Source organism: Jaculus jaculus, chromosome 4 (genome assembly GCF_020740685.1).
Source record: "Jaculus jaculus isolate mJacJac1 chromosome 4, mJacJac1.mat.Y.cur, whole genome shotgun sequence".
Taxonomy (NCBI): domain Eukaryota; kingdom Metazoa; phylum Chordata; class Mammalia; order Rodentia; family Dipodidae; genus Jaculus; species Jaculus jaculus.
The window spans coordinates 69,967,845-70,256,202 of NC_059105.1; the positions used below are offsets into that span (position 1 = coordinate 69,967,845).

General features: G+C 43.0%; 2 protein-coding genes and 2 non-coding genes across 4 annotated transcripts; 1 reads left to right on the plus strand and 3 right to left on the minus strand.

The window, feature by feature from the left end:
* The first annotated feature begins 11,216 nt into the window (after positions 1-11,216).
* Lrp2 (LDL receptor related protein 2) lies at positions 11,217-191,721 on the plus strand. Its single transcript, XM_045147772.1, has 79 exons — positions 11,217-11,335; positions 53,433-53,540; positions 53,992-54,114; positions 55,792-55,908; positions 68,103-68,213; positions 68,440-68,553; positions 70,075-70,191; positions 71,961-72,110; positions 74,128-74,247; positions 78,328-78,456; positions 79,024-79,193; positions 80,280-80,503; positions 82,824-83,030; positions 85,899-86,101; positions 87,450-87,590; positions 89,933-90,136; positions 91,479-91,671; positions 94,301-94,426; positions 96,249-96,379; positions 98,643-98,780; positions 99,343-99,624; positions 100,640-100,882; positions 101,784-101,903; positions 102,026-102,142; positions 104,064-104,441; positions 105,495-105,743; positions 107,159-107,370; positions 110,465-110,649; positions 111,177-111,405; positions 114,986-115,163; positions 116,350-116,478; positions 121,183-121,349; positions 122,844-122,987; positions 127,252-127,361; positions 127,955-128,132; positions 128,762-128,975; positions 130,320-130,559; positions 132,185-132,373; positions 134,424-135,344; positions 135,482-135,647; positions 135,817-135,975; positions 136,718-137,007; positions 138,226-138,429; positions 139,783-140,025; positions 142,799-142,924; positions 144,337-144,459; positions 144,828-144,959; positions 147,855-148,056; positions 149,848-150,143; positions 150,843-151,359; positions 153,825-153,977; positions 154,443-154,613; positions 155,731-155,954; positions 157,596-157,773; positions 159,327-159,523; positions 159,825-160,070; positions 160,658-160,786; positions 161,855-161,971; positions 164,314-164,430; positions 164,980-165,096; positions 165,925-166,062; positions 167,859-167,981; positions 171,213-171,341; positions 173,624-173,755; positions 174,730-174,861; positions 176,877-177,020; positions 178,469-178,634; positions 180,056-180,184; positions 180,538-180,758; positions 181,770-181,946; positions 182,825-182,944; positions 184,359-184,449; positions 185,105-185,172; positions 185,361-185,478; positions 186,114-186,243; positions 187,684-187,785; positions 188,300-188,407; positions 189,557-189,628; positions 190,193-191,721. Exons 1-79 carry the CDS (start codon positions 11,257-11,259, stop codon positions 190,349-190,351), a joined length of 13,956 nt encoding a protein of 4,651 aa, XP_045003707.1. The 5' UTR covers positions 11,217-11,256; the 3' UTR covers positions 190,352-191,721.
* A 37,166-nt stretch (positions 191,722-228,887) lies between these two features.
* On the minus strand, positions 228,888-241,485 carry Dhrs9 (dehydrogenase/reductase 9). The gene is made up of 4 exons (XM_004651930.2): positions 241,123-241,485; positions 239,242-239,500; positions 233,992-234,155; positions 228,888-229,111 (listed from the first exon to the last, which is right to left on the minus strand). The coding sequence occupies exons 1-4, from the start codon at positions 241,433-241,435 to the stop codon at positions 228,888-228,890; spliced, it is 960 nt and encodes a 319-aa protein (XP_004651987.2). The 5' UTR covers positions 241,436-241,485.
* Positions 241,486-268,886: 27,401 nt separating this feature from the next.
* LOC123460464 lies at positions 268,887-268,990 on the minus strand. The gene has a single exon (XR_006637021.1). It is a non-coding gene; the product is annotated as a U6 spliceosomal RNA (small nuclear RNA).
* A 13,892-nt stretch (positions 268,991-282,882) lies between these two features.
* LOC123460519 lies at positions 282,883-283,019 on the minus strand. Its single transcript, XR_006637066.1, has one exon. It is a non-coding gene; the product is annotated as a small nucleolar RNA SNORA2/SNORA34 family (small nucleolar RNA).
* Between the last annotated feature and the right edge of the window lie 5,339 nt (positions 283,020-288,358).

Genomic DNA, 288,358 nt, shown 5'->3' on the forward strand with positions numbered 1-288,358 from the left:
AGTATTTTGCCAGGCGTTGTGGCACACACATTTAATCCCAGCACTGGGGAGGCAGAGGTGGGAGGATCACCATGAGTTCAAGGCCACCCTGAGACTACATAGTGAATTCCAAGTCAGCTTGGGCTACAGTGAGATCCCACCTTGAAAAACCAAAAAAAAAAAAAAAAAAAAAAAAAAAAGAATATTTCATTTTTTTATTTGAGAGAAGGGAAGGAAAGAGGAGGGCAGGAGGGAGAGAATGGGTGTGCCAGCAGTTCTAGCCACTGCAAAGGAGCTCCAGATGCATGCCCCCATTATAGGCCTTTGCTGAGGCCCTTGGTTTCCGACAGGAATAGATGGTAAGACCTTATTGCTGAAAACTCCACATACTTGGGCTGCATGGTCCCTGAGAAACCCTGCTGGAACTGAGCTGAAAACCTTCTCCATGTAGACCAGCTGACAGAAAGCTGGAAGAAGCCATGCTGCATGCAGTTCAATGGGAGAGAGAGAGATCATCAGTGGACACTACAAGCCTTAAATCTGGTCAGCCAGGCCAAATGAGTGGCACGTCTGTTATAGGGGAAACCAACTGCCCTCTAATGTGACTGGAGGCCTACTCCATGTGAGGGAATACATCCCTGATACTGAAAACCTACAACAGGGGTAGTCATGAACTCTAGGGGTGTAATGTCTGCTGCTGTCTGGCTAAATGTATATACTATGCTCACCAAACAGCCCAGTAAGCACTTCTCTTAATGTTCATACCCATATGTTAATGCTACTCTCACTTTTTGTTAGAGAAGCTTCTCTTTTCAGATGGCAGTGACCTTGGTGCTGAAAAGATATGACAAAGGAGTGCTCAGCACTGGAATATCTCTATCACAACCTCCAAGGTTCAGGGACCATTGCGGGAGAGGTGGCAGAAAGAATGTAAGGGCCAAAGGAAGGGTAGGATTCCTTACAACGTACTCCTGCAGACACAAAATGGCCTGGATATCAATCACAGAGCCTGACACTACCTACACAAGACCATAAGAATAGGAGGAAAAGATCATGACATCAAAATAAAAGAGACTGATTAGGAGGTAGAGGGATATGATGGAGAGTGGAGTTTCAAAGAGAAAGTGGGGGAGGGAGGGAATTACCATGGGATAGTGTTTATAATCATTGAAGTTGTCAATAAAAAAAATAATTAAAAAAACCCAAAAAACTGGGTGTGGAATATCTGGAGACTGTCTGCAGTTTTTCAGTAAGCTGACTCTGCTTTTTTTTTTTGAGGTAGAGTCTCACTCTAGCCCAGGCTGACATGGAATTCACTCTGTATTCTCAGGGTGGCCTTGAACTCACGGCAATTCTCCTACCTCTGCTTCCTGAGTGTTGGGATTAAAGGCGTGCACCACCATGCCCAGCTTGTTTTTTGTTTTTTTGAGGTAAGGTCTCACTTTAGCTCAGGCTGACCTAGAATTCACCATGTAATCTCAGGGTGGCCTCAAACTCACGATGATCCTCCTACCTCCGCCTCCTGAGTGCTGGAATTAAAGGCATGTGCCACCATGCCTAGCCTGACTCTTCATGCTGCAAGTTTATTTAACCCGGCATGGTGGTACACAACTGTAATCTCAGCACCTGGGTTGTGGAGAAGGATTAGGAGTTCAAGGTCATCCTCAACCACTAGCAACTTCAAGGCTTGCCTGGGCTAAGTGAGATCCTGAGTCAGAACACAACAAACAAAAAACGTCAGAAATAAAACAACAACAATCAAATTCAAAGCACCAAACAAATACAATGAATTTTATTTACATGTAGAAAAAAATTTGTACCATGAAGGAGAATCCTTCATGTGATGGTGTTTAGTGTGATAGAATTATAGAAGAGGCTATCTGAAGAAGGGAAGGTTTTAGCTCAAAAGAGGAAACATTTTGGTCAGAGCAGAAGAGGAAAACAAATGCAGTTAGTTAACCAGGAGGGGAGGAGAAAGAAATACTTTTCTTGTTTTGTTTGCATGAAGTATGAACAGATATTTGCCATCCCATTTTGAAATGTCCCATCTTTTTGTTATTGTTGTTTATTTATTTATTTTTAAACAGGGCCTGATAACGTAGTATAGCCCAACCTGGTCTTGAACTTGTTGTACTCCCAAGTGATGGGATAAGGTGTGTCATCATACCTAGTTGGTGTACCCCAACTTCCCTCCAACCCCAGGCCAGGTCTTACTGTAGACTGACCCGAAACTCACTCTGTAGCCCCAGGCTGGCTTCCCGTTCATAGTGATTCTCCTACCTTAGCCGTCTGAGTGCTGGGACCAAGGACCCACACCGCTATGCCAGGCAGGGTATACCATCTTGAGCCTGCTTTGCTTTGTCTTTGAGTAGGGCCTCACTATGTTGTCCGCACTGATGTGAAACTCACTGGCTTATCTACAGCCATGCCTCCTTGAACGTACACAGTGCTTTCTGAAGCTCAAGGGTTCCTGCGGTCCTCAGTCACAGTCTCTTGAGCTGGAAGCATGTGTTACTTCCCTCTGGCCTGTTTCTTTTGACTTTACTTTGTGTTCTGGAAAATATTTTTGTGCTGGGTGTGGTTGCTCACACTTTTAATCCCAGTACACAGGAGGCAGAGGTAGAAGAATTACTGTGAGTTCAACGCCATCCTGAGATTACAAAGTGAATTCCAGACACTGAATTGAGAAACCAAAAAAAATTAAAAAAAAAATTTTTTTTTAAATTTTTTATTTATTTATTTGAGAGTGACAGACACAGAGAGAAAGACAGATAGAGGGAGAGAGAGAGAATGGGCGCGCCAGGGCTTCCAGCCTCTGCAAACGAACTCCAGACGCGTGCGCCCCCTTGTGCATCTGGCTAATGTGGGACCTGGGGAACCGAGCCTCGAACCGGGGTCCTTAGGCTTCACAGGCAAGCGCTTAACCGCTAAACCATCTCTCCAGCCCAAAAAATTTTTTTTTAAATAGTTTATTTACAGAGAGAGAGAGAGAGAGAGAGAGAGAGGGAATGAATATGAGCATGCCAGGGCCTCTAGCCACTGCAAATAAACTCCAGATGCACGTGCTACCTTGTGGATCTGGCTTTACATGAGTACTGGGGAATTGAACCTGGAGCCTTTGACTTTTCAGGCAAGCGCCTTAACTACTAAGGTATCTCTTCAGCCCTGTACTTTTCTTTCTTTCTTTTTTTCAAGGTAGGGTTTCATTCTAGCTCAGACTGACCTGGAATTCACTATGTAGTCTCAGACTGATTTCGAACTCTTGGCAAGCCTCCTACCTCTGCCTCTTGAGTGCTGGAATTAAAGGCATGTACCACCACGCCCAGCTATACCTGTATTTTTCTTTTTGAAGCACTCCAGTCCAAGTAGGCCTGAAAATTACTATGTAATCCAGGCTGTTCCCAGACTATCTCAGCAGTTCTAGGGCTGAGAGTATTTAGTTCAACTTTGATATATAGAATTCCAGTACTTTGCCCACTGCCTTTTCCAGTTGTTAGAAAGATGAGGGCTTAGTTGAAAGAAATTTGTCACTTCAAACTTTCATGACAGCTGGAGATGTGGCTCAGCAGCACAATGCATACCTAATGTGCATGGGGTTTAGTCCCCAGCACTGTCAAAAATAACAACAGGGGCTGGAGGGATGGCTTAGTGGTACAAGTGTTTGCCTGCAAAGCCAAAGGCCCCAGGTTCAATTCCCCAGGACCCATGTTAGCCAGATGCACAGGGGGCCCACACATTTGGAGTTTGTTTTCAGTGGCTTGAGGCCCTGACACGCCTATTCTCTCACTCCCTCTTTTTCTGTCAAACAAATAAATAAATAAATATAAATACAATTAAAAAAATAAAAACAGAATTTCTTGTACACAAAAATTAATCATCTTAGCTAAGTGTGATGGAATATGCCTTTAGTCCCAGCACTGGAGAGGCTGAACTATGACTGCTGTGAGTTCCAGACTACCCTGGAGCTACAGAGTGAGTTTCAGGTCACCTGGGCTAGGGTAGACCTTATCTTGAAAGAAACAAAACAAAACAAAACAAAACAAAACAAAACAAAACAAAAACATAGGGCTGGAGAAATGGCTTAGTGGATAAGGTGCTTGCCTGCAAAGCCTAATGACTCCAGTTCGATTCCCTAGTACCCACGCAAAGCCAGACGTGCAAGGTGGCACATGCATCTGGAATTTGTTTGCAGTGGCTAGAGGTCCTGGCATGCCCACTTTATCTCTCTCTCTCTACTTGCAAATAAATAACTATTTTAAAAAATAAACAGGGTTGGAGAGATGGCTTAGCAGTTAAAGCAATTGCCTGTGAAGCTTAAGGACCCAGGTTTGATTTCCCAGTACCCATATAAGGCCAGATGTACAAGGTGGCACATGTGTCTGGCATTCCTTTGCAGGGGCTAGAGGCTCTGGCAGGCCCATTCTCTCTCTCTGCCTCTTTCTCTCTGTCTTAAATAAATAAATAAACAGACAAACATGGGGGTGAGGAGATTGCTCCTTGGTTGAAGATACTTGTTTGCAAACTCTGCTGGCCTGGGGGTCAATTCACCAGCCACTCACTTAAAACCATATGCAAAAAGTATTTGTTTCCAGTACAAGAGACCCTGACACATACACACACACCCACAGAAATAAAAATATGTTTAAAAAACCCAATGTAAGCAGGTGTGGTGGTACACGCCTTTAATCCCAGTACTCGGGAGGCAGAAGTAGGATTGCCCTGAGTTGGAGGCCACCTTGAGACTACATAGTAAATTCCAGGTCAGCCTGGGCTGGAGCGAGATCCTACCTCAATCCTCCTGCCCTGAAAAAAAAAAAAAAAGTCCCAAAGTACAAGGCAAGATTAAAAGAAATGGGTTAAAAATGGATTCTATGCCTGGATGTGGTGGTGCACACCTTTAATCCCAGCACTTGGGAAGCAGAGTTTTGAGAATTATCATGAGTTCGAGGCATCCTAAGACTACATAGTGAATTCCGTGTCAGCTTGGACTAGAGTAAGACCCTAACCTGAAAAATAAAAAAATCAAAATAAATAATAATAATTTTAAAAGGCAAAAAAATGGATTCTATGATTTTGTTCTTTTGAGACAGGGTCTCATGTTTCTCCCTCTAGCCTGGAATTTACTACAATGTTAAGGATGACCTTTAACTCCTGATTCTATCCTTCTGCCTCCACTTCCCCAGTGTTGGAATTCCAGGTATGTGACACAAAACTTGGTTTATTAAGTACTGGGGATTGAACCCAAAGGCTTCATGCCTTGGGCAAAGTATCTTCAGACAGCCCCCCCTTTGTTTGTTTTTTTTTTTTTTTTTGTTGTTTGTTTGTTTTTGGTTTTGGTTTTTTGAGGTAGGGTCTTGCTGTAGCCTAGGCTGACCTGGAATTCACATTGTATTTTGATGGCATCCAACTCAGCGATCCTCCTACCTCTGCCTCCCAAGTACTGGGATTAAAGACATGTACCACCATGCCAGGTTCCAGACCCCTTAAAAAAATATTTATTTTATTTTGTTTGCAAGCAGAGAGAAGAGAGATAGACACACACAAAAAGAATGGGCATGCCAGGGCCTCTAGCTGCTGCAAACAAACTCCAGATGTATTCATTATTTTGTACGTATGGCTTTTCTTGGGTACTGGGTCATTAGGCTTTACAGGCAAGAGCCTTAACTGCTAAGCCACTTTTCCAGGCTCCCATATTTTTTTTTTTTTCCTGAGGTAGGGTCTTACTCTAGCCCAGGCTGACCTGGAATTCACTATGAAATCTCAGGGTGGCCTCGAACTCACGGCAATCCTCCTACCTCTGCCTCCTGAGTGCTAGGATTAAAGGTGTGCGCCACCATGCCAGGTTTCAGCCTCCCATACTTAAAAAAAATTAAAGTAATTAATTTATTTAAAAATATTTTATCAGTTGAGAGTGAGAGAGAAACAGAGAGAGAAAGAGGGAGAGAGAGAGAGAATGGGCTTGCCAGGGCCTCCAGCCATTGCAAATGAATTCCAGATGCACATGCTACCTCATGCATCTGGCTTACATGGGTCCTGGGGAACTGGACCTGGGTCCTTAGTGTTCGCAGGCAAACACCTTACCACTAATCCATCTTTCCAGCCCCACCTTTTTTTGAGGTAGGATCTCGTTCTAGCCCAGGCTGACCTGGAATTCATTATGTAGTCTCAGGCTGGCCTTAAACTCACAGTGATCCTACTACCTCTGCCTCTCCAGTGCTGGAACTAAAGGCATATTCCACCATACTGGCTAAGATGATTACCTTTGTTGTTGTTGTTTCTTTTTTCTTTTTTTTTGAGGTATGGTTTCTCTGTAGCCCAGGCTGACCTGGAATTCACTATGTAGTCTCGTGGTAGCCTTGAACTCATGGCCATCCTCCTACCTCTGCCTCCTGAGTGTGCTGTTGTTGTTTCTTGAGGCAGGGTCTCACTTTAGTCCAAGCTGATCTGGAATTCACTATGTAGTCTTAGGCTGGCCTCAAACTCACAGTGATCTTCCTACCTCCACCTCCCAAATTCTGGGATTAAAGGTGTGCGCTACCAAATCTGGCCCAATCTTCTTTTAAAAAATAATTTGTTTATTATTTTAGAGAGATACTTAGGCAGGCACAAAGAAAGTCAATATTGGTGTGCCAGGGTCTTCTGCCACTGTAAAGGAATTCTAGACACATGCACCACTTTGTGCATCTGGCTTTATGTGGGTACTGGGGAATTGAACCTAGGTTGTTAGGCTTTGCAGACAAGCACCTTAAGTACTGAACAATCCCCCTTCATTTTTTTTTTTTGAGGTAGGGTCGTGCTCTAGCCCAGGCTGACCTGAAATTCATTATGTTGTCTCAGGGTGGCTCAAACTCACAGCGATCCTCCTACCTCTGCCTCCTGAGTGCTGGGATTAAAGGTGTGCACCACCCTACTGGACTGGATTTACATTTAATTATAACTATGAGATAATTGTTTATATTGATTTTATTCCAAGGATCATGTATGGAGCCTCACTTTAATTATTATTCTTGTTGTTATTATTTTTGTTTTTTGAGGTAGGGTCCCGCTGTAGCCCAGACTGACCTGGAAATCATGCAGTCTCAGAGTGGCCTGGAACTCAGTGATCCTACCTACCTCTGCATCCTCAGTGCTGGGATTAAAGGTGTGCACCACCATGCCCGACTGTACAATATATATTTTAAGATATTTTATTTTATTTATTTATTTGAGACCGAGAGAAAGGAGAGAGAGAGGAAGAGAGAGAGAGAGAGAGAGAAGGGGAGGGATATATAGAGAGAATGGGCACACCAGGGCCTCCAGCCACTTCAAACAAATTCCAGATGCATGCGCCACCTTGTGCATCTGATTTACATGGGTCCTGGGGAATTGAACCTGGGTCCTTTGGCTTTGCAGGCAAGTTCCTTAACCACTAAACAATCTCTCCAGCCTCTCTCTCTCTCTCTCTCTCTCTCTCTCTCCACACACACACACACACACACACACACACACACACACACATATATATATATATATATATATATATAAAATTTTTTTTGAGTATGGTCTAGCCCTAGCCAGGGATGACTTGGAATTCACTATATAGTTTCAGGGTGACCTTGAACTCACAGCAATTCTCCTACCTCTACCTCCCAAGTGCAGGGATTAAAGGCATGCACCACCAAGCCCAGCTTTAAAATATTAAAAAAAAATTTTTTAAATTTATTTGCAAATGGAGGTAAAGAGAAGAGGCAGTGAGAATGGGCGGGCCAGGGCACCCAGCCACTGAAAATGAACTGGTCTTTTTTTTTTTTTTTTTTTCGAGGTAGGGTCTCACTCTAGCTCAAGCTGACTTAGAATTCACTATGTAGTCTCAGGATGGCCTCACAATCACAGGGATCCTCCTACCTCTGCCTCCAAAGTGCTGGTATTAAGAGCATGCCTCACCATGCTGGGTTGAATTGGTCTTTGTGACAGTTCTTGCTTTGAACTAGGGAAATTGTTTTCTAACTGTCTGCTGGACAATGACTTCTGTTGGAAAGCATTAATCCGACAAAAAATATTAGTTTATATCTTGTGGTTGCTGAGTGGAAAATAGATGGGAAGGTAAACCTCATGCAAGGTTCCTGCAGTAAATCAGGTGACAGAGGGCAGTGGCTATGACAGTGAGGTGGAGAAACGTGGGTGGATTTAAGAGATGAATCAAATTTGACTTAGCCGAATTCATGATCATGTAGAGAAAAGTCAACACAGACAATTTCAGGCTTGGCCTCTGGATCCGCCGTAGTGCTCTGTATGGAGAAACTGAGGCTCCATCCGGTTGACCTGAGATCTGAGGATTTTGGATTGAAGCTGTCTAATGGGCAATTGGGTCTGTGGCACTCAGAAAGAAAATTGGGTTGGATTATTAGCAAATTGGAGTTGGATTTTACCTAAGGAGAGTGTGCACCGTTAGGAACATGAATCTGGTTCATAATAGAAACAAATGCCTGAAAACATTTCGTACAATTTAATGTTGAGACGAATGAGTAGAATAATGCAGATAAGCAAAAAGGAATATCAAGGGAAGCAGCTAGCATAGATTCGCTAGCGAAGTTGACTTTTCAGCACTTTTCTCTGTCCCTCTGTAAAGTCCTATAGACATACACGGAGCTAGAAGCGTGGACAATAAATGACAATAAATGACACTTTTGCACACGAGGGAAATGATGCTGCTTTCCATCACAATCTGCCCTCCCAGATGCTGGTCCACAGACTTAATCCTCCAAATGCAGCTACAAGCATCCATCCTCAAGTCCAAGCTGCCCTAGGCAAACACGCGTGGCCCCGGGGCTGTTTCCTAGAGTCACGAATTTGGGATTACACTGAGACAATATAGTTTTCTTTTTTGGTGGAGGACAGTACGAGGAAGCATGGCAAATACTTCGTTAGCGGTCTCCCCGCCCCCCCCCCCCCCGTGCCTACCCTCGACTGTCCCCCCTTCTCCTTTCCCCTTTCGGCGTTATTGTAGGATTAAGAGCGGTCGGCCCCATACACAAACGCAGCTGGCCAGGACGGTCAGCTCGAGCCCCGCTGTGCAACCACGTCAGGAATTCCAGTAAGTTGGTAACAGTGGAGCACAAAGAAAACAACAATGAGGAAAACCCTTCAGCGCAGAAAGGAATGTTTGGAGCCCGGGCCGCTACGGTGAAAGGACACACACACACCCACACACACACACGCACGCACACACACGCACGCACACACACGCACGCGCACACACGCTCGCGCCTGCGCATCCACGCGCGCTCTGCACGCGGTCCCCCCGCCCACCTGCCCCCTCCAGCGCGCGTCTCTTTGTCGCTCGGAGGTGCCGTGCGCTCGCGCTCCGGGGACGCAGGGCCGCAGTGCCCGGGCATCGAACCCGCGTGACCCCGGCGCAGTCTCGTACCATCGCTCCGGCCTCCTCCGGGAACCGGCATAAATCACCCGCGGAGACTGGAGCGCAGCATCGCGCTCCCTTCGTCTTCGCTTTCCTCCTCCTACTCAGGTCATCCCCGGACTCTCCAGCGCCCCTCCCCGAACCTCGCCCCCCCCCCCAAAAAAAAAACTCTCTCCACGGTGGCGCCGCGCGGCAGGGGGCAAATAGAGAGTTCCAGTGACTTTAGTAGAGCACAGAACGCTGCACTGCGCGGTCAAGAAATGACCACCCCCCACAACATGCCCTTTTAAAAGTCTTTAACTTTTCTGTGTCTAGTTCTGTCTCCTTAAAGTCACACGTCCTCCCACCCCAAGCTGCGTCAGCCTCCAAATCACTCCCCGCACCCCCCCCCCCCCAGGCAGCCTCGAGATCCAAACTGATAGGGTCAGGAGAAAACCAGACTGTGCATGCTGGGGGCCAGAGAAGACCGCAATCATTGGCAGGGTGTCACCCCTGGGAGTGGGAAACCAAGGCACCTTGTCTGGTACCACGTGGGGCGCAGAGTCCCTGGGTCACACACAGCCTCTGGCTGAGCGTAGAACTCCAGGGACCGGAGCTGCTTCAGGGGGTCCCGGCAGAAGATTGGGGAGCCACACGCGGCCCGGAAGCAGCTCCTCCTCCTGGGGGGCTTCTCCGCAACGGCAAGGCGTTCTGAGCGCGTCTTCTGTCCGCGCTCTGCTGTCGCGCAAAGCCCGCCCCGGCTCCCAGCGGCGCGTGCGAGGTCCACGCCGGGCTCTGGTCCACCTGTTCCAGGGGGGTGGGTTGTGGAGCGGTGGGGTTCCCGGGACCCTCTCGTGTTTCATCAACCGCCACTCGCATAAGCGAGAAGACGTCCGTTCTTTTCACTCGTGATTCACGACGAACAGAAATGCAAAACTCGCGATTTGGCCACCTGTAGACGTGGCGCGCGAGAAAGGACAGACCTCGTGTCCTCCGTAGCGCTCAAAGCGCTTAACTGCCCCCCCCCCCCACACACAATCGCCCACAAGCGATCCCATCTGAGCAACCTGCACCCACTCTGGGCAAAGCAGGTCCCCAGGAAGCCTAGAAAGTTCGGTCTGGGGTCATCATGAAGGTCACGGATCTCCCCAGCCCGCCGTGTGCTCTGCCTTTTCCCTGACTCTCTACTCTCCTTTTTTTCTTGCCATCGTTCTTTCTTGCTTTTGTTTCCTTCCCCACCTCTTATTTCTCTTTCCCTTCACCACTTCTTGACTCCCCCCCCCCTCGCGCCCCCGCCTTTCTCCATTCCTTCCCATCGCAAATGAAATTTGTACGGCTGCGAACGTGGCGGATTTCTCCGTGGTCCGCCTAGCCTTGTCTGCGTCCCGCGGACAAACTCCAGAGGCCGCACATGCCCGCGCGCGTGTGTGTCAGTGATTGTGCCAGGGACCGAGTGTGACCGTGGAGTGGGAGAGCACGGGTGTGTGTGAGGGGGGACGCGTGATGCGGTGCCGCCCCCGCGTGCGTGAGCGCACCGAGGAGTGCGCGCGCGTGTGGACAGCGCATGGGAGCGCGCATGTGTTCGAATGCCCACTGCTCCCGGCGCAGCAAAGTGCAGGGGGCGGGCCAGGCGGCAGGGGGCCTGTCCCGCTGGATTCCCGCATGCTAGTTCCGGGGCGGTCGGGTCTAAAGGGCTTTATGCGCAGTCTGGAGGGTGGGGACTGGCGCGGGTAGAAAACGGGATGCCTGGGACGTCGGGGCAGTCTCTCTGCCGCTAGAGGCGAGCAGAGGTGCGGAGCGAGAGGAGCGATCGCAAGCGGAGCAGCTGCTCCACCCTCCCCCGTGCCACGCGCGCCCACCTCCCGGGGAAGGAGCGCCGAGGTCCCGGGACCGTCGCGGGGATGGAGCGCCGGACCCCGGCGGCATGCACGCTGCTGCTGCTGGCGCTCGCTGCCTGCCTAGCGCTAGTCCGTGGCCAAGGTAAGCTGCGCCGGGTCCCCAGAGCTGCCCGCGGGGCGCCGTCGGGGGCAGGGCTGAGTCGGCGGGGCAGGGGCAAGGGCTGGCGCGGGAGCCCGGGAATCCCGGGCAGCGGTGCCGGAGCTGCTCCCGCCGGGACGCTCGGGTTCTCCCGCGAGCCCCTTCCGCTGCCCGGTCCCCGGAGCGCCGCAGCCGCCAACTGCGGACCGCGGCCTCGCGGGTTTCGGTGACAGCGCACCCCACGACAGCCGGCTCTTTGTTCCCACGGGCACTGCCCTGACCCTCGTGGAGCTGGAAGCGGGACTGAGGGTCTTTTGCAGGTGGTGCCCAGGCTTCTCGCCGGGCCGGTGGTCCGGTCCTCGGAGCCGAGCGCAGCCGTCCACCTGCAGCGCCCCGCGCGGGAGAGTGCGTCCGTGCTCGTGCCCGGGGCCGCGCGCCAGGGACCCCTCCCATCCCCGGCAAAACTCGGTCCCGCCGTGACCCCCAAGAGACCGCATCTCATGATACAGATCATTTACGAGCCAAGATAAGTCCAGGAGGTGGGATTGGCCGAGAGAGCCACTGATAAACTCGACTATTTTCTTAAAGGCTTTTCCTTTTCAAGCCGGACTGGAGGCTTTTGTGTGGATGAATGAGGCTCGTTTGCTCCGCCCGAGTTTTGGGCTCTAATGCAGAAACTTTCTAGAATGGCTTTCAACTTCTCTCAAGTTGTAGGGGTTAGTTTTTTTTTTTTTTTTTTAAACAACAACAATAATCAAAAACAAACAGGGAAAGTGGGAAGAAAAAAAAAACTGTTGAGAAATTAAAACATTAAGGGGAGGAGAGGAAAAGACAAGTTGAGAGGTTGAAAGGAATGGAGGAGAGGGAGAGAGGGAATGAATATATGAATGGGAAGGCGAGGAGAACCCGCGAGCTCTATCCCTGGCTTTGCGTTGCTAGGTAGCAGCCGGGAGCTGCGTGTGACCGACCACCAGACAGACAGAGCGGACGCTGCTGCCACCGCGGGGACTAATCTGTCTGTGGGGATAGGGTAGTCCCCCCTTTCCCCTCCTGCTCTTTCCCGTAGGACAACTTAATTGCTGTACAATAAAAATGAAACCTCTATTGTTGCAGGATTAGCCAAAGCAATAAATTGATTTCCCTGGATCACATATTGGGATTGATGGGTGGGCACTGGAAGCCCCCATTTATGGAGGAGAGAGGGGAGGGCTTGTGGATGGTCTGCTGCATGTATTCAAATGGTTAATCTGCTTTCTCCCCCCCCCCCCCATTCTTAGCCTAAGCTCCTTAGAGGAAATCCAGTAAGTAATTATACAGCTACTCATAGCAGCGCCCATTGCAGACTTCCTGGGAAGTTTGGGAAGGCCGACAAACTCCACTGCTCATGCAAATATATCTTTGGAAGGGAGGGAAGGCCAGAGGAGAGCATTAATGCATTAATAATTCTTTTGAACCTCTTTCCTCAATATTAGAAACCGAAAAGGGATTTGTGTGTGTACATGCGCATGCTTAGAAATATTTATGTATGTATATGTATGTATATATAACCATATATATTTATATAGTGCCAAATATAGTCCACGTGTTTAGTGGATGTTTCTGTGGTTGCCTGCAGAAAAAACAAAAACAAAAACAAAACTTAGTCAGGCTTGGTGGTGCAAGCCTTTTAATCCCAGCAGTCAGGGGACAAAAGTAGGTGGGTTGTTGTGAGTTCAAGGCCACCCTGAGACTACATAGTGAATTCCGAGTCAGCCTACGCTAGAGCACAACCCTATTTTGAAAAACCAAAAATAAACAAACAAATAAATAAATAAATTCTGGTATTGTGATCTATCTACTGATGTATCTTTACCACTAAACTAATATTCTTTGTCCTGGGTTGATGATTTAGTCACTAAACAACTTGTACCTAGTCTTCTAGGTACATGGCCATAGTAGCATAGCACATGTAAATGTGGCGGGCCCTGTCCTAAGTACTTCCTTAAAAGACCCATTTAATTTACCTTTTTAAAAACATTTTTTTTTAATTTTTTTTTTTTATATATTTACTTGAGAGCGACAGACACAGAGAGAAAGACAGATAGAGGGAGAGAGAGAGAATGGGTGTGCCAGGGCTTCCAGCCTCTGCAAACGAACTCCAGACGCGTGCGCCCCCTTGTGCATCTGGCTAACGTGGGACCTGGGGAACCGAGCCTCAAACCCGGGTCCTTAGGCTTCACAGGCAAGCGCTCAAACGCTAAGCCATCTCTCCAGCCCTAAAAACATTTTTAATTATTAGAGAAGGAGTGGGCGCTCCAGGGCCTCTAGCCTCTCACTGCAAATGAAGCTGACACATATGCCACCATGTGCGTCTGGCCTACATGGGTTCTGGGGAATGGCGCCTGGGCTCTTAGGCTTCACAGGCAAGTGTCTTAACCACTAAGTCATCTCTCCAGCATTTTATTTTTATTTATTTATTTATTTATTTTTGAGATAGGGTTTCACTCTAGCCCAGGTTGGCCTCGAACTCACAGTGGTCCTACCTCTACGTCCCAGCCTTGCACTACTTCTTGCATCTGGCTTTTGAACTCTGGGCCAGCAGACTTTGCAAGCAAGTGTCTTTAGTAGCTGACCCATTCCGGCCACCTTCCCCCGATAAGCCAGGGTCACCTATATAACTCAGACTGGCCTTGGCATCGCTCTAGCCCAGCCTGTACTAACTCCTGATTCGCTTCCTGCCTCCTCCTGGGATAGGAGTGTGCCATCACATCTGGCCGGACAGCTTAGATCCTTAACTGCAAAACTGATGAGAAAAGAGTGCTTTTCAGGATATTTTATGAGCTTAAATAAATTATGTAAAATACTTATCTTAAGATAAACTAATAACTTTATTTTTCAACACTTAAAGTAACACACACTTGCTTATTGTTCCTATTTCTAATTTGTAGTGCATGTAGAAAAGTCTTAGTGTATATTTTTCACTACTAGCAGTTTTTTGGATTCCTAGGTTCTAGAATATATTCTGGTATTTTTGACAAAATAGTATTGACCTTAAAGTGCCTGTGTCAATTTAATAAAAACTTTTTAACTTAAAAAATTAATTAATTTATTTGCAAGCGGGGGGGGGGTGGGAAGAAGAGAGGGAGAGAGGAGACTGAGAGACTGTGCACCAGGGCTTCCAGCCACTGCAGACACACTCTAGACACATGTGCCACTTTGTGCATCTGGCTTTATGTGGGTACTTAATCTCTGAAGGCAAGTACACCTTAACCATTGAGCCATCACTCTAGCCTCAATTTAATGGAAACTTTAGTGATGGGAGGGAAATATTAGGTATCAGTTGATCTGTATATTTTACAGATAGGTGGTCAACCAGGAAGGAGGAGAGAAGACCTATAAGGGGTAAAAGGGAAGAATTAACTACCTGGCCTAAGGACATGTAGTCAAACAGAGCTCAAATCTAAATCTGAGCCTCTTATTCCTTGTTTTTGCACTTGACCACTTTAGATACAGTCCTTTGCACGTCCCCACCCCATTTGGTTGAGGAGATTTTTAGATTCCTTTCAGGTAATCCTAACTTATCAATGCAGGAAAGAATGACAGGTAGATGACCCTGATGAGACCCTAAAGAGATTGGATGTGCCTCATCTTCAAGCCACAGGGGAATTCTTTCATGGGTTCCAGCAGCCCACGGACTGCATGCTTTCAGCCTTGTCTAGAACATAAGCCACATCAAGGCCTCCGTTCCTCGAGACCATACCTAACCCCCAGATCCATTTTTCAAATTCTTGTGCCATCAAAGCACATTCCTGAGGCTCTTTGGGTTTTGTAGTGCAGACTGCTACAGGGCTAAAGTTTTAGTCTTACTCAAGGGAATTATTAGCCCCTGGTTAATCATTGTCCATATTCTCTAACAGGCCCTCTGAGGACACTGGCAAAGCATATTTTTTTTAAAAAATTAAGATTTTTATTATACTTTATACTAGATGTTCTCCCTGTGCTACTAGAAATACTGTCATACTGGCTTTGGGCTTTCTGATAGGTCTTAGTAGCTACAACAGGGTAATCAGAAGTTAGAAGGTGCTTATGAAAGACTTATTTGTTTATAGATAAATTCTTTCTTTTTTAAATACTATTTTATCTTTATTTATTTATTTGAGAGAGAGATAGAGAATGGGTGTGCCAGGGCCTGTAGCCACTGCAAACAAACGAACTCCAGATGCATGTGCCCATTATGCATCTGGCTTACGTGGGTCCTGGAGAGTCAGATCTGGGTCCTTTGGTTTTGCAGGCAAGTGCCTTAACCATCTCTCCAGCCATATCTTCTTCTTCTTCTTTTTTTTTTTTTTAAGTAGGGTCTCACTTTAGCCCAGTCTGCCCTGGACTTCGCTATGTAGACTCAGGGAGGCCTAGAACTCACAGTAATCCTAGATCTTCCTACCTCTGCTTCCCGAGTGCTGGTATTAAAGTGCCACCACACCTGGTTGTTTGTAGAAAAATTCTCTAGCCAAGGATGGCCTTGTCCCTCTTGTCTCTACTTAGTGGTGGGATTATAGATGTGCACCACTGGCATTTATTTATTTATTTATTTTATTATTATTTTTTCTGGGCATCAAACCCAGAGACTTGGGCTTGTTATGTAAGCTACCTCTGAGTTACATCCCTACCCATGGATGACTGAATTGAAAATAAAGGGTGTCAAGCATGGTTTTGTACCCATAATCCTAACACTTGGGAAGTAGAGGCAGGTTGATCAGGAGTTCATGTGTGGCTTTGGCTATATAGAGAGTTACAGGCCTCCACCAGCATGGTCTGCTTGTGACTGTTCTTTTTTAAAATATTTTATTTTTATTTATTTGACAGAGAAAAAGAGGAAGAAAGAGAGGGAGAGAGAGAATGGGCATGCCAGGGCCCCAGCAACTGCAAATGAAACTCCAGATGAGTGTGCCCCCTTGTGCATCTGGCTTACGTGGGCCCTAGGGAATTGAACCTGGATCCTTTGGCTTTGCAGACAAACGCCTTAACTGCTAAGCCATCCCTCCAGCCCAAGACTGTTCTTTCAAATCCCTTGCCCACTCCCCCTCCTCCAAAAAATACAAGCCAAAGGAATCAGACTCAGTGTAAAAAAGCTAAAAAGACACTGTGAAGCCCTATTCTAGAATGGGGAAAGTGGGTTTAATGGAATAGTCTTTGGTATAATTCTTATTAACTTTGTGATCTTGATGAAGTAACAAGAATTGCTGTACTCAGGAGGCAGAGGTAGGAGGATTGCCATGTGTTCAAGGCCACTCTGAGACTGCATAGTGAATTCCAGTCAACCTGAGCTAGAGTGAAGACCCTACCTTGAAAAACAAAACAAAACAAATTGCTGTTATGCTGGTAATTCTACATTTGTGAGTGTTAGTTAAGCCCATACAGTGCTAGTGAGCCAATACTGTCAGTACTACTTGGCTGAAGGTGAACTACAGAGTCACACAATGCGCTGCATGCACTTGTAAGGTTCTGAGATAGGGATTCCCTGATGCCTAGCTACCCCTCCCAGGAGCTCTCTGCCTTGAGCATTGGACTTTGTTTTGTTTTGTTTTTTTTCTTGGGTTTTTCAAGGTCGAGTCTCACTCTAGCCCAAGCTGACCTGGAATTCACTCTGTAGTCTCAGGGTGGCCTCGAACTCACTGGGATCCTCCTACCTTCTGCCTCCCAAGTACTGGGGTTATGTGCATTAACATGCCTGGCAGAGGTTGCCATTATTTTTATTTTTATTTGAGAGCAAGTAAGAGGCAGGTAGAGATAGAGATAAGGGTGGGGGGAGAGAGAGAGAGAAAATTAGAGAGAGAGGGAGGGAGAGAATGGGTACGCCAGACCCTCTAGCCACTGCAAACGAACTCCAGACATGTATGGCACCTTGTGCATCTGGCTTATGTGGATATTGGGAAATTGTACTTGGATCCTTAGGCTTAGCATCGTAACTGCTAAGCTATCACTCCAGCCCAAGATTGCCATTTTTAGAGGCAGAAATAATCATATTGGCAATTTCATTTTGTTCAACCTAATATAAAATAGAGATGTAACCATGTCATCCAATTTTGTTGTTCTCTTTTCTTGATCCTGAGATGACTTAATTCTCAAACATGTCCTTTGTGAGACTTGTAAAATGGTATAAAATGACTGTCAGTGATTTGGGATTATGGCCAATAGGAAAAAAAAAAAAAGAGCTTTTATCTTCACTGTTCCCAGCAAATCTCAGTTGCATCTCAAGAGCTTTACTTAGCTGTCAGCTGCTTGTCATGTGCTATGTGTGGATGGACCTCAGGGAAATTAGTAAAGCTATGGAGAGAATGGTAAGTAGAAGCTGAGCTGCAAGTTAGATATACCTGAGCAGATAAAATTGACTTGTGATTTTCATTTTGTATGTGATGACAGACTTGAAAAGCCTAATTTCTCAAGAGCTTGCAGTCCTGGAATAACTCTTCAGTTGAAGGGAGAAAATTATTAAACATTGTAAAAGACATGGTGTTCCATAATCATGGAATCGTGTTTCAACCTTAACTTCAGAGGGAGGAGAGAAGAAAGAAGGACTTGTAGAAAATCCATTTACAGTCTAAAGTTTTCTTATTCGGAACATGTGATGGGTGGGAAAGTTTGAAAAATGAGCTGAGAAATCAAGCTATAAGAATTCTTCATTCTTCTTTATGAATCTAGGACTTGGTCCTTTTCCCAGACACTTGACCTGGACTGTGAGGATGAGATGGAAAGAAAGAAAAGAGGAGTTTGGAGGCAGGTTAGAATGCCTCTGTGGAGGCAGAAGACATCTTGGTGCATATCTAGGAGTCTCTAGTACTTAGGGATTTCCACCAAAAACAGTAGGACATCTGTGTTCTTTCATGCCTTACTTGATTCAGATATGCCAAACTCATTTTTAGTGGCAGATGCCAAGACAATGGAAACTTCATCATTCCTAAACTAAGATGGTTTACTTTTGTATTTGGAACTTATAATTTAAAACAACAATGAAACATAAGGAAACAAATGTGGTTTTCCCCCCAAATGACAGATTGGACAAGCTGAAATTTCACTTTGAAATCTAAGTACTGAGCTGGGCATGGTGGTGCACACCTTTAATCCCAGCACTCAGGAGGCAGAGGTAGGAGGATCACCGTGAGTTCGAGGCCACCCTGAGACTACATTGTGAATTGCAGGTCAGCCTGAGCTACAGTGAGATGCTACCTCCTCAAAAAGAAAAAAAAAAAAAATTATATTTATACACTCTTGGTTATTAGCCCTCAGGTCTTGCCTGACCCCAAGGTTGTAGGAACAGTGAGAAATGAACAAAAGGAAATAGAATTATCATTCTCTGTATTGAAAAGCCAGTATCACCATGGATACAATGACTTGTTTTTGTCCATGTCTTCATCTAAGTTTGTAAATAACACCCAAAGGTCTCAAGCTTATATGCCATCAGCCAGTAATATGATGACTCCTCCTTACTTTGAAAATAGTCCTTTATTCAATTATATACTTGTTTATTTTTATTTGTTGGTTTTTTGAAGTAGGGTCTCTCTTTGGTCTAGGCTGACCTGGAATTAACTATGTAGTCTCAGGGTGGCCTAGAACTGATGAAGATCCTCCTACCTCTGCCTCCCAAGTACTGGGATTAAAGGCGTGTGCCACCATGCCTGGTGATTTTTAAAAATAGTTTATTTCAGAGGGAGAGAGAAGCAGATCTAGAGAGAAAGAATGGGTGTGCCAAGGCTTCTAGTCGCTGTAGATGAACTCCAGATGCATGTCCACCCTGTGGAACTGGATAATGTGGGTACTGGGGAATCAAACCTGGGTCCTTGGGCTTTGCAGGCAAACACCTTAACTGTTAAGCCATCTCTCTAGCCCCTGACTTTGAGATGCCTTTTTTTTTTTTTTTTTTTGAGGTAGGGTCTCACTTTAGCTCGAGCTGACCTGGAATTCATTATGTAGTCTCAAGGTGGCCTCGAACTCTTGGCAGTCCTCCTACCTCTGCCTCCCGAGTACTGGGATTAAAGGTGTGTGCCACCATGTCTGGCCAGCCTCTGACTTTGAAATCTTGGTATGCCTCCTGCCTCAGCCCCTCCTGAGTGCTGGGATTATAGGCATGTGTTACCATGCCTAGCAATATAGTTGACAATGAAAACATTTCACAATGAAAACATTTGATCTGAAATAGGTCAATCTTACCTACATTTTAACTTTGCTAAAAGGGAGGAGAAAAATATTAGCATGAACTTCCACACTGGTTTAGTTTTGATGTGGTACCGATTGTGGAAGGTACTTTTAATAACTAAAGAACCCAGCTCATGCTGCTCCTGAAAGTAAAAAAACCTGAGGTGAGGGCTCTTGTTTCCTTTCTTCGTGTTTTTCCTCACTTTGCTCCCTCTCTAGTTTTCAGCTTTTTCAGTGTGACTGCCAGGGCAAAGGGGGCTACAGGTTTCCATGACCAAATCTAGTTCTTCTCTTCTTTTCCCTCTCTCCCTTCTTTCCTTCCTTCCCTGCCTGGTCTCATTCTAGAGTCCCATCTGTCCTGGAAGCCACCATGTAGCCCAGGTTGGCCTCAAACTTATGGCAATCCTCCTGCCTCAGGATCCTAAGTGCTGAGATTACAGGGGCGCAACTTAGGTCTAGATGATTTTGACAGTTTTCTTACCATCGCGATGCTTTGTCCTCCCCCAACCCCGCTCTCTCACTCACAATAGTAGCTATAGCAGCTGTCTTCTAAGATCAGTCAGATCACAGCACGCACTATTCAAAGGTACTGGTATTTTCTGGAACCTACAAGTTGGGATGTCTAGAAATGGACACTGAGACAGAGCTTGGAGAACAAAATGATTATTAAGATCAACGCGTGTGAAAGGAAAGAGAAATCAGAAGGGGCAGGAAAAGAACTTAGGCTGTCACAAGCCCCAGGACACCTTGTAGAGGCTTTGGAGCAAGCGTTGCTTTTCAGTGTTGAGTGAGGCTGAACGCGGTTGCGGCTGACTGTAGGTAGAAAGTCCTTAAAGGCCGGTCCTGTTTCGAAGGTGCTTGGCCAGCTATACCATCCGTCCTTACACTGGCCTACCACACTAACCACCTGGTCTCCCCATCACCTCCGGATTCCGTCCACAGTGCTGCAGGCGCAGTGATAATTCTTGTTCTGCAGCAACATAGCTTTCTGGAACTCTTCCTGAGTAGTCTGTGAATGACTTACTTTCTTGTTGGCTGCAGGTGTCTGCTCATAGGTCACCTTGCCAGAGTCTTTCTGGTTGAATTTTTCCATTACATGTCTCACCACCTGACAGTAGATGTATTGTTACTAACTAGTTACTTTCTTGTATTGTCTTCCCTGAGACATATATTCCACAAGGCAGGGGTTTTCATTTCTGCCACATGACTTTATCCCTGGGGTTCAGAATGGGGCTTATGGGTTGAATGAATCAATGCATGGATGTGACCATGTATGATATAAAGAATTAGCATCTTAAATAGCTGAGTATGGAGGCACACATGACCAATCCCTTTAATACCTCATGGCAGTCAAGATTCTGATGGAAAAAAAAAAAAATTGCTGTCCTTATCGAAGCAAGCAGCTTAGCAATGCTGTTTCTCTCCATTTGACTCTCTGTACTTTCTGCTTCTCCCTGTACCCCCAATTCACCTCACTGGCTACCCCCAGTGCATCTGAGAGCAGCCTCTTTTTTTTGTGTGGGGGAGGGAGGTTTCAAGGCTGGGTCTCACTCTAGCCCAGGCTGACTGGGCACTCAACACTGTAGTCCCAGGCTGGCCTCTATGTAGTTTCAGGCTGGCCTTGAACTCATGGCAATTCTCCTACCTCCGACTCCCGAGTGCTGGGATTAAAGACGTGCCACCACGCCCAGCTCCAGCTTGTTTTTTTAACTTCTACCTTTATCCTGTGAGAATTCCCCTCTATATACAAAATGAATCATTCTGCCATTTTTTTTTAATGATAGCCTTGATATGGTAGCTTTTATAAAATAAGCCAAACGTTTGTCACATTATGTTAGTGGATTGCAAGTCTGTATTTAAACAGCATAAAAGAAAACTATCTGAGCATGGAACAATGAAAACGGACCCATGAGACAGGAGGCCCTCTCTGAAGAGGGGAGTTATATCCCAACACAGAGAAGCAGCTGGTGGGAGAACCTCACAGGCCTTGTTGGGGGCACTCATGAGCCTTGTTCCCGATGCATGAAGGAAAGTGGGCCCCGGGCTGTGGCTGTTTGTCCTGGGGACCCGCTCTTCCTCGCCTCAATCCATTATCCCGAGGATTCCATATGTAACAAGTAGGTTGCAGGCAGAGAAAAGATTTAGTTATATTTGAGCATAGGTAAGGAAGTTGGGGCATGAACTAAAATAATGACTAAGCTTTCAAGTGCTTTCTGTGTTGCTGGTGTGGTCCTCTGGTTTTCCTGTATTGGCTTACCTGCTTCACTTCGAGCACAGATGTGTAAAAGGGCCTGGGCAAGACAGGTCAGCTGCTAAAAGCCATCTAGTTGCTGAGTGGTGGAACCAAGATCCGAGCCTGGAACAATTATTCTTACATGCTGTCACCACAGATAAGTAAGAAAGTGGAAGATAGTTCTGCTGTTGCTAGTCAAACAAACCCTTATTTAATATCTCAATGTGACTAAGGGGACTCTCACCTTAGAGACTGGTGCCTTCTCAGATCAACTTGTGGACATTTTGGTGTAACTTTTGGCAGTTCCTTTACATAGTCAGTATGTGTTGTTGGAGGACCTTGCAATGCTCAGGGATGTGGTACCAGGTGCTACAGATTCCCTTGACATAGGCCTGGTCCCAGACAAATCTGTGTAGCAAAGAAAGAGACAATGGGCGCACCAGGGCCTCCAGCCACTGCAAATGAACTCCAGATGAATGTGCTACTATGTGCATCTGGCTTACATGGGACCTGGAGAATCGAATCTGGGTCCTTGGGCTTCTCAGGCTAGTGTCTTAACTGCTGAGCCATCTCTGCAGCCCAGCCTTCCTTCCCTTTTTTCCATATTGGGTAGGTTCTCTTGCTTGCTTGGTTCCTCTTACACTATTTACTATTCTGTTAGCTAGGAGCTTCCTTTTCTTTTATTGAGGATTTTTTTTCAAGGTAGGGACTTGTTCTAGCCCAGGCTGACCTGGAATTCACTATGTAGTCTCAGGATGGCCTTGAACTCATGGCGATCCTCTTAACTCTGCCTCCCAAGTGCTGGGATTAAAGGCGTGTGACACCATACCTGGCTAAGGATTTTAAATAGGTGAGCGTAAGTATAGTTGGAGCATAATCCCCTATTACTTTTTTTTGGATGAGTCTCTTATGATTCATTTATTTATTTTTAATTTTATTTGAGTGAGAGAAACAGGGAGAGAGAATGTGAATGTGTGCATCAGGGCCTTCAGCCACTGCAAATGAACTCCAGATGCATGCGCCCCCTTGTTCATCTGCCTTATGTGGGTCCTGGGGAATAGATTCTGGGTCCTTTGGCTTCACAGGCAAATGCCTTAACCACTAAGCCATTTCTCCAGCACCCCTTAATTTTTTGTATCTCCCTCTCCTACTGACCCCTACTGCAAAATCCCTCTTCTTTTCAAGTAGTCTCTCCCCGCCCCTCTCTGTGTGTGTTTTATGAGGTAGGGTTTTGCCCTTGACCTGGAATTCACTATGTAGTCTCAGGGTGCCGCTTTGATGTTTTTGTGCCCACCTTCCTTATCTATGACAAAATGTTGAAGGGCTCAGTGTTGTGTGTGTATTATGGTGATAGAGACCTCCATCTCGAGGTCATGAACGCACCAGTTCCTACATGTCCAGAGGATAGTGTTCCACATTACCCCCCTCTGAAGCATCCTTCTTTTTTTTTCTGTCTATAATGTTCTATAAGAGAGTTTCTGCAAGTCTATGATAGAACATTTTGCCTCTTAGTATGGCTTTCTGTCTCAGTTAGCTAGACTCAAACAGGATACTTAGAAAAAATTTTCAGCTAGCTGTGGTGCTTCATATCTGCCCCAAGTTTGAGGACAAGCTGGGTTATATAATGAGCTCCAGACCAGCTTGGACTATAGGGAGAACCTGTTTCAAAACAACAAGGAAAACAGTAAAGAAAAAAGTTTGGCTCTCGAAGCTACACATTGCAAAGCTGCAAGCCTCTATATAATAAATCATTGCATGAATCTCAGTGGCTGTAAGTTTGAGAAGAGGCTCTTAGATTGAATGTAGATGCATTTGTTTTTCTAGATTATGGTTATTTGTATAGAAAACTTATTTCTTTTAAGTTAGCATATAAAGAATTTATAGATTATTAAGTGCCTCTCTTCCTCCTATCCCTCCCTCCCTCCTTTTATCATTCTTTCTTTCCTTCTTTTTATTTATATATTAAAAAAATTTTGTTTATTTATTTATTTATTTATTTGAGAGAGACAAAGAGGCAGAAAGAGAGAGAATGGGTGCACCAGGGCTTCCATCCACTGCATACGAACTCCAGATGCATGTACCCCCTTGTGCATCTGGCTTATGTGGGTCCTGGGGAATTGAACTGAGGTCCTTTGGCTTTGCAGGGAAGCACCTTAACTGCTAAGCCATCTCTCAAGCCCCTCCTTTTTGTTAATTTAAAAAATATATATATATTTATTTGCAAGCAGAGAGAGATAGAAGAGAAACAGACAGAGAGAATGAGAATAGGCACACCAGGGCTTCCAGTCACTGAAAACAAACTCCAGATGTATGTGCCCCCTTGTGCATCTGGCTTATGTGGATACTGGGGAATCCATCCTGGGTCCTTAGGATTCCTAGGCAAGCATCTTAACTGCTAAACCATCTCTCCAGCCTTCTTTCTTTCCTCCCTCTCTTCCTTCTTTCTTTCATTATTTTTATTTATTTATTTATTTTAGATAGAGAGAGAATGGGTATGCCAGGGCCTCTAGCCACTGCAAAAGAACTCCAGATGCATGTGCCACCTTGTACACCTGGCTTACATGGGACCTGGAGAATCGAACCTGAGTCCTTAGGCTTTGCAGACTAGTGCCTTAACTGCTAAGCCATCTCTCCAGTCCACTCCCCTCCCCTCGCTTTCCTTCCCCTCCCCTTCCCTTCCTTACTTTTTCTCTCTGTCTCTCTCTTTCTTTCTTTCTTCTTTTTCAAGACAGGTCTCACTGTAGTCTCCTACCTCACCCTCCCCAGTGCTGAGACTAAAACACGTTCCACACCACACCTGGCTAAGATGATTAATTTTTATGTTCAAAGATCCTGATAGTTTTCTACAATGCTTTGACACAAAACTTCACTTCTTCCCTAATATCTGGTGCACTGAAGTGTTGAAAAAATTTGCTAAGTAATCACTGGAAGCTGGATTCTTTGAAAAACAAAACGTGTGGCTTAAAGATTGAACCTGCTAACTAGAAGACGGTGAAAGTTTGATGCCGCTCACTGTAAATAATTAAGCCCAATAATACAGACAAGAGAGAACACGATGCGCTAAGAAGGATCCAGAGTATTGACCACTTTCATTGCTGTAAGGGAAGTCAAAGGCTCTGTAACAAGTGCAGATCAGGGATGTGTGTGACAAAATCTCACCGTAATCTACAATTATTTTTCAAGCACTTAGAAGTGACAGAGGGGATGTGAAAGAGAAGAGGGGTGTAGTTTAATATGACCCTCATGCTCTTTAGGAGGTCAAATGTGACTCAGTGACCTGAAACTTGGGTTCCCTCCACAGCCTTCTTGCTGCATTGGCGCATGGTACTCAGTTCAGTTGGCTGCTCTGTTTATTTTAAAGAGAGGCAGTGGAACCACTCATTGAAAACTGGGTAGACAGGAAACACATAGGCTGTATTTCTGTTTTGTTTTCTTACACTACTTGCTTGCTTGGCTCGCCACGTGTTTGTGGGAGGGTGTTCAAATATTTTTATTTATTTGAGAGAGAAGGGGGGGGAGGGAGGGAGGGAGAGAAGCAGAGAGAGTCAAAGAAAGAATAGGCACAATAGGGCCTCCAGCTTCTGCAAACGGCCTGCAGACACAGCTTGTGCATCTGGCTTATGTGAGCCCTGGGGAATTGAACCTAGGTCCTTTGGCTTTGCAGGCAAGTGCCTGAACCATTAAGCCATCTCTCCAGCCCCCTATTTCTATATAAATATGCCTATGTGTGACATATTCATGATGACTACCACAGTCAGAATTACAATTCAAACCCTGCCCCATTCCCTTGTACTGTTCCTTTTTACATAGTCACCCCTCCAGTAGTTTTAAGTTCCTTTTCTGAAAATTCACTTTTCTACATGTATGTCTCAATTGCCTTTCATTTGTTCATTTTTATTCAAGAAATGCTCTGTGCTCATTTTTGAAATAATTCAAAATGACATGGTTGGTAAAATTGCATGGCTGGCTTTCTTTACTATAATAGAGGAGAAACAAAAACCCTGGGAAGATGGTAGCTCTTTTGGCATAGTCATATAAGGAAAATTTTTTTTTTTTTTTACTTCAGAGATGCTTGTTGCTAGATTGGAATCTGAAAAGAAAATACACTAAAGAAATCTCTTGAAGAGGAGGATAGAGGTTTATTTTTTATTTAACAATTTACCCCTTGACACCTGGGGAATGATTAGTTGATGTTTTCAGAGAAGATTAAGTCAGTGTGGTTAATTAACTGTGGTAATCAGGTGACTTAAACCAATTAACTCCTTGTTAACAATTTCCATCAATTTTGTAAATAAATGACCAAATCAGTAAATTGTACTCCTAAGATTTATTTAGCTGATGACAGATTAGAGATATTCTAATAGTCTCATTTGAGACTCATTGAGAGTGAGACAGAGAGAGACAGAGAGACAAAGAGAAAGAGAGAGAGTGAGAGAGAGAGAGAGAGACGGATGGACAGAGGGAGAAAGGGAGGGAGAGAATGGGCACGCCAGGGTCTCTAGCCATTGCAGATGAACTCCAGATGCATTCGCCATCTTGTGCGTCTGGTTGACATGGGTCCTGGGGAATCAAACCAAGGTCCTCTGGTATTGTTGGCAAAAACCTTAATCACTAAGCCATTTCTCCAGCCCAGTTACTTTTAATATATAGATTTAAGGAAAAGTCAGTCAGACCTTGTTCCTTAATTTCAGCAATTTTTTTTTTCAAGGTAGGGTCTCACTCTAGCTCAGGCTGATCTGGAATTCACTATGGAGTCTCAGGGTGGCCTTGAACTCACAGCGATCCTCCTACCTCTGCCTCCTGAGTGCTGGGATCAAAGGCGTGCGCCACTATGGCTGGCTTCATCTTAGTACATTTTGAAGGAACAGTTTAGGGGATTGAAATCTAATAAGTAAACCTATACATGGCAGCATTAGGAAGAGACAGGTGGTATGTATTTTCCTTTGGTCAAAGTTAAAACTGTGGTAGGCATATAATATGCAATGAGGGCTGGACAGATGGCTTAGCGGTTAAGCGCTTGCCTGTGAAGCCTAAGGACCCCGGTTCGAGGCTCGGTTCCCCAGGTCCCACGTTAGCCAGATGCACAAGGGGGCGCACGTGTCTGGAGTTCATTTGCAGAGGCTGGAAGCCCTGGCGCACCCATCCTCTCTCTCTCCCTCTATCTGTCTTTCTCTCTGTGTCTGTCGCTCTCAAATAAAAAAAAAAAAATGCAATGAAGCAGCTTGGTTCCTGGCTAGAGCAAGTTTTAATATTAGGACATAAATATATATGTATTTATATATATGGAGACAGAGAGAGAGTCAGAGGAGACAGGATCTCATGTAGCACAGGCTGGTCTCAAACTTGCTATGTAGCTGAAAATATTCTTGCAATTCTGATCTTCCCACCTCTGCCTTCTGGGTGCTTAAAGTACAGGCATGTATGACATCACCTCTAACTCAGTTATATATACTAGGCCAGTGCCTACTCCCAGTCTGTTGGGGTGTATTGACTGTATTCATTTGTAGGGTTGATTACAATTTAAAAAGAGCATACAAATAGCCAGCTCAATTCTTGCCTCTCTCTCCGTAATGATGTGATTACATACAATGATGTGCTGGACCTTAAGATCTGGTCTCTAATGAAATGTTAACCAGAACTAGCACACTGCACAAGTATGTTCCATATCCTACTTCCCGAAAGATTTGGGGTACTTCAGGCTAGAAGATGTGGCCTATGGAGGACTGTGTCGCGAAGGAATATTTGATGGGTTAGTCAATCTTACATACTTGTAAAAACTTCTATGCTAAAATCCCTCCTGTTGTACAGAAAAAAATCCTGTGGCTTCCATGAAACTTTAGCAAGTAGCCCACCTAGTGGGAATGAACTGAAACCAGGGATGGAAAATTTAAATCTCTGCTTGCCAAGACAAACTTGGGCTTTTCTACTTGGGTTTTTTTTTTTTTTTTCCTTCTGCTTTTCGAGGTAGGGTCTCACTCTAGACCAGGCTGACCTGGAATTCACTGTGTAGTCTCAGGCTGGCCCGGAACTCAAAGTGATCCTCCTACCTCTGCCTCCCTAGTACTGAGTTTAAAGAAAGGCACATGGTACCATGCCGTGTATAGACCAGCCACTGCAAACAAACTCCAGATGTATGCATCACTTTGTGCATCTGGCTTATGTGGGTACAAGGCAATTGAATTCATTAGGCTTTAAGGGCAAGTGCCTTAACCACTGAGCAACCTCTCTAGCCCTTCCCTGCCTGGTTTTTTTTTTTTTTTTTTTTTGATTTTGAAGTCATTTTTACTTGTTGTGCACTCAAAAGCCTTTACTATTTTTTTGTAGGTGTTTTTTGTTTTAATTTTTAAATTTTTATTAACATTTTCCATGATTATAAAAAAATATCCCATGGTAATTCCCTCCCTCTCCACCCCCACACTTTCCCCTTTGAAATTCCATTCTCCATCATATTACCTCCCCATTACAATCATTGTACTTACATATATACAATATCAACCTATTAAGTACCCTCCTCCCTTCCTTTCTCTTCCCTTTATGTCTCCTTTTTAACTTACTGGCCTCTGCTACCAAATATTTTCCTTCTTACACAGAAGCCCAATCAGCTGTAGCTAGGATCCACTTATGAGAGAGAACATGTCCTGCCTGTTTTTTTGCCTTAACCACTGAGCAACCTCTCTAGCCCTTCCCTGCCTGTTTTTTTTTTTTTTTCCTCTTCAATATAGGGTCTCACTTTAGCTAGGCCACCTGGAATTCACTGTGCAGTCCTAGGGTGGCCTCGAACACATAGGGATCATCCTACATCTGCTTCTCAAGTGCTGGGATTCAAGGTGTGCACCACCACACCCAGCCCATTTTCTACCATTTTAGAAGCTCCCTGGCCATGCCTCCATGGCCCCTTGTACTCTCCCAAGGAACCTCGATCTAAGCAATGACCTACTGTGGACAGTTAGCCCGTGGCTGATCCTTCTCTTGTGTTGGGACACAGTGTCAATTGGATCTTGGAGATTTACCTAGTGTCTTCTTCCTCTGGGTCACTTGGCCCCTCTAATCCTTGATTTCATTGACCATACAATGGTGACCATCACCAGGAGGGAGGGAAGGATGGGAGGAAGAAGCAAAGAAGTGAGGGACTTTCAGTATTCCCTGGGAATATTGAAAGGTCACTGTGAACATGCAAGGTGCTAGCACTTGCTGAGTGAACATTTGGCCCAGCAGGGAACCTGGCACCAAATCACTCATAGCAGACCAGCTGCTGGTGAGGTCAGTACTACACAGCAGCTTCCATGCTGTGGCCTTTTGAAATAAAGCACTTGTCAAATTTTCTATTCATAGAAATTTGCTGGGGGGTGGGGAATGCAAAATTAAAAAGCATTATTTGTGGAGTGAGAGAGAGAATGAGTATGAATGAGAATAGGTCTGCCCTGGTCTCTTGCTACTACAAATGAACTCGACACATGGGACATAGTGTGCATCTGGCTTCATGTGAGTACTAGGGAATTGAGCCCGGGCCTTCAGGCTTTGCAAGCAAGTGCTTTTAAGTGCAGAGCCAGATTCCCAGCTTCTTTTTCTTTCTTTTTCTTTTTCTTTTTTTTCAAGGTAGGGTCTCACTCTAGCCAGGCTGACCTGGAATTCACTATGTAGTCTCAGGGTGGCCTCAAAGCTCATGGTGACCCTCCTGCCCATGCCTTTCAAGTGCTGGGATTAAAGGCATGTGCCACCACGCCTGGCCAGAATACCCATTTTAAATAGTTTTATTTATTATTTGAGAGACAGAGGCAAAACATATATATATGTACACACACACACACACACACACACACTGTGTGTGTGTGTATATATATATATATATATATATATATATATATATATATATATATATATATATATGTTATGGAGAGAGAGAATGGGCACACCAGAACCTCCAGCCACTGCAAACAAACTCCAGATACATGAGCTACCTGGCTTATGTGGGTACTGAGGAATCAAACTGTGTCCATTGGTTTTGCAGGCAAGTGCCTTAGCCGCTAAGCCATCTCTCCAGCCCGAGAATGTAGCTTTTTTTTTTTTTAAGGAGCTGAAACTTCCAGGCAGAGAGCTATTAGAAGCCAAGGCCTTGTCACTTACCTTTCTGTTCCCAAGAACCTTTGGTCCCTTACCTTGCAGGTTTTGAAGACACAGATGCAATGCCACATTGTGGAGAGCTTCAGGTTCTCAGCAGACTCTCTTTCCTTCTTGTCCTGAAGTATTTCCCATGAACTTGGCTTCATGTAGTTTGTCTTTGCCTCTGGAATCCTGAGGATAAAAATGATGGGACCATGGGACCACAGAGACTTCTTGGTTAAGCTCCCCAGAACCCACAGGTCAGATGCAAAAAATGGCCCATGCATCCAAGTTTGTTTGCAAAAGGCCCGGGTGGGCTCATTCTTCTCTCCTTACAATAAATAAATAAATAAATAAATAAATAAATAAATAAATGTGATGTCATGGGTCTAAGAGAGGCCAGTGTGCCCTCTGGTCAAGGAGAAGGATTTCCTGAGTGTACACTTGAGGATGGACGCTTGAATTTGTAAGAGCTTTTAGGTAGGGCATACAAGAATCATAGTTAAGCTGGGTCTGGTGGAACACGCCTTTAATCCCAGCATTTGGGAGGCAGAAGCAGGAAGACTGCAGAGAGTTTGAGGCCACCCTGAGACTACATAGTGAATTCCAGGTCAGCTGGGTTAGAGTGGGACCCTACTTCAAAGAGAAAAAAAAAAAGAAAACAATCATCATCATAGTCAATGATAGAGGTTTTCTCTTCTAAGAACCCCTTTTTGGACAAGGTGTGCTGGTGCAGGCCTGTCCTCTCGACACACGGGAACCTAGTGCTGGAGGATTGGGAATTTGAGGCTAGCCTGGGCTATATCATGAGAATCTGTATCTCATACAAAACAAAATCAGGCTGCTATGATTTAATGAAATTATAAGGTCACCGCGAAGTTGTATTGGCGAATGACAGCTAGCTCTGGCTAATGATCATAGAATGATCACTAGGCATTTATTACATCAGCATTTGCTGAGACCCTGTTGTGCCAGGAACTGTGCTATGCACAGATGGTGAGTTATTATGCCAAGGGAGGTTTGAGAGCAGAGCAAGGGGATGGTGAAGCCCTGTCGGCACAGGGGTGAAGGGCTAAAGGAGAACCCACAGCTGGGCTATTTGGACTGTGCCTCAAAGGAGGGTTTGGCATGGATGCTGGAGATGACAGAGCAATATGGAGGAGGATTTCATCTGACAAGCTAGACGTTTGATACCTGTGAGGAAATATAAGCTGGGAAGCACAATGGTCAGGTTTTCTTTCATTTTATGAGGATATTCTTTTTTTTATTCAATTTTTAAAATTTATTATGTTTTTTATTAACATCCTCCATGATTGTAAACAATATCCCATGTTAATGCCCTCCCTCCCCCCACTTTCCTCTTTGAAACTCTGTTCTCCATCATATCCCCTCCCCCTCCCAATCAGTCTCTCTTTTATTTTGATGTCATGATCTTTTCCTCTTCTTATGATGGTCTTGTGTAGGTAGTGTCAGGCACTGTGAGGTCATGGATATCTAGGCCATTTTGTGTCTGAGGGAGCACGTTGTAAGGAGTCCTACCCTTCCTTTGGCTCTTATATTCTTTCTGCTACCTCTTCTGCAACAGACCCTGAGCCTTGGAAGGTGTGATAGAGATATTTCAGTGCTGAGCACCCCTCTGTCACTTCTTCCCAGCACCATGATGCCTTCTGAGTCGTCCCAAGGTCACTGCTATCTGAAAAGAGAAGGCTCTATTACAGAAGTGAGAGTAGCATTAATATAAGGGTATGAACATTAAGAGAAGTGCTTACTGGGCAGTTTGATGAGCATAGTATATACTTTTAGCCATACAGCAGCAGACATCACACCCCTAGGGCTCATGACTACCCCTGTTTTATGTTTTCAGTATCAGGGATGTATTCCCTCCCATGCAGTGGACCTCCAGTCAAATTAGAGGGCAGTTGGTTTCCAGCATGACAAACATGCCACTATTGCACCCACTGGCTCATTTGACCTGGCTGGCAAAATAATAAGGCTCGCATTGTCTACTGTTGGGTATCTTCACTGATGATTTCTGTCTCTCCCATTGAACTGCATTCAGCATGGCTTCTTCCAGCTTTCTGTCAGCTGGTCTACATGGAGGAGGTTATCAGCTCAGCTCCAGCAGGATTTCTCAGTGATCTTGTAGCCCAAGTATGTGGAGTCTTCAGCCATAGGGTCTTACCATCTATTCCTCTGGGAATCCAGGGACGGCAAAGGCCTGTAAATGTTTTGGGGGCATCAGGGACCTCCCTGGCCAACAATTTACTGGAAGGTGTCCCATCCCTGGCACTGAAAATTTTCTAGTAACAATCTGTGGCTCCTGAGTGTTCCATTGTCCAAAAAAGTAGGTTTCCATATGATTTATTTATATCCTCTTAGATTTCGATAAGCCCTCCCTCCACCTTTCCTTTACTCAATCTCTTCCCCAGACCTCATTTTGGGCCTTTTCACCCCCACTAATCTATTCTTCTACTTACATATACACAATACCATCCTGTTAAATACCTCCCTCCCTCCCTTCCCTTCTCTTTATATCTCTTTGCTAGCTCACTGGCCTTTGCTACTGAGTTTTCTTCCTACTCACACAGAGGTCCAATCATCTTTAGCTAGGATCCACATATGAGAGAGAACTTGCGACGTTTGGCTTTCTGTGCCTGGGTTACCTCACTTCGTATAATCCTTTCTAGATCCATCCATTTTCCTGTAAATTTGAAAATGTCATTTTTCTTTACTGCTGAGTAGAGGATACTATTTTCTATAAGAAAGCTAGAAGATTCCTTGCTGGTGATAGGCAATGCGTGTTGATTTTCAGTGTGTGGACCTGGAGACTATGAGGAGGGGAAGAGTTGCCATGGAATGTCGAGAAAACCTTTGTGTTGCTCATGGATAATTTGTACTGTTTTGACAGTATGTTTCATTTATAGGAATGTTAACCATGCCTTTTCAAGGCATCTCTGCATTAATTACAGTTATAAATACTCAATAGTATTTCCTGGAATCTTATCTGGAACAGTTCTGGAATATTGATTCTGTCATGGTGTGATATCTTCTCTGGTTTAGTTCATTGATGCCTAGTAGGTTCAGCTTCCTTGTGCAGGGGCGGGGGGGGCACCTGGGGACAAAATGGCCTAAGTGTTACCACTATTATTTATTCATTTACCTCTTTTCTTTTCTCTTTGGTTTTTCAAGGTAGGGTCTCACTCTAGCTCAGGCTGACCTGGAAATCCCTCTGTAGTCTCAGGGTGGCCTTGAACTCACAGCGATCCTCCTAATTCTGTTTCCTGAGTGCTGGGATTCAAGGCCTGTGCCACCATGCCCGGTTTACTTTTGGTTTTTTGAGGTAGGGAGCCCTAGTGCCCCATTGCATCCCAGGCACGCACGACCATGTCCAGCTTGCCCAGCGAGAGCTTTGACTCTCTTGAATCTCTCCCCGGCCCCAGCCAGACTTGCGTTAGGGCCGACAAGGTTTTGTTTTTTTCTTTTCTTCTTTTTGGTGTTTCAAGGTAGGGTCTCCCTCTAGCTCAGGCTGACCTGCAATTCACTATGTACTCTCAGTGTGGCCTCGAACTCCTATCTCTCTGCCTTAGCACTATTATTTAATGGTAGTGCATAGGGATCTCAACTAGTTTCAGTAACGAGGACAATATACTTCAATGAATGCTCCATGCTCCAATGTCAGTGGTTCTCCTGTTAAGAGCCCATCTTCATTGACTGGGAGTGAGTAGAGGCAGGAAGGGATGAAACTGGTTTTGAGGTCATTTCTGAAACTGGCACATGCCTAGCATACAGTGACCACCCTATTTATTACCATCCAGCAAAGTGGGTTGTTGTCTCTCTCTCTCTTTTTTTTTTTCCCCTCACAGAGGATCTTTATTTATATAGCAAAAAAGAAAGTGTAAATCACTCCTGGGACGCACTCTCTCTGTCTATATAACAACTTGTAGAAAAAACAGAGGCCCTGCTCTGGCCCGTTCTTGTGTGCCATGACCTTGGGGGCCAGAGTCCTAGGAGCATGAGTCTGTCTGAAGTATGCATTACATCTTCCTGGTACCCCAGGCCAGTCACCGTGGCCACCTCGTCACCATGCCAGGGTCCGTGAGAACATGGATGACCGATATCTGCTCTGCACAAGGACGTGTTGGAGCCTGGGACATGACACACTCCTGCCAGCTGCTGTTGGTCCACGGCCAGCTGTGCTGTCCCCATGTGGCTGTTTAGGCAGCCATGCCCTCAACATGGGCAGAGAGCCACCACAGAGGTCCCGCTGTCCAGGATGTCTCCTCAGGCTTCCGGGTCCATCTCTTCATCATCCAGGCAGGACCCTGTGTTATCTACCCAGACTGCCCACCTGAAGTACCATGCCCTTTGTGGTTGGGGGCATGATGGGGATGTTGGGCACATCCGGGTTCTTGCCTCACAGCATGAGGGCCTCATTGTAGCTGCTGCTGCACATCTTTTTTGCACAATTTTTGAGGTAGGGTCTCACTGCAGCCCAGCCTGGCCTGGAATTCACTCTTTATTCTCAGGGTGGTCTTGAACTCATGGCAGTCCTCCTACCTCTGCCCCCTCCTCCCCAGTGCTGGGATGAAAGGCGTGTGCCCCACGTCCAGCTTAGCACATCTTAAAGCAGACTTGAGGGGAAGCTCCATGCTGGCAGGGGAAAACGATGACATGAGCAGAGGGTGGACATCACTTCCTGGCCAACATCAGATGGACAACAGGAACAGGAGAGTGTGCCCCGTTACTGTGTCTTTGAATATGAGGTTTGGCCCGCGTCCTGCATAATTAATTGCATTGCTGTTATCTCCACCTCATCTGTTCTCTCGATTTTGTAACTTTTGCTGAACATGTACCCAATTTACTAAGTTAAATTCATGAATTATGTATGAGAGGAACAGGAGAACTCATGTGTTTTTGAAGTCTATTGTTAAATATCAGTACGTACCTTTTAGGAACATTTCTACCAACTCTGTAGAATGTTGGCAAGCTACCACCTCTAAGTATGGAACGTGTTTGACCCTTGTGTAAATTAGGATGGCTTTGTGGCTTGGGAGGAACTCTTCTTGGATGGAGAAACAGTTGGTACTCTGTACACACCTGGTAGTTGGGCTGACACCATGGAGGCATCCCGTGGCTTTAGTGGGTATCAGATATCTTGCAGATCTGTTCTTCTGGTTCTTTTTTTAAAAAACCCACATAACTGGGAATCTGCCCCAAGCACAACCCTTATAATTTGAAGGTATGTGTTAGTGATAAAGTGATGAAGGACATGACTTTCCTTTTTTATTTGAAATTTTATTTATTTGCACATGTGTGTATGTACATGGGTGTGCCAGGTTCTCTTGCCACTCCAAGTGAATGCCAGATGCTTGTGCCACTTTTTGCATCTGGATTTAAGGCAGGCTTAGCATGCAAGTATCTTTAACCATTGAGCAATCTCCCCTGCCCCAGAGCATGGCTTTCTTGAAGCGCATTGCCCTTTCCTGCTCTGTGTTCAGTTCCAGTTCCTTTCCTCTGTGAGGCAGCACCTCCTGAGACCCACACTATTGTTTAAATGTCTCTCCCTCCAAACCGCCATTCTCGGACTCCACTGCGTGTTATGGTCTCCTCTCTTCTTGAACTTACCAACACACCATGCATTATTTATGCATGATTTAAAAAAAAATCTCTTCTACAATAGAGTCACAGTACTAAGAGCCATGCATGCCTTCTTAGGTCTCATAGTGCCAGGCATAAGCAAGATCTCCAGAAATTTCTGCCTAATGGAGGGTTAAAAGACTGATTTGGGGTGGCAATGCCATTCTCTCTGTTATACAGGGAGGTGATGGAATGCTGTACTCTAAACTTCTTTGCCATTGAAGAGGGGACTTTGGCATGGACAAGACATTGACTTCTTACACGGGCAGCAGTAGAAGGGCATTCAGGCCCCATGTTCCTGATCAGTCTCCTAGTGGTGGGTTCCTCATTGCCCCAAATGGCTGCTGTAGCCATAGCCCACTGCATCTTTTCTCTGCATCTTTTGTTGGAGGAAAAAGAAGAGCGTGCATTATCCCTTTAAAGGAGACGATATTTTTGTTAAATTTTTATGTGTGTGGGGAGGAGGCTAGAGTGAGACCCTCCCTCAGCAAAAACAACAACAAAAAGAGCTAGCAACCTTAGAATCCAAAGGGCGACAATATTTAGAACTTCAGGAATCAGAAAACACTTGCTGCCGTCTGTTGAGCAAGTGCTTACACTCCAGGCCTTTTCTCCTCACTTTGTCCTTAACACTGCTGGCATGAGCTATTGTTATCCACATTTTCGAGGAAAACCAGACCCAGACATTAATGTGGCTACTGGAGGGCTTAGTAAGTGGTGGAGCTAAGGTCTGAGCTCAGGGCACATGATATCAGGGACTTAACCCGGGTGAGTTCTTGGCTTCTTGGCTTCTCTCCTTTGTCGCTTCCTTGTAATTTCACAAGACTTTATCAGTGCGCAGCCGTCTGGCAGCAGCTTTCACTTGGTTTCTTAAGCAATGGAAAAGCTGGTAGCTTTGAGACATGCTGGGCTGAGTGGAAGGAGGAAACCACGGGCTCATACTTGGGGGAATCCTGATTTCCTATGTAGCAGCAAAGCAATTGAACCAGTAAGGAGGCAAGCTTGCCAACACACTTTTTTTTTTCCCTTTTGTTTTTTTGGGTTTTTTGAGGTACGGTCTCACTCTAGCCCAGGCTGGCCTGGAGTTCACTATGTAGGCTTTTCAGGGTGGCCTTGAACTCACGTTGATCCTCCTACCTCTGCCTCCCGAAGTGCTGGGATTAAAGGCATGAGCCACCATGCCCGGCTTACTCTTTTTTTTTTTTTTTTTTTTTTTGTTTGGGTGGTGATTGTTTCTTTCATTTGCCAGTACATTTTGAGTCACCTCACTGACAGTTCACAAATCCATGGTGGTACAAGGGAGCACAGAAGTCCATTCCTTGGTCTGGAAGTCTGTACAATCCTTCTGTGTTGTGCATGCATGTTCACATGAACACACCTACACTCCACTTCGGGTGGGATTGGTGAGTCTTGTGTTTCCTTGAGTTACAAATAGCACAAGAAGGTTTCAGCTTATGTAAGGATCCAAATCAGTGCTCCGTTAAATTGCACTGTAGGTTCTCCTGAAGCCTTGCAAGTCATTGCTTTTGCAATGTTCCTCCAACGTGTTTTCCTTTGACCAAGGTTAATCTAAGACTCTACACTGATGCAGGCCAAGAAATCCTCCTGGAAAGACTCTGGACCATATTTTACCTACACTGATTTTATGGGAGAAGCTGCCTTACTCAGACTTCTGGCTTCCATGGAATCATAGCACAATGACTTAGGACTTCATCAAGAAGTGGGAAAGGGGGCTGTAAAGACGGCTTAGTGGTTAAGATGCTAACCTGAGAAACCTAAGGAGTCAGGCTTGATTCCCCAGAACACATGTAAATCAGAGGCACATGTGTCTGGAGTTCATTTGCAGTGGCTGGAGGCCCTGGTGTGCCCATTCTCTCTCACATAATAAATAAATAAAAATAAAGTATTAAAGAAAAAGAAGTGGGGAAGGGATTTGAGCTTTGGAAAAATGCCTTCAAGGGCACTGTTAGGAAGCTTGTTCTTTTACAGGCTTCCTATTTTCTGTGTGTACAAATACCCACAGGAGGCTTTAACAATCACTTGGAATGTTCTGTGACTAAGCTCACTTGAGCAGGTCCTGGGTCCATGGTATGAGATGGAAACAGGAGAGAGACAACAGGGATTTTCAGATAGGAAGTGAAGTGGGTGGGATCACTGGACTAGATAAGGCTTTAATCACTCATTCCTGGATTACTGGAAGAGCCTTTTACATCTAGGCTGCTTTTTCCCCTGGGTAACTTTTCCCAGAAGATTTAGCAAGTCTAGAGAGCTTGCAGCAAACTCTGGGCATGAGCCTCCTCGGGAGCAGCTGGCTTGCTCTAGCCTCTTGTTTCCGGATTGCCCTCGGCTGCTGCATTGGCTTGCTGGAGGAGAGCAAATTGTGAACAGAGGGTGCATTTATTGACCATTGTCCTTCCACCTCCTGAGGAGCGTGCTGATCAATGGTTTACCCGAGGGACAATACACGCTTTGTGCAGTGGACAATACTTTGTTCTTTTTGTGAGATAGGGTCTTACTCTGTGGCCTAGGCTGGCCTAGTATTCACTGTGTAGCCCAGGCTGACCTTGAACTGATGGCAGTTCTCCTGCTTCGTACAGTGTGAATCAATGCACCTGTGTGGGGGCAATTCTTACGGTCTCTACATTTCATTATTAGGTAAACTTAGGGATAGGATCAGTTCATCCCTCCTTTTAGGGGGAGAATTGGACGCCTAGGTTTATTTATGTAATAACCTGAGATGAAGTTTTCCTTTGAGTCTATTATAAAGGCATTATCACATATTTGATTTTTCTAAACTCAGGGCTTAGTGCATGCTAAGCAGGCATTCTACCCACTAAGCCACATTTCTTGATTTGTTTTTAAAAATATTGATTTATTTGAGAGAGGAAGAATGGGCATGCCAGGTCTTAAGCTACTGCAAACAAACTCCAGAGCATGTGCCACCTTGTGCATGTGGGTTATATCGGTCTTGGGAATCAAATCTAGATCCTTTGGCTTTGCAGGCAAGTGCCTTAACTGCTAAGCCGTCTCTCCAGCCTGTATGTATGTGTGTGTGTGTGTGTGTGTGTGTGTGTGTGTGTATTCTTATGGAGTATCTTGGCAGGACTGTCATTCTTATTTTTTCCTCTTTGCTTGTTTTTATGTATTTATTTGGGAGTGACAGGCAAACCATAAAGAGAAATAAGCAGATGAGAGCAAAAGCATGGGCATGCCAGGGTCTCCAGCCACTGCAAACAAACTCCAGGTGCATGCGCCACTTTATGCATCTGGCTTATGTGGGTCCTGGGGAATCGAGCCTTGAACTGGGGTCCTTAGGCTTCACAGGCAAGTGCTTAACCGCTAAGCCATCTCTCCAGCCCTTCTTCTTCTTCTTTTTTGAGATAAGGTCTCACTTTAGCCCAAGCTGACCTGGAACTCTGTAGCCCTATGAACGTATCTTATGAATATCATATACCACTCACTTATTGGCTAATGCAAGATTATAACTAGTTACCCAATTTGAGATTTGAGCTAATTACTGAAGCTCTATTTTTGGCTATATCAGTTTATTTTGATTTCTTTTTTCTTTCTGGCATTGGCGATTGAACCTAGGGACTGGCACATGGTAGGCAAGCTCTGTACCACTGACCTACCCACCAAGGCCTTGATTGCATCTTTTTAATTGTATCTTTAAAAACAAATGTAGGGGCTAGGGAGATTGCTCAGTGGTTAAAGGCACTTGTTTTTGAAGTGTATTGGCCGGGCTTCAATTTCCCAGTACCCACACAAAGTGGCGTATGATTCTGGAGTTTGTTGTTGTAGGGACAAGAGGCCCAGTTGAACCCATTCTCTCTCTTTCACAAATAAAATAAACATAAAAAATGGGTTAGAAAAAATTGCAAACTGATAATTTACTCTCAATTTGGTATTTCTTCACCTTGATTGCTTTTTAAAATTGTGCAATGTTGAGAATATTTTATTAATTAAATGGTTTTAGTTATTTGAACCAGATTTTATTATGTATACTTTCTGGTATAGTTTATTACTGAAAACATTACTTTCCAAACATTCTATTTTAACATATGAAAAAATTTATGTTTATAATAGTAATAATATATTCTTTAAAAAATTTTATTTTTATTTTTATTTATTTATTGAGAGAGAGAGAGGGAGAGAGAGAAAAAGAGGCAAATAGAGAGAGAATTGGCATGCCAGGGCCTCCAGCTACTGCAAACAAACTTCAGATGCATGTGCCACTTTAGGCATCTGGCTTACATGGGAAACTGGGTTCTTTGGCTTTGCAGGCAAGAGCCTTAACAGCTAAGCCATCTCTCTAGCCTGACCATACATTCTTACTTAAAACATTAGAATATATGCTTTTTTTTTTCTTCCCATTTCTGGCAATCAACGCAGATAAGCTTAAAACTTTATTTATGCTGCTATGAATACGGGGCTGGCATAAATTCACCACACATGGGCAGAAACCTGAACCACTTCATCACACATGTCAGTTGGTGACAATATAATGTTTAAATCTATGTCAACAAATCACTGAGTTGTTTCAGTCATCATAATCACATTATAGCACAACTTGATGACATTTATAGCGCCTGGAAATGATTTGGAGACCTATAAATGCTGTTTGAGCCCAGGCATAACAAGCCAGGGCCAAAGGACACCCGGGTGCAGCAGATAACCGGCTGGGTAAGGCATTGCTGGAGTTCATTTTCTCCATCTGTTACTCTCAGTTTAGTAGAGGAGACGCAGGGAATGGAGTACCTGTCATGAGAATCTTGGCAAGTGGCATAGGTTCTATTGCACATTCACAAATTAGCTGAGCCAGCTTGGCCCGTGGTAGGAGCCAGGTGTTGCGGATTATACCTGTAATAATACTGGCACTGTGGAGACGAGCAGGGGGATTGCTATGAGTACAAGGCCAGTCTGGGCTACGTAGGGAGTTCTAGGACACCCTGGGCTAGAGGGTGAATGAGAGGCTGTGCGCACAGCTAGCTCAATGATAGAGGGCTTTCCTAGACACACAGGCCCTAAAGTGGATCTCCGGCACTGAGGCGGGGGGGGGCATTATATGTGTTTAGACCTTGCTTATAATGAAAACTGCATTTTGAGAAGAGGCAGAGTCTTCCTAGGTGTACCTCAGGATGACCTCAAACTCCTGCCTTAGCTTCCCAAGTGCCAGGTGCACAGTATTTATTAAAGTTGAAGACCTTGGGCTGGAGAGATGGCTTAGCGGTTAAGCGCTTGCCTGTGAAGCCTAAGGACCCCAGTTCGAGGCTCGGTTCCCCAGGTCCCACGCTAGCCAGATGCACAAGGGGGCACACGCGTCTGGAGTTCGTTTGCAGAGGCTGGAAGCCCTGGCACGCCCATTCTCTCTCTCTCCCTCTATCTGTCTTTCTCTCTGTGTCTGTCGCTCTCAAATAAATAAATAAATAAATAAAAATTAAAAAAAAAAAGTTGAAGACCTTGACAGGGGCCTTACGAGATCCAGTGCTACCGATGTGTGTCTCACTGTTCTCCTATACGATGAGCTATGGCTAAAGCTCCATGTTTATGTGAATAACACATAATGAGCCCTCCAGAAGTGTCAGCAGTCCTGATTAGATTTGTCATCGGAGGTGTTTTGTGACTTTGAAGCATTGGTTCAAGAGTAAACTGTATGTGTATGCATGTAAACACACATAGGGGTACATAAATACCTGGTCTCTCTAGTTTTTTTTTTTTTTTTTTTTTTTTTTCAAGGTAGGATCTCACTCTAGCCCAGGCTGACCTGGAATTCACTATGTCCTCTCAGGGTGACCTTGAACTCACAGCAATCCTCCTACCTCTGCCTCCCAAGTACTGGGATTAAAGGCATGCTCCACCACACCCAGCAAGTTTTGGAAACTATTTATTTATTTGAAAGAGAGTGTGTGTGTGAAAGAGAGAGGCAAAGAAGCAGATAGAGAGAACGGGCATGCCAAGTCCTCCAGCTATTGCAAACGAACTCCAGACGCATGTGCCACCCTGTGTATCTGGCTTACATGGGAACTGGGGAATTGAACCTAGGTCCTTAGGCTTCGTCTGTTGTCATAACTTGCAGTATCCGGCCATTGTTCTTTTATAAAATGTTTTATATTTATTTATTTGACATTGAGAGAGAGAGAGAGAGAGAGAGAGCGAGCGAGCGAGCGAGAGCATGTCAGGGCCTCCAGTCATTGCAAATGAACTCCAGACACATGTGCCCTTTTGTGCATCTGGCTAATGTGGGTCCTGGGGATTCGAACTTGGGTCCTTTGGCTTTGCAGGCAAATGCCTTAGCCACTAAGCCATCCCTTCAGCCCCCAGCCATTGTTCTTTTGATTGCCTGGTGATTTAATCAGACCAAAGTAATAGTGATGGCTGCACATTTAACATATACAGGGCAGGTCTACTGATGGTTCCAACCTCCGGTTTGATGCTGCTTGTCACTACTGTGTTTGTGTTGAGAGGTAGGAAAGATGCTGTGTAGAAACGTGTGTATTTATTTCTCATGAATGACTTTTTGCTTTTGGTGTTTGATTTCATCCAACCATCTTCCAACAATTTGTACCGCTGTAATGAAGAAGCCATAGGGGAACCCTTTGGTTGATTTGGGTTAGAAATGATGAAAGCAGAAAATCTCCCAGGCTGGAAGGGGTTGTCCCTTCCTTGCTAGGAGGGGGTCTGCAGGGGGAAAATCCAGGGGAATCACGGAAATAAGCTCGAGTTGGGGTGATTTATAGTTTGTTCAGAGGATGTTAAACCATTAAGTGTTGAAGAGCATTTTACTCTTTTCTGAAATAGTTTGATTCATTGGGTCATTATTTATCAGGGCAGGCAGACTATCTTAAATTTTCTTGTTTAGCATTCTTTTCAACATCCGCTAAGGGCACTTTTTTTTTTTTTTTTTTTTTTTTGCCAATAGAGATGCAAGTGACCAGTTAGTTAGTCCTTGGCACGGGGGTGAGGAAAAAGAAGGTGGTTTGGGGGCTAGCTTTCCTGCGTGCGGAGGTCCATGCACACACCCTCAGGGACAGAGCAGACAGCAATAGCGAGAGCACGGCAGGCGCTGTTCCGGGCAAGCGTGCACAGCCCTGCAATCAGGCGCAGTTCTTTGGTTCTGGTTGGGCAAGCTGGAGGTTCTTTTTTTTTTTTTTTTTTTTGAGGTAGGGTCTCACTCTGGCCCAGGCTGACCTGGAATTCACCATGTAGTCTCAGGGTGGCCTTGAACTCACAGCAGTCCTCCTCCCTCTGCCTCCCGAGTGCTGGGATTAAAGACGTGCGCCACCACACCTGGCTTTTTTCATTTTTAAGAGCTCAGGACTTGCATAAGCTACATATCTTGCTTTATTATTGTTAGTTTTGTTTTTTCAAGGTAGGGTCTTTATCTCAGGCTGACCTGGACTTTACTATATAGTCTTTATATAGTCACTATATAGTCTCCTACCTGTGCCTCCTGAGTGCTGTGATTACAGGCATGTGCCACCATGCATGGCTTTATTATTACTTTTTATTTATTTGTGAGACAGTGAGTGAGCGAGAGAGAGAGAGCATAAGAGTGGGCATGCCAGGGCCTCTAGCCACTGCAAACAAACACCAGACTTATGCACCACCATGTGCATCTGATTACGTGGGTTCTGGGGAATCAAACCTGGGTCCTCACAATTCACAGGCAAGCGCCTTAACCACTAAGCCATCTCTCCAGCCCCTGAGCTTTCACTGTGTTCTAGGAGATACTTTTGAATGTTTTAGACCCATAAAACATTGGTCACTTTGCTTCTTATGAATGTATCTGCTTAGAGGTGGTAAGAAGACTTCTGAAGAAAGTTTTTTTTTTTTTTCTTTCTGATAATAATACAAATGGGTAAAGGTTGCAGCATATGACAGGTGCTCATGATTTTGAATTTCATAGCAAGAATCCTTGTACTGCTCGAGGATTTGTTTAACTAGCATTTTTCTGGTTGTGGCTTTCCTTCTCCATGGGCTGGGAAGCCTGTAGGTGCACTGTGGGCACATTCCAGGGTGAAGGGGCCTCCTTGCAACTTAGATTCCTTGTCACACTCCCAGGGGAGCTCAGTGAGAGCTGCCGCTACCAGCAGCTGTGGCACGATATAGCCCAGTCCTCTGGTCTTATTGATGGTGGGAAGGGATTGCTGTTTAAGATATTTATTATATTGAAGAGAGTAGAATTTATTATAGGGGCTTTCTTACATAATTTCTTTCGTGTGACTTAAGACCTTTGAGTTCCAAAAGTCCATGCTGCTTAGAGGCTCTGAGTTGGGTATGGTACGGCCACCCTTGAGAGTGTTTGGGCAGGTGTGGGATGGCTTGTGTTAAGACCGTGACTGAGGGTGGGCACTGCTGTCGATTCAAAGGTGGGAGTGGGGGAGGAGGCCTGGGGCGCTGTGCATTCTGCCTTGCTTAGGACAGTTTCATACTATGAGGATGGGTACCTGTTCTATCCTGAATGCTGGGAGCAGCCCTTCAAAAAGACCTGAGAACTGTGGTTGGACTTGTAAGGCTCTGTAGTGCTGACTGACAGGCCATTTGCCAGGGTAGGAGCTGCTTAGTGAAAAGTCAGTGATGTATGAGAGACCAGGGAAGGGAAGCCGAGGCAGCAGCGGTGGTGAGATGCAAACAGAATAGCATGTTAGGGAGATGGCAACTTCACTCCTCAACCTGGAGGGTATTTGAGCAGTGCCTCCCAGGATTCTTTCTGTTGGCATTTGGTATCTGAAAATGTTTTATATTTCCACTACAACAATGCTAATTTGTTTAAAAATATTTATTTAAGAGAAAGAGAGAGAGAGAGAGAGAGAGAGAGGGACATCAAGTGAAAGAAGTGAGAGAAGGGGCTTGTCAGGGCCCCTGCCACTGCAAATGAACCCTTGACACTTTGTGCGTCTCTCCTGGCTGGCCTCAACTCACATGGATTCTTTTACGCCTGCCTCTCAAGTACAGGGACCTAAGGTGTGCCCCACCATACCTGGCAGCCAGTCATAGGCTGTTTTTTTTTTTTTTTTTTAAGGTAGGGTCTTGCTGTAGCCCAGGCTGACCTAGAATTCACTATGTAGTCTTAGAGTGTTCTTGAACACATAGCTATCCTTCTACCTCTACCTCCCAAGTGCTGGGATTAAAGGCATGTGCTACATGCCAGGCCAGCCATAGGCTTTTGATTAGGTTTTTAGTACCAGGCAGGAATTCTCGTCCTTGGAGTGGGCCTCAAATCCAATCAGAGAGCAGTTGGTTTCCCCCATGACAAGTCATTCTTCACACAATTTTAAGAGGATCCAATGGATTTGTATAAATCTTTGGTTATTATCAGACACAGCAGTCATTGACCTTATTTTCCAGTGTTGCCACATAATTTATTACTCTTGGCTGTCATTACCACAGAGTAAAGTTTTAGAAATAAACAGATAACCCTAAGGGTCAGATGTAGGAATTATTCTGAACTCTGATTTGTTAGAAACCTGTCAGTCACAAGAAATTTGAAATGAGCCGGGCATGGTGGCGCACGCCTTTAATCCCAGCACTTGGGAGGCAGAGGTAGGAGGATCGCTGTGAGTTCGAGGCCACCCTGAGACTCCATAGTGAATTCCAGGTCAGCCTGAGCTGGAGTGAGACCCTACCTCGAAAAACCAAAAAAAAAAAAAAAAAAATTGAAATGAAGTGTGGATATGGTGAAGCAAAACTTAGGGATGAATTAAGGAATCGTTTACATTTGTTTGAGGTCCTTGCTACAATGTGATTTCATCACACATTCTGAAAAATGAGCACATGAACCTCCTCAGGTGGCCCAAATGTTTGGAAGGGATCTAGCAGGAAAAAAGGATTTGCCACTGAAATTACCCCACTCTGTTGACTTCAGACAATGTTCCATTGACTGCCTGCCATTTGCCTTTTTCTTCTAAGAAGTGCATTCATGGAAGAGAAAAAAGAAACATTAAAAAAAAATGAAGGGGGTTAGGTGTGGTGGCAGACGCCTTTTAATCACAGCACTTGGGAGGCTGAGGTAGGAGGATTGTCATGAGTTCGAGGCCAGCCTGAGACTACAGAGTGAATTCCAGGTCAGCCTGGGCTGGAGCGAGACCCTACCTTGAACCTTCTCCCCTCCCCCCAAAAAGAATTAAGAGATTAGTAATAATGATGTATACTTTCTCTTTTAAATTTTATTTATTTATTTATTTATTTATTTGATAGACAGTGTGAGAGAAAGAAGCAGATAGATTGAGAGAGAGAATGGGCACACCAGGGCCTCTAGTCACTACAAATGAACTCCGACACATGTGCCACCTTGTGAATCTGGCTTACATGGGTACTGGGGAATGAAATTTAGGTCCTTGGGCTTTGCAGGCAAGCGCTTTAATGGTGACGCCATCTCTCCAGCCCCAATTTCTCTGAGAAAGCTTTAATGTACTCCTGTTTCCAAATTGTTCTACATTTCTTTGTCCTTGTCCTAGTCTTTTTCCTCTTTTGCCTTCTGAGAGGCGGGATCTTGTGTGATTTATCCACTATGGAGTCTCAGGGTGGCCTCGAACTCACAACACTCCTCCTACCTCTGCCTCCCTAGTGCTGAGATTAAAGGTGTGTACTACCACGCCCGGCAACATTTTTATATTATTTATATTTATATCATTTATATTTAAAGTTTCATTATTTGCTTTTTTTGGTTTTCTATATGTCATTCAGCAATCTAATGAAACCGAGTTCTTCCAGAATATTTTTATTATTTGTGAGGAGGGAGAGACAGGAGCAGAGACTGTGAGCATGGACGAGCCACAGCCTCTTGTTGCACATGAACTCCAAGTCACGTGCACCACTTTGCGCAGGTGGCTTTGCTTGGGTACTGGGGAAGTAAACCTGGCCAGCAGGCTTTTCAAGCCAGCACGTTAACCGTTGAGGCATCTCCTCAGCCTGAGGACCGTATCTTGATGAGTATGCATTCTCTATCCCACATGTCCTGATGCTGTCCAGGGCACAGAAGTGATCTCAGTCCAGCCTGTCTCTCCCCTGTTCACAATCTGTAACTTTAATATATTATCTTAATGCTCCCCCTCCCAGGGTAGGGTCTCTCTCTTTCTCTTTTTTAGGTAGGAATTAGAGGTGTGTGCCACCACGCCCGGCCTGCCAGTGCACTTTTAATCTAGCACTTAGTCCAGGAAGCTTGAGATAAGACTGTTTAGATTGTTTCATTTTAAACTCCAATGACATTGGGCACTATAAAGTTGGGAAACATTCAATACTATGCTTGATAATGATTTTTTTTTTTTCTGAAAGGATCAGAATTTTTCTGTTTTTGAAAATGTTTTATTTATTTATTAGAGAGTGCGAGGGAAAGAGGCAGATAGAGAGAATGGGCATGCCACAGCCTCTAGTCACTGCAAAAGAACTTAGATGCATGTGCTACCTTGTGCATCTAGCTTTATATGGGTCTTAGGGAAATGGACCTGCGTCCTTTGGCTTTGCAGGCAAGTGTCTTCACCACTAAGCCAACTCTCCAGGCCCAGAATTTTTTCTTTGTTGTTTTTGATGGCTACAGGCTGAACTGGAATTCACTATGTAGTCTCAGGGTAGCCTTAAACTCACAGGGATCCTTCTAACTCTGTCTCCCAAGTGCTGGGATTAAAGGTGTGTGTCACCACACCCTGCTAAAATCTTCTTTTTCTTCTTCTATTTATTTATTTATTTATTTATTTATTTATTTATTTATTTATTTATTTATTTATTGTTTTTCGAGGTAGAGTCTCACACTAGCACAGGCTGACCTGAATTTTACTATGTAGTCTCAGGGTGGCCTTGAACTAAGAGCGATATTTCCTACCTCTGTCTGCCTCCCTAGTGCTGAGATTAAAGGCATGTGCCACCACACCTGGATTTTCTTAGATTTTTTAAAGACCATTTGAAAATTCCTGCTTATTTAGTGTTAACTGACATAAAGGCAAAATAAAAAATGGAAAATAAAAATGGATCAAAATACTAATATATATTTCAACAAGTTAGTATGGGTATTTCACATTAAGTAGCTTAAAACATTCCTTTTTTTAAAAAAAAAATTCTTGAGAAATAATCCCCTATCACTATTTTGACAGAGAGATTAGGTAGTTTAAAAGTGTCAGATTTGAAACTACTTTTTGACAATGTCCATAAATATAGACCATATACTATGGTCATAATACCTTCTTACCACCCACCCTTCCCCCTCACCCACCCCTTCCGTTGAATCCCTTCTACTTTGCAGGTAGTCTGTCTTTTATTTTTATGTCATCATATTTCCTCCTAGTATGCAGGTCTTGTACAGGTAGTAAGTATCACCACTGTGAGGTCATGGATGTCAAGGGCACTTTGTGTCTGTGTGACATTATAAGCACCACCCCCCTTCCTTTCCCCTTATGTTCTTTATACTACCTCTGTTGCTTTGATCCCTGAGCCTTGGTGGATATGATAGAGATGTCACACTTAGTGCTGAATACTCGATTGTCACTTCTCAGCACTATGATGAATTTTGAGTCACACCATTGACCACGCTATCTGTAAAGAGACACTCCTGTAACCAAAAGTGAGAGTAACACTGATACATGGGCAAAAACATATGTGCTTAAGGGATAGTTTGGTGGACATAATATATGCATTTACCCAGACAACACTACTTGCTATTCTTCTCGGATTTATGACTTCATAAGCCATAGGCTTTTCTTTCTTTCTTTCTTTTATTAGATATGTATATAGTGTGTATACAGCCATGATGGTACCATCGTTAGCCTTCTCCCTGTCATCCCCCCCATAGATTGTGGGGGTGGTCTTCAGTTATGGGGGAGAGGCAATGTCTCTGCATAATGACCCAACTTATAGCTCTAACAGTCTTTTTGCCCCCTCTTCTACAAATTCTTCTGAGCCACGTTGGGTTCATTTTGGGTCTATTTCAGTGATGGGAGGTCTTGGGAGTCTCTGGATATCTGATTTGGTAGGGGTTGAGTGTTCTCTGTGTCTGTCTCCTTCACCCTTGCACTGATACCAGGTTCACCGAGAAAGCATATCTTGCTCAATTCCCCACTAACTCTATGGCTTCAGCTAGTGCCCTGGTGGGGTGCGAAGGGCTGATTCTCTGCTCAGGTTCTGTGTCCATCTGAAAAAGAGAAGCGATTTCTCCAAAGGAGAGTGAGGTCAGTGCAAGATACACGAATACACGCTATTATTTTAGAGAGAATTTAATAGGTGTAGGCCCTCTTGTAGCCCACTCTTAGTGGGAGTTTGATTTTGGAGAGCGGGTTCGTTTTTGAATATGGTTCTGACTTGTTTACCCGTTCCAGGCATAGGCTCTGTTCTACTGAGTGGATCCATTAGCCAAATCAAGAACAGTTGGTAACCCACATGGTTGTGTGCCATTCTTAGCTTGTTTTTTTTTTTTTTTTGTTTTGAGTTAGGGTTTTACTCTAGCCTAAGCTGACCTGGAATTCGCTTCAGTCCCAGGCTGGCCTCGAACACACAGCAATCGTCCTATTTCTGCCTCTCAAGTGCTAGGGTTGAAGGCATGCACCATCAGGCCTGGCACCTAAATCCTTTGATGGTGCACTGTTAGCTTCACACTGCAGTGGTCTTTCCTCTCCAAAGTATGAGTGCTACAGATCCCACACCACCGCCACTCCCGTACATGAACTCAGCTCATGTTGGCAGAAAGCAAGTTTGGAAAATATTTTTTAACAATTACATGTTTGAGTTTAGTGGAAAAATAGTATGTGATTTGTGCTCATGCTTGCTTGCCTGTGTGTGTGTGTGTGAGAGAGAGAGGGGGGGGGGGAGAAAGAGAGAGAGGGAGGGAGAGAGAGAAGGAAGGTGGGGAAGGAAACGTCGAATCGTGAGTGATCAGTGTGGCGTGTGGCAAGCAGCTGGCGTAGAGTCATGCTTAGAACCTTGGTTTGCACATGTTTTCTGTAGGCTTTTGGGCAAGTTAGTGAGATGGTCTGTGTCTTTTTGTGCAAAATGTTCATAGTAATGTGTCTCCTAGGGTTGTTACCAGGATTAATAGTAACCTTTTCAGGGCTTGAGGCTAAAGGCTACTTTGTTAAAAAATGAGTCACTCAGAAAATCATGAACCAACTGAAAAGAGGGACACCTGCAATTGTTATTAAAACCTAATCTAGGTCTGGAGAGATGGTCCGTTCAGGCGCTTGCTGGCAAAGCCAGAGGACCTAGGTTTGGTTCTCCAGGACCCATGTAAGACAGATGCACAAGGTGGAGCATGTGTCTGCAGTTTGTTTGCAGCATGTGGAGGCTCTGGCACTGCCCCCATTCATTCATTCATATTCCCTCCCTCTCTGCCTCTTTCTATCTCTCAAATAGATTAAAAACACACATACACACACACAATATTGACCTTTCCAGGAGCAGTTTGTTTTTAAGCAACACATTTTCTTTGTAGTAGAATGAATGACGTCTTTCTGACACACTAGAGGGTTTTCGCTGGCTGCTGGTGGGCCACCCAGTGATGGTAAAATGCCCGTTTGTTTCTTCTCAAGAGATATTTTCAAACAATTTGGGAGTTATAACAGACATAGACATTCCCATTGAGAAGGCAAATTTGACAGATGAATTATCATGGAAATGTTGATAAGTCGAGTAAATTAGATGTGATATGTTATTTTAGATAATGGAGTGATTGGGAGAGAAAATAACTATAAAAACTATTTAAAAAGGGGGCTGGAGGGATGGCTTAGTGGTTAAGGCACTTTCCTACAAAGCCAAAGGACCTAGGTTCAATTCACTAGGACCAATGTTAGCCAGATGCATAAGGGGTCACATGCATCTGGAGTTTGCAGTGTCTGGAGGCCCTGACATACCCATTCACTCTCTTTCTCTGTGAAATAAATAAATAAATAAAAATAAAATATTTAAAAAACTATAGGAAGTAACTCAGTTTCCCATGAGTTTAAATTTATGTGTGTGATTTTTGTTTTCTTCCAAGGTAGGGTCTCACTCTAGCCCAGGCTGACCTGGAATTCACTCTGTAGTCTCAGAGTGGCCTCGAACTCACAGCGATTCTCCTACCTCTGCCTCTTGAGTGCTGTGATTAAAGGCACATGCCACCACACCTGGCTTAGTGTATGATTTTTAATAATTGCTTCTGAGGTGTTTTCAACCTTTTGTGTTTTTATGTTGTTTTTACTTGGTTAAGAAAAAAAAAAAAAGGCCAGGAAAAATAAAGTAGGACCACAACTTTCAATTTGACTTGCAATAAAAATTACTTCATATCAATCAAGATAAGCAGCGTACTGTTCTGAGAATTTTCTTCTAGGCACTCAGATTCGAGCTAGTGGTTTCTTTCTCCAGTGTGAAACTGTCCATTACATTAATAATTGCTCAATCAGAAGTGATTAGATATTAAGGGAGACAAATGTACTAAACGTATAAATGTATTATGGTGGATTGCTAACAATAGACCTGATTGATAAAAGTGATTTAATATATGTTGTGCTCATAGCTAAACCTCCAAAGCCCCTAATCTCCTATGGAAATATTGCTTTGTAGAACAAAATCCAATGAGAAGTTCTGGGATTCCAGAGTGAATTTGTACATTCCTGAGGGGCATTTTTGCAAGGGAGGTTGTTGTGTTTTAAAGGTAGTTGATAACAGACCTGCACCACCAACCACCACCATGCATTAGTCTATAGAAGGTATTTGGGTGTACGTACTCCTGTACCACTCGGTACCACCATTTAGCCAAGGGAAGTTTCTGACCACTTGCAGCATACATTATAAATCAGGATGTCACTAGCAGACAATCAGATTTGAACATTCCATGAACAAAGTAGCCCATATTCCCTAGGAATAGATCACTTAACTATGTTTATGTCACGCTGTTGATATGCCTGCATTTGCCCAAGACAGGATAACATGTTGTTTATTTATTCTAGGACTAGGTAATTCATCTGTATATTTACCTAATGTCAGGTTAATTGTAGCCAAAACCAGAAATGGGTAATTTAGCATGATTACTTAAATACGGGAGGAAAATAAAATTATTTTCCAACTTTGATAATTGCTCCTATCCTTTGGGTTTGTGGATGAATAATTTTGGGTGTTCTCTAAGCTGGGCTGCTGTTAGAAAATTCATACGTGGCACAAAATCTTAGGAAGGTCAATGGTCAGATATTTCAGGAAGTTTAGAGGATTTCCAACTGCCAAATGAGTCCCCTGCAGAGACCCTGGAGTACGGCTGGGGACATCTGGCAGTTGAAATATTCTCATTCCATTCTAGCATCACCAGGTAATGTCACTGTCACTTTGGGATGTATTAACTTTGTCAGGTTTATGCACTTTGGTTGAAGAAATTTGTCTCTTAACAATATTTGTTTGCAGAAATGAGCTTACAGACTTGGCAGTTTACAAGTAGCTTTTTTTTTTTTTAACTTTCAAAAAGAGACAATGTATTATGGTTTAATAATCAAAATCCAGATAAATAAGTATAGGGAAGGAAATCTTTTTTTTTAAATTTTTTTTTTTAGGCATGGTCTTGCTCTAGCTCAGGCTGACCTGGAATTTACTATGTAGTCTCAGGGTGGCCTCGAACTCTCAGCTATCCTCCTACCTCTGCCTACCAAGTACTGGAATTAAAGGCGTGTGCCACCATGCCTGGCGGGAAGGAAATTTTTTTAAAGCACAGAAAATGAAGTCACTCTTGGTAATATCAACCAGAGAGAGTCCTCATACTTTACAGGTAAAATTTTGTTGTAAATAGTTCTCCTAATTATTTAGAAGTTAATAATATGCCCAGATATTAGATTTTTAAAAATTTTTACTAGCATTTTTCATGATTTAAAAAAAAATCCCATGGAAATTCCCTCCCTCCCCTGTTTGTTTTTTTAAAACTTTTTATTATTATTTTTATTTATTTATTTGAGAGTGACAGACAGAGAAGAGGCAGAGAGAGAGAGAGAAGGGGGGGGGGGGAATGGGCACGCCAGGGCCTCCAGCCACTGCAAACGAACTCCAGAAGCATGCGCCCCCTTGTGTACCTGGCTTACGTGGGTCCTGGGGAATCGAGCCTTGAACCGGGGTCCTTATGCTTCACAGGCGAGCGCTTAACTGCTAAGCCATCTCTCCAGCCCTGTTTGGTTGTTTTTTTGAGGTAGAGTGTTACTGTAGCTCAGACTGACCTGGAATTTTCTATGTAATCTCAGGGTGGCCTTGAACACAAGGCAGTCTTCCTACCTCTGCCTCCTGAGTGCTGGGAGTAAAGGCGTGCACCACCGCACCTGGCTGAATTAAAAAAAATAATATTATTGACACCTTCCATAATTATATATAATAAACCATGATAATTCCCCCTCACTTTCCCCTTCACAACTCCATTTTCCATCATACCCCCCATACTTTATAGGTTAAAGTTTGTTGTAGATATTTTTCCTAATTATTTAGAAGTTCCTAATATACCCATATATATAGTTATTAGAAAATTTGATCTTTTAATTATTGGCCATTTAGGAAGTTTGTAGTACATTGTAAATAATGTCTTGAAAAAATATTTAGATGACAAATTTTTACTTCTCTAGTTAGTTCCTTAGGAAAAGACCATCTAGAAGTACAGATTAAACATTGCATAAACATTTTATTTTGGTTTTTCTTTATGAGAGAGAGAGAGAGACAGAGAGAATGGGCACACCAGGGCCTCTAGCTACTATGAACGAAGTCCAGATGCATGCCTTACCTTGTGCATCTGGCTTACATGGGTACTGGGTCTTTAGGCCTAGGCAAGCATCTTAACCACTAAGCCATCTCTCCAGCCCTGAATAAACATTTTAGAGCAATGAGGTGCATATTATCAAACCACTTGCTAGACTGGCTATAGCAAGGTGTGTTCTAATCAACTGTGTTTGAACAGAACCTTCTTGCAGGTTCATACATAATTTGCATTCTTTTGGCTTTGTGTTTCTTTAGTGTAACATGACTTTCTGTTTCTTGCTATGGCAGAATGCAGCAACGGGCATTTTCGTTGTGGAGATGGAAGTTGTATCCCTGCGGCCTGGAGGTGTGATGGAGCCAGAGACTGTTTGGATGACACAGATGAACTTGCCTGCCGTAAGTAGGGAGGTGACAAGCTAAGCTCTTGAGTGACATGTGACTTTATCTGCAACAAAGAAAGGCTGTGCTTGAGTCCATGGTGGGACATTAACAGTTTCACTCTCCCCTTTGAGGGAAGGGCTCAGTTTACATCAGTTTCTCCCTTATCGTGAATCTGTGACCACAACCTTGACATGGGAATGAATTCGTAGTTGGTTTTCTGAAGCCTGCAAATAACTATTGCTTACTATTTATGAATCAACCAAGAATACGTAACATTAATGTTATTGAGCTACTGTGTGATATCTCCAATAATAGGGTCCTGGTATCTAGTTCTGGTGGGTAATCAATAGTACTTGGCCCTCACATACATTGAAGAGGAGTTGGCACCCATTCTTTTCAGGCTTGTTTACTGGTATAAAATGGGACAGATATGTGCTGTAATGAAGCTTCGTTTGATTTGTTGTAGCTCCAATGTCCTGCAGCTCAGGCTATTTCCAGTGTCACAATGAGGGGACCTGTATCCCTCAGTCCTGGGTGTGCGACCAGGACAATGACTGTGTGGATGGCTCAGACGAACGTCAGAATTGCCGTAAGAAGACTTTTCTTTTGGTTCTTTGGACACTTAAAGTCTATCCTGTCACAAATAGGTTATATATGAGGATGTGATTATAAATGCTGGGAATGTATGCCAGCAATATAATTTCACAGGCTTAGTCATTAAATGTGTGGATGTACTAAAGAATTATATCCCAGAGGCTTGGAATTGGATGAGATTGCCAGACTGTATAATTTGGATTATGTCACATTCAAGATTGATTGGTATATATAGATTGTGTCTTCATTGCATAAATCCTTTTGCTCATTAGGCAAATGCATTTGCATTACTACCCCTCTGCTCAGTGTCTTTTTTTAAAAAAAATATTTATTTACTTATTTGAGAGTGAGTGAGAGAGAAAGAGAGGCAGATGGAGAAAGAGAATGGGCAAGTCAGGGTCTTTAGCCATGAACTGCAACGAACTCCAGATGCATGTGCCACCTTGTGCAGCTGGCCTACCTGGGTACTGGGGAATCAAACCTGGGTCCTTAGGATTTTCAGGGAAGTACCCTAACTGCTAAGCCATCTCTCCAGCTCCAGTTTATAAAATATTATTTATTTGCATGTGTGAATGTGTTGGATATTTATAGGTGTGCCAGAGTCTCTTGGCACTGCAAACAAAAGCCAGATGCATGTGGGTGCTAGGGAATTGAACCAGACCAGAGAGAGAGAGAGAGAGAGGGAGAGATAATGGGTACACTTGGGCCTCTAGCCACTGAAATGACCTCCAGATGCATGCACCACCTTGTGCATCTTGCTTATGTGGGTCCTGTGTTCAAGCTAACTGACCCATCCCATTCTCCTCTCCCAAAGGGAATTAGATATTGCTCTGTTTTCCTCTTTCCTTTCTTTTTTCTTCCCTTTGTTTTTGCGTCAAGGTCTCTTGACTGGTCTCCTTTGTCTACCTGGCAAATGGTAGTATTACAGACATGCACTACCACGCCTGGGTCACCATCTACCTTTCCATTGTATGTAGTGCTCAGCACATATTGTCTGCAATTGCACACCTGAGGGTAATTAAACTTTCTTTTTATTGCACATGTGTGTTTGTATATGTGATCACATGTACGTGAGCATGTACATGGGTAAAGGTGCGTGGAGGCCAAAGAGCGACCTTGGGTGTCACCCTCAGGAATGCTTGAGATAGGGTCTCTCACTGACCTGGCTTTCCTCCAATTAGGCTAGCCTGGCTGGGTGGTGGGCGACAGTTGTACTGTCTCTTTTCCAGTGTTGCCTTACAGCGTGTGCCACCATGCCTGGCATTTTACATGGGTACTGGAGATCAAATTCCCCTCCTTGAGCCGGGGATGGTGGTGACACCACTAATCCCAGCACAAGGAGGATCAAGGCTGCGAGCTCTTCAAGGCCAGCCTGGGACTACAGATGAGTGCCAGGTCAGCCTGGGCTAGAGTGAGAGCCTACCTTGAAAAGAAAAAAAAGGAATTCTGCTGCCAATGCTTGTGAGGCAAGCCCTTGCTCACTGAGCTATTCTCTCTGCCCCAGACCCAATGCCTTCGCTTTTGCATCATAAGCTTAGCTAGGTAGTGGGTGGGCACTTTGTCGTGTTGCTAAGAACTATATGTCTTTGCTTCCCAATATTGCATTCGTATTTAGTACTGACCAGTGTCTGAAAGTAAATATCAATGAAACCCCGTCTTTCCCCCTTCATAGCTGCGACAACCTGCTCAAGTCATCAGCTGACATGCTCCAACGGTCAGTGTGTCCCCCGTGAATACAGGTGCGATCACGTCAGAGACTGCGCTGATGGAACCGACGAGAAAGATTGCCGTGAGTTTTCAGTCTCTCATTGTATTTAGTTTCACCTGTGTCCCTTTGGCATTTTAAACAATTTGTTAGATTTGTTGATGGACAGAAATGCCTACAATGTGCCTCTTGTTGAAATCTCTCGGCAGATTCTTTTGTGGATTAAGGGTGATGTTTTGATAGCAACCCATTTTTAACAAGACAATAGTTTTTCCTGCCTTAGCACATCAGGTTTGTGTAGTTTTTGAGGAAAGAAACTTTTAGCATTAGCAAATGCTTCCCAAAGCTCATTAAATATATTGAGTATAGAATCCAGGTTGGTCAAATTTAAATTTATTACATTAATATGATAAATTTCTCATTAGTTTTGAAAATAGCTTTCTGTATATTAATGGCTGGATCAGTTTGTAACTGATTGCCCCTAAATGATTCTCTTTTACATATCTAAATGTTAATATAACCAAAAATAAAGTGTCACATTGTGCTTTATACTAAGAAATATGTCGAGGAGTCTGCCTCCTTAGAGGGTATTATATAACTGTTAGGAGACAGAATTTAGCCAGGGTGATAGTTCATTCAGTCCACCTGATTTTTTTTTTGTGATATATTGTTTCATATATGTTATAATTTTTGTTGTTGTTTTTTAAGGTAGGGTTTCACTCTAGTCCAGGTAACTAGATTTCACTAAGGAGTCTCAGGCTGGCCTTGAATTTATGGCGATCCTCCTACTTCTGCCTCTCAAGTGCTGGGACTAAAGGCTTGTGCCACCATACCTGGCTTTTTTTTTTTTTTTTTTCCATAGTAGTTCTGTGGTTTCTTAAAGGATAAACACAGAACTAACAGGTCCCATTGATTTCATTCCTAGGTACATGTCATCTGAAAGGAATGAATACAGAGGCTTGAATAGATATTTGTTCATAGCCACATCATTCACTATAGCCAAAGGTGAACATAATCTATGTGCTTATCGTGGAGGCTTGAACAAGCAACATGTGACATGCACACAGCGGAATATTGTTAAACCATGAGAAGAAATTAAATTTTTATGTAACATGGGCAACATGCAATCATTACATGCGTGAAATAAGACAGGCACAAAAAGAAAGCTTTTATGATTTCACGTAAGAGTCACAGAGGCAAATTCACAGAAAGAAGTGACTTGGTACATTTTTATATACTTATGCTATTTTTTTAAATTTTTTGTTGTTCATTTTTTATTTATTTATTTGAGAGTGACAGACACAGGGAGAAAGACAGACAGAGGGAGAGAGAGAGAATGGGCGCGCCAGGGCTTCCAGCCTCTGCAAACGAACTCCAGACGCGTGCGCCCCCTTGTGCATCTGGCTAACGTGGGACCTGGGGAACCGAGCCTCGAACCGGGGTCCTTAGGCTTCACAGGCAAGCGCTTAACCGCTAAGCCATCTCTCCAGCCCTACTTATGCTATTATTTGAGAGAGAGAGAGAGTACACCAGGGCCTTTTGCCACTGCAAAGAACTACAGATGTGTGTGCCAGTTTGTATCAGATTTTACATGGGAACTGGAGAAATAACAAGCTTTGCAATCAAGCCTCTTTAATCACTGATCCATCTCTCCAACCTGATTGAAACATTTTAAAAACATTTTATTTATTTATTTATTTGAAAGAGAGAGAGAGAGAGAGGGAGAGAGAGGCAGATAGAGGGAGAACATGGATGTACCAGGGCCTCTATCTACTGCAAACGAACTCCAGAGGCATGCCACTTTGTGCATCTGGCTTTTCATGGGTGTACATGGGTGTTTTAGCTGCTCAGCCATATCTCCAGCCCCTGACTTAAACTTTATTTTTTTTTCCTTGAAGTAGGGTCTTGCTCTTGCCCAGGCTGACCTGGAATTCACTGTGTAGTTTCAGGGTGGCCTCTAACTCATGGTGGTCTTCCTACCTCTGTCTCCTGAGTATTAAACATTTTTATAAGCAATACTTCTCTAATCTTTCCCCCTTCCTATGCTATTCTTTCTTTCTTTCTTTATTTTTTTGAGAACTCAGTAGTTCAGGCTGACTGGGACCTTACTCTGTAACCGAGGTTGGTCTGGAATTCATGGAGACCCTCTCACCTCAGCCTCCCAGGTGCCAGGATTAAAGGCACAACCCGCTGCACCTGGTTTCATGCATTTATTTATTTATTATTATTATTTTTGGTTTTTTGAGGTAGGGTCTTACTCTAGTTCAGGCTGAACTGGAATTCACTCTGTATGCTCAGGGTGGCCTCGTGGCAATCCTCCTATCTCTGCCTCCCAAGTGTTGGGATTAAAGGCGTGCGCCACCACTCCCAGCTCATTTATTTAATTTTGAGCAAAAGGTCTATTCTAGTTATCTTCCCATTTCATACCAGAGTTTATAGTACAGTCGTGTAGTGGAATACTTTTCATCCTAACTAGTCTTTTGAGATTATGATGTCTTCCATTTGAGTTTCCCTTCACTCTGGAAAATATACTGAGAATCACCCTGGTGATTTTAGAGATGGTAGAGTTTGCTTTCATGCCACCGAACAGCAAATGCATGAATCAAGGACTCTGGCTACTGTGTGAAGCAAGCACTTCCTTAAGACCTTTATTAAAGCCAGTCCTTTTGCTTAACAATGGTGATACACAGAATATATTGTGGCATTTTGAAATATGTAAAAAAATATATATATGTACGTATGTATGTGTGTGTATGTATGTGTGTGTGTATATATATATATATATATTCCCCAGGACTGTGAGGCAGACATTTTACTCTCTTGCAACTAGAGAGACTCGAACTTGAAAGCGTGGATAACAGCTTGTTCACAACTGCACGGCAGGGCCTGGCTGCTCTTCATGAAGGGAAGAGTTCCCTTCTGTAACCTGAAGAGAGCAGCAGGGGCCTGCGCCACCAGCCAACAGGATATGCCTATCTTACGAACGCATGAAAATGAGAGCTTTATTCCAAATGCATGGGGACCGAAGGGACTTTACAGACATAAAAGGCAGTGGTTTTTCTATGGGAGTGCCTGCAGCCAATCTAACTGCCTCACAGCTTTGCCAAGGAACTTTCCACAAAAAAACCCTAGCAGGATCTGAACATACAAACTCATGTCGTAAAGAAGAATGAAGGGCCAGGCATGGTGGCGCACACATTTAATCCCAGCATTTGGGAGGTTGAAGTAGGATTGCTGTGAGTTCGAGGCCAGTCTGGGACTCTAGAGTGAGTTCCAGGTCAGCCTGGGCTAGAGGGAGACCCTTCCTCAAACAGAACAAAACACCAAATAACCCCCAAACAAACAAGCAAAAAAGAATGAAGGGAAAGAAGTGAGCTGTAAGAGATCCAGATTCATAGCTTATTGTTTGTGGGCTGATACACCTCATGGTCTCTTCAGGGCACATCTTGACCCTAAAATAAATGATCCTCTCTACCTAGTTCATTAGCTTCAGTACTCCACACTTCCTTGTTAGTCTTTAATCTGGTCACAGCCAGATAAACACAAGGAAAAGGAGTCACTGGGATCAAAGTTCTCAGAAAGTGCCAGTGGGTGGGTGGGTAGGCAAGATTGCTCCCATTTTGTTTTCCCTTTTGGAATCTCTTGTGGAAAGTGAGAGAGAACAACCATTCACTAGGTGCCAGCCTCTGTCTTACAGTTTACATCATACTGTGAGCAGGAGTGATAACACCCCCACTCTGAAGGGATTATAAAGATTATCAAACAACAAGCATCAGGAAGCCAGCATTTTAACCTACATCTAAAGTTTTTGTTTTGGAGACACGCTCTCACTGTTGCTCAGTCTAGTCTCCAGTAACTGTATCTGAGGATGAACCTGAACTCCTGGTCCTCCTGCTCCTGAGTGCTAGAATTGCAGGCGTGCCCCACCACGCCTGATTTCCGAATACTGACCTGAAACTCACTGTATAGCCCAGGGCTGGCCTCAAAGTCTGGGGATCCTTCTACTGCAGCCTCCTGTGGTGCAGGGATTAAATATGTGTGCCTTCCTGCCCAGCCAGAGTACTTTTGTTTAGCAACAAAGGTTTATAGTACGGAGGCATGAGCCATGCTTGGTGGAGTTCAATTTTTATTCCCCAGATTTATTTTTTCCCCCCAATATTTGAAAGGGTCAGGAAGCTTGACCATGTAGCCCTGCATGTGAGACCAGACCTCTGGGGACATCCTTATCCTTTCAAGTTTCTAAAACAAGATGTTGAGCTCTAAAACAGACTACCCTGTGTCCGGTCCAGGAATTCCATTCCAGAATAGAGAGTGGTGTGTAACTCTTCTCAAGGAGGTGGAGGCTGGGGAGGTAGAGAATGCAAGAGTATTCAGGTACCAACAAAAGGATTATCTCTGAAGTAAATATGAGAGCTAGTCATGGGGGTCCATGACTGCAATCCTAACACTTGGAAGGCGGAGGCAGAAGAACCTTAAGTTTGCCTAGCCTATATAGTGAGACCCCCGTCTTAAGCACTATATTAAGCATTATAAGTTTGGTATTATATACATGTGCGATTCTTAAGGTGACTGACCCTTTTGCCTGTTATATTTTTTATATGCTTAAGGAACTTTTGGTTATCTTAACAGCTTGAGAAATTTCTGCTTATTAAAGGTTTTGAAATAGGTATAAGCTCATTTATATTAATCAAGCAGGTCATCTGTGAAATGGCACCTGATATTAAACAGTTTGTCAACTTTTTTTTAAAGGCCCAGCAAGACTCAGAACTGCAGTCCATTTTACTTCTAATGGGATTAGCATCAAGGAACAGCCACTCATGCAGAATCTTAGATAAACATCAGAACAATGCAGCAATTATGGGTCATTCAATTAATATATCAAAGTGACTTTCAGCTGTTCAAAAAAAAAAAAACAGCTCAGTCTTTTTTCAGTGAAGTAAAAAGATTATTTTGTTTTATTGAGTACCATATGCGAATGGTTTTGGTGTGAGTAAAACTTGCTAATTACTGTAGGTTTGTAGCACTTTTCTTTTGTTCCTTAGGAATGCCGAGGAAAGGGTAAAATCCCTGTTACAATGGAGGCTTTCTTGCTGGTAATCGGCAGTATTTGGGCTGCTTGCAACTGGGGCTGCTTTGTCCCTGAAGTTTTATTTCTATTGACTTTCTGTTCTTTAGAATTTAAACATTTTCTTTTAAATGTCTAACTGCGGAAACTCCAACTGGGGCCCCAGTTGGAGGGGAGTAATGAAGATGGTTAAAGTCACTATGCAGATGGCAAGGACTCCTGCAGAACACGGTGTTCTTCAAACATAGTTCCACATTTAGGCTGCCCAATGAGCCTGTATCAAGTGACTCCATCCCAGCTATCAGAGCTCAGTTATACTTGTTCAGCATTTCCATGGTGAGCTGGGATTCTGAGCCTCGACACTGGGGGAAAGAAAAAAATCTTAGTCTAACAACAAGTACTAAGATCACACTCAAAGTTGTATTTTATGCCTCTTTTAACTCATTTTCCTCCTTCCTTTCTATTTCTTTCTCTTTTATTTGGTTTTCTGAGGCTTACCTGGAATTCACTATGTAGTCTCAGGGTAGCCTCGAACTCATACCTCTGCCTCCTGAATGCTGGGATTAAAGGTGTGCGCCACTACGGCCGGCTTCTTTCCTTCCTTTCTTTTTTTAAAATTTTTTTTTTGTTTATTTTCATTTACTTATTTGAAAATGACAGACAGAGAAAGAGGCAGGTAGAGAGAGAGAGAGAGAGAGAGAGAGAGAGAGAGAGAGAGAGAGAGAGAGAGGGAGAGAGAGAGAGGGAGAGAATGGGCATGTCAGGGATCCCAGCCACTGCAAACGAACTCCAGACTCATGCGCCCCCTTGTGCATCTGGCTAACGTGGGTCCTGAGGAATGGAGCCTCGAACCGAGGTCCTTAGGCTTCACAGGCAAATGCTTAACCGCTGAGCCATCTCTCCAGCCCTCCTTCCTTTCTTTTGAGGTAGGGTCTTACTGTAGCCCAGGTGGGCTACACTGGTGGTCAGAGAGTAATCTACAAGATGACTTAGGTCTGAGTTCCCCACACTATTTCTGGTGTTTGGAAAGTGGCTATATTTATAATTTTTGGGTGCAGCTGTTTTCCTGTCTCTTGGACTAGACTTTGCTGTTTATTCTGCTCAGGTGGGTCACTGGAAGTAGCCTTGAAGAAGAATCTTCGATAAACATCAGAACAATGCAGCAATTATGGGTCATTCAACTAATATGAGTCTAAGGTTTTGTTCAGCTCGAAATGACAACACCTAGCCCCCAAGCTGCTTCTGCATGGAACCAGTGTCGCTAAATATGATATACATTATTGTCCACATCGAGCATGAGAAGGTGTTTGACTGTGTGTTTGTGTGTTTTTCAAGGTAGTGTCTGCTTTTTGCCTAGGAGAGAGAGGAAAAAAAAGAATGGAGAAAGAGTGAAGGAAAAGAATGGAGAGAAAGAGGAAAAGAATGAAGAGAGAAAAAAGAATGGAGAAAGATAGAGAAAGAGAAAATGGTTGCTCCAGGGCCTGTTGCTGGTGCAAACAAACTCCAGACGCATGTGCCACTGTGTGCATCTGGCTTTACGTGGGTACTGGGGAATTAAACCCAGGCCTTTGCCAGAAAGCACCTTTAACCACTGAGCCGTCTCCCCATCCCATGTTTTCATTTTAAAATGTATTTTACTTACTTATTTGAGAAAGACAGAGAGAGGGAGAGAGAGAAAGAGAAAGCAAAGATGAGCATACCAGGACCTCCTGCTGCTGCAGAGAACATATGGACTGCAGATGCCTGCGCTGCTGTGTGCATCTGTCTTTGTGGCTACTGGGCGCTCACGCCCAGGCCATCAAGCTTTGCAAGCAAGTGCCTTTAACCAGTGAGCCATTTCCCCAAACCACTGAGCCTCTGACTAGAACTGCTGTGTTTCATGAGCCTGGGCAATCCTCTGATCTCTGGTCCTCTTTACAGGACCAGGCCAGGGTTGCAGGCATGTGTGGCCATGCTCACTTGTTCACATGGGTTCTGGAGATGCAGACTTGTGTGGTTTGAGGCCCTCTCCAGGCCCTCATTGTTGGTGCAGGAAGTGCACTTAATCACTGAGTCATCTCCCCAAAACTTTTTATTAAAAAAATTATTTACTTATTTTTATTTTATTTTTTCTGAGCTAGGGCCTCACTCTATCCCAGGCTGACCTGGAATTCACTATGGAGTCTCAGGGTGGCCTTGAAATCATGGCAGTCCTCCTACCTCTGCCTTCTGAGTGCTGGGATTAGAGGCATGTACCATCACTCCTGGCCCTTGTATTTTTTAAAATTATTTTTTCAGACAGGGTCTCATTCTGTAGGGCAGCCTGGCTGGCCTAGAACTCATTATTATGTAGTTCAGACTGGCCTTAATTTCATAGTGATCCTCCTGCCTAGGCTTCTAAATTCTGGGATTATAAGCATGAGTTGCTACTCCTTGCTTCTTTCTATTCTCATTTTATTGTTTCTCTCTCTCACTCACTCACACACACACACACACACACACACACACGCTGAAACCATAAGCAGTAGCCATATCTACTTGGGTGGGGTCAGGTTGCTTAAAGTTGAATCTGACTCTCCTGTTTACATTTTGGTCCCTCACACTCTTCATCCATAAGGTGGAAATGATCAGAGTCCACTTCATGGGGTTATTGTAAGCATGAGAATTTCATGCATTTTGAATTCAATGGATGTTATTGATGATGACATTGCTTATTAAATTCTTCTTCTTCTTCTTTTTTTTTTTTTTTTTTGGTGTTTCGAGACAGGTTCTCTAGCTCAGGCTGACCTGGAATTCACCGTGTAGTCTCAGGCTGGCCTCGAACTCACAGTTCGTCTGCTTCCTGAATGCTGGGATTGTGTACTACCACGCCTGGCTGCTTATTAAATTCTTAAATAAGTGCTGGTGGCTAAACTAGTGAAACATTTCTGGCAAACATTGCACTGAAAGGATCAGCCTGTTTGAGAAGCAGCATGAGAAGCATGGAACAGGAGGATGTCTCTAGGACCCTGGAGTCCCAGCTGCCTGGGCTGGGCTCCTGTATCGGTGACTTCTTGTTTGCTTTGCAGTCTTGGCCTTGAGTTTCTTAATCTGAGTTTCAGATGCTTTCTCTTTATAATCAGTTGGCTTTCTTTTTTTCTCTCTATTTTGTCAAATGGTGAGAATAGGGTATACTTAGAGAATTCAGGGAGAGATAATGAAGAGTGGCGTATCTTACTGTACTGTAAATGATTTCCACTCTGGGGTGTTCAGGGTCCCCAACTACATTCCTCCTTGATTATGTAAACAGAACTATAACATGAAAGCTTCTTGCTCTAAGCCAAATTATTAGCAGAGAAAACAGTTAAAAACCCTGTAAGCAGCGATGTTGGATGTAGATTTTAGCAGCTGTCAATGTGGGGGAACAAACCAGTCTATGTGGAACAGGGAGAAAAGAAAGAAGGGCATGGCGTGAGGAAGGGTGCTCTCACGGTGCTGTGTCAGATAAGCTCTACGGTCAGGCTCAGTTAATGTGACATGTTCAGAACTCTCCTCGGCTTCCCATCATATTGCACCCCAGTGCTTTCAGTCCTCATGCTCCATGACAAAACATTTGTGAAGTTGGGCGCAGGCTTTCCAAGCACATAACCCAGCTGAGGTTTTGGGGTATCTCAAATAGGGCTTCCTGTTTCCTGGGTTATCTCGAAACTCCTTAGCATCTTTAAGCAATGAAAAAGTCGAATCCGTTCATTTCTTTCTTTCCCTCCTAGTAAGCCACTTGAATCTGCTTCCTCTGGGTAGGTATCCAAAAGGAAAGACATTTGGAAACATGCTTTCCAAACCTCTTCAATATTTAGTGCAGCAGGAGAGCTCTCTGCAGGCTTTTTCCTAGAGGCATACACCTCGGGTTATCTATGTAGAGAGAGGACCAGAAGGTGTGCTGGGGTTGAGAGGGTGTCCTCTGTTTCAGAGAGATTCATTATCAGCGTGCCTGGAGACAAGAAAGTCTGTTTGTTCCTCAGAGTGTCGAACTGCTGACCTCTGGCCACCACAGTACCTCCTTGATGACATCAAGCTGGCCTTGTTTGTTGCTGGGAATGAGCCTTGTCAGTAAATTTTCAGTGGATGCTGACTTAGCACTGCCCCTTTCAGTTTTATGATGCGAGAACACAAGAACCCTGCCCACCACATTGATCCCACATCCCCCAGGGCTGTAACAATCACCTTAATTGTGGTAGCCATATTCCTAGCCCAGATAAATTTTCCTCCTGACAGGTAGCTTATCTATGGCAGAGAGCTGGGTTTTCTAAGATTTTTTTTTTTTTTAACCCTGTGCTTGATGCTGCTCTTAAAGCGAGATAACACACTGACTCCTGGAACTATCTGGCACAATGGGGGGAAGGGAGCTGAGTGCTGGCTTCACCTGGCTTTTGGCATCTCTGGAAGGCAGAATTAATAAACAGAATCCCGTGACCCATTGATGGCACTTTTGCAAAGCACAACATCTCAGTAACAAAAAGAAAGCATTCCTCCTCTGGACTAGCTCTGGTTCAGACTATTAGAAAATAAAGCGCAGTTATTTAAGCACATTTCCTTTTTAAAATGTGATCTTGCTAATCAGAATTAGAAGCTCCAGAGAGAGCAGCTGGTGTCGTCTGTCAATCGTTCCTTGATGGCTCTGTGTTTGCTTTGATTCTCCTGGGCAAAATCCAGAGCCATGTGTTGGCACGTGAGTAGGCCACAAATGCAGTGATAGAAGCTGAGTCTTGGGGAACTCATTTTAAAAAATTTTTTTTTGAAGTAGGGTCTCACTCTAGCCAGGCTGACCTGGAATTCACTATGGCGTCTCAGGGTGGCCTCGAACTCACGGAAGTCCTCCTACCTCTGCCTCCCTAGTGCTGGGATTAAAGACATGCGTCACCACGCCTGGCTGAGTTTTGAATTTATGGAAATGGGAAATGCTGGGAAAAGACTTGAGTTCATCTTTTTTTTTTTTTGAACTATGAGTCAGGTTAATGCAGCTGAGCAAGAATTTTGTTTACAGCTTCTTTAGAACTATCCAAAGAATTATCTGGACTATCAATGTCTGCACAACCTCAAATTGGGCTCTTCAATGCAGTTTCAGCTTCAAAGTGGCTCTGTGTTATCTGTCTTTGAAATCTTCACTAAGATATGTGTAGGATCCTTGAGCCTAAGTGTTTCATTATGTCATGGGTCAACAGAATAAGATCTATAGTTAGGAGCCATGATGGACAAGCTTGGGCAAGCAAAGAGGCTGGACAGTCCAAATGCTGTTTCTGCAACGGACATCATCATTTTATGTTAGAACCTGGACACTGCGAGTTAAACTCCTAGTTAGTAGTTGTCTGATCATATATACATATATGTGTGTATATACATACATACATATATACATACATATATGTATATATATATTACATATACATACATAAATAATACACACACATGTGGCAACAACACAGACACAGCTCTGGATTCAACCAACTTCAGATTTACAGTAATTGAAAAATTATCATGTCTGTATTGAAGATGTAGAGACATCCTTGTCATTATTCCCTAAACAGCGTAAGTATTTACCTAGTACTGATCTAAAGATGGGTGGAAGTATGGAGGGTATATGTAGGTTGTACACAAACACTGCACATATTTCACACTTTTTTGGTTTTTTGAGGTAGCATATTGCTTTAGTCCAGGCTGACCTGGAATTCACTATGTAGTCTCAGACTGGCTTTGAACTCACAGCCATCCTCCTACCTCTGCCTCCTGAGTGCTAGGATTAAAGGGGTACACCACCATTCCCAGCCATTTTGCATTTTTGTTTTGAGGCAAACCCAACAGACTGCCTTTTTTATGCAAGAGGGAGAGAGAGAGAGAGAGTGAGAGCGAGAGAGCGAGCACGCGGGGCGTGGGTGGGTGGAGAATTGTCATGCCAGGGCCTCCAGCAGCTGCAGTTGGTCTCCAGACACATGTGCTACCTTGTGCTCAAGTGAAACCTTACGCGCTTCTGTCTCCTTGTGTTTCTGGCTTATGTGGGATCTGAAGAGTTGAACTTGGGTTCTTAAGCTTTGCAGGCAAGTACCTTAACTGCTAAGCCATCTCTCCAGCCCCAATTTTGCATTGTTATAGAAGGAACTGGAGGTTCTTTGGATTTGGGTATCTACATGGAACCAGTCCCCCATGGACACTGAGTGATGAATACAATCTGTGTTTGTGGAAAACATTATGCTTTTCTTTCCTTCTTCATTTTTTTTTTGTTTATTTTTATTTATTTATTTGAAAGCGACAGACAGAGAGAATGGGCATGCCAGGGCCTCCAGCCATTGCAAACAAACTCCAGATGTGTGTGCCCCCTTGTGCATCTGGCTAATGTGGGTCCTGGGGACTTGAGCCTCGAACTGAGTTCTTTAAGCTTCACAGGCAAGTGATTAACTGCTAAGCCATATCTCCAGCCTCCCCCCCCCCCTTTTTTTTTTGAGGTAGGGTCTCTAGCTCAGGCTGACCTGGAATTCACTATGTGGTCTCAGGGTGGCCTTGAACTCATGGTGATCCTCCTACCTCCTGAGTGCTGGGATTAAACTAACGTGCTTTTCAAAGCACTTTTCTAGACATTATCTTCTCAGGTCCCTTTGCCCTGACTGGTAGTTATTCAAATGTGGTGACAGAGAGGAGAAGCAGGTTGAGTTAGAGTGAAGAATCCTTTGGCTCAGGCCGAGGCTCCTGACTTCTAGTCCTGGGCTCCCCCCCGCCCCAGCCCTCCAGTGAAAGAAATAGCCCTTTATTTATCAGAACATATATGGTGGTGCATGAGTTTCCTGGGATGTTATTTGCATGATATGGAAGAAGCTCCTTTTTTTTTTTTTTTTTTTAAATTTGTTTTGTCTCACTCTAGTCTAGGCTGACTTGGAATTCACTATGTAGTCTTAGGGTGGCCTTGAACTCATGGCGATCCCCCTACCTCTGCCTCCGAGTGGTGTGATTAAAGGCGTTCACCACCATTCCTGGCTGAAAGCTCCATTTCTGAATGAAACGTGGTTTCCTGATTTACTAATGTACTCTTGGGTCCTTTTCCTTTATCCAGTTGTATTCTCCATGAGTCCAGGAACCATGCCTGCCTGTGTATCAATATATATTCACATTTAGTATCCAGCAGGGAACAGTCATTTGAAAAATGACTGCTGAATGAATGTCCTCATTTAAGTTTGTGATTTACATCTTTTTTTTTTTTTTTCAATAGAATATCCAACGTGTGACCAGCTTACTTGTGACAATGGAGCCTGTTATAACGCGAGCCAGAAGTGTGATCTGCGCATTGATTGCAGGGACTCCTCTGATGAAGCTAACTGCAGTAAGTCAAGTGCACAAGAGGCGTGCCGTATTGAGTCCGGCTAATTCTTTATACTGATTCTCAAACCCGTGTTTGGCAACTTCATGTCAGGAGTTGGAAATCAGCCACTGACGGGTGTGGTTCCACTTACTTAGGAGCAGATTGGTGCCAGCAAGCTTGAGGCGGGGTCTTCATCAAAGGTGAGATGGCAATAATTAAAATCTTTCCCTTTCACTCTGTGTTGCAGCTGGAAGATGTTTGCACGGTGACTTTAAATGTGGCACCGGAGAGTGCATCCCTCGCGCCTATGTCTGTGACCACGACTATGATTGTGACGACAGGAGCGATGAACACAATTGCGGTACGCACAGTTCCCTTTGCTGGGTCGTGGGTCGTGTGTGTGGTAAGGGGTATTATTTTCCCCCTGCCAAAATACTAATATAACTCTTTTTTCCTCAAAAAAAAAAAAAAAAAATCACTGGTTGGTAGAGCCAAAACATCACGGGGCGGCCACAGCTCCAGCCTTGGTTGTCTTGTTCGACCTCATTTCCTTTCTCCTTCAAGCACCTGGGTGATGTTACGATTCCATTGTTTTCTACTGGAGTGTAGATCACATTGTGTCACAGGAATCTCCCACCTCAGGGGTGATCGTTTTGAGTAGACTCAGAGGAGAGCTCAGGGAATGGAGTTTGCTCCTGGCAATGGTTCGCATCCCTCTTTAATTTGAATTGTCTACCACACTCATGTTGGAAGGTCAGTTGCTGTAGGCAACTTTCATTGCTTCCTCTGTAGCGTGAGCTGCCTCTTGAGACATTGTGGAGGACTCCTTGAGAGTTTTTACTAACTCCATTCATTGATCAGCTATGTGTGGTCATTTACATACTGAGATGATGTTTCTCGTACCTGTTTTGGTTGATTACTACCTATGCTTTGGGCGGGGGAGGGTGGATGTTTTCCACATCACTCTAGTCTATGAGCTAGCTCTGCCTGATTTCCTTGCTGGAATTAATCCTTCCTCATTTCAATGGGTATATTAACGTGGCACACTTTGGCCCTGGATGACACATGGTGCTTGCAGTAAAGCAGGCAGATGTTGGACGTTGGTGTGCCTAGCAGCTTGATCAGTTCATGTATTTTAGTTCTCTATTGCTGAGAATCAGTACTTGGCATTTGAGTTCAGTTTTGGGACCTAAAGCTACTATTATCTTTGTCAGCTTATTTTCCTCTTGTCATCCTTTTCATTTTCTATTTATTTATTTATTTTTTTGAGGTAGGGTTTCGCTCTAGGCCAAACTGACCTGGAATTCACTCTGTAGTCTCAGGGTGGCCTCGAACTCACAGCGATCCTCCTACCTTTGCCTCCCAAGTGCTGGGATTAAAGGCATGTGCCACCATGCCTGGCTATCTTCTGTTATTTATTTTGTATGCACATGTGTGCGTGTGTGTGTGTGTGTGTGTGTGTGTGTGTGTGTGTGCGCACGCGCGTGCGCACGCGCACAGGTGCATGTGTGCACACATGGAAATCAGGACAACATTCAGGTTCATGTTCACTTTTCCACCCAGTCTGAGCCAGGGCTTCTATCTGGATTCTCGCTCTGCTGTTCTTCGCTGTGCTTGCCAGGAGCTCCAGGAAATTCTCCTGTCTCCACCTTCCTTTTCACTGTCACTTGCTGGGATTGTGGAAGCCTGGGATTCAATCTTGGGTGCTCAGACTTTGGCTGTGTGTGCTTTATTCACTGAGCCATCTCCGCAGCCTCCTCCTGCCCCCTGTTTTCTTTTTGGTCAAGATACTGATGCAGAAATTTCAGGCTCTTGACAGTAATGGCCACCTCAATTTTCTCCAGTGAGTTTGTCTTTGAGGTGTTCTGTTGTTTTCTTCCAGATTATCAGACCTGTGTTGGCCACCAGTTCACTTGCTCCAATGGCCAGTGCATTCATCAGGAATGGGTTTGTGATGGAGAGGGCGACTGTCAAGACTCTGGGGATGAAGATGGCTGTGGTAAGGAACAGACAAGCTTCCTAGCCTTTGAAAACCTTTTTGTGTGACAAGGAAGCCTTATGACTGACAGGGTTTTAAGTAGTCATTTAGGGAGTTAATTGGTGGGTTACAGGCAAATGATTTCACTAGCTTGTATTAAAAATTTCAACCTTAGATATCAATTAAAATCCTTTTTTTCTCATCATTAATGAAAAATAGGTAGGGTCTCACTCTAGCTCTGGCTGACCTGGAATTTCCTATGTAATCTCAGGGTGGCCTCAAACTCACGGTGATCCCACTGCCTCTGTCTCCCAAGCACTGGGATTAAAGGCGTATGCCACCATGCCTGGCTTAGTTTTGGGTTTTTGAGGTAGGGTCTTGCTCTTGCCTACGCTGACCTGGAATTCACTGTGTAGTCTCAGGCTGGCCTTAAACTCATAGCAATCCTTCTAGCAAGTGCTAGGATTAAAGGTGTGTGCCACCTCACCTGGCTTTTTATTTTTCTTCTTCTTGTTGTTTTTGTTTTTGTGAGGTGGGGTCTTTCTCTAGCCAAGGCTGACCTGGAATTCACTGTGTAGTCTCAGGGTGGCCTCGAACTCATGGCGATCCTCCTACCTTTGTCTCCTGAGTGCTGGGATTAAAGGTGTGCTCCACCATACCCTGCTAGGCTGTCCTTGAACTCATAGTGATCCTTCTACCTCACCCGCCCCAATACTGGGGTTACAGGCATGAGCCACCATGCTTGACGTCTCTCCCTTGTTTATGACATTCCTCTTCCCTAGACTAACTACTTGACCATTGTAAAAGTGATAAGCTAGACCTTAAACTTTACAAATTTGATCTGTGCTTACAGTTAGGTTTCTGGTTTCCATATGAGTCACAGTATCCACCAGTAAGAGATGGTATGGGAAATGTGGGATGGTCCTAGGGATGGGCAGCACAGGGCATCCTCTGAACATCCAGTGAAGTGTTTGAAGGTCATTTGAGAAGGCAATTGCTCATGACACTCACTTCCTCACCCTGCTGCTGATGCAGTGACACCCATTCCATGCTACAACTTGCCTGCACTGCTATTCCCAGATGTAATAAGTTATGTATAGTCTAGAAACATCCCTTGGTTTTAGGCTTCGGTGTTCCGAGATGTCTTTCTATGTTATTAATATTCCATTAAGTGAACAAAACAAATACAACCCAAACTGCAGAAATTCAGGAGTTTCCTTGATTGAATGATCAGATCTTCCCTTAGTTGCTGTCAATCTACTTTGCTGAGAATTGAGGCCCACATCTGTTTCTTACTCATATAACCTGGCTTGGGTGGGGGGGGCTGCCTCCTCCAGAAAGAGTAGAACTTAAATTTTTTGTCACTGACTTGGATTTCAAAAAAGAGGTTAATGGTAGAGTTATAAGTGATGAGTTGGTTGTAATGAATAGGTCATTTTGTAAATTTCCATTGCCATCTGGACCATATCTTCTTGTAATCATGGATTAAAAAGTTTAATGGTGGGCTGGAGAGATGGCTTAGTGGTTAAGCGCTTGCCTGTGAAGCCTAAGGACCCCAGTTCGAGGCTCGGTTCCCCAGGTCCCACGTTAGCCAGATGCACAAGGGGGCGCACGCGTCTGGAGTTCGTTTGCAGTGGCTGGAAGCCCTGGTGCGCCCATTCTCTCTCTCTCCCTCTATCTGTCTTTCTCTCTGTGTCTGTCGCTCTCAAATAAATAAATAAAAAATGAACAAAAAATATTAAAAAAAAAAAAGTTTAATGGTGGTTTGTAACTCTAACTTTCCCCCACAGAAAGTGACCAGCATCATAACACCTGTTACCCTCGAGAGTGGGTTTGCCCAGGGTCTGGACTGTGCATCTCTATCAGTAAGGTTTGTGATGGCGTTCCAGACTGTCCAGGAGGAGAAGATGAGAGCAACTCTACTAGTGGAAGGAGCTGCGGTGAGTGTGGATCACTTTTAGACAAAAATGTTTGCATCTAGGGGCTGGAGAGATGGCTTAGTGGTCAAGGCACTTGCCTGGAAAGCCTAAGAACCCAGGATCCTTCCCCAGTACCCAAGTAAGCCAGATGCACAAGGTGGCACATGCATCTGGAATTCATTTGTAGTGGCTGGATGCCCTGGTGTGCCCGTTCTCTCTCTTTCTCTCCTCTCTCTCTCAAATAAATACATAAATAAATATTTAAAAACATCTGTTTCTGGCACAGATTCTCAAATACAGAGCGTATCAATTAACATTTGTACAACAGAGTACCTCAACTTGATGGCCTAAATGACCAACATTTATTATTTCTCATAGTTCTGTGGGATGGTTAGGTAGTTTTTGCCTGTAGAAACTCAGTGACATGCCAGGAGGATGCAATACAACTTGTGATGTGCCAGGCTTGTTTTCAGGATGGTAGAAAGAGCAGACTCCAGTCATTGCTATGACCACAGCGAGTCTCTTGGAAGAGGTCACATGGAATAAAGAAGTGGATGCCATCTCTTGATAAGAGTACCTTTAGGGCTAGAGAGATGGCTTAGTGGTTAAGGCATTTACCTGCAAAACCTAGGTTGGACTCCCCAGGACCCATATCAGCCAGATGCACATGGTGCTGCCTGCATCTGGTGTTCATATGCAGTGGCAGGAGGCCCTGGAACACCCATTCTCTTCCTTCCTCTCTGTTTGTCTCTCTCTCTCTCTAATAAATAATAAATAAAAATAAAACACATGGGCTGGAGAGATGGCTTAGTAGTTAAGGTGCTTTCTTGCAAAGCAATTCCTAAGGACCCACATAAGCCAGATGCACAGGGTGGTGTATGCATCTGGAGTTCATTTGCAGTAGCTAGAGATCCTGGAATTCTCTCTCTCAAATAAATACGTAAAAGTAAAATATATTAGAGTTTTAGCAGTATTTATTTTTTTAATTATTTTTATTTATTTATTTGAAAGTGACAGAGAGATAAAGAGGCAGAGAGAGACAGAGAGAACGGGCGCACCAGAGCCTCCAGCCACTGCAAACGAACTCCAGACGCATGCACCCCCTTGTACATCTGGCTAACGTGGGTCCTGGGGAATCGAGCCTCGAACCAGGGTTCTTAGGCTTCACAGGCAAGCACTTAACCACTAAGCCATCTCTCCAGCCCGATTTTTGTTTTTTTTTTGAGGTTGATTAAAGGCATGTGACACCTTACCCCACATGTTTTGGCAATTTTTTTTGTTTGTTTGTTTGTTTGAGGTAGAGTCTCACTCTAGCTCACACTGTCCTAGAATTCACTCTATAGTCTCAGGGTGGCCTCGAACTCATGATGATCCTCCTACCTCAGCCTCCCGAGTGCTGGGATTAAAGGCATGCGCCACCATGCCTGGCTGTTTTGGCAATTTTATTTCTTTTATTTTATAAACTTTTTATTGATAGCTTTCATAATTATAGGCAATTTTATTTCTTTCATGTATGAAAAAAATGGTCTTAGGTTGTACCAGGAAACAAGTGTTGGTTCCCAGAACGTGTACGTGCAGTTAACTTCCAATGGAAAAATAGAAGTAGCCACAGAGTGTTGTTTATTAATGTGTGGTGTAGCCACACTCACTTGTGAGAAAAGTCTGCAAGATTTTTTTCTTACAAAAATAAGAATTCACATAAAAAGATAAAGCCATCTAAAAATCTAAAAACATTTGAAGTTACCCATGTCTTACATTTCTGTGCTGAATCTAGTTACTTGAGAGATCTTTGCCCTTTCTGCTCCTAAACACAGATACATTATGACCTGAATTTTTTTCATAAATAGCACTTATACCAATTTGTACCTGCATGTAGCAATAGTTACAACATTAGATAGGATTTCATTACACAATAAAGTAGGTGTGATGATGAGACACTTTCCTGCTATATTCGTGGGAAAAGTTACTAGGTCTTAGGTATTAGTTTTGTGCAGAGACTGTTCACTTAACATTCTTCCCTTCCCCCCACTCTGTTTAGGTGAGAGTTTGTGCTCTGTTTTAAACTGTGAGCATCAGTGTCACAAGACCCCAGATGGAGGAGCATGTTTTTGTCCCCCGTCTCATGTCATCAACCAGAACGACAGCCGTACCTGCATCGGTAAGTGTGTCTGGGCGCTGCCAGTGATCTGCGCACATCATGATAAGCCCCATGAACTGACAATGGGGCTTTATTTTATCTTTTTGGGGGGAGCACTTTATTAGATTACAAGAAGGAAAACAGAGATTAGGGAAAGTTCCTGCCCATGAGAAGGCAGGAGGAGGCAAAGTTCCAGTAAGTTGTTTTTTTTAAGATACAGACTCACGCTAGTCCTGGCTGACCTGGAACTCACTCTGTAGCCCCAGGCTGGCCTCAAATCATGGCCATCTTCCTACCCAGCCTCCTGAGGGAGCTCTGGGATTAAAGGGATGCGCCACCACATCCAGTCCTGCAGGTGACAATACGGAGTGGTTTTGTGACAAGCTACATAGAATTGTCCACTACCTGATGATAGGGACAGTCTTTTTGTGTTTCCTTTTGGAATATTTGGAGGCAGTTTGGTCTGTCCATGCTGGCCTATAAGTACTGAAAACATGCATAAGGAGGTTTTTTTGTTTTCTGAAAAAGTTCTAAAATTTTATTTGAACTTGACAAAAAGTACTAAACTGTGGTTAACTAATGAGTCTATTTAGTCTTTCTCCTGGTAGCAAACATAATTTTGCTTTATTGGCTATGATAGATCTTAGTAACTTCTCATAGGGAGTAAAATCTTTCAGCACCAGGAATATACACTTAGGTTATAAATTAAACTTGGAATTCTTTGAGAAAGTCTTGTTTCTTAATGGTATTCAGAGATACAATAATGGAGTTCAATTACTATAAAAACCCAAGAAAATAGGATTTTCATATTTTGTAAAGTAGTTCAATTGAAGTTGTCCTTGTGATATTCATAGTAGTAAACTTAGTTGTATTATTATTATTTTTTTTCGATGCAGAGTCTCACTCTAGGCCAGGCTGACCTGGAATTTACCATGTAGTCACAGGCTGGCCTTGAACTCAGTGATCCTCTTAACTCTGCCTCCCAAGTGCTGGTATTAAAGGTGTGTGCCTCCACACCCAGCCTGTATTTTTTTATTTTCTTGAGTTAAGTAGCCTTGGCTGCCCCCAATCCTATGATGCTGCTGCCTTTGCCTTCCCAGTGCTGAGATGACAGGAATGTGTGGCAACATTCAGCCAATTTTAGGTTTTTAAATATCAGGGCCACATCCCAAAGTTTACCCACATTCCTCAGCATTTGGGAATTAGAGGCAGGAAGCTCAGATTCAAGGTTATTTTTGGCCATATAACAAGTTTGAGGTCAGCTTGGGCTATGGGAGACCTTTTCACAAAAGTTAACTGGGGCGGGAGGGGTGGCTCTGCGGTTAAGTCGCCTGTCTACAAAACCTAATGACTGGGGTTCGATTTCTAGTACCCACGTATAGCCAGGAGTACAAAGTGGTATATGCATCTGAAGTTGATTTGCTGTGACAGGAGGCCCTAGTGTACCCATTCTGTCTGCCTGTCTCTCTCTCCTATTACTCTGCTTGCAAATCAATTAATCAATCAATACTTAAAAGGAAAGACAAAACAGGTTTACTGGTTGTGATGGTCAAACGTTTGATCCCAGCACTTAGAAGGCAGAGGTTAGAGGATCACTGTGAGTTCAAGGCCAGCCTGGGCCAGAGTGAGACCCTACCTTGCAAACCCCCCCGAAAAAAAAAAGGTAAAGTGGTTTATGCATGCAAACCAGAGAGATCCTAAAGGCTGAGAGAACTCTGGGTTATTATTGTTATTTAAATATATTTTATTTATTTATTTGCAAGGAGAAAGAGAATGAGAATGGGCATGCAGGGCCTCCAGCCACTGCAAATGAGCTCCAGATGCATGCGCCACATTGTGCATCTGGCTTTACATGGGTACTGGGGACTCACTTAGGTTTTTCGGGCAAGTGCCTTAACCACTGTGCTATCACCCCAGCCCTGAGAATTCCAAATTATTAAAAAGCCTCCAAGTTCCTAATGATTTCCTTGGGGATGTTTTAGCCGCGCTTTGTTCTTACTGCACTGGGAGGGAACAGCAGTCATTTAGAACTGCTCTTGTTGGCTGGTTCTCATCTGCCAGGTGGACTCCTCCCCTGGACATAAGAAGCCATGCCCAGGCTTCCTGGATCCCTGCCCAGGCAGCACCCCCTTTTTTTTTCCTGGAGTGGTACTGTTCTGTGGGTGTGAGGCTACCCCTTTGTTTTTGGCAAATGTCAAGCTTCTCTGCTCCCTTTTGCTGCCATTAGGCTGCCAATCCAATTTCCAGGCTTTTGGGTCTCTAGGCATTTTCCCTTTCTCTTAGTAGAAAAGGAATTCCAATGGAAATACCAAAAGCCACATTCTCAGTATTACATCAGCTTTTCTTTCTTTCACAAGCCCCAGTGACGAGCCGGTGCTGAGCTGTTTTGATGGCAACTTCACAAGCCATTCAGTCAAAATGATTAGTTCTTACAGTATCCGCTCACTTAGTCCTGTGATGGCAACTACCCATTCTCGCTCTTTTTTTTTTCCCACTCTAGAGCTCAGATTGTACATTTCTTTTATTTCTAATATGTAAGTGTGTGATGAACCTTGACTGATATTCCCAAGGGCTTCTTAGAAATATGTTACATTCAGGCGACTTCGATTTTTTTTTGTTTATAGTGATTTGAGAAATGAAAAGCTGATATAACAAGGTCATTGCTCTATGAAATTTTGCAAATAATTTCCAAATGAATGAGGTACCAGAAAAATGGCATCTAGAGATTGCTGGAACAGATCACCTCCCAGCACATTAGAACCAAAGCCATAACAAGCATGGGCCTGTCTTCCCAGTGTCTTTCACAGACAGCCTCATTTAGAGATGAGCTCAAAAGTCTATACGGAGGACCTTTGTGAATGCGAGACCCCCAACACCTGCAGAGTCCTTCCCCATCTTTCATGAATGGGGTAGGCCCCTGAGTTTTGAAGTTTGCTGAACTCTCATTTCGTTTGTTTCAAAGAAGACTGTATTTCTCTTTGTAAAGAGAACACTTTAGTTTAAATACACGACATTATGAAAACATTGAACATATGAACACATTGGTTTTAGGCCAATTGCTTAGTTTGTTCTCTCATGCATTTCCACTCTAATACTCTGCCTGTTTGTTGCCCTCTATGTGGCCGCTGCATTACAGAGGCTGCAGGTGTTGGAAACCTATGCCGTAATGCAGACCTTCTTAGACCGGGCTCCCCACTGAAAGCCCTGGTGGTAATGAGGAATACACTTCTGACATGGAATCAGGTGTCTTCCCTCCATTCCTTGTTCCCTGGTAGTCTTGATCCGGCAGTGGAGCCTGTGAGGCTTGCCGAAGCAGTTTTCTGGGCTCATTGTTTCTGATTGACAAGACATGCTGTTTGCTGACAGAGTGACATTGTGGTGCAGGGTCAGGGCAGTGAGAGTGAGGTCATGCAGCGTGGAAGGACTTTACACAGCCAGATGGACTGGAGGTGTCCAAAGCCATCTAAGCCAAAAGAGGTTGTTAAATTATTTTCAAAGCAGTATTTGGTGGTGGGAGGGGGCAAAGAATAAGAAGAGTACTGGGGTATGTCATTCCTGCTTGGAGGAAAGTTGCACTTTCATTCTCTTATCTTTATTTGACTGATGATAGATATTTAATTAGTTTTCATTTTTCATCATAGGTATTTAAAGCATAGTTTTTTCCCCCCCTGAGACTAGAACTTGTCAGGTAGTCCTGTGCTCCAGTGCTGAGCTCAGCAAAGGATAAGACCTTAGAGATTAAAATGACAGCGATCTCTACACTTATTGCTGAGGCAAACATCCAATCAGCATCTTATGGGGAGAAGGGACTTAGTTCAGGGTTACAAAACCCAGGGGAACACTATGGATGGTGGAAGACTCTGGCTCACTTTCACAGGTCTAAGCAGAGGGGCACCACCACCAGCCAGGACCACAAACCCTGCCACAGCTCTAAGTGCTCTGTGAGAAAATGTGGCACGCGTGACTGGGAGACACAGAACGAATCGTTACTTTACAGTTGTAAGGGAAGGCATTTATGTGTACCAAAATTCATAACATCCAGGTTTTTCACCTGGGAGTACCCTGGAAATGCTGACTGTGAATATTTTTCTCATGCGGCAGGTTTTAATGATTGCCAGATTTGGGGAATTTGTGACCAGAAGTGTGAAAACCGACTTGGCCGCCACCAGTGTCTCTGTGAGGAAGGGTATATCTTGGAGCGTGGACAACACTGCAAAGCTAATAACTCCTGTGAGTGGATGACGGGCTTTTGTATCTCTGAACACTTCATTTCCGTAGCGGATGACAAATGAAACATGGGCGTCCACAACGATAGGAGAATGTAATCATCACTGATCAGGGGTGCCCTTTGCTGCCAGTAGGAACGGGCCAGTGTGGATTTTATACTTTATTAATTCTGAAATCTGTGAGCCTGATCATTTAACTTAACATTAATTTACTCGCCACAAATGTAGTTGACAAGTTACTTTTTAAGCTTCTTTCTGGTAAACTTTAAAATGTGTTATTATTTAATACAACCCACTACCTGCTGAATTCTTCACAGTGCCACCCAAACTGCACTGGATTAGCAATAAGGACACTTAGAGTCTTGTCAGGCTCTTTTTCACACTCACTATACACTTGGATACTTTCGGCCTCAGTTTTCCCATCTGTGAAGTGGGCAGGGTGATGACGGTCTGTCTGCCTCAGTTTTATTTTAGAGTCAGATAGGAATCACAAAAGGAGCATTTGCAAAAGCCAAGGGCATGCTAGCTGTAAATCACTCTAAAACCCACGCTTTCCTGCTTCCACACTTAGTCAATGCAGCCTCCATTATCTTCTCCAATGGTCGAGATTTGCTCATTGGTGACCATCATGGAAGCAACTTCCGGATTCTGGTCAAGTCTGCAAACCGCGGAGTGGCTGTCGGGGTGGATTTTCACCATCACCTGCGCAGAGTTTTTTGGACAGATTCTGAGCAAAATAAGGTAAATAGAAATTTCAGGAGTGAGGCTTGGGAGGCTGAATAGAACCTCAAGCAAGAAGTGTTGATAGCTTTTCGTTTTTTGGGGGAGTAGAGGGGAAAGTTCCTTTGTTTTCTAACAAAAAAGGCCCTTGAGATACTTTATGTTAATCAGCACCTTTTCCATGCTATACTATTACATGTGGCCTATTGCACAAAGAACTCTCTTATATGGATTAGCCTTGAGCAACTTTTAATTTTATTCCGAAAGGAGTCCAAAAGCCTAATTAAAAGAAATAGTAGACTTTCTTTTCCAAACTAGATAGATATTTGGTAGTAATTTTTGAAACTTGATCATTTGAAATATAAAAAGTACACTGCTTTCCTGGATGATAAATATCAGATTTTTATCTGTATTTTCTACATGGAGCTAAATTGAGGGTTGGGTAAAAAATATTGGCAATATTTTGTATAATGGCCAAAATTTCATTACACTATCTTATTTGTGATTGATTTAATTTCAACCTTGAAGTCAATGCAGTCTCTTAAAATATAAATGGGAGAGACATCTAGATATCTGTGGATCTTATTTATTACTTTTTTATTTTCTTTAACATGTAACCAATAATGTATTAATAAAATTCTAATTCAATCAAGAGATGATGTGTAAAATTGTGAAGAATTTAGAATTTGAATTATTAGCAATTCTTTTTTTTTTTTTTTGGTTTTTTTGAGGTAGGTCTCACTTTAGCTCAGGGTGACCTGGAATTCTCTATGGAGTCTCAGGGTGGCCTCAAACTCACATGAACCTCCTACCTCTGCTTCCTGAGTGCTGGGATTAAAGGTGTGCGTCACCACGCCCAGCTAGAATTTGAATTATTAGCAATTCTTATATGAATACAATTGAAAATTAGAGCAAACCACCAACTTCACCATAAAATCCATACTGTTGAGTGTTGTACCTCACATGCTCTCAAAGAAACCTTTCTTCCAGTGACCTGCATTGTGCAATAACAAGGCTTGAGTGCAGATAATTCATTCATATCAAATAGATATGCTGAAATAAGAAAAAATTGCTTACAAAGTGCAATGATTCTGACATTTCTTTCAGGTTTTTTCAGTGGACATTAACGGTTTAAACATCCAAGAAGTTCTTAATGTTTCTGTTGATGCTCCAGAGAATCTGGCTGTAGACTGGATCAATAATAAACTTTATATAGTGGAGACTCGGGTCAACCGCATAGATATAGCAAATTTGGATGGAAGCCAGAGGGTTACCCTTATAACTGAAAACTTGGGGCGCCCGAGAGGAGTTGCTGTGGACCCAACTGTGGGGTAAGCGATGTGAAATCACAGCCATTCCTACACTGTTAGAAGTTTTCTATCCCTGTGAACACCCAACACCCACTGCACTAGTTAGGGGTTAATTCTTTTATGTTCTATACTCTAGAACCCCGGTTCAATACATAGAAACAGAGTTGCCTGCGTATAATTTCATATGAGAGTATGTAAATCAAATCTATCTAGTGGAACAGAGAATACTTGACGTGTCTGCCACCTTGGCCTAGCTGTATGCTGATTCACTGTAGTTAGATGTTACAATGCATATGACTATGCTCTGCGTTTGTTCAGTTGATCACTGTAATGTTAAGTACCTGCGCAGGTTTTTTTTTTTTTTTTTTTTAATCGAGGGAAAGGCAGTTGGCACTTTCCCTTTTAGCACTTTCTTGGCAGATACAGGGTTGCAATACTATGCTCCTCCACTGAGACCCTACCTCAAAAGAAAAAATAAAATAAAAAAGAGACTATAAAGAACCTGGCACAATCCCAGCATTCAGTAGGCATCTGGCTTTATGTAGGTACTAAGGAATCAAACCCAGGCCATCAGGCTTTGCAAACAAGTGTTTTTTTTTAAAGAATTTTTTTTTTTTGCTAATTTTTATTTATTCATTTGAGAGTAATAGAGAGAGAGAAAGAGGCAGATAGAGAAAGAAAGAGAGAGATGGGCATGCCAGGGCTTCCAGCCACTGCAAACGAACTCCAGAGACATACGCCCCCTTGTGCATCTGGCTAACGTGGGTCCTGGGGAATCAAGCCTCGAACTGGGGTCCTTAGGCTTCACAGGCAAGCGCTTAACCGCTAAGCCATCTCTCCAGCCCCCCCCTTTTTTTTTAAAAAAAAACAAGTGTTTTTTAAAACTGCTGAGCCATCTCCCCAGCCCTTCTATGCTCCTCAGCTTAGAAGCCCCTCCCTGCTTACTTTCCTTCAAGTTTGAGTGGTAGTGTTGTGGATCTCCATATATAAGAGCTTCATGAGATTTAGTTTACTAGAGTTACATCAATATTGGTGGCGTTTCTACACAGTCTCAGCTGCTCTTCCTTACATATGATGGAAAGGTGGACTGTGCTTCACTGTGGAGGATTGAAGAAGGTGATAGTTTGAGAGCTGCTAAATTTCTAGAAGTACATTTAGTAGGCTTTCTTTTGTCGTTGCCGTTTGTTTCAGTGTAGGGTCTTACCGTAGCCCAGGCTGTCCCGGAACGCCCTGTGTGGTGGTCTCAAAGGCATCGCGATCCTCCCAGCATCCTAAGTCCTGGGATTTAAAGGAGTGGGCCACCATGCTCAGTAGTAGTTGCTATTTTGGGTTGTTTATTTTCCAAGTTGGCCATTACTGGCCCCCACTCCCCACTATTTTTGAGTCTAGCTATGAAGCTGGCCTTAAATTGCCTTGTCCTTTTGACTGCTAGGATTATAGTCACCTAATACCCCACACAGCTCAGAGTCTGGGATTTCTTTTTTCTTCTTTTCTGCTCTGCTCTTCCTTTCTTCCTTCCCTCCCTCCCTTCCTTCCTTCTTTTTTTGGCTGGATGTCATTCTAGCCCAGGCTGACCTGGAACTCATTCTGTAGTGCAGGCTGGCCTTAGCTCACAATGATTCTTTCAGCCTACTGAATGCTGGGATTGTGCCAGGTTCTTTATAGTCTCTCTTTTTTTTAAATTTTTATTAACATTTTCCATGATTATAAAATATATCCCATAGTAATTCCCTCCCTCCCCACCCCCACACTTTCCCATTTGAAATTCCATTCTCCATCATATTACCTCCCCATTACAATAATTGTAATTATATATACACAATATCAACCTATTAAGTATCCTCCTCCCTTCCTTTCTCTTCCCTTTATGTCTCCTTTTTAACTTACTGGCCTCTGCTACTAAGTATTTTCATTCTCACGCAGAAGCCCAGTCATCTGTAGCTAGGATCCACATATGAGAGAGAACATGTGGCGCTTGGCTTTCTGGGCCTGGGTTACCTCTTTTTTTTTTTTTTTTTAGGTAGGGTCTCAGTATAGCCCAGGCTGACCTGGAATTCACTCTGTATTCTCAGGGTGGCCTCAAACTCATGGTGATCCTCCTACCTCTGCCTCCTGAGTGCTGGGATTAAAGGCATGTGTCACCACACCTGGCTTCCCGCCCCCCCCCCCCCGCCCCAAGGTAGGGTTTCTCTCTAGCCCAGGCTGACCTAAAATTCACTCTGTATTCTCAGGTGGCATAGAACGTATGGTGATCTTTCTACCTGTGCCTCCTAAGTGCTGTGATTAAAGGCGTGGACCACCATGCCTGACCTGAATCTCATCTTTTGCTCTTCCTTTGTAGCTATTTATTTTTCTCTGACTGGGCAAGCCTTTCTGGGCAGCCCAAGCTGGAAAGAGCTTTCATGGATGGCAGCAACCGGAGAGACTTGGTGAAGACAAAGTTGGGGTGGCCAGCTGGCATCACCTTGGATATTGTATCCAAGCGTGTTTACTGGGTGGACTGCCGGTATGACTACATTGAAACTGTGACGTACGACGGAATCCAAAGGTAAGAGTCAATTTTTATGCCTTAATAATCTTTGGGGAACGTACATAAAGTTGTTGAAAAAGCTTAGCAAATGACCAGTGCAGAGGGACCCATAGCTTGCTTGACCTTGGTTTTGACATTTGTATGAAGGGATCTGCACAGAGTTTCATAAACGTTTATTTCTTCAGATTTGCTTTATTACTTTTGTATTGTTATGTGCATGATTCATAATTGTGTGTATGCATGTTTGCATGTATTGGGCACATAAGTGTGTGTCTGTGGAAGCCGAACGTTGATGTTTTCCTTGATCTCTCCTCAACCTTGCTTACTGAGCAGGGTCTCTCACTTGTTCCCAAGACTTACGGATTCAGCTGGACTAATGAGCCAGTTTGAACTAGGGAACCCCTGCTCCTGCCTCCCTAGCACTGGAATTACAGGCTGGCTATCGTGCCCGCCTGGCATTTTGTGGGTTCTGAGGATCCCCTTGCTTGCATGACAAATGTTTTCTTCTTTGAGCCATCATCCCAGCCCCAACTTTTCTTGACTGATTTTCCTTGCAGCCTTCTCCCTGTTCAGCAAAAGGCACATTATTTACATTCATTTCTGAGTGCTTTGTTTCTTCTCCCCTCCCTCCCTCCTTTTTTTCAAGGTAGGGTTTCACTCTAACCCAGGTTGACCTGGAATTAACTATATAGTTTCAGGCTGCCCTTGAACTCGCTGTGGTCCTCCTACCTCTGCCTCCCAAGTGCTGGGTTTAAAGGTGTGCACCACCATGCCCAGCCTGTATCTTTATTTTATACAAAGGACATCATAGTTTGTTGGGTTACTTGGTATAGTCTCTGACCCTTTCAATGAAATGATAGGAATTAGTATTATGACTGTCTACCGCTAAAGCTAGATTCTATGTCAAGAACATAAATTAATGAAAATTTATCAAAATGATAGTTTTTCTATTTTTAACTGATATACCAGTATATCATTATCTTTTGTGTTTTTCATTGTATTTGTCCTTATTCTTTTTTCTTTTCTTTTTTTTTTTTAGAGGTAGGTTCTCACTCTAGCCCAGACTGACCTAGAATTCACTATTTAGTCTCAGGGTGGCCTTGAACTCATGGTGATCCTCCTATCTCTGCCTCCTGAGTGCTAGGATTAAAGGCATGTGCCACCATGCCTGGCTTGTTTTTATTTCTTTTTTGTCTTATTCTTCTTTCTACTCTCCCTTGATGATTCTTTTTTTTTTTTTTTTTTTTTTTTTTGAGAGCGACAGACATAGAGAGAAAGACAGATAGAGGGAGAGAGAGAGAATGGGCGCGCCAGGGCCTCCAGCCTCTGCAAACGAACTCCAGACGCGTGCGCCCCCTTGTGCATCTGGCTAACGTGGGACCTGGGGAACCGAGTCTCGAACTGGGGTCCTTAGGCGCTTAACCGCTAAGCCATCTCTCCAGCCCTTGATGATTCTTTTTATGTGAGCAGTTGAAAGCTAGGTGTAGTGTTGTATGTCTATAGTCATAGTGCACATAAGGCAGAGGCAAAAATGACAGTTGCAGTTTGTTCAAGGCCAGCCTGAACTACATACTGAAGACCTGTCTCAAAACAACAAAAACAACTGAAGAATAATTCGTTTTACCATTGTTAATATGCATTCGGAATTTTCTTTTCAATGGAGTTTCAGAAAGATTTGAGTTACGAAGAAGCACCACGGGCACATCTATAAAGTCATTGCCTTTTGCTTTGCTAGCAGTTGACATGTAAGTTCTGGAAGCTTCCAACTGGGAGCCAATAGTTTTGAGACAGGATCTTGCTGTGTAGCCCAGGATGGCCTCATCGAGTGCATACAAACTAGCCACTTTAGATTTTTTTTTTTTTTTTCATCTTTCTCTTGTATTTCCCAATTTTACTATCTTCACCCTTCTTTTTCTTCTTTCTTTTTTGGTTTTTCGAGCTAGGGTCTCACTCTGGCCCAGGCAGACCTGGAATTCACTATGTAGTCTCAGGGTGTCCTCAAACTCATGGGGAGCCTTCTACCTCTGCCTCCCAAGTGCTGGGATTAAAGGCATGTGCCTCCACGCCCAGCTTTATCTTCATCTTTTCTTAGAGACTTATTGTGTTATTTCAGGAGCTGCTAAGGTTTTTCTTTGCAATCTTTGCTTAATAATGTAATATAAAAGAACATTTTCCCCTCCTAAACCCTGAAGCATTGTTTAAGTAGAAGTTAGGGTGAGCATTTTTTTTGTGATACTGGGCCTGGAATGCCCTTTATCCATGAGCTATATCCCCAACCCCTGAAAATGAAGTCTTAATGATCTCTTCAAAGAAACAAGTGGAGAAGGAATTTCATATGGATTTTAAAATGTTTCTATTTTTTTTAAATTAATATGTGTGTGTGTGTGTGTGTGTGTGTGTGTGTGTGTAAGCTTGTGTGTGTGTACACCAGGGCCTTTTGCTGCAACAAAACAAATACCAGACTACTTTTTTGTGTTTGTTTTGTTTTAATTTTTCGAGGTAGGGTCTCACTCTAGCCCAGGCTGACCTGGAATTCACTATGGAGTCTCAGGGTGGCCTCAAACTCACGGCAATCCTCCTACCTCTGCCTCCCGAGTGCTGGGATTAAAGGCGTGCGCCACTATGCCCGGCTACCAGACTACTTTTTTTTTTTTTTTTTTGCTTCTGGCTACATGGATGGGGGTTTTGGGAAGTCAACCTAGGCTGGGTACATTGCAAGTAAGCACCTTTAACCACTGAGCAAACTTCCCTGCCCCCTTAAATTGTATTTTCTCTATGTTATATCAAATGACTTCTAAGTCATTCAATTGAATGAATGACTCCTTTAATAAAAATGAAACAAGCCAACAATATTGGCATGATATGTGTGTGCCTCTCTGGTAACAGGAAGACAGTAGTTCGTGGAGGCTCGCTCGTACCTCATCCTTTTGGAATAAGCTTGTTTGAGAATACCTTGTACTTTACTGATTGGACAAAGATGGCTGTGATGAAGGCAAACAAATTCACGGAGACCAATCCCCAGGCGTACTACCAGTCTTCCCTGAGGCCCTACGGAGTGACTGTTTACCACGCCCTCAGACAGCCCTACGGTAAGCCCTTCCTTCCCCTTAGTGCCGGAAATCAATGCTTTCTCAAGCTGCTTTTGAATAAGTGTCCTATCTTTGTTCTACTGAGAGAAATCCATTGACAAACTCTGCTTTTACATTCGAGGAAACTCGGGACCCATAGTTACGTTTGTGCTTTAAGGTTATATTTAACAAGTATTATTTATTTTTGTGTGTATGTTTATAGGTATGCCACTCTTTTTTGCTTCTGGCTTTGTGTGTGTGCCAGGGAATCGAACTTGGGCATTTTGTTTACGAGAGAGAGAGAGAGAGAGAGAGAGAGAGAGGGCGGGCGGGCACATGCCACTTGTGCATCTGGCTTACATGGGTATGGGGCATTGAACCTAGGTTCTTATGCCTTAACCACTAAGCCACCTCTCCAGCCCTCCAAGTCTTGTTTTAAGTGGGGCTTTTTGTTTGTTTTTGTTTGAGGGAGGGTCTCACTTCTGCCCAGGCTGACTGGAACTCTGTTGCACACTTTGGTGATCCTACTGTAGCCTTCTAAGAGCTGAGGTTATAGCTGTCACCATGAGCCCAGCTGAGCTCTGCGCTGCATGTAACTAAAGTCATTGGATTTAAGAGATGAAACAACTTGACATTAGAATTGATACATAAAGATTAATACTACTCAGTATAATCAATCTTGGAAAATACATACTCAACCGAAAACATTCTAGAAATCTCTGGAATTGTTTTCAGTCTCAGTGTGTGCTCCTCCATGCATTTTGCCATGTTTAATCACCCAGATTATTTATTTCCATTACTTGGTGTCTGGCTATTGTTTCCAAAGGAAAGAGAATTTTACAAGAGGCAAAGGTTCAGACAATTCAGCAAACTCTGAGGCCAGAACCTTGGTGTTGGAAGTGTGACTTGTTTTGTGGGACACAGACTTAGCGTTTTAGGGTCAGATCAGATTTGAATCTTTGTTTAGTTGTTTATATCCATTTGATGAACAATTTTGTGCAAGTTACTGAGTATTTTGGAGCCACTGGGATAGTATTTACCTGTAAGGATATTGATTGTATAATTGCATACTTGTAAACATAGCATCCAGTGAATATTTGGCTATTATCTAAATTCCAATAAGGACTTTTCAGGAAAAAAAAATTGGAGCTTTCAGACTGACAAAATTGTGATAAAGATAAGTGGCATGATTCCTGGTTTTTTTTTGGAGGGGAGGGGGAGGAGGGTTGAGGGTCTCGAGGCAATGAATCTGGTAGCCAAATGTTGTGACCCCTTTCATCTGCTTAACAGGCAGGGACCAAAGTGGTTTTGTATGTGCTGTGTAATTTTTCTTTTCCCGTTGCTATCTAACCCTGTGTGCTTCTCGCAGCCAGCAACCCGTGTGGCACCAACAATGGTGGCTGTGAGCAGGTGTGCGTGCTCAGCCACAGGACCGATAACGGCGGCCTGGGCTTCCGCTGCAAGTGCACCTTCGGCTTTGAACTGCAGGCCGATGAACGCCACTGCGCTGGTAAGAGAACGGGCTTTGGACGGTGCAGGCAGTACAACGTTTGTGTGTGTTTCCACCCAGAAAACTGTTCCTAATTATGTTCCCCCTTTGCTTCACAAACTACATTTTTTTCCCTTGTTTGTTTGCATTTTGGTCTTTTTGATTCAGGGTTTCACCCTAGCCCGGGCTGGCTTTATTTTTTATTTTATTTATTTATTTGAGAGAGAGAGAGAGAGAGAGAGAATGGGAGAGCAGAGTGGGCACACCAGGGCCTCCAGCCACTGCAAACGAACTCCAGACACGCACGTGTGCCCCCTTGTGCATCTGGCCAACGTGGGTCCTGGGGAATCGAGCCTCGAACTGGGGTCCTTAGGCTCCACAGGCAGGCGCTTAACCGCTAAGCCATCTCTCCAGCCCACCGGGCTGACTTTAAACTCACTCTGTTGCCCAGGTTGTCTCATGGCCATCCTCCTACCTCAGCCTCCTGAGTGCTGGTATTAAAGACATGTGCCACCATGCCCAGCTCCCAATTCTTTTTTTTCTTTTTTTGGAGTTAGGGTTTCCCTGTGTAGCTCAGGCTGCTTTGAACTCATAATCCTCCCAAGTGTAGATTATAGGCACGCACCTCCACTTTGGGTTCCATCTCTACCTCAGGAGCCTTGAACATGAGAGCTAAACAGTCTACCAGTGAACTACCACTGCAGCCTTGCCATTTCTACTGTACATGTTAGCTTTAACTTTGGTGGGAAAGAAAGCAACCCATTCCCTTTGACTCCTCAGGTTTATGTTCGATAATCACTTTTAAATTACCTGGCCTTTTTGCTATATTCCAAAATCATCTATAGTTTTCATTTCTTGTTTTTTTTTTCTTCTTCCCTTCTTTTCCTTTTCTTCCCCTCCCCTCCCTCCCTCTCTTCCTCTCCCTTCTTCCTTCCTTCCTTTTTCTTTGTTCTTCAAGGTAAGTCTCCCTATAGTCTCCTACCTCAGCCTCCCTAGTGTTGGAACTAAGGGCATGTTCCACCACACCAGACCAGGCTGACCTGGAACTCACACTGTAGCCCCAGACTGGCCTTGAACTCAAGCAATTCTCCTACCTCAGTCTCCCGGAGTGTTGGGATTAAAGGCATGGGCCTTCACACCTGGTTCTGTTGGCTTTTGTTGTTTGAGGTAGGGTCTAGCCTCAGGTGACCTGGAATTCACTATGTAGTCGTTCTCTGGCCTTGAACTCTTACCTCTTGATCGTCTTACCTCTATGTCCGGTTTTGTTGACTTTTTTTTTTTTTTTTTTTTTGAGGTAGGGTCTCACTCTAGCTCAGACTGACCTGGAATTCACTAGGTAGTCTCAGGGTGTCCTTGAAATCATGGTGATATCCTACCTCTGCCTCCTGAGTGCTGGGATTAAAGGCTTGTGCCACCACACCTGGCTCTCTGTTATCTTTTAAAGAGATAATTCTCTCCCAAATACCAATCCATCTTATCTACTTCATTTCTCACCTTCCTTCCCTTCTCACTCCTTTTGAATAAATTACTATGATTGCTATTGATTTGTCCTTCTTTGTTGTCTTGGTACCTCAGAAATTATAGTAAGATTCTTGGTGTAGATTATTTTAATTTAAGCCTTCTTCTCTTTCCTCCTTCCCTGCCAACCCTCATTCCATTTTTCCATGCTGGAGATTGAACACAGGGCTTCATGCCCACTGTGTACATACTGGACTATGAGCTATGCTTTCTGTCTTGCTAGTGTAGGCAGTGGTAAAGAGAGGCTGATGAGGGGGTGGCGGGATGATAATATGAGCATTGTACATTATACACATATGAAAATGTTACCATATAGAATCCCAGCACTGGGGAGGCAGAGGTAGGAGGATTGCTGTGAGTTCGAGGCCACCCTGAGACTTCATAGCAAATTCCAGTTCAGCCTGAAAAAAGAAAATGTTGGGCTGGAGAGATGGCTTAGCGGTTAAGCGCTTGCCTGTGAAGCCTAAGGACCCTGGTTCAAGGCTCGTTTCCCCAGGTCCCACGTTAGCCAGATGCACAAGGGGGCGCACGCGTCTGGAGTTTGTTTGCAGAGGCTGGAAGCCCTGGCGCGCCCATTCTCTCTCTCTCCCTCTCTCTGTCTTTCTCTCTGTGTCTGTTGCTCTCAAATAAATAAATAAAAATTAAAAAAAAAAAAAAAGAAAATGTTACCATAAAATAAACATTAGTAAAAAATGACACAAACACCTTCATAGTTGGTTGTCTATATGCTGTGTTTATTTCAGATTTATGTGTCATGATTATATTGTTTCCCCAGTAGATTCCTCTGGATTTGGGGAAGGATAAACCATTCTGTGACTAACAATGTCGTATCCCTCTTCCTACAGCTATTAAGAAATTCCTGTTGTTTTCATCTCAAGTGGCTGTGCGCGGAATCCCTCTTACTCAGTCTACGCAGGAAGACGTCATGGTGCCAATCACAGCATCTCCTTCTTTTTTCCTTGGAATTGACTATGATGCCCGGGAGAACACCATCTTTTATTCAGATACATTTAAAGACATTATTTATAAACAAAAGCTCGATGGCACAGGTGGGGAGTGTGCAATACTCATTTTCATTGGGATAACTCGTATCCGTTCTAAGGCAACCGGCATCTTTGTTGTTTCGGCTTAAGCTTTTTATTGTATGCGTGTGTATGTGGGCCCACCAGGGGCTCTCGAAGCCTTAAATGCATGGCTTTATAAGGGTGCTGGAGAATCCAACCTGGGGAATGAGAGAGAGCTCTGCCAGGGAAGGCTTCCCAGTCATTCATGGATTCCTGTCTCTGAGCCGTCGTCTGTTGGTCCTTCCCTTGGATCTCCCACAACCATCTCAAACTGTCATGTTTCGGGGGCCCTTTTCATCTGCCTCAGTGCAGGTCTGCCTACCTTAGGGGAAACACGCTATCACTTGCCAGCTCTTGGTGGTCCTAAACTCCTGCTCTTCCCGCTTTTCTTACTAACTCGTCAGCCTGTGGCTATGTTCCAGAAAAGTGGGGGATTCTCATTCCCTCTTACCTCGTCACAGATGCTCACTTTCTTCAGTCCCTCGGGCTGTGTTCGTGCCATGTTCACAGGTGGGCCTCTGCCCCTGCCCGGAGGCCCACCACTGCGGCTCCTCTCGTGGCTTCCTCCTACCACCGCGTCAGTGAGCTGGACATGGGCGTCCATACTTCTTTCCAGTGCTTCACTCCCTCACCCCATTCCCTCATCTGTGCACATGGGTAAATAATGTGAAGCAGTCACTCCAGTTCCTGGCACATTTTCTTACTTACTGACAATATAATGCCACCGAAATATCTAGCATGTTATGTAGCTCACCAATGACTGAAACAACAAAAGGAAAAAGGATTAGGATTTTTTTTTTGACTACTATAAAAGATGTAATTGCTTATTTGGAGTAAGTTTTTGTTTAGACAAAAAAAAAAAAAAAAGTAAAAGGAGGAAAAGGCCAATTCTGATTTCTCTTCTGGTTTCTTTTCTGGTCTTTCATAATCTTGGCAACTCTTGCTGAAAGTCTGCTGAGGGTTTGGCGGTCATGCCTACGGGCTACCCCCCAGTTGTACCTGGTGGTTTCAGTTCATCAGAGCTGTCTCGGGGTGGTAGAACTCAGGTACTGGAAATTTTTTTTCCCTGGGAGGTTGAATAAGGGAGTGAATCCAGACCACTGAATAGTTGGTTCTGTTTGTTAGTATCATATCTACTCTGATATCCCACTTTTGCGGAGAGATAGATTCTAGGTTTACCCATGTGGCTTACAGGTTATTTTTCTTCTAAAGAATTCCACATGTGTTTCTGAAATATGCCCTGATCTGATACAAAATTTAAATGTGTAACAGTTGAGAAATTTGTTGTATATCCCTCACTTAAACCTTGTCCATATTCCCCTGGCAGGAAGAGAAAGCCTCACAGGTAACAGGTTGGAAAATGTTGAAAGTCTGAGTTTTGACTGGATTTCAAGGAACCTCTACTGGGCCGACGCTGCGCTGAAGAGTATCAGCGTCATGAGGCTCGCTGATAAGTCAAGACGGGCCCTAGTCAACAATTTAAACAGCCCACGGTCCATTGTGGTTCATCCTTCAGCCGGGTATGTGAGTCCCCATTTTCCTATGAGCTTGGGACTTAACAGGCATGCAAAAATGATGCCATAGGGATTTGGCAAGTTCACCAAATATAAAAGATTCCACTGTGTTACTTGAAATCACTTTAAATTTGATCCCTGTAGCATAAGCTTAAATGATCACTCTATCTCTTTAAAAAGAAATAAAAACCTTCCTTCTAGGTTTCATCTTTCCCAGTCTTTTCTGAAGTGGTTTTTTTTTTTTTTTTCACATTTGTGGAGGACCAAATAATGTGATTCAGTCTGATGAGGACTGAGCACGTATGCAGCAGAATTATCAAGAAAGGCTCAAGTTCTTGCTCTAATGTACCTACACGAAGTTTTGCAAAACTTGCCTAGTCATGTGGCAGCTTTCGATCACAGTTTCAAGTGTTAGTGTTAATACTCGGGATGTCACCCTGCTAGCAGTCCACCATGGTTCTTTTCAGCTCTTACTTTCTTTAGAGAGAGAAAGAGACAGATAGAGAATGGGCTCTCAGGGCCTCCTGCCACTGCAAACCAGCTGCAGATGCATGGCCTCATTGTACATCTGACTTACATGGCTCTTGAGGGGTTGAAACTTTGGCTTTGCAGGCAAAAAGCCTTAACCACTAAGCCAGAGATCTCCAGCCCCCTGCTTGTTTAAATTTTATTAGATGTGGACATATTTAGTATGTAAACAATACATGTTGGTGCCATCCTTTCCCTCCTCCCTGCCTCTTTTCTGATGAGGCCTTTCTCATTTGGGATACAGGTCAACTCCATGGGGATTGTGGGTCATGCACTATGGGGGAGGGGAGGCAACATCTCTGTGTAAAATGTCCTAACCTGTGGCTCTAACAATCTTTCCACCCCTTCTTCCACAAAATTTCCCTGAGCTACACTGGGAGCATTTTAAGTCTATTTCAGTGATGGGCACTTAGGAGCCTCTGGATTCCAGCCCCTTTAAAAAAAATTGAAAATTCAGTAGCCACCTGTTCATTTAGAATAAGCCTAGAAATGAGGTATTTGAGTGGAATAATATAACCTGCTTTACACTCTTAGGGTACACTTTACCTATATAACTTCATCTAATCCTAAACCAGTGCAAGAGGAGACATTATGAATCTGTGTCTCAGTGTGGTAAAGTGACTCCCACTACTAAGCCAGAGTTTTGCTCCAACTCCAGTCCTGACCAGTGACCAAACAAGCCAGTTTGCTACCTCTAGACTGATTGTGTTGCATTTTATTTTCTCTTCGGAAAACTGACTATGTTTTATAATAAATTCTGCTGATCCATATAGAATTAAATTCTGATGAATTTATCACAGTATAATCTTGGGTATTTGGTTTAAAATAGCCTTGCTATTAAGCATGAATGAAGTAGTCACAGGTTAAGGTTTTGATTCCTAGGGATTGTATGAGAGAGAAAAGGGTGGATTCCACCCCCTCCGTCCGCTCCCCCTTTCCCCCCACTCTGTGCCTCCCCTACACATATCTTCTTGCCAGTCCTGAGAATAAAGGAAAATGCTTTGAATTAGATATTGAGCTGGGTGTGGTGGCACATATCTTTAATCCCAGTGGAGGCAGAGGTAGAGTGAGTTCCAGGTCAGCCTGGGCTGAAGTGAGACCCTCCCTACCTTGGGGTGGGGGGAAAAAAAGAAAAAGAAAAAGAAAAGAAGAAAAATAGATATTGCTTGAAATTTAGATTGATTTGGATTCTTTCTTAATCATGATGTTTTTTTTTTTTTTTGTGGGGGGATTATATTGGGCCATGGGTGTTGACTACAGAGCAAAAGAGAATAAAATTTGTTTTCTTGTTCATTTCAATAACATGAAGTCTTTATTATATAACCTAAAACCAGGTGACATACGAATGATGACCCATGACCGTTGTTATCCTAGCACTGGGGAGGGGACAGAGGCTGGAGGATTGTGAGGCCAGCCTAAGCCATAGAGGGCTTGAGGCCACTCTGGGATATACACAGCGAGATCTTGTCTTAACAACAACAAATATAAATGTCTTTTTATCTTTAAAAATATTTTATTTGTTTCAGAGAGAGAGAGAGAGAGAGATAGAGGAAGATAGAGAGAATGGGTATGCCAGGGCCTTCAGCTGCTATAAAGACTCCAGATGCATGTGCTACCTTGTGCATCTGGCTTACGTGGGTCCTGGGGAATTGAACCTGGGTCCTTTAACTTCACAGGCAAATGCCTTAACTGTTAAGCCATCTCTCCAACTCATAAATGTCTTTTTAAAGACTCTATGGAAATAGTAGTTCTCTGTGTCTTGGATGCCCACTTTAATACCACGTACATTTGTGATTTCCTTTTTTTTTTTTGGTTATGTTGGGGGTAGAGTCTCACTCTCGCATAGGCTGACCTGGAATTCACTCTGTAGCTCTAGGGTAGCCTCGAACTCATGGTGATCCTACTACATCTGCCTCCCAAGTGCTGTGATTAAAGGCATGCGCCACCATGCCCAACTATATTTGTGATCATGATCACATTTTAACTGTGTACTAAATCAATGAAATACTCCAACTGCTAATCCTGATAGAATATACAATAAAGTTGATTGCAGGCCTCTAGGTTTGTCCTATTATTAACATTCTTGATCTATTTCCTCTTTTTCTAGGTATATATTCATCAGTGATTGGTTCCGCCCTGCTAAGATTCTGAGAGCATGGTGCGATGGCTCCCATCTTGTGCCTATAGTCAACACTACCCTTGGATGGCCCAATGGCTTGGCTATTGACTGGAGGTATGTTGCAATCATCCCGTATTGCCTGGTCTTCACAGGAAGTGCACTGAATATGGAGTGACATGATAGAGTCATATGATTTCACACTGAGTAACATGAGGGAGGAAAAGAAAAGCTGGTACTGTTTGTCCTCAAAAACCTTCATCTCACCAATTCGTGATGGGTGATGACGCTGAATGAGATAGAGCACAAATGTTTGCCTTCCAATGGTGGGGTAAAAATCAATGCATTACGCCGGATGTGGTGGCGCACGCCTTTAATCCCAGCACTCGGGAGGCAGAGGCAGGAGGATTGCAGACCGTTTGAGGCCACCCTGAGACTGCATAGTGAATTCCAGGTCAGCCTGGGCTAGAGTGAGACCCTACCTCAGAAAAACAAAAACAAAAAACGATGTATTGATAAGTATGCTGAGGAAACTCGTAGGAGTAGAATGAGCAGAATGTGTGGAAGGACATGGTGGAGGAAGCAAGTCCCAAGCCCAATTCAAAGTCAGAGCAAGGACCTGATGAAATTTTGTTTTGATATAATTTCTTACAGAGGCATTTTTTGGATAGGAACTTTCTGAAGGGAATTAATCTATGAATATATATTTGTTTGTGTAGTATCGCTTTGAAGAATTAATGGAAACGTCATAGGATGGACCTCATTAATATATAATACTAAATTATTTACAATAATACTAACATAGTTTATGTGCTCATTTTAAACACTGCTACCATTATTTTTCTTGTTGATTTCTCAAGCAGAAAAATAGAATTCCTAATTCAATTTTAAATATAGTGATTTAATATTAAGCTACTAGCTCTTAGCTCTAGGAGGTATAATGACATAATTTTTTAAAGTCCTGGACAATCTTTATTTCTCTTCAACTCTTCGACGTGTCTATATTTTATCTTATTTTACTTATTTATTTGACAGCAACAGAGAGAAAGGGGCGGGGGAGAGAAAATGGGCGCACCAGGGCCTCCAACCACTGCAAACGAACTCCAGATGCATGCACCACCTTATGCATCTGGCTTACGTAGGTCCTAGAGAATTGAGCCTCCAACTGGGGTCCTTAGTCTTCACAGGCAAGCTCTTAACCGCTAAGCCATCTCTCTAGCCCAGATCTATATTTTAAAACCACATAAATAGCCAGGTATGGTGACCCACACCTTTAATCTCACAAGCAGGAAGATCACTGTGAGTTTGAGGCCAGCCTGGGACTACAGAGTGAGTTCCAGGTCAACCTGGGTTAGAGTGAGATCGTACCTAGAAAAAAAATACCATAAAAACACACAAACAGGGCTGGAGAGGTGGGTTAGTGGTTAAGCACTTGCCTGTGAAGCCTAAGGACCCCGGTTCGAGGCTCGATTCCCCAACACCCACGTTAGCCTGATGCACAAGGGGACGTACGTGTCTGGAGTTAGTTTTCAGTGGCTGGAAGCCCTGGCGTGCCCATTCTCTATCTCTCTCTCCCTCTTTCTCTCTCTGTCTGTCATTCTCAAATAAATAAATAAGATAAACAAAAAAAAAATAAAGCTAAATGTTTTTAAAAAAACACACACAAACAAAAAACACAACTAAATAGATATTCCCCTCTAACATTACTTACATGGTGTCCAGATTAGCACTACAAAAGTAATCTGTACTTAAAGACTGAAATTAAACTTCCTTGCCAATTTCAAATTTGTTTCCTTTAAAAAACATTTTATTGTCAACTTCCATAAATGTATGCAATGTATCATGATCATACACCTCTCAGCTGATTGCTGCCTTTGTCTTCAATATGGTGGGTCCTCTGATAGTTTCTAGATAACAGCTAAATATTTTATTATTTTAGTGCTTCACGATTGTACTGGGTAGATGCCTTTTTTGATAAAATCGAACACAGCACCTTTGATGGTTTAGACAGAAGGAAACTGGATGACATAGAGCAGATGACACAACCATTTGGACTCACCATTTTTCAAGGTATGTTTTATTTATTTATTTTTTTCTTTTTGAGGTAGAGTCTCACTCTAGCCCAGGCTGATCTGGAATTCACTATGTTGTCTCAGGCTGATATCGAACTCACAGCCATCCTCCTACCTCTGCCTCCCAAGTGCTGGGATTAAAGGCATGCACTACTATACCTGGCTCAAGGTATGTTTTGAAGCAATAAAATATTTGTTATGTTTTGTAGTTGTAAGTTGTAGCAGAGACTTAACCTCATTTGGCATTGTCACAATTCCATGAAAGTTTGCCATTAAAAAAATAAAAATATTAAAATGATGTTTTATATATTAAATATTGCATGTTCTTTCCAACTTTTTGCATTTTATTTTTACTTATTTTACATATCTATATCTATCTATCTATCTATCTATCTATCTATCTATCTATCTATCATCTATCTATGGTGTATATGGGTGTCCCAGGGCCTCCAGCTGCTATAAACGAATTCCAGACATGTGCAACACCTGTGCATCTGGTTTACTTGGGTCCTGGGGAATTGAACCTAGGTCCTTTGGCTTTTCAGTGAAGTGCCTTAAATGCTAAGTAATCTCTACAGCCCCAAATATTGCATATTCTGCCTTGCTATCTGTCTGTGGGGTATGTGATATTTTGATGAGATAGTCAATTATAAACACCTTTCATGTGTTTACCCTGCTATCTCTAATGTGAGAAAATGCCATTTTTCTGCTGCATAGGAATATTTTGGCTGCTGAGATATTTTGTAATCCACAGGGCTGGGATTATAATGGCATAACACCATGTCTAGCCTCATTGAAAGTTTCTTGGGACATTTCTTTTTTTGTATAATACTATAGGAATTATGCATCTTTGACTGATTAGACCTTCTTTGATTGAACTATTTAAATCTATTTATCTATTTTTTTACATTTATTATTTATTTATTTATTTTTAATTTTTTTTTCTTTATTTATTTGAGAGAGAGAGAGAGAGAGACAGAGAGAATGGGCATGCCAGGGCCTCCAGCCACTGCAAATGAACTCCAGACACACGTGCCACCTTGTGCATCTGGATTATGTGGGTCCTTGGGAATTGAACCTGGGTCCTTTGGGTCTACAGGCAAATGCCTTAACCACTATGCAATCCCTCCAGCCCAAGGAACTTTTTTTAAAAATTTTTATTAGTATTTTCCATGATTATAAAAAAAATCCCATGGTAATTCCCTCCCTCCCTCTCCCCCACACTTTCCCCTTTGAAATTCCATTCTCCATCATATTACCTCCCCAACTATTTACCTATTTAAATATAGTAAGATACTTTCCTGAATGGTGGTATTGAAGCTTCCAGTAAGGGAAGATAAGATTTAGTGAGTTCAGTGACTCACTAGTCACTGATTGGACCACAGATGAGGAAACTTGTTTCATGATAACACTTGTGACATTGTAAATAGGAGATTCACTGTGTTTCAGTTTCTTCTTTTGAATGCTGTTGAAGTCTGTTTACTTTTTTTTTTTTTTTTTTTTTGCACTAGTAGGTTGGATCAATGTGAAGGGGAAACAATTCAATTTTTGTTGTTTTTAATCTTATATTTTCTCTCCTTAAGACTTTTGAGCACCACAGATATCATGATGCACACTCATCCCCAAGCATTTTTAAAGTCTCTTTTTGGGAATAGATCTTTATTTTTGGACTTGGAAGGGGCCTTAAAGATGATGTGGTCTGTTTCCTTCCCACAGTTAAGTATTTGCTGTAGCTGGGATAAAAGCTCAGTTTTGGGGCTAAAGAGATAGCTCAGTGATTAAAAGCACTTGCTTGCAAAGCCTAACTGGGTTTGATTCCCCAGTATGCATGTAAAACCAGATGCATAAAGTATTGCATGCATCTGGAGTCCTTTTTCAGTGGCAAGAGGTCCTGACATACCCATTCTCTCTCTCTCTCATCTTGTGCTCTATAGAATACTTCTCTGTGTTTATTTTTATTTTTTACTTATTTTATTTAATTAATTAATTTATTTTTTGGGGTAGGGTGTTACTCTAGTCCAGGTTGACTTTGAATTCACTAGGTACTCTCAGGCTGTCCTTGAACTCATGTTGATTTTTCTACCTCTGTCTCCTGTTTATTTTTACTTATAAATGTGTAAAGAGCATTTCTAGAGAATAACAGTCAAAGGAAATGGTTACAGAGACAGATGACAGATACTTGGATTTGCAAAAACTGCTACAAAAGCCTATTGCATTTTTCCAAGGTATTTTCCTGAGCTACTGTTTTCTCTTGTTCTCAGAGTATGTATTTTTTACTGACTGGAGGCTGGGCGCAATTGTTCGAGTCAGGAAAGCAGATGGTGGAGATCGGAGCATCATTCGAAGTGGCATCAGTAATCTAATGCATGTGAAAACATATGATGCGGACATCCAGACAGGTGAGTGACATTACCAAGTCCACCCCCCCCTTAGGAATGTATTTATCTGATATGGTGGCTCCTTTCCCTTTAAGTACTTATTTACCGTAGCTCCTGATAGCGTTATGTTTCCATCACCCACAATGTTCCACTCTGCTAGCCCTAAAAGATGTTGTTGGGAAATACACATTAAAAAAAAAATTTATTTTAATTAATTAATTTATTTGATAGAGAGAGAGAGAGAGAGAGAGAGAGAGAGAGAAAGGGAGGGAGGGACAGAATGGGCACGCCAGGGCCTCCAGCCACTGCAAACTGCAGAAGCCTGAGCCTCCTTGTGCATCTGGCTAACATGGGTCCTGGGGAATCGATCCTGAGTCCTTCGGCTTTACAGGCAAACGCCTTAACCACTAAGCCACCCCTCCAGTCCGGAAGTACACATTTTTGGTGGATTGTTTTATTTGGCGGGTTGATTTCCAAGACGATGTTCCGGAGAGTATTCTTCCACATTTGTTTCCTTGTCAAGTCAAGCCCTGTATCCACGTGGGACTGTGCCTAATTTAGTCGGCCTGCTTTGCTTTTTCAGGGTCTAACAACTGCAACCAACGCACCCATCCCAATGGAGACTGCAGCCACTTCTGCTTCCCGGTGCCCAATTTCCAGCGAGTGTGTGGGTGCCCCTATGGGATGAAGCTTAGTTCCGATCAAATGACATGTGAGGAAGACCCAGTCCATGAGCCACCCATGTCGCAATGTGGCTCATTCTCTTTTGCCTGCAACAATGGCAAATGTGTACCTGATTTCTACCGCTGTGATGGAATTGATGATTGTCATGACAATAGTGATGAGCTTTTATGTGGCTCGCTGAGTAAGTAGCTATGAACAGGAGATTTTATTTATTTTTAATTTATTTGAGAGAGAGAAAGGGGGGGAGGGAGGGAGGGAGGGAGAGAGAGAGAGAGAGGGAGAGAGGGAGGGAGGGAGGGAGGGAGGGAGAGGGAGAGGGAGAGGGAGAGGGAGAGGGAAAGGGGGAGGGAGAGGGAGAGGGAATGGGCATGCCAGGGTTTCCAGCCACTGCACATGAACTCCAGGTGCATGTGCTACCTTGTGCATCTGGCTTATGTGGGTCCTGGGGAATCGAACTGAGGTCCTTTAGTTTTTCAGGCAAGCACCTTAACCACTAAGCCATCTCTCTCCAGCCCTTATTTTGGTTTTTAAGATAGGGTCTCACTGTAGCCCCCTGCCTCCCAAGTGCTGTGATTAAAGGTGTGTGCCACCATGCTTGGCCTTAAACCTTATTTCATAAAAGGTTGTACTGTTTTGTTCCCTTGCCCCTGTGTGGGCCCTCCTCAGTGGGCTATGGTATTCACTGTGGGGTCATGAAGACCTCAGTCAGTCTCTGTGGGGTGGGTGGTGGGGGGACTGTGCCTTATTCTTACGCACTCTGTGGCTCTTACAGTCTCTGCCCTCCCATTCCACAATGTTTCCTGAGTCATGGCAGGCATGTTAGCAGTGTGATCTGCTTTGATGGGTTTTGATTGACCATGGCGTTGGTCTCCATTGCCCTGGAGCTGCTTGTCAGGATAGCAGGAGGAGCAGGGTTCATGTCACCACTTGCTCTGCAGTTTCTCTTGGGACCCGGCAGAAGTGGAGGAGGTAGAATGTCTTGTGTTGGGCAGTTGCCTGTCTTTTCTTGTTGTGTGAATCTACACAACACATATACCGCTTAGCATGGTGTATATACTTAGCAAGTCCCCAGTGTCTTGCCAGGCTAAATACATGCCTGACGATATAGCTGATTGCACCCCTTGTACATGTCTCTTTCTTTGGGTGCTGTTCTATTGATCAAGAAGAACCTGACCTCCAGTTTGTTGCTGTTGTAGATTATACTTGCTCACCTTCATCATTCACCTGTCACCACGGGGGACAGTGCATCCCTTCCTATTGGCTCTGTGACAAGCAAAACGACTGTACAGATGGCAGCGATGAGCAAAACTGCCCAACTCAAGCACACACCACTTGCCGCGAGTCCTACTTCACTTGTGAGAACAGCATGTGTATCCCCAAAAACTGGATCTGTGACACCGACAATGACTGCGGGGACGGGTCTGATGAAAAGAACTGCGGTGAGTTCTGGGGCAGTTTCTCGGAAGGGGTAACCAATCGCATCTTAAGGACTGCTGTTCTTCCTGTCAAGCTTTGGGTCATAGTCTGGAAGAAGAAAGGCTCGTGCCTATGTGTTGGAAGCTTAGAGTTCTCCTTAAGATAGTAATAGTGGTCTTTATGGAAGCAAAGGAAAGCCTGTCTGAAGCCATACATCTAGATAGAAACTATCAAAAACTCCATGTGCATGTGCTACTTTGTGCACCTGTCTTTACATGGATACAGGGGAATTGAACCCAGGCAATCACAATTTGTAGGCAAGTGCCTTTAACCACTGCACCATCTGTTCAGCAAGAGGTCCTGCCTTGGTGGCACACACTTGTAGCCTCAGTTCCCAGGGAGACTGACACAAGGAGATGGCTTAGGCCTAGGCTTTAAAATAGCCCTCAAATGCCATACAAATACCCATATATTGGCTCTCTTTTCTTTTTGTCTTTTGAGTTGATACAGGCAAAAGGCACCGAAGATTTTCATTAATTACCCACCTGCTTTTCATCGTACTGGTTCTCATTCCTTAGGCTATTTATTTTCATGTCTGCAATAATAATTGTCTGGACCAAATTCTCTTCTGTTTGTTTGGTTTCTACAAGTCTGTGTTTTCTGTCCCTTCATGTTGTGGATGGGCTGTAGGTTCCTGACGCCACAGCCATACCGTAGAGCAAGGTAGGTCTCTGGGCCTTAACGCTGAGTGACTCAGCATGACCTGTTAACACACTGTTGCCACTGGGCACTGGGCAGGCTCAGCATGAAGCCTAGTTGGGCTCTGCTTAGCTGTTGTCCATAGTCATGATGAAGTACTTTTGGTTTGGCAATGGTACACAACCAACAAATCAAAAGCCTGGTTTTGTTTTTGACTGACATTAGAAACTTCAGAGACATGCCAGCCAACCCAGTTTCATTGCCCCGATCACCGGTGTATTGACCTCACTTACGTCTGTGACGGGGACAAGGACTGCGCTGATGGATCGGATGAAGCTGGCTGTGGTAAGTGATTAGTTTTTTCTTGATACTTATATAAAACATCTCCATGTGCAGTCCTTTTGTGTTGTGGACTGTCTTGTCCAATAGTCATTTGAGGTATTTTCTAACGCTTTCTTCATTCTTAGTGTTCAACTGTACGAGTACTCAGTTCAAGTGTGCTGATGGGAGCGAGTGCCTTGACAGCCGGTACCGGTGTGACGGGGTTGCTGATTGCAAGGACAGCTCTGATGAGGCAGGCTGCCGTAAGTACCGCACACTCGGCGCCTTCCACAGAAACACCTTTGCTTTCTTTATTCCTAATATTTGATATTACTGCACATTTTTGGACACAGTTGGGGAAGATACATAAATCACAAGATATCTTTTGATTTTGTGCGTATTAGTACATCAGTAGGTTTCATGAATGAGCCACTTCAAATAAGTGGTAGGCTAAACATGTCTTAGGTATTTTCCCCATGTTTTGGGATTTAAGTATTTGATATTTCATGAAATTTTTTTTTTTTGTTGTTGTTGTTTGTTTGTTTTGAGGCAGAGTCTCACTCTAGCCCAGGCTGACCTGGAATTCACTATGTAGTCTCAAGGTGGCCTCAAACGCATGTTGATCCTCCTACTTCTGCCTTTGAAGTGCTGGGATTAAAGACATGCTGATTATCACCACACCTGGCCATTAAATGTTTATATTTTGCGAGAGGAGAGGGGGGAAGAGGGAGAGAGAAAAAGAGCATGCCAGGGCCTCTTACCACTGCATACAAACTCCCTATGCAAAATCAAACCCCAATGGCAAGATTTGCAAGCAGGTGCCTTTAATCAATTAGGTGTCTCTTCTGCCCTTTGTTCCCGTTTTTCAATTTTTTTCCTAGGACATACCAAATGAATGGGTTTTAAATATTTTTAGGTTTACTCTATGTAAAAGTCTTGTGCTTTTTACTTATTTACTTTTGAGGCAGGGTCTCTAGTTCTGGCTGACCTGGATGGAACTCACTCTGCAGCTTCAGGCTGTCTTTGAACTCATGGTGATCCTCTTACCTCAGCTTCCTGCATGCTGGGATTAAAAGCTTGCACCACCATATCTGGCTTGGGTGGTTTTTTTTTATTTTTATTTATTTATTTATTTTAGATAGGGTTTCACTCTATCTCAGGCTGACCTGGAATTCACTTTGTAGACTCAGGGTGGCCTCGAACTCATGGCGATCCTCCTACCTCTGCCTCCTGAGTGCTGGGATTAAAGGCATGTGCTATCATATCTGGATTTGGGTGGTATTTTTATATCTCATTTGTGAAGCCAAATAATGGGATAGAAATAGTGCAGAGCTGTATATAGGATTGATTGGATCTAGTGAATTCATTTATCTAGCTGTGGCATAACATCTATGGTGGACAGCAAGAGGAAGACCAGGGTTTAGAGGAAAGAAACCTTTCTAATTCCAATAGTCTAGAACACTGCAAAATTTTTCTTTCTTTCCTTTTTAAAAAATTTATTTGAGAAAGGGAGGCAGAGTGAGAGAGAAAGGGAGGGAGGGAGGGAGGGAGAGAGGAGAAAGAAAGTGTTACAGAGCCTCTAGCCACTACAAAGAAACATGTGTCACCTTGTGCATCTGGCTTATGTAGACTCTGGGGAGTCAAGACTGGGTCTTTAGGCTTTGCAGGCAAGTGCCTTAACTGCTAAGCTGTCTCTCCAGCCCTCTCTATTTTGTTTTGATTTTTCAAGGTAGGGTAGGGTCTCTCTCTAGCCCAGGCTAATCTGGAATTCACTATGTAGTCTCAGGCTGGCCTTAAACTCCCAGCGATCTTCCTACCTCTGCCTCCTGAGTGCATGTGTCTCCATGTCCAGTATGCCTATTTTAGTCTTTTTAAATAGCCTCCTGTTTTACTGTTTGTGTTGAATAATGCTGTTTGGAGAGGGGGCTGGATTTACCTCTGTGAAATGTGAAAGCTGTTCTTATCTATTTTCCAAGGATTATTTGAATAATGGCAAGTATTTACTGCTACCTTGAATTTACTTAATGTGTGCTGGTTATGAATGTAGCCCCTCTGAGGTGAAATTATAAAAGAATGATCTTAGCCACATGAAGTTCACTATGCACACTGAATCTGCACTTGAGTATAGAAACCAGAATGTTCTTTTGACATTCACAGTGAGTTATCTGTGTGGTTTTCTTCTAGCCACCCGGCCTCCTGGTATGTGCCACACAGATGAATTTCAGTGCCAAGGAGATGGTACCTGCCTCCCCAATACGTGGGAGTGTGATGGGCACCAAGACTGTATTGATGGATCTGATGAGCACCACGGCTGTGTCCCCAGGACCTGTTCCTCATCTCAGTTCCGCTGTGACAATGGAAACTGTGTTTACAAAGGCTGGGTCTGCGATGGGGACAATGACTGCAGGGATCTGAGTGATGAGAAGGACTGCCCCACTCAGCCCTTCCGCTGTCCCAGTTGGCAGTGGCAGTGTCCCGGCCACAGCATCTGTGTCAATCTGAGTGCTCTGTGTGATGACATCTTTGACTGCCCCAATGGGACTGATGAGTCCCCGCTTTGCAGTAAGTTTCCTGACCACAGTTTCCTGGCCATAAACTCTTTCTGAGCCGTAGCCTGGTATGCCTGTCCACTGTTCCAGCCCCAAAGTAGCTTTTTGGGAAGGGCCTTTAGTTCCTCGCTGACTTCATATCCACGTAGGAATAAAAATAATTCAAATAAATCATGACTAGATAATAATTTCTCACTAAATCCTTTGCATCTAAGTGTTTTTTTTTTTTTCTTTTTATGTCATTGTTTAGAAAAATAAACCTAAATGAAGCCATTAGGTTGTCAAATTAAATTTGGTTCTGTTCATAATGTACTTACGACTTTCCTAACTTTAATATTTTCTAATTTCAATCAGAGTTTTGCATAAAACAACTGAAATCCTGGGATTTGTGTTTGCTGTGATTACCGTGCTGTGATTGGCACATGATCCTAATTGCTGTCCTTTCTTTCTCTCCTCTTTAATCAATGCTCACTGTCAGATGAACCACAGCAAGGTATGATTGTGAAATACTCTAGACCTTTTTCATTTCACGTGTGTTATGTTTGTGCTGCAATTGTCTTAATGTCCCCTCCCTGTGCATGCTCTGTGTGGCTGTGTGTTTTAAAGTTGGGATGGGCATGGCATGATGGTATGTTAGCAGATCTTTGCCCTCTAGTGTTCCAGATCTTCCAGTCTTTTCTCTGAAATCACTATGTGCTGTCTTTCATTTGTAGTTAGGTAGGAGTACAGAGGGGAGACGGAGATTTCTTTGCATGCTTTTTTTTTTTTTTTTTTTTTTTTTGGCACCACATGGAGTTATACTGGATTTGTAATGAGGTCAGTGATCCCAGTCCGATGTAAATCCAAGGTAAATAGTAAATCCTCAGGCTACTCAGGGAAGACACCAAATAGCCTAAGGAACTTACACAAGTGATGCTGCTCTTAGCTCGGGTGTGGGTATCACACTGATGGCAGCATGGGACTGCATGACAAATGTTACACCATAACTACTCCAAGCAAACCAGAGTCCTGACTTGTTTTTTTTTTTTTTTCTCTCTCTCTCTGTGATTCTCTTTCTTTATTCTAGACCAGGACAGCTGTTCAAATTTAAATGGTGGTTGTACTCACCAGTGTATTGACGGGCCCTTTGGAGCTAGATGTATTTGTCCATCTGGATACCAACTAGCCAATGATACTAAGACCTGCGAAGACATAAACGAATGTGCTATTCCAGGCTTTTGTAGCCAGCAGTGTTTAAACATGAGAGGTTCTTTCAGGTGTGCCTGTGGTCCAGACTACATGATAGAAGATGATGGGAGGACTTGCAAAGTTACAGGTAATGATGAACTAATCAGCTCCGTATGTTCACTGTCGCCTTTGTTCCCAGGCTGAGATAGGAGGATTACCATGAATCCAAGGCCAGCTTGGGCTACAGAGTAAGTTCTAGAATAGGCTTGGGCTAGCTTAATAGGCATTTGGAATGTTGATTAGGGGTGTGACTGATTAGATAGATGTGTTTTGGAAAGGAAAGGTTAAAACCTTCTGGTAAATGATTCTTTTTTTGTTTGTCAAGGTAGCTTTCACTTTGATGAAAGCTGACTTGCAATTCACTCTGTAGGGTGGCCTTGAACTCACAGCAGTCCTCCTACCTTTGCCTCCTGAGTACTAGGATTAAAGGCATGTACCACCATGCCCAGCAGATTCTTTGTTTAAATCTAAAGTCATGTTAATAGGTTGATATGATGTACAAATGATTTGTTTATATATAAGAATTAGTGAATTCACTTTAACTCATATTCAGTTGCTGCTGTATGAAAACTATCATACTAGGCACTGCGCTAGTGTAACTGCTTTCAAAGTGACCACAGGAGCTGGCGTGGTGGCGCACACCTTTAATCCCAGCAGTTGGGAGGCAGAGGTAGGAGGATCACCATGATTCAAGACCACCCTGAGGCTACATAGGAAATTCCAGGTCAGCTTGGGCTACAGTGAGACCTTAGCTCAAGAAACCCGAACACCCCCCCCCCAAAAAAAATAAAAGTGACTACAGGAATTTAAAACAGGTGGCACATGACACAAGGGTTGAAGGATACCCTTGGCTACATAATGAGTTCAAGACTAGCCTGGGCTCCATGATATCTGGCTTCAAAAATACCAAAAGAAACAAAAAGAACCTTCCTTTTCAAGTAGGAGTCTGGCCGACAGCAAAGCCATGGGAAGAGCTTTTATTATTATTATTATTTATTTTCTCCCTCTTTTGGCTTTTTGAGGCAGGGTTTTGCTCTAGCTCAGGCTGACTTGGAATTTACTATGTATTCTCAAGATGGCCTTGAACTCTTGGCAGTCCTCCTACCTCTGCCTCTCAAGTGCATGGGTTTAAAGTTGTGTGCCACCAGGCCTGTCTTAGGGAAGAACATTTTTTTTAAATTTTGTTTATTTTTATTTATTTGAGAGTGACAGACAGAGAGAGAAAGAGGCAGATAGAGAGAGAGAGAATGGGTGTGCTAGGGCCTCCAGCCACTGCAAATGAACTCCAGATGCATGTAGTTCCTTGTGCATCTGACTTACGTGGGTCCTGGGGAATTGAGCCTTGAACTGGGGTCCTTAGGCTTCACAGGCAAGTGCTTAAGCAGTAAGCCATCTCTCCAGCCCAGGGAAGAGCTTTTTTTAAAAATCATGCTCATCATGTGGCATTTCCCCCTTTAATTGACAAGTTTTTTCTTTTTTCTTTTTTCTTCTTCTTTTGGACAGCATCTGAAAGTGTACTGTTACTTGTGGCAAGTCTGAACAAAATCATAGCTGACAACTTCACCTCCCAGGTCCATAATATGTATCCGTTGATCCAGGATGCTTCGTACATTGTATCTGTTGATTTCGATTCCGTCACTGGTCGTATCTTTTGGTCGGACTTAAATCAGGGCAAAACCTGGAGTGCCTTTCAAAATGGGACAGACCGGAAAGTAGTAAGTACCTTTCAGCAGAGCCTGCCTGCCTTCCTGTCCTGAGCCTTTTTGTTGTTACTCCTCAGCCAATGAAGGGTCCGCCTCTCTCATGTGGGGCACGGTCAGAGTCCCTTCCAAAGCATAGCACCTGTGGGACTGTGCATGCTTTAGATACTAGAGAGGTGTTTCCCTTCTCTCTCCCCATCTCTCTGGCCTCACTCTAGCCTAGGCTGACCTGGAACTTACTCGGTTGTCCTAGGTTGGCCTTGAACTCACAGCAATCCTTCTACCTCTGCTTCCCAAGTGCTGGGATTAAATGAGTTCACCACAATGCCTGGCTTTTTCTTTCTTTTTTTTTTTTTTCTTCTTTGGTTTTTCTTTTTTCTTTTTTTTAATTTTTATTAACATTTTCCATGATTATAAAATATATCCCATGGTAATTCCCTCCCTCCCCACCCCCACACTTTCCCATTTGATCTCCTTTGGTTTTTCAAAGCAGGGTCTTGATCTACCCCAGGCTGAGATCCACCTACCTCTGCCTCCCAAGTGCTGGGATTAAAGGCATGTGTCACCACACCGAGCTCCTTTTGAAAAATATCTATTTCATATATTTGAGAGGCAGATAAAGAGGGAGAGAGGGGTGGGAGACAGGGAGAGAGAAAGAGAGAGCAGGGATGGGCGCTCCAGGGCTTCCTGCCACTGCACATGAACTCCAGCCACATGGGCCATGTGCTGCGTCATTTCTCTTAAGGCTTATCCATAATGCTGGATTCCACGTCTCATGTGTTTTGGTTTCCTTTGCTTCACTTGTGAGTTATACTCATCCCCCAGAGTTTCTCTTGACCCTAATAGTCACATTAGTGCAAACATTTTCTTTTCTCTGTAATTTTTTCTTTTTTTAAAAAAATTATTTATTTTTATTGACAACCAGGATCCTTCAACTTTGCAGCCAAACACCTTAACCACTAAGGTGTCTCTCCAGCCCTCTTTTATTTATTTATTTTTTTATTGACAACTTCCATAATTATAAACAATATCCCATGGTAATTCCCACCTTTTCCCATTTTCCACCTTGAAACTCCATTCTCCATCATATCCCCTCCCCCTCTCAATCAGTCTCTTATTTTGATGTCATCATTTTTTCCTCCTACTATGATGGTCTTGTGTAGGTAGTGTCAGGCACTGTGAGGTCATGGATATCCAGGCCATTTTGTGTCTGGAGGAGCATGTTGTAAGGAGTCCTACCCTTCCTTTGGCTCTTATATTCTTTCTGCCACCTCTTCCACAATGGAAGCTATGGAAGGTGTGATAGAGATATTGCAGTGCTGAGCACTCCTCTGTCCCTTCTTCTCAGCACCATGGTGTCTTCTGAGTCATCCCAAGTCATTGCCATCTAAAAAGAGAAGGTTCTCTAACCAAAAGTGAGAGTATCATTAGTATATGGGTATGAACATTAAAAGAAGTGCTTACTGGGAAGTTTGGTGAGCATAGTATATTCATTTAGCCAGAGAGCAGCAGATGTTATACCCCTAGGGCTCATGATTACCCTTGTTTTATGTTTTCAATATCAGGGATGCATTCCCTCCCATGGAGCAGGCTTCCAGTCAAATTAGAGGGTTTCCCCAAAAACAGACATGCCCCTATTGTGCCCATTGGCCCATTTGGCCTGGCAGGCCAAATACAAGGCTTGCAGTGTCCACTTCGCTGGTGATTTCTCTCTCTCCCATTGAACTGCATGAGTGTGGATTTTTCCAGCTTTCTGTCATCTGGTCTACATGGAAGAGGTTTTCAGCTCAGGTTTAGTAGGATTTTCAGTGACCTTACAGCCCAAGTATGTGGAGTCTTTATCAATAGGGTCTTACTATCTTTTCCTGGTGGGAAACCCAGGACCTCAGCAATAGCCTATAATGTTTTGAGGGCATTAGGGACCTCCCTGGACAACAATTCCCTGGAAGGTATCCCATCCCTAGCATTGAAAATTTTCTAGTGACAATCAGGGGCTCCTAAGTGTTCCATTGTCCAAAAAAGTAGGTTTCCATATGACTTTTGATTTTGATTAGCCCTCCTTCCTCATTTCCTTTACTCAGTATTTTCCCCTGACCTCACTTAGGTCTTTTCATCCCCATTAAGCTAGAAAGGTGATAGAATAGAAAGGGAAGGGAGGCTTAATATGATGGCATTGTATATATTTAAGTAGAAGAACAGATTAATAGGAGTGCAGACACTTTTGAAATAAAAATGAAACTGGAGCTATACAGATGGCTCAGTGGTCAAAAGCTTTTCTTGTTTTTTGAGGTAGGGTCTCACTCTAGCTCAGGCTGACCTGGAATTCACTATGTAGTCTCATAGGCCTTGAACTCATACCTCTGCTTCCTGAGTGCTGGGATTAAAGGCATGCACCACCGTGCCCGGCTAAGGAACCTTTCTTGAAAGTCTGACAGCCTGGGTTTGATTCTCCAGTATCCATGTAAAGCCAGATGCACAAAGTAGAACATATTTCTAGAGTTTGTTTGCAGTGCCAAGAGGTCCTGGTGTGCCTGTTTTCTCTCTGTCATTCTCTCTCTCTCTCTCTCTCTCTCTCTCTCTCTCTCTCTCTCTCTGCATCCTCTTGCAAATAAAAATGTTAAAAAAAATGAAACTGGGGAGCTGGAGAGGTGGCTTAGCAGTTAAGGCACTTGCCTGCAAAGCCAAGACCTTGTTTCAATTCCCCAGGACCCACATAAGCCATATGCATAAGGTGGAGCATATGTCTGGAGTTCCTTTGCAGTGGCTGGAGGTCCTGGCATGCCCATTCTTTTTCTCTGTCTCAAATAAATAAATACAAGTAAAATATTTTTAAAAAAATGAAATTGGGGCTGGAGAGATTGCTCAGTGGTTAAAGGCACTTGCTTACAAGCCTGAAGACCCAGACCTTGATTCCCAAGTATCCAGGTAAAGCCAGATGCACTGGGTGGTGCATGTGTCTGGAGTTTGTTTGCAGAAGCAGGAAGCCCTGGTGCCACTTCACACTCTCTATCTCCCTCTCTAGTAAATAAAGAAATATACTAAAAGAACCTGACTAGTACCAACTTGATAATAGATTTACTTTATTTGTTCTAATATTCACTTTTTTTAGGTACATGAGAGTGGTTCTTCTGTGACAGAAACTATTGCAGTAGATTGGATAGGCCGTAATCTCTACTGGACAGACTATGCTCTGGAAACAATTGATGTATCTAAAATTGATGGAAGCCACAGGACAGTCCTGATCAGCAAAAATGTATCAAATCCAAGGGGACTAGCTTTAGATCCCAGGCAGTAGTAAGTCTCTTTACTTAAGTGTTGAATGCTTGTATAATTTATATAGACTGCATGCGCCAGTATCAGTCACATAGATGAGCAACATTTTAGCTGTGACTTTGTTACGTCATGTTGCACAACACAATGGGCAGATTTGTGTTTTCTAGAGCTCAGTACGATGCTGACTTCTGCGACCATGTAAAGTATTAACACGCTATTGAAATTTATGATGAATCTGTGAAGAGGGTTAGAGAAATCACTTTTCTTTATCTGACACGTGATGGGATGGATAAACAGGGACAGATGGGTTTTTCTAGATCATCTACTTGTGGGTTGTATACAAGCCTGGGTTGGCATTGAGATGTTTCTGTGTACTGCATGTTTTATGGACATGGCCTGTGATTGCATTGTGATTACAGTTGCCTCAGAGGAAATAAGCCAGGTATTGTGAGCATTTCAAGCAGAGCCCCACTAGGATGTCACATGACTGACAGTCATCTTTCATGTTGCTATGTGCCCTCCAATTGGTCATTCGTGTCTTTTCACAGTGTGCATCTAATGTTCTGGTCTGACTGGGGCCATTACCCTCGCATTGAGCGAGCCAGCATGGACGGCACTATGCGCACTGTTATCGTTCAGGACAAGATCTACTGGCCCTGTGGCTTAACTATTGACCTCCCTAACCGATTGCTCTACTTCATGGATTCCTATCTGGACTACATTGACTTTTGTGATTATGATGGACACAATCGGAGACAGGTGATTGCCAGTGATTTGGTAAGTTGATAATGACAACCCAATTTATCTACTGTGATATCCACTTGCTATGTCACAAACTGGAAATAAGAACTTCTATGATCACTGTCAGATTCTGCTGTGGTGGCTTCTGTACCTATAACAAATAACTAAGCTAGATCTATTTTTTTGTTGTTGTTGTTTCTTGGTTTTTCGAGGTAGGGTCTCACTCTGGCCCAGGCTGACCTGGAATTCACTATGGAGTCTCAGGGTGGCCTCCTACTTCTGCCTCTTGAATGCTTGGATTAAAGGTGTGCACCACCACGCCCGGCTAGATAGATAGATAGATTAAATATATATATATATTTAATTTTTAAATTTTTATTAGCATTTTTCATGATTATAAAAAAAATCCCATGGTAATTCACTCCCTCCCCCCTAGATATATTTTTAAAAAATATTTTATTATTTTATTTATTTGAGAGAAAAGAATGACCGTGGTGTGTCAGGTCATCCATCCATTGCAAATGAACTCCAGAAGTATGTGCCCTCACATGCATCTGGCTTATGCATGTCCTAGGAAATCAAAATTGGGTCCTTTGGCTTTGCAGGCAAGCACCTTAACTGCTGAGCCATTGTTCCAGCCCTAGGTCTACTTTTAAAAAATATTTTATTTGTATTTGTTTAGTTGAGATAGAGAGAGGGAGAGAGACTGAGAATGGGCATGCCAGGGCCTCTAGCCACTGCAAACAAACTCCAGACATATGTGCCACCAGTGCATCTGGCTTACTTGGGACCTGGAGAATCAAACCTGGGTACTTAGGCTTCACATGCATGGGCCTTAAACACTAAGCCATCTCTCCAGACCTCTAGGTCTTTTTTTTTTTTTTTCTAGGTAGGGTCTTGCCCTAGCCCAGGCTGACCTGGGATTCACTCTGTATTCTCAGGGTGACCTCAAACTCTCTTCGATCTTCCTACCTCTGCCTCCTGAGCTCTGGGATTAAAGGCATGCGCCACCGCACCCAATTGAGGTCTATTTTTTATGTATGTGTGTATAGGTGGAAACATCTCCCTCTTTTTATTTATTTATTTATTTTAATTTTTAAAATTTTTATTAACATTTTCCATGATTATAAAAAACGTCCCATGGTAATTCCCTCCCTTCCCACCTCCACACTTTCCCATTTGAAATTCCATTCTCCATCATATTACCTCCCCATTACAATCATTGTAATTACATATATACAATATCAACCTATTAAGTATCCTCCTCCCTTCCTTTCTCTACCCTTGATGTCTCCTTTTTAACTTACTGGCCTCTGCTACCAAGTATTTTTCTTCTCCCGCAGAAGCCCAATCATCTGTAGCTAGGATCCACATATGAGAGAGAACATGTGGCGCTTGGCTTTCTGGGCCTGGGTTACCTCACTTAGTATAATCCTTTCCAGGTCCATCCATTTTTCTGCAAATTTCATAAGTTCATTTTTCTTTACCGCTGAGTAGAACTCCATTGTATAAATGTGCCACATCTTCATCATCCACTCATCAGTTGAGGGACATCTAGGCTGGTTCCATTTCCCAGCTATTATAAATTGAACAGCAATACGTACTTCTAAGGAAATGAGATGAGTCCTTTGGATATATGCCTAGCAGTGCTATAGCTGGGTCATATGGTAGATCAATCTTTAGCTGTTTTAGGAACCTCCACACTGATTTCCACAATGGCTGGACCAGATTGCATTCCCACCAGCAGTGTAGAAGGGTTCCTCTTTTTCCACATCCCTGCCAACATTTATGATCATTTGTTTTCATGATGGTGGCCAATCTGACAGGAGTGAGATGGAATCTCAATGTAGTTTTAATCTGCATTTCCCTGATGACTAGTGATGTAGAACACTTTTTTAGATGCTTATATGCCATTTGTATTTCTTCCTTTGAGAATGCTCTATTTAGCTCCATAGCCTATTTTTTGATTGGCTTGTTTGATTCCTTATTATTTAACTTACTGAGTTCTTTGTATATCCTAGATATTAATCCTCTATCAGATATATAGCTGGTGAAGATTTTTTCCCATTCTGTAGGTTGCCTGTTTGCTTTTTTCACTGTGTCCTTTGCAGTGCAAAATCTTTGTAACTTCATGAGGTCCCAGTGATTAATCTGTGGTTTTATTGCCTGAGCAATTGGGGTTGTATTCAGAAAGTCTTTGCCAAGACCAATATGTTGAAGGGTTTCCCCTACTTTTTCCTCTAGCAATTTCAGAGTTTCAGGTCTAATGTTAGGGTCTTTAATCCATTTGGACTTAATTCTTGTGCATGGCGAGAGAGAAGAATCTATTTTCATCCTTCTGCAGATATATATCCAGTTTTCAAAGCACCATTTGCTGAAGAGGCTGTCTCTTCTCCAATGAGTATTTTTGGCATTTTTATCGAATATCAGGTGGCTATAGCTACGTGGGCTTACATCTGGGTCCTCTGTTCTGTTCCACTGATCTACATGTCTGTTTTTGTGCCAGTACCATGCTGTTTTTGTTACTATGGCTCTGTAGTATAGGTTAAAATCAGGTATGGTGATACCACCAGCCTTATTTTTGTTGCTCAGTATTATTTTAGATATTCGAGGTTCTTTTTGTTTTTTTAAAAAACTTTTTTTGGTTTATTTTATTTTATTTTTTTGCTGCTTGCCTAGCCAATCATTTCATTTTATTTTTTTCATTTTTTTGGTTTATTTTTATTTATTTATTTGAGAGTGACAGAGAAAGAGGCAGTGAGAGAGAGAATAGGCATGCCAGGGCTTCCAGACACTACAGACGATTTCCAGATGTGTGCGCCCCTTGTGCATCTGGCTAACGTGGGTCCTGGGGAATCGAGCCTCGAACCGGGGTCCTTAGGCTTCACAGGCAAGCGCTTAACCGCTAAACCATCTTTCCAGCCCAACATCCCCCTCTTTTTATCTCTAATTGTCCCCAGGAATCTGCTTGCCTTGGCCTCCCCAGTGGTGGGATTATAGATGCTCACCACTGCACCCACCTTTTTTTTTTTTTTTTTTCCACTTGTGTTCTAAGGATCAATATTCAGGTTCTTGGTCCTAAACTTATAGCCTATTGTTTAGTCAGTATTTTTTTCAGATTTTTGTTCATTTTTATTTATTTATTTGATAGAAACAGTCAGACACAGAAAGAAAAAGGAAGAGAGAGAGAGAGAATGGGCACACCAGGGCCTCCAGCTACTGCAAATGAACTCCAGATGCAGGTGCCACCTTGTGTATCTGGCTTATGGGGGTCCTGAGGAATTGAGCCTTGAACCAGTGTTGTTAGGCTTCATGGGCAAGCCCTTAACCACTAAGCCATCTCTCCAGCCCGTGGTTAAGTATTTTTATCCAATAAATTAACAAATGCAGCCCTGGACAGGAAAACGTGGTGGGGGTTAGGTAGAATCCTTGCACATGCATTGAGTATCCTGAATGCATGGTGGCATTCAGGATCAGTAGGCTTTTGACCTCTCTTGTTACTTCCCAGTTTCTTTGTGAGATACTGACTATCTCCTGGACCAGACATCCCTTTTCATTTTGTGCACCTTGGCTTCCATGCGTCGGTGAGGTCTCAATGTCCGGCTCTGCTCCTCAGGTCCTGCGGCAGCCCTTCGCGCTGACACTCTTTGAGGAGACTGTGTACTGGACTGACAGCGCGACTCGCCGGGTTATGCAGGCCAACAAGTGGCACGGCGGAAACCAGTCGGTCGTAATGTATAATGTCCACCGGCCCCTCGGGGTGGTGGTCATTCACCCTGCAAAGCAACCGGCTTGTAAGTGAAGCTACCTGGGCTTGTGACGTGCACACTGCCACGGCTCCTTTGCTTGATTTCCCCTCCCTCCCTGCTCCATGCTTTTTCCAGTCCTCATGCTACCATTGTTTTTATTTCCCATGGGAAAAGGAAACCCTGTAGGTAACAACAGATATGTGGATTGTATCCTTTTCTGCAGAAATTAGGTATTGGCCTTCCTCAGTTTTGTCATCACATAGAGCCCCATTTCTCTGCTGTCTGGCAGCTTAAGATCATTTATTGTTGGCACTCACTCATCATGGCACACTGCCCTGCTGTGTGGTCCTCACAGATTAGACCTTGGTGGTTCCTCTTCTTCCCATTTCCTCTTCCCATGCTGGAGTACATTGCTATCTAGAAACACATCAGATGAGCCCCCAGCTTTGAACTTTTAAATTAGTTCTCTGCTCTGTCTGGGACACCTCTCCCCCAAGTCTCTGCTGCGTTTCAGAATTCTGCTCATGTCACTGTCTCAGAAATCTCGACCTCTCCACCTAAAAACATCATTCTCTCACAATTTTTATTCTTTGCCCTCATATCTTGAAATTATACCCCCCCACACACACTGTCTATGTATGTGTGTTTGTTATCCCAGTTGCTTGAATGGAGATTGGTTAGTAGTGAGTGTTGGTTGTGAGTGGATAAGTGGCATATGTAACAAGAACAAAGAGGATATTGGAAAATCCCGTGAGCCTCGGAACATATACAGTGTCCCTCTTTTTTTTTTTTTTTTTTGAGGTAGGGGCTCATTCTAGCCCAGGCTGACCTGGAATTCACTATGTAGTCTCAGGATGGCCTTGAACTCATGGTGATACTCCTACCTCTGCCTCCTGAGTGCTGGGATTAAAGGCATGCGCCACCACACCCTGCCAAAGAAGGGGTCACACAGCAAACATAGAACCTGCTATCATTTCATGAAAAAGTTCTGTTTTGTGTCAGACTAGTAAATATTAGTTAGCATCCTATTTCTGTTATTAAGTTCCAGAAAAGTCAGTAGCTATTCATAAACTGGCTATAGACTGAATTGACTTGTAACTTTGAGTAAGTCATGCCTCTTAAAGGCAACTGAAAACATTCCAAAATACCTGAGGCTCAGGGAGTACCATAACATGACCCTTTGACCCTTTGAGTATGGGAAGCCATGCAGAGCTCTTCTCTTCTTCCACAGCTCAGAATCCGTGTGCCTCAAACCCCTGCAGCCATCTATGCCTGCTTTCCACACAGGGGCCGAGGTTCTACTCGTGTGCTTGCCCATCAGGATGGAACCTCTCTCACGATTCCGTGAACTGCTTGAGAGGTACAGTACGCTCTTTAATTATTCTCTGGAAGTAGATCTTTGGGTCACACTGTGGAATCTCTCATCCTTCCAGTGACCAAGCAGGGGAGTGTTCCCTTTGCTTGAGTAGGTATCTGTTGAGAGGCGTATATGGAGTGATTCAGTTAAACACTTGATCAAACAATCATTAACCTCGTATGATTGCATCTTTTCTGACACCAGATTATGATGAGGAGTGCCCAGTTGTCCACCTAAGTAGTGTACGGCTTAATTAAAAAAAAAAACCAACCATTTTATTTATTTACTTGCAAGTAGAGAGGGAGAGAGCATGGGTACACCAGGGCTTCCTGTCACTGCAGATGCCTGTGTCACTTAGTGAATCTGGTCTTGTGTGGACACTGAGGAATTGTACTCGGCTCCTTAGGCCTTGCAGGCAAGTGCCTTTAACCACTGAGCAATCTCTCCAGGCCCATTGTCTCATGTTTTATTTTAATCTGACTCCAATTTAGGTATCACTGTTATTACTGTTTCTGTGTGAAATATTACAAGTGTATATTTGAACAGTTTAATCATCATCTCATGTAGAGATCCCTTACTGGGTTGATTGAAGAGTAAATGGAAGAGTATATAATTAAGTTTTTAAAAAGTTCCTCAAGAACCTCTTCATTTCTCATTGAAGAGAAGCGATCATATTTTGGTAAAATACTCATAAAAATTATTGAATTATGGTGTCTCATGTCTTTAATCCCAGCACTTGGGAGCAGAAGTAGGAGGATCACCATGAGTTCAAGGCCACCCTGAGACTACATAGTGAATTCCAGGTCAGCCTGAGCTAGAGTGAGAACCTACCTTGAAAAAAGAAAAAGTTTGTGTGTGTGTGTGTCTGTGTGTGTATACACACACACACACAGACACACACACACACACATACATACATCCACACAAAATTATCAATGGTTAGTTATAGCATTTCTAAATTATGAAGAAAGTGGGGAAGGGATATGATGGAGAATGGAGTTTCAAAGGGCAAAGTGGGGGGAGGGAGGGTATTACCATGGGATTTTTTTTATAATCATGGAAGTTGTTAATAAAAATTTGAAAAAAAAAAAACAAAAGAAAGAAAGTAGAATCCAAATCTACAGTGAGAGTCAGTTTTCAGGTGGGAAGTATTTGCTGAATTCAGGAAATGCATAGTATTTATAGGTTATGCACAGAGAAGTTACTGAAAATCAAACTACCAGGATATTATGTTCTACAATTATACTTTTATGATGAAAGGTTTTTAAATTTTTTTTCTAAATGTTTACGAAAGGGATTGGCATTTGCCATCTTTTGAGACTGACAACACACCTAATCCTTGTTGACATTGTTTACTTCGGGGTGTCATTGTAGTCTTTAAGGAGAAGATTAACATGGGTACAGGTATTTTTGATACAAAGCATTCTTTCACTACACAAAGCTTGTCAACTGTGCATTGAGTATTGGTGTAATCGATAATACTATCTGATAGTGATTGATAAGTTAATTCTAAATCTAATTTGTTTTTGTTCCACAAAGAATTCCCATGGGTTGACTTAACTGAAGTGGAACTTTTTCAGTATTTCCTAATTTGTTTCTGGGTACTAGTTGTGTGTCTTTTTTAAAAAATACATCTTTTATTTATTTATTTGAGAGAAAGAGGGGGAGAGAGAGTGTGTGAGACAGAGAAAGAGATAGAAAGGGCATTCCAGAGCCTCCAGCCACTGCAGAGGAACTCCATCCAGAGTATGCACCCCCTTGTGCATCTGGCTTATGTGGGTCCTTGAGAATTGAACTGGGAACCTTTGGCTTTACAGGCAAATGCTTTAACCCCTAAGCCATCTCTCCAGCCCCAGTTGTGTGTCTTTACTGTTAGTATGTGCTCACTAAATAAAGTTTAGGTGGGGCTGGGGAGATAGCTCAGTCATTTTATAAAGGTGCTTTCTACCAAAGCCTGCCAGCCCTGGATGATTCCCCAGTGCCCACATAAAGCCAAATGCACAAAGTGTCTCATACAACTTGAGTTTGTTTTCTGAGGCAAGAGGCCCTGGCATGCCCATGTTCTCTTTCTCCCTGTGCTTTTTTAAAAATAACAGTTGGGTGTGGTGGCGCATGTCTTTAATCCCTGCAGTCAGAAGGCAGAGGTAGGAGGATTGCTGACCCCCCTGGAGAGTACATAGTGTATTCTAGGTTCTCCTGGACTAGAGGAAGACCCTCCCTTGAAAAACAAAACAAAAAAAAGAAACAAAAGTTTGGATGAGGGCTGGAGAGATGGCTTAGCGGTTAAACGCTTGCCTGTGAAGCCGGTTCGAGGCTCGGTTCCCCAGGTCCCACGTTAGGCAGATGCACAAGGAGGCGCACACGTCTGGAGTTCGTTTGCAGAGGCTGGAAGCCCTGGCGCGCCCATTCTCTCTCTCTCCCTCTATCTGTCTTTCTCTCTGTGTCTGTCGCTCTCAAATAAATAAATAAATTAAGTAATTAAAAATGTTTGGATGACTTTATTAATATAGATCTCAAATTTAGCCTTCAAAATAGTAGTTGATAAGTGTTTGGAATATCCTTAAAATGCTTGTCTGATACAGTTACATGAAAACATAGATACTGTCTAACATCAACCTTATATAAACATGTCAGGAAGAAAACATTTGTAGGTGGCAACAGTGCTTAGAGTTGGATAGGGTAATTATGAAATTTCTATATTTTCCTAATTTCATATTATAAAACCTTTTAAATGAGATCCTTCTGAATTTTAAGATATTCTTTTTATTTGTGTTTAGAAAGTATATTTCCTACAATGTCAAGACAAAGTAGACTAGCAAAACCCAAGCCCTGTTCCTCTTAAAATAAGCACATTGCCAAATAAGTTTCTGACCCCATCTGAGGGGCACCAGGTACTTGTGTCAGTAATTCTGTGCAAAATAAGAAGAAAATCCTCCTTCCCCAAATTCCAGGAAAGTAGTTCGTTGAGGGTATGAATAAAGGGATATACTTTTCTGTTTCTCACCTCTGCAGTTTGATGACCTATTCCTTTAGCATAGCAGCAAAACATTTCCTCCTCGGACCCACTGACTTGCCCTACTTATGGGCTTTTGTCCAACTTCACAGTACCAGGCATGAGTTCCCTCTTGTGAAGCAGGCCTTGAGTCCAATCATGCCAGTATAGCTCTAGTTGGCACATCTAGTCTGGGAGGCTGGTTGGAGAAAGACAGAGAAGGATGGAGAGAGAATGGGTGTATCAAGGTCTCTGCCACTGTAAAGAAACTTCAGACACATGTGCTACTTTGTGCATCTGGCTCTACATGGGCACTGAGGAATTGAACCTGGGTCAACCCAGGCTATCAGGCATTGCAAGCAAGTGCCTTTAACTACTGAGCCATTTCTCCAGCCCCAAACTTATATTTTTAATTAAGCTCCAGAGGTTTTCATATGGCGTTTTCTGACTGGTTGCTTTTGAGACTTTCTCTAGTGTCATTCTTCATACTAAAGGTCTTATGGTTTGAGCCAGTGAAGTGTTATATGTTTATAAATGTTCTTTTATTCTTGGAGTGACCAGAGAAAGGGTCTGGGACATATTCCCAGGATGTATAATGGACAAAACTAGAGCTGGGTGGTGCTTATAGGATGATACAGAAAGTTGAAAATACTTTGGGTCATAAGTACTCCAAGCCAGTAATAGGTAGATGCTCATTAAACACACGCACACGTGCGCGCGCACACACACACACACACACACACACCACAAGTCGGGCGTGGTGACGCATGCATGCCTTTAATCCCAGCACTAGGGAGGCAGGGGTAGGAGGATCGCCATGAGTTCAAGGCCACCCTGAGACTACATAGTGAATTCCAGGTCAGCCTGGGTTAGAGTGAAACCCTACCCCAGAAGCCTAAAAACAACCAAACAAACAAACAACGAAAAAATCCAAAACAAACAAAAAAAAAAACTGCACCAGGTTTGGGATGAGTAAAAGTTCTCATTTTTTCCCCCTCTGAACTAATAAACATGTATAAATGTATACATATCTGAACCATACAGTTTTATTTATTTACCTATTTATTTTGAGGTAGGGTCTCACTGTAGCCCAGGCTGAGGTAGAATTCACTATGTAGTCTCAAGGTGGCCTTGAACTTACAGCGATCCTCCTACCTCTGCCTCCTGAGTGCTGGGATTAAAGGCGTGTGCCACCACGCCTGGCTCACCTTTCATTTTTCATTCATTAATGTGATAACACGTGAGGCTAAGTGAATGAGGGGCTATGGATGCACCCATTATGTTGTGTGGCCATTGCTAATTATCAGTTTATTTATTTGTTAATCATAGACAATGAAGTTCACACATGTAAGGTGAGCAGCCCCTGACCACATGTATGTAGAGCAAATACTAATTGGGCAGTTGTTTCATGCCATGATCTCTACCAGCCCCCACAATCCCATTCTCCTGCCCCAAAAATGTTCAGTATTTGGGTCATCTGTGTGTTGAAGTGAAAGACATTATTAGATGCTAATGATTTGTTGAAACAAGATGCAGACAGCATGTATATGAAGTTGGAGGACCTGATAGAAAGCCTGTAATTATCTCATGACCTTTATGTTACTGCTGCAGTGCTGAGATATGCTACACAGTGGTGATAATCCACTGCCTTCATTATTTTAAATGTCTTGGATAGTGCAATATAATTCCCACTGTGTCTGCTACCATTTTTACAGGTGATCAACCTTTCTTGATGACTGTAAGAGACAGGGTGATTTTTGGGATATCGCTTGATCCTTCAGTAAAGAGCAATGACGCTATGGTACCCATATCAGGGATACACAATGGCTTTGATGTTGAATTTGATGAATCAGAGCAATTCATCTATTGGGCTGAGAATCCGGTAAGTTGTTGTTTTTTTAAATTTTTATCTTTTTTAAATTTTTATTTTTATTTATTTGAGAGATGGGGGGGAAGAGAGGAGGGGGAGGGAGAGAGAGAGAGAGAGAGAGAGAGAGAGAGAGAGATATGCAGAAATAGGCAGGCAGAGAGAGAGAATGGGTGTGCTAGAGCCTTCAGCCACTAGAAATTAAACTCTAGATGCATGTGCTACCTTGTGCATCTGACTTACTTGGGTCCTGGGGAGTCAAACCTGGGTCCTTTGGCGTTGCAGGCAAGCGCCTTAACTGCTTAGCCATCTCTTCAGCCCTAAAGATATCTTTAAAATTTTATTTAGCTGGGCATGGTGGTACACGTCTTTAATCCCAGCACTCATGAGGCAGAGGTAGGAGGATCATGGTATATTTGAGGCCACCTTGAGACTACATAGTGAATTCCAGGTCAGCCTGGCCCAGAGTGAGACCATACCTCAAATATCAAATCAAATCAAATGAAATCAAATATTTTATTTATGAGACAGAGACAGAGACACAGAGAGAAAATAAGTGAGTGTGGGCAAACCAGAGCCTCTCGCCACTGTAAATGAACTCCAGATGCATGGGCCTTTGTGCATCTGGCTTTACATGGGTCCTGGGGAATCAAACCTGGGTTATTATTCTGCGCAGACAAGCACCTTGAGCACTGAGCCATCTCTCCAGCCCTCCAGAAAATTTTGAATTGCATTCATAGTATATAGCTTAATCTCAAAGCACCTATTTACATTGCCTTCTTCTAGGTTGGCTGAAAGGGAAATGGTCAAATAATAATTTTTTTATTATTAAATTATTATATTTATTGAGGGCAGTACAAAGCCAAGGAAAGACACCACATGGTTAGAGGTCCAATGTGGAGGGCCTGGAAGAATGTGGAAAGCAGAAGAGAGAAAAGAAAGTGAAAGGGGCCCCTGTCATGTGGGTGCTGGAGGAGATAAAGAACCCAAGTGGAGAGTAAGGGCTGGGGCCTCCCTTGGCTCATCTCTTTATATAAAACATATTCCCGGCTTCTGTATCTTTTTCCCTTTGACTCTGTACCTGATAGTTAAGAAATAGGTTGGTTGCATATACCAGAAATATCCCAAATGATAAAGCTTGTGAATTTCTGTGGCTCATTTGAGGCCAGGGAGATGGCTCAGTGGTTTAAGGCCATTGCTTGTGAAGCCTGCCAGCCCAGGTTCAATCCCTCAGTACCAACGTACAGCCAGATGTACAAAGTCACACAGGCATCTGGAGTTTGCTTGTAATGGGAAGAAGCGCGCGCTCTCTCTCTCTCTCTCTGCTTGCAGATAACAACAACAAAGAATTAATGTTTTAGAGGGTTACAGGTATTGGCCTTTCTCCCTCTTTGAACATTTAGCACCGGTGACTGTCTGTGAGTTAGGCAGTGGCCACAGCAGAGGGAGAACGCCCGTGTTAGGTGCTGTGACCCTGTCCTGAGTCAGCTTGCCACCTTTTCTTCCCAGGGTGAAATTCACAGAGTGAAGACAGATGGTACCAACAGGACAGTTTTTGCTCCTTTATCTCTGTTGGGCTCTTCTTTCAGCCTGGCCTTCGATTGGCTATCAAGAAACATTTATTATTCCACGCCTTCAAGTCACTCAATTGAGGTAATGCTTTCATAGTTATTTGCACAGAGGCACAAGGATTGTCATGAGTTCAAGGCTAACCAGGTTATAGAATGAGACCCAATATCAAAAACCCAAAACAATAACCAAGAAAGTATGCAAGCAAGTAAGCAATGAACCAACCAATCAATGACAAACAGACAAGTGGACAACCCAACTATAACAACAAAATTGCCTCCAACTGAAGATTTTAAATCATGAAGCTAGTATTGTCTCTGGGGCTGGAGAAAACACCTTAAAATGAACTAGTCAAGCTTCTTTTTTTCTGTATTTTTATTAAGGATATTGGTTAGTATATAGGAAAGTAAATTAAACTTGTATAAGATATTTAGCTCAAAGGGAAAGTCATAGTAGACAGGGACTTTTCACTATTTTTCATCATCTGATCTTCAATATGATTTTGGTTCTTAGCCAAACTATAGTTTCTTCTGTTCTTAGATAGAAATCATTCTATGACTCCAATATAGTTTTTTCTAACAGTGAAATGGAAACTAAATACTTGATTCTGATTCCTTTGATACACTCCTCTGAGATCAGTGTTCTTTCTATTCCAATTCCCAGAAGAAACTCTAGATGAGGTGCAGGTTTGAGATCCCATGGAGTAAATTCAAAGCAACTCGACTAGTATTGGTTTTCTGCACTGTGAGACAAGGACAAAACATGGATCAGATTATTTCATGCTCATTTTGAAAGCAAAACTTCCTAAGGAGAAGGGAGGGTTTTGTATGGGGACAGTCAGCAGGGCCCTGCAGAGTGGCAGACCCAGGCTGACTGCCCGGTAGCTGAGTTGGCTTCTTGTTGAAGCATTTGGTAAGGGGCATGCTGGAGATAAGCAAGGCGCACAGCAGCCGGGTGACATTTGGGAACAGATCTTTAGTAGCACACAACGGAGCAGTGCTCTCTAGCTGACAAAATCCTTCCCAAACTGCATCTCATTTCATCCTTAAAATGAGGGGACAAACCAGGGAAGGTTGCAATATGCACACATGCCAACCTACAAAAAGTGTTAATGCTTGTAGACTCGATGGACTCCATCTTTTCATTATCATAAACTGCGCTCCAGCAATCCAGTCCTTTCTCTAACCTCATTTGACAGTGGCAGAGTATATTTTTCACAATATTAAAAGCATGAGGACCTGATCCTGAGTTCTATTCCCAGTACCTGCATTAAATGCCACCCCTAAACTCAACATGGTGGTTGCGCATGCCTTTAATCCCAGCATTGGGAGGCAGAGGTAGGAGGATTGCTGTGAGTTCGAGGCCAGCCTGAGGAAACATTGAATTCCATATCAGCCTGGGCTACACATGATACCTTACCTTGAGACCACCACCCCAAAAATGCCACCTCTAATCCCAGTACTGAAACAAGAGGAAGCCTGGGGTTTCACTGTAGGCCATAAGAGCTCCTGCCTCAAGCGATAGTGGATGGCATTCCTGAGGAAAGGCACCTGAGGTTTTCTTCTAGCTTCCACACACACACACATGCACACACATGCAAAATGTGCTGTCTGAAATCCCTATGATCAAGCCCATATTTCTCCAGTGGCTACTCAGGCAACCCTCTTAATCCCAAATAATGATGAAAACCTTCTCATTCTGTCTCTTGGTCTCTCCTTTGGTAAGTGGGGCTGGCTCTTTCAAACTGGGACCTTTCCAAAAGCAGCAAGTAGTGATGCCAGGTCCATTGAAAGGTCTGCTGGAAAATAACTGTGCATGTGTGTGTATCAAGTGACAAGGCCACTCTAACTGTGTACACATTAGCTTTGTCATTGTGCTTCCAGTGCAGTGCAATACCAAGGAAAGATTTGCCCACCTATTTCACTCACTTCCTCAACAAGTACTGGTCTCACGGGTGGTCCTGTATAGTCAGTGATGAACAAAACATACACAAAAGCCAATAGCATTGCTCCAGGGTAGTAAGAGCAGTGAGAAGATAAAGGTTGGGGAAAGGGCCAGTGGCCAAAGCCAAGAGCAAGAGCTGGGGGAGGGGGAAGGTGGACCAAATGAAGAAGCAGAGAAAAGTCATTCCACACAGAGGGATGAAGACCCTAAAACACAGTGCTGTGTTTTCTCTACTCATGAAATATTTTATATATTATTTATTTATTTGATATCAACAGAGAGAGAAGGAGGGAGGGAGGGAGGGAAAGGGAGGGAGGGAGAGAATGGGCACACCAGGGCCTCCAGCCACTGCAATCAAACTCCAGACATGTGTGCCCCGCTGTGCATCTGGCTGATGTGAGTCCTGGGGAAATGAGCCTCGAACTGGGGTCCTTAGGCTTCACAGGCAAGGGCTTAACTGCTAAGCCCAATGTTTTATTTTTTTTTTAATTATTTGAGAGAGAGAGAGAGACAGACAGACAGACAGACAGACACAGAGTGAGTATGGATGCATGCGCCAGTTAGTGCTTTATGTGGTTACTGGGGATTTGGACATGGGTCCTTAGGCTTTGCAGGCAAGCACCTTAACTGCTGAGGCATCTCTCTAGCCCTCATGACCTGTTTTTATCCTGAGTTAATGACTTCTGAACCTCTACTCCCTTCAGCTAAATGGGCTTCATAGCTCAGTAATTAATATGATTTCACTTCACGGAGGTCATAAATACAGAGATCCATTTGCCTCAAATAATTGTGCTTATAAAATCCTAAATGAGCCGGGTGTGGTGGCGCATGCTTTTAATCGCGGCACTCGGGAGGCAGAGGCAGGAGGATCACAGAGAGTTCGAGGCCAGCCTGGGACTACGTAGTGAATTCCAGGTCCATCTGAGCTGGAGTGAGACCCTACCTTGGAAAAAACAAAAACAAAATCCTAAATGATTTAGATTAGTGAGCCAAGGGTGAATTGCCCTTTTACTATTTATGTTGGTTTTCCCTTCAATAATAGAATTGTTTATCCATTGTGGGAAATACACAATTTCAATTTGAAAATAGAAGGAAATGCTGAGGAAACTAATTTCCACTAGGGGTAGCTGCATGCTTACTCACTAAACTATTGCAGCCAAAAAGCATACAGGTGCCAGTGTAGCAGAGAACTAGGCCGTGAGACAAGGAGAGGATCCTGATGCTTAGGAAAATGAGAGAGAAAGAGCATAAAATCTTAGCTCCAAGCTGGAGTGAAAAATAATAGTCAGGCAGAAACCAGAATAAACAGAGCATTAAGGTATTAAGGCATGTGTGTGTAATACAAATCAATAGACTATTTCCTGTGTGTGTGTGTCTGTCTATCTGTCTGTCAGACATGTTTTTGTCATTATTTGTTTTGAGACTGTGTATATGTAGCCCTTGCTGGCCTGGTACTTGCTTGGTAGCCAAGGTTTCCCTTGAACTCAGCATCTGTGGACTGGAATTACAGACACGCCTGGTGTCTCAGATATATATTACAGTAGCCTGTTCCCCAGCGATCTACATTTCTAGTATATCCTAACACTGCACTCTCCACAATGGTAATTAAGAATGGATCATGGAGCCGGGCGTGGTGGTGCACACCTTTAATCCCAGCTCTTGGGAGGCAGAGGTAGGAGGATTGCCGTGAGTTCGAGGCCACCCTGTGACTCCATAGTGAATTCCAGGTCAGCCAGGTCAGGACACTGGTTCAAGGCTCTATTCCCCAGGACCCACGTTAGCCAGATGCACAAGGGGGCACATGCATCTGGAGTTCGTTTGCAGTGGCTGGAGGCCCTGGCATGCCCTTTCTCTCTCTCTCTCTCTCTCTCTCTCTCTCCCTCTTTCACTCTCTGTCTGTCGCTCTCAAATAAATAAAAGTAACAAAAATTTTTTAAAATGAATGGATCACACTGGGAAAGGTAATGACAGTGTGAGTGATGGAACTGAACCTCCTCCTTTTCATTATCCAAAACACAGACACGTGTGTGAAATGCTGTGTGCAGTGATTGGTCGCTGAGTATCATGGCCCACTCCTCTTGCAGTAGAGCTCCTGTGCGTCTTAGTATATAGGGTCTTCGATTGACTGGAGGCATTTTTAGAATTTTCTCCAGCAGTGCTTCTGTATGTTTACCCATTCGAATCTCCCTTTGAGCCATCTAAACACCTTCAGAAATTTTAGGGTGAGTTGAAAATTGGAATTTGGGAGGTCACTTTTTTTTTCCCTGTCTTGTTGAGATTATCTCTTTTTCACACAGTTCTCATCCCTGGCCACATTTAAGCTTTTCTAGTGTTAATTCTGCATCTGAACTGTCTGTGTTTCCCTGAAAGAGAGCCAGTTCTAATAAGGGGCTTTGGACTCTAGGTGATGACGCTGCGGGGCGATACGAGGTATGGAAAAACACTGATTACTAATGACGGCACCACTCTGGGCACTGGTTTCCCAGTTGGAATAGCTGTTGATCCTGTTCGTGGGTAAGTGATCCTAACCAGGACATATGCTCCCGTGAGCACCATTCCTGTGGGTGTCATCTCCTGACAAAGTGCCTACTTTCAAATTTTTTGGACATTTTCTGAAATCACGTGTGACACTTGAAATATATATACCCTGACGACCCACAGAAATAACTCTGTTTTATAATTACTGTAGGGATCTAAGTGGCAATTGGTTCTGTCTGTATTCTTCAAGTGATGAATAAATGTCAGTAATAACAATAATAGAAATAAATAAATAAAATAAAAAAGAATAAAAAATAGCATCATAACACTGGACAATATGTTCTGGCCTGTAATGAACATGGAAAACTGTAAGTGTAAGGCAGAGTAGGTGGAAGATTCTACTGTCCAATTTTAGGTACGATTTAAGCTATCTTCTACCCTCAGAGTAGCAGGGGAATATACTGATACTGATAGAACCCTGATTAAGTACTTCATATCGTATGCAAGAGACTTCCTTTATCAACTATGAGTATCCTGAGGACAAGAAATACATTTCTAGTTACACACACACACACACACACATACACACCCTTTGATCTAATCCACTTTGTTTTTTCTGGTGTTTGCAGGAAACTGTACTGGTCAGACCAAGGAACGGACAGTGGGATTCCTGCTAAGATTGCAAGTGCTAACATGGATGGCACATCTTTAAGAACTCTCTTCACTGGGAACCTGGAACACCTGGAGGTCGTCACCCTCGATATCCAGGAGCAGAAGCTCTACTGGGCCGTGACCAGCAGAGGAGTGGTATGGCACCTTGGGTTTCAGCACTGAACATGTGCAGCTGATTCCGAGGGTTCGGGCTGTCTGGCAGATGGTCTCACTTTCTCGCAACACCTCTTAGTAGAGCAATTCTTGTCACAAAGTCTAGTTTTGTTCACTTTGTGCCTTCTTCACTATAGAATATTTATTATGTGTTTTGCTTGTCTTTCCACCTTAGACACTTTTTTCAACTGAGTTCTTCTCCAGTGTACAGAAGCCAATCTTTTTTTGTAGTCTAGCGTTATTATGTAACCTGAGGCTGGTGATCCGCCCAAGTGCAGAAGCCATTCTTACTATGGCTGGTGATCTGTCCTCACATCACAGCCCATCCTTGGCTCCCATCTATTTTGCCATCCTGTGACTGTGTGTAGGGGGTGGGGTGTGTTCGTATCTCCTGCCCTTATTATGGAAACTGTAGGTGAAGACATTAAATCCAGGATCCTTCAGCTCCCGTGCGATGTATGTTTGAGCAGACTATCACACTCAGGGGTGAGAGAGTTAGCACCTTTCTTCACCATGGGATTTGAAGAGATCTTAGTCTGCTCAGTCTACTTGTGATGGGCTGATTCAACCAGAGGCACAAGAAAGCTCTAATGGGCACTTTACTCCTTCAGATTGAAAGAGGAAACGTGGATGGCACAGAGCGCATGATCCTGGTGCACCACCTTTCCCACCCATGGGGAATCGCTGTCTTTGGTTCCTTCCTTTATTATACTGATGAACAGTATGAGGTCATCGAAAGAGTTGACAAATCCTCTGGGACCAACAAAGTAGTCTTGAGAGACAACATTTCAAACCTGAGGGGCCTTCGAGTTTACCACAGACGCAGTGAGTATATTTGTCAAGGAAACACATATACAAATGTGTGCTTCACCACACACCATCCTTATCACTTACTCAGAAGCACATTTGCAGTCAGTCCTTTGTGTGTACATATGCATGGAAGTTAAATATCAAGGACTAATCTAGCATTTGAAAGACCACTGATCACTTATTCTGTGTTATCTGTTATAATAGAACCTCCATCATGGGCAGATGGTTTTTCATGCTTCACTTTCAATGTATGTTAGATAACGTCCAGGGAATTATTAACTGGATAGAACTTATTTTCTTTTTCTTTCTTTCTTTCTTCCTTTCTTTCTTTCTTTCTTTCTTTCTTTCTTTCTTTCTTTCTTTCTTTCTTTCTTTCTTTCTTTCTTTCTTTCTTTCTTCCTTTCTTTTTTTTTTGAGGTAGGGTCTTGCTCTAACTTAGGCTGACCTGGCTGCCCAAGGTAAATTTTCATTCTAGCCCAGGCTCACCTGGAATTCACTATGTAGTCTCAGGGTGGCCTCAATCTCACAGTGTCTTTCAAATGCTGGAATTAAAGGTGTGTGCCACCATGCCTGGCAGAATTTTCTCCTGCTGCCCAAGGTAAGGTTTCATTCTAGTCCAGATTGACTGGGAATTCACTCTGTTGTCTCAGGGCAGGTTGCCCTCAAACTCACAGTGATCCTCCTATCTCTGCCTCCCATGTGCTGGGATTAAAGATCACACCGGACTACAATTTTCATTTTTCATCAGAAAACTGGCTGGGAATATAGCTCAGTGGTAGAGCACTTACCTAGCATTTGTTAGGCCATGGATTCAATCCCCAGTACTGTACAGCTTCTTTTTTTTATACTTATTTGTTTATTTGAGAGAGAGAAAAAATGAGTATGAGTGTACCAGGGCCTCTAGCCACTGCAAATGAACTCCAGACACACCTTGTACATCTGGCTTACATGGGTATTGGGGAATTGAACCTGAGTCCATTAGGCTTTGCAGGCAAGTGCTTTAACCACTAAGCCACTAAGCTTTATAATATTGTTTGAACAAATACTTTTGGTGTTTTATAGTTTTGAGCCTCTAACAAAATGATACTATTATAACTTAATATACGAGTGTATAGGTCAATAGGCAAAAAGCAAACAGACTTATATACTGACTTCCTTAATCCTTATATGCATTGTACAAGAAAAAAAAATATTACCCCATTTTCTAACTGCTGTTTTGCTTTCTGAATTCTTCAGGCATTATTTCACAGGTTCCTGTTTTTCAGGGTGATAATCCAGCAATAAACCACAAGTTTGTTATCAATTTTAATTTTTAGAATGAAATATTAGCCGACTCAAACTGATTTTGATTTCATGTAGGCATTGCTGGATCCTCAAATGGCTGTAGCAACAATGTGAATGCTTGTCAGCAGATTTGCCTGCCTGTACCAGGTGGCCTGTTCTCCTGCGCCTGTGCCACTGGATATAAACTCAATCCTGATGGTCGGACGTGCTCTCTTCATACCTCATTCATTGTTGTTTCCATGCTGACTGTCATCAGAGGCTTCAATGTGGAACTGGCAGATCATGCTGAGGCCATGGTGCCTGTGGCGGGTCAAGGTATGCGACTCAGAAATAAGGATAGTCATATCCCATTCCAGGTTCTTCATGTTAGGATCCAGCACTTGATGAAGCTCGTTTTTCCCTTTAAATACAATGGCTCAGCTTAGCATGGTTTATAAACTGCTTTGCACATCAGAATCGTCTGGAAGACTCTTAAACCCAGTGCTGAGCTGATCCTTATCCCAGATTCTCTCATTTAGAAATCCAGGTCATGACTAGACACTCTGCACTCCTAGAGCAATGTAGATAGAGTAAAGCAAGTTTGTCAAAATAAAACTCTTCTGACTGTTAATGGAGACGGTGCACTGCTGTCTAGTGTGGAAGTAGTAAACCATGTTTCGTAGCACTTTCTGCTTTCATACTTTGAGTGTGTAAAATGTTGATAGGTGCACATTTGCACAAAAGGAGCTAAGAGTTTTCTAGCATCATAAGGAATACCAAGAGTTAGAGATATAGTTCAGTTGTAGAGCTCTTGCCTAGCATGTGCAAGGCACTGTGGAAACCAAACAACAAAAACCTTGAAAGATGGCATTGTATACTTGGTATGAACTCTTTAAAAAAATATTTTTTTAAATTTATTTGAGAGAGAGATAGATAGATACAGAAATAGGCAGGTAGAGAGAAAGAGAGAATAGGCATGCCAGGACCTCCAGCCCTGTAAACCAATTCCAGATGCTTTGCCCTCTTGTGTATCTGGCTTACATGGGTTCTGGGGAATTGAACTGAGATCCTTTGGCTTTGCAGGCAAGTGCCTTAACCGCTAAGCCATGTCTCCAGTCCCTGGTATGAGCTCTTTAGGAAGAATATAACGTCAACGTGTCCTGTTCTTAGTGATGCTTACATTTAATTGCTTGGCTTATACTTTGGCCCTGTGAATATTCTTGCTCATCAAGCACCCTTTACCCATCCATTGGCTTGAGTAGCCATTGATGATCTTGCTTATTTAATTGGGGTTTATAATGCTAGTCTTGCTTTTCTGTCATTCTTTTACATTTATTAGAAATATTCTATTAGAGGAAACTCTATATGTCCTTCCCCCCACTTTATCTTTAAAAACATTGTTATGGATTTATTTATTTACTTGAGAGAGACAGAGAGAGGAAGAGGCAGAGAGAGAGGGGGGGGGGGGAAGGGGGGAAAGAATGAGCGTGCCAGGACCTCCAGCCACTGCAAATGAACTCCAGATGCATGTGCCCCCTTGTGCATCTGGCTAACGTGGGTCCTGGGGAATCAAGCCTTGAACCAGGGTCCTTAGGCTTCATAGGCAAGTGCTTAACCACTAAGCCATCTCTCCAGCCCTGGATTTAACTTTTAATCAATTATGAGCTGACCCATGTTGGCTATCAAGAACCCTTTTTCAAATCTCATAATGTTGCAGTGCTTGTATCCTGCTGTATAGTGAGGTCTTCTAGGTTCGCCTTGTACCTCTTCTGCCCAGACACTTATTTCCACGGGTCAGAACCTCTTCCTTATTCTGTGAAAATGCCACTCAGAAACTCAGATCTGGGTTGTAGATGTATACATCTCATAATGGGGGTGAGGGGTTTAGAGCAGGAATTCAGGTTTGAAAGGAAGAACAGACATTCCTACAGTACTGTTTGATGTGTTCTCTAATGTCCTAGGACGAAACGCGCTGCATGTGGATGTGGACATCCCCTCTGGCTTCATCTACTGGTGTGATTTTAGCAGCTCTCGGGCGGCCGTCAATGCAATTCACAGAATCAAACCAGATGGGTCTTCTTTTAACAGCATCGTCACCTCCGGCATAGGAACAAATGGAGTCCGAGGCATTGCAGTGGACTGGGTAGCAGGTACATGAGCTGTAGTGATTCCACTGAAGAGCCTTTGTGTTTTCATCTGTCATCTTGTTTTTACGTGTGAGGGTTTAGCTACACAATTCTGTCTTTAGACTAAGCTATGTGTTTGTTAAATAAACAATAAGTGTTTTCAGTGGACACATTTGTTACAGATCAAGTATCTCATTAGTTGGAATTTATTTCACTTTATTATTTGTTTTTTTGAGGTAGGGTCTCTAGCTCAGGCTAACATGAAATTCACTATGTAGTCTCAGGGTGGCCTTGAACTCATGGTTATCCTCTTTCCTTTGTCTCCCAAGTGCCAGGATTAAAGGTGTACACTACCATACCCAACTTCATTTCACATTAGATCTAAGCCAATTTAGTTGCAAATTCTCTTGTTAATATATAAAAGACCTTGTGATCATTAGGTAATATTAATATGTTTGACAGTATATTAATTTACTGATATTAATTCATGCACTTAGGTTTGAATTACTGTTCATTCTTTCTTTAGATTTTTTATCATTGACAACTTCTGGAGTCAGTTTGTAGCACCTGAGGGCCCTAGTGTGCCCATTCTCTCTCTTTTTCTCTCTCTGTCTCTATATATCTGTATCTTCCTCTCTCTTTCTCTCAAATAAATAAAATAAATAAATAAATAAATAAATAAAATAAATAAATAAATTTTTATTGAAAACTTCTTTAATAACAAACAATAGAGCATGATAATCCCCTCCCTCCTTACTTTCCCCTTCCCAAATCCCATAATATCCCCTCTCCCTCTCAATTAGTCTGTCTTTTATTTTGATGTCATCATCTTTTTTCCTTGTCTTGTGTAGGTAGTGCCAGGCACTGCAAGGTCATGGATATCCAGACCATTTTGTGTCTGGTAGAGTGTATTGTAAGCAGTCCTACCCTTCCTTTGGCTCTTACATTGTTCCTGTCACCTCTTCTGCAACGGACCCTGATCTTGGGAAGTTATGATAGAGATATTTCATTGCTGAACACTCCTGTCACTTTTTCTCAGTACTATGGTGCCTTTTGGGTCATCCCAGAGGTCACCACCATCTGAAAAGAGAAGCTTCTCTAACCAAAAGTAGCATTAATACATGGATATGAACATTAGGAGAAATAACTCTTTTAGGGATACAGTGCAACTCTAATCAATCAGGTACCTGTATTGTCAGGATTAATAAGTATGCACACTTAGACACTATAAGTATGGTTAATATGGTTCTGGAATTAAATAAGACTCTAAGGGTTCCTATTTCTGGATTAAATGTGTACCATTTCTGATGGTCAACAAAGTTTGGCTGCTTTCTTGTTACAGTGGCAGAGTTGAGGTATGTAGTGTGGCAGGGTATTGTGGTGCACCTTGGTGATCCCTGTACTTGGGAGGCAGAGGTAGGAGGATCTGAAGTTGAAGGTTATCCTAACATATACAGTAAGTTCAAGGCCAGCCAAGGCTATGAGTAATAAAATACAATAATACAAGATAATCTTTAAAGAACTTTGAGCCTGGATTAGTGATGAATAGCTGCAGTCTTCCCACCCCCACCCCCACATCTCATGTAGAGATGTAACATTTTATATTGGCCTGGTTTCTCTAGAACTATTTTAAGACAGATAAAGGAATGACATAGGTGCACAACGTAGACAGCTCATATCAGACGCCACATGGACTCAGTGAAAGCACCTGATCACATAATTGTTTTGTTCCAGCCTATACATTATACTTTAATACTCAAGGGGAAGTGAACTTTGGAGTTGGTGGCTTTTAGGAGGTCTATGGGATGAAAACACATTTAGTTAGAAAGACCTGATGATGACTATTAAACATTTAGTGCTTTAGGTAGCAAAGGAAAGACATCCTGGAAAATATACTATTTGGCAGATAGTGAGCTACATTTGCTGTGAACTGTAATCTATTGAAGAGGGGCATATTTCCCCAAATTTGAAGTACTATATTTAGTTCCTATTTTGTGCTGAATTTGACAAAGTACCCCTCTTCTTTTTTTTCATGGGTTTCCATTCATCAGTGCCCACTTTGATTTTCTCATAGGCAATCTCTACTTCACCAATGCCTTTGTGTCTGAAACACTGGTAGAAGTACTACGGATCAATACTACCTACCGCCGCGTTCTCCTTAAAGTCACAGTGGATATGCCTCGGCATATTGTCGTTGACCCCAAGAACAGATATCTCTTCTGGGCTGACTATGGGCAGATACCAAAGATTGAACGTTCTTTTCTTGACTGCTCCAACCGAACTGTACTTGTGTCCGAAGGCATCGTCACACCACGGGGCTTGGCAGTGGACAGCAGCAGTGACTATATTTACTGGGTTGACGATTCTTTAGACCTCATTGCAAGGATCAGTCTCCATGGAGGGGAGTCTGAAGTGATTCGTTATGGCAGTCGTTACCCAACTCCTTATGGCATCACTGTTTTTGAAAATTCCATCATATGGGTGGATAGGAACTTGAAAAAAATCTTCCGAGCTAGCAAGGAGCCAGGGCATGTAGAGCCACCATTAGTGATCAGAGATAATATCGACTGGCTCAGGGATGTGACTGTCTTTGATGAGCATGTCCAGCCCCGCTCACCAGCAGCGGTCAACAACAACCCCTGCTTGCAAAATAATGGAGGATGCTCCCATTTCTGTTTCGCTTTGCCTGAATCACAAACCCCAAAATGTGGATGTGCTTTTGGGACTCTGGACAGTGATGGTAAGAGCTGTGCCATCTCCAGAGAAGACTTCCTCATTTTTGCCTTGGATAAGTCCTTGAGAAGTTTACACTTTAACCTTGAAGATCATAGTTCACCTTTCCAGGAAATCACCGTGGGGAGACCTATCATTGCTCTGGACTATGACAGCAGGGATAATAGAATCTTCTTCACACAGTTTTTAGGCCCTGGACGTGGCCAGATTTCCCATGTTAGCCTGTATTCAGGGACCACTTCTCCAACTGTCATTGTTTCGGGTAAGTGTGCTCCAGGTGGAGTTAACCTTGGCTGTAGATTTTACTGTGCCAGCTTACGTGGGTGACCAGTGTTCTTAATGCATATTGAGCCTCTAATATCTTGTGTGCTTCTTTTGTGTGTTTACTTGTGTATTCAGATATAGGAACTTCTGATGGCATTGCCTTTGACTGGATCAATAGACGAATTTATTATAGTGACTACACCAACCAGACAATTAATTCCATGGCTGAAGATGGATCTAAGCGTACTGTGATAGCCCGTGTTTCAAAACCAAGAGCTATCGTGTTAGATCCTTGCCGAGGGTATGCCATGGTGTCATTTATTTTCTCCTTCAATGAGGGAGACCTGGGTCAAAACTCCCTTTTAGTGGGAAGGTGGGAAGCATCAATACTCATTTGATCACATGGAAAGATTCCTCATGAATTAACTGTGTTTTTCTTTTTCTTTTTTTCATTTTTTGGGGATAACTAGGTTCATGTACTGGACTGACTGGGGTACTGAGGCCAAAATCGAGAGAGCCACATTGGGAGGAAACTTCCGGGTACCCATTGTGAACAGCAGCCTAGTTTGGCCCAATGGGCTCACTCTGGACCACGAGACAGACCTTCTCTACTGGGCGGATGCTAGTCTGTAGGTGCCTTTGGTGACTTTTGTGGGTGTTGAGAAGTTGTTCTTCCTCCAACTTCTAAAGGATCTGGTTGATGTGATGAAAACACTTAACCATAAAGACATTGCTGAAACGTAGAATCAGAGTTTAAGGAGCTCTTTACTATTCTAGCTTGGCAAATGTAATAATGAAAATTTACCTCTATCAAGTGATAGAATAGTTATTACACACATCTACCAAGAGGCGTGTCACTGTGATTATAAACATAACTCAATACATGGTCAGTAGGTTCTAGAAAACTATCAAAATACTTTTGGGCTTTATCTTTCAATGGACATTTTTCAAATTAATTCCAGTCATCTTAGGGAATAGTTAGTGGGGTTGAAATGATTTTGTTCATGATAGTTAGGTGTCTGTAATTTCTTGCTTATTTTCTAGCATCTACTTCATTTTTTTCATCTGAAGCACAGCAGTGATCTTTCTAGGGAAATATCTCAAAGAAATAAATGTCAACGGTGTGATGCCCCATGCATTACAGGAATCACCTGCCAATGTTCCCTTGCTTCTAATTTCACCCTGAAGGGTAATATTAATCACTGAAAGTAAATAATTTCTAGGCCATTGTTTGATATACAAATAAGACCTCTCGTCACTGAAAGAAACATGCTGCTTTATACCTTAGGCACTAGGATAAGTGAATACCCAGGCTTATTTAGGATTCTTTCTGGATTTCAGCAGTTGTATTTCTTTCTAACTTCATTTCAGGCAGAAGATTGAGCGCAGTACTCTGATGGGCTTGAACCGTGAAGTTGTGGTCAGCAACGCCTTTCATTCTTTTGGCTTGACCCTCTATGGACAGTACATTTACTGGACTGACATCTTCACCAAAAAGATATACCGAGCTAACAAATACGACGGGTCAGATCAGGTCGCCATCACCACCACTTTTTCTGCCCGTCCTATGGGTATTAGCACGGTTACAAAAAATGAGCAACAGCAGTGTAGCAATCCTTGTGATGAGTTTAATGGGGGCTGCAGTCACATTTGTGCCCCAGGTAAGTACAATAATATAATCATAATTAATGATAGTAATCAAAAAAACACTTGGTAAGGGAAGATAAAGGAATGTCACCTCCAACAATAAAAGAAGAGTGGTGAGATGGCTCAGCTGGTAAAAACATGAGGACATGACTTCATCTCCCACACTCATATAGAAATGCCAAGCATGCTGTAATCCCAACACGGGGCATGTGGAGACAGGAGGATCCCTGAATTATACAAGCCAGTGAATCTAGCAATCTAGGCCAGCTCCAGGCTGATGAGAGGTTCTGAAGTAATGTCATCTGAGGTTGTCTCTAGCCTTCATTCAGTGCACCTCCATACACATACAGTACAAAAGACCAAAAAAAAAAAAAATTTTTTTTTTGATTCCCCACAATTTCATGGTACTGCTGAAACAGATTTTTGAGATTTCTTTTTTCATCATGTGATCTCTATGTGCATAGGGAGAGAGAGAGAGAGAGAGAGAGAGAGAGAGAGAGAGAGAGGGAGGGAGGGAGGGAGGGAGGGAGGGAGGGAGGGAGGGGGGGGGAGAGAAAACCCAGATTGTTTGTCCTCCTTTTTCTTTTTTTTTTTCTGAGGTAGGGTCTCACTCTAGCCCAGGCTGACCTGGAATCAACTATGTAGTCTCAGGCAGATTCACTGGAAGCGTGATGGAAGGAGATGAGGCCTTTGGCTGCCCCACTTCATGACTTGAATAAGAAGTTCCTTATGAAAGGATGTAAATTGATGCTATTTTAGTGTGATATGGTTCATAGAAAATTACCTCATAAAAATACCTGCATATTTTTCCTTTTTTTTTAATGAGAGAGAGTGTGTTTGTGTGTGTGTGTGTGTGTGTGTGTGTGAGAGAGAGAGAGAGAGAGAGAGAGAGAGAGAGAGAAAGAGAAAGAGAGAGAGAGAGGGAATTGGCATGCAAGAGCCTCTAGCCACTGCAGTCAAATTCCAGACATGTGTGCCACCTCATGCACATGCGTCACCTGTGTGTCTGGATCATGTAGGATCTTCGGAGTGGAACTTGGGTCCTTAGGCTTTGCGGGCAAGTGCCTTAACTGCTAAGCCATCTCCCCAGCCCAATACCTGCATTTTGATACTGTGGCTTTTCAGACAGCACACATGTGACTCAGACATGGTTTAAGGTGGATTAGCAATGTTGTTGTATTTAAAACTGTTGCAATCACTATCCATTCATTTTTTGCTTCTTCCCACCCCAGGCCCAAGTGGAGCAGAGTGTCAATGCCCACATGAAGGCCAGTGGTATCTGGCCAACAATAACAAGCACTGTATTGTGGACACTGGGGCCCGGTGTAGTGATTCCCAATTCACCTGCTTTAATGGGCACTGCATTGTGGAGCACTGGAAATGTGATAATGACAATGATTGCGGTGATGGCAGTGATGAGCTGCAATCTGTCTGTGGTGAGCTACACTTTCTGTGTTTTGTTAGCTGCTAAGGATGTCATTATGCCAAGTGTTTGGTATAGAAGCCTGCCGTGCATGGGTGGGTTTGAGAACCCAGACTGTAGTTCTTTTAAAAGTCCTGGATATAGCGTCCACAAGCTGCATAGCCTTGGGGAAAGGTACTTAGCTTCAGACAGTTCATCTATAAAACTGCATGGTTCTTATAGCACTAAGAGAGAAATACATGTTCAAAACAACTTGGCTGGTAGAGTTCATGGCTTAGCATGGGGCCAAGGGCACCAGTAGATGAATGTTGTCCCAGTGGATCAGAAGACAAAAAAAACCCCCAAACTGTCAGAAATTGAAAAGAAAGAGACCACAAAGAATGTCCAACAGACTGAGCACCAGTGGTCCCCCTAAAAACAAAAGAAAGTGCAGTGAATGTTGGACACACAGAAGCTTGCAAGGCTCCTCTTGCCAGCTATTACACCTCAGTACTGTGGTAAGGCTCTTGGGCCTTAAAACACCATCAAGCCTCATTGGTGCAGAGTGCACTTATGCTTCAAGAAAGGATATTAACGCTATCATTTTTTTTGTGATTATGTCTTACGCATCTTTTGTAACCTCGCTTCTACTTGACTTTGGCTCTAACTTACAAATGTACCAGTAAATATATAGTTAAAAACAAAAATATCCAGGTGTAATGGTGCACAGGTAGGAGGATTGCTAGGAGTTTGAGGTCTACCTGGGACTATAGAAGGAGTTTCAGGTTAGCGTGGGCTAGAGTGAGACCCTACCTCAAGAAAAAAACCAAACTCATTTGTCTGTATTGCTTCAGAAAACACACACACACACACACACACACACACACACACACACACACACAACCACTTGGCAGGTGAATGCATGGCTTACCATGGGGCCATGCTAAGGAGACCAGAAAGTGATTGTTGTCATTTTATCAAGGTAATACTTGTTTTCATGTCCGCGGGGTAAAATACAGTGGGCTTTCTGGGAGTTCTGAAATTGGGTACCCTTCTGGAGCAGGCCACATAGTTGTTTTCCTTAACTAAACTGTATTTGCATGCTTTTATGTAATTGAGATGAGCCTTTAATAATTATTATTATTATTTTAATTTTCCTGGTTTTTCGAGGTAGGGTTTCACTCTGGTCCAGGCTGACTTGAAATTCACTGTGTATTCTCAGGGTTGCTTCAAACTCTCAGCGATCCTTGTACCTCTGCCTCCCAAGTGCTGGGATTAAGGGTGTGTGCCACCATACCTGGCGATTTTTATTATTATTTTTTATCTAGTTCAATCTTTTGGAAATAGGATAATTTTTTGATTTCTTTTCAATGTCTTTTCCTCATAGCATTCCACACCTGCCAGCCAACAGCCTTCACTTGTGCTAATGGGCGCTGTGTCCAGTATAGTTATCGCTGTGACTTCTACAATGACTGTGGTGACAACAGTGATGAAGTAGGCTGCCAGTTTAGGAACTGCAACGAGACCACGGAATTCACCTGCAGCAATGGAAGGTGCATACCCCTGGAATATGTCTGCAACGGCGTGAACAACTGCCATGATAATGACACTTCGGATGAGAAAAATTGCCGTAAGTTTATCCCAAGTACTTTTGAACACGGGCCTTGCTGAGTAGTTCATAAGATTTCTTTCTTTCCTTCCTTCCTTCCTTCCTTCCTTCCTTCCTTCCTTCCTTCCTTCCTTCCTTCCTTCCTTCCTTCCTTCTTTCTTTCTTTCCTTCTTTGGTTTTTCGAGGTAGGGTCTCACTCTGCTCCAGGCTGACCTGGAATTAGCTCTGTATAGTCTCAGGGTGGCCTCGAGCTCATGGCGATCCTCCTACCTCTGCCTCCCAAGTGCTGGGATTAAAGGCGTGCGCCACCACACCCGGCTAGAGATGTGAAATTTCTTGAAACATCAACTTTTTTTTTTTAAATTTTTATTTATTTATTTATTTATTTATTTGAGAGCGACAGACACAGAGAGAAAGACAGATAGAGGGAGAGAGAGAGAGAATGGGCGCGCCAGGGCTTCCAGCCTCTGCAAACAAACTCCAGATGCGTGCACCCCCTTGCGCATCTGGCTAACGTGGGACCTGGGGAACCGAGCCTCGAACTGGGGTCCTTAGGCTTCACAGGCAAGCGCTTAACCGCTAAGCCATCTCTCCAGCCCTTGAAACGTCATTTTATTGACAGCCTTCCTGCATATATGCAATATATCCTGATCACAATCCCCTCCCACGGTGCTCCTTTGTGTGCCCTCTATCTAACCTCTCTTCTGTCCGACTAGTCCCTCTTCTGTTTGTTTGCTTGTTTGTTTAAGCAAGAGAGGGGGTGTAGATAGAGAGAATGGGTGCACCAGGGCCTCCTGCCATTGCAGAAGAACTCCAGATTCATGTGCCACCTTGTGCATCTGGCTTATGTGGAATCTTGAGAATTGAACCTGGGTCCTTTGGCTTTGCAGCAAACACCTTAACCGCTAAGTCTTTTTTGATGTCATCATCCATGACCACATGTGGATGGGTGCGGGGCTCCTTCCCGGGCAGGTAGTGCTGAGGGAAGGATCAGGCCTGCTGGTTCCTCCCTAGGGGTTGAGGGGATGATGCGCGTCGGACGACTCAGAAACCTCTCCTGGCCACCAGAGAACAACCACACTGAGTCGGGAGTCTTCAATGCAGGAACTCGCAGAAACAACTCGCTTTATTACTCTGAGCAGTTGTCTATATCATGTTGGGGACAAAGGTGGGGATTTTAGGATGGGGGAAGAGGTAAGGGCCAATAGTAAACTTTAACTATTGAAATGGTAATTACAATTGCCACACGGAGGTAGCAGGCCAGAAGCCATTAGGCGTCTTGCTGAGTCCTAGCTGGCCAGAGACAGGTCGCCAAACTTTAGCTAGACTCAGGAAGTTCCACTGGGCCTCACGCCTGGGCCTTTCAGGGCCCAACCGATGGGCCCAATATCATGTAGTTCTTGTGCAGGTAACAACAGCGCTGTGAGGTCATAAGTGCACCAGCCACTTTGTGTCTGGAAGACAATGTTTAAAGCACCTTCTCCTTGAAGAATATAAAAGCCCCATCCTATGGCTTTTATATTCTTTCCACTACCTCTTCTGCAATGATTCCTGAACCCTGGAGAGGTGTCTCATTTAGTGCCGAACACTCCACTTTTTTTTTTTTTTTTCAGGGTACTCTAAGTTTTGAGCTTTCTCAGTGGAAATGAAATTTCTGCATGAAAATTGCCTGGCTGAAAAGAAAATCTGTGTGTTCATCTAAAGTATAAATTTGCTTTTGATATAATCAATGAAATGATGGATCTTTAGAGCCAGCTTATAGTTTAATATCAAGAATATTGTCCTTGGCTTTTGTCTTGCGAGATTAAGAATTCACCAATAATTACTAACAAATGTAATGCATAAGTGCCTTATGGATAAGGTTTGCTATGCACAAAGCTATATAGCATCATGGTTTTAAATAGGTTTTCTTCAGTTAATGGTTTTTTAAAATGTGTTATCGATGACTTCCATAAATATAATAGACAATATACCATGATCATAAATTCCTCATAATACTAACCCTTTTTCCACTAAAGTCCTTAATTTAAACTAGTCTCTTTTCTTTTAAAAATAAATTTTTATTTTCAAGGAGAGAGAGAGAGAGAGAGAGGCATGAGTATGGTATGCCAAGATCTGCAAATGAACTCCAGATGCATGAGCAACATTGTCCATCTGGTTTTCATGGGTGCAGGGGACTTGAACTCTTAACATTTACAAAGAAAAGGCTTTTCAAGCAAATGTCTTTAGTTGGTGAGCCATCTTTTCAGTCTGGTCTTCTACTTTGATGCCATTACTTTTATCCCCCCTATTATTTCAGATCTTGTGTAGGTGGCATCAGCCACTGTGAGGTTATGAATATCAACACCATTTTGTGTCTGGAAGCACCCCTCTCCTTCCCTTTGCTCTTATATTCTTTCTGCCACTTTCAGCCTCTGGCTTATGTGGGATCTACAGAGTTGAACATGGGTCCTTAGGCTTCTCAGGCAAACACCCTTAACTGCTAAGCCATCTCTCCAGCCCTCTTCCGTATTTTATTTTATTTTATTTTATTTTATTTTATTTTATTTTATTTTATTTTATTTAACTGATAGCTAGGGCTTTTGTTAAGCAACCTTTCCCCTCAGCCCTCTGTTCCCCCAGTGCTAGCTCATAATATCCATTTTCATTAGAGAATCCACTGGTGACGTAAGTATTGAGGGTTGCGTCCTCTTCCATGGCTCGAGCCCTGCCCTACTTCAGTTTCAGTGGACATCACTTATGATGTGGTATTTGGTGCACCTGTTAAAAATGTTTGTCTGGGTTGTCTTTCCAGTTGACCGCACTTGCCAGCCTGGGTACACAAAATGCCAGAATACCAATATTTGTATTCCCCGAGGTTACTTGTGTGATGGAGACAATGACTGTGGGGATATGAGTGACGAAAGCCCCACTTACTGCAGTAAGTGTGATAAAGCTACTTCTCTTCGGGTGGCTTTTATTCACTTGACAGTTTCTCTTATCACCCTGCTACCTCTCCTGAACCTCTTCTTCCCAGCTCCTCTTCCTATGCTTTCCTGCTTTTTTGGTGACTCAGTAAGTTTAATTAGGGTCACTTTATGTACATGGGAGGGAGATGCAAGTCTTGAACTAATGTAGCCATAAATAGCCTGGATGTACTCATTTTAGTGGTCAAGACTGGGTTTGTAAGTAGATGTGGAAATCAGTTCAGTAAGATGTGATTGGAAGGATTTGAGAAGCCTTACATACAATTCAGTTTTTGTTTTTTGTTTTTTTTCTGGAGAGCTAGGTCTCCCATTTGAAAGCCTAGCTACTATCTCTATTTATTTATTTTTATTTGAGATAGAAAGAGGCAGATATATAGAGAGAATGGGCACACCCGGCAGAACCTGGTTCCTTAGGCTTTGCAGGTAAGCACCTTAACTGCTTAGCCATCTCTCCATCCTTACCTCTTCTTTTTATTTTCTTGAGGTAGGGTCTTGTTCTACCACTGACTGACCTGGAATTCACTATGTAGTCTCAGGGTGGCCTTGAACCTCTGCCTCCCAAGTGCTGGGATTAAAGATGTGTGCCACCACGAGCAGCCCTATTTCTTTCTTTCTTTTTTTTTTTTTTTTTTTTTTTTTTTTTTTTTTTTTTTTTTTTTTGGTTTTTCGAGGTAGGGTCTCACTCTAGCCCAGGCTGACCTGGAATTCACTATGGAGTCTCAGGGTGGCCTCGAACTCATGGCAATCCTCCTACCTCTGCCTCCCGAGTGCTGGGATTAAAGGCGTGTGCCACTACGCCCGGCTCTATTTCTTATTTATATATTTATGAGAGAGAGAGAGAGAGGGAGGAGGAGAGACAGAAAGAGAAAGGACCCTGTGCCATGGCCTCCAGCCACTGCAAACGAACTCCAGAAGTATACCCCACCTCGTGCATCTGGCTTTATGTGGGGACTTGGGAATCGAACTTGGGTCCTTTGGCTTTGCAGGCAAATACCTTAACCACTAAGCCATTCCTCCAGCCCTTTTTCATTATTCTTACTACCTATCTTGCTAGCCCCTTGAACTTCTGGGCTCAAGCAATCGGCCCTATCAGCAGCCTCCCTAGCAGCTGGATCTGTGGTCACGTGCCACTCCACCAGCCCCTCTTCAGAATTTTCTGAGAAGAAAACTTAGATTCTTGGTTTCTGAGATCCTGGGCAGGATTGGCCCCCATCTCTCACACTCCTCCTTTTTAAGGAAAGCTCCCACAAAAGTCTTTCCCAGGCCTCATCTTCCCTGGCAGCGGTCGTCCTGTTCACAGGGCGGGAAGAGCGGCGGGCCTTGCTTACCTGTGGCTCCGGGTTTTGACCTTTCGCCCTTCCTCCAGTCACGCACACGTGCAGCAGCACCGAGTTCCAGTGCGGGTCTCCGCCGCGCTGCATCCCGCAGCGGTGGTACTGCGATGACGAAGCCGACTGTCCCGACGGCTCTGACGAACCTGCCACCTGCGGTAAGTCATCAGCCAGCACAGAAACCACCTGGCAGATGCTCTTCAAAGACCTGCTCCTACAGGGCACTGTGAAGAGCTGACCAGGAAGTGCCTGGCCCATGCCCATAAAGTGAGATTCTTGTTGTTGACAGACGTAGAAGGCTGTAGGATGATTTTAAAATACAAGCCTGTGCGTTAGTGATTATAGCTTTCCGGAAGGCGAGGGGGGAGGACTACTGAATGCCACCCACATCACCAAAGACTTAGGGCTCTGCCCCGTCACCTGAGTGCTTTCCCCTTAAGCCGCTGGTCGCTGCTGGGCAAGCCTTTGAGAGGTGTAGTGGGTAATGAGCAGAGCTGGCCACACTCACACGCGCTCATCTTTGCAGCACACTCTGAGCAAACCTGCTCAAGCAATCAGTTCCGCTGTGATGCTGGCAGGTGCATCCCAAATGACTGGATCTGTGATGGTGACAATGACTGCGGGGACATGAGTGATGAGGATGAGAGGCATCACTGTGGTAAGTGAAGGAGTTAGTCTCCACGGAAACACAGCAGAGCATCCGAGTTTTGTAGCATCCAGTTATCAGGAAGATTCCACGCTGATGGACCATCACCTTTACTTTTCTACTATGAGCAGTTTGAAATCATCTGGTTTCATTTTGCGGGAGGTGGGGTGTTTTGAGATAGGGTCTCACTGTAGCTCAGGCTGACCTGGAATTCTCTCAGGGTGGCCTTGAATTCACAGTGATCTTTCTACCTCTGTCTCCCAAGTGCGTTTGCCACCATGCCCGACTCCTGGTTACTTTTTTTTTCTTTTCGAGGTAAGGTCTCACTATAGTCCAATACACTGTGTAGTCTCAGGGGCTTTGAACTCATGGCAATCCTCGTACCTCTGCCTCCCAAGTGTTGGCATTAAAGGCATGTGCCACCACATGTGGCTATTACATTTTTTAAAAATACTTTTGTTTATTTATTTGAGAGTGACAGACAGAGAGAGAAAGAGTCAGATAGAGAGAGACAGAGAATGGGCGTGCCAGGGCCTCCAGCCACCCGGAAACGAACTCCAGATGCATGCGCCCCCTTGTGCATCTGGCTAATGTGGGTCCTGGGGAATTGAGCCTCGAACCGAGATCTTTAGGCTTTTCAGGCAAGCACTTAACCACTAAGCCATCTCTCCAGCCCTATTACATTTTTTTATGATAAAAAATAACTTTGTTGGGGCTTGAGAGATGGCTTAGCAGTTAATCCCCCAGGACCCACATAAGCCAGATGCATCTGGAGTTCGTTTGTAGAGGCTGGAAGCCCTGGCATATCCATTTTTTTTTCTCTCTCTTTCTATCTCTCACACTTATTCTGCCTCTTTCCTTCTTTCAAATAAATGATAAAATAAACATAAAATATTAAAAAAACACAACTTTGTCTTCCGTTTCTGGAACAGATGAGGGAACTCAGTTGGAGACAAGTAATCATGTGTTGACGACCCCCTTAAACCTAGGATCTGGGAGTTGGGAGGTTGTAGTTGCCTGAGGTGCCTTAGCAGAGTAGAGTATCTTCTCCTGGTAAAACAATAAGGACAGAGGCTTCCTAATGCTCACATGCCATGGCTCTGGAGGTGGCCAATGGCTTTTCATGCTCAATCACTGAAGGGGGTGGCTTCCAAGTGTACTGACTTGAATCACCATACTTCCCCTCCTTCATTGGAGATGGGGACAATGCCTCTGATTTTGCTTGGCAGACATTAATAATTCCAAATCAGCATCTCATCCAGTGTCATGTGACAATGCTGCTGTCTCCTTCCCCGTCTCTTATGGGAGGTGGTAGCTATAATGTACTTGAAAAGCATTAACATTAGAGGAAGAAGTTAGAAGCCTAACTCCTTCTGGCATCAAAATATCATCCTTAGTTTGCACGTTTGTTAAAATGAAATCCAACAAATTACCAAAGCAGATCTTACATTAACTTCATGGAAGATTCGATGAAGTGTTCCATTATGCTCACTTTTTTTTTTTTTTTAAAAACATGTGCATGTGTGTTCATGTGAGTGCATGTAAATGGAAGCTAGAGGTCAACATTGGGTATTTTCCTTAATTGCTCCCCACCTTATTTTTCTCCTCTCTTAAAAGATGGTGAGGGGCTGGAGAGATGGCTTAGTGGTTAAGCACTTGCCTGTGAAGCCTAAGGACGCCGGTTCAAGGCTGAACTCCCCAGGACCCATGTTAGCCAGATGCACAAGGGGGCGCATGCGTCTGGAGTTCATTTGCAGTGGCTGGAGGCCCTGGCGCGCCCACTCTCTCTGTGTCTTTCTCTGCCTCTTTCTCACTCTGTCTGTCGCTCTCAAATAAGTAAATAAAATTAAACAAAAAATATATTTTTTTCAATATTTTCATTTATTTATTTGCAAGCAGAGAGACACAAAGAGAAGAGAGACAGAGACAGAGAGGATGGGAGGGCCAGGGCCTCCAGCCACTGAAAACAGACTAAAGATGCACTGTATCTGGCTTTATGTGGGTACTGGGGAATCGAACATGGGTTATTAGGCTTTTCAGGCAATTGAGTTAACCACTGAGCAATCTCTCCATCCCTCTCCACCTTATTTTTGAGTAAAGTTTCTCACTGAACTTGGACTTCATTGATTCAGTTAGGCTAGCTGGTATTACAAACATGTATCATCATGACTCATGACTGGCCTTTTTTGTATTTTGGTTGTTTTGTGGTAGGGTCTCATTCTAGCCCAGGCTGACCTGGAATTTACTGTGTAGTCTTAGGCTGCCCTTGAACTCATGGTGACCCTCCTTCCTCTGCCTTCCAAATGCTGTGATTATAGGTGTGCGCCACAATGCCTGGCTTCATGCCTGGCTTTTACATGAGTGCTGGGATCTGACTAGCGTCCTTGTGATGGCATGGAGCCATTTCCCCAGCCCCATTTTTTTTAGAAATGTTTTTGTTTACTTATTTGTATGACAGAGAGAAGAAAGACAGAAAGAATGGGTGTGCCAGTGTCTCTAGCTGCACGCAAATGAACACCAGATGTATACGCCACTTTGTGCATCTGGCAGTATGTGGGTATTGGGAAATCAAATCAGGGTTGTTAGTCTTTGTAGGCAAGTGCCTTAACTGCTGAGCTATCTCTCCAGCCCCTCTTTTATTCACTTCTGTAAAATTTAATGTCCAAAGCATTTTAAGGTATAATTTTTGAGGTATGTATATAACAATCTAGTATTGCCATGGAAATGATACATTATGGTCATTACTGACATGGTAGGCTTACCGTGGTAGAAAAACATGACGATAATAGATTTCCATGGCAATGTATCATTTTTTCTTATTTTCCTTCAGAATGTTCAGTACATTAAATCATGAGAATTGAATACTGACATAACTCTGAGACGGTTCCTGATCCTTGTGTGTTTCAGAAAATAAGAGCTGCTCAAGTTCCCAGTTTTTCTGTGCAAATAACAGATATCCAAGCAGGAAATGCATTCCCCAAACCTGGGTGTGTGATGGAGATGCAGATTGTGCTGATGCCCTTGATGAGCTGCAGAACTGCACCAGAAACCCTTGTGCAGACTACGAATTCACCTGCGGAAATGGACGGTGCATTTCACGGTTATTCAGGTGAGTTGAGGGGTTAAACATTTCCCCAAGCCCTCCCTATTCACTGGGAGCAGGGCTGGCATCTACTTCAGGTATAGTGGTCATGGAGCCTAAGGTCAAAATAAAGTGTTCACCTTTACATCTTTTGTATTTTTATGGAGGAAAAAATAGCTCTGACATGATAAGAAGTGGTGCTTGGAATTTAGACCCAGAATCAAGGAGACAACGGGGAGAGGCATGTGGGATAACCTGAGATGCATGTCCCACTCGTAAGGCAAACATTACTTAGCATCATGCTTGAGGGTCAGACCTTTTGATATTACTTAAAATTTTTTTAAGCCATTTTATTTAGTTAGTTATTAGATACAGAGGTAGAGAGAGAGAATTCAAGAGGGAGAACAGATGCACCAGGGCCTCTAGCCACTGCAAACGAACTCTGGATGCATGCACCACCTTGTGCATCTGGCTAACGTGGGACCTGGAGAGTTGAACTTGGGTCCTTAGTCTTCACAGGCAAGTGCTTTTACAGCTAAGTCATCTCTTCAGCCTTGGTATTACTTTTGCTTTAAAGGGGAAGCTGAGAATTGCACTATAATGCAAAAACATCCAATTTTTAAATGGTGGAAACAAAGTTTTTAAAACCACACAGAGAATGGCAGAAAGAGTTTTGTTCATAAGGGGAAGGTATATTTGGCTTCCTGGAGTGAAAATAGGTATTGGGCCTTTAGATATAAGTAAATGGAATGTAGAAGAGCTATTACAGGCACTCAGGTGCCTATCCACCTACAGCCTGCTGGAGAAGGAGGTGGCAACCAGAGAGGTGGTAGGTGCTGAGGCACATGTGAAATATAGAATATATGAGGGCATCCTGCAGAGGGCAGAGAAGTCATGTTTCAGGAAGGGGCAAAAGGAGCACCAGCAGAGGGCAGTGATTAAAGAAAAAGAGAGATGTATTTTGATGTTTGACCCGTCCTGATGAGGCCCATGCAGACATCACTGGACGGTCTATAATTTGTACATTGACAGTCGGATGACCCTCAGGCAATGGAGCTGTCCCCTTTCTACTGAAGCTGCTTTGTGATCTGTAGAGAAAATGAATTGTGTGTTATATTTTCTTCCTACCTACTTAAGTGTCCTATGTTATTTCCATTTGATTATTCTTTTATTGTTTCTCTTCCCTTCTTTCTGTCCTCTTTCCCTTTTTTTCTTTCCCAAGGCTTTGGGAGAGTAGGAAAAAAAAAGCTATTTGTCTGGAAACCTGAGACTCAAGGTTAAAGATAGGCCCAAATCCTGGGTGTGGAATGCCCTTAGCCTCCGCTTGGCAGAACTGTAAATGTGCAGAGTGGTTGCTCCCACATCCCTTGCTTTGCCTCCTTCCTGTCTGACTGTAACAAACACAAGTCAAATCTCATGGGTCTGTCAATGGAAACATGACTCCAAGAGGAAGATCGGTGTTTTTAGAGGGTACACCCACTTAGGAACAGATGCCTCGGTCTCATGTGACCACCTAGGACATCCCCTGTGCCCATCAACTCTGTCATGAGCTAAGAATACATGATGTATGTTACTATGCTCATAAACGGAGAATAGATCAGTGACCACTAAAACCAGGAATACAAAGATTTTCCGCAGTCATAGATAATACATTTCTTCTAGAAGCTACCACCACCGAGGAAAGTTGTGTGGTACTAAATAGTGGATTCTTCTAGAGATTGGTGGGAAAGAGGCTGGAACGAGGGACCTAGCATTCATGCACCTTGAAGCGGAAGCAAAGTTGAGACTTATTTGTGTTTCCTGGGCGTCATAACACAGCTGTGACCGGCGCAACGACTGCGGCGATTACAGTGACGAGAGGGACTGCTCCTACCCGCCGTGCCCAGCGGGCGAGTTTACCTGTCAGAATGGGCGCTGCATTAACCAGGCCTATGTCTGTGATGAGGACAATGACTGTGGAGATGAGTCTGATGAGCTGGAACACCTGTGCCACACTCCAGAAGTCACCTGCCCCCCTCATCAGTTCAGGTGTGATAATGGCCACTGCATCGAGGCTGGGAAAGTCTGCAACCACCAAGATGACTGCTCTGACAACAGTGATGAGAAAGGCTGTGGTGAGTGTCACGGGAGATGTGGGCTAGATTTGAAACGCAGGGTTTTCCAGCCTGTCTACTGCAAAAGGCAACGATTTCTTGCTATACATGGCAGATGCACAAACATTTTGGGGCTAATTCATCAGTCATTAGTGAGAACACAATGTTTACATTATCATTTAAGAGAATATGGTAATTCTCTTCAGATTCAGGGAATGAGTCATTCCCAGGGACTGTTAGGACTTCTTATTTATTTATTTATTTATTTATTTATTTATTTATTTATTTATTTATTTGAGAGAAAGAGAATGGGCATGTCAGGGTCTCCAGTTGATGGAAATGAACTCGACACATGTGCCACCCAATATGAATGGTTACTCTGGGTGGACTAGGCTGGATGTCTTTGTAGTTTTGTTCAGGTGACCACAGAATCTGGAAAAGCTGTTGCTGTTATTGATGTATAACATACTGCTATAATTGTATGCACACAGTTTTGGGGAAAATATACCACTTCAACAATTGAGACATTAATACCTATATTCAAAACTTTCTCCATTTATACAGAATTGACACATGTAAGGCCTTATATGTGTGGGTTTTATTGCATAAGTTGCAACTTTTGAGTGACCCATGGTTTCAGTAAGAATCGGAGCTGCTGAATGGAATGGGAGGCCCACTGCTGGCATTTTAAGTTCTCCAGTCACTGTGTTTCTCCCGCAGGCATTAATGAGTGCCAGGACCCTTCAATCAGTGGCTGTGATCACAACTGCACAGACACTCTAACCAGTTTCTACTGTTCCTGTCTTCCTGGCTACAAACTCATGTCTGACAAGCGCACTTGTGTTGATATTGATGAATGCAAGGAGACGCCTCATGTCTGCAGCCAGAAGTGTGAGAACACAGTAGGGTCCTACATTTGCAAGTGTGCCCCAGGCTATATCCGAGAACCAGATGGAAAGACCTGCCGACAGAACAGTAACATTGAGCCCTATCTCATCTTTAGTAACCGTTACTACTTGAGAAATTTAACTACAGATGGCAAGCTTTACTCACTCATTTTGCAAGGATTGCACAATGTTGTGGCACTGGATTTTGACAGAGTAGACAAGAGATTGTACTGGATTGATACACAGAGGCAAGTTATTGAGAGAATGTTTCTGAATATGTCAAACCGGGAGACAATTGTAAGCCACAGACTTCCACGTGCAGAAAGCTTGGCTGTGGACTGGGTTTCCAGGTAAGACAGCACTTGAGAGCTTTTTAAATATTAGATTTTAGAAATCATGTTTTCGGCTGCTGGGTGTGGTGGTGCATGCCAGCACTTGGGAGGCCAAAATGGGTGGATTGCTGTGAGCTTGAGGCCATCCTGAGACTACATAGTGAGATCCAGGTCAGCCTAGGCTACAGTGAAACCCTGCCTCAAAAACAAAACAAACAATAATAACAATGTTTTCATCTTGCGCTTTCCAACCTGTTTAGTATGGGGATGCATTTCATACTCTGCATGTAATACTCTACCTATTAATGCATGTTTTTTTCCTGTTTTATACCTATAGTCAAAATGGGATGCCACAGAACTTAAAATCCAGTACCTATAAGAACTGGTGGTACTATCTTTTACAGAGAGAGCATATTGCAAGGACTTGGCTATTCTTAGCCATTCATCCAATGGGAGATCAATGAATTATTCTTGCACTCAGTCCTTAAAAATTATTTATTTATTTATTTGCAAGCAGAGAGAGAGAGGGTAAAAGGGGAAAAGAATGGGTGTACCAGGGCTTCTAGCCACCACAAGCAAACACTTGAGCCACTTTGTGCATTTGGCTTTACTTGGACACTGGGGAATGAAACCTGAAACATCAGGCTTTGCAGGCAAGCACCTTAACCAATGAGCCATCTCTTCAGCCTGCACTTGGTAATTTGAAAATCCCGACTAAGGACTGGGACCTCTAGCTCAAAACTGAAGCACTTTATGGTAGACCAGAGATGTCTTGGCTAGAATTTTATGAGATGAGTAACACTTCTACATTCCATATGACTATCAATCCATCAGGTATTTGGCAGCAATTAGGAGACTTTTCTCCTTGGCTCTCCCCAAGCAGCCGTATTGCTGCAGGTCCCCAATAAGGGCTTACTGAATAATAAGGGAAACACTGGCCATGTGAATAAGATGGGGAAAAAAAGCAATGATCCCTGGTTTGCAGGAACAGAACTGTCCCCATCATTTGCTGCAGTGCAAGGAAAAAAAAAATTATAGTTTTATCAAAATACTGTCATTCAGCACTCAGCCCCCCGCCCAGACTGGTAGAGTATTTGCCACTTGATTTTAGCTACTTTTCCTTCCATCACAGCATGTTCTTGGCCAGAAGAGAGAATGACATGTGGTTTTGCTCGTGAAAAAGATGGCCAAAGAAGGGAAGAGTAGGTTGAAGTAGCCCAAATCCAGAAAAGGCTAAAAAGAACTCAGTTACCTTTCAGTGGTTGGGACATTTCTAAGATACCTACTACACTGCAATTAGAAGCAACTTGCTCCCAGTAGCAATAAAAATGACTATTGCCAGCTTGAGGGCTTCTAAACTGCTTGAACTTGATATGCTGGTTTTTAGATCTCCATTGTGTATATTGGAACCCAATCTACCAGGACCCAAATTTCTCCTTCCACATAGTAATTATACAGCTTCATAGAAAAACAAGACTACTAAACAGGTATCATAAAATTCTAGGTGCTAGCATTTAATAGCTAGTGATAAATAGCAGGCATCATTATAGCTGTTAGCCTCTGCAAAGATGGAGCAGTGACTGAGGAGATTGCTGCATTCATCAGGTTTTACCCAGGTGAACTAACTGACACTCTGTAGTCCTAGGCTGGCCTAAAACTCACAACTGTCATGTGCTGGGATTCTAGGTGTGCAGCACCTTGCCCAGCTAGGCTTGTACTCTTATGTGGACCCGCTCCCTTATCTTTAGTCTGAATTGGATGATACTGACATGAGCGCTAGTAAGAACTCCCTATGATATTACACTCCCAGCCTCCAGCATGGTTAGTTCAATAGTAACCTGTTGCTTTCAAAGCATTCTTTTTCCAGTTGGTGTGGGTGATCAAACCCTATGATCTGATATCTTTCAAATCTATGGGTTTTGAACCTTTTGGAAAGTTCATGCAGTTAATAATAACATTAAACATTTATTTTGCCTCAGTTTTGGAGGGTGCCTCAACCAGGAAAGCTTAGGTTTTCCTTTGCCAGACTAAGAACCTCTAGTTAAGCACAGTATATTTAGGGACTGTTCCTTGGAGGCAGGAGTTTCTAATGGATTCTAATGCATTTCTAAGGTTTCATGGAAGAGTCAGTTATTCATCACCCCCATTCTGACAGGGCCAGGCCAAATTGTGCTCCTTTGTTTAGTTTCAGATACAATTAGATGAGTCTGTTTTGCTGAGTCCCAGCATTTAAACTGGTGTGTGACATTCAGTTCTGAGTCCTTTGCATTGCTTGAGAAGATGCCTCATACTGCATGAGGGAAATGTAGCCCCAGCCAGGGCTTCTCACATGACTTGAAAGTAGGGGTCCTAGTACATGCATGCCTCATTGTGGCAAGACCACCTTCCTGTTTCCCCTGCCTTCTTAGGCTGTGAATGCTGGGATAGGAAACTGGGAGGCTCAGTACGTGGCTGTATGGGTAACTCCTGGCTCTCCACTTCAGAAAACTCTACTGGTTGGATGCCACCCTGGATTGCCTGTTTGTCTCTGACCTTGATGGTCGACACCGCCGCTTGCTAGCCCAGCACTGCGTGGATGCCAACAACACCTTCTGCTTTGAAAATCCCAGAGGAATTGTTCTCCACCCTCAAAATGGGTATTGTGTCTCTGTAATCTTGGGCTTTGGGCTTCATATCCATATTACACCCCTGTTTAAAAAAAAAAAAAGGTTTTTTATATAGCAATCTCAGGGCTAAGAGCTCTCTGGGATTCATCTTCTGCTTTTCCTACCTGGTAAGTGGGTTAGTATATGGGAAGAAGCATGGGTCGTTCAAATGCTATCCTTCAGCTCTTGTGTTTGAGTTACACATTTTTGGCTGAATGCAAGGAAAATTGTGGTAAAAGAAACACTTCATCAGTGGATGCAACATGTCAAAGCCACTGACATCTTCAATCCCTAGAGAATTGCCTCGATGCTGTCCCTTCTGTTCCTTTTGTAGATATTTTCTATTTGTTAGCTATCTTTCCTTTCAAGAGGCTCTTTGGGATGTAAACTCCATTCCCCCCAAATGGAGAAAAGTTATGTATTTTTTGACACTAGCTTCTGTGTTTGTACCCACAGGCATGTCTACTGGGCAGACTGGGGAAGCCGTGCATACATTGGCAGAGTGGGCATGGATGGAGCCAATAAGTCTGTGATTATCTCTACCAAGGTGGAATGGCCCAATGCCATTACCATTGACTACACCAATGATCACCTGTACTGGGCTGATGCTCACCTGGGTTACATTGAGTATGTATTGAAAGAGTAGCTGTTCACTGTCGATACCAGAGCTGTGCCCTCAGCGTCTTCATGCATCTTCTAACTGACCTGCAGAGTAGAATCTGCCTGGACTCACTTCAACCTAACCCCAAGCTTGTGGCATGATCTTGAGTTTCCGCTCCCTCTTCCTCCATCTCCTCAGTGCTACTGTCCGCGTCCAGTGGTGATTAAACCTAGGGCTTCACAAATTGTAGGCAACTGAGACCCATCCTTATCCCTATTCTGAGCTCTATGGATGGTGCAATAAAAAGGAGTCATACTGATTAGTGGTTATGGATTAGTAGCTTTGCTTTTTTTTTTTTTTTCCTTCATCTAGAAAATGATGTTAGCAATCTCCCATATGGAAATCAGCTCAGTGTTCAACTTCTCCTTAAGCACTTTATCTTCTTGCTGCCCCCTGGAGCTTCCAATGATCCAGGAAGCGAGGATAGTGTTAGCTCTGGAATCCCGGGGCGCTGACGGAAAGCCTCAGAGTAAGACGTTGTAAACCCACAACAGCTATGCTAGAGCATTCTCATGACTACACCTGTGGTTAGGCATTAGGGAGTCTGTCTTCCTGTAGCTATTTCTATTGGTAAGCATGGCTTTTTAAAATTTGTTTTGTTTCTTAATTTTAATTTTTATTAATTAGAAACTGCCCCCAGCCCACTGAGAACCCTCCTCCATGGGGTTAGTGGTATTCACCTTGGGGTTGTGGGTTAAGAGAGCAGCAGATAGTCATTGTTGGGGCAAATGCCCCTGGGCATTCCTTCCCACCCTGTGTCTCTCACAATATTTCTCTGCCCCCTCTTCTGTAATGTTCTTTGAGGCTTGGCGGGTGTGTTAAAAGTCTAATTTAGCTGTCAGCCACTTCTGGATTTCTGCTTTGATAGGTTTTGAGTGTTCTCAGTGTCTGTCGCCATCTCCCTGGCACTGGTTGTCAGGCTGGCCCTGAGTGCAGCACTCTTGCTTTGCTTACCAGTTCTTCTGTGGCTCTAGCTCAGCCTTGGCTGATGAATCATGGCTTTTCAACTTTTTTTGTGTGGAGTAGAGTTTAAGTGCTAGGTTAGAGAACATGAGTCACTCACTGTCTGCTCTGACACCCCAGGTACTCTGATTTGGAGGGCCACAAACGACATACAGTGTATAATGGAATTCTGTCTCACCCCTTCGCCATTACCATTTTTGAAGACACAGTGTTTTGGACAGATTGGAATACCAGGACAGTTGAAAAGGGAAACAAATATGATGGGTCAGATAGGGCGATGCTGGTGAACACAACACACAGGCCCTTTGACATCCACGTGTACCATCCATACAGGCAGCCCATTGGTGAGTAGTTGTGGCACCATTGCTTTCTCTGTGCAGGCCTTAAGATCATGATGTTCACAAGACTTGCGGATACTTGTTAATGTTTGCTTTAAAGTATATGGTGAGACTTTAGTCTCATACCCCTTTGAGAAAGCCACTTATGTTTAGTTTTTAAAATTTTATTTGTTTATTAGAGAGAGAGAAAGAGAATGGGCACACCAGGGTCTCTAGCCACTGCAAACGAACTCCAGACCCATGCGCCCCCTTGTGCATCTGGCTTATGTGGGTTCTGGGGAATTGAATTCCTTAGGCTTCTAGAGTCCTTAGGCTTCTCAGGCAAACGCCTTGATTGCTAAGCCATTTACCCAGCCTGAGAAAGCTACTTTTGAATTTTATTTATTGTGCAGGGCTAGGATTGACTCAGGGACTTTTGCATTGATGGTTAGGTACAAATCCATTCTTTTTTATTTTTTATTTTTGGTTTTCTGAGGTACGGTCTCGCTGTAGCCCAGGCTGACCTGGAATTCACTATGTTGTCTCAGGGTGGCCTTGAACTCATAGCAAACCACCTACCTCTGTCTCTCAGGTGCTGGGAGTACAGGCATCAATGCCACCTGGCTCTTCTTCATGTTTTAACACAAGTTATGCCTGTCCTTGAACCCATGATTGTCCTGTCTCTGCCTTCCAACTATGGTGATTATAGGCATGGCCCCTCACATCTGTTAAAACTTAAAGAATACATTTGTAGTTTTGTTTTAGATGAGTTGTTATATTACCATAGTTATTTAATCTATTTTGGTTTGAGGATTAATTTCTTTTAAAATGAGTAAAAAATATCCAGACATTTTAGCCCTAAACTTTAATGTAACATTAAACCTATTAAATGATAAAATTTTAGGATGTTTCATGATATTTCTAAGTACTAATTTGGCAGAGATATGATATATGCTTTTGGGGGATTGATTGGAGTTTCTGGATTTGCTTTGTTCTTGTTTCTTGCTGAAAATATGTGACAAACTGAGAAGTAAGGAAAAAGAAAAAGTAGCAAAATAATGATGTTCAGTATTTCTTTCTATAAACTTACTGAAAGTTCAAGTTATTCCTTATCTCCATGTGGTGACTGAGAACTTTCAGACATGGCTGTGTGTATTCATGAATGTTTTTATGGCAAACGTCTATTGCTTGTATTAGGATAAGGAAGCAAGGATAGTATCTTTTTTTTGTTTTTTTTCGAGGTAGGGTCTCACTCTAGCCCAGGCTGACCTGGAATTCACTCTGTATTCTCAGGGTGGCCTTGAACTCACAGCGATCTTCCTACTTCTGCCTCCCGCGTGCTGGGATTAAAGGCGTGCGCCACCATACCCACCTAAAGATGGTATCTTTGGGAACTTTTCTTAGGTTGTCACGGCATATGAATATAAATGGAAGCGGTTTCCTGCTTGCTGTCCTAGAACTTTGAGAAATACGTCTTTTCCAGCGAGCATGTCTCACTTCCAATAGCACAAAATTGAGTTATTTTTTCAAACCCATGCTTATCCTGTCATGGACTTTGGAAAAGTTCTAGAGTTCTAAAGTGGCTAAGAGGTGATTGGGTTTCCAGCTAATCTGCATTCGACACTCTCTTACAGCAAATAAACATACATTTTCTTCCTTTTTCTGTAGTGAGCAATCCCTGTGGTACCAACAATGGTGGCTGCTCTCATCTGTGCCTCATCAAAGCAGGAGGGGGAGGAGTCACCTGTGAGTGTCCCGATGACTTTCAGACAATTCGACTGAGGGACAGAACCCTTTGCCTGCCTATGTGCTCCAGTACTCAGTTCCTGTGTGGTAACAATGAAAAGTAAGGCGCCTTCCCCCGCTTCCCCACTGCCGTGAGGCAGACGTTGAACTTTAAGCAGACCGACCTGCAACTCACCATGCAGCCCAAGCTGACTTCAGAGTACTGCCTCAGCCATCCTACCCAGCTTGAGAGTTTTTCTGATGAACTGAGATCTCAGTTAATTAGTTTGACTCATAGCAAGCACATCATGACTCACCAACATAAGATAATCCAGATAATGAACTTGTTAACTAGACTGATAATGCCTATGTTTTGCAAGCTTTTTATAAAGGCAAGAAAACTGTCTAATGAATTGTCCTGAGTGTTAGGGTAAGAATATAATGCATAAAGCATAATGGAAAATAGGACTTTAGAAGGACATATTAGCTTATCTTTTTTAGAAAGTATATTTTATTTATTTATTTGAGAGAGAGAGAGAGAGAAAGAGATTGAGTGAGGGAGAGAGAATGGGCATACCAGGGCCTCCAGCCACTGCAAAAGAATTCCAGACACATGCGCCACCTTGTGCATCTGGCTTATGTGGGTCATGGGGAATCGAACCTTTGGCTTTGCAGGCAAACACCTTAACCACAAAGCCATCTTCTTTAGCCCATATTAGCTTATCTTGTCAATATTCATATAACATTATTGAACATTTTTTAATCTTTACCTCCACATGCTGAGCTGGAAATTACTGATCAGTATATACATCCATTGGTGGCCAAGATTTATTTTGCCTGTCATCCCCACACCTATATGGCACTTCCTTATTTAATTTTGACTGGGGTTGTAAAGTGAAATGTTCAAACTCATATGCCATTAGCTATTTTCTTTTCTTTTCTTTTTTTTTTTTTGGAGGTAGAGTCTCTTTCTAGCCCAGGCTGACCTGGAATTCACTGTGTAGTCTCAGGGTGGCCTCGAACTCATGGTGATGCCTCCCAAGGTCTGGAATTAAAGGCATGCCCCACCAGCCCGGTTTAAGTTGTTTTAGTTTTAAAACCTGGCTGTGGATGATTTTCCTAACAATGGTCACAGGCCATTCATGACTTGTCAGAGTTAGTTGGAAAAGAGTGATAGTGCAAAATATCCCATTGAGATGGGAATTTTTTTTTTTTTTTTGGTTTTTCGAGGTAGGGTCTCACTCTGGCTCAGGCTGACCTGGAATACACTATGTAGTCTCAGGGTGGCCTCGTACTCATGGCGATCCTCCTACCTCTGCCTCCCGAGTGCTGGGATTAAAGGCGTGCACCACCACGCCCGGCTTTTTTTTTTTTTTTTTTTTTCGGGGTAGGGTCTCACTCTAGCCCAGGCTGACCTGGAATTCACTATGGAGTTTCAGGGTGGCCTCGAACTCACAGCAATCCTCCTACCTCTGCCTCCCGAGTGCTGGGATTAAAGGTGTGTGCCACCACGCCCGGCTGAGATGGGATTTAATTGACCCACTTCTCTGGTTATTGGAGAACTGTGATCAGTCGGGAGTCAGTGTTGATGTCCTCTCTCCAGATAGAGCCTGCCCTCTGGAGCCCGGGAGTGTCTAGAAAAGAGCTGTGCTTATCATCATCGTTATTTTTCAGATGTATTCCCATCTGGTGGAAGTGTGACGGGCAGAAAGATTGCTCGGATGGCTCTGATGAATCAGACCTATGCCCACATCGCTTCTGTCGCCTGGGACAATTCCAGTGCAGAGATGGCAACTGCACCAGCCCCCAGGCCTTGTGCAACGCTAACCAGGACTGTGCCGACGGCTCTGACGAAGAGCGAAGTCTCTGCGGTATGTTGGGTTCCTGTTTTCTCCATTGCTGTGGTTGTGCACAAAGATGAGAAGCCAATGTTCCGTGGGAGAGCAGTTAGCAGGTGTGTTTAGCAAGCCAGGGGATCCACACAGTATTTCTACATGTCAGAAGAAGATATTTATGAACGCAGGAGATCACAGTCAAGGGAATATCCCTTCACATCTGATAACAGTGCGCTTGAATATACAGCCAATGAGAAGAAATGCCATCCACCACTGTGAATTAGGAGCTTTTCTGTTCGACGCCTTCTAAGACAATAACTCAATGCCGTGTTTTCAGAGCATCACCGGTGTGAGACCAATGAATGGCAGTGTGCCAACAAGCGTTGCATCCCAGAGGCCTGGCAGTGTGACTCAGTGAATGACTGCCAAGATAACTCAGATGAGGACAGTTCCCACTGCTCCAGCAGGACCTGCAGGCCGGGCCAGTTCAGATGTAACAACGGACGGTGCATCCCGCAGAGCTGGAAGTGCGACGTAGACAACGACTGCGGAGACTATTCAGATGAGCCCATCCACGAATGCAGTAAGTTCCTTAGGGTGCAGAAGAACCAGGGGTGACTGACCAGTGTGACTGGAGAGAGGACACAGAGCTCGAGGGGATACGCTCCCCTGGGTTTCCTTAAGAACCCAGGCGCTATGACACAAAGCATAGCTGAATTGCCCCAGCTTGGAACCAGACCTTGTTCCTGGATTAACTGACACCTCCCCTTGATTCCCTGAAAGACTAGCTGTGGGGAACAAGACAGCTTTTTCATTGGAGAAACACCGGGGTAGGGAAGGTGCAGGTTAACTGTTTCCTATTTTGCAGGAGAAGAAAGTGAGGCTCACATTAAGTGGATTACCAGTGCTAGTGTTTAGATTTGGGTTCTTCATTTAAACCCAGTAGAGCACCCACCCCAACTAGACTGTAAGACATATGAGTGGTCCAGAGAAGACACAGCGCTCACGGTCGAGTCCACACCTCACACGTGCATGTGGCCAGTGTCAGGCTTATTGACAACATGATCGCTGCTTATCCGCACGAGGAATAGAAGGTTAAAGAAACCCACTGGTGCCGTTTTCCAGAAGGACTCACACTTCACTGTGACTTCTTTTGTGGTTCTTTTCCAGTGACCGCTGCCTACAACTGTGACAACCACACAGAATTCAGCTGCAAAACAAACTACCGCTGCATCCCCCAGTGGGCCGTGTGCAATGGCGCGGACGACTGCAGGGACAACAGCGACGAGCAAGGCTGCGGTGGGTGGCGCCGCAGGGCATGCCCAGTGTCATTTTACCTCGGAAGACGGGTCATTTGGGTTACATCTTTGTAGCAGTTCACAGCGTTACTGGGGAATTTTTTTCGTTTTGGATTTTCGAGACTGGGTTTCACTCTAGTCCAGGCTGACCTGGAATTCACTATGGAGTCTCAGGGTGGCCTCAAACTCACGGCAATCCTCCTACCTTTATTTTAAAAAATATTTTATTTTTATTTATTTATTTATTTGACAGAGGGAGGGAGGGAGAGAGAGAGGATGGGCACACCAGGGCAAATGAACTCCAGACACATGCACGACCTTGTGCATCGGGCTAACGTGGGTCCTGGGGAATCGAACCTGGGTCCTTTGGCTTTGCATTAAGCCATTCCTCCAGCCCCTATCCTCCTACCTTTGCCTCCCAAGTGCTGGGATTAAAGGCATGTGCCACCCACACCTGGCTTGTTGGGGAAATTGAAATGTCATCTCAAATGACACCTGGTCCTAAAGGGCACTGTAGTTGAGGAAGATATTGTTCAGATGTTAGAAACATGCATAATTGATCCTAAATGTAGATTCCTTATTCATACTTGATAAATTAATTTCCAAATGACTCTCATGTATCTTGTTCCATGATTGTCTCTCTAGATGTCTGCCTTTTCTCACCTATTGTGTAGGTATAGTTACTCTGGCGACATGAAAGAGCGGTTATGGCACAGCACCCAAATTAATGGAAACTGTACAAATTAGTCATGCTCTCACTTGAATTCAAAGGTCAAAATATGTATGGCTTAGTTGGAAGTGAAATAAGGAAGATAGTGGGGAGTATTTTAATAATCCTGAGTCTAAACCACTAAAGGCAATGTGACAGAAGTGTCCTATTGACTGGTGGCACCATATTCGCCTCTCTTGTTGCAAAGCACAAAGGGGAGCAGGTCAGCATGGGTTCAGGCTATTGAAAAGAGGGCTGTTGCCAGGAGCTGATCTTCAGGTGCATGGAAGCATGATCCCCAGACTGTGTCACGAGTGTTGTTGGCAAAGGCTTGACCTTGGCAATGACTGTGCTCTACAGAGGCAAGGCCGTGCAGCCCTGGGGATTTCCGCTGTAAGAACCACCACTGCATCCCGCTTCGCTGGAAGTGTGACGGCTATGATGACTGCGGAGATGACTCAGACGAGGAAGAATGTGGTGAGCGCTCAGGGCTCTGGGGTCCTGTGAGTCTCTGGGGCTGCTCTCCATGGTGATGGGCATGCACACTTCCTCTGGAAGTACTGATCATGCTTTGGCAGAGGGTTTTGGAAAGGGTATCCCCTTTTCTTTTTGCTCAAGTGTGTCTTTGCGTGTTATTTATTGACGCAACTTGTTTTCCAAAGCAAAGTTGAGATCGTTTAGGACAAAGAGCACATACGACACAGGTAGAATATTAGGACAAGAGAAGTAGAGGAAGGAAAGACTTTTTCCAAAATAGTCCTATAATAGCAGAGGAGGGACTTGTGTTTGCATTGCTATTCTTTCTGGGGGGCTCAAAGTTAAACACTGGATCAAGTTTCAGTTCTTGTTTCCCATGCAAGGAACAGGCAATGGGATTGAGGAAAGGAAGCCCAAGGGCTGGGTCACACCAAACTCAACCTTCAGTTGTTTTTATTTTTTTCTCAATTTTTTTTATTAACATTTTCCATGATTATAAAAAATATCCCATGATAATACCCAACCTTCCCCCCAACAACTTTCCCCTTTGAAATTCCATTCTCCATCATATCCCCTCCCTATCTCAATCAGTCTCTCTTTTATTTTGATGTCATGATCTTTTCCTCTTATGATGGTCTTGCGTAGGTAGTGTCAGGCATGGTGAGGTCATGGATATGCAGGCCATTTTGTGTCTGGAGGAGCACGTTGTAAGGAGTCTTACCCTTCCTTTGGCTCTTACATTCTTTCCACCACCTCTTCTGCATTAGACCCTGAGCCTTGGAAGGTGTGATTGAGATGTTACTCAGTACTCCAGTCACTTCTTTCCAGCACTATGATACCTTCTGAGTCATCCCAAGGTCACTGCCATCTGAAAAGAGAAGATTCTCTACCCAAAGTGAGAGTAGCATTAATGTAAGGGTATAAATATTAAGAGAAGTGCTTACTGGGCAGTTTGATAAGCATAGTATATACTCCAGACATCAGCAGATGTTACACCCCTAGGGCTCATGACTACCCCTGTTTTAAGTTTTCAGCATCAGGGATGTATTTACCCCCCATGGAGCAGGCCTCCAGTCCAGTTGGAGGGCAGTTGGTTTCCACCATGACAGACGTGCCACTATTGCACCCATTGGCTCATTTGGCCTGGCTGGCTAATTATAAGGCTTGCAGTGTCCACTGTTGAGTATCTTCACTGGTGGTATCTCTTTCTCCTATTGTGAACTACATGTAGAATGGCTTTTTCCAGCTTTCTGTCAGCTGGTCTACATGGAGGAGGTTATCAGCTCAGTTCCAGCAGGATTTTTCAGTGGCCTTGCAGCCCAAGTATGTGGAGTCTTCAGCAATAGGGTCTTACCATCTATTCCTGTTGGGAAACCAAGGGCCTCAGCAATGGCCTATAATGTTTTGGGGGCCTCAGGGACCTCCCTGGCCAACAACTCACTGGAGGTATCCCATCCCTGGCACTGAAAATTTTCTAACAACGATCTATGGCCCCTGAATGTTCCATTGTCTGAAACCAAAGGATTCCATATGATTTATTTGCATCCTCTTAGATTTTGATTAGCCCTCCCTCCACCTTTCCTTTACTCAATCTCTTCCCCTGACTTCACTTTGGGCCTTTTCACCCCCGTTAATCTATTCTTCTACTTACCTATATATAATACCTACCTATTAAGTACCCTCCTCCCTTCCTTTCTTTTCCCTTTATATCTCCTTTTTAACTTACTGGTCTTCAGTTTTGAAAGCTATGTGTTTTTGTTTGTTTGTTTGTTTGTTTTTGTTTTTCTAGATAGGGCCTCAACAGTAGTTACCTTTTAGAAGATGTAATGAACTTTCATTAGAGGCAATTGGAAGAATTAGGATATTGATTATGACCACAAGTATTAACCAACTAAAAACTTCTTACACACACAAAAACTGATCTTATTAGAATTTCCTAGATCTACAGGAAGCAGAGGGAGGGGAAGCACAAGCTCAAGTTCTGCCTGGGAGTCATTGTGAGACTCTGTCTCAAAAAAGAAAAGGAGGATGAGACTGAGGATATAGCTCAGTGGTAGAGTTTAATCCCTCGTACCACTGAAAACCAAAAATAAGTTTGTATTAATCTCAACAAGAAGTTATATAGAGCTTTATGAAATAAAAATAAAATTACCTTTCCATTCTTTATGTATGTAAACTTGAAGCAGAAGGTCTTGTTTAGGAAGGAGAATGGTCTAGTCAGTAGACCTAGGACTGGGTCGAAGAAGGGAAACAGGCACCAATGGGCTGTGGTCAGCTGCCAAGCCTGTCCTCGGGGTGGGATTCCTCGAGCACACTGATGGCCCAGTGGCTTTCCTTTCCAGTTCCTCGGGAGTGCTCAGAGAGCGAGTTTCAATGTGCTGATAAGCAGTGCATCCCCTCTCGATGGGTCTGTGACCAGGACAATGACTGTGGGGACAACTCTGATGAACGGGACTGTGGTAAGTGACAGAGGCATGCTGGAGAGTCACATGCTGTGATGGAGCAGGAACTCCAAGCTGGAGTCAGAGATTGAGCTGGTATGTAAGTTTTAGTGTCTTAATTTTCTGCAGTGCAGCTTCTATGTGTTAACTTGCAGTCATCTAAGTTAGAAATAGCGAGGAACTTATTAAGGTCTCATTTTAAATTAAACCTTTTCTGACAGACTGCACTGGTCTTGAAAAGAAACACATTGGTCATGCTAGTCCTCTGACAGTCACCCTGTTATAGAGGTCAAAGGACAGAGACAAGAATAGTAAGCACCAACTGAAATAAATTTGGGGATTTCGATGTCTGAGAAAAAGCTTGACAGCTGAGATTGGCAGATAGAGAAGGACAGGGACTTTCCATTGAGTGGAGAAGGTGAGTTTTTGCTAACCTCCATTGTGGGTTTGTTGAGCTAGGCATGGGACATGGGTAAGAATGCTGTGAAATCCTCACTGCATTCCGTGTGTCTAGTGCCTATCTGCAAATGGAGATGCCTTCAGGTGGTGATGATCTTTTCTCTGCAGAGCTGAGGACCTGCCATCCTGAACATTTTCAGTGTACAAGCGGACACTGTATACCCAACACCCTGAAATGTGATGGAAGGGCTGACTGTTTGGATGCCTCTGATGAATCCACTTGCCGTGAGCTACTTTCCTCCTGTGATTCTGTGGGCTGGAGCATGTGGATATGATAGGCGAGACTATGAGTATTTTCAGTCCCACTGGGGTTTGTGATTGTTCCACAATATTGTACTGTGCATGACATTAACATTGTTTTCCTTCCATTAAGTTGTATGAGCTAACCAACTAATAATTCTTAGGCACTTTACCAATCAGTAACTTGACAAATCTTTTTTTGATAAAGTGTCTAGTATAAAAAACAAAGGATAGCTCACAAACATGAAGACCCGAGTTTGATCTCTAGAACCCAAGTAAATATTGTGGGTGTGGTACCACACCCTTGAAATTCCAATGCTGTCGAGCCAGAGACAAAAGGATTCCTGGGCCACACTGGCTAGTCAGTCTTACCTACTTGGCAATTTTCAGGCCATGGAAAGACCTGTCTCCAAAAAGGGTGGATGGAAATCATGAAAATACCACTTGATACTGTCCTCTGGCCTACACACATATGTGTGCATGCATGCACACACTCACACACGCACACACACCCCATTGATGGTGAGGCTGCTTTCAAAGAGACTTCTGAAACACATGCTGCGTAAAGCTAGATGAAACAGGTGGAGCGTTACATTTGCCCAGGGACAAAAAGTCCAGTCTCTGGAATGATCCCTGTCACTGAGAACTGATTTTAGAGAACTTTCCTTAAGACATACTCCTTCAGAATTGAAGGAAGACCATAGAGCAGGTATATGGATAAGGAAGAGCAGGTTATAACAGCGAGAGATAAGGGTCACATAGGCGGACAGCTTTCTCCAAAGTAACTCTTACGTGTCCACTCACCACCAACAGCCACTCGCTTTCCTAATGGTACCTACTGCCCAGCTGTGATGTTCGAATGCAAAAACCATGTGTGCATCCAGTCCTTTTGGACCTGTGATGGGGAGGACGACTGTGGAGATGGCTCTGATGAAGAACTTCACCTGTGCTGTAAGTGCGAGGGAGAGGGCTGCACTCTGGCGGAGCTCAGTGTTCCCTTCATGCAGGGCGTGCTCTCTGAGGGCAGCTGTGCAGCTCTGAGCACTTGATATATCATCACTGGGGGTGTGAGGTCCCTTGGTCTTCCTGCTTCAGTTTACTATCTCAGTCAACATCCATGGTTTCAGACAATTAAACTCTTTTTGAACTGTCTGACTTAGCTACAGTTGTGCTTTTGAAGTTCACAGTTCATGTTGTCTCTTGCAATTCTTTTCCTACATTCTTTCCTACTCATTTTTAAGTATTAACCCTCCGACAGAGTATTGTAGTTTTTTGTTGTTGTTGTTGTTGTTTTTGAGGTAGGGTCTAGCTCTGTCCCAGGCTGACCTGGAATTCACTGTGTAGTCTCAGGGTAGCCTTGAACTCAAGGTGATCCTCCTACCTCTGCTTCCAAAGTGCTGGGATTAAAGCCATGTGCCACCATGCCCAGCTTGAACATCATGTTTTCACAATAGCATTCTAAAACTTTTTTTTTTTTTTTTTTTTTTTTTTGGTTTTTCGAGGTAGGGTCTCACTCTGGTCCAGGCTGACCTGGAATTACTCTGTAGTCTCAGGGTGGCCTTGAACTCGTGGCGATCCTCCTACCTCTGCTTCCCGAGTCCTGGGATTCAAGGGGTGTGCCACCATGCCTGGCTAAAACTTTTTTTTTGTTGTTTGTTTGTTTTTCAAGGTAGGGTCTCACTCTAGCCCAGGCTAACCTGGAACTCACTATGTAGTCCCAGGGTGGCCTCAAACTCACCACAGTCCTCTTACCTCTACTTCCTTAGTACTGGGATTAAAGGTGTGCGCCACCACACCCAGCCTTAAAACCTTTATTTTATTTTTTTTTTTAAAGGAAGTAGCTATGTTCCAAAAAAAAAAAAAGTCTTATGAAGTTGTTTCCCTCCATAAGGCAAAATACCCATAGCTAGTAAATAACATTTTATAAAGGCAGGGATATACACATGTGCATGCATACACATGCACATACTGTTTTCTAGTATTGTACTTGCCATTCATAGAATATAATTATTGCAGTAGCTTTACTAGCCAGCCTTAGAATCTGGCTTTCCCCTGAAACACCCCTATTTGTGCTATAAAGTCAGAAACATCAAATGCCCACATCCTTAACATATAAGATGTGGAGTTATGCACATGGAGTTTTTTGAACTCATGATATATGCGGGGAGGACTGTGTCTAGATCTACCTGGGTACAACTCTTCCCTTTTTCACAGTGGCATAAGCAGCAGCCTGATGTCTCATTCTGCAAACAATGACTCACTGATAGAGATATGAACTTTCAATGTAAGATGTCAAGAATTCACCAAGGAAAGCCTATCATAGGATAAAAACTTAGTAAAGACTTCGGGCTGTGGAGGCTCAGTGACAATTACATTCACAAGGATAGAACAACAGTTTCCTTGAGGCTAGGGTGAGCCAGTGTATGGTCCTGCTGGCTTGTCTAGCCTGCCTTCTTTTTCCAGGTTCTAGCCAAGGAGACTTTCACAAAGATCTCAAAGCCACCATGCCCCTCCCTGTCTTCCTGACCCAGCGCCTTCCTCTACTGAGCTTCCTCCCTCCTCCCTGTGCTGGGTATCAGATCCCCCCGAGGGGCCCCATCAGTGGACCCATCAGTATATCTATGTCTGCTACCGTGCTTGGCGTCTGCTTAGATGTGTCTGTTATTCAATCAATGAATGAATGATGAGCGAATAAAGCGAGCCTGGTACTGACTTTTAATTTGCACATTTGCCTTTCCATATTTCAGTCAATGTTCCATGCAACGCACCTCACCGTTTCCGGTGTGACAACAGTCGCTGTGTGTATTCTCACCAGCTGTGCAACGGTGTGGACGACTGCGGAGACGGAACGGATGAGAAAGTGGAGCACTGTAAGCCAAGGGTACACTGGAGCGGGAGGAACTAGCGCCCCCCCCCCACATTGTCTGAAGTGATGCGCCTCTGGGATCTCCATTTTGTCTTCTGGAAGCTTCCTTCCTACCTGCAGTGGTGTCCCTCTGCTGGCTGACTGTGTACAGTGGTGCTCAGGCCAAACGTGCTCAGTTCTGCCTCATTGGAACACAGTGTTTCTAAGTCCTGTAATTTGTCCTTTAATTCTGATTGAGTCACATATGACAAGTGAATGGGTGATTTGTTTCCAAAGGTGATGGTTGGTTACTCTACAGCCTTCATTTGCTTATTGCCCATCTGGTGTGTGAATGAGTGGTCCTTCTGGAGGTCCGCTGAGAAGGCTGGTTTAAGGAAGGCAGCTTCGGTGTTCACAGAGCTTATCTAATGTCCTCCTGAATATGGAAATCCATTTCCACCTTCTGGAAAAAAAAGCATAGACTGGCTGCATTTCCTATTTTAACTGCTGGACATATCTGCACATTGAGAATGTTTAAAAATTGGTCCATTGAAAGAGACTTGATAGATTTTTCTGGGCTACTTTATTTGCCTAGGAAGAAGTCACTGAGGAAACTTATTTCCCCTGACTCCAATTACTATTTTGGCTGAAGAGATGTCATTTTGAAAATTTAGATAAACACCCAAGTTTTCCATTTTTTAATCCCTCATACTGATGTGGCCGCAACATATATGCCTTACAACACTCAGTGGGAGTGGGGATTGTCAAGGAGGGTTCTGACAATATGCCAACAGTCAATCTTGGTAGACATCAATCTGCACTTATAACATTGTTGCATGTTAAGTTGAAGCACACACCAAAGGATGGAAATGGAAAAATAATTTTTGTGTGATATTGAGGATTGAATCCAGAGCATTTTACATATATACATACATACATTTTACATACATAATAGAATGCAAGCATTCTATTATGGAGCTATATCCTTAGCTCTCTTCTTACCTTTTTTTAAATATTTAATTTAATTTAATTTTTATTTACAAGAGAAAGAGAAAATAGGCATACCAGGGCCTCCCAGGGCCTCCAGCCACTGCAAACGAATTCTGGACACATGCACCACCTTGTGCATCTGGCTTATGTGGGTCCTGGGGAATTGAACCTTGCTCCTTTGGCTGTCTAGGCAAATGCCTCATCTGCAAAGTCATTTATCTAGCCCTTGTCTTACCTTTAATTTGAGCCAGCCAGAGTCTAAGTTGCCCAGGCTGTCCTTCATCCTACCCTGTATAGCACAAGCAGGCCTTGAACTTGGCAATCCTCTGGGCTCACCCTCCCAAGTAGATGGGATTACAGGTCTGCACCACCAGGCCCAGAAAAGGTTTATTGTCTACTTATGCCAAGTTTTGGTGGAAGCCAATCTGCCTACCTCCACCTTAGACTTATACCAGCCTGAACACCTTGTCTTCAGGGTTGCCACTCTCCAGGATCTGTGACAGACCTCATTTGAGTTTATAGGCCATTGGCCAGAAGTAGACACATGGTCTTTATCTCACTACAAGGAGGCTTGGAAAATGCAGGGAAATGCCTGGCTATTTAATGAGCCCTATTTTTTTTTTTAAATCTTATTTTCCTCTTATGCCACTGACTGTCCTTTTACATTTTTTTTCTCATATGTGGAACACTTTTAAGGCCATTTCATAGGGGACAGAACTCAGTCCCTTCCCATAATTGAAACCAGGAGTTCTGGGTCATGGGCAGTAGTAACTTCATCAATTCCACACGTGGTTCTTTTTGGTCTGGTCCCTTGTTTTATTTGTGTCTCTTGTCCTCAATAAAAACATAGCAGAAGTAAACAGTTAACTTCATTCTGTTCGGAATGAAAGAATTAAACTTTTGCAATCACTACCCTATAGAAATTCTGTAATGCCGTTGAGCTACCACGACACACCTTCACAAGACAGTACTGATTTCCTGTGTTGACCTGAAGGAATTACAAGTGGCCATTGCATACAGATACTGTCAAGGCCCAGCCTTGGTGCAGAGGAGATTTAAGTCAGGATACCACCCTGGAAAGAACTCTTGTTCTTCATTGTCCATGATCCAAGCCTTGGGCAGTGTGTTCATCTTCAAGTGAGGGGAGGGTACAGGGACATGTACACTTTCCTAAGCTTACTTGCTTTACAAGGTTTGGGGCCCAAGAGTTCTTTTTTTTTTTTTAAATTTTTTTTTGTTCATTTTTTATTTATTTATTTGAGAGCGACAGACACAGAGAGAAAGACAGAGAGGGAGAGAGAGAATGGGCGCACCGGGGCTTCCAGCCACGGCAAATGAACTCCAGATGCATGCACCCCCTTGTGCATCTGGCTAACGTGGGACCTGGGGAACCGAGCCTTGAACCGGGGTCCTTAGGCTTCACAGGCAAGCGCTTAACCACTAAGCCATCTCTCCAGCCCCCAAGAGTTCTTTAAAGCCTCGAACATCCACAGGGTTCTGGCATCTTTGGCTATATACCTGTTAGCCGATTGCCATTTAGGAAAAGAGAGTGACCATCGTGCCTCAGTCCCTTTCAGTTTGACATTATATACAGTTAACTTTTCTCATACTGCAGAATTTTGCCCTATATTTCCTTGCATGTCTTGCATTATACATCAACCAGTTCTTCACCAAGGTTCTCTTTCGCTTGCACAACCTTGCCATACCCAGGTAAAGACAGCCAATGTCACATCTCAGACGTTCTAGTTTGTAACCTTGTTGCTTGGCTTGTCAAGTTCAGAGGGCACATGATCTGCCTTTAGCTTTTCTCAGGTGACAGCTCTGCCCAGTGATTTGCCATTGCATAACTGGATCTCCTGACTGTTAAGCCAAATTGAGGTTTTTGATTTGGAAAGAGCAACTTCACTCATCACTATATATTATTGAGGGTAACTGATCCTAGCTGCTGCAAGTAACAAATCCCAAAGCCTCAATACTGTGACACAGCTCACTTCTTTCTCATTCATATGAAGCTTACACAGCCTCCTCCATCTGACAGCTATGTCTCCTGATAACGCCTAATTCAGTCCAGGGGTGACATATCTCACTTCCCATCCATAGTCCATTGGCTAGAATTAGTCACAAGATCCAAATTTAGTTGCACAGGGGTCTGGGAAATAGAGAGAAATGTGCGTTTATTCAGTGAGTCATTGCTCTTTCTGCCCTAGAGGGGAGTAATGCATCTGCCTCACAGGAGAATACTGACTTAAGTTATTTTAAATTACAGGTAGAAAACCAACCCCTAAACCTTGCACAGAAAATGAATATAAGTGTAGCAATGGTAACTGCATTTTGCAGCAATATGTGTGTGACGACGTCGATGACTGTGGTGACCGTTCTGATGAAATAGGCTGCAGTAAGTAAACACATGTTTTTCTATGTCACTGTGGGAAATCATAGTCACATAATTGTCATGAGTTTGTTTTCCTGACTGCAGGCAAGTACATGGCTTTGAGCCATTGTACTAAACATTCTATATGGGCCACTCATTTCATCCTTGTAACTGTTATTCAGATTTAAAAAAAGAAAAATCTTAGCCAGACGCATTGGCACATGCCTTTAATATCCAGCAGAGGTAGGGGTACTGTTGTGAGTTTGAGGCCAGCTTGAGACTATAGTGAGTTTCAGGTCAGCCTGGGATAGAGCAAGACCCTACCTTGCAAAACCAAAAATTAATAAATAAGTAAGTAAATAAATATTCTTAAGCCACTGCTTAAGTTGTGCAAGAGGATTTTTTTTATACACAGAAGGAAATGGTTACTTATCATCAAACAAGTGCGCATAGTTATCATTTTCTTAGTGTGAATATGGCCAGAGCACCTAAAATCTACTCAAGTTCTAAATTTCCAGGAATGGAAAGACAATTATTTTCTTTTAGTATCATTCAGATATAAAGAAAGTGAGTTGATATTAGATTGTTGACATTATTTCTGTGATTGTAACAATAGATTGACTTGCTGTTTCTTGGCGATTATTATTCTCTCCCCATGCAATAGAAACTAGAATGTCTGCCTTATAAACAAAATACCACATGCCTGGGTTTGTGAAGATGGTTGTTAGACAAGTGCTCTGTTGTAGTCAGCACCTTGTTACTGGGACATGTATCCAACTACATGCAGTTGACAGGAGGAACAGGTTTATTTCAGGCTTACAGATCCAGGGGAAGGTCCATCGTTGGTGGAAGAAGTTAGCTTCCTTTCATAGATGAAGCAGAGAGAAACCACCAAAACAGCCAGGACCACAAGCAAGGAGGAACCCACCATAACTCAACTGCTCTCCCCACACACACCTCTGGCCGGAGTTCAGATCCACCCCCCAAACATACCTTAGGGCTAGACTAAGTCTATAGGGCCATACATTTACACTGCCACATTCAAATTCCTACATGCTCTAACACTGAGCCACATGCCCAGTCACATTAGCAAATAACCACCCGCGGTTATTTGGCTGCAACGTTGATTGGGCAGGTATTCCTTCTGATGCTTCCAGTCTTCAGATGAAATTGTGAAACAGTTCCACAATGCTGTGTAATTTCTGCTCTTGTTAAGGGTTCTTGTAGACTCACTCAAGGGTCTAGAAACTGGACGTTCTAATCACATAGTAGATGTCAGAGTTGGGAGGAGATTATACGTTAGTTGTACACATGAGGCTCAGAGAGGTGGTGTGGCTGGATTAGGTTGCATTTGTTTATCAATGTAGCAGGGATGTGATTACCATCCTTACAGGGACTGGAAGATCTTAAGAGAATTATTATAAAAAGTCTGGCAACAAACTTGAAAGCTTATATGAAGTAGACAAATTCCTTACACTGAACCTGGCTCAAGAAGAAACAGAAAGTTGAATAGACTTCTTTCGGGCTTTGGTTATTGAATGTGCATGCAGGGACAGTGTTCTCTTGAATGGCATTATGCTTCCCTTGCTTTACTGATTTTCTGTTTGTTTTGAAGTATGGTCTCATTAGCCCAAGCTAACCTGAAAGTCACTTTGTAGCCCAGGCTAGCTTTGAACTAATGGTTCACCTTTCCTACCTCAGCATCTCAAGTGCTGTGATTATAGACATGACCCACCATGCCTCGTTATTTTTCTACTCATTGAAATTCAATATTGTTAATTTACTAAAACTATATAAAGTAGGGCTGGAAAGGTGGCTTAGCAGTTAATGTATTTGCCTGCAAAGCCAAAGGACCCAGGTTCAATTCCCCAGGACCCCAGCCACATGCACAAGGTGGCGTTTGCATCAGTAGTTCATTTGCAGTGGCTAGAGGCCCTGCTATGCCCATTCTCTTTCTTTTTCTCTCTCTCTCTCCTTTTTTTCCCTCTGTCAAATAAATAAATAAATACTAAATAAAACTATATAAAGTAATACAGTTATACCATGAGGGACCCTGAAGTGTGGTTATACTCATCTCAGCGTATATTATAGAAGACAGTGACACAAGTCTATTTGATGTGAGAGAAGGAACCAAGAGATCCCACAACTTCCTATGACAAAGGTAGATGACATCAGGCATTGCCAGAGCTCAGACTACAGATCTACTATTCTGGGAAGGCTCACCTCTGGGTGCTGTATAGGAGTGTCTGCCCAGGTGGCTCGCTCCTTGTATTTGTAATGCTGGGATTTTTTTTTTTTTTTTTCAGATCTCGGAGACAAAAGAACATGTGCTGAAAATGTATGTGAACACAATTGTACCCAGCTGAGTGGAGGAGGATTTATCTGCTCTTGTAGAACTGGGTTCAAAGCTGGTACTCTGGACAGAAATTCTTGCCAAGGTATAATATTTTCCCTTCAATCATTATTCAGAGAACCTTATATTTTCAAGGTTCTAATTAAAACACCAAAGTGTTTCCTCAATGGGAATAAACTCATCGTTCCTGGGCACTAAAATTCTCATGTGCCAGTTGATGGTTTTCTCTGCATGTCTTACTCACGCCTGGCTGAGAACAGAGAGGCAGCGCATGCTCGGTAATGTACGGAACTGAGATGCATGATGGTCTTGTTGATGATGGCTTATTGCAGCAGTGTGCAAAGTCAAAGAACAAGACCTACAAGATGAGAAAGCTTACTGTCTTCATCTTCAGCCAACTGCACACACTTATTACACACCTCCTCAGGCGAGGAATAAGTGAGTTCTAGAGTGTGATGTTAGAAGTAGTCAGTGGTGAGTGTGAGTTGAGGTATCGTTTATGTGATTTATACCATACCTTTATATCATACTCAGATGCTTATTAAAGCTTAAGAACTGAATTGAAAGACCAAATCAACGAGTCTTGCTCTGGAAGCTACAAAGTCATACCGAATATTGAGATCATCGATGCTTTCTGCTAGGAAAAATAGTAGAGCAAAAATTGCTCTAGTAATCCCAGCACTTGGAAGGCAGAGGTAGGAGGATGGCTGTGACTTCAAGGTCAGCCTGGAGCTATAGCTACAGAGTTCCAGGTCAGCCTGGGCTGGAGTGAAGACCCTACCTCAAAAAAATTGCTCTATTATTTTATGAAGTTTTCCTTGTCCTGATTTAGTTATACCTGTCTCAGTTGGGGCTTTAGGTTCAATGATACATGAAAAGAAACCATCTAAGAAGAAGCATGGGAAACAGCAAGAAATGTACCACACATGCTGATTTTTTTTTAAAAATCTGCACTGTTCACGGTCCTCATTGCTTCTGAATATGAATCTAAACAAAAACAGGTTCTCTGAAGAATAGATCAGAATGTATGTTGCATATTTGGTTTTATTTTGCCTGCAGATATCGATGAATGTGAGGAATTTGGGGTTTGTCCTCAAAGCTGTCAAAATTCCAAAGGAAGTTATGAATGTTTTTGCGCGGATGGCTTCACGTCTATGAGCGCCCACCATGGAGAACGGTGTGCTGCTAATGGTATGACGGGCTCATGCTGGGAAATCAACTTCTAATATTCTCTTCTAATATTCTCTTTCCTCCTCTGCCAGCTTACACACTGAATACGTAAGTAAAATTAAAAGTCAGATACTTAGGTATCATTGTAGAATTAGCCTCTTGCCAACCTGGATAGAAACTTCAAAAAGTAGACAGGTATCAGCTTGCAGGAGATAAGAAAACTTGCAGTGGGATGTTGACCAATAGAGAGAAATGGATGAGGCCCCCTAACTCCCAGTCAACGGAGGCCAAGGTTTGAGGCCTTATAAGCCAAGATAATCACAAAACTCTGATCTGGGAGAAATCAAGGACGGACACTCTGCTGACATGCCCCTTACTGCCCATGGTCTGCTGCTGGTCCTGGGCCTAAGGGAGACTGGTGCTTTCTGAACTTCGGCCATTAGCTTCACATTAATGTCAGGCCAAATAAAAATAAATAAATGCTAGATAGAAATGGCAAAAGGAAAAAGAGTATAAGTCAGAGGCATTATGTTCAGAAATTTCATCCCAGTTAAGGGATAAATTTTATATTTATTTATTTATTTATTTATTTATTTATTTATTTATTTATTTTGGTTTTTCAAGGTAGGGTCTCACTCTAGCCCAGGCTGACCTGGATGGAATTCACTATGGAGTCTCAGGGTGGCCTCGAACTCATGGCAATCCTCCCACCTCTGCCTCCTGAGTGCTGGGATTAAAGGCGTGCGCCACCATGCCCGGCATAAATTTTATTTTTGAATTTGGTGACTTTTATTGTACAATTCCAAAATTTTTTTTTTGCTTGTTTGTTGGTTTTCCAAGGTAGGGTCTCACACTATCTAGCTCAGGTTGTTCTGGAATTCACTATTTATTCCCAGGGTGGCCTTGAACTCATGGCTATCCTTCTACCTCTGCCTCCGGAGTGCTGGGATTAAAGAAGTGTGCCACCATGCCCAGCTCTCCAAAAGTTTCATCTAATATAAATTAGACCTAAGTTTGACTAGCCCATCTAGTATCCTGTCCTCCACACCAACATGAAGGCATTTGAACAGTTGGCCTGGTAATTTAAGCAGCAAATTTTCAAATGTTTAAGTCATCTTATTAAGGCAATGACTGAAATAAATTAGAATATTCACATAAACATAATGTCAAGGCTGAGGATATTAAAAAACTGAACTTTGAAAAGTTACTTAAATTGCATTTGATTGGCATTTTTCAAGTAAACTGAGTTTTACAAATTCTACGGAAACATCTTTGGACGAGTCAGCATTGAAAGAACTACTTTAGTTTAAAAAAAAAAACAAACAAAACCCTACTTAACAAATTGGCTTTCCCCCGCCTTTTCATTAGCTAGAAGCTAAATTGAGCCACAGAGATGATTACCTGCTAAGAGAATCACAAAACCTGTCAGTCAGTAGTGAGGACTGAGCACTGAGTGAGGCTTTGAATGTTGTATTTCTTCTGTGAGACTGAATATCCACAATCTAGTCAGTGGATGATGAAAAAAATCCATTGAAAATGAGGACTCTGCTGTGGTCTCAGTCTGGCCTAAACTGCCACTGAGATAAACGAAAAACTGCCTTGTCCACCATGTGTGGATTTTGTAACTCAGTGAGATGGTCAGCTTTGTTCATAGTTTCCTATAAAACTCATTTTTAGGGCTGGAGGAGATGGCTTAGCAGTTAAGCGCTTGCCTGTGAAGCCTAAGGACCCCGGTTCGAGGCTCGGTTCCCCAGGTCCCACGTTAGCCAGATGCACAAGGGGGCGCACGCGTCTGGAGTTCGTTTGCAGTGGCTGGAGGCCCTGGCGCGCCCATTCTCTCTGTGTCTCTCTGTCTGCCTCTTTCTCGCTCTGTTGCTCTCAAATAAATAAATAAAATAAATAAACAAAATAAAAAAAAAACTCATTTCTAAAAATAAGGATACCTGGTGTGCATTTTATGTTCTACTCTTAAAAAGTTCCAGTAGATAAATAGTAGCAGTCCTTTGTCCCTCACCATCCCCCTGTTTTTTAAACAGGAAATCCTCCTCTGTTGCTCCTGCCTGAGAATGTTCGAATTCGAAAGTACAATGTGTCATCTGAAAAGTTCTCAGAATATCTTGAGGAGGAGGAACATATCCAGACTCTTGACTATGACTGGGACCCCGAGGGCATGGGCCTCAGTGAGTAGAAAGTGGCGTTGGCCGCTGCTGCTAACCGACTTTGTCGCATTTTGGGGGAAATTGCTTTCTGGGCGTGCTCACGTGTGGGTGGGAGGCGGGCATGAGCGTTCCTCCACAGCCCGCCCGGAGAGGCCGAGACAGCTCTCCGTTCAGTCCTCGCCTTTCCGCCTCCCTCTGGATCTCCCTCTGCTGTTCTTTGCTGTGCTTGCTGTGAGCTTCCAGGAAGTTCTCCTGCCTCCACTCCATCTGGTCACCAGTGTACTGGGATTTCAGAAGCCCACCGTGGCTTTTCTTCATGGGTTCTGGGGAGATCAAAGTCAGGCCCGAGAGGCAAGTGCTTTATATACACTACGTCATCTCTCCGGTCCAAAATCAACTGTATTTTGTTGTCTGAATGGAAGTAGAAACTACTGTCCAGCACACTGGAGCTCTTGCCTTTCCTGTCTTCCCCACCTCTTCTTACATTTTAATATCTCCTTGTCTTTGCTCATGCAACTCTTTTTTTGTCTACACCATTGAACCCTTAGCAAATTTCTTTTCAAACCCTGAGCTCCAGGTTCACTCCTGGAACAGGTCTGTGAATCCTCTCCCATGAACCAATGCTTCTACTAAAATACATGTCACACTGAGTTTTGTAGCTAATTGTCACATTTTTTTCCCCTTACCTCCTAACACTGTGCTCTTTGGAGGTGGAATCTAATTCTTCTCTGGGTGCCAGGCACCTGACCTAACATCTCCTGCAGGCAGGGTATTCAGTGAAGAACTCGAGTGAAAAAAAAAATAGTGAATACTGCCCGGACTGGCTCAGTGACATATGCCTTCTGCATCAGCATGAGTGTCTGAGGGGATGGAACCACTGGAGTTTGAATCTCCAGAGCCCACATAAAAGCTGGGTGTGGCATTGCATACGCGTAAGCCCGGTCTTGCACAGTGGAACAAAGAGACCAGGGGATTACCTGGGTTTATGAAGAACAACAAACTCCTATTTCAGTAAGAGACCATGGCTCACCTAAGAATGGGTGGAAGAGCAATGGAGTGGAACAAGTAACGTTAGGCTCTGGCTCCCTCGGGCAAGCGTCCCTGCCACAGCTGAGCACGGGGGAGGCTGCAGGGCCACTTAGGCCTGCATGCACCACACCACACAGCACATACGCATATGACACTCAGACACCCCCCACGTTACACCCACAAAGCCACGCAAGCAAGCAACATACGCAAATAAATAAGTAATAAATGCCTATCTGAGCCTTTTCTTGTCTGCCTACAAACTCCTCTAGCCTTGCCTCGCTCATCTTCTAGCTCTATGATTTAAAGAATTCACAGCCCACGTATGACAGATTTGGAGGTTTGAGTATACTGATGGACGTGGTCGGAGTACACAGGCACTAGATGTTGTTTTTTTTTTTTTTACTGATGTCCCTAACATGAAGGTATGTGTTCCTTTGTAGGTGTTGTATATTACACTGTGCTGGGACAGGGCTCTGAATTTGGTGCTATCAGACGAGCCTACATCCCTGGCTTCGAATCTGGCAGCAATAATCCCATACGTGAAGTTGACCTGGGCCTGAATTACATCATGCAGCCTGACGGACTAGCGGTCGACTGGGTTGGAAGGTAAAGTTGCCACACGTTTCCCTCTTGCCTACTCTGTCTCGCTGGTGAGCACTCTCTCCTCACCCATAGTACACGAGTTCAGCCTCTAACTGGCATTGGAAAACTTAGCAGCTGGTGCTGCAACTTGCCTTGGCCCCCAAAACCAACTCTGCTTGCCCCAGTGTATCATATAAACACTGTCCATTCCTATATTCTATATGTGCCATGGAGAAAACATGTCAGTCAAGATTCTGCGTTGTATATGAGAGCTCTCTTGCTCCCTAAATACTCAACCACAAGAGTAACTTTGATTATAGCAGCACCGCTTATTTTATGAAAGAATGGGACAGGCTTACACCTCTCCAAGCAAATTAGCTGGAATCAAACCTTTTCTTCTACAATAAATATGTAGGGGAGGAACAATCCACAATTTGGAGAGCTATCTGATGCCATTGGGGAATTTGACTTCCCCTCTTAACCTCTGGCCTAGAGTGACTAGAGCTGTGGGCTTTGTTCTGTTCTTTTAGACCTTCTAGTATCTTTTGGCTCAGGTATCCTTTCTGGGGACCTGAGGTCCATCGCTTGGGTGGTGACTAGCTCAGAACCTTATGCATGGTCTTCCTAAGGTAGATGCACAAGATGTAGGCTCGTGTGGAACTATGCGCCGGTAGTCATGTGCACAGGAGCTCAAGTCTTCTGACTCTTTGTGTCCTTGAAAATGGACTAATAATGGGGAAATGTTTGAGAGGGAAGCCTACAGGCTCATTGCTGTTCTGGAGCATGGAGAGTCATTTGAACTACAAATTCATTTTCGCCTTTTAACAGTCTTGTCTAGTATTCTTGGGAGACTTGTGTTCCTCTGAAGAAGTTAATTGGGTCTCTGTTGTGCCTTTAGGATAGCAGGAGACTCACCCTCAGCATTTTCTGTCAGGAAACGGGGCCTTAGAGAACCATTACTGCGACCTTCTGTCTTCTCTTAATGAGTGAGGGCATCAAGAAACTTCCAGGCTATGTCTGCTGTAAGGGGCTAAGACTTGCAGCCTCAGAAGTGGAAAGAGGGCCAGGGTGGTCTTGCTGGATGTGTGGGGACTGATGCCACATTCATTGATTTCCCCAAGGGCTCTTGCTGAGGAGGAAATAGACTCATGAGCAGTAAGAAAGGATCAGCTCAAAAGTGTCTTTGGATTTCTACCTGTCTCATAACAGTTCAGATATAAAGCCGTTTCGATTTCTGCACTCAGCTCTGCTGCTTTAGCTGTTGTGGTTAATTGTGCAGCAGTCCCTCCATTCCTCACTCTTGCATATGTAACCTTGGCTGAAGAGCTGTGGGGCACTGTTTGCAGGCATCTGTTTTGCGCCCAGAATTCACACACTAAATTTTCTTGTGTCCAAACTTCTGAAATGAGCAGTCTACACTCATTTAACATTATCTTTGAATTCAGGCATATTTACTGGTCAGATGCCAAGAGCCAACGGATTGAGGTGGCTACGCTTGATGGAAGGTACAGAAAGTGGCTGATTACTACCCAACTGGATCAGCCAGGTGCAATTGTTGTGAATCCTAAGCTAGGGTAAGTATATTCTCTACTGGATCCTAAAATTATGACCTGGAATGAATGATTTTTTTTCCCTTTAGACATTTGTATATAAAATACTATGATTCTTTGATTCTACTGTTTTCCATCGGCTATCTTCTGTCCTAGAAACTCAGCAGTGACACTGGGGAAGTGCTTGCTGAGATTAACCTTTAATGTGGCCCTGAGCCAACACCCAGTTTTGCTTCTTGTGTCTCACATACCTCAAGAGTATAAAGTATAAAGAGAGCAGTATTGAGTTGTCAGGTCCCTGGACTGTTGTGCTCCCCCACTGCAGAAGTAGGGAGGTACCACTAGGTGAGATGCTTCAGTGACCATTTCTGTTACAGGCTTATGTTCTGGACAGATCAGGGAAAAGAACCTAAAATCGAGTCTGCCTGGATGAATGGGGAACACCGCAGTGTTTTGGTTTCTGAGGACCTTGGTTGGCCAAATGGCCTTACCATAGATTATCTGAATGGTGACCGGATCTATTGGAGTGACTCAAAGGAGGATGTAATTGAAACCATAAAATATGATGGGACTGACAGAAGAATCATTGTAAATGAAGGTTAGAATGGGTCATAATTTAATATACTGAGTAATTAGTTAACATTTCTAATCTCTTTGCTCTATTTCTCAAGAACCACTGATCTTTGGAAATGGTTTGTCTAGTCCTTGCCCTTCAACTCTCAGCTGCTAAATTAAATGCAAAGGAATCCATTAGCAAAAATCATAACTGAGATAAACAAGATCTATATTAGGCTGCTCGAAGGTGGCATTTTGTTTTTCTGATACCAGTGCACATCCAGCTTCATATTTATATAATATATATTCCCTCCCCCACAAGGTAGGGTCTCACTATAGCCCAGGCTGACCTGGGATTCACTCTCTAGTCTTAGGGTGACCTCGAACTCACAGTAATCCTCCTACGCCTGCCTCTTGACTGCTAGGATTAAAGGCGTGCCCCACCACGCCCAGCCCAGCTGCCCCTAGACATATTAATTTTCCATGTGCTAGATTGCTCATTATATACATCTGGAAAGGAAAGAACTTTTTAATTTGCAGAATTGCAATGATTCCATATATGGCACATTTGCTTGTCTAAATAATAGTGTCTGTCTGGGGTTTAGCAATTAAGGCTCTTGTCTGCAAAGCCTAATGACCCAGGTTTGATTCCCTGGTACCCACATAAAGACAGTTGCACAAAGTGGTGCATGCATCTGGCATTTGTTTGCAGTGGCTTGAAGCCCTGGTGTGCTCTGTTTCTCTCTGCTTGGAAATAAGTAAAAGTATTTTAAAAATAGTGTCTTATTTTCAGAGGAAAAAAACCCCTCTGCTTTATAGTTGTTTTCCAAAAATGGAATAGAACCTGCAGTTTGAAAGGAAACTAGTAACTAGTGTCAGATAGTTTGCATTAGTCCAGTTAATTTCTGTCATCTAGATATCCATGTGCAGCGCTTTATAAGTCACATGCATAGGAAGTTTGCCCGAATACTCCTGGACTTTTAAGGCATCATTATTCAAACAGGGTATTGTGCTTCATTAACTCTTTCTTGTTTCTGTTTTTTTCACGGAACAGCAATAAAGCCTTTCAGTCTGGATGTCTTTGAAGACCAGTTATATTGGGTTGCCAAGGAGAAGGGAGAGGTGTGGAAACAAAACAAATTTGGGAAAGGACAGAAAGAGAAAATGCTAGTAGTGAATCCTTGGCTTACTCAAGTTCGAATCTTTCATCAGCTCAGATACAATCAGTCAGGTAATCACCAGTCTTGGAAAGAGATGCTCCTTAGGATGGCTACATTGTTTGAAAACAATGATATTGGGGTATTCTTGGTACATGATAGGTGTGTGTGTGTGTGTGTGTGTGTGTGTGTGTGTGTGTGTTGTGAACATTTGTGTGTTTGTGGGTATTGGCTGAAGGAAGATAAGGTTGGAGGTTGAACAAAATTATGCAAATCATGAGCAGTAAAAATAACTAAAGTGAAAAAAATTAGTCCTTTATTCCTTAGTAATAATTCTTCACTACTCTATATGAATTCCTTCCCCTTTTATCTATCTATCTATCTATCTATCTATCTATCTATCTATCTATCCACAGTACTGCTTCCTATATTATTCTAAGTCATGGGCCATCGCTATATGGAGTAAGAGGAAAGGGATAAGCATTTGTGAAGTATAGCATCTGCTACTTCAAGTAATCTCCTTATAAAAAACTTTTATTCTCAAGTAAAGGAACCAAGGCTGAGCCATTTAATAACTTGTGTGCATTCAACTACTGGATGAGTTTTATTAGTCTTTTGAACCATTTAAGTTGCTTAGCACAGGCTTGAGATTAGGTCTTGAACCAGATAGATACCCACCTTCCAAACCTGCTGGATCAATAAAGGAGATGAGTGGGAACAGTGAAAACTGTGAGTGCTATAGAAATAGCATGGAGGGACTCCACCACCCTAGTGGGGTGGCAAGGATGGTAGCATAAGTGAGGTGTGCATCAGGGTAATGTGGCCTAGAGGTGTTGGGGTGCTTTCTGGACATGGCCATTGCCAGGCAGAACCATACCCAGTTGATAGGTGTACCTTGGATGGAATATTAACTCTCCCATCCAGACCTGACTGTATTTTTATTGCTTCCCAGTGACCAATCCTTGCAAACAAGTCTGCAGCCACCTCTGCCTCCTGAGACCTGGAGGATACAGCTGCGCCTGTCCCCAAGGCTCCAGTTTCCTCAGTGGCAGCACTGTTGAATGTGATGCAGGTGAGATCACTACCTGGGCATCTCTGGGACCTTCAATTATGTTCCAGTGATCCTGAGAATCATTCACTAAAATCTGAAGAGTTACACATCCTAAATTCCTAACTCTAAATTTATGTTATGCTGTCCCAGAAAGAATTTATCCAGCTCCCTAAATTCTTTAAGACAGAGACCCATGTTTCTGAAGTGCAAAAAACTTATACCATGCAGGGTGTGGCTAGAGGATGTTCATGCTCACTTCATTTCTGTACTGAAGAGGGAGCAGTGTTTGAAAGTTACCTTGCATTGTTGGGAGATAAACATCAGAATAAGGAAGCAGAGATTTCATCCTGTGGGGGAAGCAAACGAACAGGGAGCCACTGACTCGTCCCATTAAGAGGAAGAACTCAGTGTGAAAATGCTCTTTCCCAACCCCTTGCTTGCACTTAACAACATTCCTGGGCAAGATTCCAGAATTTTGTGCAATATGTTGAATAAAGTGATAATAAGCTTCTCAGGTTTGTTTTATACCGAGGAGGGTTCATTATGGCAGTCACTGTAGAAGGTGTTACCTGCTATTTTCTATTGAGATTACCATTTAAAAGAAACCTTAGCTAAAGTAAGTGCATTAATGATGACAGTCATCCCACGCAGGGCCCTGGTTTGGTATATTCATCAATGTATTAGTTCAGTAAGTATTTACTAAATGCCTATTATAAGTGCCCCTCTCTAGGTGAGCTTCTTGCTACCAGGACAGCACACAGAGAAACCCATACATATGTAATGAGTCAGGTAGCAAAAGCACAGTGGAGAAAGTAGGGTGGGTAAGAGGTATGGGTGGCATGGTTGTGCGTGGTCGTCTGGACAGATTGTTAGGAATGGCCTCTCTGAAAAGGGAATGTTGCGTAGACACCAAAATTGAGGGACTGAGCCTAGAGGGTAGCCAAACTCCTCCAACACCCACTTACTCAGCAGGATGTGGAGGCTGAGCAGTGGTTCAGAAGATGGGCAGTTTGGAAGTTGTAGCGCGGTACCTGTGCATCTATTTCTGTGTGTCTGTCTGTTGCCTGATCTGCTGCCTATGCTCTGGAGCTAATGGCAGTAGCTTTCAGGTATCCCTAAATTAAACTGTTGAATGCCTCATAGGAGAGAACTGGGAGGACTTCAAGGGAAGATGTGTTAAGAGAGACTCTTTCTTACACAAAGACCTTCTAAGTATTAACATATGCTGTGAACTTAGCAGACTGGGGTACTATAAACTACCTCCTTCTTTCCATTGACAAAATGCATATTACCTCTGGAAATCACTTGACTTAGGGCGAGTGATGCCTCGGCAGGGAGCCTGGCTGGCTTGACTTTACCGGAGCTGGGCAGGTCTGCATGCTCTGGGTGCTCTGCTCACCACGGCTAACACACACATGGCTTTTCCTCTCTGCAGCCATTGAACTTCCCATCACCATGCCTCCTCCATGCAGGTGTATGTACGGAGGAAACTGCTATTTTGATGAAAATGGCCTCCCTAAATGCAAGTAAGTCTGACTGTTGAGGTCCCAGCGGTAGGCCCTAGGCAATCTAAGACCATGATGGAGCCAGGGAGACAAGTGCCAGAGCCTTGCTCTTTCACTGTCTCTAAGCAGCCCATCTTCCTTAGGGTGGAGGGGCGGGGTTAGGCCCACAGCGGGAGCTAAGGCTTCTCAAACTACTGGGCAGAAGAGTCAGCTGGCGCAAATGCCCATGTGCAATCTCAGGAACCCTACATTTGTAATGTGCTCTGGGGGCGTCACACGTGGGGTGCTGCATTTTGAGGAGCAAACAGTTAGGTGGAGGGCAGCAAGTTTCCTGGATGGTGACTTAGGCCTGTGGCAGGTCAGTTGTGAGCAGAGCTTCGTCAACAAGGCACAGGGAGGTTCAGAATGAGGAAGGCTGGAGAGAGAACAGAGAGCTCGTCAGAGGAATGAACAGAGCAGAGATGACTCCAGGAGATGGCCCCGTAGGTGCTGCTCCATGGACAGAGAATTCCTGGAGTACGGCGCCTGCGCCTCACTGTTCTGGAGGCAGGTTAAACAGCCGTGCTGAAGAGCCCACTGTCTGTTCCACTGCGTCAGCCTCTGAATGTGCTTAGCAGATTATAGTAGAGCCTGTGATGGCAAAGGGGTCGGTGACTGGTTGTCCTTGTGCTTTCAGATGTTCTAGTGGCTACACTGGAGAACACTGTGAGCTTGGGCTCTCCAGAGGAGCCTCTCCGGGAACAAGTAAGTTTCATGAATACGAGCCACGGCCTCCACTGAGCGCTGCCGCATAGTCTTTATAGCCCCGTGTTTGCGCGATGAATGGCTCTGGCCTCGGCTCGGCTCGGCTCGGCTCGGCTCGGCTCGGCTCGGCTGCTGCGTTTGCTGGCTCTTCTGTCTGCTGATGTCTTCCTGCTTCTTCTCTTTGGCAGCAATGGCTGTGCTGTTGACCTTCCTTCTCATCATCATCATTGGCGCGCTGGCTGTCGTTGCGTTTTTCCACTATAAGAAAACTGGCTCTCTCTTGCCTGCTCTGCCCAAGCTTCCGAGGTCAGTTTCGTTAGGGGAGTATTGAGTTTAGAACTTTGTTTTGACATAGCCATGTGAGTTTTTTTTTTTTAAGTGCAATATATAGTTCATATATTCTGTAGAAACAAAAGGTACTATATTTTTTTTCTTTCTTTTTGAGGCAAGATGTCCTATAGCCTACTTATTTGAAAGGGGGGTGATGAGAGGAAAGAATGGAGGGAGAGGGTGAGAGCATGAAAATAGGCATACCAGGACTTCTTGATGCTGCAAAGAAACTCCAGATGCATACATCAATCTGGTGTTACATGAGTACTGGGGAGTCAAACCTAGGCCATGGAGCTTTGCAAGCAAGCTCCTTTAACCACTGAGCCATCTCTCCAGCCCTAGGCTTTTAAATTTAATTTTAATGATTTGCATGTTTGTGTGCGTGCATGCGTGTGTGTGTGTGTGTGTGTGTGTGTGTGTGTGTGTATAAGAGAAAAAGAAAGAGCTATTCTCTTGCTATTGCAAACAAATGCATGTCAGGTTCTATGATCTCAGATCTCATGGTTAGGGACTTGCTACCATATGTGTGAATTCAGGGTAGGAATGTGAAGGAAAAGTAATCATTGCTGAGATTTTGAAAAATAACAACATATTGCTTTGCTTCCTTATAGCTTAAGCAGTCTTGCCAAACCCTCTGAAAATGGAAATGGAGTGACCTTCAGATCAGGGACAGATGTTAGCATGGATATTGGAGTATCTGCTTTTGGCCCTGAGTCTGCTATTGACAGATCCATGGCAATGGTGAGTATGACTTCCCTGTGAAGGTTTGAAGGTTATCATTTCACTGTTTCACAGAAGAAACACTGCTTTTTAAAATATTTTATTTTATTTGACAGAGAGAGAGAGAATGGGCATGCCAGGGCCTCTAGCCACTGCAAATGAACTCCAGATACATGCACCCCCTTGTGCATCTGGCTAACGTGGGTCCTGGGGAATCGAACCTGGGTCATTTGGCTTTGCAGGCTGGAGAGATGGCTCCATAGTTAAGGCACTTGCATGTAAACCCTAATGGCTTGGGTTCAATTTCCCAGGACCCACGTAAAACCATACACACAAAGTGGCACATGCATTTGGAGTTTGTTTGCAGTGACTAGAGGCCCTAGCATGCTCATTCTCTGTCTGTCTCTGATTATAAATAAAATGAAAAAAAAAAAGTAAAGAAGAAAAATAGAGACTATGGAGATGGCTCAACAGGTAAGGGTGCTGGCTGTGAAAGCATAAGGGCCTGCTTTGTTCTGAGTTTCATCGCTCTGCTCCCACATAAATAGCTGTGTGTGACCACACACACTTGTGACCTCAGTTCTGTTGGGAGTGGAGACTAGATACTAGCTGGATCTCACTGGTCAGCGAGTATGATGGAAATAATAGGAGCTCCAGGCTCACTGTGAGACTGTGTATTATGTAAACATGGATGAGCTATAGAAGAAGACATCCAGTGTTTTTCTCTGGCCTCTGCTCATGCATGCACAGGCCACACACACATACACATGCATGAGCATATACCACACACTCATGCAAGAAAAAAAAAAAATGACTGTTCTCAAACATTTAAGTAAAGAAAAAAATCTGCCCTGTATAGGCCAAGTTAAAAAGCATTAGGCTTGTTGCAGAAATACTTCTAAAAACATTAATAACTGATAAAATTCTAATTCTCTAAGTCACACTGGACCATACAGATTTAGAATTAATTAAGATTCCAATCTTAATGAATTTTTTAGTGTTTTATTAGTTGGGGCAAGAACATGATAGTTTGCTTTTATTTGCTTGAGACAGGGTTTCACAATGCTGCCTAGGCTGACCTTGAACTCTCAGCAGTCCTCCTGCCTAAAAATACACGATCACACATTTTTCTCTTTCCCTCCTTTTTTCCTGTTCAGCCATTCACCTTTTTCTCCATTTTTCTACCCCAGTGTCAAGTGGGCTGTGTACTTTATGGAACCCTGGAATATTCAGAGTACTTGTGCTTTCCAGAGCTGATGGCATTTGGTTCATTTACATTAGATCACATAATGATTTGCCCTGGGTGTCTACTGCTATTTTCTCTTCCCTACCATCTCTAAGCCCTTACATTCTGGGTGACTTTGGCAAAGCTTCTGGTATACATCTGGATGGAAGAGCCCTACCTTCCTGTGAGCATGAGTCAGATCAGCAGGTGTGACCTCTTTTTCTCTCCTCCATCAGAATGAAAACTTTGTAATGGAAGTTGGGAAGCAACCTGTGATATTTGAGAACCCCATGTATGCAGCCAAAGATACTACTGTGAGAACGGTCCTGCCAGCTCAGGTGAGACATCACACAGGTTAAAACAGGAAAAAGAGCAAATTACCTTCTCTGGAGTTTAAACATTCATAGCCACTTGAGTTTATGAGAGAACCTTCAAATTATGTGATGTTATAAAAATGTGCAGATGAATGTTAATTCATTTGTCCCTTTTAATCAGTCCTGAAATTATTAATTTTATTTACCTTAATATTCAAAGATATGTTTCTGTTCACAAGTGAGTTATTATTCATGCTGTTATTTAGTATACAACCAGAGTATCTTTTAACCAAAATTATGGTCCAAGTGGGAGTAAGGAGTCACAGAGATTCCTACAGAACAATGAGCAATTTATTTGTGTCTCAGAGTTAACACATGAGGCGACTCAATGGTTTGGCACTTCTGTTTTGGGGGAAAATGGGACTGGCATTTAGTTATGGTTTATTTAAAGTAGTAAGGTAGTAAGCAGAAAAAGTAGGGAAAATTTTTGTCACTGAATTCTTAAAAAACTGCCTAAGGATCTTCAATATATTCACAGGTTGCTATATCTGGAAATGTGGATAACAAGAATTATGGAAGTCCTGTAGATCCCTCTGAGATAGATCCAGAGTCAAAGACCACTTCCCCAGGTGCTGATGGAGCTCAGGTAATGGTGGCTGATTCCTAAAAGAGAGATTTTCAAACCTTTTGGAATTTCTGGGTTGATATTAACTCATGCAAGACCGTGTCGCCAAGAAGGGAAAACACCCTGGATTCCATATCTTCAGAAAATAGACATAACATTTGAGATCTTTACTTAGCATGCATAAATATTTCATTTTTTCCCAGAGTAGTGCGTATTTTGTTCTTAGCTCCACTGATATTACCAGTTTCTATCACCAGATGGCACTAATTTATACCCTCTTTATCTGTTGGCACAGTTGTTCATCTAATCTTCCAACCATCATTGCCCTCATTCTGTTGGAATGTAATTCAATGAATACACTTAATATAAAGGCATATTAATGAATGTATCGGCAGTTTTAATGCTCACATAAGCAGCTATCTCAGATGTAGCTTTTCAGTTCTGAACAACCATTGTACCTCTGAACACTTAGGTCCTCTATAATGCCCCTCACCAGGGGCCCTGTGGACATAGTGTGTAGACAGTTCTGTGTAATACACAACAGTGTAGGGTACTTAAGTAATCCCAGTCCATGCCCACCAAAGTCCACTCGTATGTCCCTTAGTGCACTGTGACACTGTGACCCAAGAAATAACTCCTTGTGTATACACACAAGCGCGCACACACACACAGCGAGGACAATAAGATCTAGAAAATCTCAGTTCTAAAGTTCTGTGACTACTTTTGTGAAGCAATATAAAACAAAATTGCCAATTTATAATCTGTAAACACAATTGATATCTTTGATGTCTCTAGACATGAGACATGTCAGACAATGGTTCATGCTCAGTGCTATGGGCACAGATTCATATGCTGCCCATGTCCAATCAAGGAAGGACCCTGAAGTGATCAGATGAGAACAGCCCAGAGAACCTTAGAGATCACAGGGAGAATTAAACCATCTTACACTTGACCCTTGCCTCAGAATCCTTTGTAGCCGGGCGTGGTGGCACATGCCTTTAATCCCAGCACTTGGGAGGCAGAGTTAGGAAGATCTAGGCCAGCCTGAAACTACATAGTGAATTCCAGGTCAGCCTGGGATAGAGTGAGACCCTACCTCGGAAAAAATAAAAATAAAAACAAAACAAAGCCAAACCCATTGCTGAAAGCTTTTGTTTCCCTTTTCTATAGGCCACAAAATGGAACATCTTCAAACGAAAACCAAAGCAAACCACCAACTTTGAAAATCCAATCTATGCAGAGGTAATTCTCAGTCACTGTTCTCAGCACAGACATCCTTGTATGATCCTTGTATGTTGCATGCATGATGTGTGTGTTGTATGTCTGTGTGTTTGTGTGTGTATATGTGTGTGTGCTGTAACAGGAGACCCGTGCCTATCTTGGCCTGGCATGTGTGTGGAGATTTGAGGACTTTCTCTGTGTTGATCTTACTGAGGCAGGGTCTCTGTTTGCTGTGTGAAACGCCAGGCCAGCTGGCCCATTTGCTTCAGATTCTCCTGTCTCCTCCTCTCATCTCACCCTGGGTGTGGTAGGATTGCAGACACTTGCTAGTGTCTGGCTTTTTTCCATGGGCGCTGAGTATCCAAGCTCAGTCTAAGCTACTGAGCCACCTTTCCAGTCCCCAGCACAGACCTTCTGTTTTTTTTTTTTTGAAAACAAACAAACAAACAAACAAATAAACAAACGATTTGCTTGGCTAAGTTGGATGTACATACCAAGCAAACTAGCTTTGGATTAGTGTCCACACAGAACTGTTTCCTGTCTCGGGGTGGTAAGTGACTGACTCCTGCTTCTTTGTGGTTGTAGATGGACAACGAGCAAAAGGAAAGTGTGGCTGTGGCCCCACCCCCTTCTCCTTCACTCCCTGCCAAGCCTCTGAGAAAAGATGCCACTCCAGGCTACACAGCCACCGAAGATACCTTTAAAGACACTGCCAATCTTGTTAAAGAAGATTCTGAAATATAGCCATGCCAGCTACCTAGGGAATAAATAGAAATACACTTTTGCACGTATATATTTTTACAAATGAAAAAGTTAACATTCAGTACTTTATAAAAAATATATTTTTCTCTATTTGCTTATAGTTGAAAGTGTCTTGTGTGTCTTTTTTTACTTATGCTATTTTTACAAATAATTATCACAGTGTACTATATGTATATCTTTGCACTGACATTGTCTGAAGGTATTGCTATAAATATTTTGTACATTTGTAAATTTTGCAGAGATTATCACATCACTGAATTTTCTAATGAAAATATCTGTTGCGTTGGTTGATGATCACTAGAATAAATGATCCAGTGAGGACAGGATCAGCCCGGGGCCTTTAGTCTAAAGAAGAGAGACCTCTTGTGTTTTCTTAAAAAAATATATCCAGGAAAGGACTCCAAGCCCCATTCTTGGGTCCATTTTTATTTTTACACAGCAGCACTTAATGTTCAATACTACATGCCAACTTGATTAATGGAGGCCACTGTTTGCAGCATAGACACCTGGATTGGACTGTAAATGCTTCCAGCAATACAAAAGATACCAAACGTGAATTGGTGTCACCCTTCTGTGTGCTTCTGTTGACTCACTAACCTGTACACACATTATGTGTCTCCCTAGCTGCCAGGTCAACATTTATATCTGTGATATCTACGAGGAAACCTCATGCCAGTAAGCACAAGTGTCCTACACTGAGTTTATATTTCACTGACTGAGCTCCTTTGCTTGACAGATTTTAGAGCAACTTATGCCCTTGCCTGGCATCTCAGGTGTTACCTACCTTAATGACTGGAGCTCAGTAGCTGAATTACTAAAACCAAATCTGTATCTTTATGTTGTAAGGTGCAAAACAAATGCCAGTTAAGCGGAGCCTCAAATGGGCTTTTGTTTCTGTGTGCAAAAATAGCATTATGTTGACTATTTATTTCTTAAATTGAACATGAATAGAAAGGGAAAACATTCATATTGAGCCTTTTTTTTTTCAGGTCTTTGCCTAAACCTGTACATTTCTGTTAGGATGTCCTGTACAGCGCAGCTGTTCTCTTGAGTAGTTGGTATAGTCTCCATGACAGGAACCATGGCAGGAATATACAATTTTCTAGCAATTCCGTAGCATTCCTGGTTCTCTGTGCTAATATTGCACATGTGTTAAACAATGAATGGATGGATGGATGGATGAATGAATGAATGAAATATACTACTGATTATTTTATTACTGAGTTCTCAAAATATTTGTTGCTCATATTTTGAGTACTGATTGTAATTATTTTTGAAATGTACTTTGATTAGAAAAGCAACTGGAAATGATGCTGCTGAAAAATTTCTAATAAATGTGTATTTTATCAGAAGTCTTCTGTGGTTTTATTAAATTAATTAATTTATTTGTGAGAGGGGGCGGGGAAAGAGGCAGATGGAGTGAATATAGGCATGCCAGGTCCTCCTGCCACTGTAAATGATTTCCAGACACATGTGCCACTTTTGGGCATCTGGCTTTACGTGGGTACTGAGGAATTGAACCCAGGCTGTCAGGCTTTGCAAGTAAGTACCTTTAACTGTTAAGCCATCTCTCTAGCCCTGTGTGTTAATTAAATCTTGGTCTTAGATCACATGCATTTCCTGTACAGAAAGCCTACTTACTTTGTTAAATGAATTATTTGCCACTTCTTCCTAGACATGAATCTAGAGCAGTTTCTTTTAAAGTCAACAAACCTGTCTATATTTGTGTGTGTGTGTGTGTGTGTGTGTGTGTGTGTGTGTGTGTGTGTATGTGTGTGTGTGTCCATGACATTCTGGAATAAGTCAGTAGGAAACAAAACTAGCAGATATTAGTAGAATAGATTTCTGCTTCACCAACAAATTGCTGGTCATTCACTGTCCATAGCTAATGTAGGCCACAAAGGAAGGGCACACATTCTAGCTCATTTTCCCCTATCGAAAATAATCTGCTAGGAGAAGAAGTTCCAGTCCATCACCTTTATCACATTCAGCCTAGGCGGCAGGCCAATCTTTTTGCTGTTAAATTCCTTGAGCCTTTGGTACTTTTCCTATAAAGCTGGTTATGGGATTCCACTGTGAAGGTAGATGGAAAGTACGTAGTCCAGCTGGGCATGGTGGCACATCCTAAATCCCAGTGCTCTGGAGGCTGAGGCAGGAGGATCATACGTCTCTCTCGGGTATAAACTAAACCTTCCATCAGTAGTAGCCATGATTATTATTGATGAAGTAGAGAAACATATCAAATTTAATGCACAGAAATAACCACTCTGCTTGGGATGGAACCAAGGGCCTTTCTCATGCTATACAAGCACTCTACCATTATGTTACTTCCCCAGCCCCTTGATGGAAATGGTCATGATTTTAGCTGGAAACTGGAGAAATGGCTCAGTGCTTGCTTGCAAAGTCTACTGGTCCTGCTTTAATTCCCTATTACCCACATAAAGTCAGATGTGCAAAGTGGAACATTCATCTGGAGTTTATTTTGCTGTAGCAAGAGGCCCTTGCACGTGGCCATTCTCTCTCTCCCCACAAGTACATAGATTATTTTAGAAGCATCTAGCTGGGCCTTAATATGTGTGTCTACAGGCTGCCCATATCTTATCAATAAAGGAGCTGAAATAGAGGTTTGTTGCGAGGGTGTTAGCTTTTGTCTTTTGACAGGGCAGGACCAGACCAGTAGGAATTGTCTGCTTCCAAGAGTGCAGTTGTCTGTTTATTGCTTGTAGGTTTTTCTTGGTTAAATTTTATTTTCTGTTTCTTGGAAGAATAAAGCTATGGTGGGGGTATATGAGCTTTAGAAGATAAGGAACCCCAAGCTGTTCTTGGCACAGTCAGTGCTTTGCTACTTTACACAAATCTTTAAGGAGCCAGATTGAGTCTATGAAGGGTAGTGAGATGACAATACACAGACACACACACACACACACGTGTTACATAGATTATGGAGATGCCAAGCTTCATATAGGAGTACCCATTTATGTGTCTTTAACCCTTTCCAAGAGCCTTGTTTAGTGCAGTGGGCATGGACTGCAGTCACGGTGGCAGGAGTGAATGAAGGCTCAGGGGAGGTGTGACCTCGAGGAAGGATTTGCCTCCCTGCAGATTAACAGCTTTATAGGGAAAATGAAGGGCTTGTATAGAGTCATCTCTAAATTCTCCTCTAGCTTTCAAATGCAATGCTTATCTCTCTTCACTCCAATCTTCATTTGGAATTTAGTTGATTTAAAACTCACTGCAACTGTTTCAGTAAGTTCTGAGCTTGGTATAGCCTCTTCAAAGAGAGCAGATCGAATGATTGGATTTTATCTTCAAATGCTGCCTCTCTGTAAGTACACTGTCAGCTGTGTCCTTTTGTTGTTGTTGCTGTTTAACCTTGGGTGTTGGTCCTTGCCTCACACCTTGTGTGAGATAGGGTTTCTTTCTTCTTTAGAAGAAACTCTTTTGATTTCTTTCTTCATTTTTATTTATTTGAGAGAGAGAAAGAGAGTAAAAGTATGGGCACACCAGGGCCTTTTGCCACTGCAAATGAACTCTAGACAGTGGCACCCCTTGATGCCTGACTTTATGTGGGTACTGGAGACTCAGACCCAGGTCTTCCAAACAAGCACATTTAACCAGTAGGTCATCTCCCCAGCCCAGAGATAGTTTGTTGGTATTCACCACTGCATTTGCCAGGGTAGCTGGCCCATGAGCTCCCAGGAGACTCTCTTGTTCCTACCCTCTGACTCTCCGAAGGGACACTGGGATTGTAGACATATGCTACTGTGGGGGACTTCCGGTTAAGATGGCGGCGTAGGTACCACGCCACAGCAGCCTAGGGGGGAAAAAAGACCAAAAAAACTCAGCAAAATACACACTTGTACTAAAAAGTGAGGTGTATAGGAAATTGAAGCGGCAGCAGAGAAGTAGAAGAGATCCAGAGCATCCAGAGCCCGCACAGGCCGGCAAAAGCAGCTCCGGCAGCTCGGCCAATCGCGGTGGTGGGCGCACCAGAAAGCCACCAGACTCGGCTCCAGCCGCAGGACAAGCCAGGTGCGGGAGCTTCCCTCACACCGCGCTCTCCGCAACTCAGGAAACGTGAAGGGAGAGCGGCAGTGAGCAATGGAGGAGCAGACCGCGAGGTAGAAGAACACGTGGAGCAGAGAGAGAGAACCAGAGCAGCTGCGGCTCCCTCCCCTCCCCCACCGCCTGAGCCCAGCTCCGGCGAACAGAGCAGCGGTCCCGGGACCCGGCCACGCCAACTTGAGCCAACGGTGGGACCCAAGCAGGAGCAGAGTTCGGCAGCAACATCAGTGGCTCTGGCACCGATAACAGCGGCCCCAGCAGTAGCAGCTCCAGTCGCGGCAGCAGTGGCAGATCACGCAGCAGCAGACCCAGGAGCGGCAGCAGCAGCAGATCACGCAGCAGCAGCTTCAGTGACAGCAGCGGCAGTGGACACAGCAGCAGCAGCTTCAGCAGCAACAGTGGCTCCAGCAGTGGAAGCTACAGCAGCAGCAGAGGCAGCAGCAGCAGTGGGCCCAGTAGCAGCAGCTTCAGCAGCAGCGGCTACAGACCCAGCAGTGGCAGCTTTAGCAGCACCAGTTCCAGCAGCGGTGGTGCTGATCTGCAGGGCCACACTTGCCAGGCTCGGTTTGCCCCACAGGAAAAGCCAGTGCCCAGCTCCAGAAATCAGAACAGCAGCCCAACGACCCAGGCAGCAACTTGACTGAGACCAAAATCATCCAAGGTAACTGGAATTGCACCAGGGAAGGGTCTCACTTGGTTGCAAGCTGACTTCGATCCCTAAACAGACCAGAAATCTTAACCTCTTTGTTGATAGAGGATCTGGTCATTATAATAACTACTCTTGCATACATACTTGGGCTGTTTTTGATTGAATGTGTACAGTGTTCAGTTAAATTTTAGAATCTACCTGTATTTTATTCCACTCAACCTGCTTGAATACTCCCATAGCAGGGAAACTCAACCCCTAGGAACACCTTTGTACATACTCTGAGAGTCTTAAGAGCCACACCTAACACCTTAAGCTCCTACCCTGAAAATATATAACATCAAATCAATTGATACAGCTAAGAATACCCAACTAGCTAGAAAATCCAAGCATTAACTTAATCCAAGATGCAAAAATATATACATTATAACACAAGAAACACTAAAAAGCAAGACAATATAAATCATCCTAAAAGTATTAATGCATCAGAAATGACCTTCAGTGAGAACGAGTTAGAGGAAATGTCTGAGAAAGAGTTCAAAAGAATGATTATAAATATGTTCAAAGAGGTCAAAGAACAAATCAAAAGAATCAAAGAAGAAATCAAAGAGGAAATCAAAGGAATCAAAGAGGAAATCAAAGAAGATGCAGGACACCAATTTAATGAAATAAAGAAGGCAATACAAGACATAAATAAGGAAATAGAAATAATAAAGAAAAACCAGTCAGAATTACTAGCAATGAAGAACACAGTTAATGTAAAAAAAAAAACAAAAAAAAACTCTGTAGAAAATCTCACTAGTAGAATGGATGAAGGAGAGGACAGAATATCTAAGCTGGAAGACCAGGTGGCAGATCTAATACAGTCCAACAGAGAGAAAGACAAACTTATAAAAAAGTATGAGTGGGAATTTCAAGATATTTGGGACACTATGAAAATATCAAATATAAGAATTCAGGGCATAGTAGAAGTAGCTGAATTCCACTCCAAAGGCATAGTAGGCGTCTTCAACAAAATCATAGAAGAAAACTTCCCCCAAATTGGGAAAGAGGTGCCAATTCAGATACAGGAAGCCTTTAGAACCCCAGCCAGACAAAACCTGGAAATAACCTCTCCTCGCCATATTATAATCAAACTACCAAACACACAAAGCAAGGAAAAAATATTGAAATCAGTTAGAGAAAAAAATCAAGATACCTACAAAGGCAAGTCCATCAGGATTACAGCAGATTATTCAACACAAATTTTAAAAGCCAGAAGGGCTTGGAGTAATGTATTCCAAGTTCTGAAAGATAAAAACTGTCAATCAAGGTTACTTTATCCTGCAAAGCTATCCATTCAAATAGAGGGAGAAATAAGGACATTCCATGACAAAAGCAGGTTAAGGAGTATTTGAAGACAAAACCACCTCTACAGAAAATACTTGAAAGAATCCTCCATGCTGAAGAAAAGGAAAAGCATACATATAAGGAACCTGGAAAAAAACAAGCAATACTCAAATACTAGTTAACACAAGAGAGCAAAGGTAGAACCAGAACCACAAAAAAAAAAAAAAAAAATGGCAAACAGACATTTCAATAATATCTCTTAATATCAATAGCCTCAATGCCCCAACCAAAAGACATAGGTTTGCAGACTGGGTTAAAAAGCAGGATCCTACAATTTGTTGTCTCCAAGAAACTCACCTTTCTACAAAGGATAGACATTATCTTAGGGTGAAAGGTTGGAAAATGGTGTTTCAAGCAAATGGGCCTAGAAAACAAGCAGGTGTTGCTATCCTAATACCTGACAAGGTAGACTTCAGTCCAACATTAGTCAAGAAAGATAAGGAAGGTCACTTTATATTGATTAAGGGCACACTCCAACAGGAGGACATTACAATCCTAAACATAACATGGGGGCTCCCAAATTCATCAAACAAACACTATTAGAACTAAGGTCACAGATAACACCAAACACAGTGGTGGTGGTGACTTTAACACCCCACTCTCATCAATTGACAGGTCATCCCAGGACAAAATAAACAGAGAGGCATCTGGACTAAATGAGGTCATAGAAGGAATGGACCTAACAGATATATACAGACATTTCATCCAAATGCTGCAGAATATACATTCTTTTCAGCAGCACATGGAACATTCTCTAAAATAGACCATGTATTAGGACACAAAGCAAATCTAAACAAATTCAGGAAAATTGAAATAATTCCTTGCATTCTATCTGACCACTATGGAATTAAACTACAAATCAGTAGCAAGAAAGGCTATAGAGCATACACAAAATCATGGAAACTAAATAATACTCTACTAAATGATGAATGGGTCAATGAAGAAATCAAGAAGGAAATCAAAAAATTTATAGAGTCAAATGATAACGAGAACACAACATACCAAAATCTCTGGGACACAATGAAGGCAATTCTAAGAGGTAAATTTATAGCCTTAAGTGCCTATATTAAGAAATTAGAAAGGTCTCAAGTAAATGACCTAATGCTTCACCTTAAAGCCTTGGAAAAAGAAGAACAAGGCAAACCAAAAATCAGTAGACAGAAAGAAATAATAAAGATTAGGGCAGAAATTAATAAAATACAAACAAAATAAAAAACAATCCAAAGAATTAATGAAACAAAGAGTTGGTTCTTTGAAAGGATAAACAAGATTGATAAACCCTTAGTAATTCTGACCAAAAGAAAGAGAGAAGAGACACAAATTAATAAAATCAGAGATGAAAAAGGTAATATCACAACAGATTCCAGAGAAATTCAAAAAATCATAGGGACATACTATGAAAGCATATACTCCACAAAGTATGTAAATCTCAAAGACATGGATGAGTTCCTTGATTTATATGACCTACCTAAATTAAATCAAGATGAGGTTAGTCACTTAATTAGACCTATAACAAGCATGGAGATCCAAACAGTTATCAATAATCTCCCAACTAAAAAAAGCCCAGGCCCAGATGGATTCACTGCTGAATTTTACCAGACCTTCAAGGAAGAGCTAACACCATTGTTTCTTAAGCTTTTCCATAAAATAGAAAAAGAAGGAATTCTACCAAACTCCTTCTATGATGCCAGCACCAACCTGATACCAAAACCAGGCAAAGATAGAACAAAAAAAGAAAATTATAGACCAATCTCTCTCATGAATATAGATGCAAAAATTCTCAACAAAATATTGGCAAACAGAATACAAGAATATATCAAAAAGATCATTCACCCTGGCCAAGTAGGCTTTATCCCAGAGATGCAGGGATGGTTCAATATATGCAAATCTATAAATGTAATACATTACATAAACGGGTTGAAGGACAAAAATCCCATGATCATCTCATTAGACACAGATAAAGCATTTGACAAAATCCAACATCCCTTCATGATAAAAGTCCTACAGAGACTGGGAATAGAAGGAACATATCTCAATATAATAAAATCTATTTATGACAAGCCTACAGCCAACGTATTACTAAATGGGGAAAAACTGGAAGCTTTTCCACTAAAATCAGGAACAAGACAAGGGTGTCCACTCTTCCCACTTTTATTTATATAGTTTTGGAAGTCTTAGCCATAGCAATAAGATAAGAGACATACATAAAAGGGATACAAGTTAGAAAGGAAGAAATCAAGTTATCATTATTTGCAGATGACATGATTCTATACATAAAGGACCCTAAAGACTTTGCTAGCAAACTGTTAGAGCTGATCAAAACCTACAGCCATGTAGCATGATACAAAATAAATACATAGAAATCAGTAGCCGTAATATATGCTAATAACAAAAACACAGAGGATGAAATCAGAGAATTACTCCCATTCACAATTGCATCAAAAAAATAAATAAATAAAGTACCTTGGAATAAACCTAACCAAGGAAGTAAAGAATCTCTACAATGAGAACTTTAAAACACTCAAGCAAGAAATTGCAGAAGACACTAGAAAGTGGAGAAATATCCCTTGTTCCTGGATTGGAAGTATCAATATTGTGAAAATGGCAATCTTACCAAAAGCAATCTACACATTTAATGCAATCCCTATCAAAATTCCAAAGGCATTCTTCATGGAAACAGAAAAAACAATCCAAAAATTCATTTGGAATCACAAAAAACCTCGAATATCTAAAATAATACTGAGCAACAAAAATAAGGCTGGTGCTATCACCACACCTGATTTTAACCTATACTACAGAGCCATAGTAACAAAAACAGCATGGTACTGGCACAAAAACAGACATGTAGATCAGTGGAACAGAATAGAGGACCCAGATGTAAGTTCAGGTAGCTATAGCCACCTGATATTTGATAAAAATGCCAAAAATACTCATTGGAGAAAAGACAGCCTCTTCAGCAAGTGGTGTTGGGAAAACTGGATATATATCTGTAGAAGGATGAAAATAGATTCTTCTCTGTCTCCATGCAGAAGAATTAAGTCCAAATGGATTAAAGATCTTAACATCAGACCTGAAACTCTGAAACTGCTAGAGGAAAAAGTAGGGGAAACCCTTCAACATAGTGGTCTTGGCAAAGACTTTCTGAATACAACCCCAATTGCTCATGCAATAGAACCACAGATTAATCACTGGGACCTCATGAAATTACAATGATTTTGCACTGCAAAGGACACAGTGAAAAAAGCAAAGAGGCAACCTACAGAATGGGAAAAAATCTTTGCCAGCTATATATCTGATAGAGGATTAATATCTAGGATATACAAAGAACTCAAAAAGTTAAATAATAAGGAATCAAACAAGCCAATCAAAAAATGGGCTATGGAGCTAAATAGAGAGTTCTCAACAGAAGAAATACGAATGGCATATAAGCATCTAAAAAAATGTTCTACGTCACTAGTCATCAGGGAAATGCCGATTAAAACTACATTGAGGTTCCATCTCACTCCTGTCAGATTGGCCACCATCATGAAAACAAATGATCATAAATGTTGGCGGGGATGTGGAAAAAGAGGAACCCTTCTACACTGCTGGTGGGAATGCAATCTGGTCCAGCCATTGTGGAAATCAGTGTGGAGGTTCCAAAAACAGCTAAAGATTGATCTACCATATGACCCAGCTATAGCACTCCTAGGCTTTTATCCGAAGGAATCATCTCATTTCCTTAGAAGTATGTGCTCAACCATGTTTATTGCTGCTCAATTTATAATAGCTGGGAAATGGAACCAGCCTAGATGTCCTTCAACTGATGAGTGGATAGTGAAGACGTGGCACATTTGTACAATGGAGTTCTAATCAGTGGTAAAGAAAATTGAAGTTATGAAATTTGCAGAAAAATGGATGGATCTGGAGAGGATTATATTAAGTGAGGTAACCCAGGCCCAGAAAGCCAAGCGCCACATGTTCTCTCTCATATGTGGATCCTAGCTACAGATGATTGGGCTTCTGCATGAGAAGGAAAATACTTAGTAGCAGAGGCCAGTAAGTTAAAAAGGAGATATAAAGGGAAGAGAAAGGAAGGGAGGAGGGTACTTAATAGGTTGGTATTGTATATATGTAAGTACAATGATTGAGATGGGGAGGTAATATGATGGAGAATGGAATTTCAAAGGGGAAAGAGCCTGGTGGCAGGGGCAGGGAAGGTATTACCATGGGATATTTTTTACAGTCATGGAAAATCTTAATAAAAATTGTGAAAAGAAAAAAAAATAAAATTAAAACTGAAAAAAAAATAAGTATTTAAAGGCCTCCCTGCTAATTCCAGCACTGAAAGTTTCATGTGAAGTTTATTTTGCAGGAAACTGCATATGTTCTTTGAGAGTTGAGCCCTCCAAACGCTTTATGGGTTCCCTGGCTCACATGGGGTTTCCTAGAGTATAAGAGAGGGCCCTAGAGAGGGGGTGAACCTGGCTGGAGGCGCAGGCAGTCACAATGGAGAACCAGTGGCATCCTGTTCCTCTGACAGGACGAGAGGTCCTCCAGTGGGATTTGGACTGAAGAACAAAGAAGTTTAGAAGTGGAATAAATTAATCATGATTTCCCAATTTTGGAAATAAAGTTTGACTTTTTTTTTTTCCTCTGGTTTTTCAAGGTGGGTCTTACACTAGCCCAGGCTGACCTGGAATTCACTGTAGTCTCAGGGTGGCCTTGGACTCCCAGTGATCCTCCTACCTCAGCCTCCCGAGTGCTGGGATTTAAATGGGTGCCACCATGCCCAGCTTGACTTTTCGTCTTTGATTTTTATGGAGTAAAATGTTCATTACATGAAATTTTATACTCTTTTTTTTTCTGCGATAACCCATGCTGGCCTTGAACTCACAATATTCCTCTCTCTCCTTTCTGGGTACTGAGACTTAGGTGTGTGCCACTACACCCAGCTAAACTTGAGCTTTTAATAATACCTAGTTTTTGTTGTTTTTACAAGATGGTCTTGAAAGGCTACCTATGATGGCATTGAAAAATATCAGAGTCCCTGAAAACATAGGAAGCTTAGGCCAGCCCAGTGGAAATGTGTTAGTCAGCTATGACATCATGCTGCTTCTCAAGCTGGATTGTAGCTATGGTATCATCTCCCTGTGTCAGTAACTCAAGCAAATGGTCACCAAGCTCAGGTCTAGGAGTGCATTTTGGCATGTTGGAACCATGACTAATTAGCTGGCTGGCTTTGGGTAAGCTCTGGGCTCATGGAGTTGGATTGGGAGTGCTGCTCAATGGTACAGGCAGGGCTTAGCTTGAGAGAGACCTGGGGCTCTGTTTCTAGCAGCAATAGCACCGAAACCAAAGCATCATTAAAAAGTCGAAATAGGGCCCTAGAGAGATGGCTTAGCAGTTAAGGTGCTTGCCTGTGAAGCCTAAGTACCCAGGTTTGATTCTCTAGTGCCCACATAAGCCAGATGCATGGAGTGGCATGTGTCTGGAGTTCATTTATAGGGCCTGAAGGCCCTGGCACACCAGTCTCTCTCCTATCTGCCTCTCTCTTTCTCTCAAATAAATAAAATAAATAAAAGGTTAAAAATACTTTTTAAAAGTAGAAATAAAGTCCATAGCTTTTTCATCAGAATCATAGTTATTCATCCCTCAATAAATGTTGAGTTTGTTCCTGTCAAACAGCAGCAGCTAGCATTCACTGAGTACTGTGTGAAGCATCTCATTTAATCCTGTGGGAAGCCTGGGAATTATTTGTTATTTTACAGATCAGAAAATGGAGTTAATGAGCTGGAGAGATAGGTCAGGGGTTAAACCTTAGTTAGCCTACAAAGACTAACCACCCACATTCAATTCTCTAGTGCCTACATAAAGCCAGATGTATAAAGTGGCACATGCATCTGGAGTTCATTTGCAGTGGCTGGTGGCCTTGGTATGCCCATTTTCTCTGCCTGTCTCTCTTTTCTCCATCTCTCTCTGTTTGCAAATAAATACAAATATAAAAAATTTAAATTGAAAAAAAAAGATCATGCATGGGAAGATGATTTGTTGATGCTGAAGTATAATATACTATGCCTGGCTCAAGGTCATGTCCCTGGAAAAAATTGATTTTAAGCCAGGTGTGGTGGCACACACCTTTAACCCCATCCCTTGGGAGGCAGAGGTAGGAGGATTGCCGAGAGTTCGAGGCCACTCTGAGACTATATAGTTAATTCCAGATCAGCCTGGACCAGAGTGAAACCCTACCTCGAAAAAAAAAATTGATCTTACCTGCACTTCAATTCTAGCGGCTTCTTAGTGACCCAAGTCATCTAGCAAATATACTTATCAAATGTGCCAAGACCTCTGCTAAGCTTTTCTAGTACTACTTTGCTTAATCTTTTCAAAACCCTAAAAAGAGTTTATCATTATTGTCATCTCCACTTCATGGGTAAGGAAACTGAGACAGGTGTTGAATCCAGGAATCTAATTGAGGTGGTCTTGGCTTTGCCCCCTCTGCTTCACGGAGTTCTAGCATAGACTGGCAAGGAAAACATCTTCCTCTAACCCACTGATACCCAACTTCTGCTCTTTCCCATCCATTCTGCCCTACTTGCTCAGTAGCTTCCTAGTCTTACATCCTTTCCTAACTCCTGTCAAATCTTCCCATCCAAAGGGGGTTTTCGGGGCTGGGGAGGTAGCTCAGAGGTTAAAGGCGCTTGCTTGCAAAGCCAGCCTGGGTTCAAGTCCCCAGTACCCACATAAAGCCAGATGCACAAATGTAGCACGCACCTGGACTTCGTTTACAGCAGCAAGAAGCTCTTGTGTGCCTGTGAGTTCATTTTCTCTCTCCTTACAAAGAAAGAAAGAAACAAAAGGGCCTTCAGTGACTTGTGCTCTATTGAGAGCAGATAATTTTGGCTCATGAATGTTACTGTGCTGCCTTCATTCATACCCTTGCAATTCTAGGGTCCTTGGAGGAGAAAGCTTCTATTCTGAGAGGGACATCCTGGTGTTGTGTGGACGCTTGGAATAGTCCTTGCGGTAGGCTAAGCTAGCCCTGACTCATTGTCTCTCCCGGCACTAACTTTTCTTCATGCAAGTTGTTAGCACATATTTAAATAATGGACTGATGCCTTGACTTAGTCTATGGAGAAACACACCTGCACGGACAGCCTAGCTATTGGTGGTGCTTTCTGCTGTATCATTGGGCAGTGTGTGATTCATTTCCAGGAAACAAAGAGGCAGAAAAAATATGAAAGTTCTTGTGATGTTTCCAAGCTTGGCCTCAAAATTGATAGTAGAATCAAATCGCTCCTTCAGTCAGCCTCGTGATATGTACTTAGTAATTTCCTGGGAGAATTTTCTCTTATCAAGGTGGATGCCTGCTCCTGTGGTACTCTGGTGAACTTTCTAAGCTCACGGTCATTCTAGTCTTGCAGCGCAATATGGCTGTTCTCTCCTTTCTCTCTCTCTCCTCCCCTGTGTGACTGGCTTAGGGACAAGCCTTCCCACACAGTCCCTGATGTTTGAATCTGACACTAGGTGCCGACTAAACGTTACCTAAGTCAGTAAGTGGGTGAAAAAATGGTTAAAGGCCATGGTAAGAGAGAAGTCCTCACTGGACGCTACACCCTGGTGACCGATTAACCATCCCTCAAGGACATGTGTATCTGTCTGTCTGCCTCACAGGCTGGTGGGCCCTAAACACTGCTGCTCTGGCTAAGTTCACAGCATCTTACGCTGGTCTCCATGACATGTCACTTGACCTTCCTTCGCGACCATTTTTTTTTTCTAGGATCCCAAGACTTAAGCTTATAATTGAATAAAATGGCCAAAATGTCAGAGATGATGAGAGATGAACTGTCACTTAAAGTTCACTGGTACACAGATAAGTAGGCGGTATTGGCCCCGGCAGCCCTGAATCTCTAGTTTACCAGTGCTGTTGCCCAAACAGCTGCTGCATCCCACACAGGGAACCACACTGGGCTTCCAGCCTCTTGAGAACTTGGTGGGCAGGAAACTGAGCCTCTAGTAGCTGGCATGTATACTACTGTCTTCATGGGACCTCATTTATACTGAAAAACAAGCTGGGGAGGGGTGCGACCATGTCATGTTTGAAAATGAGAAAACTCAGGCAAAGTTAAACAGCCACCCCAAGACCATGACAGCCCACAGGTGACAGAACTGAGCTTTGAACCCAGGAAGATTTAATGCAGAATTACATCTCCACCCACGTTGCTCGTGGCGTATCTCTGCTGGATTTTGGCTTTGGTGCGCTTTGAGTATCCTCAGTGTCTGTCTCCATCACCCTGGTGCAGGTTGTCAGGCGAGCTGTGGAAGCAGCACAGCTGCTCATAGCGCCACTTCCTCTGCGGGTCCACCTGGGCTCTAGCTGCTGTGCTAAGGGTGGTTCATCTCCCGACAGGGAGTCGGCTTTCTATTCTTGTCTTGTTGGTGGTTGTTCTCGGTTCTTACTGCTTTCTGAAAAAGAAGAACGGATTCTCCAACTGAGAGTGACATTAGGATAGGTTAAAGGGGATAAGCATTATTAATTTAGAGAGTTTTTGATGGGTGAGGCTATGCTTTTGGATGAAGGAATATTTGACTCTGACTTGAGGTAATTCTTTTCTGCAAAGGCTAGAGCACTGTTGGGCTTGGGAGTGCAGAGCCACATGGCAAATGTGACTGTCACAGACGTTCCTCCACCCTACTAGTCTCTGTCTAGACATGTAGCAAGTGCTAGTGAACTTGGCCCTTTATACACGTGGGGAGGCAGGTAGAGAAATAATGGCTCCTGGAACCGGCAAAGGGGCCAGGCCTGAACTGTGGGCTTTCATACCACAAGGGTGCTGGAATGCTTGAGAGGAGGCCACTCATGGTGGTGAAGGGGTTCTGGCAGGAAGTCAAAGATGCAATGCGCTTGGTTTGTTTCAGGAACTTTCCCAGGGCTAACCCCGGGAAGAAAAGGAGGAGGAGAGACTCTTTCTTTTTCCTAATTGTGTGCTCCTCCCAAACCAGCCTCATACAGTTCATCTACAGCTGAGATGCTCTTGCTGGCTACAGCAGGACCTGACCCACCAGTTGGCCCATTGTTTCTATGAGTAATTCATTCTCCATTCCAAATGATGATTAATGGTGTGGGTCTCAGAATAAAACCCATTCTATGGCCTGTTGTGGATGCAGACAAATCAAGCCTGTCTTGATGTGTGTGCGGAGGGGTCAGGGAGACAGGAGCTCTATTTGCATCACAAGAGTTTCCAGGCCCCAGAGGGAGAGTGTAGGTAAACTGGGCTGGCAGTCAGACAGTGTGGAAAAGTGTCTTGAACAGATTGAAGGGAGCCAATGGAGGCCAAGGGTAATTTCTGGCCTGTAACATTCCAGAAAGTTTCCCAGCAGAAGCAAAGATCAATTTGGGGAGAGTCTAGCCAGCTTCAGCAGCTGTAGGTCTTGACAGTGGCTCTGTGAGCGCTGTCTTTGCTGCCTCCCAAAACACTTGCCAGGGAAGGAGGCTCACTAAGCCAACACTCAAGGTGTGAAGAAAACCCAAGGAGGGAGGAGAGTCTTTCTTTAACTATTTTTTTTAGAGCATAATAATTGTATAAGATAATGGGTTATGTTCTGATATTCTCATAAACATTCATAATGTACTTTGATCATATGAACTGCTTCTATTTTCATGTCTTTTAAAAACAAGTCTAGATTACACAGATGAGAAAAAACAGGCAACAGTTTTTCTTTCTGAGTCCAGATTATTACCTTTAACACAGTGGTTTCCCCTTCCATCTATTTTCCTATTGACATAATTTCTTTCTTCTTTATTTTACATTTTATGAAATCATTCATCTGCTGATTGACATTTAGGCTGACTCCAAAACTTGGGTACTGTGAATAACGAGATCAACAGGGAGACACAGGTGTCTATTGCACGCTGATTCAGATTCCTTTGGGGATAGACCCAGGAGTTGCATCTCTGAATTGTGTTAATTCTAGGTTTAGTTGTTTGAAGGGCTGAGGGAAGTCCTTTTTAGGCACTTCTGTCACTGAGTTTTTCTTTGCTATAATGAAATCCCCAAAGAGGTTTATCTAGCCCATAGTTTTCAAAGTTCCAAGTCTAAACAGCATGGCATGTGGTAAGGACAATTGTGGAAACTTCTTTTTTGAAAAAAAAATTAAGTTTATTTGTGAGGAGAGAGGGAGGGATAAAGGGAGAGAGAAAGAGAGGAGAGAAAGAGAGAGAGAGAGAGAGAGAGAGAGAGAGAAACACTTTGGTCATGCCAGGGCTTCTTGCTGTAAATGAGCTCCAGATACATGCACCACTTTGTGCATCTGGTTTTATGTGGGTACTAGGGAATGGAACCCAGGCCTTCAGGATTTTCAAGCAAGCACCTTTAACCACTGAACCGTCTCTCCAGCCCAAATGTGGAAGCTTCGAAAGCACATGCTACAATGACCTGAATCCCTTCCACTTGTCCCCACCTCTTAAAGGTTCCACTATCCCTCAGCAGTGCCACTGTGGGAACCAAGTCTTTGCCACATCGCCTTTGGAGGGCACAAGTAAGCCATGTCCAGACCATAGCAGGACCCCATCAAAGAGTTATCATGCTGGTGAGACAGACTCTCTCAGCTCTCAGAGAACAGACCATGGACCTATGTTCTTCACTATTCTCAAGGTTGGAAAATATAAGAATGACCAGAACACCTGCTAGCAACCATGGACTCTGATCTGGTCACCCGGGAGAAGAGTCCAGAAGAAATGAGGCAGATTACTGGTGTTGGGCACCCCACCACTGCCATGACGTTTCCACATTCTCCGCTCCAGTGTAAACTTTTACTTGGGAAACTGGAGCTAGTCTATAATGAGTCTTTTATAATACATGATCTTTGACATTGGGGATTTATCCTATGGATTTCAGCTCTTGCTTTCTTCTTTCTTCTACTGGGGAACAGTGAGGAAGAAGAGGAGAAGTTGTCAGATGACAGTAAATATTAATTTGTCCAACAAGGTAGAGCTGTCTCCCCTTGTTAGCTTCAGGAAACTGACTTCACAGTCTCACTCAAATCATGCCCCATGGCCTCCTTCCTCACTCTCTGCAGCAATGAGAGTTCTGGGAAATAGTGCCAAAGGATTATAAAAAAGAAATATGACTTAGGGGTGAATCCAATACACTTGAGCTTCCACCACAACTCTCTGAATGTTATGTTTTTCTAGAGTATCCCACTTCCTTTATAAGCTATCAAATATTGCATTCTTGCATTCTCTTTAAAAGCCTGCCATGGCTCTCAGTTGTCCCAAGTGACAAAGACAAGAGGAAAAATATTGAACAAGAGAGGGTAAAAGGTGATTCTCAAACTAACCTCACCCACACTCTTACCCAATTTAAGGGAGTTTCCAGAAAGTGTCAGTTTTGTGTCCCCCCACTCAGTGGAGGCACTGAGGTGACTTTAGCTGATATGCAGAAGGCAAAAGGACAGAGGTTAAGGGTAATAAGGGCATGCGCACATCACTCCAGAGGTAGCTGTGGCCACAGGCTGGGAGCAAGAGAGTGGACACTCCCACGTAGTTCTGGTACCTTGTGTTCCTGGAAGGGTCATCTGTGGTCATTTTCTTCATGTAAATTATGATTTCTAATAATGTGCCCTTCTCAGTAGGAGAATCGGATCCAAAGATCACCAGAAGATGTCACCTTGGAAAAGATTCTGTTTTCCTCACCCATTGCTAGGTCCATGGCTTATATTCCTATAATTGAGGTAATTTAGGAGCAATGGGGACCCTGAAAGTAAAAGTGAAAATGTCCTTGAGCCTGTGAGGGGGAATTTGGTTTCTTTTTCTCTGAAGGAGTCTGCTGGAGGCCAAAGGGGTTATTCCCTTTCCAGAAATGTAAGTGGAATTATTCTCTTTCCTGGAAGATGATGATTCCTAGAAGATATCCCCCTTCCAAGAAGCACCTGGACACCTACTGTGGGAGCTGGACTGACTGGATTAGCTCCCTTCCAGTAAGTTCCTATAAAAGACCCCAATCAAAGACATCAGATGGGCTTTCCCATTTCTGAGGACACCCCTCCTGCTATACAGGAGCTCTGCCTTCTTTTTTTTTTTTTTCTCTTAAGCTCTAGAATAAGATCTTTTTAAACTTCAACCTTTATGGCCTGTGGATTTCATTTGTCAAAATTCAGAAGACAAGAACCTGGATGCCACTGATTCAGCAGAAATTTTGTGTGGCCATGAATGTCCAGCAACCAAAGTTACAGTACCTCACCCAAGAGCTGAAACAACTTTATTATTCTCCAAACATCCTTAAGTTTCCATATCATAATCAAAGACAGGTTGATAATAGAAAACATACACATTTATTTAATGCAAGGTTTTCTTTTTTTGTTTTTTTTTTTTTGGTTTTTCAAGGTAGGGTCTCACTCTAGCCCAGGCTGACCTGGAATTCACTATGGTGTCTCAGGGTGGCCTCAAACTCATGGTGATCCTCCTACCTTTGCCTCCCTTTGCTGGGATTAAAGGCGTGCACCACCACACCTGGCAAGTTTTTTTTTTTTTTTTTTAATGACAAAGGAATCTATAGGAATGAATATCAAGTAGGCAGGGAAACTTGCACAAGTTTTATTCTGAGGCTTGCTGCCAATTTATTTATGTTACATCTAGCTTTATGTTGAGTGTGGAGGAATCAGACCCAGACCGGCAGGCTTTGCAAGCAAGCCTCTTTCAACTACTTAGCCATCTCCCCGGCCCTAGTCTTTTTGAAGAGTGGCCAATGGTGATATATGATTGAAGAACCAATGAATGACCTAATGGTAATAGACTGGGGGAATGGTAAGACTTATTTGTTAAGACTCTTTTCTGTGTCCCTGTCTTTGGCTGTTTCCATCTTTGGGAATGAGAGAGTGTCCTGAGACATGCTTCAGGGAAAGGTCAAGAAATCCCTCCTAGAGTTTATGACGTGATTCAGGGAAGAAGGGGACAGGGATAGCTTTGGTGTTTGCTCATATGCTAAGCTACCATATTTTGGGGAAATACTCTTAAGCCTCATTTATATGTATATATATCAACTATCTAACTGATAAATATATTTTATCAAATAGATAACTGTGTTTCATGTTTAGGGCAAGACCAGTTATGAAAAGCAGAAGCCTGAACAATGCTGGAATGGGTTGGAAACAAGATAGTCATTTTCTGCCAGCTTGTAGTGGTAGAAATTGGCTAACCAGGATTCTTACTCATCCATATTAATATCATAGCATTTTCCTGTTTGACCACAAGCCTACCTCTTCCTGGTTCTGCATGCTCGCACAACGTCTAGTCTTTTTTGCTGTTGTTTTGTTTTGGTTTGGTCTTTCGAGGTAGGGTCTCACTCTAGCCCAGGCTGGTCACAAACTCACAGTGATCCTCCTACCACTGCCTCCCAAGCACTGGGATTAAATGTGGGCGCCACCACGCCTGGCTCAAACTCTGGTCTTCATCTGGTCTGGCAAGGTGCATTTGACATTGGGTTGGTCAGCTGTTACCTGCTGTATTTACCCCTGTCCTCAGAATTCTAGGGATGAGAGAGCTTTGCAACTCAAGGTTGGTCCTGTCTCAGAAAAGCAATGGATAATGATGCAAAATTCTTTTTCATAATGATGTTTAATGGACAAATTCCCCAAACTCATTGTCACATTTTATTATAGAGACAGACCTGCCTCCAAGGCGCCTCCCTGCAGGCCCATCTCCGGGGAGCAGGCAAGCAAAGCAAGCAGTATGGAAGGCAGAGGGATTATTCAGGCCAGAGCGGCAGGACGGAAAGACTGTGAGGAAACCATAGGCACAATTAACGGCCTGGCAAGTTTACAGACATGACCGGGTTAAGCCTCCCCATGATTTCCCTGAATACACCGAGGGGGGCTTTGTAGGAAACTGTAGCTTTTTATACCTCCTAGTCACAATGAAAACAGAGCCATTGCAGTTGATTGACAGAGCTGAGTAGAGGCTCTTTATGCATGGCAAAGCTTTTGTGGAGAGGGGAGGTGGAAATGTCTCCAGCATTAGCAGTCTTGCGCTGCTTAAGCCTAGCCTTCTCTCTCTTGCTGGTCTCAAAACTGCCTCGGCTCCCACACCAGGACCAGAAACCAAACCATGGTCATACTATTTTTTTTTTCTTTTTCCTTTATGTTGTTAGCCATGGCTAGTGCCTGATTTTGTTTTTTAAAGACCCAAAAGCTTAAAGGGGGGGGGGACTTGAGTAACCTTATTTGCATATTAATGCCAAACCTATGTGGCCAGTACCCAGTTACCCAGTTATTTCAAAGGCTGTTGCCAAGAGATCAGCTTTGACAGGTCTCTACTTGAAGGTGGCGGGGGGGGGGGGGGCCCCCGGGGCCCATACAGGGGCTTCACAAAATGAGAACACCCCACCACTCTTGGAGTTTCACCAATTGCAAGGAACCACAGCTTCTCCAAGTGACCACCTTGTTTCCTCATGTTCCCCCTCCACAAAGATGGGCAGGGTACAGTGAGCTGCCGGTGCAGGTGTTTGCAGATGGGGGTTATTTTCTTTCATGCCTTGGAGGAATTTTGATCACTTTTAAGAATTGCATTTGTCATGGATTGATAGCTTTCCTGACCGTTCTGGGTCATCCTAGGGGCTATTAATCGTTGGAGTGGCGGATTCTCATTTTTCTTTCTGTTCTCACAGTTCTACACTGGAGGCATGTCGGATGTGATTGCCCAAAGCAGCTTTCCTACTGGAAAAGTTTCTTTCAAAATTTGGTAGAGGTTGCTCCATTTACAAGTGCTACTTCTTAGGGGTAGGGGGAGAGACTATTACTTCCCCATAGCTTAGCTCAAGCAGCAGCTTTAGGATTCTTGGTGAGGATCACCCTGGGTTTTATGAGCAACAGGTGCCCTCTAGTGTCCACATGGCAGGACTGGCCTTTCATGCTTCCCCTCCAAAAGGGGGGAGGGTAGGGTCAAAATGTAAGAGACAGGGATTCATTTCATGGAGACTTAGGCCCTGCGGGAGCTAAGGGAGGAATGACTTGAGAGCCACTTCCCCAGTGCTTTGAAGCGGCAGTGTCGTTCCCGCTGTAAAATTAATTCCCTCTTGAAAAAAATTTACCTTGAAATCGTTCAGGCAACCCTTTCTAGCTTACTTATGGCCATTTGCTCTGTGACAGTTACGAGAAACTGCCGGGTGGTTCCATTGGGGCCCAGGCTGCCTCAGGGGCCGGTGGAACAGGGTTGATGGCGATTTGACATAGAGCTGCTGATTCCACTGTCGGTCACTGGTCACTCAAAACTGTTTCCTCACAAACCCCAAATCCCTTTAGCTTCTTACTTTTATTTTCAGTTCATTTAGCGGCAGCTTTTTTCCATCAGAGTTTGCCTTAAATTGGAAAAATACTCTTCTGCCTTGTATCTTCTCTGTGGAAAGAGAAACGAGAGTTAATGTGGTCAGGGAGGTATAAGTCAATACGGACCTGTGTAAATGCAAGCTAGCTGCTTACATGTAGCCAGAGCTTGGGCTGAAAGTGGAGGAAATTTGACTGTGTTCATAGAATATTTTGACAGCATGCTTTTTGTCTTGGGACAGTGGGAAACAGGAGAGATGGAGACCCTCAATCTGGGTGCGATAAGCTAAGATCAAGTCCAAAGTTAGTTATTTATGCATGCGTATGTATGTGTGTGTCTTTGAGCATGGCATTCTAGTTTTCTCATATTTATTTATTTTTGAGGCAAGTCCAACAGACTGGCTTTTTTTTTTATGTGAAAGAGTGCGAATGAGAGCAAGAGAGAAGAGAGAGAGAGAGAGAGAGAGAGGGAGGGAGAGAGAGAGAGAGAAAGAGAGAGAGAATTGGCACGCCACAACCTCTAGCCACTGTGATCAAACACCAGACGCGTGCGCCACCTTGTGTGCATGTGCGACCTTGCATGCACGTGTTGCCTTTTTGTATGGCTCATAGGGGATCTGAAGCCCAACATGGGTCTTTAGATTTCGCAGGCAAGTGCCTTACCCACTAGACCATCTCTCTAGACCTAGTTTTCTTATTTTTAAAATGAGGTGCCCTGGCCGGGTGTGATGGTGCACACCTTTAATCCCAGCACTCGGGAGGCACAGGTAAGAGGATTGCTATGAGTTTGAGGCAAGCCTGAGACTTCATAGCGAATTCCAGGTAAGCCTGGGCTAAAGTGAGACCCTACCCCAAAAAAACAAAACCAAACCAAACAGACAAACAAACAAAAAAGAAACCCATAGAAAATTGGTGTCCTAGTGCTGCCTGTTGAGATGATGTATCAAATAATACTTATAGCACATATTCACATAAAAAATCCAGTAATGGGGCTGGAGAGATGGCTTAGGGGTTAAGTGCTTGCCTGTGAAGCCTAAGGATCCCGGTTCGAGGCTCAATTCCCCAGGACCCACGTTAGCCAGATGCACAAGGGGCGCACGTGTCTGGAGTTCGTTTGCAGTGGTTGGAAGCCCTGGCGTGCCTACTCTCCTCTCTCTCTCTCTGCCTCTTTCTCTCTCTGTCTGTCGCTCTCAAATAAATAAATAAAAATAAACAAAAAAGTTGTAAAAAATCCAGTAATGTTAGTCTGTTATTCACTTGCACTTTTCTGTCTGCATTGTCCCCTTTTGGGTTCACGCTGTAGCTTTTGCAAACTCCCTCAGCAATTTACAGAAGTTCAGGTCCTTACTTCACTTCCTGCTGACATGGAGGTGTGTTCGCTCTCTTAACCATCAAGGGCTGAGGTACAGGGGAGCTCTTACACAATTCTACAAGGAGACCGCTCTGGTTTGCTTCTAGTTTGAGTTTTAGGAAGACGTAGGCAACTAAGAGGTACAAGTAAGTTCCTACGGTCACTATGTTTTCTTTGCCTTTTTTGTTTCCATTAATATTTTTCTTTTGTATATGTGTGTGTATTCACATGTGTGTGGCCACACCACGTGTGTGTGTGTGCATATGGAGATTAGGGATTGACAATGGCGTCTTCCTCAGTTGCTCTCCATCATACTTTTAAAATTAACAAATATACATCTATACTTTTTTTTTTTTTTTTTTTTTTTTGGTTTTTTTGAGGCTGACCTGGAATTCATTATGTAGTCTCAGGTTGGCCTTGAACTCACAGTGATCCTCCTACCTCTGCCTCCCATGTGCTGCTATTAAAGGTGTGCATCACCACGTCCTGCTATTATTTTAAAATTTATTTGAGATGGTGAGGGAGAAAGAGGCAGGGAGAGAGAGAGAGAGAGAGAGAGAGAGAGAGAGAGAGAGAATGGGCATGCCAACCTCTCCAACCTCTGCAAGCAAACTCCAGACGTGTGCACCACCTTGTGCATCTGGCTTACATAGGTTCTGGGAAACCCAGTCTGGAGTCTTTGACTTTGCAGCAAGCACCTTAATCACTGAGCCATCTCTACAGCCCACCATCATACTTTTTGGAGATAGGTTCTTGCAATGAACCTAGAATTCACCCATTCCACTAGACTAGCTAGTCAGCAAGCCCTAAGAGTCCTCCTGCTTCTGCCTTTCAAGCACGGGGATTGTAGCCATGCACCATCACACTCCGCTGTGGGCATCTGAGCGCAGGCCCACAGGCTTGCGTGGCGAGCACTCTACCCACTGAACATTCTCCTCAGCCCATGTTTCCTTTCCCTTCTCCTCTTCCCCTCTTTCCTTCTGTCTTCTTTTATTTTATTATTTTTATTTATTTATTCACAAGCAGAGAGATGAGAGACAGTGAGATAGACAGAATGGGCACACCAGGGCTTCCAGCTGCTGAAAATGAACTCCAGATGTGTGTGCCACCTCTATGCATCTGGTTTACATGGATACTAGGGAATCAAACTTGCATTGTTAGACTTTTCAGGCAAATGTCTTCATCTCTGAGCAAACTCTGCAGCCCTCTTTCTTTCCTTCTTTTTTCTTTCCCTCTTTCTTTCTCTCTCTCTTTCTTTTCTTTTGATGGAGACATGCTCTCACTCTGTAGCCCAAACTTTCCTCAAACTCACTGTTATATTCTTTTTCTTTTCTTTTCTTAACAACTTCCATGATTGTAAAGAATATCCCATGGCAATGCCCTCCCTCACCCCACTTTCCCTATGAAACTCCACTCTCCATCATATCCCCTCCCCTCAATCAATCTCTCTCTTATTTTGATGTCATGATCTTTCCTCCTATTATGATGGTCTTGTGTAGGTAGTGTCAAGCACTGCGAGGTCATGGATATCCAGGCCATTTTGTGTCTGGACGAGTACATTGTAAGGAGTCCTACGCTTCCTTAGGCTCTTACATTCTTTCCGCCTCCTCTTCCTCAATGGACCCTGAGCCTTGGAAAGTGTGATAGACTGCAGTGCTGAGCATTCCTGTCACTTCTTCCCAGCACCACGTTCTTGCTCTAGCCTCCCAAGTGCTGCCATTATAGGAATGAGCCATCATATCTGGCTTGCAGTCATTTTTAAATTTTCTTTTTATTTTTTATTTATTTGAGAGTGACAGACAGAGAGAAAGAGGGAGAGAGGGAGGGAGGGAGGAAGGGAGGGAGAGAGAGAGAGAGAGAGAGAGAGAGGGAGGGAGAGAATGGACACGCCAGGGCCTCCAGCCACTGCAAACAAACTCCAGATGCGTGTACCCCCTTGTGCATCTGGCTAACATGGGTCCTGGGGAATTGAGCCTCAAACCAGGGTCCTTAGGCTTCACAGGCAAGCACTTAACAGCTAAGCCATCTCTCCAGCCCTGCTTGGAGTTATTTTATTTATTTATTTATTTATTTATTTATTTATTTATTTATTTATTTATTTTTTGAGAGCGACAGACACAGAGAGAAAGACAGATAGAGGGATAGAGAGAATGGGCGCGCCAGGGCTTCCAGCCTCTGCAAACGAACTCCAGATGCGTGCGCCCCCTTGTGCATCTGGCTAACGTGGGACCTGGGGAACCGAGCCTCGAACCGGGGTCCTTAGGCTTCACAGGCAAGCGCTTAACTGCTAAGCCATCTCTCCAGCCCTTTTCTTTTTTTTTTTTTATTACTAGTTATGTACACAGTGTGTAAACAGCCATGTTGGTACCATTGTTAGCCTCCTCCCTGTCCTTCTCCCTCTGAAGGGACCTTCCTCATTGGGGACTGTGGGTCATGCATTGTGGGGGTAGCCATCAGTTATGGGGAAGAGGCAATGTCTCTGTGCATAATGTCCCAACATGTGGTTCTAACAATCTTTCTGCTCCCTCTTTTGTGAATTTCCCTGAACCATATGGGGCTCATTTTAGGTCTGCTTCAGTGATGAAGTCTTGGGAGCCTCTGTGTCTCTGGTTACCTGGTTTGGGAGGAGCTGAGTGTTCTCCGTGGCTCGCTCCTTCTCCCTCGGGTCATTCTTCCGTGGGGCCGCTCTGGTCATCACTCGGCTGCTCTGGTACCTACAGGAGGCGAAGAGCCTCGTCAGTGTGCCCCACCCTAATCTTTTTTACTTTTAACTTTTTTCAAAATGATATTTCATTGTGATTTTAACAATCTTTTATTTTACTTATTTACTTATTTTTGAGGGAGAGAGACACTCATACATATAGAGAGAATAGGCACATCAGGGTCTTCAGCCACTGCAAATGAACTCCAGATGCATTTGTGCCATCTTGTGTATCTGGTTTACGTGCTTTCTGGAGAATCAGCCCTGGGTCCTTAGACTTTGCAGGCAAGGACCTTAAGCACTGAGCCGTCTCTCTGGCCCTTCATTGTGATTTTATTTTTATTTATTTATTTTTTTGAAACAGCTTAGGCTGACCATATGTAGCTGAGGATGACCTTGAACTTCTTCCTTCTTTCTCTACTTCCCAAGTGCTAGGATTACGGGCATGTAGCACCATGCTCATTGTGATGTTTTTTTTTCCCCCTGAGGTAGGGTCTCACTGTAGCCCAGGCAGACCTAGAACTCACTCTATACCTCCAGACTGGCCTCAAACTCATAGCAATCCTCCTACCTCTGCCTCCCCAGTGCTGGGATTAAAGGTGTGTGTACCACCCAAACCCAGACTGATTTCAACATGCTTTTAATTAATTAATTAATTTATAAGCAGAGAGAGAATTAGAGAGTACAGAGACAAAGAGAATGAGTGTGCCAGGGCCTCTAGCCTCTGGGAATAAACTCCAGATGCATGCGCCACTTTGTGCATTTGGCTTTATGTGGGTACTGAGGAATCAAGCCCTGGCCATTAGGCTTTGTAGGTAAGCACCTTAACCACTGAACCATCTCTGTAGCCCCCTGTTTGTTTGTTTTTTCTCACAGTACCCTTGTCACAATGTTAGACTGAGGATGAGAGCTCAAGGTCAAGACCTGACCAAAAGCTGGGCATGGCGACGCATGCCTCAGACCCCCCATCCCAGCACTCAGGAAAGTGAGACAGGTTGAGATCAGCCTGGGCTATATACAGACTTTTCTCAAAAACCCACGCCAACACACATACCCAAATAGAAAAGTCTCTAAACCCCTGACCACAGCATTTCCTGTGGCCACCATTTTCATGACATTGTGCTAGAAAAGCACATGGGGAAATCCTGCTGTGTCATTACCCAGGAGGAAAGCGATGCTTTCAGCAAGTTCATGGGACCTCAGAAGCAATCAGCACCAGCTCCCAATTCTCCAAAGACTTCGGATGAGAACCTGTTCTTTCATTAATATTGTGCTCATTACTTTTGATCTTGAGAATATCAGAATTTAAAACATTATATGGAAGACCCAGTGAGTTGGCTTCCAAGATAAAAGATAAAACTGCTTTCTGTGACTTGGATGTTACAGAAATACAGTAAGAAGGTCCTTAGGCAGTACAGTCACGAGCTGTCTCTAGGAGACTGTTGACACTCCTTTTCAAATTACTGCTACCCTTCTCTGACAACTAGGGAAAATTATGTAACCCATCCAAGCTCAGCTTTTCTCCACAGCCATTTTGTAGGATTATTGTATGGAGACTAGATGACATAACTATGCATGCAATTAACATAGTATAATTAATGATTACTGATTAACACAAACTAGTAGTTGCTCAACATTAGATAGCAGTCATCATTCAGCATCACCATCGCCTTGGTTTTTGCGAGTGTGCAGAGAGAAGGTGCTGGATAACCCTTCTCTATTCAGGTTAGTCTCTGGGGTCTGTTTTCCTGCTGCACAACAGAATTCTTTTCCTCAAAACAGAGGAAGCCCATGTCTTCCTATTCACATCTTGGTCTGTTCCATATCTGACAAAGAATATGATTCTAGTCCCCCTCCCCCGCCCTTTCTGGACCTTTGTTCCCTTTTCTTTGAAATTACCTGGTGGTAATTTCTTTGAAATTAGGAGGTGTGTCAGAGATTTAAGGGCCTTGTAGCTGCTACTGCTACACCAGCGCTCTTGGAGGCCAGTGTTCTGTCCCCCAGTTCTGCTTCTCTGTCCTTACAGCCCTTCAGGTAGGGCATTCTGCAGAGAAGGTGCTTAGAAAAATGGTGGCCAGGGCTGGAGGGATGGCTTAGCAGTTAAGGTGTTTGCCTACAAAGCCAAAGGACCCAGGTTTGATTCCCCACGACCCATGTTAGCCAGATGCACAAGGGGGAGCACACATCTGGAGTTCGTCTGCAGTGGCTGGAGGCCCTGGCATGCCCATTCTCTTTTTTTCTTCTCTCTCTCCCCCTCTTTCTCTGTCAAATAAATAAAAATAAAGTATTTTAAAAAAGAAAAAAGAAAAATGGTGACCAGTGCATGGCGTGTCCCACAGGTCTTGAGTCTTCTTTTCGCCATGCTCTGTGCGCTTCTTGTCACACAACATTGGGAAGAACAAAAGCCTGAATATCATGTTTGCCCTTACTTATGGCCAATCCATTCAAATAACAGATTAAGATGACTTCCAGTTAGTTTTGCCACAAACCTACATTTATTTTATAAGGTGCTTACACAATGAAGAACAGCTGCCATTTACTAGCATGATGCTAACCCTTGATTTGCATTCATTGTTTAATTTGGAAAACAACCTCAGGTGGTACTCTTCATATACCCTTCTAGAGCAAGGGTTTAGGAAACTTGCCAATGGTTAAGCCAATGCTAAGGGAAGAGCTGGGTTTTAACTCAGGAAGCTCCAATCAGAAGTGTTCCTTCTTGACCCGTTATGAAGAATATCCACATTCACATACATTTCTCACAAGCTTTTCAAAGTATTCATTGAAGATTCTTTGAGGCAAGAACATAAAGATCACTTCTTACATTCTTTTTTAAAAAATATTTTATTTGTGAGCAGAGAGATGAGAGAGAGAGAGAGACTGAGAATGGGCATGCCAGGGCATCTATCCACTGCAAACAAACTCCAGATGCATGTGCCCCTTTACGCATCTGGCTTACGTGGATACTGGGGAATTGAACCCTGGTTGTTATAGGCTTTGCAGACAAGTACCTTAGCAGCTGAGCTATCTCTACAGCCCAGTTTTTTTGTTGTTGTTTGTTTGTTTCTTTGAGGTGGAGTCTCACTTTAGCTCAGGCTGAGCTGGAACTCACTCTGTAGTCCTAGGCTGGCCTTGAAATCAAATAATCCTCCTACCTCTGCTTCCTGAGTGCTGGAATTAAAGCTGTGTGCCACCACACCTGGCACATTCTTTTTTTCTTTTGAGGTAGGGTCTCACTCTAGCCCAGGCTGACCTGAAATTCACTATGGATTCTCAGGGTGGCCTCGAACCCATGGCAATCCTCCTACCTCTGCCTCCCGAGTGCTGGGATTAAAGGCGTGCGCCACCACACCCGGCTCTTTTTGATTTTAATTTAATTTACTTACTTGAAAGAGCGAGAGATTGAGACCAATGTGTGCATCATGGCTTCTTGCTTCTGCAAACAAACTCCAGATGCATGCACCACTTTGTGCATCTGGCTTCATGGTTATTGGGGAATCAATTCTGGGCCTATAGGCTTTGAAAGCAAGTGCTTTTAACTATTGAGCCATCTCTCCAGCCCCTACTTTCTATGATTCCAACAAACTAATGTCACATTAATGCTACCCCATAGCATCCTAATAATGTATACAAACTGAGTGACTTAACAACAAAATTTTATTGTCACATTTCTGGAGGCAAAATGTCAGAAACCAAGATGGTAGAGTGAGGGTTGGTTCCTCACTGGTGATGATAGAAGGATCTATTCCAAGCCCTTCTTAACTGTTGGTTGTAGATGGCCACCTTGCCCTGTGTCTATTATTGTATTCCTTCTAAGCATGTCTATCTCTGTGTCCAAACGTTCCCTTCTTATGAGGCCACTCATTAATGACTTCATTTTAACTTGATTATTTCTGTAAAGATTCATTTTGAGGGAGTGGGGTTTAGAACACACACATACACACACCATATATAAATACATGTATGTCTGTATAGGGGGAGGGAATGGAACATTTCAACCCATGTAGCTGCACTCTGTCATTTTGAGGCAATAATCAGCAGGATGGGTCCATTTGTTCATAGCAGGGAAGTGGCTGGTTAACAGAGAACTGTCAAAGAAGTTTAGCTTTTAGAATCAAATACAGCAACTTTGTTGGTGTTGTTTTAACTAAAAGTCAAATAAGTTGATCGTTTGGGATTGAAGTACAAAAACAGACAGAACAGGTTTAAGAAATAAAGAAACACAAAGAAAATTTCAGTCAGTGTCTAACATTTAGAAGCCATGCCAGCTGATGTCCTAGAACTGACTCTCAGTGAATGAAACCCTCTTTGGAAATTACATTTCCCCACAAGGAAATACAGCCTCTTCTAAATGGCCTCCTAAAAGAGTCAATTAACTTCATGTAGGGGAACAACTTACCGTCACAATCATTTCATGATGGAGGAGTCATTTCTCTTATAACTGACACTGTTGATAAATGGCACTGTTCTCTTAAGACGTGTTTGTAATCAACACAATTATCTCCTCTCTTGCTCTATATAAAGATAATTGATATGCTAAATTAGATAGGAAACTCTAGTACAGGGAATACTAATTTCAGCTTTAAGATGTATTTAATGAAAGACTAATGGTGTGGTTATTTAATCACTTTGTATGTGGATCTGTTAAGTCAGGTATGATGAAATGAACAGATGGAATCATAGCTAAATAGCTATTGCTTCAGATGGGATGGTTTTGAAAGAGATCTCTATGAACATTACTATCTATGGGTTCTAGTCTTTTGTTCAGTAAAATTTGGACTCATTCTATAGTAATATAGAGAAAAATTTATAAAAGTCTAGTTTTGCTACTATTTCTGCAAAAACATCAAGGAATTCTCTCTCTGAGCATCCATATCTGCATCTTAGGAAGGACACACAAGGAACTCTTAAGTAGGGTTTGAGGGGGGAGGGATTAAGTTTTTACTGCATAATGTTTTAATGGTTTTATTGATTTACTTATACCATATCTATTTGTAAACCTGTTTTAACAAGTACAGCCTTCTCTCACTATCCATGATGGATTGGTTTTAAAATTTCCCACAGACACAAAAATATAAGCACACTCAAGTCTTACATGAAATGATGCAGCATCCATCTATAATCTATACACATTCTCTTAGGCACTATTTTTTTATTTTTATGTTTTTATTCCAAATTTTTATTAACAACTTCCATGATTATAAAAAATATCCCATGGTAATATCCTCCCTCCCCCACTTTCCCCTTTGAAACTCCATTCTCCATCATACGCCCTCTCCATCTCAATCAGACTCTCTTTTTTAAAATTTTTTTGTTGTTATTTTTATTTATTTATTTGAGAGCAACAGACAGAGAGAGAGAGGCAGAAAGAGATAGAGAATGGGCACCCTAGGGCCTCCAGCCACTGAAAATGAACTCCAGATGCATGCACCCCCTTGTGCAGTTGGCTAATGTGGGTCCTGGGGAATCGAACCGGGTTCCTTAGGCTTCACAGGCAAGCACTTAACCGCTAAGCAATCTCTCCAGCCCTCAATCAGACCCTCTTAGGCACTATTTTTTGATGACAGAATTTCATGTATCCCAGGTTGGTCTCAAACTTGCTGCATAGCAGAGAATGACTTTGAACTTCTGATCTTCCTGTATTCTTTCCCGGGTGCCAGGATTATAGTCACGTGCCACTCTATCAGGTTTATATGGTGCCATGGATGGAAGCCAAGGCTTTGCACATACCAGGAGAGCAGTCCACTAATTGTCCTGTATCGCCAACCTCTCCTACATACTGTAACTCATGTCTAGATGGCTTATAGCACCAAATTTAATGTGGGTGCTACATAAAGTAGTTAGTATGCTAGGGAATGATAACAGGAGAAAGGCGCTACATGTTCAGTACAGATACATTTTTCAGAAGTCGTTCTCAGTCTGTGGTTGGCTGAACCCACTGTTGCAGAACCCATGGAAATAGAAGCACATATTTCTGGAAGTACACACATGGACACAGCTGGACTACCACAGACTCCTGATTATAGACTCCCCCGGGAACCCTTCCAGCTCCTTTCCGGGCCGACGCCGGGGCCGCCTCGGGGTCAGGTGAGAAGTCTAACTCAAGTTCGCTTTGATTTCATTCTGTCCCCTCTCTGCACCACCTGCTCTCCCCTGCTAGAGTCTAAGGCAAGCTTTCAGCGTTCAAAGTGTGAAGAAATGTTCTTTCGCACCTTGTGAGAGCTGGCATAAAGAGACATGTGTTGTGTCCCAAGTCTGTGTACTGGCTCTGGCATGTGTCATAGCTGAGGAAAGACCCTTTCCACTCACAGCAGCAGAGACGCTTTGGCATCTGCGGCTCTCCACAGAGCCTGCAAGCTCCTCCCATGCTGCCTTAGCTCCCCTTTTTGCATCCTTACACCACAGGCTGGCTTATCCACAGCCTCTGGCCTTAGCACAAAGCCTGCTGTTGGCTGGGAAGAGGAGGCTCAAAGAAAAGTTGAGTATGTGGGGATGAGGAGTAGGTTCCGACTGAAAACTTACTTATTCCATTCAGAATGGATATTGCAATTTGTGAAACGTCAAGACACTAGGTACGTTCCTGCTCATGAAGAGAAACTAGATTTCTGAGATGGATGCTTGCAGCAGAGAGCCAGCAGGAAATGACAGCCATCCTCTCAAGGGTCCTGGAGCATGGAGAAAGGGCATGGGGGCCACTGGCCAAAATGTCTGTCTTTAGAGTTCAGCACTCAGAGCTTGCAAGTTGTTAATTTAGGATGGTTCCAGTGTGCAGAAGGAATTCAAAATAAGCAGCACTTGGGATTTAAAAATCTCTTGTGTAGGGCTGGAGTAATGGCTTAGTGGTTAAGCGCTTGCCTATGAAGCCTAAGGACCATGGTTTGAGGCTCCATTCCCCAGTACCTACGTAAGCCAGATGCACAAGGTGGTACATGCATCTGGAGTTCATTTGCAGTAGCTGGAGGCCCTGGTGCACCCATTCTCTCTGCCTCTTTCTCTCTCTCTCTGTCACTCTCAAATAAATAAAAATCTCTTGTGTAATAACTCTCCTTCCACCCTTTTCCTCGTCTTCCCTTCTTTCCTCTCTTCCTTCCTACTTAGACCTAGTACTTTACCAGTGGGGAATATAGGAATCTCACATGATTAGAGATAGAAGAATCTTGGATTTTAGGCTTCTCATTTTCAGAATGGGCCAGTAAAAGTACATATTATTATGTGAAACCCACAATGACATCATGTGAACACGCATGGCATCTGCCTCCATAGAAAAGTTCAATGAGGGCTAGAGAGACGGTTCACTGGCTAACATGCTTGCCTGCAAAACTGAAGGACCCATGTTCAATTCCCCAGTACCCACATAAGGCAGCTGCACAAGTCGGCACGTGTCTGGAGTTCGTTTGCAGTAGCTGGAGGCCCTGATGTGCCTATTCTCTCTCTCCACCTCTTTCTCTCTCTTTCAAACAAGTAAATAAAATAAAATTATAAAAAATATTTTGAAAAAGGTTCAATGAATGAGAAGCATTATTATTATTGATGGCAGCGGAAGTGATGTCCCATTCTTCTCTCTCTCCCACAGCAGATTTGACTCAAAAATAATAAAATTTCTAGTAACTACAGCTAATTGACAGTCAATTAGAATGTGGTGACCTTTCATTCTTTAGTAGTATTGAAGCAGAAACTTGTCACACTGGGAATGTACTTCGTGAAATGTTTCTATGAGACAGATGTTGGGCTATTTGATTTCTTCTAGTCAAATTACAGGTGCCAGCCACTTACTAGTATTTCTTAGATAGCAGCATGGTAGTGCAGTGTGGTCTTGACCTTATTCTGGCTAGAATATCCTATTTCTGTCATTGGTTAGCTCTAGCCACACTGACTAAGACAGTTGATTTATTGAAAAATTAGTATAAGAATAATATTTATGGTACCCTAATCTTTGGTCTTCTTCTTTTTGTTTGTCCTTAAAAACTGGAAGAGTCACTTCTTGATTCTGTGTCAGGAAAGTTGATTAAGGCCTTTATTAAAATTAGAAAAAGGTGGGCTTAGTGGTTAAGCACTTGCCTATGAAGCCTAAGATCCCCAGTTCGAGGCTCGATTCTCCAGGACCCACGTTAGCCAGATGCACAAGGGAGCACACACGTCTGGAGTTCATTTTCAGTGGCTGGAGGCCCTGGCACACTCATTCTCTGTCTACCACTCTCAAATAAATAAATAAATAAATAATACACAAAAAATTTTTAAAAATTAGCAAAAAGTGATTATAAGTAAATTCCTTAAACAACTATCAACAAATACAATATTCAATAACAAAGAAGAAAAAAATGCGGAAAAAGAAAGACAAAGAAAAATATTCAGAAATAGATAGGAAACTTCAAAGCTTTTAGAAAATATGGATAAATTCTTTTATTACAAGTCAGAGAAATTAAAATCTAGAATACAGGAAAACATTTTTTCATAGTTAATCAAAATCATACATCACTTGTATGCATAATCATTGCTGAGTGGGTAAGACTAATGTTAGATTGATTCAATATAAGTTTTGTTTTTGTACAATTAGAATCAAATATAAGAAAAATACTCTGTAAGCCTCAGATACTTTATCAGATACCAGTTCTCTAAGCACAGAGTCTAGCATTGGCTACCTGGGTTTGGATCCTGCTGACAACCAGAGATGAACCATCACAAGTTTACACCACAGCAACTTAACATTTAAACAGGATACTTTTAAACCATAACCTTCCATCCCCTGTTCCCATAAGCTCATGACTATCTCATGATGGAAATTGTATTCAGTCCAACTTCAAAAGTCTCCATTCTTTAACAGTTCCAGTACTGTTAAAAGTCTCATCTGAAGCCGGGCGTGGTGGTGCACACCTTTAACCCCAGCACTCAGGAGGCAGAGGTAGGAGGATCACCATGAGTTCAAGGCCACCCTGAGACTATACAGTGAATTCCAGGTCAGCCTAGACTAGAGTGAGACTTTACCTTGAAAAAGACAAAAAAAGAAAAAAGTCTCATCTGAGCCAGGAATGGTAATGAATGCCTTTAATGCCAGTACTTGGAAGGCAGAGGTAAGAGGATTGCTGTGAGTTTGAGGTTATCCTAAGACTACATAGTGGGCTAGAGTGAGACCCTGCCTCAAAACAAACAAACAAGCAAGCAAGCAAACAAACAAATAAATAAACAAACAAGCAAACAAAAACAAAAGTCTCACCTGAGCTCCTAAAACATCAAAAAGCAAGTTACACACTTCCAATATGTTTTGGCACAAAGTAAACAGTCTTACCAGTGGGAAAGAATGTAGGCAGATCAAGGAATGATCTGACCAAAGACTGAAACCCACCAAGGAAAACTCCAAATCTGGCATCTGGACACATGACAGAATCATCTGGGCTCCAGAAGGTTTTGATATCTCCACTCTACCAGCTGTGTTGCTTCTAATCTCTCTTGATCTAGATCTACCCCAAGCCTTCATCTTTTCTTGGCAGATTCCCCATGGGACAAATTACCTGACCAGAAGCAGATTGAGGAAGAAAAAGGTGTTTTTTGGCTTATAGTTGTGAGGGAAGTTCATGGAGCTGGGGAGAGCCTAGCAGGCGCAGGAAGCCAGAGTCGCATCATCACATCAGCAGAAGTGGCGAGCAATAGATCCTGAATGCTCAGCTAGCTCTCTGCTTCCTTTTTTTTGGGGGGGGGAATTTGAGGTAGGGTCTTACTTTAGTCCAGGCTGACCTGGAACTCACTATGTAGTCTTAGGGTGGCCTTGAACTCATGGCGGTCCACCTACCTCTGCCTCCCAAGTGCTGGGATTAAAGGCAAGCACCACCACACCCCGCTCTCTGCTTTTTTATATAGTTTAGGAACCCACCCCATAGAGTGATGCCATCCACAGTTATGGTGACTCCTCCCACATGGACTAATCCAATCTACAAAATTCCTCACAGGTATAACCAGAGATTCTAAATCCAGTCAAGTTGACAACCAGATTAACCATTAAACCAAATAACTAGGTAAAATGGGGACTTCCTAGAAAAGAGCATGTGGAAATGCCTGAGGTGACAGAGTAAGGAGGATTGTGGCCCAAAAGGAGGGTGATGAGAACTGCCAGGGCAACATGGTTTATGCTATGCATATTAGTGTCTTTTTTTTTTTTTTTTTTTTGAGGTAGGGTCTCACTCTAGTCCAGGCTGACCTGAAATTCACTACATAGTCTTAGGTTGGCCTCGAACTCACAGCAATCCTCCCATCTCTGCCTCCCAAGTGCTGGGATTAAAGTCATGTGCCACCACACACAACTCTGTATTCATTTTTTAATCAAAACATAGTGAAGTGTTGAAGAAAGGGTGGTGGGGAGAGAAGTGAAATGACTGGGTTTGATTTTAAGTTTGAACAATTCTGATGCAGTGAGGAGAAATCATTGATGGGATCCCAAGGTGCATGTTATAATTGAGATAAGATGTGATATAATGACAGCTTGCAGACAGGTGATTGCACAAGAAATAGTAGAGGAGTCAATGGATTCAAGCAGCTTGAGATTTCTAGGAGATGAAATTGACAATAGCTGGTTCTCCCTGGATAAAGAGCAGCTGAGGGTAAATTCTCAAGAGGTAAGCATATTATGGATGTCCAGATAGAGCTACAGAGGACAAAGTTCGACTTTTAGATCAGATCAGAGGCAAGTTTAGAAGGATCACCTGGTCTCTCCAGGCTAAGTGAGAAAATATCCTTCATGCTAGATTTGGCAGGAAACATCTCAACTAACCTCAGCCCTGGATCCTGGGAGAAGCTCTTGTAAGGCATCCTGAGAATTGGCCTCAGCCTGTGATTTTTATCTTTGTTGAATGATTACATTCAGAAGGGAAGGATCATACCCATTTTGTTCATGATTGTAGGTCAGAATTTAGAGTAATGTTCAATGCATAATGTTTCCCCAGATATTTGATTAAAAAAAAAAAAACTCAAGGGCTGGAGAGATAGTATAGCGGTTAAGCGCTTGCCTGTGAAGCCTAAGGACACCGGTTCAAGGCTCGGTTCCCCAAGACCCACGTTAGCCAGATGCACAAGGGGGCGCACACATCTGGAGTTCATTTGCAGTGTCTGGAAGTCCTGGCGCGCCCATTCTTTCTCTCTCTACCTGCCTCTTTCTCTGTCTGTCTGTTGCTCTCAAATAAATAAATAAAAATGAACAAAAATATTTAAAAAAAACCTCAATATTTTCTCAAGGATGTAGAAAATAAGAGATGATGGTGAGATGGAAGACAGTCCAGGAGACCATGCCTGAGATGCCAGATTTAAGGACTTTTCCATGTGCCCCCTGCCCTTGCATCTTTGTTCAGACTTACACCTCCTTCCATCGCTTCACTTTCTCATTTACTCTATAAACTTTTTTAAAGTTATTGGATAAATATATTTGAGTTCATTTACTAGGGCCTAGTCAAAACAAAGAAAGTAACAGAATTGATAAGTTTGGGTGTACTGGGAAGAGCGTCAAGGGAGTTTCCTTTAGATTTTAAAGTCTTAGCAGTGCTGGGAGGTCTTGAGAGTCAGAAAGACACAGAATCTGAAACAGTGCAATGGAGCCCAGAATCTGCCACTTGCAGCTTCAGCTGTGAGGTGCTTAGCTGCAATCACATGAAACCAGAGTTCTACATGTGAACTGCCTCTTGGGCTTGGACCAAGACGGGAATGCCTTTACAGGTAGTGACAATAATTTGGCTCATACTGCATAAGAATTCTCTCTCTTTCCTGTTGTGATTTTTCTTTCCCTTTTGTTGAAGAAGGGATGAGCACATTATCCAAGTGGACTAACACCATGGATTTTTTAGTCAGCAAAACACTTAAATCTTAGCATTTGGAGAACTTTCAGGAAAGGCGAATGAAATGACTTGCTGATTCCTTCAAGTGAACAACATTTCCAGCAGTTTTCTTCATAGTAGGTTAAGTGTATGTAAGTGCAGGGACGCTTGTGCACTAGATGATGCTTCTGGCATTTTTTTGTACTATGTTATTTGTAAAAGGGTTGAAGTCTCCCACTCCAGGATTCTTCCCACAGTCAACTTTTGTGAGTGGTCCTGGTGTTAGCTGCATCTTCTGGGTGGGGTGTGAGCCTAGGGTTGACCCATAGAGAACCATGAGTATGAGCAAGATGCAGAGTTAGTCACATTGTAACTGTAGCCAAAGGAAGCCTTTTAGTTGAGCTCTCTGGGTCTTCAGAGATACCTAAGGTGCAGAATTTTCAACCAGCTCAGGTATAAGGAATACCAGATAGTCTGGACCTGTTATTTTTACATTTACCAGAAAAATAATGTAAATATACTATATTTCTATTATTTACAAATGATTGATTTGTCTGTTATTTCCATTTTCCCACCATAAATGTGTGCATGTTAATGATCACACATGACCTCAGGCAGGATTTTCATCTTCTAGTCATTGCAGGACAGGAGGCTTGTATTGTTCTGGAGTCTCCTAGCCTTCACATACATTCTTTTTCATAGTCCTCACTTATTTTCTTGTTTTTTTTTTTTTTTTCCTCCATTCTAGTTCAAGTTCTCCTTACTGTTTTTCATTTTCCCTTGGTTTATACCAGTGCAACATCATGCTTTATCTTTCTTCCTTTCCTTCTTTCCATTGAATCTTATCAGAACTGAGTGAATTTTAGTCCTTCAGCCTTATTCTCAGCAAGACAACAGAGCACATGGATCCACTTAGGAAAGGATCCTACTTACCTCTCAGTATTTTGATAAGAGATAGCATTTAATGGTCTGGATTACCCAGTAAGTATGGAGTAGGCAGGGATATACACATCTTGAATGGGGCAGTCTTTTCTATTTCTTTCATCCTACCAAGAGGACAAAGCCTCAAAGTCAGGTAGGACTGGCCTCTTGATGGGCCCCTGTCTATCTGTGTTTTCAAAGAAGACTTGAGAAGGGACTCTGAAACAGCGCTGGGATGTTGCAACTCCTTCTTTTGAATCCAGAAACGTGATCTAAACAAGTCCAACTTGGAGCAGGTAACGAAGGAGACTCACAGCAGCTCATCTCACAGCCCGGGGCAGGCACTTGTGGCCAGTGAGTCACACTGCTTTGGGATTAGCCAGTTCTACTTTCTGTTTCAACAATAAAAAGTCTTGCAACACTGCTGGCATATGAGACAGAGGTATCCAAAATGTCTTGGCATCTTTTCCAGCAATATAGCGAGTCTTTGGGAAGACACTTGTTAGAGCGTGGTCCATGCACTCGACCACCAGAGAGAGGTCCACGTTCACGGAGGACGTAGTGCTCTTCAGTTTGTTTAGACCTGTAAGAACAGACAACGACACACTTACTCCTGGAGGAAGAGGAAGAGCAGAGCAGGAGGCTGGAGAACAAAGGGGAGGCTGTATGTGAGGGACTTTATTTTGAATCATTTTCTGTTCCTCAGGTAAACATGTGGCAATGCTGTCTTTAGACCGCTGTCTCTCCAACTTTGTGCAGACAGCACACTCTTAGAGGGCTTGTTAAAATTCTAACTTCTAGGTTCCAACTATAGAATTTCTGAGTCATTTAGGTATGTGGTCCTGGTATTTGCATTTCTGACAAGTTTCAAAGAGGTGCTGACACACTGGTCCTGAGGACTAGACTTCGAGGATTATTGCTTTGAGGCATGTGGGAAAGATCCTTTATCGAGTCCATGAGTCCCTTGATTTGGGTCATGAGTGTGATGCTTAATTTGTTTAGGGGAGTGCTGTGTTTGTAGGAACTGTGGGTGTGCAATGCACTTGTACGTGTGTGCACACACCTGTGGGTGGAGAGCACACTCGCATACCACATGTGAACAAAGAGAGAATCCTCCTTGGAGTCAAGAAGCTAAAAGTATCCCAGTTCTCAGAAAAATGAAGTGTCTGGCTGATGGGCTAAGACTCTTCTAGGCAGAAAGTACCGGGACTGGTAATACTTTGGAGCTTCTGCCTCTTCATTCAAAGTTGCTGGAGCCAGGTGTGGTGGCGCACACCTTTAATCCCAGCACTTGGGAAGCAGAGGTGGGAGGATCGCTGTGAGTTCAAGGCTGCCCTGAGACTACCCAGGTCTGCTTGGACTACAGTGAAACCCTACCTTGAGAAACAAAAACAAACAACAAACAAAAAAGCAGTGTCAAAGGTGCTCAGAAAACTGAGTATCTAATGCAGGGGAATGAAACTGATCTTCCCCTCATACCATGTACAAAATTCAACTCAGAATGGATCAACAATTTCAACCTAACACTTCAAACTCTAAAACATTGGGGTATTTTTTTTTTTTTTTTTTTGGTTTTTCGAGGGAGGGTCTCACTCTAGCCTAGGCTGACCTGGAATTCACTATGGAGTCTCAGGGTGGTCTCAAACTCACAGCTAGTGCGGGGATTAAAGGTGTGTACCACCATGCCTGGCTTTGGGGTAACTTTTTTTTTTGTTCATTTTTATTTATTTATTTGAGAGCGACAGAGAGAGAAAGAGGCAGACAGACAGACAGAGCGAGAGAGAAAGAATGGGTGCACCAGGGCCTCCAGCCACTGCAAATGAACTCCAGACGCATGCGCCCCCTTGTGCATCTGGCTAACGTGGGTCATGGGGAATCGAGCCTTGAACCGGGGTCCTTAGGCTTCACAGGCAAGTGTGCAACCACTAAACCATCTCTCCAGCCCTGGGGTAACTTTTTTGAGGTTGTTCCACGTAATAACTTTTTAGATATGAGTCCCCAAAACACAGACCACAAAAGCCAAAGTAGATGGATGGGACTTTGTCAAACGAAACATCTTGTTATCTTATGTATAACAAAGGAAACAGAAGAATGAAGAGATAAGCTATGGAATGGGAAATAAGGGGTTAACATACAAAATATCAAAGAAACTCAAACAATTCATTAGGAACAAAAAACCAGCCTTATTTAAAAACAGAAGAAAAAAAAAACCTGAACAGACATTTCTCAAAAGAAAACATAAAACTAGCCTGTTAGCATCTGAATGCTTTACTTTACAGGTGTGTGAGTTCTTTCAGTATTCTTCATCACTGTTCACCACTTTGTATTCCTTAGAATGGCTACCAGAACCCCCAAAAGGCAGAAATGTTGACAAGGATGTGCAGGACACACCTCAGATATATTTTAAGAACACATAAGTATCATATGGTAGCTTCACTTTCAATGTTTAAAAAATTTTTTTAAATGTATTTGAGAGAGAGAGAGAGAGAGAGAGAGAGAGAGAGAGAGGCAGCTAGAAAGACAGAATGGATACTCCAGCGCCTCCAGACACTGCAAACAAATTCCAGATGCATACACCACCTTGTGCATCTGTCTTTATTTGGGTACTGGGGAACTGAACCTTGGTCCTTTGGCTTTGTTGGCAAGCAACTTAAATGCTAAGCCATCTCTCCAGCCCCCCCCTCCCCATTTTTGAGGTAGGGTCTTTTTTCAGTTCAGGCTGGCCTGGAATTCACCATGTAGTCTCAGGCTGGCCTCAAACTTATAGTGTTCCTCCCATCTCAGCCTCCCAAGTGCTGGGATTACAGACATGTGCCACCATGGTCCAGCTTGACTTTGCATTTTTGAGGAACTTGCCTACTGGTTTTCATAATGGCTGTTTTAATTTACATTTCCACCCATAGTATGCAAAGGCATCCTTTTCCTTCACATCCTCCTTGTGAATATTTATCTCTTGTTTTTTTCTAACAGCTATTCTAACATGAGACCCACTCACTACAAATTACTCAAAGAACCTAAAGATGTTGGTGGCTATTTCAAATTACTGTTCAGGTTGGGAAATACAAAAAGATGACCTTAAATTTATGGTGTACTTTGGGACTATACATTTGGCTGATCCCTGAATTCTTTTTAAAAAAAATGTTTTTGTTTATTTTTATTTATTTGAAAGTGACAGATGGAGAGAGAAAGAGGCAGATAGGGAGAGAGACAGAGAGAAAGAAGAGAGAGAGAGAGAGAGAGAGAGAGAGAGAGAATATGAGAGCGCCAGGGCCTCCAGCCTCTGCAAACGAACTCCAGATGCATGTGCCCCTTGTGCATCTGGCTAACGTGGGTCCTGGGGAAACAAGCCTCAAACCGGGGTCCTTAGGCTTCACAGGCAAACACTTAACCGCTAAGCCATCTCTCCAGCCCTGATCCCTGAATTCTTACTTGGAAAAGATTAATAAGGCAATAGATATAAAATTAGGTTCCATGTCTTTTGATTTTTTTTTTGGTTTTTTGAGGTAGGGTTTCACTCTAGTCTAGGCTGACCTGGAGTATACTCTGTATTCTCAGGGTGGCCTTGAACTCAAGGCAATCCTCCTACCTCTGCCTCCCAAGTGCTGGGATTAAAGGTGTGCGCCACCACACCCGGCTTGATATTTCTTACTAGAGAGAATTCTGAATGCTCTTAATCCAAAGAAATGATAGGTGTTTGAGGTAATCAATTACCCTGATGTACACATAAACTGAAACATCATACTGTACCCCATAAATACATATAAATGTTATATGCTAATTAAAAATAAAAAATAATTTCGAATAGAATTTGGTGACATAGGCATTCAAAGAACATCAGTGTTAATATCAAGCAGAGAAAGCACTTATAATGAGGGACTTTGTTTCTGAAGTATTAAGTCTGAAGGGTTAAGTTTAGTCCTTGACCAAACCTATGAGACGTTCAATTACTATGAGAAATGGAGCTTTTGGTAGTAGGGGCTGTAACCCTACAGCAAGTCATTTGCAAGGTTTGTTTACTGATGTTTTAATCAATATTTTCAATTCTTCGTGTGTGTGTTTTATGTTGTGGTGGTTGTGAGGGGTGCTTATTAATTTGAAAACCTCCCCCTGTTGTTCTGATTTGGCTCTTAGCACCACCTTCAATCAGCTGACCTGAAATCTTGCCACAGTTATCAGTGTACAATTGTCAACTGATAAAAAGGCAGAAGCACAGTTTGGAAGGATAGAGTGACAAGGTAGTGAGGTGGACCCAACTTTAAGTAAGATCTCAGAATTATTTGAGGATCAAGTTAACATTAACAGGTCCAAAAAGTTTGAGGTAGAAGGGAGATCCTTCTTATACAGGAAGTTTGACCAAAGTTGTTCAAGTATTGCTCATATTGACTATCTGAGAATGAATGGCAGAGTTGGACTGGCTGGATTAAATTGTGGAATTTCAAGTATATTGTCTCTCTAGGCTTCTGTTGCTATGACATGAAGGAGTTAATACATCCACTCAAAGTTTGGGGTTGTGAATGAGAGTGGGTGTGTAAAGTACTTAGAATGATGACAAATTCCTAGTAAATAGCTATAGGTATTAATCACCCTTCTGTAATCTTGATTATTATTCTTCCCTCCTGACTCAGTCTTTTGACTCATGTTACCTTTTCTTCCATTTCCCCTTCCATGTTTCTGTTCCTAAAAGTTTCCTCCACCCAAATAATTCCTTCCTGTTTTTATTTTTTTTTTTTCCTTAGCCTTATTCAAACCTGACCTGTCCCATCAAAGCTTCTTACTCAACAGTGCTTTGTCCTGGCCTGAATTCTGTGGGTAGTTAGAGATAACCCCACTGCTTCTGTGTCCCTGGGACGAGTCTGAGGAGGATCAGTTTTCTTGCTGGCTGGATAGTCTCATCGTTACACGGTTTTACTTGGTTACCTTTTGTTGTTAACTAGACTGTATGGGTCAGAGTCTGGGGCTGTCTGTTTTATTTTATTTCATTTTGTCACTTCTACAGATCCATGAACAATGTTGAGAGAATGGTTTGTGCTTAGTAAAACGAGGAACTATGTGGCGAGATGAAGAACATGAGCCCCAGAGCCAACCTGCCTGGCCTCAGGTTTGGGGACACCCAGGAGGCATTGGTTGACCTTAGCTAGAGCATTTCAGCCTTCAAAACCTCTGTTCACTATTCCAGTAATTCTTTTAAGACATAAGTGATATAATAATATTAATAATATATATTAATAAGAATATATGTTAATAATAAGTGATATAATAATAATTCAGAAGTGCTTAGCATAGAACTTGGCACTTAATAAATGTTTAGTAACTGTTAGCATTCAGAGAAGCAAGAGGTGACACTGGAATTAATATCCACATTGGAGTGCTATTCTGGTGACTTGTGTTTTCATTGGATTTGAGCCCCCTTTATGCTGACTAGGACATGGATCCTCGAAGACACTGGGTCTACTCCGTACTCACATTTTTCAATGTAGCCTTCTCCATATTGTTGTTTGATATCTGGAGACAGGTGCTTCCAAATGGCGAGCTTTTTCTCAGTTGTCTTGATTGGATCCGCCAAATCTGTTTTGAACAGTCCTGGTTCAATGCATGAGACATGCACACCAAAAGCTTTCATGTCCCTCCTGTAAAAAGATAAAAGTTAAAGGTATCTTTAACATATTTTTCATTTAAGTTTTTGTGGTGTGGGGGATCCACCCGAGGGCTTTACTTCTGCTAGGCAAACATTCTTACCAGCAACTTACATCACAAGTCATGTTGGTTTTTCTTTTACAAATCATGTTTTATGTTTAGTTCAGCTTTATTTGGAGACTAGTTTGCCATTTGGGTGACGTTTTCTCCCCATGAGTCTTTTCTTAGACTCATGGAGTTGGCCATGTTGGAAACAAGCACCTTGTTCTACCCTGTCACTTTGCAGGAGAGGAGACTGAAGTTCAAGGTGGTAAAGTGAGGCTGGTTAACAGCAGTGCAGGCGTGTATCTGGGCGGGACAGTCCTTTCCCGGCCAGGTCTTCCTTCAGGTTTAGGACGTGGGGGTGGGGGAGCTGTATGGTGAAAGGGGATGCTGAAGGACCCGGACTTGCCTCACTGGATCCCTGTGTGGCTGATCAAGCCTTCTCATCGTTACCACAAATTTTCTTACCATAAGTTTCTTGAAAGCTCTAATTGTGAACATAAGATGTGATTTACTTAATTTTAGATTTTGCTTTTTAGCAACACTACAGAAAACCCGAAGGCTACTTGCTTACTGGGCACTGAGGTTGCAGAGAGATCTTGGTGCCCCTTTCTTAGCTTTTTCTTTCCTTTTTATTTTTTCAAGGTAGGGTCTTCACTCTATTCTAGGCTGACCTGAAACTCCTTCGGTAGCCCACGCTGGCCTTGAGCTCACAGTGATCCTACCTCAGCTTCTTGAATGCTGGAGATTAAAAGGGTGCGTCACCAGGTCTGACTTTGTGCCCCTTTCTTGGCAGCCAGACAATGTATTACAAACCAGTCTTTAAGCAATCATTTTCTAAATTTAATGTATATGTCCAACAGGATACATAAACAGATAATTACTCATTTATAGACATCCTCAACATAATTTTTTTTTTTTTTTTGAGATAGGGTCTCATTCTAGCTTATTGCAACCTGGAAGTCCCTTTGTAGCCCCAGGCTGGCTAGCCTTCTACCTCAGTCTCCTGAGTGCTGGGACTAAGGGGCTGTGCCACCACAGCTGGCTGAAGGATTTTCTTTTTTGCTGTGATGGGGCTTGAACTCAGGGCCTTGTGCATGCTAGCCAAGGGCTCTGTCACTGAGCTACACTCTCAGTACTTACTATAAAATTTCTTAAAACCTGTAGATGTGCACTTAAAATGTAATTTATTAAGTTTTAGATTTTGTTTTCATTCCATTAAAATCTTCACTTAATAGTTATGTTAACTATTATGCAGTTTTAAATACATTTTACTAAACTAAAATGTAAATTAGCTTGAGATATTTTGAAAGGCATGTGGCATTAAGATAAAGATTATTTTAAACTTGATTTAGGGCTGGAGAGATGGCTTAGCAGTTAAGGCACTTGTCTGTGAAGCCCAAGGACTCAGGTTTGATTCCTCAGTACCCATGTAAGCCAGATATACAAGGTAGCACATGCGTCTGGAGTCCATTTGCAGTGGCTGGTGGCAACTGGTGTGCCCATTCTCTCTCATCTCTTTATCTGCTTCTCTCTCTCAAGTAAATAAATGAATAAACTTAATTTTATTTTATTCACCTTCCAAATGATCTCTGATAAGTCTGGGAAATAGTAGTTCCAAGAGGATATTGGAGGAGCGGGGAAACCATCGACTCATAAAAATAGTATACAACATAGGGACCGGCCACTCTACTAAGCTTACAAAATAAGTAAAATCAATATGAAATATTTTGCTTGCTAGGCAAAATGCACCTTACAAGAGTCCCAGCCTCTCTCAATTGAACTGCCCTAAATCCTTCTTTGTGCAGATATCTTGGTCAGGCTTGCTTGCATGATTCCATTTCAAATACTAATCCCGTGATCCATAAAGAAATAAACACTTTATTGGTTACTGTTAGACATTGTATAGCTGCACTGAAAATTCCCCAAACACTTCATTTGAAATGTATTTTCAAAGGTGAGTGAATTCTAATTATACTAAGAATTTTATTATGCTATTGCTGAGTGTAGAGTAGAACCAAAGGTCATCTGAGGAGGATAAAGGAAGTTGTCCATGACGTTGCCATTCAAAATGTGATTCCGGAACCACATGCAGCATATGGTAGCTTGTTAGAAAAGCAGAATCCCAGGTCACAATTCAGACTCATTCCATTAAAATCTGCACTTAAAAATTTTTATTTATTTATTTTTTTTGTTTTTTTGAGGTAGGATCTCTTTCTAGCCCAGGCTGACCTGGAATTCACTATGTAGTCTCAGGGTGGCCTTGAACTCATGGCAATCCTCCTACCTTGCCTCCTGAGTGCTGGGATTAAAAGTGTGCACCACCACGCCTGGCTAAAATCTGCATTTTTTACAAGATCTCCAGGTAATTCAATTTTTTCATTAATGTTCTGGAAGCATTATTTCAAATTTATTGTGTTTATTTTCTAGCAGAATCAAACTTGGCAACCAGATTACTGGCAGAATGGAATTATTCAATCTTTACTAATCTCAGTAATCTACTCTGTGGTATAGATCATAAACTCTGACATATGCCTTCAGAAAATGCCAACTGAATAAATAAATGAATGAATTAAAAGTAAGTCAGAGCTGGAGAGATGGAGTGGCAGTTAAGACACTTGCCTGGGAAGCCTAAGAACCCAGGTTTGATTCTTTAGGTCCCACTTAAGCCAGATGTCTGGAGCTTGTTTATAGTGACTAGAGGCCCTGGTGCACCCATTCTCTCCATCTCTCTCTCTCCCCCTGTCTGTTTCTAATAGATAGATAAAAAATAAAAAAGCCAAAAAATGTTAAAAAATGTAGTCAAGTGGCGTGGAGACATGCTCAGTGGTTAAAGGCATTTGCTGCATAGCCTGATGACCTGAGTTCAATTCTCTAGTACCCATGTAAAGACAGATGCACAGAGTGGCCATGCATCTGGAATTCATGTGCAGTGGCAAGAGGCCCTGGCATGCTCATTCTCTCACTCTCTCTCTCTTTTCCTCTGCTTGCAAATAAATAAAAAATATTTTTAAGGGCTGGAGAGATGGGTTAGCAGTTAAGTGCTTGCCCATGAAGCCCAAGGACCCTGGTTTGAGGCTTGACTCCCCAGGACCCACGTTAGCCAGATGCACAAGGGGGCACATGTATCTGGAGTTCGTTTGCAGGGGTTGGAGGCCCTGGTGCTCCCATTCTCTCTATCTGCCTCTTTCTCTCTCTGTTGCTCTCAAATAAATAAATAAAAGGAAATGTAAAAAAAAATTTTTTAAGTAAACCAACATCCAACAACTACATTTAATCTGCTCGCTTGTCTATTATAGTACAACTTAACTATCTTCCTTTTGCTTATCTAGACCTTTCTGCCTGCACTACATTCCAGGAGGCTCACTTTTACTAGTTACACAGGATAAAAGAGAGAGAGAGAAAGAGAGAAAGAAAGAGGGAGTAGAGCCTGGCATGGTGGCACACACCTTTAATCCCAGCACTCAGGGAGGCAGAGGTAGGAGGATCACCATGAGCTCGAGGCCACCCTGAGACTCCATAGTGAATTCCAGGTCAGCCTGGGTTAGAGTGAGACCCTACCTCGAAAAACCAAAAAGAGGGAGAGAGATTCCTTCTATGGTGTCATCAGTGATTATTTCATCCTTCAGCTAAAGCTGACAGACTCTCCCTGTTTCCAGATTCTGGAAACTTCCCTGTCTCCTCATCCCTTAGTACGTGGAAATAAATTTCCCTTAACTATTGTTTGCCCCCTAGGTACTTCACTATCCTCTAATATTTCTCTATCTCTATATACCTCCCATGTGTTTCAAGATACTAATTTTAGTAAACTCTATTCTCTTTATAATTAATTTTTATTTATTTATTTGAGAGTGATAGACAGAGAGAAAGAGGTAGAGAGAGAGAGAGACTGAGAGAATGGGTGCATCAGGGCCTCTAGTCACTGCAAATGAACACCAGAGGAACACACCACCACCTTGTGTATCTGGCTTACATGGGTCCTGGGGAATCAAGCCTTGAACCAGGGTCCTTAGGCTTCACAGGCAAGTGCTTAACCATTAAGCCATCTCTCCAGCCCCTCTTTATAATTTCTAAATATTTATTTATGTATGTTCTATTAGATATTCAGAGAGAGGGAGAGAGAATGGGAATACCAGGGCTTCTAGCCACTGCAAATGAACTCCAGATTCACATGCCACCATGTGCATCTGGCTTATGTGGGTTCTGTGAAATTGAAACACGGTCCTTAGGCTTCACAGGCAAGCATCTTAACTGCTAAGCCATCCCTCTATCTCTCTATAATTAAAAAAATAATTTTATTTATTTGCAAGCAGAGAGAGATTGAAGGGAGACAGAATGGACACACCAGGGCCTCCAGCTGCTGCAAACAGACTCCAGATGCATGCACCACTTTATGCATCTGGCTCTACATGGGTACAGGGGAATTAAACTCAGGTCATTAGGTTCTGTAGGCAAGTGCCTGAACAGATGCATCTCTCTAGCCCCTCTCTATAATTTTAACATGCCATCCTTTCCTGCCAGAACCTTGCTTAAAGGACCACTTATATTTTATATCTTTGAACTGACAGTGACAAGTTCTAATTGCAGGTAAGATGGAGGAAGCATACCCCTCCTACTGAACACAGTTACAAATCCCAGAGGGTATTGTGACAGCCACTTAAGAAATGACACTTTTCTACCGAAGGTTTAGATAAGATGGTACTGTTCTGTCTACAACTGCCAGTAGAAGCAATGGCGAGACCTACCCTGCAGATGTTGCCCTGTTTGCAAAGCTGACCTGTTGACTATAAACGCACCTGACTATGTGCATCATACATTAACACAAAAAGAAAAAGAAAAAAGTTAGACCCAACATAGAGTTGGATTCAAATCTCAGTTCTATCATTTATTAGCTGGTTGTAAATATCTCTGTTAGTTTTCAGGGGTAACATCTGGAAAGTAGAAATAATTTAAAGTGTTGAAAGAGTGTCTGATACATACTAAGTATGCAGTAGGTATTAGCAGTTATTATTTCCTAAGTCAATTAATTTGCTTTACCTTAAACTGTCGTTGAAGCCCTCCACTGCATATTTGGATGGAGTGTAGCCCCCTCCACCGAATGCAAGCCGGCCTCCGATGCTAGAGACGTTGATAACCCTCCCTTGAGCTTTTTTGACCAAGGGAAGCATATTTAGTGTCACATTGATGAGTCCAAACAGGTTCACTTCAATAGGTTCTCTGTAGTCCTCCACTGTGAGCCAGTCGGTGGGAGCCAGCACACCAAGGACACCAGCGTTATTGATCAGACCCCAGAGACCTACAGCGGGGGGGGGGGGGGGGGGGGGGGGGGGGGGAGAAGGAGATACGGCAGAAGGTGCATTTATACGGATATCTTTTTGCCCCCAAATTTTATTTATTTATTTGCTAGAAGAAAGAGAAAGGGAGAGTGAGGAAAGAGAGTCAGAGAGAGAGAGAGAGAGAGGGAAAGAATGAGAATGGGTTCACCAGGGCCTCTTGCCCCTGTAAATGTGCGTGCGCCACTTTGCGCATCTGGCTTTATATGGGCACTGGGGAATGGAACCCGGATTCTCAGGCTGTGCAAGCAAGCACCTTTAACAGCTGAGCCATCTTTCCAGCCCTATGGTCATCTTTCATGAAAACACAACACCTGCTTTTCACACACTGCTGGGAGTCAGGAAAGGTTTCCTCTTTGTGGTCATATTCTTGCTTTGAAATAATTTTGCTGCTTGAGGCGATGGTAGCTAACAGAGTCGGGGAGTAAATTGAAATCATGAACTTCAATTACTGGAGTTCAGTCTTAGTTACTGTTAGTCTATTCCTGGATCCAACTGTCAAATTTTGAGACTTTATGAGACTTCCTGCTATCTCTTCCCAAAAATAGAGCAAGTTGTTCTGTTTTTCCTACCTTGCAAAATGGCAAAGCCAGAGTAGTATATTTATAATATATTCTATAGGAACAAAGACCAATAGAAATCTAGTTCAAGTTTATTTTTGGCATTAAAACAGAAGTCATTCACTTGGCTTGATATATGGTTATAAATATTTAGAATTGTTAAAAGTGCAAGCATTAAAAATTGTCTGGAGACCTCACCAAGTCATTGCATTTGAGTTTCAGAGTCTCAGATATGTGATAAAGACACCATTGAGAAAAAAAGCACATATATTTGTTTTTTATTTTATGGATCCCATTATCTTCTTCCATGAAGATATTTCAGACTTCATTCAGAGCTGATAAATCCCTTCCAATTGAGAATGTGTCAGACTTTACTAGACAGTGAATGGTGAATGGCTCATTAGTCTATTTTGTCTTTAAGACTCTAATACACACATTCCCTAGTTTATTTTCAACCCTGTTATTAGAAATGTGTGAACTTGCTGGGTGTGGTGGTGCACACCTTTAATCCTAGCACTTAGGAGGCAGAGATAGGAGGATTGCTGTGAGTTCGAGGCTACCCTGAGACTCCATAGTGAATTCCAGTACAGCCTGGGCTAGAGTGAGACCCTACCTCGAAAAACAAAAACAAAAAACAAAAACAAAACAAAACAAAAAAAGAAATGCCGTGAACTCTGGAACCATGTGTGCTAAAAAGTGGGTCTTGGCTATCTGGATAGTGATTTGGAGGTTGCTGCCTTATCAGACTGCAGACTTGAATTCCAGTTACCTTTGAAGTTAGGCCCTTCATTTCTGTTCTAAATTTACCCAGTAAGGCTTAAGACTGCATGATCTGGGCGTGTCTCACATATACAGAGAGCCTGTAACATAATCAGAAGCTCTTCTAAGATTAGAGACTGCTGGGATTTAGGAGATAATGATTCTTTTGATTAAAATGTGAGCATCTTCTATTTTGCTCTAGTTACTTCCCTACCCCCTCCCTCCCCTCCCCGCCTGTCCCTACTCCCATTTCTCTCATCTCTCACCTTTTTCACCAACGTGGTTTTTCACCCACTGGGCGGTCCTCTTGACATTCTCTGGGTCAGTGACATCCAGAAGCACCGTGTGAAGTCTCTCTGAGGTTTTTGCCTTCAAAGCTGTTGATCCTGACTCAGTCAGACAGGCAGCAATGACATGAAACCCTTTCTTATCAAAAGTTCTAGCCGCCAAATTTCCAAAGCCCGTGTCACACCCAGTGATGAAAATGTACTTATCTGCGATGTCTGCAATCTTTACTTGTCCTTTGTAATTCCATAGAAAAGCACAGAGGATTAGAAGGGCCAACACCCAAAAGAGCATTTTCTTCTTCCTGTATGTGACAGGTGCACTCCTTTCATGTGAGATAAAAGAAGATAGTCCTGTTCAAAATTAGGGAAAAACAAAACAAAACAAGTTAGAACCACTAAGCCTTGATGAGCTTGAGGCACTTTAATGCTTTCAGTACATAAATAGAAACTTAAAATAATATTACTTGGTTGCTTGTTGGGAAGATGGTTGTTCATATCAAATGACAGTCATCTAAGCATATGCAGAAACTAAGGATGCATGTCAGAGAGATTAAAGGGGTGGCATGATGGCCAAGCGGTGGATGTGAGCGACTGGAGTTGTGTGGCATGGTGACATCAATCTCACATGTGAACTCAGCCATCTGCGAGAGTGGGCCAATATAATCCTTCCTCTTTTACTTAGTAAAATTCAAGAGCAGAAGATTCTCAAAATATACTAGAAAGCGTAGCTCAGTCTTACTTGTTCTGTCAGATGCCCAAGAATTTGTTAGGAAAAGAACATTTTGCTTTTGTCACTAAAAACATTCTCAATTTGAGCTGGAGGAATGGCTTAGTGGTTAAGGCGTTTGCCTGCAAAGCCAAAAGACCCAGGTTCGATTCCCTAGGACTCATGTTAGCCAGATGCACAAGGGGGTGCACACATCTGGTGTTCTGGAGTTCATTTGCAGTGGCTGGGGGCCCTGGTGCGTCCATTCTCTTTCTCTCTTCCTCTTTCTCTGTCAAATAAATGAATAAAATATTTTAAAAAATTCTCAATTTGATTTCCATTTCTTGAGTAGGTTATTGTAACCTTCTGCCTAGATTAGAGGGCACAGCGACTCCATGCATAGAATGGTAAAGTAGGAGCCCCGCTAAGTTCAGGAGAAGAGGGAGGTGAATTGGAAGAGAATGCAAGAGAAATGATGGCCAGTACTCCTGATCTCAAATCCATACATTCTATCCTTTATGGACACCAGCCTCCTGTGAGAAAAAAAAAAAAATCATGTCAAGGGGGACAAATGCAGCAAATTTATACTGCAAAAGTAAAGCTTTAATTAGTCTACCTAGAAGAGAGCTACTTAGAAAGCTAATTTCATCAGAGTTGGGCTGGTAGACTAGAGCTTAAAATCAAGCTGAAGCAAAGCTTCCTTTCTGCTTGCTGGCTTGCCTTGGGGGATGCACCAGGTTTCACTCTGCATACCACTCTTATCTTGGACATTGGTGCCTGGGGGAAGTAAGCAATCTAGTAGAAGGAAGTGAAGCAGAGCAGTAGAGCAGGCTCTGTGCCCTGGCTGCCTCAGCCTGAGGTCATGGAGGCTGTCATGGAGGCTCAGCCCTTCCAACTCACAGCAGTGCAAACTGGAAGGGGAGAGGTCACCAGTCTTCTCTCCACATGGGAGCATCTATGTTGGCTCCTTGGTCAGTGGAGGGAAGGGGTGGGAGAGCAGAGAGACCATCAGGTTGTGAAGTATTCTATTTCCCTTTTCCATTGCCTAGAAAGTTCCCTGAGTGTCCACACACCATCTTTGTTCCTGATCTTGACCCTTAAGATCCTGTGGCCTGAAGTACCTAGCAGAAGAAAATCAATAGGTGCAGACCTGTGGAAGCTTCTAGAATCACAGCTGCTTATGGAGTTGTGAGGCTAAGTAATTTTATAACATTACATTTTTTTCTTTTCTCCTTTGAACGTTTTTTAAAATAATGATCATTGTATCTGGCTTTCATTATTTTGTTAAATATTTTCTACTTACTTGCTTATGGTACAGGTAAAAATACATTTTCCTGGGCTGGAGAGATGGTTTTGCAGTTAAGAGCTTGCCTGTGAAGCCTAAGGACCCCGGCTTGAGGCTCAATTCCCCAGGACCGAAGTTAGCCAGGTGCACAAGGGGGCCCATGTGTCTGGAGTTCGTTTGCAGTGGCTGGAAGCCCTGGCATGTCCATTCTCTCTCCTTCTCTCTCTCTCTCCCTCCTTCTCTCTACCTGTCACTCTCAAATAAATAAATAAAAATAAGCAAACAAACAAAATTACATTCTCCTTAGCAAATAATATAAGTATATGCATAAACAGATACATGTAGACTAAGCAACAGAGTGGTTTTAGATAAAAACCATTAAATGTAATGTATCTTCTTTAATTCCCAAGACATATTTGGGCCATGTTTTCATTTTTTTTTCCAAGGTAGGGTCTTACTCTAGCCCAGGCTGATTTGGAACTCACTCTGTAGGCCCAGGGTGGCCCTGAACTCTTAGTGAGCATACACAAAATCAAGGAAAATAAATAATATACTACTGACTGATAAATGGATCATTAAAGATATCAAAAAAGAAACCAAAATGTTTACAGAATCAAATGATAGTGAGAACACAACATACCAAAACCTTTGAGACACAATGGAGGCAGTCCTAAGAGGGAAATTTATAGTTTTAAATGCCTATATTAAGACATTAGAAAGGTTGCAAGTAAAAACTTAATGCTTCACCTTGCCTTGGACAAAGAAGAACAAGGCAAACCAAAAATCAGTAGACAGGAAGAAATAATAAAGATTAGGGTGGAAATTAATGAAATATAAAATACACAAAGAATCAATGAAACAGAGAGTTGGTTCTTTGAAAGGATAAACAAGATTGATAAGCCTTTAGCAAATCTGTCCAGAAGAAAGAGAAAAGTGACAAAAATTAATAAAATTAGAGATGAAAAAAGGCATCATTGAAATAGATACCAAAGAAATTCAGAAAATCTTAATGACATACTTTAAAAATGTATATGTTACTTAGTTTGAAAATCTGAAAGAAATGTATGATTTCCTTGATTTATATGACCTACCAAAATTAAATTAAGATGAGATATACATTTAAATAGACCTATAACGAGTATGGATCCAAGCAGTTATAAAAAAAGTCTCCTAATCACAAAAAGTCCAGGCCCAGATGGATTCACTGGTGAATTTTACCAGAACTACATGGAAGAACTAAAACCACTTCTCAAACTTTCCATAAAATAGAAAAGGAAAGAATTCTACTGAAGTCCTTCTACAAAGCTAGCATCACCCTGATGCCAAAACTAAAGACAGAACAAAAACAGAAAATTACAGATCAATCTCCCTCATGAACGTAGATGCAAATATTCTCAACAAAATATTGGCAAGCAGAAAGATCTTTCACCTTGACCAAGTAGGCTTTATCCCAGAGATGCAGGGATGATTCAACATATGCAAATCAATACATATAATATATTATATAAATGGACTATAAGACAAAAATCATATGGTCATCTCAATATCTGCAGAAAAGGCATTCAACAGAATCCAACATCCTTTCACAGTAAAAGTCCTAAAGAAACTGAGAATAGAATGAACATATCTCAACATAACAAAGGCTATTTATGACAAACCTACAGCCAACATATTACTAAATGGGGAAAAACTTAAAGCTTTTTCACCAAAATTGGGAACAAGACAAGGGTGTCCACTGGCCCCACTTTAAAAAAGTATATTACTAGAAGTCTTAGCCATATCAATAAGGCAAGAGACATGCATAAAAAGTGATACAGCCAGGCGTGGTGGTGCAAGCCTTTAATCTCAGCACTCAGGAGGCAGAGGTTGGAGGATCATGGTGAGTTAAAGGTCACCCTGACACTACATAGTGAATTCCAGGGGTCAGCCTGGGCTGGAATGAAACCCTACTTTGAAAAAAAAAAGTGATACAAACTGGAAAGGAAGAGATCAAGTTATCGTTATTTGCAGATGACATGATTCTATACATAAAGGACCCTAAGGATGTTACCAGCAAACTGTTAGAGCTGATAGACACTTTAGCAGCATAGCAGGATTCAAAATTTATACACAGAAATCAGTAGATTCCTTACATACTAACAGCAAGTACGCTGAGGTTGAAATCAGGGAATCACTGAATCACCCATTCACAATTGCCTAACAGACACTACCTATGTCCTGCATAATAGGAGGGGGAAAGAATGACATAAAAATAGAAGAGACACTAGTTGGAAAGAAAAAGAGATTCAGTGGAGAGGGGATTTGGGAGGGGGAAAAGGAAGGGAGGTGGGAGGGGGTTATGACCATGATATATTGTATATATACATATACATGTGTATATGGAAGTTGTCAATAAAAAGTTAAAGTAACTGGGCGTGGTGGCACCTGCCTTTAACCTAGCATGTGGGAGGCAGAGGTAGGAGGATCATTGTAGTTTGAGACCAGCCTGAATGCGTTCCAGGTCATTCTGGACTAAAGTAAGACCCTACCTACAAATAAAGAGGTTAAAATAGATAAATATTTATAAATTTGTTGACAATAAATATAAACAATATACTATGATCATAACTCCCCTTCCATTGTCCTTCCCTTTCCCCATCTCATACCCCTCCTTCACTGAACCCCTTCTGCTTTCCAATGAGTCTCTTCTTAACTAAATATTTAAAAAACTATATTACTTATTTGAGGGGGGGAAGGGAGAGGGAGAGAATGGGCACACCTAGGCCTCTGGCCACTGCAAACGAACTCCAGATGCATGTGCCACTTTGTGCATCTGGCTTATGTGGGTTCTGAGGAATTGAATCTGAGTCCTTAGACTTTGCAGGCAAGTGCCTTAAGCACTAAGACATCTCTCCTGCCCATAAATGAATATTAAAAAAACCGTATATGTATACCCAAAAAGAATAAGGGTACAAATGGGGCAAAATGTTTAATGTTTAGGGACTCAAGATTGTACTATTCTTTTAACTTTTTCATAAGTTTGCAATTATAGTCAGTCCTTCATATTCACAGATTCAACCAACTGCAGGTTGGTTGAATTATTTTCATAAATTGGATCTCTACTGAACATGTATAGACTTTTCTTTCATTATTCCCAAATAATGCAGTATAACTATTTACATAATATTCACATTGTATTAGGAATTAAATAATCTAGGGATGAGTCAAAGTACATGGGAAGATGCATACACGTTTTATGTAAACACTGTGTTTACAAGATTTGAGCCTCCACACTTTTTTGGTTCATTTTTATTTATTTATTTGAGAGCAACAGAGAGAAAAAGGCAGATCTATATCTATATCTTTATCTATATCTATCTATATCTATATCTATATCTATATCTATATCTATATCTATATCTATATCTATATCTATATCTATATATAAAGAGAATGGGCATGCCAGGGCCTCCAGCCACTGCAAACGAACTCCAGATGTATGCACCCCCTTGTGCATCTGGCTAATGTGGGTCCTGGGGAATCAAGCCTTGAACCAAGGTCCTTAGGCTTCACAGGCAAGCGCTTAACCACTAAGCCATCTCTCCAGCCCCTCCACCCCATACATGCCAACTAATGAATGACTTTTTTTTTTTTTTTTTTTTTGGTGATTTTTCAAGGTAGGTTCTTGCTCTAGCCCAGGCTGACCTGGAATTCACTATGTAGTCTCAGGGTGGCCTTGAACTCATGGTAATCCTCCTACTGCTTTCTCCCGAGTGCTGGGATTAAAGACGTGTGCCACCATGCCCAGCATGAATGATCTTTTAAAAATAAAAAATTAAAAGTTCTGCAAAGAGGGCTGGAGTGATGGCTTAGTGGTTAAGGTACTTGCCTGAGAAGCCTAAAGACTCATGCTCAACTGTCCAGGTCCCATTTAAGCCAGACACACAATGTGACACAATATGCAAGGTTGTACATGTGCACAAGATGGTGCATGCATCTGGAGTTTAGTTATAGTGGCTGGAGGCCCTGGTGCATCAATTCTCTCTTTCTCTCTCTGATAAAATATTCTCTCTCTCTCTCTTTGATAAAATAATAACAATAATTTTTTAAAAGTCTGGCAAAGAAAAATGAACAGTTTTTACCTGCTTAAAAAAAAGTCTTAGGGTTAGAGATATGGCTTAGTGGTTAAGGCACTTGCTGGCAAAGCCAAAGGACTCAGGTTCTATTCCCCGGTATCCACATAAACCACAAAGCCAGGTGCATGCATCTGGAGTTTGTTTGCAGTGGCTACAGGCCCTGATACACCCATTTTCTCCCCCCCGACTCTCTCTTTTTCTCAAATAAGTAAATAGATAAAATATTTTTAAAAAATTCTTGCTGGGTGTGGTGGCATATGCCTTTAATGCCAGCACTTGGGAGGAAAAAGTAGGAGGATCACTGTGAGTTTAAGGCTATCTTGAGACTACATAGTGAATTCCAGGTCAGCCTGGGCTAGATTGTGGCCCTACCTCAAAAAAAAAAAAAAAAAAAAAAAAAAAAAGAAAGAAAGAAAGAAAAGAAAAAAAGGCTTTATTGGACTGCTTTGGGTTCCATGCACAAAATAGAATCCTTGGATTTTGGAGAGACCTTGGATATCAAGTTACCTTCCTTCTACTCTTTGGTTTGTTTCTTTTCTCCACACCTTCTGAAGAAAAAGGAAAATTCAAACCAAACCAGTTGGATTCTCTCCCAACTTTATTTTTTCTGCTTCCCTCTCAGCTCCCTTCCCTAAACAAACACATTTTTTCCTGGGGGGTGGGGGGTGGGGAGATAGAGAGAAACAGAGAGAGAGAGAGAGAGGGAGGGAGGGAGGGAGGGAGAGAGAGGACTTTTAGTTGTTGAGGACGGTCTCCCACTAAAATGCGTTGTCTTCAGTAGCTGTGCCTCTGGGCTGAGGGTCATTGCACAAGTCATTGTCCCAACCAGTAGCTTGAATACTGGGGACTACTAAGCCTGACCTCAGGGACCTTGGACTTTGCAAAGCCTGTCCTGACCCAAAATATTATTGTCCAAAAACATTAGTTCTTTATTCTGTGAATTTCACATTCCCCTAGGTCATTGGACTAGGTCAGCTACAAACCAACATGTATCTTTGACCTCTAGTAGTAGCTTTGCCAACAAACCACACATGAGCGACAATCCTGGATCAGAGCTCTCGGGACCGGCCTGTCCGCTGAAAGGAATTCACAGTTGTCAGTTCACCCGGGAAGTAAATGAGTAACAGCAGCTCTCGGCTGCCTCAGCCACACTCCACTAACTCTAGTCACCTCTGCGTGGTTCCCTGCTCCCAGAAATTCAGAAGGAAGGTATTGACCTTAGTTGCGTCAGCTAGTAGTTTATCTGTCATGTCTTCTAATTCATCTGACAACAAGCTGTTTAGTAAGAGCCCAAATCTCTTGGCTCACTGTTAGGAGTTCAGACCTCAGAACCAGGGTGGTAGAGGTTCACAGCCCTTCCCTGTGGCCAGAGAGCTCTGAGCAAGTTACTCGGCTCTGAGCTTCCATATTCCCAGCTGTGGAACACTGATGGAATATTTTCCTTGGACAGCCTCTGATGAGTCAGTGTGGCTTAATGCCTGCTACATAGGAAGGACCTGATAATCCTTAAGGCAGGATCGGCCATCTCCACAGGCTGAGGGACTGGCTCTGTTGCTTACACCAAGGCACGAGTTTCTCAGCCTCGGTTCTTTTGCTAGCTTGAGCGTGGGGGTCGCTTGTGTATTGTTGCATGCGCAGCAGCATTGGAGGTCTCTAGCCACCGGATGCTGGCAGTGCTCCCTCACTAGTAGTGGTCAAAAGGTCTCCAGACTTTGCTCAGTGTTCTTTAGGGGGAAAACTTGCTCCCACTTGAGAATCACTGGTTCAGAGCTTCTTTGTCTTGAGAGTTCAGAACTTCACAGCAACCAGAACTTGCTTTTGTGGAAACTCACTTATTAATCTCTTGGTAATGTCGCATTGATAGCTTATACTATTAATGGCCTTAACAGAAAAGTTTTGTTACTTATTACATTCTATTATATTAATTACTTATTATATGTTTTGTTACTTATAACAATACTTGTTGGAATTGCCGGGCGTAGTGGCGCACGCCTTTAATCCCAGCACTCAGGAGGTAGGAAGATTGCCAAGAGTGCGAGGCTACCCTGAGACTACATAGTGAAATCCAAGTCAGCCTGGGCCAGAATGAGACCCTACCTTGAAAAACCAAAACCAAAACAAAACAAAAAACCCAACAACAACAACAACAAAAACTTTATTGGGCTGGAGAGATTGCTTAGTGGTTATTGCAAAGCCAAGCCAAAGGACCTAGGTTCAATTTTCCAGGACCCATGTAAGTTGGATGCACAAAGTGACCATGCATCTGGAGTTTGTTTACAGTGACTGGAAGCTCTGTCACACCTGTTCTCTCTCTCCCTCTCTAAAATAATAATAATAAATAAATAAATTTAAAAATACTTATTATATTCTTCTTTGAGATGCATTAATTTTATTTAGCCTGTGGGAGGGGAGAGGTAATGCCTCTGGGCATGATGCCCAACCTGTGGCTCTTACAATCTTTCCATCTCCTCTTCTTCAAAATTCCCTAAGTCATGGTGGGTGAGTTTTAAGTCTTCTTTAGTGATGAGCTCTTAGAAGCCTCTGGATCTCAGCTTTGGTAGGTGTTGAGTATCCTCAGGGTTTGTCTCCAGTGGAATGGGGGCAGGGATGAGGGCAAAGAGGGTACCAACACATGATGTATCCATACAAAATATGTTGTTAATAATAATAATAATAATAATAAACATTAACTAAAAACTTATTTGCAAGGAGAGAGACAGAGAGAATGGGCATTCCAAGGCTTCTTGCTGCTGCAAATGATCTCCAGGCACATGTGCCACTTTGTGCATCTGGCTTTGCATGGATACTAGGCAATTGAACCCAGGCTGGCAGGCTTTGCAATCAAATGCCTTTAACAGCTAGGGCATCTTCCCAGCCCAAGAAGCATTAATTTTTATAATTAAAAAATTCCTCTTCTTATTACACAGATGGAAGGTAGCAAAACAGTGCAAACTGATATCTGATACCATTCCCTAATTTACAAATGACTAAATATGCATTCATAGCACTTGTGAGGCCTGGACTCTCCCTGAGCCTGTTTGAGTTCTCTTGGTGGCAAACTGATCCTACAGAAGTGAACAGAGGCTCCTAGAAAATCTGTGGTCCTTAGGGTTTATTTCTGATTAATAAAGTCAAGCACAAGGGAGAGACATGGCTATGGTTGACTGAGCATATACAGTGTTTCAGGCCACAGCTTCAACTATTTTCTTTGCTCCTCCCCCCAGCTGAGGCAAGGTTTCACTCTAGCCCAGGTTGACTCTGTAGCTCCAGGATGGCCTTGAATTCACATCAGTCCTCCTACATCAGCCTCCCCAGTGCTGATACCTAACACATGTACCACCAGGCCTGAGTAGAACCTGAGGTTTAGTAAGAGAAATAAACATATTTTGTCAAAAATTGTATACCATGTCACAGAAATTCAAAGGAATCAGGAAGAGAGAAGTGATGTTCATGTGCCATGTAAGTGTTAAGAAAACATGTCCCTCAAGTGACAGTTGTCCCTGGTCACTTCTGCTTCTTCAGTCTTTCTCTTCCTGGGTTTCTTAGCAAGAAATTTAAAGTACATCCTTTGATTTTTACTTCTCCTATTTGCCTTCCTCTGCTTCTTGATAATAAATGACACCACAGACCCAGGCTATTATTTCAACACCCTTTTTGTAAGAAATTAGAGTTCTATTCAGGTGGTTCCTCCCAGATCACTTCATTTTATTTCCACATAACTCCACTGAAGATTTTCTTTTAGAAAACAATACTAAAACCAATGAATCATAGCAATAGGAGTTTGTTGAATATTCACTTTCAATTTGTTGCAATCATGGCCCAAGTTAGATCACCAACTTAATTGTTTGCCGAGACACATCAAATAGAGAGAGCAATTACCAACAGTTTTCAGATATGTATGGGGGGCGGAGTGGTTCTTACACTTACTACTGACCACAGTGGAACATGTATGCTTCTTGTATACTTAAATATGGCAAACCCAATTCATTTACACAGAACTCTTTTTATTTTACCCTTTTTATTGCATTAAAAAAGACCTGTTTCTTTTCAACCTAAATGGCCTTTCAGAGACTTTTACTACACTTTTCTTTAAGGAAAATGAACACTGGGGCCTAATGATATAAAGTTATTCATATCTTCATATAGTTCAAGAATTAAGTTTGTTTGACAAAAAAAATGTATTCAAGTTGGACACCTGGAAATTTAAAAACCAAAAGAGCCAAGGAGGCCTGCATGAAGTGCATTAGCTGTAAACAGCAACTGTCCTGCTGAGAATCTGGTTAAAATGCTGCTGGTGCTGGCAAGATGGCAACCTGCGATGGTGCACACCTTCCCTCAATAGGGGCCTTGCTCCCAAATCCCTCATGTAGCCAGTGTGGCTTTTGGGTAGCCGAACAGTGAGGCATGGAGTAGTGTGTTTGCATGCACGTTCATTCTGACTGTCTCTCCTCACCGCGTGTACACACCCCTCCTAGGTAGGGAAGACATGCTGGGTTTATATTTTGTATCTTTTGTTTGTTTTTGGTTTTTCAAGGTAGGGTCTCACTCCAGCCCAGGCTGACCTGGAATTCACTAGGTAATCTCAGGGTGGCCTGGAACTCACAGCGATCCTCCTACCTCCACTTCCCGAGTGCTGGGATTACAGGCTTATGCCACTACGCCTGGCTGTATCTTTTGTTCTAAGGTTAAAAGTATCCCTGATCTTTTTGTTTTATTTTATTTATTTATTTGATAAAGAAAGATGGGGGTTGGGGTGGGAGGGAATGAGCACACCAGGACCTCTAGCCACTGCAAACGAACTCTAGACACTTGAGCCACCTTGAGCATCTGGCTTATGTGGGTCCTGGGGAGTTGAACCAAGGTCCTTCAGCTTTGCAGTCAAGCTCCTTCATGGCTAAGCCATCTCTCCAGCCCAGTATCCCTGATCTTATTTGTCTTCTTCAAAACTATTTTATAATTTATCATAACATCTAGATGAATGAATTAATTACACCCAATCCTTCCCAGGTTTATTATTTTGCTAATATGCTCTCTGACAGTAATAGTAGGTTAGACATTATTATTAAATTCATGGTTCCCTTTTTTATGGTCACTGAGTAAGAACTGCTAATGGAAAGGATTATAAGTTGGGTGTTATTGTAATTTATGGTCACCAAACTTCAGAGCACATTTAGAATAGAGAAAGGATGCATAGATATATGCAGAAAGCATGCTCAAATCTTCTGGATATTTCTTTCAAGCAATTATCTTTGCTCAGAAGAAAATGGTAGAGTTTTAAAGTAGTGTCCTGTAAGAAAGTAGCATTTGCTTATAAGGGTTTCAAAACCAAGTCCCATTTTCCCCAAATGCATAAAGTAATTATTTTCCTTGTAGTTAAACTTTGAGATTTGTTTTAAAAATTGGACACTGTTTTCTGAAAATTACAATGCAAAGCTCACAGAACATTTCACTTTCATCTTGTGCTGCATTTAGCTAAAAATAGTTTTAGAGCATCTAATATATGCCAAGAGATACTCATATAAACAGAGCACTGTCTTTACCATTGGTCAAATAGAACAAACTGCAGGCTACTTGGAGTTATTTGTACAATCCCAAATTGAGCATGTTTTAGTTAGACTTTGCCTGACTTCTGAGGGAGGGAGGGAGGGAAAGAGAGAGAGAGAGAGAGAGAGAGAGAGAGAGAGAGAGAGAGAGAGAGAGAGGGGGGGGACATCAAATTGCTGGACCATGAAATGTGGAATAACTATCTGAGCAGGATTTTTACTGTCGACACAGAACCTGGGGATTGACGCATACCATTAGAAATGCCCCTTCTCCTCTCCCATTTTTTTCCTTCTCCGGGTTAGCATGCAAGAGTGTTCTCATGTAAAGTGATAATATTGGTAAAGCAGGAGAGACAAGCACATCAGACCACAGCTGGTAGCAAGTTGTTGCTCTAGTCAGACACTCAGCTAAGAATCCTGTACCTTTTATTTAGAGCTCTGCCTCTCCAGTTTCAATTAATCATGTAAGATTCACAGAAGGTGTCAAATACACACACACACACACACACACACACACACACACACACACACACACACGGGAGAGAGAGAGAGAGAGAAAGATAGAGAGAGAGAGGGGAGGGAGACAAATAGAAGGTAAATTTAGTTGTGACAAAGTCCAAGAGGAACCTAAAGCAACCTCCTGGGTCACATTGAGATTTCTTGGTGACAGAGACTTAGCTCCCATGACTGTCTCCTAATATACTACATCAAAGAAAAAGAGCAACTTTTGATCACAGCTGAAAGACAACTTCATTCATTCTGTAAGCATGAGGAAAATGAAAGAAAGTTTAGATTGCCTTGATAAAGTGAAGGGAAAAAATGTCCAGACGCAGTCACCAGTTACCTTATTAAAGATGACTTGGGCTCAGAAGCAGCTGCTGACTTGCTCAGTCGATTGCAACCTGCTAGCCAGGGGAAGGAAGTGGCACCCTGATCAGCTGAACCTCTTGAGGTGGAGGTGCCTGCGCTTCTGTGGAGCTCTGAGCCCTACACGTGTGAAGACTCCTGTAGTTCTCTCTTCACTCTGTGAGTCACACCCATTGTGACACTAAGTGGTGACTAAGTCTCCTCAGTGGATGAAGGGAGGAGAGACTGTAGGTTATAGGTTTCCAAAGGAATCCTCAGTATTCTGATAAGTTAAGCACAGAAGTTAAGTTCCTATTTCAATAGCATTCCTTTTACTGTGACTACCACTTATTGACCAAACACAGCAACTGAAATCATGTGACAAAGAAGCATTTGTAAACAGCCTGGTGCATTGTGATAATAATTTAATTTTGAAATATGATTATTTTCAGATCTAGGTTTTTTCTTTTTTCTTTCTGTTAATAGCCCTTTGACTGGAATCCCATTGTTACTTAGAGAGTAGGAGAAATCAGTTTATGATGATCCCTTCTACCCCTTAAAAAAAGATTTATGAGCATTTATGAAGATGTATAATTTCTAGAGATTAAAAGAATGTAATGAAACAGGTTTTGGAACTAGCTGTGGCTCTTGATTTGTATGTTAAGGTAGGACCAGTCTTCCTGATATAGTCCCTGGAATTGAGGACACGAAGTGTCCCCTCCAAGGACCCTGCAACCTGGACTGTTCAGAGCTCTCTCCAGTGGGCCTAGAGCTCCTGCGCTGAGGCTGCGCGTGGTTAGGGGATGAGGCGGGGCTCCCCTGCCTCCAACCTGCCAAACCTCATTCAAGCAGATCGTTCCACTGGCTTTTCATGCTCCACTCCTCAGATTTCCAGACTATCTGTCCCTTCTTTGAAGAGGAGCCTGTTACAATTTTTGCTGCAGTGAGTATAATGAACATACCCATCCAGATGGAGTTAGGCACCCTTTACATTAAATAGACAGGGTGTCTTTTTCCTCCCCCCGCCAAAAAAATCTCCAAAAACAAGACAGGTTTATTCAGACAAATATTTGGAGTATTCGTAATGTGCTAAATATACTTCTTTCCCTTTAACAATCTATAGGTCAAAGTAAGACTCAATTATAAAATCTCAGAGAAAAAAATACTTGGACTAAAATTTACATAAAACAGATATAAATAATCCTGGCTCCTTTTTATGAGCAGGTTATTATGGGGGAAAGGTGGAGAAAACCTCAGGCACATGGGTGGTCTTGGAGTACTGAAGGGAACAGGGCAAAGAAAAGGTTAAACCAATGGTGAGTTTTTCTTAATTATTTTGCTTAGTACAGCTGTTTCATAAACTTCCCTGACTTGGAAAAAAAATCAAATGTTAAGACTTATCTGCTTACCTAGACTGAGAATTTTTTTTTTTTTTAACTTTATTTGTATTTATTTGAGAGAGATAGAGAAAGAGGCAGAGAGAGGGAGAGAAAGAATGGGCACCATGTCAGGGCCTCCAGCCACTGCAAATGAACTCCAGACACATGCGCCACCTTGTGCATCTTATGTGAGTCCCGGGGAATTGGACCGAGGTCCTTTCTTTGGCTTTGCAGGCAAAACGCCTTAACCGCTAAGCCATCTCTGCAGCCCAAGACTGAGAATTCTTGCCATTTACCTCAATTCCAGTGGAACAATTTGAAAAGTCAAGTTTCAGTTCCCTGGCACCAGGGTTGAAACAGCCCTCCTCCCTTTGTCAGCAGATCTCATCTAGGTGCTCAGTTAATGGAATGATTTCTTTGCAACATTGTGTCCAGACTGTAGCCATATTCACATTCAAATCCACATCCTAAATCCTAGGTTGTCTTTCATTCCACCCTTTTAGAATGTATCCTTTGAAGCCATTACTTTCTCCTGCATTCTCCCAACATCAGACTTCTAATCAAAAGTGCTAAACACACACACACACACACACATTATAAAAGTAACATATGGTCCTCTCCCCTATATCTGGTTTAAAGCAGAAGGTTGCAGTGTGGACTTTATTTGAATGTAAATGTTGTGCTGATGATTGGGTTGTAATAGGAGTAAGGCTAGGCACTGCTATAGACAAACTGCTTAAGACAAGGCTTTGCATCTCGTGTGGTGGTGTCTGCCTTTAATCCCAGCAATCAGGAGGCAGAGGTAGGAGGATCATCATGAGTTTGAGGCCAGCCTGAGACTACATAGTGAATTTCAGCCTGGATTAGAGTAAAACCCTACCTAAAAAAAAACAAAAAACAAACAAACAAACAAAAACAAAACCAGATAAAGGCTTTCCTTTTTCTTCTAGACCTGTGTGACCTCTGTATTTCTCCCCAAGGGCACCCTTTGCATCTTCTTCCAAAACACCACAGAACAATCAAACTGCCCTGGCCCATGGATTTCTCAGCCGACATATATCAGAAGCTCTTGTACTTTGGTGATCTGTGTGATCTAATCACAGAGAATCCTGAAAAGGAAGTCCTGTGGAGCAAAGTACTTACTTCACACTACAGACTGGTGGGCTCAAGTTCTGAGAATGTCTAGTTATTGAACTTTTGAGGCTGACCAGGAGGTTGAGGCGGATTGGGGACATTCATGTCACCTTCCTTCTTCCTGTCAGCATCACGTAATACTGCGTCCAAGGCTACTCTCAGTTCTTCTGAATGGCCATGAATTGGTCTTATGACTTCCAGTACACTAATGTGGATTTTCTTTCTCCTCCCTCTGTCAACAAATAGCTCTTTTATGTTCTCTCTGAAGGGAACCTGTCCTTTGGTCCTCTTTTCTATACCAACAAGGCCTTTGTTGTGTGAGATACCTGGTATCAAGGCTTGACTCACACTAAGGGATTTGTCATTTATTTGGTGTTCCCTGACTCCTAGTTGTACAATGAAGCTGAGCTAACCCTTTGTTTTCCTGTATAGTAAGATTCTAACACTAACACAGGCTGAGTCATTGGAACATCCCGTAAATTCTTTTGAGGAAAGAGTTTTCATATTTGCAGAATATACATCCAGTTAGCGTCCCCAAACAAAACAACAAAACGGTGGTGGTGGTGGGGGGTATTGTTCTGAGAAGGCAGACAGCACAGAAGAATAGTGACAATGGAAGCAATGGTCAGAAACACTGGGGACTCCTGGCAACAGGGAGATGTGTGAGACATCAGAACCGGGGCTTGGTAAGTTGTTTTTCTGGTCCTAGAGCTCAAACCCAGGGCTCTGAACTTGCTAGGCAGGCACTCTACCTCTGGTCTGTTTGTTTCTGGGTGAGAATAGGGGCTTATGAGAAAAATGTGGCTTTCATCAAGGGAACAACTTTTGCTATAAACATTACATTTGAGAAGCCTCCCTCAAGCAAGCTATGACACCCCACTTACCCATTGACCTCACCATGAAAAAGGTCACAACACACTCACTCCAGAGGTGTCCACCCTATCCTGGGAGAAATGAAATGTCTTTATCCAGGAAAACAAAGAGACACAGATGAACCTAAACCAACAAGCCTGGCTAGGATTCCCTCACTTTATTACCTTTAGACGACGTCTTCTTTGTCTGGTCACGGTTCCGTGCAGCTATCGACATTTTGTCAAACCCATCATAAAATACACAGGTGTCCTTGTGTTTACATTTCAGAATGTGAAATTCATGTCACATAAAACATATATTAATCTTTTTAACCTACTTTTTAAAAATAGGGGCCTCGGTCATGAACCAAGTAATGGGAGAGGAAAGAAATTACATCCTAGAATGCCAGTGCAGTTGAAAATAGACAATGCCTTGTTCCCAGCCACCCTATGGAAGCTGGCAGGTTGTAGCAAGGGAAGGCCCATAGTGAAGGAGGTCTGGCAGGGAGATGTTGGAAGTAAGCGACCCACGTGATCCCTCCGTGCTTTTTTTTTTTTTTTAATTTTATTTATTTATTTATTTGAGAGTGACAGACACAGAGAGAAAGACAGATGGGGGGGAGAGAGAGAATGGGCGCGCCAGGGCTTCCAGCCTCTGCAAACGAACTCCAGACGCGTGCGCCCCCTGTGTATCTGGCTAACGTGGGACCTGGGGAACCGAGCCTTGAACTGGGGTCCTTAGGCTTCACAGGCAAGCGCTTAACCGCTAAGCCATCTCTCCAGCCCCTTTGTTTTTACTATGTGCCAGGAGCGAGCTGTGGCTGCAGCTTCACCGTGCAAGGAGCCCTGCTGCCTCGGCTTCTGTCTGAATGGTGCGCCTGTCCTTTGCTGCCAAATCACTGATTTCAGTTCAGATCCATCTGTCTGGGGCTTATTTCACTTTTATTCTATTTTATTTTTTTATTAGTTTTCTATTCAGCAAATACAGGCAGTTTGGTACCATTAGTAGGCTCATCCGTGACCTACCCCCTCTCCATTGGCCCCTCCTTGTTGATGTAAATGGGTCGTGCATTGTGGAGTTAGCCCACAGTCATTGGTATGATAAATGTCTCTGCATATCCTGACCCAACATGTGACTCTGACATTCTTTCTGCCCCCTCCTCCACAAAATTTCCCTGAGCCATGTTGGGTTAATTTTTGGTCTGCTTCAGTGATGAGGTGTTGGGGGCCTCTGAGGCTCTGGCTCTCTGATTTGGTAGGAGTTGATTTTTCTCTGTGTTGGTTTCCTTCCACCTTGTGCTGGTATCTGGTTCATCAGGAAAACAGCGCCCTTGCTTGTTTAGCCAATTTTCCTTAGTTTCAGTCGGGGCCCTTTTGAGGTATGATGGGGTGGCTCTCTCCTTAGGATCTGCATCTATCTGAAAAAGAGAAGCAGATTCTCCAGTGGAGAGTAAGTTAGCACCAGGACAAATGAGATAACCCTTACTTTTTTAATAGAGAGTTTAGTAGGTGTAGGCCCTCTTGTACCCCATGATTGATGGTAGCTTGATATCGGAGAGTGGGCTTATGTTTGGATATGGTTATGACTTGTTAAAGAGAATCCTTGCGGCCAATAATTTCAATACACTTTTTTTTTGTTTGTTTTTCGAGGTAAGGTCTCACTCTAGCCCAGGCTGACCTGGAATTCACTATGGAGTCTCAGGGTGGCCTCGAACTCACGGCGATCCTCCTACCTCTGCCTCCCGAGTGCTGGGATTAAAGGAGTGCTCCACCACGCCCATCTCAATACATATTTTTTATATTCTTTTAAAACAACTTTGTACTTAGGGCTGGAGAGATGGCTTAGAAGTTAAGTGCTTGCCTGTGAAGCCTAAGGAACCCCTTTCCAGGCTAGATTCCCCAGAACCCACGTTAGCCAGATGCACAAGGGGGTGCATGAGATCATTTGCAGTGGCTGGAGGCCCTGGCTTCCCCATTCTTTCTGTCTCTCTGTCCCTCTGTCTCTCCCTCCCTCCCTCTTTCTCTCTCTGTCTGTTATGGGATCCTAGGGCCAAGCTGATTAGCAAGACTAGCCAAAATGGCGAGCTCTGAGTTCGACGGGGGACTCTATGAACACAAAAGCAAGGTGGGGGAACTGCGGAAGAAGCCCACCCGACAGCACACTCTGGCCTCCACACCCAGAGGTCCGCAAGTACACGGTACACACACACACAGACACACACATGCACGCCACACACAAAATAAAACACAAATGATGGCCAAATGCCATCATATACTCTATAACTCTATATACTCTATAGGCATAATCCTATGTGATGAGCCAGCAACTACACACAGTTGTTCCTGCTCTGATCTGTCATTGGGATAAACCAGTCCTCGGAAGCACTCACAATTTACCTGGTCAGACCTAGTCTGGCTTACTTCAGAATCTATACTTTTATTCTCTTGATCACTACTACAATTTCAAGAATATCCTTTCAATCTCCCCCACAATGTTAAGTGTTTTTCTTCATAAACATATAGCTTCTGTGTGTGTGTGGGGGGTGGTGGTGTATGTCCATGCACTCACCTGCAGTGGGGGGGGGGGAGGTCACTCGCCTGTGAGGGCCAGAGCAGAAAGCCAGGAATCCTGCTCCATTGCTCTTCTGCATGCTTCATTTGAGGCAGAGTTCTCACTGGCCCCAGAGCTTGCCGATTTTCATGAGCTCTGGTGATTCCCAGCTGTTCATGTAAGTTCTGATTCAGATTTGGTCGGTCTCAGGCTCCCTGAGGTCCTCGATGCTTGCATAGGAAGTACACTTAACAGCTGTGCCATCTCTCCGACCCTTCATACGCATATGCATTTTACAAAAGGATTGAATACAGTGTAGGCTGCTTTCTAAAACAAATAGGGCTGGAGAAATTACTCAGTGATTACAAGCACTTTCTGCTCAAGCGCGAGGGCCTCTTGGGCTAGAGACCCTCAAGTTTGACTAGCTGAACCTGTGTAAAAAGTTGGGAGCAGTCATGTGCCCCCACAATCCCAGACTGCAGCGGGCAGAGGCTGGAGAATTGCGAATTGTGGTGGCTCAGTGAGTGACGGCAACTCTGGGTTGAGCAAGAGGCCCAGGCTCAAGAAAAGGGGCGTCTGAGTGATAGAGAAGGGCACTCTAAGTTCTTCTCTGGTCAACACACACACACACACACACACACACACACACACACACACACACGGTACACATATCCATAGTACATTCATATACTACTCCACACCACCCAATACTCTACGCACACACACACACACAAACATACACCGTCAGAAACACGTTTGAACATTTCGATAGCAACAAATGCTCTTTTGTTTGGTTCATTTATTTTTGAAAAAACAAAACAAAACATGGTTGATCCCCTCCTGCCTTTTCCCGTGGAGAATATCATGACAGAATTCTCTGACTCACCTCCCTGGGAGTATGTCATAAGATCTTCATCTCAGAGGACTTTTGTCCTATGCCCAAAGGCCAAGAAACCAAACAAAGGGCCTTGCTGAACAGTCCCCAACATTACTACAAGCATACCTTTTTATTTTCCATTCACATTTCTGGACAACCATCCATAAAAATAGTTTCCCTGGGGCTTTAGGTCTTAGTTCTGAAGGCTTCTGTGCCTTGTGTTTTCCTTGTGTTAGTCTGTCTTTTGTTCTAGGAATTTCAGCCATGCACCTTATGATAGGAGAGGAAAAGATGGTATCTTTTCTCCAGTACATCAGCAAATGAAATGGTAACTTCAAACCAACTTTTGGAGAAAAGTGTGCAGAGCAGAAGTTTATTTTCATGTGGTTATTAGAGTCATTTGCAATTTCAGAATGGAACATGCCATGCCAAGAGGACCTGTCTCCCAGTGGATGGCATTTAAGGCCTTTCTAATGTATGTATCACTTAATATATATTGTAAAGATACAAAGGATCATTTCTCATTTTTGGCAGTAAAATTCCTAATTTATTCTGCAATAAGCAGCAGGCTATATGCTTGAACATTTCAAAAGGTCAGTACTTACCTGGGGATGATAGTACATACTGTAAGTCTACTACTGAGGAAGCTGAGCCAGTAGGATTGCCAGCTCGAGGACAGCCTGGGTTACATATTGAGACTCTCTCAAAAAACAAACACTATATAAAGAGCCCAGTGGTTAATGATTTCCTAAGCAAAGACAGTATTCTCCATTTGCAAGACACTGGAGTGTCATTTAATCATCATCTTCAAGTTTTCAACATAATGTAACAAATATTTATCAAATAACCGGGTTGAAGATGTAACTCAATGGGGAGTGTGCCTGGTTAGCATGCTGAAGCCCTGAGTTTGGTGTCCAGCATCATGTAAGCTGTCATCCTAGCACTTGGAAGGTAGAGGCAGGAGGATCAGTTGTTCAAAGTCAAACCTCAGCTACATAGCAAGTTGAGGGCAGCCTGAGGTACATGAGACCCTGTCACACACACACAAAAAAAAACAACCCAATAATATAAGCAGTCTACTCAGTGCTAATCTAAAAGAGGAGGGAGCTGGTGAACTCAGACCTTTTTTTCTCCTGTATCTCTGTGATTTGAAACTGTTGCCAAGAACTAATGAGGTACATCCTGCTCATGCTGACCTACTTTTATTCTTGAAAATTACTCAGCTCAGGAAATTATTCATATCATTAGTACCACAATTTTATTGCTTATTCCAAAAGACACACTCTTCTTACAAGTCTCTTCTCTCTGTCACTTTCATTGCATTTCATCATTTTCATATTTTTATCTTCTTCCTCTATATCCTGGAATAATTCTCACATTTTTACAACCATGGGCCAGTTAACAACAAGGATACATTCTGAGGAACACATCATTAGGTGATTTTATTGTTATGAACACCACCCAGTGTACCTACACAAACTCCAAAGAGCAAAATCTGGACAGAATTTTTTCCCCTACCACCAGTACTTTTCCATTCCATTGCCATAGCAATCCAGGAGGGCACCTTGGAAGAGGAGATGGGCAATCTTATTGTTCCTGTGGTGTTGTGGCATTGAGAGCAACTGATATACCTGAAGGCTCCTTGTTCTCCTTGTGCCAGATTTACCATGTTTGCCACATTGTTCCCAAGCTAGGTGGCTATCCTGTCCTTAAAAACCTTGAAACCGGGCTGGAGAGATGGCTTAGCGGTTAAGCGCTTGCCTGTGAAGCCTAAGGACCCTGGTTCGAGGCTTGATTCTCCAGGACCCACGTTAGCCAGATGTACAAGGGGGCGCACGCGTCTGGAGTTCGTTTGCAGTGGCTGGAGGCCCTGGCGCGCCCATTCTCTCTCTCTATCTCTCTCTCTGCCTCTTTCTCTCTGTTGCTCACAAATAAATAAATAAAACAAACAAACAAACAAACAAACAAACAAACAAACGAAAGCTTGAAACCTGGAAGTAGCTAGGGGTCTTATGGCTGAAAGTCCTCCCAGGCATCTGTTTCCAGAACAGAGAATTTCCTCTGTATTGAAGATTTTCTCTGGCAAGGTATTTGCTCCTTAATCAGCTTATCTAGTTTCCAAAATCCTTCAGAAGCTCTCACGTCAGCACTCTGGACTCACCCCTCACTGTCACAGCAGGTCGTGAATAACCACCTCTGAATGGCTCCGGGCTATGTTCAGCTGTGAGATGTTTCCCCATCTTGAATATCACACGTGTGTCACTCATTCCACTTCCTGTAGCCTTGGCTTGTTGTTTAACACTTAGAATAACTTCAAGAATGCAGTTTTGAGTTTCCTATTCTCCTTTCTTATCTCATTCCATTATCCTTTTTTCACATACATGTGTTCCTACTCAATATGTGAAATAGTTTTCTAGAATTCTCTTTTGGTATGGAGTCTAGGATGTGCCACTTTTAGGTCTGTGTACTTGTTTAAGATTCCTAGGGCTTCTATGAGATAATACTACAGACATAGTGGCTTAAACAACAGGAGTTTGTTTTCTCACTGTTCTGGTGACTGGATGTCCAAGATCAAAGTGTCCACAGGTTTGGTTTTTCCTGATGCTGGCAGATGATCCCCTCCTCACTGGGTGCTCATGTAGTCTTTCCTCTGTGCACCCATATCTTTGGTGTCCTTTTCTGTGTTTTTTCTTCTTCTTGCAAGGAAGCCATTCAAATTGAATGAGGGGCCACACCTAGTGCCTTATGTTATCTTAATTACCTCCTTAAGGCTTCTGTCTCATGCAACACATTTTGAGAATTAAAACTTCATCATGTGGGGCTGGAGAGGTGGCTTAGTGGTTAAGATGCTTGCTTGTAAAGCCAAAGGATCCAGGTTTGATTCCTTAGGACTCATGTAAGCCAGATGCAAAAGGTGGCCCATGCTTCTGGAGTTCATTGGCAGGGACTGGAGGCCCTGGCGTCTCCATTCTCTCTTTCTCCTTCTCTCTCCCTATCTGTCTTTCTCATACAAATAAATAATAAATATATAAAATATTCAGACAACAGTTTTTAAAAACTTCATCATTTGGGGGAAGGAGAACAATTGAGCCATCATAATAACTCACTTGCACAGATGGATTTTCTTCTCGTTCATTAAGTAGTGTGTGGGTAACACCATTGTGCTCAGTCGTCTTGTGCTCGTAGTGTTATTGGAGGGGGTCTTGGGTGTCTCCCATGATGTGCTATTCAGGTTCTTTGTGTATTGGACAAAGAACTGAGCAAGTCGCAGAGCAGTGACAGTAACAGTGGAGTGAAAGGGTGGAATGCGCTCTGCAGGGAGGGAGCAGGCTCAGTAAGCACGTGGTTCTTTTTGACTTTAGGTGAAAGAGATCCTCAGGGGCAGGAATTCTGTGTCTCATTACTTTGACTGACAGATATGATTGAATGGTCTGCACATCTCCAAATTTAAGGCATATATGTATGTTCAACATGTATATGCATGAGATGATAAATAGAGGTTATTTTTTCCCCTGATGGTCACTTTAGGGAAAGATTGGTCATCACTGAACTGGACTCCAACATTAGTCTAAGTTGGCCTTTCTTCTCTCCTACCAGGATGTGCCTGAACACAAATTTCACAAAAGAGGAGGTACTGCATGTTGCCCTACCAGGAAGAGGTGGAAATTTTTTTTTTTTCCCAAAGGGATATGCCTGTCTGCCTCAGTAGAGGTGGCAAATTCCCCCCTTACCCCCCCTGTTGAGGTAAGGTCTCACTCTAGTCCAGGCTGACCTGCAATTCACTCTAGTCTCAGGTGGCCTCAAACTCATGGTGATCCTCCTACCTCTGTTTCCCAGAGTGCTGGGATTAGTTGCGTGAGCCACCATGCCTGGCTAAGAGGTGGTAAGTTTTTTTTTTTTAATCCAATCTCATAAACCCCTTTATTGTATATTTTTTCCAAATTTTTATTAACAACTTCCATGATTATAAAAAATATCCCATGGTAATACTCTCCCTCCCCCCACTTTCCCTTTTGAAACTCCATTCTCCATCATATCCCCTCCCCATCTCAATCAGTCTCTTTTTTTACTATTGATGTCATTATCTTTTCCTCTTATATAATGGTCTTGTGTAGGTAGTGTCAGGCACTGTGAGGTCATGGATATCCAGGCCATTTTGTGTCTGGGGGAGCACGTTGTAAGGAGTCCTACCCTTCCTTTGGCTCTTACATTCTTTCTGCCACCTCTTCCACATTAGACCCTGAGCCTTGGAAGGTGTGATTGAGATGTTACTCAGTACTCCAGTCACTTCTTTCCAGCACTATGATACCTTCTGAGTCATCCCAAGGTCACTGCCATCTGAAAAGAGAAGATTCTCTACCAAAAGTGAGAATAGCATTAATATAAGGGTATGAACATTAAGAGAAGTGCTTACTGGGAAGTATGATAAGCATAGTATATACATTTAGCCAAAGAGCAGCAGTCGTTACACCCCTAGGGCTCATGACTAACCCTGTTTTAAGTTTTCAGTATCAAGGAAGTATTCTCTCCCATGGAGCGGGCCTCCAGTCCAATTAGAGGGCAGTTGGTTTCCACCATGACAGATGTGCCACTATTGCATCTGTTGGCTCATTTGGCCTGGTGGCCAAATATAAGGCTTGCAGTGACCACTGTTGAGTATCTTCGCTGGTGATTTCTCTTTCTCCCATTGAATTGCATGCCGAGTGTCTTCTGCTAGCTTTCTGTCAGCTGATCTACATGGAGGAGTGTGGTGGTTTGATTCAGGTGTCCCCCATAAACTTAGGTGCTGTGAATGCTAGGTTCCCAGCTGATGGAGATTTGGGAATTTATGCCTCCTGGAGGGAGTGTATTGTTGGGGGCAGGTTTATGGGCTTTATAGCCAGTTTCCCCTTGCCAGTGTTTGGCACACCCTCCTGTTGCTGTAGTCCACCTTATGTTGGCCAGGGGGTGATGTCCACCCTCTGCTCATGCCATTGTTTTTCCCTGCCATCATGGAGCTTCCCCTCGAGCCTGTAAACCAAAATAAATCTCTTTTTCCCAGAAGCTATTCTTGTTGGGTGATTTCTACCAGCAATGCAAACTGGACTACAATAGTAAAGTGGTACCGAGGAGTGGGATTGCTGCTAGACACCTGACTGTGTGGCTTTGGCCTTTTGGAGCTGATTTTCAAGAGGACTGTGGGAGGATTTGAAACCTTGGCCTAAGAGATGCTTTGCAGTGCTGTAAGTACAGCTTGATGGTCTATCCTGGTCAGAGCTGAAAGACCTGAAGGTAGTAAGAACTATGGACTGTGAGGTTTGGCTTATGAGGGTGAGAAAGAGCTTTGCTTGGACTGGGCTAGCAGTTTGTGTGAGAAGCTTGCTCTTGTGCCCATGTCCTGAGAAGTTGTGCAGGGTTGCTTTGCATAGAAATGAACTGGTGTAAGCAGAGGGATATGGCACAGAAAGAAAAACCTTTGGGTGAACTATTGCCTGTTCAGCTGCAACTGAGAGATTACAACCTTTGAGACTGGGCTAGCTGACCTGCGCTGGGGCAATGGAAAGAATGTCAACTCTTTAGAAGGGGCCTGAGTGCTCAAGGAGTGTCCTGTTCTTCAAAGTCTGCTTTATTCCCCCCTGGATTAACAAACTGGCACCCTACCTGGTATCGTGGAGTATAAGAAATGCTGGAAAGAGGGTCATTGAGTTTGCAACACGGTCTTGTGTTTTGGAAATGGCCACGGGCAGTGTGAAGTAGGTTTGCTGGTTGCCTGCATAGAGACCCCATGGGGCCATGAAGATGAACCGTGGCTTGCAGTAGAGACCCAGTGGAGATGCCGGGACCATGAGATGTCTGCCGAGGAGCTGCCGGCCCCGATGAAGTTTTCCAGGACTGTGAGTAGCCTAGCTGGAGGGACGGAATTGGAATGCCAGAGACTCGTTGCTGGTTAGAATTATCGTACTTGAAGATTTGTCACTGGCTAGAGTTGTTGGACTTGAAGCTACAGAGTTTGATGTTTGCCCTGGTTGTTTAAATCTTGTATTGGCTGAATGTTCCTTTGCTATGCCCAATGCCATCTTTTGCAGTGTGAATATTTATTCTGTGCCATTATGGTTTTTTTGAGGTTATTTTTTGGTATTATGGCTCAGTTAAAAGATCTTGGAATATGGGGATGTATGAACATCATTGGGATTGATAAAAACTATGGGGACTTTTAAAGTCAGACTGAATGCATTGTATTTTACAACATGTATGGATATCAGCTTATGGGGGCCAGGGGCAGAATGTGGTGGTTTGATTCAGGTGTCCCCCATAAACTTGGGTGTTGTGAATGCTAGGTTCCCAGCTGATGGAGATTTGGGAGTTTATGCCTCCTGGAGGGAGTGTATTGTTGGGGGCGGGCTTATGGGCTCTATGGCCAGTTTCCCCTTGCCAGTGTTTGGCACACCCTCCTGTTGCTGTAGTCCACCTTATGTTGGCCAGGGGGTGATGTCCACCCTCTGCTCATGCCATCGTTTTTCCCTGCCATCGTGGAGCTTCCCCTCGAGCCTGTAAGCCAAAATCAATCTCTTTTTCCCAGAAGCTGCTCTTGTTGGGTGATTTCTAACAGCAATGTGAACCGGACTGCAACAAGGAGGTTCTCAGCTCAGTTCCAGCAGGATTTCTCAGTGGCCTTGCAGCCCAAGTATGTGGAGTCTTCAGCAATAGGATATTAGGGGTGGTAAGTTTTGAAATGATATTTATCAATTGGATAAAACACATAGGTTTATCCTGGAAATATTTTCTTTTCTTCTAAATAGCTTCCCCCCGCCCACTCCTGTTCTTGTTTTATGTGATTGTGATAACTGAAGGAAAACTGCAATGAAATCAACAGTGGAAAAACCTCGAAATGGAGTTGGGAGGCCATTACAGAATCAGGACTTAAGGATCTCGAGAGCTACTGCCTAAAATATGAACACAGTCACCTCTACTCTGTGACTTTAGGCTTGTGGGCAAATCAGAAATAAGTGATTGGTTAATTCCCTTATTACCAGAGGCTCAAGATGCCTATCACATGGACATCTCCATTCTGTGTGTACATTCTTTCTTTCTCTCTTTGTGAAACAGACCCTTTTCTTTTTCAACATGTAGCTTTCACTTTTTCTGCCTTCCTTAGAACACTATACAGAGCTGTCTATACCCATGCCTCCCAAATTGTAATTACTAAAACCCCATACAAACAAGAACTTTTATTGTTGCAGTTTCTAGATTTGGACTGATGGTGGTGAATGATATGAAACATGAAATTTCTTGTTACTTCATATTTTAAATTACACAGATCAAAGGCATTAAGTGCATTCAGAAGGTGGAACATCTGGTACTACAATCTAGTTCCAGAAAATTTCCATTCTCTTAAATGGAAACTTTGTGCCTATTAAATAGTTAATCCCCATTCTTTTCTCCCTTCAGTCCCTAGCAACCAATAATCAGTTATCTTTCCCTACTCTGTTTTACCACTTGAATCATGAGGGGAAATGTACTTGCGTCTGAAACAAATATCACAAGCAGAATGAGCAGGCACCAGGGTTAGAACACATCAGACTTCTAATCATCAAAAGTGATACACACACACACACACACACACACACACACACACATTATCAAAGTAACATTTGGTATTGACGTTCTGAAGAGATACTTGTTCCCTTACCACTGACACAATAGGTCCAAGAATGTGGAATTTCCCCAGGAAGCTCACGCTGGGAGAAGGAAAATGATGAAGACTACTAGACAGCTGATAACCAGAGGGGAGCTTATCTTCCAGATGGAGATTTTGCAAGTGTTGACAGGCAGTCAGACCACCTTGCCGGAGAGCCTGGAGCTGAGATAAGGAAGATGGCGGGAACACGTGCAGACCAGGACTCTTAGGTATGCAGATGACGTCTTTCTAGCTAAACCTAAGCCTCATGTTAAGACCCCAAATGGAGGTCACTAGACCTCATGGAATAGATCTCCTTTCCACTACTAATTGTGCCTTTAGCTGATCATTCTTTGTTTTAACAACTGAATCTAAAGTGAAAAATGCCATTGTTTCTAAAACAAATATATCCAGAATGCAAGAACCAAGGTTAGAACACACTCAGTGTCAGGTAAGTATGGCTAGGAACCATTTCTCTATAACCTCTTGGATTTAGTTACTTTTGGAAGGGTTTGTGCAAGTGACTTTTTTTTTTGTTTTAATATATTTTTATTTAATTATTTATGAGAGAGAGAGAGAGAGAGAGAGAGAGAGAGAGAGAGAGAGAGAGAGAGAGAGAGGGAGGGAATGGGCATGCCAGGGCCTCCAGCTTCTGCAAACTCCAGACATATGCGCCCCATTGTGCATCTGGCTTACGTGGGTCCTGGAGAATTGAACCGGGATCCTTTGGCTCTGCAGGCCAAAGGGATATGTATGTGTTTATGTGTTCGAGTGTGTGGTGTGATATGTGCTATTTGCAAAAATATGGAAACACTTCATACATTTTCATGTCATCCTTATGCAGGAACCATGCTCACTTCTGTATCATTCCAATTTCAGTATATGTGCTGCCCAAGTGAGCATGCAGTCCACCTTTTCTGAGGCAGAGTGCAGTGTCTCTCACTGGCCTGGGACTTGCAAGGCCAGGAAGGCTGGGCCAGTGAGCCCCAGGTATCAGCTTGTCTCTGCCAAACCAGCACTGGGATTATAAGCCTACACCATCATGTGCAACTTTTTTGGGTTGAGGCAAATGACCAACTAAGCTATCTTTCCAGTTTAAGTTAGCTTACACAATAGTAGGTTTCTTTATGGCTTTTTAATACCTGCTTAGATTAGGTTAACCCCTGTGTTGGTTTGATTCAGGTGTTCCCCCATAAACTTTGGTGTTCTGAATGATAGGTTCCCAGCTGATGGATATTTGGGAATTAATGCCTCTTGGAGGGAGTGTATTGTTGGGGTTATGTTGGGTGTTATAGCCACTTTCCCCATGCCAGTGTTTGGCACACTCTCCTGTTGCTATTGTCTACCTTATGTTGGCCAAGGGGTGATGTTCATCCTCTGCTCATGCCATTGTTTTCCCTGCCATTGTGGAGCTTCCCCTCAAACCTATAAGCCAAAATAAATCTTTTTCCCAGAAGCTGCTCTTGGTTGGGTGATTTCTACCAGCAATGTGAACCGGACTGTGACAGCCCCTCTCCTCCTTTCTTTCTACTGTCTTTCCATCCTCCTTAAGCCTCTCCATTCCCACTATTCCCTCCGTTACTTTCATATCACACGGTTCTATCACCCACCTTTGGTACTTCTTGCCACCTCATGGCCCCTAGCTTCCTGGCCTCTACATATATTCATTCCCACTTAAATCCACATGTCTAAAAATTCAAAGCTGTATTTGAGAAAGAAAATGCAGCATTTGGCTTTCTGAGTCTGGGTTACCTCACAATATAGTTTCCAGTTCCATCCATTTTCCTATAAGTCTCATAACTTCATTTTTCTTTGCAGCTAAGTAAAATTCCGTCATGTGGAATGGAGTATGTGTCAGGAATAGTATGTCTACCTGGGTCATATGATACAGTTCTTTTGTTTTGTTTGTTGGTTTTTTGTTTTTCGAGGTAGGATCTTACTCTAGTCCAGGTTGACCTGGAATTCACTATGTAGTCTCAGGGTGGCCTCAAACTCACAGAGATCCTCCTACCTCTGCCTCCTGAGTGCTGGGATTAAAGGTGTGTGCCACCACACCCAGCCATATGATATAGTTCTATTTTTAGTTGTTTTCAGACATCTCCATTGTGACTTCTATATTGTTTGCACAGTTTATACTCCTGGCAATAGTGAACAACCTCTTCAACATTTGTTGTTATTTGTTTTCTTGATGATAGACATTATGACTGCAGTGAAATGAAATCTCAAAATAGTTTTAATTTGCATTTCCCCTGTGGTTATAGATGTTGAACACTTTTCAAAATATTTTTTGGACATCTGTATTCTTTCGAGAATTCTCTGTTCAGTTCCTTGGCACATTTTTGGATTGGATTATTTATTTTCTTTAGCGTTGTAAGGGTTTTTTTTTTTGTATATTTTAGATATTAATGTTTGGTCAGATATAGAGCTGGCAAAAATTTTCTCCTATGCTGTAGGCTATCTCTTCACTCTATTGACAGTTTATTTTGCTGTAAGAAGCTTTATAATTTCACGAAGTCCCATTTGTTGAAAGTGGCCTGTTTTTCTGAGTAATTGGAGTTCTATTCAGAAAAACCTTACCTATGCTTATATATTGAAAGAGTTTCCTAACTTTTTTGTCTAGCAGTTTCAGAGTTTCAGGTTTTATGTTAAAGTGTTTGATCCATTTGGAGTTGATTTTTATTTCATTCTTCATCCAGATATCCAGATATCCAGTCTTCTGCAGTGCGTATTTTTGGCATCTTTGTCAAAATTAGGCACCTGTAGCTGCATGGTTTTATATCTGAATCTTCAGGCTGGGGTGATGGCTCGGGGGTTAAGGTGCTTGCCTGCAAAGCCAATGACCTGAGTTTGATTTGATTCCCCAGTACCCATGTAAAGCCAGATGTACAAAGTGGTGCATGCATATGGAGTCTGTTTGCAGTGGCTGGAGGTCCTGGCATGGCCATTCTCTCTGTCTGTTTCTCTTAGCTCTCTCTTCTTACAACTAAGTAAAGTAAGTAAATAAGTTCATAAGTAAATATTTGGATCTATTGTGCTTCTTTGTTTTTGTGTGTGTGTTCCATGCTATTTTTGTTACTATGGCTTTGTAATATAACTGGTATGGTAGCACCCCCAAGCTTATCTTATTTATTTATTTTCATTCAAAATTGTTCTGGATATCTGAGGATTTTTTTTTTTTTTGTGCTTCTAAATTACTTTAAGATTGCTATTTCTAATTCTTTGAAGAATGGCATTGAAATTTTGATGGAGATGGCATTGAATCTAAATTACTTTTGGTAAGAGCCATTTTTCACTATATTAATTCTTTCAGTTAGTGAGCATGGAGATCTTTCCACCTTTGAATGTCTGTTTTTAATTTCTCTGTAAAATGCTTTGAAGTTTTCATCATGGGTTGGGCATGGTGGTGCATGCCTTTAATCCCAGCACTCTGGAGGCAGAGGTAGGAGGATCACTGTGATTTTTAGGCCAGCCTGAGAATACATAGTGAATTCCAGGTCAGCCTGGGCTAGAGCAAGAAACTTAATCAACAAACAAACAAAAAAGTGTTTGTTATAGAGATCTTTCACCTTGTGGTTAGAATTATTCCAGGGGGCTGTTTTATGGTGATTGTGAATGGGATCATTATCCTGATTTCTTCCTTAGCGCATCTGCTTTACAAATGAAGGCTGCTGGTTTTTGAGCATTAATTTTGTATCCTGCCACTTTGCTAAAAGTGTTTATTAGTTTTAAGAGTTTTCTGGTGGGACTTTTTTTTTCTATATATGTGTTTGGTGTGCATGTGTGTATGTTCATATGTGTGTGTGGGGGGGGGAGGGTGCAGATGCATGTGTGTACATACGTATGTAGAAGCCAGAGGCTGACATTGGGTGTCTTTCACAATTGTTCTCCACATTATGGTTTGAGACAGGGTCTCTTCCCAGAACCCAGCTCTCATTGACTTGACAAAACTAGCTAGTCACTGAGTCCTGGGGATTCCCTGTTTCTACTCCCCAGCATGGAGATTATTATGTCTGGCATTTAATGTGGGTATTGAGTATCTTGACTTTACCCACGGAGCCATCTCCCAATCCCTGGTGGAGGCTTATGTATAGAATTGTATCATCATAAATAAGGATACTTTGTTTTCTTCCTTTCCTATATGTCTCTTATTTGCTGGTCTTATTGCTTTAGCTATGACTTCTAGCACTGTATTGAATAAGAATGGAAAAGGGGAAACCCTGGTGTTCTTCGTGATAGTGCTTCAAATGTGTTAAGTTTTTCCCCATTCTCAGCCTCCCCTGCCTCTCTCTTTCTCTTCCTTGATCTCTCTCTCTCTCTCTCACACATACACACATAGACACACACAATGTATTCTTGTTTTCTTTTTAAGGTAGGAACTCACTCTAGCCCAGGCTGACCTGGAATTCACTGTGTATTCTCAGGCAGGCCTCAAACTCATAGCAATCCTCCTACTTTGCCTCCCGACTGCTGGGATTAAAGGCGTGTGCCACCACGCCCAGCACAAAATGTATTTTGATCATCTTCAGCCCTATTGCCTTTGGTTTGATGTCTATTTCATCATATTTTTGAACAGAAACAAGCTGATTTCTTAACTCCATTTACTTGGAATACTATTTTCCATCCTGAGTGCTGAGATTAAAGGCGTGCACCATCACGCCCAGCAAAATAAATATTTTTGAAATATCACATCAGTCACCATTCATTTGTGGGATGGATTTTCAAATCTTTCCCTCCCAGTGATGATTTATGTAGCAAACTGCACTCGTAGAGAGGTATAATCTTCAACTCCATTTCAAATCTATAGAACCAGGTTTGGGGTAAGTATTGCCGCAAGAGAGCTTAGACCAGATACGTTTTTCAGTGAGTTTCTGTCCCACCTGCGCAGAGTTGAGCAGTCAGATAGGTCCTCGGTGCTCCCCCAGTTTAGCTCATCTTGCTTGGTGCTGCGTGGGGAGGAACAAGTGGGAGCTTTGGCATCACCTGGGTTCTCGGGGGTTCCCAGAGTGCGGGTGAGAGGTGGTTTTGTCATTCGTTGGCGGGTCACATGGGACTCAGCTGCACCTGCGCTCTGCTTCAGCTTCTCCTCTTGCTGTCGGGCTAGTGGCTGTGGGGAGAAACCTTCCTGCAGTTTCCACTGTGCTGGCTGACATTGCTGAACTCGCCCAGGTGTGCTGAAGGGTGCTGGCTTGCAGGAGCGCCTGCCTGCCTCCATGTGGGGAGCTCCCCAACACATTTTAATTATCAAGACAGACTGCGTGGCCGTGTCTGATTATCTTTGCTTACATAGGATAGCCATGGCATAACTGGGAACACGCAAACTCAAGCCTAGAAAAGGTTAACCTCACAAGCCATCCTGGTTTGGGAGACACGAGCTTGGTAAAGTCTTCTCCTAAGCTTTGCCCCTTAGAAGGCTCATACAATTCAACAGGGACATAAATACACTGTCTATATAAGAAGCAGCAACAATTAATGTCACCACATAGAAATGCATAGTCGTCATTTCTATATAAATTTAGTTTCCTCTTTGCAGCAAAATTTAGAATCTTTGGCTTAGTGCAATAATAGGTTTACAATGACAAAAGTCAAAGCACAAGACATCTTATAAATCTAGTGAATAGTTTAATGTCCACAAAGCAGGCTTATTTTTGGATGTACAGATGTATCTCATATATATATAACAACAAAAGGTAAATAGGCATGCAGCGAGGCTTCAAAGAACAACATTGCCTAGAAGGCAGGTTTTCATCTGAACAGCACTGATTAAAAGTCAGTTTCCAGACTGGAGAGATTGCATAGTGGTTAAGGCATTTACCTGTGAAGCCAAAGGACCCAGGTTTGATTCCTCAGGACCCATGTAAGCCAGAAGCACAAAGGGCACATGCATCTGGAGTTTGTTTGCAGTGACTAGTGTGCCCATTCTCTCTCTCTTTTTTCTCTCTCTCTGACTGCAAATAAATTAAATTAAAAATAACATCAGTTCTAAGACTGAAGGGATGGCATAGTGTTAAGGTGCTTGCTGCCTATAAAGCCAAAGGACCCAGGTTTGAATCCCCAGGACCCATGTAAGCCAGATGCACAAGGTGGCACATGCATCTGGTGTTCATTTGCAGCAGCTTAAGGCCCTCACATACCCATTATCTCTCTCTCTCTCTGCTCCTCTTTCTCTCATAAATAAATAAATAAAATATTTAAAAGAGAAAAAATTGGTTCCCTTTTGTGAATATTACAAAGTGCACAATAATATCTTTAAGAAAGCTTGGGGCTGTAGATGCAAGAATTAGGCTCCAGTTTAATATTCATACCTTCACATTAGAATATCAATACTTCTTTAAATAGATGAATCCTATTTCATTAATTTCTGAACTGCAAATTTTCATCTGTGGTTTGTGGTGTTATTAAGGTTTCTCTTGTATTATTCTTAGCATTGGTTTAAATCTGTTGCCAAGGCATATTGAATTGTCCAAATAAGTACAGAAAGTATTAATTAAATGATATATTTTAAATTTCAAAATGTCAGAAGATGACAGGCAGCTATTAACAGGTATTGACTGCCTTATATATTTTTTTTCAGGTCTCCAAAAGACACACACTGTACAAAGCAAACAAATTATTTTTGAAAGGTCACCACCCATATCCACCCAATATATGCTTTAAGAACCAAGCACCTGAGCAGCTATTTTGCTTAGCTTCTTATTATTCTCCATTGTTGACAAGATAGTTAATGTGTGACTGGGAAAGAAAAACAAAGATTTTAAGTGCATTCATCACATACATTTTGATTTTTTTTTTTTGAATTTTAAAAGGTATTTTTATTTGCAAACAGAAAGCAGAAATGAGAAAGAAAATAAATGGCACAGAAAGTCCTCCTTCCACTGCAAACAAACTTCAGGTGAATGCACCCCTTTGTGCATCTTGCTTTATGTGAGTGCTAGGGAATTGTAATGGGGCCATCATGCTTTGCAGGCTAGTGCCTTTAACTGCTGAGCCATCACTTTGGAAAGCAATATGGAGACTCCTGAAAAAGCTGACTATAGAAATACCAACAGACCCAGTTATACCATTACTGGGCATGTACCCTAAAACCTTCAAACCAAAAGCCAGAGAGATTTGCTCAACCATGTTTGTAGCAGCTCAATTGTTTTGTTTTTTTGAGGTAGGGTCTCACTCTAGCCCAGGCTGACCTAGAATTCACTATGTAGTTTCAGGGTGGCCTTGAACTCACAGAAATCCTCCTACCTCTGCCTCTCAAGTGCTACATTTTGAATTTTTGAAAGGCAGAATTACATTTAGTTTTTTGGGGGGACGGGGTTGAGGTAGGGTCTTGCTCTAGCCCAGGCGGACCTGGAATTCACTATGTAGTCTCAGGTAGCCTCAAACTCATGGCAATCCTCTTGTGTCTGCCTCTCAAGTGCTGGGATTAAAGGTGTGCACCACCATGTCCAGACACATTCATTTTTTTTTAAACTCATAATTATTTTAAATAGTTTTTAGACTAAAAGACAAAAATATTATGCTTTCTTCTATAACAACTAGATGATGTTCTTTTTTTTTTTAAATTATTTATTTATTTATTTATTTGAGAGCGACAGACACAGAGAGAAAGACAGATAGAGGGAGAGAGGGAGAATGGGCGCGCCAGGGCTTCCAGCCTCTGCAAACGAACTCCAGACGTGTACACCCCCTTGTGCATCTGGCTAACGTGGGACCTGGGGAACCGAGCCTCGAACCGGGGTCCTTAGGCTTCACAGGCAAGCGTTTAACTGCTAAGCCATCTCTCCAGCCCTAGATGATGTTCTTAATTAAGTGATGCCCTTATAATTTGGCCAAATGAAAACTTGGTTAGTAAGTTATTTGGTAAACTATACTGATATCTTAAATCATACACATATTGAAATGAGAATATACATATATGAATTCTTCCTTGCTTGCTTCCTTCCTTCCTTTCTTATAAACACTTTCTGGTGAACCAGTTTAATGGGGTCCCCGAAAACAAGTGCAGAATGTTCTTAAGCCTGTAAGGGAGGCCCTCCCACTTTTATAGATGTTAGAGGGTCTGGCTTTTCCTGATTTCTACTTTCCCAGGGGAGTTCCCTTTTCCTTGGAGCAATTATCACTCAACTCAAGAAGGCTCAACCCTTCCTGGAAGATTAGGATTCCTGGAAAGATCGCCCTTTCCCAGAAAGCCTGACCCCTGACACCTGGCATTAAGGCTGAACTGGCCAGTTAGGCTCCACAGCCAGTAGACTCTCTTAAAAGACTCCAACCTGAGTCTCTAGGTGGGCCTTCCTATTTCCAAGAATTCCACTCCTGCCACTCTTTGAGCAAGAACTTTGTATTCTTTCCCTTTCTTAAGCTATAAGCTCTATCCCTATAAGCTCTTATTACAATAAAAATCATACTAGGGCTGGAGGGATTGCTTAGTGGTTAAGGCATTTGCCTGCAAAGCCAAAGGACCCAGGTTTGGTTCCCCAGGATCCATGTAAACCAGATGCACAAAGATGGCACATGCATGTGGAGTTCGTTTGCAGTGGCTGGAGGCCCTTGTGGGCCCATAATCTCTCTTTTTCTCTCTCTCTTTCTCTGCTTTTCTTTTTTTCTGTTAAATAAGTAAGTCTTTCTAAACTTTGTCCTGTGGTCTGTGGGTTTCATTCACTGAAACTCAAAAGATAAGAACCTGGAAGGCCACTGATTCAGTGAGAGATTTGTGTAACCATTGAATTTCTCGGATGCTAACTCCTAAGTGATTGCTTATTCAAGAGCTGAGATAAGTCTCCAACACTGTCAAAGACACCCTAAATTTCTGTATCACTACTACAAACATAAATAGTAAGTTTAATCTTCCAATGAATAGAGGTCTTACACCTAATCTTGTCTTTTTGTGAGAGATAATGGCTTTATCTTGATAACTTTATAATGTATAAATGCACCAAATTAGATATTAAGATATCCAATCTCACCATATTATTTAAAGCAAAGTGTATTACTTATTGACAATTATTCCAATAGAAAAATGATCCCATCTCAGCATGAGAAAATATCTGTGTGTTTCATAAGGACCAACATCCAGAAATCATGCAAAAGCATCTCTACATACAGACCATTCCTAAATTTAAAAATGTCAAATGTACACTTTAAATGTGCCTTAAAAAAAGTTTAGAAATGTCTGAACACTTCATAAAAGCACATTTAAATATTTACTTATTCACTTATGTATTTGTGTACGCATGTCTGTCTGTTTGGGCATATATACGGCATAGCATGCACATGGAGTCAGAGGGCAGGTGGGAGGCACCTGTGCTCCTTTTCACCTTCTTGGAGACAGATTCTCCTGCCATTGCAATCAAACAGGCTCAAGTTGAGCGTCATCTTACCCTGGCTCCACCTTCCATTGTCATAGGTGCATTGGGGTTGCAGGTGCCTGGGTCACTTTAGCTTTGGTTTTATGTGGGTGCTGGGAATCAAACTTGGGTCATCAAGCTTTGCCAGTCTTTAACCACTGAGCAATCTGTACAGCCATAAAAGCACATTCTAACAACTTAATCATCCTTTAAGTGTAAAATTAGTAGTCATCTCTCTTGTAAACCCTGAAGGAACTTTTTTCAGCCTCAGTTTCCAGAATGAACACTTGAAAGTGCCAGATTAAAATGATTTCACCAGGCAGGAAGCTTGTAATTAACTTTTCATTTAGTTAACATTTTACATAAGTTTGCTTGAGGTAAAGTCCTATGCAGCTGGTTTTCAGTTTCAAATTCAAATTCTGTAAATTTATTCACTTGAGCTTAGTTCCCTTTAAGGGAAAAGAGAAAAAAAAAAAAAAGACAGAGGTAATGGCTCCAATTATTAATTTAGCCCAAAAGACTTTCATTCATTCAAATACCTATGCATACATATACACATTTCAATAAATTTCAATGCAGTAAGTTTCAAAATGAAGCAACCAGAGGTTTGTCTACATTATTTCCAGGAGCTCCAGCAGCCAATTTGTTTTCCTTCCTGCTGCTTTATCCATCATCATAAGTTTTTCAAGACTTGTCAGCCAAAATTCTCCCAGAGGATGTCACAATATCAAGACTGTTTTGGGGCTGGAGAGATGAGTTAGCGGTTAAGGCGCTTGCCTGCAAAGCCAAACGACCTACGTTCAATTGCCCAGTACCCACATAAAGCCGGATGCCCAAGGTGGCACATTCATCTGGAGTTTGTTGGCAGTGGCTTTAGAAGCACTGGCATTCTCTCTCTCTTTCTCTCTCATAAATAAATTAAATAAAAAATGGTTTTCATGGTTATACAGGTCACAGTAAGTCTCCTCAGTGCCCATGTTTCTTTGTTTCAAATGCCTCAGCTGAACTGAGTAGCCCAACAGAGCCTCCCCAAACTTTCGAAATTAGAAGCTTTGTCATATAAATGGTATAATAGCTCAAGTGCTTGCACAGAACCAAAACAACTCAGAAGAACTCCAAAAGACACAACCAGTCACCATGTGATTCATAAAAAGCACAAATAAGGCTGGAGAGATGGCTTAATGGTTAAGGCACTTACCTATGAAGCCAGAGGACCCAGGTTTGTTTTCCCAGTATATACATAAGCCAGATGTACAAGGGGACACATGCATCTGGAGTTCATTTTCAGTGGTTAGAGGCTGTGGTGTGCCCATTCCCTGTCTGTCTCCTCTCTATCTCTCTCTCTGCTTGTAAATGGATAAATAAATAAAAATAAGAAAAATAAGGAGCACAAATAGCTTAAATGAGCACCTACCCAACAGGAGGACACACCATTTGGGGAGAAACATTGTGCACCAACTATGGAAAAACATGCCATGGGGCAAGATTTTGTGAGAATCTAAAGTAAATGTAAGTACTCATTTATCTGCTTAACCAAATACAGGTTAAAATAAGGGAGGGGGGACTGGAGGGATGGCTTAGTGGTTAAGGTGTTTGCCTGCAAAGCCAAAGGACCCAGGTTAGATTCCCCAGGACCCACATTAGCCAGATGCACAAGGGGGCACATGCATCTGGAGTTCGTTAGCAGTGCCTGGAGGTCCTGGAACACCTATTCTCTCTTTCTCTTTCCCTTTTTCTCTCTGTCAAATAAATAACTAAATAAAAACAAAATATTTAAAAAAAAAATCTCATGTTAGCTGAAGTGGGAATATAAGAAAAGTTCCTGGAATAAAATGATTCTAGCCAGTTTGGTACATTCAGTCTTTCCTCTATCCAGGGCCAACTTGCTCATCTTGAATGTAGGAAGAAATTGCAAGGTTGGAAGTCATTGATGGAAGGACACCACCTCTCTCATGATACTGAAATTCAGGGTGTCTTTGAGATCCACAGAACCAAGAATGGCTTTTGGTTGGGCTTAAACCCAAGATTTTGGGTGCCAGGAAGTCATGGTCACAGGAAACTTCCATTGAGTCAGTGTATTTGATTTATGAATTCCAGTCCAGGTATTTGATTTATGAATTCAATGAATGAAATCCCATCAACCCTAGAGGGTGAGGTTTAGAAAGATTTTAAAAATATTTTTATTTAAGCTGGGTGTCCAAAAGACTTTCATTCATGCAAATACCTGTACACATCTCAGTAAGTTTCAAAATCACAAAAATGAAGCAGCCAGAGGTTTGTCTGCATTGTTTCCAGGAGCTCCAGCAGCCAATTTGTTTTCCTCCCTGCTGCTTTATCGGTCATTTAAGGCACATGCCTTAAATCCCAGCACTTGAGAGGCAGAGGATCACCATGAGGTCGAGGCCACCCTGAGACTACACAGTGAATTTCAGCTCAGCCTGGGCTGGAGTGAGACCCTACCCTGAAAAACAAACAAAAACACTTATTTATGTGAGAGAGCAGGGGTGGAGTGGGGTGGGAGGGAGAGAGGTGGGTATGTGCATGTCAGGGCCTTTTGGTGCGGCAAACTCCAGACATACGCCACTTTGTGTGTCTGGCTTTATGGTGGGTACTAGGAACTTCAACCTAGGCTGGTAGGCTTTGCAAGCAAGTGCCTTTAACTGCTGAGCCATCTCCCCAGCTCTAGCAAGATTTTACTATCCAGTTTAAGAGAAGGAAAGTAGGCAGGAGTCCTGCTCTGGACATGGGACAGTCCCATTAAGGAAAGAAGAGCAGGAAGCTCCCCCGTGGGACGGATCCTGAGTGGGGACCATCTATACCTGGTGTCTCAGATTGGGGTCTTTTATGGGAATTCACTGGATGAGACCCAAGCTCTTCAGCCCAGTTCCATGCCAGGTGTCCAGGTGCCTTGCAGTCCTTACGCCTGGTTTCTAGGGCAGGAACACTCCTTTGGGGAAGAAGAGATAAGGAAAGAACACCAGACCTTTCTTCTGGCGTTGCTGACCTCCAGCAAGGTTGCAGGACTCCTTAGGAAAAAAGAGATAAGGAAAGACCAGACTCTTCCAGACATTTCTTGATTTTTAGCCACTTTTGGTTTTCTTTTGGGGGTCCTGCTAAACCCTAAACTGCTTCTGTGGTATGAACAGGAGAAGGGTAGAGGCATCAGAGCTCTGGTCCTTTCCCTTAAGAGTTAATCTGATGGAACCTGTCAATCCTTCACCTCCTTAAGAGAACATCCCTCACCTAAAGACATGCTAAGGTGGTGGGTGGGATTGTTTGCTGCTTAATGAGTGTTGCAGTCCGGTTCGCATTGCTGGTAGAAATCACCCAACCAAGAGCAGCTTCTGGGAAAAAGAGATTTATTTTGGCTTATAGGCTTGAGGGGAAGCTCCATGATGGCAGGGGAAAACAATGGCATGAGCAGAGGGTGGACATCACTCCCTGGCCAACATAAGGTGGACCACAGCAACAGGAGGGTGTGCCAAACACTGGCAAGGGAAAACTGGCTTTAATACCCATAAGCCGGCCCCCAACAATACACTCCCTCCAGGAGGCGTTAATTCCCAAATCTCTATCAGCTGGGAACCTAGCATTCAGAACAACTAGGTTTATGGGGGACACCTGAATCAAACCACAACAATGAGACAACATACTATGAGACCCTCAGTGCAGTTGCCCACAGGTCCTCACCACTAATCCTGCCCTGCCCACTTCTCTGAAATCTAACTCAGAAAAGGTAACTTTTCTTTTTTTAAAATTATTTATTTATTTATTTATTTGAGAGAGACAGACACAGAGAGAAAGACAGATAGAGGGAGAGAGAGAGAATGGGCACACCAGGGCTTCCAGCCTCTGCAAACGAACTCCAGATGCGTGCGCCCCCTTGTGCATCTGGCTAACGTGGGACCTGGGGAACCGAGCCTCGAACCGGGGTCCTTAGGCTTCATAGGCAAGCGCTTAACCGCTAAGCCATCTCTCCAGCCCAAGGTAACTTTTCTTTTACTCCACTCTTTCTCTTTTGGATGCTGACCCATCACATCAATACCTCAGCTCCGATCTCTCTTGTACTGTGACCTAACAAATTGCCTTCTTTTTCTGGGAGACAAGCTCCCCTTCTGACTTATACCAGGCTCTCAGTTTTTTCCTACCTCTAAACTGCAGATTCCTGGGGGACTTCCAATTTCTTGAGGTCCATTGTTTAATAGTCTGAGAACCAAAAGGAGTGTCATCAGCATCTCTTTATAAAGAACATCTTCATTCCTGCAAGGACATATGCAGTCTTAACAACAAGGAAGAGTGTATGATCTATGGGCTTTTCTGAGCAAACACCCTTCCTTGGACATACACATGCATTTCTAGATTCCCTGCCACATGCAAAAGCCTTGCAAACTCTTTATCGTCCATTGTCAATTTCCACCTTTTGTCAAGTCAGCTGTTTGCCTCAGTGGTTAGCTTTTGTTCCAGGAGGTCGCAGCCTGTTTGTCTGGCTTTCAATGCTCCCCGCCCCCCCCCCCCCCCGAGGTAGGGTCTCACTCTAGCCTAGGCTAAACTGGAACTCACTATGTAGCCTCAGGGTGGCCTCGAACTCACGGCGATCCACCTACCTCTGCCTCCCGAGTGCTGGGATTAAAGGCATGTGCACCATGCTGGCTGCATTCAATGATTATGAAGAATGTCTCCCCCCACCCCCCTCCCGAGAGTGCCAGGACTGGCATTAGAAAGAAAGGGGCACCGTGTCAATGCTTCAGGGATTCCAGGACAGAACAAAACAAATGTGACTTCTGGGAAACATGCTCTGTCTACATATCCATGCTAGGGATTCAGGCTGCCATCTTTCAAATCACTATAGTTCTAGGGAAGGGCTGGGAAAAGAGTCTTTTAAGAGCCGTACAGCTCTCTTACCTCATGTTACTGACCTTTCTATCCATTAACTGTTTTATAATTTATTTTTTAAATATTTTTAATATTTTTATTATTGACTTGAACCAGCGATGAGACAGAAAGAGAGAGGGAGAGGGAGAGGGAGGCAGACATAGAGAGTGAGTATGGGTATGCCAGGGCCTCCTGCCACTGTAAACAAACTTCAGACACCTGGGCCACTTTGTGCATCTGGCTTTACATGGGTACTAGGTAATCAAACCCTGGGCTGTCAGGCTTTGTAAACAAGTGCTGACTTTAACTGCTGACTCATCTCTCCAGTCCTCTTTTCTATATTTCTTTAATCTTTTGCCTATTTGTGAGAATTCTATTACGAGTGATCATGATAGCTTCTCTAAGATTTTGGTGTGTCTGAGGAAATAAGGGCCACTCGGACCTCTACTCTGCATCTTTGCTGATGTTATGAATCCAGCTAGTTAGTGTTTGAGTGTGTTTTAATGTCTCTAATTGGATCCAAATACTATTAGTTTAACCTCTACTGTCAAGCCTATTTTCTTTTTTTTCTCCCCACCACCACCCAGATACTTCTTTCTAATGAATTGACCATTGCACTTCCAATTTTCTGATATGTCCACCAGACTATAGAAAAACATTTCTTCAGGTTCCTGTTTGAAACCAGCAGCTTCAGCAAACTGCTGGCCTTGATCCAGGGCCAATCTTTTCTTTTTTTGATTTTTTGAGGTAAGGTTTCACTCTAGTCCAGGCTGACCTGGAATTCACTATGTAGTCTCAGGGTGGCCTCCAACTCAGGGCAATCCTCCTATCTCTGCCTCCTGAGCACTGGGATTAAAGGTGTGCATCACCATGCCTGGCTAAAGATTTTATAATCTATCAGGTCTCTAATCCTATGTACTTTAGTAACTCCTAAATTAACACCCCTAGTCTAGAGCCACTGGCTGAGTTTCAGATCCAATTACTAGTTGTACACCCAACCAAAAGCAGCTCATGGGAGGAAAGGGTTTATTTCAGGCTTACAAATTCAAGTGAAACACCATCAATGGTGGAAGAAACTGGATGACTCCAGCATATATCACAGGAGAGAGAGAGAGAGAGAGAGAGAGAGAGAGAGAGAAACTGACACCAGCAAGCAGCACAGCCAGAGCTCAAACTTCTCTCCACACACCTTAAGACTGCCCATAAGATCTGCTCCCAAACACACCTTAGGGCTGGACTCCGAGATCTGCCCCCAGTTACAATCCTCTTCCCCAAGAGGGCTCTGCCGACTGGAGACTCAAGATTCAAGAGCCTATGGGGTCATACATTTAAACACCGCATTAGTCTACATTTTTACTTAGCTATGTAAATATATTTAAAAATTAAACACTGTGAACCAAAGTTCGTAGAAAGCACTGGATCTAATTCAAGCAAGGCTGAATGAATTTATAGAAGCCCTGTGATCACTGAAAGGTGGAATGCTGCAGGATCAGAGCCAAATGACCTTGGGCTACCCTCAGTAGTCATTCATTGTTCACGTCTGTGTCTCACATAGCATCCTCATGACTATTTGTTGGTCAGGTGAAGCTTTTTTGGAAAATAGTAGCAGTTCATCAGCTTCTACCAGCCCCAAAGCTAAGCATGTCTTTGGTGGCATCTGAAGCCTACACCAGAGATTTCCCTCCCTGGCTGTAACCCGCCTACCTGAACTTTCATTAATGCATTTGGAAGGTGCCTTAGTTTATGACTTTCTTTTGTTCTGTAGCCATAAAATATTCGTGAAATTATTAACACAGCGGAACATGGAATTTGGCGTAACCTACATCTGTGTTCCTGGGCTAGGATCATTCATGTTTGGCTCTAGAATAAACTGTCTTTCATTGGCTTTGAGGAGAGACTTGTCCTTAATGTTGACAATGCTTAGGTTTACTTTTTTTTTTTAATTTTTTATTTATTTATTTGAGAGCGACAGACACAGAGAGAAAGACAGATAGAGGGAGAGAGAGAGAATGGGCGCGCCAGGGCTTCCAGCCACTGCAAACGAACTCCAGACGCGTGCACCCCCTTGTGCATCTGGCTAACGTGGGACCTGGGGAACCGAGCCTCGGACCTGGGTCTTTAGGCTTCACAGGCAAGCGCTTAACCACTAAGCCATCTCTCCAGCCCTGCTTAGGTTTACTTTTGAAGTTCTGGTTCACCTGCTTTTCCTAGCATGCAAAATAATACTTCTTTCTACCCACTAGGTTATTCTAAGAATTTTGGAGTCATCCTTTACTCTCCACTCCTTCTGAAACCTAGACTCCATTATACTTAATCAAGGATATTCCTATATTAACTTCTTGAAGCCACGGTTAGTTCTATCAATTACAGTACTAGCAAAACAACTTCAAGCTGTCATATGATACTTTGCTTGGATTACTCCAGTAGCCTTCCACCTGTTTCTCTACTTTCAAGCTTGCTCAGCTCAGGCCATCTTATAATCAAAGTGCATGATATGGGAATTTGGGGTGCTTTTGAGCATGTCAAAGCCTGTCCCAGCTCTTGAGTGGACAATAATAACTCAGGAGCTAACGTGCCAGGTGGTCATAGTCACCGAAGAGTCAGAGGCCTTTAGGCTTCTTGTCTTAGAAATGCCTGTGAATGAATTTTGATCAGAAAATAAAGCTTAAATTTATTTATTTATTTATTTGCAAGCAGAGACAGAGAGAGAAAGAAAAGAGACAGACAGAGAGAATGGGTGCACCAGGGCCTTCCAGCCCTCCTGGCCGCTGCACACAAACTCCAGGTGCAAGCACTATTTTGTGCATCTGGCTTTACGTGGGTATTGGGGAATTGAACCCAGGTTGTTAGATTTTGCAAGAAAGCATCTTATCTGCTGATTCATCTCTCCAGTCCCCTCCCCCCGAGAATAAAGCTTAGAGAGATTTTTATGAGAGAGCGTGTAGAAATGGAGCTTTATGAAGCTTAAGAAAAGGAAAGACCTCCGAGCTCCTGCACGGCGAGAGGGGCTTTCCAAGACCTGGACTGGGGTCTCTTAAGGGCATCTACTGGATTGGGAACTGAACTAGTAAAGGAGTAATTCCTTCATATTTCTTTCTCTTCTAAGGAGGAAGAGGTAAGACCAGCGGGGATAAGGAAAAAAACAAAACAAAACAAAACAAAACAAAATGCTCCCTTATAGACCCAAGGACAGTCCTCTCTTTTACTTTCAGGGCCCTGTTACCCCTAAACTGTCTCATGAATCCTTGAAAATGTGTATCAGATCACTGATCTTCAGCTGGTCCAAACTTGTAACTTACAAAGTCTGTACCGCCAGCTGTCTGGCCACCTGTCTAGCCACAGATCACATCATGCCCTTCCTTTGTCATCACTTCGAGTCAAGTGGCCTTCCTCCAATTACTCTATCTAGCCCTCCCTGACTTAGGAGCTTTACCAGCCACCATGGCTTTCTTTCAGTACTTTAATCTATGTATACTCCACCCCTCTTCCCCACTTAGGGATTGTATTTTCCCTCAGCTGTACTCTTTTCTCTACCTTTCCCCTGGCTAATCCCTTAGCATACCTTTGCTAGGCCAATCTTGCTGAAATCCTCAAGCTGAGGTGGACACCTTTGTTTACATCAAAACATATTTATTTGAAAAAGAGAGAGAGAGAGAGAATGGATGTGCCAGGGCCTCTAGTCACTGCAAACAAACTCCAAAAACATCTGTCTTTATGTGGGTCCTGGGGAACCAAACCCAGATCTTTAGGTTTTGCAGGCAAGCGCCTTAACCACTGAGCAATCTCTCTAACCCTGCTTACTCTTTTGTTGCCTCTTGAACTCTTTTTAATAGACTTCTTTAATAGACCACTTTTTTTCATCATTTGTATGGTTATTTCAATCCATCAGTGTTTAAACAGTTTTAAATAAACATTTTGGGATTTTAAACTCTTCTATGATTATTTATTCTTGGCTCCCCTTTGGCCTGTAAGCATCATGAGACCGTATCTCTTTTGCTTATCATTTCTATCCATAGTGCCTATTGAAATACTGAGCTTTGCTTTATTGATCAATAATCATTGATCAAAACTATTTGCTGAATAAATAGATGAAAGAGTGTGTAGGAGATAGAAGCTTCTCAATGGGTACAAAGCATTTAAGGGTGTTTTTGAGCTTGTGCCTAAATTCCAATAGTGAGCATGAATCCACCTTCCTTGGTTTTCTCCCATGTGGGTATTAGGAATGTGGGTTGCCTCCCAAAGACTATGCTCTAGGATAGAGGAATTATATATGACAAGTCTTTTTTTTTTTTTTTTTTTTCCCCCGAGGTAGGGTCGCACTCTATCTAGCTCAGGCTGACCTTGAATTCATTCTGTAGCTCAGGGTGGCCTTAAACTGACAGCAATCCTTCTACCTCTGCCCTGCAAGTGCTGGGATTAAAGGCCTGCGCCACCATGCCCGGCTCTAGGAGGAGTCTTTCTTATGCTCAAAATGAGTTTAGGATTACCCATAGTGAAGAAGACAAGCTAGGCCCACTGGACTATTTAAGAACTCCTAAAGGGCATGGGTTTGTAAGAGCAATTTATCAGGAAAGTTACAATCTAGGAATGGAATAAAAATAAGAGCCGAGGTAAACGATTCTGACAGCTATGAGGAAAACCTAGCTGCAGGCTCTTGCAAGGGGAAATTGCAAGCAAACAAGTGCCGTTAACTGCTAAACCATCTCCTCAGCCCCAAGGGGAAATTTGAAAAATGTGAATTTAGTGGAAATATGAAGAAAAGAGGAAGTACTCTTTTAGAGTTGGGAATTATAAAGAGTTTAGGTGTTTAGAGATTTAAAGATGAGAATTGAGAAACATAGAAATTTTAAGGAAAGATGTGCAAACTTAGTAATGCTGTTAGGTGTACTTTTTATTATTATTGTTATTATTTTTTGATTTTCAAGGTAGGGTCTCACTCTAGACCAGGCTGACCTGGAATTTACTATGTAGTCTCAGGGTGGCCTTGAATTTGTGGTGATCCTCCTACCTCTGCCTCCAAAATGCTGGGATTAAAGGCGTGCGCCACCACGCCCAGCTTCTACTTCTCTTTTAAAATGAAAACTTTAAATATGAATGCTTGGGAATTTAGAGTCTAGTAGGAGTTATCAGAAGTGACAATTGGATTTTATATATCAAGAAGGTGTAGTTTTTCACATAAGATGCTATTTTGTACGGATAATCTGATCCCAGTTTCAGAACAGGCAGACAATAAACTAAAGATAATGTTAAAAAGTGCTCTTCAAACTCAGCCAACAATGCAACCAGGAGTCACTGATATGAAGCCACATCCATACCTCAGTGGTCACCAAACCAGTCAGCCCAGTGTATTTAATTGTGAGCTGATTAGAGCTCCTAGTTGGAGCACTATTACTTTTTCCAGTCTCTAAGTTGCTGTAGGGATTCCAGCATGGTTTGGATGATCCAACTTAACCTCGGTGTAGTGTCAAAACCTAGCCACAAGAAACTTCAAGAAAGAATCAGCACCAGGAGAGCCTGCACACCTCCAGCACGCTTACCACCCGGAGTGGCGGGATGAATTGTATACAATGAGACCTATAATACCTCTGGGATCCAGGAAACAGAAATGGGGAGGATAGAAGAGCTTATTGCTTTTATGATGGAGTTGAATGAACAATGACACATCAGGAATCTAGGTGAGGGAGGAGAGGGAAGTCAGGGACCACTGAGGTGAAGGGTCACTCAGAGACGTCATGATCAGTCATTGGAATGAAGATTTGAGATGGGTCACTGAAGAGTCACTTAGTTGGACTGCTTTTTCAATCTTTGTTTTTTAAATGTCAACTATTATTTTCTAAAGTCCCTATGATAAAATCTTCACAATATATAAAATTGTATATGCTTATGTGTGGTGTGGGTATATTTGTATTTATGGGTACCTCTATGCAAAGTAATAGTGTAATTTAAGTTATGAAGCTATCTAGGATGTAAGAGATATCAGTGAGTGAATATTTAGCTGCGTATGAAAGAATACCCCTAAACCGGACCTGGTAGCACACGCCTTTAATCCCAGCACTCAGGA

Excerpts from the sequence above, each read along its gene's own strand:
- Dhrs9 (XM_004651930.2), bottom strand. The coding sequence starts at position 241,435 with ATGCTCTTTTGGGTGTTGGCCCTTCTAATCCTCTGTGCTTTTCTATGG. Across the intron at positions 239,501-241,122 it reads AAACCACGTTGGTGAAAAAG|GTCTCTGGGGTCTGATCAAT; the intron begins GTGAGAGATGAG and ends CCCCCGCTGTAG. Across the intron at positions 234,156-239,241 it reads GGCTTCAACGACAGTTTAAG|GAGGGACATGAAAGCTTTTG; the intron begins GTAAAGCAAATT and ends ATCTTTTTACAG.
- Lrp2 (XM_045147772.1), top strand. The coding sequence starts at position 11,257 with ATGGAGCGCCGGACCCCGGCGGCATGCACGCTGCTGCTGCTGGCGCTC. Across the intron at positions 74,248-78,327 it reads CGACAGCCGTACCTGCATCG|GTTTTAATGATTGCCAGATT; the intron begins GTAAGTGTGTCT and ends CTCATGCGGCAG. Across the intron at positions 189,629-190,192 it reads AAAATCCAATCTATGCAGAG|ATGGACAACGAGCAAAAGGA; the intron begins GTAATTCTCAGT and ends TTGTGGTTGTAG.